Source organism: Oncorhynchus mykiss, chromosome 3 (genome assembly GCF_013265735.2).
Source record: "Oncorhynchus mykiss isolate Arlee chromosome 3, USDA_OmykA_1.1, whole genome shotgun sequence".
In the NCBI taxonomy this organism is placed as follows: domain Eukaryota; kingdom Metazoa; phylum Chordata; class Actinopteri; order Salmoniformes; family Salmonidae; genus Oncorhynchus; species Oncorhynchus mykiss.
The window spans coordinates 27,474,877-27,732,376 of record NC_048567.1 but is presented as its reverse complement, the minus strand read 5'-3'; the positions used below and the strand labels follow the sequence as shown (position 1 = coordinate 27,732,376).

At 43.5% G+C, this 257,500-nt stretch overlaps 11 protein-coding genes, 1 long non-coding RNA gene and 1 pseudogene across 26 annotated transcripts in view; 6 read left to right on the top strand and 7 right to left on the bottom strand.

Annotated features, from left to right (window-relative positions):
- Positions 1-7,188, bottom strand: part of LOC110516993 (uncharacterized protein C1orf232) — a 24,780-nt gene extending 17,592 nt beyond the window's left edge. The window contains exon 1 of the mRNA XM_021595256.2: positions 7,066-7,188. The gene's annotated coding sequence lies outside the window, so the exon portion shown is untranslated. The remainder of the gene's footprint in view (positions 1-7,065) is intronic.
- Positions 7,189-8,582: 1,394 nt separating this feature from the next.
- Positions 8,583-26,392, bottom strand: LOC110516984. Of its 2 annotated transcripts, none has more exons than XR_005042471.1 (3): positions 26,282-26,392; positions 15,841-15,955; positions 8,583-9,828 (listed from the first exon to the last, which is right to left on the bottom strand). It is a non-coding gene; the product is annotated as an uncharacterized LOC110516984 (long non-coding RNA). The 2 variants fall into 2 exon arrangements; XR_002472494.2 differs by lacking the exon at positions 26,282-26,392 and adding an exon at positions 17,059-17,363.
- A 9,354-nt stretch (positions 26,393-35,746) lies between these two features.
- Positions 35,747-49,302, bottom strand: dhdds (dehydrodolichyl diphosphate synthase). 4 transcript variants are annotated; one of them, XM_036963393.1, is made up of 10 exons: positions 49,176-49,302; positions 48,553-48,698; positions 45,547-45,629; positions 45,299-45,415; positions 44,904-45,046; positions 40,476-40,592; positions 40,103-40,204; positions 36,833-36,947; positions 36,443-36,550; positions 35,747-36,205 (listed from the first exon to the last, which is right to left on the bottom strand). In XM_036963393.1, exons 1-10 carry the CDS (start codon positions 49,268-49,270, stop codon positions 35,963-35,965), a joined length of 1,269 nt encoding a protein of 422 aa, XP_036819288.1. In that variant the 5' UTR covers positions 49,271-49,302; the 3' UTR covers positions 35,747-35,962.
- Positions 49,303-49,459: 157 nt separating this feature from the next.
- ago1 (argonaute RISC component 1) lies at positions 49,460-73,234 on the top strand. Of its 5 annotated transcripts, none has more exons than XM_021595237.2 (19): positions 49,460-49,598; positions 54,383-54,569; positions 55,674-55,794; positions 55,977-56,158; positions 58,879-59,015; positions 59,493-59,627; positions 60,992-61,079; positions 61,407-61,554; positions 61,650-61,769; positions 62,044-62,166; positions 64,379-64,512; positions 64,904-65,088; positions 66,037-66,196; positions 66,420-66,510; positions 67,287-67,481; positions 67,800-67,934; positions 68,131-68,232; positions 70,038-70,237; positions 70,470-73,234. In XM_021595237.2, the coding sequence occupies exons 1-19, from the start codon at positions 49,574-49,576 to the stop codon at positions 70,579-70,581; spliced, it is 2,580 nt and encodes an 859-aa protein (XP_021450912.1). In that variant the 5' UTR covers positions 49,460-49,573; the 3' UTR covers positions 70,582-73,234. The 5 variants fall into 5 exon arrangements, with proteins under 5 accessions (XP_021450912.1, XP_021450908.1, XP_021450902.1 ...); XM_021595233.2 differs by having other exon boundaries at positions 59,493-59,642; XM_021595227.2 differs by having other exon boundaries at positions 59,493-59,646; positions 60,975-61,079; positions 70,473-73,234.
- A 284-nt stretch (positions 73,235-73,518) lies between these two features.
- LOC110516971 (protein argonaute-3) lies at positions 73,519-121,292 on the top strand. 2 transcript variants are annotated; one of them, XM_036973734.1, is made up of 19 exons: positions 73,519-74,768; positions 87,587-87,758; positions 88,004-88,124; positions 88,285-88,493; positions 89,363-89,499; positions 93,832-93,966; positions 94,089-94,176; positions 94,708-94,855; positions 94,951-95,070; positions 99,290-99,412; positions 105,865-105,998; positions 106,563-106,747; positions 109,283-109,442; positions 110,071-110,161; positions 110,748-110,942; positions 111,355-111,489; positions 112,322-112,423; positions 112,805-113,004; positions 114,576-121,292. In XM_036973734.1, exons 1-19 carry the CDS (start codon positions 74,750-74,752, stop codon positions 114,682-114,684), a joined length of 2,583 nt encoding a protein of 860 aa, XP_036829629.1. In that variant the 5' UTR covers positions 73,519-74,749; the 3' UTR covers positions 114,685-121,292. The 2 variants fall into 2 exon arrangements, with proteins under 2 accessions (XP_036829629.1, XP_036829628.1); XM_036973733.1 differs by having other exon boundaries at positions 99,290-99,433.
- A 1,484-nt stretch (positions 121,293-122,776) lies between these two features.
- Positions 122,777-139,308, top strand: LOC118944661 (annotated as a pseudogene).
- A 155-nt stretch (positions 139,309-139,463) lies between these two features.
- Positions 139,464-144,162, bottom strand: si:dkeyp-97a10.2. 3 transcript variants are annotated; one of them, XM_021595210.2, is made up of 6 exons: positions 143,616-144,162; positions 143,252-143,311; positions 142,028-142,387; positions 141,180-141,419; positions 140,392-140,488; positions 139,464-139,968 (listed from the first exon to the last, which is right to left on the bottom strand). In XM_021595210.2, exons 2-6 carry the CDS (start codon positions 143,304-143,306, stop codon positions 139,884-139,886), a joined length of 837 nt encoding a protein of 278 aa, XP_021450885.2. In that variant the 5' UTR covers positions 143,307-143,311; positions 143,616-144,162; the 3' UTR covers positions 139,464-139,883. The 3 variants fall into 3 exon arrangements, with proteins under 3 accessions (XP_021450885.2, XP_021450883.2, XP_021450891.2); XM_021595208.2 differs by having other exon boundaries at positions 143,252-143,361; positions 143,616-144,085; XM_021595216.2 differs by having other exon boundaries at positions 139,464-139,947; positions 143,252-143,361; positions 143,616-143,918.
- Positions 144,163-148,920: 4,758 nt separating this feature from the next.
- Positions 148,921-156,566, bottom strand: LOC110516883. Of its 2 annotated transcripts, none has more exons than XM_021595197.2 (6): positions 156,276-156,566; positions 150,698-150,781; positions 150,261-150,590; positions 149,794-150,021; positions 149,593-149,716; positions 148,921-149,480 (listed from the first exon to the last, which is right to left on the bottom strand). In XM_021595197.2, the coding sequence occupies exons 2-6, from the start codon at positions 150,747-150,749 to the stop codon at positions 149,444-149,446; spliced, it is 771 nt and encodes a 256-aa protein (XP_021450872.2). In that variant the 5' UTR covers positions 150,750-150,781; positions 156,276-156,566; the 3' UTR covers positions 148,921-149,443. The 2 variants fall into 2 exon arrangements, with proteins under 2 accessions (XP_021450872.2, XP_021450878.2); XM_021595203.2 differs by having other exon boundaries at positions 156,142-156,276.
- An 11,354-nt stretch (positions 156,567-167,920) lies between these two features.
- LOC110516872 (mucin-5AC) lies at positions 167,921-178,348 on the top strand. 3 transcript variants are annotated; one of them, XM_036973731.1, is made up of 9 exons: positions 167,921-168,058; positions 168,411-168,467; positions 169,325-169,675; positions 170,514-170,780; positions 172,680-172,967; positions 173,393-173,497; positions 173,680-173,735; positions 173,840-175,762; positions 177,044-178,348. In XM_036973731.1, the coding sequence occupies exons 1-9, from the start codon at positions 168,019-168,021 to the stop codon at positions 177,068-177,070; spliced, it is 3,114 nt and encodes a 1,037-aa protein (XP_036829626.1). In that variant the 5' UTR covers positions 167,921-168,018; the 3' UTR covers positions 177,071-178,348. The 3 variants fall into 3 exon arrangements, with proteins under 3 accessions (XP_036829626.1, XP_036829625.1, XP_036829627.1); XM_036973730.1 differs by having other exon boundaries at positions 167,923-168,058; positions 177,041-178,348; XM_036973732.1 differs by lacking the exons at positions 167,921-168,058; positions 168,411-168,467; positions 169,325-169,675; positions 170,514-170,780 and adding an exon at positions 172,038-172,208 and having other exon boundaries at positions 173,840-175,721; positions 177,041-178,348.
- Positions 178,349-183,033: 4,685 nt separating this feature from the next.
- On the top strand, positions 183,034-189,813 carry LOC110516862 (free fatty acid receptor 2-like). The gene is made up of 2 exons (XM_021595180.2): positions 183,034-185,221; positions 187,547-189,813. Exon 2 carries the CDS (start codon positions 187,548-187,550, stop codon positions 188,604-188,606), a length of 1,059 nt encoding a protein of 352 aa, XP_021450855.2. The 5' UTR covers positions 183,034-185,221; position 187,547; the 3' UTR covers positions 188,607-189,813.
- A 16,238-nt stretch (positions 189,814-206,051) lies between these two features.
- LOC110516838 (free fatty acid receptor 2-like) lies at positions 206,052-208,110 on the top strand. Its single transcript, XM_021595167.2, has one exon. It carries the CDS (start codon positions 206,426-206,428, stop codon positions 207,488-207,490), a length of 1,065 nt encoding a protein of 354 aa, XP_021450842.2. The 5' UTR covers positions 206,052-206,425; the 3' UTR covers positions 207,491-208,110.
- Positions 208,111-212,837: 4,727 nt separating this feature from the next.
- Positions 212,838-214,073, bottom strand: LOC118944509 (natural cytotoxicity triggering receptor 3-like). The gene is made up of 2 exons (XM_036964256.1): positions 213,970-214,073; positions 212,838-213,475 (listed from the first exon to the last, which is right to left on the bottom strand). The coding sequence occupies exons 1-2, from the start codon at positions 214,037-214,039 to the stop codon at positions 213,162-213,164; spliced, it is 384 nt and encodes a 127-aa protein (XP_036820151.1). The 5' UTR covers positions 214,040-214,073; the 3' UTR covers positions 212,838-213,161.
- A 1,227-nt stretch (positions 214,074-215,300) lies between these two features.
- Positions 215,301-257,500, bottom strand: part of LOC110516825 (IgLON family member 5) — a 159,680-nt gene continuing 117,480 nt past the window's right edge. The window contains exons 2-8 of the mRNA XM_021595161.2: positions 249,759-249,837; positions 239,233-239,465; positions 237,261-237,380; positions 225,927-226,058; positions 225,002-225,122; positions 222,998-223,149; positions 215,301-221,764 (exon numbers count right to left, since the gene is read on the bottom strand). Of these exons, the coding sequence (XP_021450836.2) occupies positions 221,661-221,764; positions 222,998-223,149; positions 225,002-225,122; positions 225,927-226,058; positions 237,261-237,380; positions 239,233-239,465; positions 249,759-249,837 (941 nt within the window). The 3' untranslated portion in view covers positions 215,301-221,660. The remainder of the gene's footprint in view (positions 221,765-222,997; positions 223,150-225,001; positions 225,123-225,926; positions 226,059-237,260; positions 237,381-239,232; positions 239,466-249,758; positions 249,838-257,500) is intronic.

Here is a 257,500-nt window from a genome sequence, read left to right as displayed (position 1 = left end):
ACCCAGAGTCACCTCTGCTGCAGAGGAGAAGTTCATTAAAGTTACCAGCCTCAGAAATTGCAGCCCAAATAATTTTTTCACAGAGCTCAAGTAACAGACACATCTCAACATCAACTGTTTAGAGTTGAATCAGGCCTTCGTGGTCGAATTGCCGCAAAGAAACCACTACTAACCACTACTAACGGACGCCAATAAGAATAAGAGACTTGCTTGGGGCAAGAAACACTAGCAATGGACAATAGACCGGTGAACATCTGTCTTTTGGTCTGATGAGTCCAAATTGGAGATTTTTGGTTCCAACCGCCATGTCTTTGTGAAACGCAGAGTAGGTGAAAGATGATCTCCGCATGTGTGGTTCCCACCGTGAAGAATGGAGGAGGTGTAATGGTGTGGAGGTGCTTTGCTGGTGACACTGTCAGTGATTTATTTAGAATTCAAGGCACACTTAACAAGCATGGCTACCACATCATTCTGCAGCGATACGCCATCCCATCTGGTTTGCGCTTAGTGGGACTGTCATTTGTTTTTCAGTTTTTCAACAGGACAATGACCCAACACACCTCCAGGCTGTGTAAGGGCTATTTGACCAAGAAGGAGAGTGATGGAGTGCTACATCAGATGACCTGACCTCCACAATCACCCAAACTCAACCCAATAGTTTTTGGATGAGTTTGACCACAGAGTGAAGGAAAAGCAGCCAACTTGTGCTCAGCGTATATGGGAACTCCTTCAAGACTGTTGGAAAAGCATTCCGGGTAAGCTGGTTGAGATAATGCCAAGAGTTTGCAAAGATGTCATCAAGGCAAAGGGATGCTACTTTATTTTAGAAGAATCAAAAATATATTTTGATTTGTTTAACACTTTTTTGGTTACTACATGATCATATGTGTTATTTCATATTTTTGATGTCTTGACTATTATTTTACAATGTAGAAAATAGTCAAAATAAGGAAAAGCCCTTGAATGGTAAGTCCAAACTTTTGACTGTCCAAACTTTTGACTGTGTGTTTGTTAGAAAGAGATAGAGAGGGGGGATGGGGAGATTTTTAAAAAATGCTTCTGGCGACCTAGTCTTCCCCAATGTAAGCACATCAAAAGTGAAGAGGCTTCTTACACAAACCCATTGAGATTCACACAAAGCCTCCAACATTCCTATTTACAGTGCAACGCCTATGACCCTACTTAGAAACAGGAATATAATTTGACTTAACAAGCATGTCCAAATTAAACCCGAATCTTAAAATGACTGTAAGCCACAATGATAAGACTGTTTTGCTGCTATGCTCAACATCCCTCCACTGGGAACTTGTGGAGAGTATAATTCTCTAACCACTGTCTATAACTGGCCCTGGCGTCTATAGCCACAAGTTCTGACAAACAGTACTCCCTAAAAACCTGGCCTGCGAGCCAATCAACTGTTGCTTTAGCTCCTGTTGCTTCCAGCTGTGCAATGACGGGGCCTGTAGAAAACATAGAGCTGACCTACATTTCCTTGTATGGCTTTGATTATTATGAAGAGGTTTTTAGTATCAATTAAGGTGTGAGCCCTAAGTTCAAGAGAATAGACCGTGTGTACCTGAGAGATGATATTGGTAACACTTTACTTGACGAAGGCATACATAAGGCATTCATAACACTTTTATGACACCAGTCATAGCACCTTTATTAGTGTTTCAGTATCACTCAGAACAACCTTCATAATGTATTTATTCAACATCATTCATAAGGCACCCCCCCCCCCCCTTCAGTAAATTATTACACGTCACCTATTTAGGCTGGTTTGTAGACACATGTTTGTAGACATCAAATAATGAATGATTGACTCTACTCTAAGCTTCCAAACTATTTATAGACTGTATGACTTGTTTATATATGAGCAGTCTAAGATGTCCCACAGTGTTTTTATTTAGCTCTCCTGTTGAGAGGAACTGTAGCCTTGTCCTTGGGCCAGAACTAAGAGCTGTTGAATCAGATTGTAGGGTGTCAGGTGGTTGTGGTCTGTTATGTCAGAGCACTTCCTGATCGGGTTTAGCAACATCTCTTGGCAATCAATGCCTCTCTGCCCCTCGTGTTTTCTCTCACAAACATAGTTCTGCTCATGAAATGTCTGTGGTGAAGGATTTGTAGCTATGATTGCCGAGGGTAACCCAGATGGTCACTTTTAGTATGCTCATACTTAAATCACTCAGTGCATTGATTTTTACGAAGAAACAGGGAAACATTGTAAGGACATTTCCGAGCTCAACATTGACATAAGATGTTTGCCTTGTGTAATCTTTGTTTCAAAATAATTTGAACAACGATGAGGTTATCTGCACCAAAGATGACAACTGGCAAGAACCCATTCTGTCCGTAGGTCAATCTGGACGTAGTTTATTGTAGGGGTAGATTTACACCTAACAAAGGATCCCTTTTAGAACTGTGATCTTGATGCCCAGTAGAGGGTGCTTTCTTTTTCTGTTTTCCAGTAACAGGTACCAGACAGTAACTAACAGTAACAGGTACCAGACAGTAACAGGTACCAGACAGTAACTAACAGTAAAAGGTGCCAGCCAGTAACTAACAGTAACAGGGACCTAACAGTAACAGGTACCAGACAGTAACTAACAGTAACAGGTAACAGACAGTAGCAGGTACCAGACAGTAACTAACAGTAACAGGTACCAGACAGTAGCGGGTACCAGACAGTAACTAACAGTAACAGGTACCAGACAGTAACTAACAGTAACAGGTACCAGACAGTAGCAGGTACCAGACAGTAACTAACAGTAACAGGTACCAGGCAGCAACTAACAGTAACAGGTACCAGACAGTAACAGGTACCAGACAGTAACTAACAGTAACAGGTACCAGACAGTAAGTAACAGTAACAGGTACCAGACAGTAGCAGGTACCAGACAGTAACTAACAGTAACAGGTACCAGACAGTAGCAGGTGCCAGACAGTAAGTAACAGTAACATGTACCAGACAGTAGCAGGTACCAGACAGTAACTAACAGTAACAGGTACCAGACAGTAACTAACAGTAACAAGTACCAGACAGTAGCTAACAGTAACAGGTACCAGACAGTAACTAACAGTAACAGGTACCAGACAGTAACTAACAGTAACAGGGACCAGACAGTAGCTAACAGTAACAGGTACCAGACAGTAACAGGTACCAGACAGTAACTAACAGTAACAGGTACCAGACAATAACTAACAGTAACAGGTACTAGACAGTAACTAACAGTAACAGGTACCAGACAGTAACAGGTACCAGACAGTAACTAACAGTAACAGTAACAGGTACCAGACAGTATCTAACAGTAACAGGTACCAGACAGTAGCTAATAGTAACATGTACCAGAAAGTAGCTAATAGTAACAGTTACCAGAAAGTATTTTTATTTAACCTTTATTTAACTAGGCAAGTCAGTTAAGAACAAATTCTTATTTACAATGCGCCACCCTATGGGACTCCCAATCACGGCCGGATGTGATACAGTCTGGACTCAAACCAGGGACTGTAGTGATGTAGTCTTGCACTGAGATGCAGTGCCTTAGACCGCCGCGCCACTCGGGAGTCCACTCGGGAGTAGCTAACAGTAACAGGTAACAGACAGTAGCTAACAGTAACAGGTACCAGACAGTAGCGAACAGTAACAGGTACCAGACAGTAGCGAACAAGTCTAAATAGAAAAAGCTAAAAATATTACCACAAAAACAGAGATACTGTGTCTTGCGAAAGTATTCATCCCCTTGGCATTTTCCTATTTTTTGCCTTACATCCTGAAATGTAAATTTATTTTTGGGGGGTTTGTATCATTTTATTTATACAACATGCCTACCACTTTGAAGATGCAAAATATGTTTTATTGTGAAACAAACAAGAAATAATTGTCCTGTTGGAAGGTGAACCTCCGTCCCAGTCTCAAATCTCTGGAAGACTGAAACAGGTATCCCTCAAGAATTTGCCTGTATTCCCAGTCCCTGCCTATGAAAAACATCCCCACAGCATGATCCTGCCACTACCATGCTTCATTGTGGGGATGGTGTTCTCGGGGTGATGAGAAGTGTTGGGTTTGCGCCAGACATGGCATTTTCCTTGGTGGCCAAAAAGCTCAATTTTAGTCTCATCTGACCAGAGTACCTTCTTCCATATGGTTGGGTAGTCTTCCACATGCCCTTTGGCGAACATGTTTGCTTATTTGTTTCTTTAAGCAATTGCTTTTTCTGTCCACTCTTCTATAAAGCCCAGATCTGTGGAGTGTACAGCTTAAAGTGGTCCTGTGGACAGATACTCCAATCTCCGCTGTGGAGCTTTGCAGCACCTTCAGGGTTATCTTTGTTGCCTCTCTAATTAATGTACTCCTTGTCTGGTCTGTGAGTTGTGGTGGGTGGCCCTCTCTTGGCAGGTTTATTGTGTTGCCATATTCTTTCCATTTTTAATAATGGATTTAATGGTGCTCCGTGGGATGTTCAAAGTTTTGCATATTTTTTTATAACCCAATCCTGATCTGTACTTCTCCTCAACTTTGTCCCTGACCTGTTTGGAGAGCTCCTTGGTCTTCAGGGTGCAGCTTGCTTGGTAGTGCTCCTTGCTTAGTTGTGTTGCAGACTCTGGGGCCTTTCAGAACAGGTATACTGAGATCATGTGACAGATCATGTGACAGATTGCACACAGGTGGACTTTGTTTAAGTAATTATGTGACTTCTGAAGGTAATTGGTTGCACCAGATCTTACTTACAGGCTTCACAGCAAAGGGGGTGAATACATATGCATGCACCACTTTTCTGTTTAATTTAAACAAAACAATGGAACAATAAAAAAAAAAATCATTTCAGTTCACCAATTTGGACTATTTTGTGTAGGTCCATTACATGAAATCCAAATAAAAATCCATTTAAATTACAGGTTGTAATGCAACAGGAAAAACAAGGGGAATGAAAACTTTTGCAAGGCACAGTATATGTATACATTTCCATATATGGTCGTAATAAAACCATGGGAAAACCATAACAGGCCATAAGTAAACAATGTTTGAGTCCAGAGAGATAATCATAGAGTTAAGCAGCTTTCACAAAATCCTGATTAAAAAAGTTTTCGATAGACAGATGGTAAAAAAAAACAGCTAGATTATGAGGGGGAACATGCTGCCCTACATTAATGGCTCACCAGGCCAAAGGCTGCCATGGCAGAGGGTGGAAATGATCTAAGGTCAGTTTTTGTATTTCACCAGCTAATGTCAAGATTTGGGGAGGGTGCACTGATCGGTGTCTTGGTAACAGAGTAACAGTGGTGGGGTTGCCACCAGTGTCGTATTCATTAGGGCCCACTGTAGCAAAACGTTTTGCAACGGAAAATCAAAAGGAGCATACGGCTCATAATAATGTCCGGAGTGGCGCAAATGGAATGGAAACCATGTGTTTGATAGTATTCCACTGATTCCGCTCCGGTCATTACCACGAGCCCGTTCATTAAGGTGCCACCAACCTACTGTGGATGCTAGAGACTGACCGGATGGGGTGTGGGTGCGTATTTGTGAAAATAAAGGTCCTATAAAACACTTATAGAGTTAACAAGTACATGTCTGTGAGCAGATACTGTGTCCTTTTGAGTGGTATTCATTTTGCAAGCCTTTCCACTGTCCCAGTAGCCATTCATTTACTTATCCATTTGTTTTAGTCATGTTACATTTTTTTTTAAATAACTTAAACTAAAGACTAGAATCAATGATCACAGATACAGAGGACTAGCAATTCAACAAATAATTTCATAGGGAAAGGGACAGGGGGTTTGCCCAAACCACTCAGGCACCACAAAGTAATATAGCATTTACAGAAAACACACATTTCTGGAACCTTCTCTGACAAATCCTCTCACTCAAGAATTGTTACGTTTAGACTTGGAAGGCCACTTTGTTCTCACTTCTCTCCTAAGTGCTATTCTTTGACCTCCTCCCTCCCGTATGGTTAAAAAGGAAGCATGTTGGAGCATCATAGCAGTAGACATTTCCCCAGCCCTGAATTTCTCCCCCACCAACCTGAACCCCATCCCTTTGTCTCTGTGGCTCATATCTGGGCCGATTTCTGTGACGCATCACTGGATAGCCAATGAGAACACTTCTTTTAGGTTTGTTGTCCCAGACTTGCATCATGGAGACACCAATGTGGTGTTTTTGCCCAGTGATGGGCGAAACAGAACAGTAGGGGGGGGAGGGGGGGGCTAGGGCCATGGGCAGAGGGACACGTGTCACCCAATGAGGCCCCATCCCTGGCCTGTCACAGAGCATCACATCTGCAATTGAGCGTCTGAGCGAGCAATGAGCATGCATTCTCTAGCTTTAGCCCATTGACTCGTTAGTTGAAGAGGAAACGTGGAGAATAGCAGGCTCCAATCTGCCTTCTCTGAGCTTGCAATGAATAAACAAAGCGATTTTGATGTGATCCCCAGTTGATCAAGCTATCTGCCTGACTAAAGATCATTCAGAGGGAAATCGACAATATTTTGTCTACTGCTAAAAGTGCTAACAGTTTCATTATTGCTATTGGTGACTTGGGGCTAATCTATCAGACTGGTTTTCAAAAGCCAACCAAAACAAGGACAATTCAGACTTCTCTATTATGTGACAGGTTAAACCTATTCATATACCCTGGTGAAGACAGCTTGGCTGTCGAAACGTTGGTATTACATTTTTGCATCTGAGCTCCTAGAGTGTGCGGCTCTCTTTTATTTTCAAATAAACCTATTCATATAACTACTCGAACACAAATTCCTAACACTTTAACACTACACACACTTTCTCCTAGTTCTGACAAACATCACTTAAGAGCAAGCAATGATCCTTCGATCATTAAAACATTCTTACATCTTCCACATTTTTTAAGAGCTCAATATCTATCTCCTTTATACTCATCTTCCTAAACTTTAAAGGAGGACAATGAGGAAATAAACTATTCCTTAGATCCATTTGTACCAACTCACGAGTGTGCCATTCCAACTGTTTTCTTATTTAGTACTGACAAGACTTCAGCATTCTTCAAAATAACCTGTATAAAGAACTGGACTGGTGAATCAACATACCGTACACAAACAGCTTTCAACCCCCGTCCCTCCTGTCTGAAGTCCTCATCAGTCACCACTACCCTCTCACCCTCCCGAACATGGCCATGCTATAAGTACCTCAGATGCATAGCTTCTGTACAGTCTACCCAGGTATAGAAGAGAACATTCTGTAGAGATAACATGGAACAGACAAGGAGGGGCCTCAGAATGGCTGATGTTTAACCGGTGCATGAGTCACCCTCCAACCCTCGGGATGTATAATCTGCACACATTCTAAAATGAGTGCCATTGGAGAACATATAGTAACAATTCAGATTTTACTGCCTTTCTCTATTAACAAACTGTCTGACAGTAAAAGCAAAACATACTGAACAAAAATATAAACACAGCATGTAAAGTGTTGGTCCCATGTTTCATGAGCTGAAATAAAATATCCCAGAAATTTTCCAAATGCACAGAAAGTGTATTTACCTCACATTTTGGGGACAAATTTGTTACATCCCTGTTAGGGAGCATTTTTCCTTTGCAAAGATAATCCATCCACCCGACAGGTGTGGCATATCAAGAAGTTGATTAAACAACATGATCATTACGCAGGTGCAGCTTGTGCTGGAGACAATAAAAGGCCACTCTAAAATGTGCAGTTTTGTCACACAACACCACAGATGTCTCAAGTTGAGGGAGTGTGCAATTGGCATGCTGACTGCAAGAATGTCCACCAGAGATAAATGAATGTTAATTTCTCTACTATAAACCTCCTCCAACGTCATTTTAGAGAGTTAGCAGTACATCCAACCGACCTCACAACCGCAGAACAAGTGTAACAACGCCAGCCCAGGACCCCCACATCTGGCTTCTTCACCTGCGGGACCGTCTGAGACCAGCCACTCAGACAGCTGATGAAACTGAGGAGTATTTATGTATGCATTAAAGCCCTTTGTGCTGAAAGAATAATTCTGATTGGCTGGGCCTGGCTGCCAGTGGGTGAGCCAGTCTCCCAAGTGGGTTGGCCTATGCTCTCCCAGGCCCACCCTGCCCAGTCATGTGAAATCCATAGATTAGGGGCAAAGAAAATTCAATAAATCAATTTCCTTATATGAACTGTAATTCAGTAAGATCATTGAAATTATTGCGTTTATATTTTAATAGATTAAAACATTGCCCTGTGATTTTGCCACCACTGTTAAATTGGTGCAGGAGGGGCAACGGATTTGATGGCAAACTGGTACAGACTACAGACACAGATGAAGACAACGGCTGTCTGGAGGCCTGAACACTTCCTGTTGCGTGCAGACGGCACGCTCCTGCGGACACCAGACACCATGCGATACAGGAAGTGGTGCTGCAACAGAGTCTAATATGCCAAATCCAACCAAGCAGCTATTGAGCTGAAATGGTGGGGCAAGATCATCTTTTCACAGAAAAAATTTGATTAAAGAAGTTCCCCTAAACTAAATAGTGATAAAATGCTTGTTCACATCAGTTTTTCCAAAATTCCCAAACACCTTAAAATCATTACTAAACTGCCACAGTTCTTATTATTCAAGTCACAGCTTTATTCAAGTCACAGCTTTTCTATAAAAACATCACAGAAATATACATTCATGGTTATCATCCTTTAGAAAAACTGAATGTGACAGTCTTAACGAAGAGATTAAAAGCTGCACACCCATGCAACGTTTACTAAAGCTAGAATATTTGTGGTAACACCTAGTAGCTATTGCAGATCGAGTTCTTTAAAGAAAGCCAAACATTTTTATCAAGACTTTAATCTAGAAACATTGTGAAAAACAAAGTTGTGATTTAAGTGCCTTTCTTTCATATATTTGGATAAGCAAGTTCCCAAAACGTTAAAATACTTAATTTCACCAGTAATGTACGGTTGTTTGTGTCTGACATTAACAGATATTGAACATGTGTGGAATTATTGACCAGTTTGAGACTCCTCCACATCTAGTTCACATGGCTCACTTTTATTTTTTTTAACAATACGGAATTACAAAAAACCTAAGAGGGTTCCTTTCTTCCCACTTTCAACCACACTACGGGCCCGCCTTCAGTCATTACTAGATACATCTCAAGTGCAGATAGCCTTCCCTTAATTAAAAAATAATTACTGTTCAGTTATTTTAGACAAACTTGTCATATAGTTGGCAAGATTCACTGGCAAGATTCACAGTACATTAGAATATTCAGTTAAGCATTTCTCTATCCCTTTTTAGCTCAGAACAGTATTGACGGCATCCTGCACGCATGTACCCTGGCAACGACTGAAGCAGGGGCCCAGCCTGACCATAGACAGCTGGTTGTACTTTTTACCCCCCAAACTTTATCAGGACCACACAAACCTCACCATGGGCCTTTCCCACATACAACACCACCACCCCCCCACCCCCCAAAATAATTGACCCACAAGGTCCTCCAACATCCATTGGGGTGAAAAATTAAGATACCCTTAACAGCAGCAGCCCCCGAATTCTCCTCGCAGTGAGAGTGATCCCAGTAAAACTCCAGTGTCTGAACGACGTGACTACGACTGATTGGTTGTGAAAAGGTGTTCTGGACACCGACACTGTCATCTCCATGGGGGGGGGGGGGGGGGGGGGGGGGGTCTCTTCAGGGCGTATGGGGATCTCTTCTCTTCTGGAGCCTATGGACCTTCTCGGTCATCCGTTTGGCACTGTAGTAGGACAGGCTCAGGCCCATGATGGCCAGCATCATGGCTATCTGGTTGACGGCGCGGTCCTGTGGCTGGGTCTGCACCTCACCCGCCACCTGTCTCTGTAGAGAGAACACACAAAAGGAAAAAGTTGAGTTATCAACATATGGGTCGTAGAACATATCTGAACCAAATCTGGAAAAACAAAACCAATGCCTTAGGCAACATTTAAGTCAAAGATTCTATAAAAAGATCATTGAATGTGACGAAACATGAAAATGTACAGAAAAAAAAACATGCAATAAAGCTTCTTCCTTTCAAAAACGATACCTAAAACCCAACTTCCCCAACAACACCAGTGTTCCACATATCCACGGTGCCCAGGCTTGTGGTTAGAACAGTTATTAAACATTTAGAGAGGGCAAGGAAATATTTTAGCAATAAGGGGGTCTTGGTACACAAGACTGGTCTGTTCCAGGCTCTTTGCATGCTATACCAAAGGGCAGATGCAGAAGGTCCCTGAACACCGGGAGGGTATGTGGACTCCGTACAATACAGCCCCTTCTTTGCCCTCCATTATCCCTGGAGGGCCTCAAAGCAAATAAGATAAGAGTCCATTTTAAGCTCAGGCGTTTAGAGAGCACTGCCATATCTTTAGTGGAAAAGGCCTCTGGATACACCTGCAAGATTACAACTACATGACCAAACGTATGTGGACACCTGCTCGTCGAACAGCTCACTCCAAAATCATGGGCATTAATATGGAGTTGGTCCCCCTCTTTGCTGCGTTAACAGCATTCACACTTCTGGGAAGGCTTTCCTCTAGATGTTGGAGCATTGCTGCAGGGACTTGCTTCCATTCAACCACAAGAGCATAACTGATGTTGGGCGATTAGGCCTGGCTTGCAGTCGGCGTTCCAATTCATACTAAAGGTGTTTGATGGGGTTGAGGTCAGGCCAGCCAAGTTATTCAACACCGATCTCGACAAACCATCTCTGTATGGACCTCGTTTTGTGCACGGGGGCATTATCAAGCTGGAACAGGAAAGGGCCTTCCCCAAACTGTTGCCACAAAGAATCATCTAGAATGTTCTGTAGCATTAAGATTTCTCTTCACTGGAACCAAGGGGCCTAGCCCGAACCATGAAAAAACAGTCCCAGGACATTATTCCTCCTCAACACTTTACAGTTGGCATTATGCGTTCGTGCGCTATGCATCCTGGCATCTGCCAGATGGTGAAGCATGATTCATCACTCCAGAGAAAGCGTTTCCACTGTTTTACACCACTCCAGCCAACACTTGGCATTGCGCATGGTGATCTTAGGCTTGTGTGCAGCTGCTCGGCCATGGAAACCCACTTCATGCAGCTCCTGACCAACAGCTATTGTGCTGATGTTGCTTCCAGGGGCCGCTTGGAACTCGTGGTGAGTGTTGCAACTGATGACAGTCGCGCTTCAGCACTTGGCGGTCACGTTTTGTGAGCTTGTGTGGCCTACCACTTTGTGGCTGAGCCGTTGTTGCTCCCAGACATTTCCACTTCACAATAACAGTACTTACAGTTAACTGGGGCAGCTCTAGTAGGGCAGAAATTTGCCGAACTGACTTGTTGTAAAGGTGGCATCCTATGATGGTGCCACGTTGAACGTCACCAAGCTCTCCAGTAAGTCCATTCTAGTGTTTGTCTATGGAGATTACATGGCTGTGTGCTTGATTTTATACACCTGTCAGGAATGGGTGTGCTTGAAAAAGTCGAATCCATTCATTTGAAGGGGTGTCCGCATACTTTTGTATCTATAGTGTATATATGGAAGTGTTATTGGAGAGGTCTGGGGCTCAGAGGAGATGGGTTAAATGCGGAAGACACATTTCAGTGGAATGCATTTTGTTTTACAACTGACTAGGTTTCTCCCTTTCCTTTCAAATTAGGATTTTAGAGACATCTTGCATTCAGGTGGACATAGGCAATCCCACTACCTGGGCGGCAGGTAGCCTAGTGGTTAGAGTGTTGGGCCAGTAACCGAAAGGTTGCTAGATCGAATCCCCGAGATGACAATTTAAAAATCTGTCATTCTGCCCCTGAACAAGGCAGTTAACCCACTGTTCCTAGGCCGTCATTGTAAATAATAACTTCTTATTTAACTAGGTAATAAGAACAAGGTACAATACATTTAAAAAATAAAATAGAGAATCTTGATTTACTAACCAGATGTACAGTTGAAGTCGGAAGTTTACATACACCTTAGCCAAATACATTTAAACTCAGTTTTTCACAATTCCTGACATTTAATCCTAGTAAAAATTCCCTGTTTTAGGTTAGTTAGGATCACCACTTTATTTTAATGTGAAATGTCAGAATAATAGTAGAGAGAATGATTTATTTCAGCTTTTATTTCTCTCATCACATTCCCAGTGTGTCAGAAGTTGACATACACTCAATTAGTATTTGGTAGCATTGCCTTTAAATTGTTTAACTTGGGTCAAATGTTTTGGGTAGCCTTCTACAAGCTTCCCACAATAAGTTGGGTGAATTCCTCCTGACAGAGCTGGTGCAACTGAGTCAGGTTTGAAGGCCTCCTTGCTCGCACACACTTTTTCAGTTCTGCCCACACATTTTCTATAGGATTGAGGTCAGCGCTTTGTGATGGCCACTCCAATACCTTGACTTTGATGCCCTTAATCCATTTTGCCACAACTTTGGAAGTATGCTTGGGGTCATTGTCCATTTGGAAGACCCATTTGCAACCAAGCTTTAACTTCTTGACTGGGGTTTTGAGATGTTTCTTCAATAAATCCACATAATTTTACTTCCTCATGATGCCATCTATTTTGTGAAGTGCACCAGTCCCTCCTGCAACAAAGCAGCACCACAACATGACGCTGCCACCCTCGTGCTTCACAGTTGGGATGGTGTTCTTCAGCTTGCAAGCCTCACCCTTTTTCCTCCAAACATATGCATGGACATTATGACCAAACAGTTATATACACTGCTCAAAAAAATAAAGGGAACACTAAAATAACACATCCTAGATCTGAATGAATGAAATATTCTTATTAAATACTTTTCTTTACATAGTTGAATGTGCTGACATTTGGAGTCACACTCAAAATTAAAGTGGAAAACCACACTACAGGCTGATCCAACTTTGATGTAATGTCCTTAAAACAAGTCAAAATGAGGCTCAGTAGTGTGTGTGGCCTCCACGTGCCTGTATGACCTCCCTACAACGCCTGGGCATGCTCCTGATGAGGTGGCGGATGGTCTCCTGAGGGATCTCATCCCAGACCTGGACTAAAGCATCCGCCAACTCCTGGACAGTCTGTGGTGCAATGTGGCGTTGGTGGATGGAGCGAGACATGATGTCCCAAATGTGCTCAATTGGATTCAGGTCTGGAGAACGGGCGGGCCAGTCCATAGCATCAATGCCTTCCTCTTGCAGGAACTGCTGACACACTCCAGCCACATGAGGTCTAGCATTGTCTTCCTCCAGTTGGCCCAGGAGGAACCCAGGGTCAACTGCACCAGCATATGGTCTCACAAGGGGTCTGAGGATCTCATATCGGTACCGAATGGCAGTCAGGCTACCTCTGGCGAGCACATGGAGGGCTGTGCGGCCCCCCCAAAGAAATGCACATTTGCACATGCACATTTGTGGGCTCTGGCAGTGCTCCTCCTTGCACAAAGGCGGAGGTAGCGGTCCTGCTGCTGGGTTGTTGCCCTCCTACGGCCTCCTCCACATCTCCTGATGTACTGGCCTGTCTCCTGGTAGCGCCCCCATGCTCTGGACACTACGCTGACAGACACAGCAAACCTTCTTGCCACAGCTCGCATTGATGTGCCATCCTGGATGAGCTGCACTACCTGAGCCACTTGTGTGGGTTGTAGACTCCGTCTCATGCTACCACTAGAGTGAAAGCACCGTCAGCATTCAAAAGTGACCAAAACATCAGCCAGGAAGCATAGGAACTGAGAAGTGGTCTGTGGTCACCACCTGCAGAACCACTCCTTTATTAGGGGTATCTTGCTAATTGCCTATAATTTCCACCTGTTGTCTATTCCATTTGCACAACAGCATGTGAAATGTATTGTCAATCAGTGTTGGTTCCTAAGTGGACAGTTTGATTTCACAGAAGTGTGATTGACTTGGAGTTACATTGTGTTGTTTAAGTGTTCCCTTTATTTTTTGGAGCAGTGTATTTTTGTTGCATCAGATCAGTACAATATTTGTCCCCATGTGCAATTGCAAAACATAGTCTGGCTTTTTTTGGCGGTTTTGGAGCAGTGGCTTCTTCCTTGCTGAGTGGTCTTTCAGGTTATGTCGATATAGGACTTGTTTTACTGTGGATATAGATACTTTTGTACCCGTTTCCTCCAGCATCTTCACAAGGTCCTTTGCTGTTGTTCTGGGATTGACTTGCACTTTTCACACCAAAGTACGTTCATCTCTAGGAGACAGAACAAGTCTCCTTCCTGAGCGGTATGACGGCTGCGTGGTCCCATGGTGTTTATACTTGCGTACTATTGTTTGTACAGATGAACATGCTACCTTCAGGTGTTTGGAAACTGCTCCCAAGAATGAACCAGACTTGTGGAGGTCTACGATTGTTTTTCTTAGGTCTTGGCTGATTTATTTTGATTTTCCCATAATGTCAAGCAAAGAGGCACTGAGTTTAAAGGTAGGCCTTGAAATACATCCACAGGTACACCTCCAATAGGCTAATTGACATAATTTGAGTCAATCAGAAGCTTCTAAAGCCATAACATGATTTTCTGGAATTTTCCAAGCTGTTTAAAAGGCACAGTCAACTTAGTGTATGTAAACTTCTGACCCACTGGAAATGTGATACATTGAATTATAAGTGAAGTAATCTGTCATTAAAACGAGTTTTAATGACTCCAACCTAAGTGCATGTAAACTTCCGACTTCAGCTTACTGTATCTGAAAGCACAATAACCATCATGAACCATAAATTCAAACCAGAATGCAGAAAGTCCTCACTACCATCACACATATTCAATTCCTTCTACCACAAAGCAATTATCACAGCAACATGTGTAATTTTATGTAACAACGAGTCACTTTCTCCTAAAGTCTGTATTGGGGTATTGTTTTCCAATTAGTTAAAATATCAGAGAAAACACTTTACACAAATGATGACATGCATCACATTCATGGCCGTAAAGGATTATTGCGGCAGAGGAGGAACAAAAGAAAGGGGGAGGAAATAATATCACTAGCATTAGCGTCAATGCTAATCATATCAGTGGCTTTGTTGATGAGAACAGATTGTGCGTCGCAGATGGGGGGGGTCCTGGGGAAAGTGGCTACTATTATACACCAGTCCCAGATTCCCGCCTGGCTGAATTCAACATGACAAGTTAGTGTTGGTCATGCCGTTTTAACAACTGGTCACTTGCACCGTTTAGAGTCCACAGTAGAACTCAGGCAAAAAGGGGGAAACACTACTTAATTTTAAGAGGATTAGAGGCCGTTTTCATTAGCTTTTAGCTACTGGATGTGAGGAGAGAAACCATGGCCTTGGAGTAACGCTCAAATACTCTGACGTGGTCCATTTTTAATTTTGCTTACATCCACATCTGAGCCAAGGGGGAAGTTAAACCTTGTCACGCTGCTCTTACATTACAAGTCGAGTGAATCATAACTCCCTCATAAGAGATACATCTTAGCTGACATTTCCTAAGTCAACAAGGACTCTATTCAACAACAAAAAACACACACAAAAAAAAAAAAATAATAATTGGTCATGGCCATTGTTATTCAAGCGTAAAGATCAGCAAATACCAAACTGTGGCAAGGAATTTAATTGACAATAGGAATTTAATTGACTGGGTGGGAGCAGATATGCTGCCGATATGACTAATTTCTAATGCATCTGCGAATCTAGAACACAATACTGTTTTTCTGAACTTGAATGACGTTTTTTTTTTTCTCGTTTTTTTTTTTTCCCAATTGTTGACGATTCCACATGGACTGCATCTTTACATGATTCAGTGCTGACTCACTGTAACAAGTCATATCAATAAGTAGAGAAATGTCAATATATTTCCTTCCGCATGAATTCATACAGTATTAGGCACAAAACCCCAATGAAAGGCCGTCAATAGTTTACAAACCTGTAGGAGGCGGAAGTATCCAGGGGTCAGCCTGCCCAGTCTGATGATCATGTCTGTAGTGGGTCTGGGGTTGGTTTCTTTGCGCGGTGTGTTGATGCAGCTCTGGTCTGGAGACCTGAAGAGAAAGAGATAATGGACTCACTTCATTGGCCCACTAAGCCAATAGGAAACCATAATTCATCCCATGTGTAGAGGCATACATGTGTAGAGGCCTCAATTAAAAAAAAAAAAATGTTTTTAGAACCATCCAAGTAGAAGACAATAGCATCAAACTAAACTTTGTTGAACACTGAGGAAGACAAAAGTGTGCTTACAAATTAAACCAAAGCCTATCTTCAAGTTTGATACCGGCGTCAGACTGGCATTATGAGAAACGAGGCAGTTTTCTATGCTTGCAAATAAACTCAAACCATCTGAACGGCTTTGAGGAAGGGAACAGTTCTTGCCTGAGGCGAGGACTATGAACAAACCCAGTCTCCCTGATCCGGTCATGTCCAGTGCAGTCTAGTCTAGTTGCAGACAAACCCATCCAGAAAAGAGTGCCATCGTCAGAACTAACAGCTGGTCTGGTTTTGGACCTGACACCATTTCTCAGAACCTTTAAAAAATGTTTCATAATAATCTCCAATCGGCATGCCTGAACTAGATCTTACGAGGGAAACAATGCTGCTATTCACGAAGCCGTAAACTTAGACTCGAGTCGAAAAACGTTACATTCATTCAGCCTCTGAAGATATCACATGTAATGAGTGATCATCTTGATTGTTATCATGCCAATTTAAGGAATTCCCTCAACACTAAATTCGGGACAATATTCCAGATCTTATTCAAAAGTGACAACCATAATTAGAAAGAGCCCAGTTCTATCCTTAAAAAAAAAAAAAAAGTATTCAATTGTATTTTTTCTTTACTTCCAGCTGCTTGAGTGGCTTGCTTTGAAGTACATTCCTGCGAGATGCGGAAAACTGAGCGATAGTGCTCCAACTCACAAGTCAAGTAAACAGGACCAGCTGTGTGTGGTGGTGGGGGGCACTAAAGAGATCCTAACTAACTCATTATGCCACCATCTAAATGCATCTCTCCATGACCAATAACATGGGTCTTATGTCGAAGTTCACCAAGTTCACCGCATCAATAACAACCATTTCACTGGGGAGGCAAGGGGAAAAGCTGGCAGTGTGCAGGGAAGGTAGAAATGTGAGGGATTCATATGCCAACCTGGTTGCGATTACACCCTTTTGTTCAGGCAAAAAGGAGGAATGCGGCAAAAAAATGACTTGAAATTCAGGGTTTCCGACTTGCTCCAGGGAAAAAGGCGGTCCGGAATGCAGTCGTAAAAAAAAAAGTTGGATCCTCCACACCTTCCACAGGCTCTGTGGTGGTAAAGATCCTGTGGCTGCTACTCCAACTGGCCAGTCTAACCTCCAACCATCTAGCGCCCAGCCAACCAAAGAGCACCTGGTAGTTTGGGTACCCAACAGTGTGACGGGAGAACTACTGAGAAAGCTTCAGCTTTGTGCTCCGCCCTTTTATATAGCCCGGTCTCACCCAACCAGATCTGCAGACTTGCCCAACACACACACACACACACACAGCTGTCGAAATGCATCAATCTCTGTGGCTTGCGCTCTAACACATTTAAGCCCAACCCACCTCCCCATAGTGTAAAAACTCTTTGCGACCTGTCAGATGGTATTTGCTCATCCAGCCAACAAAGTGGAAAGAGAGAAAAAAATACAAATAAAGAGTTCATAAGCTTAAAAGGCACACGTCTAAGGGAACATGCGTGTCAACGCATTGGATTATGTAACAACGTAGACCTGCCCTCAGGAATGATATGTGAGAAAGATCAGGATTTGCCTTCCAGAACTGACCACTCCTGTTCATGTTGACTCGGAAGAACAGCATCGTTCACATTAGTGGGTAATTTTGCCTTTATGATTGTGGAGTCAAGGAGTTTGTTTTGTTGTTACATAAACTCCTTCCATTTCACTGGACTAAGAGTTTCAGTTTCACTTCCAGAAATCTTCCAAACAATTATGAAACGAATGTTTACTTCACCAGATTCTTACTTTTAATTATGTCCATGGCTTCATGCCAAATTATGGCATTGCTTGACATCCATACTGTTAAATGGACAATGACCTCACAGCCTTGTAGTAGTATCCCATCATCATGCCATGCTAGATCAATGTCCCTTTGGGCAATGCTGATGTGTTCTATATCTTTGAAGGGTTCCTTCACTACTCAACTATCAAAAAATGTGTTACTACAGAGATTCATGGCCAATCACCTTGTGGCCAAGATCACACAGTAGACCAATCCAAAGCTTTCTTTTAAATCTGTCAGCAAAGCAGGGGTCCGATAAACAACCTTAAAATAAAGTAATCTGATTGTTGGGTCTCCTTTCAAATAATCCGATGAGGAGATTAAATTAAGTCAATCTTTGGCTTTGAACAGGTTCTCGGTCAACATCCTCAAAGCTAATAAAGAACATACTGATATCAATTTATCCAATGTAATTTAAATTGACAAAAATCAGGGACACTTGTCTGGTAAACCAATTTGGGGAATTGTAGCTCTGGAACGTTTTGGATGTCGAGGTTCGGATATAGGTTAAATCTATTAAAAATATTAGTACAGTGAAAGAGACATCCACCCTCGTCAATACATCCTCTCAAATGACATGGGAACATAGCTTTCAGATCAAGCTATAAAATGCCTGCCCAAGAGCCACTGTCAGACCAGGAAGAGAGGGACAGAGAGGCTATGGAAAAACACAAAAGAGATGGGATGGGGAGAGAGAGAGAGAGAGAGAGCGAGCGAGCAAGAGCAGCAGCAGCCCTCCAAAAATATCTAATCTCTCTCTCAATTCAATTTAAGAGTTTTATTGGCATGGGAAACATACGTTCACATTGCCAAAGCAAGTGAAGTAGATAAAAATTAAAAAAAAGTGAAATAAACAATACAAATTGACATTAAACATTACTCAGAAGTTCCAAGAGTAAAATACATTTCAAATGTCTATATACAGTGTTGTAACGATGTGCAAATGGTTAAAGTACAAAAGGTAAAATAAACAAATATGGGTTGTATTTACAATGGTGTTTGTTCTTCACTGGTTGCCCTTTTCTTATGGCAACAGGTCACAAATATTGCTGCTGTGATGTCACACTGTGGTATTCCACCCAGTAGATATGGGAGTTTATCAAAATTGGGTTTGTTTTTTAAATCTTTGTTGATCTGTGTAATCTGAAGGAAACATGCGTCTCTAAGATGGTCATACATTTGGCAGGAGGTTAGGAAGTGCAGCTCAGTTTCCACCTCATTTTGTGGGCAGTGTACATGGTCTGTCTTCTCTGGAGAGCCAGGTCTGCCTACGGCAGCCTCTCTCAATAGCAAGGCTATGCTCACTGAGTCTGTACATAGTCAAAGCTTTCCTTAAGTTTGGGTCAGTCACAAGTGGTCAGGTATTCTGCCACTGTGTACTCTCTGTTTAGGGCCAAATAGCATTCTAGTTTGGAAAGAATTGACAACAAATTGAGCAATGTGTCAAGTAATTATCTTTTCTCATGATTTGATTGGGTTCAATTGTGTTGCTGTCCTGGGGCTCAGTTTGTGTTAGTGAACAGAGCCCCAGGACCAGCTTGCTTAAGGGACTCTTCTCCAGGTTCATCTCTCTGTAGGTGATCTTTGTTATGGAAGGTTTGGGAATCACTTCCTTTAACGTGGTTGTGGAATTTAACATCTCTTTTCTGGATTTTGATAAATAGCAGCCTAATTCTGCTTTGCATGCATTATTTGGTGTTTTACATTGTAAACAGAGGATCTTTTTGCAGTATTCAAATCTCTCTCTCAGACACAGGAGCAGTAAAACTGTCATTAGCTTCATGTTTCTGCTGCACCAGTCTCGTGAGCACATACAGCAAGCCCCCAAACTCACAGCCTTCCAAAGCTCCTTCCTCCCTCCCATCTTCCTGCATCCTCACTCCCCCTACTGTTCCCATCTAAAACAACTCGGGGGTTTCTCCACTGAGGGATGTGGGCTGATAAATGGTGAGAGCTGGAGGCATCAGCAGCTGAGACTGTGCTACTGTCAGAGCTTCAATCTCTCCTCAGAGCCACCGATCTGATAGCAACGACTCCGCATCAGCATTACAGCACATCATAAAGCTGATCGACTTAAAAGTTGTGTGATCTCCATTCTCCCCAGTGCTTACCGGGCTTAAAGACCTACACTCCACGTCACATGACCCTAGTGTGTGCACTACCGTTTCCATATTTCCTCATTATGACCGTAGTGTGTGCACTACCGTTTCCATATTTCCTCATTATGACCGTAGTGTGTGCACTACCGTTTCCATATTTATTCATGATGACCGTAGTGTGTGCACTACCGTTTCCATATTTCCTCATTATGACCGTAGTGTGTGCACTACCGTTTCCATATTTATTCATGATGACCGTAGTGTGTGCACTACCGTTTCCATATTTATTCATGATGACCGTAGTGTGTGCACTACCGTTTCCATATTTCCTCATTATGACCGTAGTGTGTGCACTACCGTTTCCATATTTATTCATTATGACCGTAGTGTGTGCACTACCGTTTCCATATTTATTCATGATGACCGTAGTGTGTGCACTACCGTTTCCATATTTCCTCATTATGACCGTAGTGTGTGCACTACCGTTTCCATATTTATTCATGATGACTATAGTGTGTGCACTACCGTTTCCATATTTCCTCATTATGACCATAGTGTGTGCACTACCGTTTCCATATTTCCTCATTATGACCATAGTGTGTGCACTACCGTTTCCATATTTCCTCATTATGACCATAGTGTGTGCACTACTGTTTCCATATTTCCTCATTATGACCATAGTGTGTGCACTACCGTTTCCATATTTCCTCATTCGAGCAGCAAAAAGAGTAGCGATAAGCCATGCCGACGTGTAGACGTAGAGCATGCTCGCATTGACTGGCTTCTTTGTTTCTGTGGCGTAGGGTGGAAATCAGACCTGGTCAAGGGGCTTGCATATGGTCAGATTAATTGAATCTTTCATCAAGAGGGGAAAACATCACCACAATCTCCCCAGCCAAGCCCCCTATGTCTGTGATTGTCGTGATTCACAGGCAAGCCATCAGCTGTGTGTGAAGGAGTCCCAGGCTCAAAATGAAAGGGGGGGTGAGAGATTTTCTTGGAAATAGGAGGGCCACCATTTCCGTCACATCTTTGCAGTGTGGCTTGTAAACAAGGCTTGCTGAATGCAGCTTAGAACACCTACCACCCAGAGTTGACATGTCACTGAAAAAAAAAGCAGGAAGGGGGGGGGGGGGGTGTGATGACAATCATCAATTGGTACTGAGACATTGATTACATTGCTTAATGGATGAATGTAAAGATCACATAATGCTTGATGCTTCTAGGAATCTCACATCTCAATACATTATCGCCATATTACGCACTCTCGACTCGTGTGGGAGGGGTGGATGGGGGACGTGTAGTCTGAGCGGAGATACAGCACCAGAAGTGAACATGTGAAAGGTTAGCTATCAGGTTAGTCCGGAAAAAAGGTCAAACTTATTCATAACTAGATTGTATAGTTAATGCATACAGTCCATGCATATAGGCCTAGAGGCATTCTAAACAAGAGCCAAACCAACATAGCTAGTACTTGGTGAGAGGTGAACATATAGGCCTTTTGTGCTTTTTAAAAACAACCAAACAGCAAATTCCAAATGACAAACACCCGCGCGTTAAGTTATGCCAATCCCTGGCATGTAATTAACCGGAAACGGTGTTACAGAATTTCACATACCATGCCACCCCTCATCCCCCTATATGACCCCTCCCCTCCAGACATGCCATTGCCATTTTAAATGACCCCATTGTTCTCCTAGCTTTTCCCAGTCAAAGCCCCTATACCACCACCTCAAACCTGGAATGAAGGATCACTGCTGCCACCTGCCTCTTGCATGTGTGAACAACTACCATTACAGTTACAGTATTTACACATATAGTAGTACTTTTCTCAGTTAAACTAACAAATTGTAGTAAAACCTTTTTGATTTACCAAATAAAATAAAAATGTATTGGTCACATACACATGGTTAGCAGATGTTAATGCAAGTGTAGCGAAATTCTTGTGCTTCTAGTTCAGACAGCACAGTAATATCTAACAAGTAATCTAAAAAATCCCCAACAACTACCTAACACACACAAAAAAAACAAAAAAAAAGGGGGTGAATGAGAATATGTACATATAAATATATGGATGGGTGATGGCCGTGCGGCATAGACTAGGTGCAATAGATGGTATAATATACAGTATATACAGAGCCTTGCGAAAGTATTTGGCCCCCTTGAACTTTGCGAACTTTTGCCACATTTCAGGCTTCAAACAAAGATATAAAACTGTATTTTTTTGTGAAGAATCAACAACAAGTGGGACACAATCATGAAGTGGAACGACATTTATTGGATATTTCAAACTTTTTTAACAAATCAAAAACTGAAAAATTGGGCGTGCAAAATTATTCAGCCCCTTTACTTTCAGTGCAGCAAACTCTCTCCAGAAGTTCAGTGAGGATCTCTGAATGATCCAATGTTGACCTAAATGACTAATGATGATAAATACAATCCACCTGTGTGTAATCAAGTCTCCGTATAAATGCACCTGCACTGTGATAGTCTCAGAGGTCCGTTAAAAGCGCAGAGAGCATCATGAAGAACAAGGAACACACCAGGCAGGTCCGAGATACTGTTGTGAAGAAGTTTAAAGCCGGATTTGGATACAAAAAGATTTCCCAAGCTTTAAACATCCCAAGGAGCACTGTGCAAGCGATAATATTGAAATGGAAGGAGTATCAGACCACTGCAAATCTACCAAGACCTGGCCGACCCTCTAAACTTTCAGCTCATACAAGGAGAAGACTGATCAGAGATGCAGCCAAGAGGCCCATGATCACTCTGGATGAACTGCAGAGATCTACAGCTGAGGTGGGAGACTCTGTCCATAGGACAACAATCAGTCGTATATTGCACAAATCTGGCCTTTATGGAAGAGTGGCAAGAAGAAAGCCATTTCTTAAAGATATCCATAAAAAGTGTTGTTTAAAGTTTGCCACAAGCCACCTGGGAGACACACCAAACATGTGGAAGAAGGTGCTCTGGTCAGATGAAACCAAAATTGAACTTTTTGGCAACAATGCAAAACATTATGTTTGGCGTAAAAGCAACACAGCTCATCACCCTGAACACACCATCCCCACTGTCAAACATGGTGGTGGCAGCATCATGGTTTGGGCCTGCTTTTCTTCAGCAGGGACAGGGAAGATGGTTAAAATTGATGGGAAGATGGATGGAGCCAAATACAGGACCATTCTGGAAGAAAACCTGATGGAGTCTGCAAAAGACCTGAGACTGGGACGGAGATTTGTCTTCCAACAAGACAATGATCCAAAACATAAAGCAAAATCTACAATGGAATGGTTCAAAAATAAACATATCCAGGTGTTAGAATTGCCAAGTCAAAGTCCAGACCTGAATCCAATCGAGAATCTGTGGAAAGAACTGAAAACTGCTGTTCACAAATGCTCTCCATCCAACCTCACTGAGCTCGAGCTGTTTTGCAAGGAGGAATGGGAAAACATTTCAGTCTCTCGATGTGCAAAACTGATAGAGACATACTCCAAGCGACTTACAGCTGTAATCGCAGCAAAAGGTGGCGCTACAAAGTATTAACTTAAGGGGGCTGAATAATTTTGCACGCCCAATTTTTCAGTTTTTGATTTGTTAAAAAAGTTTGAAATATCCAATAAATGTCGTTCCACTTCATGATTGTGTCCCACTTGTTGTTGATTCTTCACAAAAAAATACAGTTTTATATCTTTATGTTTGAAGCCTGAAATGTGGCAAAAGGTCACAAAGTTCAAGGGGGCCGAATACTTTCGCAAGGCACTGTACATATGAGATGAGTAATGTAAGATATGTAAACATTATTCAAGTGGCATTGTATAAAGTGACTAGTGATCCATTTGTTAAAGTGGCCAGTGATTGGGTCTCCATTTAGCCAGCAGCCTCTCTGAGTTAGTGATTGCGATTTAGCAGTCTGATGGCCTTGAGATTGAAAAACAGCTTTGATCTCTCAGTCCCAGCTTTGATGTACCTGTACTGACCTCACTTTCTGGATGGTAACGGGGTGAACAGGCAGTAGCTCAGGTGGTTGTCTTTGATGATCTTTTTGGCCTTCCTGTGAAATCGGGTGCTATAGGTATCATGGAGGGCAGGTAGTTTGCTCCCGGTGATGCGTTGTGCAGACCGCACCACCCTCTGGAGGGCCTTGCAGTTGAGGGCAGAGCAGTTGCTGTACCAGGTTGTGATACAGCCTGACAGGATGCTCTCGATTGTGGATCTGTAAAAGTTAGTCAGAGTTTTGGGTGACAAGCCAAATTTCTTCAGCCTCCTGTGGTTGAAGAGGCGCTGTTGCGCCTTCTTCACCACGCTGTCTGTGTGGGTGGACCATTTCAGTTTGTCCATGATCTGTATGCCGAGGAACTTAAAACTTTCTCCACTGCTGTCCCTTCAATATGGATAGGGGGGGGGGGGGGGGGGGGGGGGGTGCTCCACAATCATCTCACTCAGCGTCAACAAAATAAAGGAGAGGTTGTTTTCCTGACACCACACGCCCTCACCTCCTCCCTGTAGACTGTCTCGCCGTTGTTGGTAATCAAGCCCACTATTGTTGTGTCATCTGCAAACTTGATGATTGAGTTGGAGGCGTGCATGGCCACACAGTTGTGGGTGAACAGGGAGTACAGGGGGGGGGGGGGGATCTGAGCACCCACCCTTGTGGGGCCCCAGTGTTGAGGGTCAGCGAGGTGGAGATGTTGTTTCCTACCTTCACCACCACCTGGGGGTGGCCGGTCAGAAAGTCCAGGACCCAATTACACAGGGCGGGGTTGAGGCCCAGGGCCTCCAGCTTGATGATGAGCTTGGAGGGTACTATGGTGTTGAATGCTGAGCTGTAGTCAATGAACAGCATTCTTACATAGGTATTCCTCTTGTCCAGATGGGATAGGGCAGTGTGCAGGCGAATGCATCGTCTGCGGACCTGTTAGGGTGGTATGCAAACTGAAGTGGGTCTAGGGTGGCCGGTAAGGTGGAGGTGATATGATCCTTGACTAGTCTATCAAAGCACTACATGATGACAGAAGTGAGTGCTACGGGGCGGTAGTCATTTAGTTCAGTTATCTTTGCCTTCTTGGGTACAGGAACAATGGTATCTATCTTGAAGCAGACTGGGATAGGGAGCGATTGAATATGTCCATAAACACACCAGCCAGCTGGTCTGCGCGTGCTCCGAGGACGTGGCTAAGGATGCCGTCTGGGCCAGCAGCCGTTTAAATGTTTTACTCATGCCGGCCACGGAGAAGGATGCAGCTCTTGTTAGCAGGCCACGACGGTGGAACTGTTTTATCCTCAAAGCGGGCAAAGAAGGTGTTTAGTTTGTCTGGAAGCGTAATGTCGGTGTCTGTGACGTGGCTGGTTTTCTTCTTGTAGTCCGTGATTTCCTGTAGACCCTGCCACATACGTCTCATGTCCCATGTTTTCTGAAGATATTTTACACAAGAGTTAAATAATCTCATGAAATGCAATGCATCAATTCCCATCAAATCATTACCTAATAAATCTAGTGCACAGATCCAGCAGTTTCTCATAAAAAGTTACACCATATTTCATAAGCTGTTGAATCAAGATGCGTTCCATTTGAGCAGACATCCAACAAAATGAAAATAATAAAAATACAATGAATACTTTTAGATAAGCAGTGCTACAGGGCAATTGCTCTCAAAGTTGATAAAAGTTTTTACCCCCCACTAAATTAGTCTTTTGACCAATCACATTAGATCTTTTTTAGAGCTGATCTGATTGGTCAAAAGATCAATTGTGGGAAAATAATTGTGATATTGGGCTGCCTGTCTAAGCAGCCTAAGTGTTTCCATTACCAATTTAAAACCCACACCTATTAATTCCAAATGAGAAGTACAATTATTTATTTAACAATCGATTAATTTATCAAGAATATCTATCCAATTGAGCGGTTATACGTTCGAATTACTTAAAAATCGGTTAATAAAAATGTATAAAGTAAAAATAAAAACTTTTCCTAGCGGCTCCATCCATATTGTTACCCAACCAAGTCATATTGGGGCGTAAACAATCTGTTCTCTTTCCCTCCAAATGTAATATAAGACAATTCAACAAATGTTCTACACCTCCAGTACGTGCTCATTTCCATTGTTAGCTAATTAATCATGGAGTCAACCAATTACAAACTATTGGAAATCATTTGTGGACATATTTAAAATATATTTAACAAAAACTAATTGTCGCGCAAAAGTTTCATTTAAAATCCTGTAGTTTGAACTGACCTGCAACTGCTCGGATTGAGCTGGTTGAAACGTGCCCAAACTATTGAGGGTGCACAAGCACACGATGTTCACGTATCAAGCTATATAGGAAACCAGGCCAGCCTATAGATACATGAGGTGGGTGGGGCAATCTGAGACATGAGCGCGCAAGACATTTAAGTCTGAATATAATATGATCGCCTAGTGTGATCGATTACACGTATTTCTAGTCGGAGAAAGAATGTTTCTTTATTGGTCATTAATAACTTTGTCCTATACATGAAAGTATTGTATTGCTTTCGTTGACTGAAAATAGGTTATTAGGCCAACGCGCAACCGACAGACATTTAGCACACAAATGGTTAGTTTAGCGCTCTGTTGTGTAGGCTAGTTGTACGTAGTTGAACTCTAGTCTAAGGCAGGGATGGGCAACTACAGTTCTCGGGAGCCTGATTGGTGTCACACTTTTGGCCCCTGGTCTAATGCCATGGTGATGGAAGACAGAAGCTATACATTATTATAAACTGGGTGCTGATTGGCTGACAGCCACGGTATACCAGACGGTATGAAAAAGAAAAGGAGAGCCGCACACTCAGATGCAATAATATAATAACCATCGTTTCGACAGACAAGCTGTCTTCACCAGGGTATACCACGGGTATGACAAAACATGTAATTTTACTTGCTATAATTACGTTAACCGGTGTATTATGTAACCAGTTTATAATAGCAATATGGCACCTCAGGGGTTTGTGGTATATGGCCAATATACCACGGCTAAGGGCTGTATCCAGGCACTCTGCGTTGTGTCTTAAATACAACTACAATTGCTTAAATAGGCCTAAAGAAATGTTGAATGTTCATATCGATTCTTCTTGTCAACACTTATCCTAGAACAAATAGCAGAACTCTCAGTAACCCCCATCTTCCTCTTTCCGTTTAGGTTGCTTTACCCTCTCCATAATTTGTTCTCCTTGTGTGAAACTTTCCCACTCCCTCCTCCTCCCAGCTAGTCCCCATTTGGGTAGTTACCCTCAAATAACTGCTAGTATGCCTATGTGTATAGCTTAACATTTGCCATCCCCTACCCCTTCATGCTAGTCACATGAACTCAGCGGAATGTATGGAGTTTGCAGGGTGGAGATGGACAACCATCCCTTGTGGTGTCTCGGTAGTTCAGTTGTTTCATAACACATTTACGGTGTCTCTGTTTCTTTTCAGTTGAAAGGCTGCTTTCACGTTGTTTTCATTCGTTCATTTCCGTTTCTTGTCCATTAAGTGCAACCTGATTATAGGGAATTCCAATAGGCCTACACTATTTGAAAAAGGCGCACCCCGTCCATTGTGTGAGACCTGCTCGATAGAAGACAACACATTCACTATCTCCTACCCGAATGATGGTGGAGTGTGAAATCCTCATCTGTTCATTTTGATACATGACATACAGGCCAATCCCACATTTAGGTCCAACCCCTCTCGTATAGGCAGTGTCAAGGGCACATGTTTCTATGTTTTGCTTCTCTCCTGACTCGGATTTGTACTGTATACTGTACTGTGTAGGCTTGTGTTTTGGATAGCGACACTCACAGGTTTACATCTATTTGCCAGTCATATTGGCCCCCTGGTTCGTGGAGCGAGTATTGTCTGTGTGTGACATCCCACTGTAGGGAGAGGCACATCATACACTCTCCTATTTGGTTGAAAATTTAGTCACTTGCCTCACTATTTTTCCTAATTCCCACGTTCGGGTGGAGAGGCTATCCTTCTAATTTACCAAAATGTGTTAGGGCCTAGCCATGTTGATGTTGCAAAGTTTGGTAGGCAAATGGTTGGATGTATTTTTTTGCCATCATAAAATGGCTATATATAAACTCTAAGTACAATGCATGTAAATTTAAAACACCAACATGTCTCTCCTTATGTCAATTCTAAAGTGCTGGCGATAAGAAAGCCATCTGGTGGATAGGTAAGCCACAAATTAAAGTCCCTTAATTCTGGTCAGACACTGCCCTCTATTGGAGGCTAAAAGGTACCACACTGAGGTCTCATGTCAAATTGAAATCATGTCAGATTCTACGGTGCATTTGGAAAGAATTCACACCCCTTCCCCTTTCCCACATGTTGTTACATTATAGCCTTATTCCAAAACACAATACCCAATAATGACAAAGCGAAAACAGGTTTAGAAATTTTAGCAAATGTATAAGCAATAAAAATATAATTACCTTATTTACATAAATATTCAAACCCCTAAATATGAGACTCAAAATTGAGCTCAGGTGCATCCGCTTTTCCATTGATCATACTTGAGATGAATCTACAACTTGATTGGAGTCCACCTGTGGTAAATTCAATTGAATGGACATGATTTGGAAAGGCACACAACTGTCTATTTAAGGTCCCACAGATGACAGTGGATGTCAGAGCAAAAAAACAAGCCATGAGGTCAAAGGAATTGTCCGTAGAGCTCCGAGACAGGATTGTACCGAGGCACAGATCTGCTGAAAGGTACCAAAAAATGTCTGCAGCATTGGAGGTACCCAAGAACACAGTGGCCTCCATCATTCTTAAATTGAAGAAGTTTGGAACCACCAACTCTTCCTAGAGATGTCCGCCTGTCCAAACTGAGCAATCAGGGGAGAAGGGCCTTGGTCAGGGAGGTGACAAAGAATCCAATGGTCACTCTGACAGATCTCCAGAGTTCCTCTGTGGCGATGGGAGAATCTTCCAGAAGGACAACCATCTCTGGAGCACTCCACTATTCTGGACTTTATGGTAGCAGCCAGGCGGAAGGCACATGACAGCCCACTTTGAGTTTGCCAAAAGGCACCTAAAGGACTCTTAGACCATGAGAAACAAGATTATCTGGGCTGATGAAACCAAGATTGAATTCTTTGGCTGGAGGAAACCTGGCACCATCCCTACAGTGAATCATGGTGTTGGCAGCATCACGCTGCGGGTATGTTTTTTAGCGGCAGGGACTGGGAGACAAGTCAGGATCGAGGGAAAGATGAACGGCGCAAAGTAGAGATCCTTGATGAAAACCTTTTAAAAAACGCTCAGGACTGACTGGGGCGAAGATTCACCTTCCAACAGGGCAACAACCCTAAGCACACAGCCAAGACAATGCAGGAGTGGCTTCGGGACAAGTTTCTGAATGTCCTCGAGTGGCCCAGCATGAACCCAATCGAACATCTCTGGAGACCAGAAAATAGCTGTGCAGCAACGCTCCGCTCCCCATCCAACATGCTAGAGCTTGAGGGTCTGCAGAGAAGAATGGGAGAAACTCGCCAAATACAGGTGTGCCAAGCTTGTAGCATCATACCCTAGAAGACTCTAGGCTGTAATCGCTGCCAAGGTACTTCAAAGTACTGAGTAAAGGGTCTGAATACTTAAAATATATACATTTCTAAAAACCTGTTTTTGCTACGTCATTAGGGGTATTGTGTACATTGAGGGACGACGACGACAATGTAATCCATTTTAGAATAAGGCTGTAGCGTAACTGGAAAGTCAAGTGGTTTGAATACTTTCCTAATGCACTGTATACCCACCCCTCAGCCATGCATTATTTATGGACAAAGGGATTGATCGGTGGTAGAAAAATTACAACACAGAACTGCCACATAGAGAAAACATACCTTTTCTAACAGTAGCAGATGCTCTATAGACGGGGAATTGGTAGGTAATGCATTTTTATGGCAGCATAGAGAAAAGGCCTCAATATTGTAATCCAAGAGAATAGAATCCATCCACTTTCATCCTATGCCTTTTTCTCACATGTAACACCAGCTCGAGGTCCCCCATCTACAGATTGAGGAAGCAGTTGATGTCCCTGCCCAATAGGCTATTGACAGGTCTAGAAAACATGTGAATTTGTGCAAACTGGCATGGCGACTAACGAAGAATGTTTGATAATGATTTGCTGTGATATTTAACCAAATCAAACAAAAACAGCCTTTTAATCATTTTATTCAAGAACATTTAAATTTCATAGGAGTCACAATAGCTCTTTCCACTGTTTTTTACAGAACAATTTAATAAAATAAACAATAGAACAAATGATTAAGTTCACATTATTAATTTTGTGTGGTGATTTTGTGTGTTGACCTAATACAAGTTAGTGATTACTTTCAAACTGTCTTATGTCTCCTGAATGAAAAGAGCTGATGTTGATTCAAAACATTTGGTAAGTAATTAATATTAAAAAACTTAAAAGGAGTGGCAAAAACCCTATTCCTCTTAACATTTTAGAAACACACTTTAGCTGCCTTTAATGTTTGGATTTATGTAGGAAAATAACATTCAGCAGTTAAAAACAGGTTTAGAAGGGTATTTTTTTTGTTTTTTATACTTGGACAGGATATGGACGGTATTCATTTAAACAATGCATAAAAATGGATATGAACATGAGAACCCCTTGGAACAGCTTCATTACCTCAAATGTAAGCCCACAATGAACTATAAATGATATCTTTTAATATAAAAAAAACTTGGTAAAAAATACTTATTTTAAACTGTACAGTCACCAAGTACACAGAATGATCACAACTTCAAACAGTTCTTCATTTGGCGTCTCCAGCAGCCTCAACTTTCGCCTAGAAATGAAGAATGGACTTATTTCAGACATAAAAAAAAAAACGTATGCAATGAATAACCTTGAGAAGAAAGTGAACTTTGAAGTTCAAAAAGAGAATAGAAAATAAGAAACCAACTATTTACGTATATTGAACTGCATCTAACCCCGTAGGCCTACTGTATTGTTATAGCGAAAATAATATTTTCTAAAGACCAGTTATTTTTGTGCAAATCAATTCAATTACATGCACTAATTTATGCCAGAAGGGCAGGAAGCAAATAAATGACAGAACCCCAACACTATAATAACAGTGTAATAACAATTTCCACAGAACTGCTTGGTTAATATCATTCCACAATTCACACATTGAGTTGAGCGCCCATCAAACAAGTAATGCTTGTATGTACAGGTGGGCTGAATGAATCACATCCCCTAAGAGGTTGAATCCCCATCAAGGGGCAGTGTTTTTCTGGTAAGGGTAACTGATGGATTGCAGACAAAGTCATGTACAGCCTAAAGTGAAACCATAAGGGGCAGGGGAAGAATCACATTGAATAGAGATAGCAAACAGATCCTTTCAGGAAACAAACCTCAGCCTTGGCATCACCGTTCTCAGCGGCCTTCTTTCCCTTGACTGCCTTCTGAAGAAGAAAAAACACATTAGCCACTGACTGAAAGAGTAAATGTATTTTCTCTCTCCTCTCACTTCCTTCAAGATGTTATGCATCTTGTCAAATGTTCAGCAGTGCCAAAATACTTGAGATTCTTTTTATGAAGCTTTCCCCCATGTGGCTGTTAAAAAAATAATAACAGGACAACTTCTGAGTTGATGCCAAAGGTCATGAATCAATAATGCTTAGGCTAAGGGTTAACACAACTGCTAATAAACTCTAGATGCAAAAACAGCATATTTATTAATAAAAGACAGATGAAACAAACACTTAACATACTTTGGGTGCTGCCGCTTTTTTGGGTTTGGCCGCCGGTTTTGGCACAGGTCTCTGCAACAAACAAAAAAACAAGACAGTAATTAGGGTAAGTAACACATGAGTTTGCAATACAAAGAAATGTACAGATCCTAAAGTAGCCTATTTGAATGGTAATACTTACAGATGACAAACGCGCGGAACGTCTTGCAGGCTGAAGAAAGGAACACATTTTACATATCTAACCATGACCCAACTACTACTATATAACGATCCCACTTTAACAAACTACAACTTTTAAAGCATAAGGAAGCCTTCATAAATAATGATTGCATAGATGTATCGACAAATTATCATTCATAAGCAAATGTCATGCTTTATAACGCATTTCAAACGAGTAATGCCACATTTGACAAAGCACCACATTTGACAAAGCACCAACCTTTTATATCACCCTTTATGTATAAAATTGTGTTTACAAATGATCTGTGAAGCATTTATGTAGACCAAATTTCTCAAGACTTTATGAACATCCTATACAGCATTTGTAAGCTGTAGTTCAGTTAAAGTGTAACAATTATAAACGAATACACTAGTTAACAGTTTAGAATTAACATTGTGAATACTTGTATGCATACCTCATCGCCCTTGGTAGCACTCTGAAAACAGTAGAAAAAAGCAGAAGAAAAATATTTAGAAACCGGGAGGAAATGGAATTCCTAAAGCACATACGACGAATAATAAATACGTTCAGCTAGTGTATCAGACAGTACTGCATATGCCTGGGTTGTAGAGCATAGGTTATTTTCAAAAAGTAAGGTAACTGGTGCTAATGTTATGTCCATTGTTGCCCTCTCTCATTCTATGTAGGGCCCCTTTGATCAAAATGAAGCATCACATCCCCAGAGAACATGCTGGGCTATTGTATAATGTATATTTTGCATAACGGATTACATACACCACAGTGAGCGAGTTAGATACACATTTTTGATGACATACATTTCCACTGTTCTAGGCTACTTCTGACTTCGAAGGAATTCCCGCGCATATTCAAATTCAAATCTGTCCTGTCACAACAGTCGGGCGCGCTTGGCACTTCCTTTGTTTTGCGTCAATTCGCGCTCGACAGCCGTCAACAAGATGAAGTTCGCGCTCAATAAATGACCCTATCAACATTATTTCGACGAAGTTAATGCAGTTAAAAGATTCAGTAATATGTTTAAAAAAAATGTATAACTTTAAGGTTCAACGATAAACCTAATAGAAAATGTAATTGAAAAGCACATTCACAAAGATGCTAGCTAATGTTGGCTATGCAAAGATGGCAGCCTGACGTTGAAATTAGCAGGGCTGGGGAAATGACTGAAGTTAACGTCAACAACTCTAGCTAATGTTTGTTGAAAAAAAATGCATTGGCAATGATTTAGTATTTACTGGTAAAGTAGAGGATTCATAAGATTGCATTTAAGCGTTGCGTCGGGTGCAAATGATTAAAAACGACCAAGCATCTTTTCCCACCAATTTGAGGCTCACTGATTCAAGCCTGCCTCAAACATGACTAGAAAACTAGACACCGAGAAGCTCGCAAGCAGCACATTAAACTACACAAATTACTAGTTAAATCGTTAGATGTATGAAATACAGCAGTTGAGCCCCGCGAGCTTCTTCACAACTTCCAAGAAGCACCTAGCGTGTGATGCACAAATCGTACTTAGGTTGAGTGAATGAACTCGTCATAGGTATGCTCAATGTAGGACGAATAACCGTAATAAATATGGTTAATAACTTTACACTTTATTTCTTATGTAATTGTCCTTTTTTTATACGGTTTATTTGATATATTGATGACTGCGTTGAGAGGATGACCCATTTTGCCGCCATTTCTAAACGACGCCATACAGTACTGATGAAGAGACCAAATGCAATTTTAAAACGGCAAGATGCAAGCAAAAAAAATACAAATATATTTGTTAGCCGGAAAATTAAGCATTCCTTACCTTTCTTTTAGGCATATTGATGATTGTTCGGGAATTGCAACACAATTCCAATTTTATTTTAATTTTATGGAAGTTGTTGGGTATCTCACTAAGCTCTTCTAGCCACGTTAGCAATGCAACAATGGTGAATGTAAAATAATGACCGAATGTAAAATATAAGATAGAAACCGGTTTGAACCAGTTTTTATATTTTGAAGTCAGACATTGGATGAAAACAAATCACGTGTTTGTGGGCGTCTCCATGTTCTTAAAGAGAGAGTGCATAGAAAATACCACCGCTGTAACGAGGTGGCGTGGTTTCTGCAGGATCTGCAGACTGCAGCAAAGACAGTACAGTATGAAGATATGGATAAACTGCTTCTCCAATACAAATCCCCGATGACGCTTGTAGGCGACGGCGGCTAGCTAAACTCAGGCGCCGAAACACGTAATCGGGTCTAAAGTTCATCTCGCGCCGAACTGCGCATTTGCAGGCCATCAAATCAAAGGTACCCCTTCCATTCAGTTGTGTCAGTTGGTCAATTTCACGAAGTTGGAGTAATAACATGCTCAACTACTTAATACATTGGGTTGTGCCTATATTTCGAGAAAATTAACAACCAAGGAATTATGTTTAACTTCTGTCATTGACTTCCATAACACCAAACCCCGGCCTTGTTTGCTTGATCTGCTTCGCAAGCGTTCCCAGCAGTCTCGCGATGTTGTGCCTCTGGGTTTAGAAACTTTATGCCTGCAGTGTACATCACCCCGTCAATGATCCAAGCAAGATACAATATAAAAGGTTACCTATGTTACAAATAATCCATTTGGATGTACAATTTGTTATGAATATAAGTAGCATAATGTACATTAAACTAAATTAACATAATCACGTTTATTCTGCAAGATAAAGAAACCTGGTAAAAATATAGTTTATGTTTTACATGTCAAATATGGGCATCCATGACCATAAAACAGTTATTGCACAATGACATGCATTGAACATTTTACTTGACCAGTCCAGCACACATACACTATATATACAAAAGTATGTGGACACTCCTTCAAAATTGAATTTGGCTATTTCAGCCACAACCATTGCAAACAGGTGTATAAAAATGGAGCACACAGCCACACGATCACCATAGACAAACACTGGCAGTAGAATGGCCTTACTGAAGAGCTCAGTGACTTGCAACATTGTACAAGTCAGTTCGTCAACTTTCTACCCTGCTAGAACTGCCCTGATCTGCTGTTATTGTGAAGTGGAAACGTCTAGGAGCAACAACGGCTTACAAATCACACTTCACCATCTGGTAGTCGGAAGAACGAATCTGGGTTTGGCAGATGCCAGGAGTACGCTACCAGCCCCAAAAGATTGTGCGAACTGTAAAGTTTGGAGAAATAATGGTCTGGGGCAGTTTTTCATGGTTCGGGCTAGGCCCATTAGTTCCAGTGAAGGGAAATCTTAATGCCACAGCATATGACATTCTAAACGAGTCTGTACTTCCAACTTTGTGGCAACAGTTTGGGGGAAGCCTCTTTCCTGTTTCAGCATGACAATGCCCCCGTGCACAAAGCGGAGGTCCATACAGAAATGGTTTGTCGAGATCAGTGTGGAATAACTTGACTGTACAAAGCCCTCACCGTAACCCCATCGAACGCCAGCTGCAAAGCCAGGCCTAATCGCCCAACATCAGTACCCAACCTCACTAATGCTCTTGTGGCTGAATGGAAGCAAATACATGCAGCAATGTTCCAACATTTAGTGGAAAGCCTTCCCAGAAGAGTGGAAGCTGTTATAGCAGCAAAGTTGGGGAATGAGATGTTCAATGGTCAGGTGTCCACATACTTTTGGCCATGTAGTGTAGCTGGTGCTGTGGTAAATGGTGGTCTCCGATGTGTATCTCCTCTGGGAGTGAGTTCTCCGATTCCATTGTGAATATCAACCCAAAGAGAATATCCATGGAATCCATTTGACGGACAGATTTTACAGAACAACTTATAGAATCATTAGCTCTTTACCAGACTTATCTTTTTATTAGACTTTGATCAGACTTAGAATACACACATAAATATCCCACATATAGCCCCATAGGGGTAAAATCACTCATACAAAATAAGAAGTTTTAAACCACTCAGCCCTTTAGGGAAGAGATGGAGAGATGGGATTGCTCCCCCAATTCAAGATGGGGAGCATTGTGTTCCCCTCATCCCCTCTTTATGCCAGAGCAGCTTGGCTGGTTAAGTCAGTGAGGAAGGAGTCTCTCTTGTGCTGGAGTGCACCAAGGAAGTCCTGAACCCGTTCCTCTCGGCTGGCAGTGTAGTTGAGCAGTGCTTCCTGTCTCCTCTGGGCATCCAGGGGCTTTCCATTGCCGTGGTGCTGTAGGAGGTCTGCAACACAGGCCCGGTCTGCCTCATGCTGCTGTAGGGCCTGTCCCTCTCTGTGTTGATCTCTGGCTTTCTGCAGCATACATAGGGATCAGTCATTCAAGCAGACCTCAGTGTTCCACACAACACAGTAGTTTATTACAGGTATTCAGATGACCCTGCTAATGAATTCTCACTCAATGCTGGAAATGCAACTTGAAATAATGTGCCAAACATTTGTGGCAAAAGTCCACACGCGTTTAAAGGTTGGGTAAATATCGTATGGTGGAATGTATGTGGGGGATGAATGAAGGAAAGAGAGAGTTCATACCTGAAGAGGTCTGTGATTGAGCTGATACTGCAGAATGGCATCACACAGATTCCAGAAGGAGTACTCTGGCCACAGGACTGACTGGAACACTAAGCAGGAGTGGGACGTCTACAGGATAGCACAGACAAAAAAATATTACATTTGTGTCTGCAACATTCTATAAACATTGCACCCCACTGAATAATCCCCACAGGTAACACCAGACAGCCTACATTTACAAAGAACAAGTCACGAGGTAGTGGGAGAGGCAGCTAAACCAGAGGCTCCATTGTCTGTCACTGAACAGGAAGTAGGTCTTGTCCTTACCAAACGATGCTAGGCAAGAGGCTAATCTCATTAGCATTCAACATCACGCTGGAAACAGCTAGTAAGGAGTGTCTTTGTCCTTACCTGCCACAGCAGGAAGTCACTGAGTCGCACCTCTCCAGACGTGCGAATGAGCAGATCAGGATTGGGGGAGTTACTGCTGTACAGACAATGACCCAGCAGGGCCTCCGACACATCACTGGACACAACAACCAAGACAATATTTATTTTATCTTTATTTAACCAGGTAGGCCAGTTGAGAACAAGTTTTCATTTACAACTGCGACCTGGCCAAGATAAAGCAAAGCAGTGAGACAAAAAACAACACAGAGTTACATGTGGGATAAACAAAAGTACAGTCAATAACACAATAGAAAAATCTATATACTGTGTGTGCAAATGGAGTAAGGAGGTAAGGCAATAAATAGGCAATAGTAGCGAAGTAATTCCAATTTAGAAAATGAACACCGGAGTGAAAGATATGCAGATGATGATGTGCAAGTAGAAATACTGGTGTGCAAAAGAACAATTTTTAAAAATAAAAACAATATGGGGATGAGGTTGGTAGTTGGATGGGCTATTTACAGATGGGCTGTGTACAGCTGCAGCAATCAGTTGGCTGCTCAGATAGCTGATGCTTAAAGTTAGTGAGAGAGTTATAAGTCTCCAACTTCAGCGATTTTTGCAATTCGTTCCAGTCATTGGCAGCAGAGAACTGTAAGGAAAGGCGGCCAAATTAGGTGTTGGCTTTGGGGATGACCAGTGAGATATACAGTGGGGCAAAAAAGTATTTAGTCAGCCACCAATTGTGCAAGTTCTCCCACTTCAAAAGATGAGAGGCCTGTCATTTTCATCATAGGTACACTTCAACTATGACAGACAAAATGAGAAAACAATTCCAGAAAATCACATTGTATGATTTTTAATGAATTTATTTGCAAATTATGGTGGAAAATAAGTATTTGGTCAAGAACAAAAGTTTATCTCAATACTTTGTTATATACCCTTTGTTGGCAATGACAGAGGTCAAACGTTTTCTGTAAGTCTTCACAAGGTTTTCACACACTGTTGCTGGTATTTTGGCCCATTCCTCCATGCAGATCTCCTCTAGAACAGTGGTGTTTTGGGGCTGTTGCTGGGCAACACGGACTTTCAACTCCCTCCAAAGATTTTCTATGGGGTTGAGATCTGGAGACTGGCTAGGCCACTCCAGGACCTTGAAATGCTTCTTACAAAGCCACTCCTTTGTTGCCCGGGCGGTGTGTTTGTTATCATTGTCATGCTGAAAGACCCAGCCACGTTTCATCTTCAATGCCCTTGCTGATGGAAGGAGGTTTTCACTCAAAATCTCACGATACATGGCCCCATTCATTCTTTCCTTTACACGGATCAGTCGTCTTGGTCCCTTTGCAGAAAAACAGCCCCAAAGCATGATGTTTCCACCCCCATGCTTCACAGTAGGTATGGTGTTCTTTGGATGCAACTCAGCATTCTTTGTCCTCCAAACACAACGAGTTGAGTTTTTACCAAAAAGTTATATTTTGGTTTCATCTGACCATATGACATTCTCCCAATCTTCTTCTGGATCATCCAAATGCTCTCTAGCAAACTTCAGACGGGCCTGGACATGTACTGGCTTAAGCAGGGGGGCACATCTGGCACTGCAGGATTTGAGTCCCTGGCGGCGTAGTGTGTTACTGATGGTAGGCTTTGTTACTTTGGTCCCAGCTCTCTGCAGGTTATTCACTAGGTCCCCCCGTGTGGTTCTGGGATTTTTGCTCACCGTTCTTGTGATCATTTTGACCTCACGGGGTGAGATCTTGCGTGGAGCCCCAGATCGAGGGAGATTATCAGTGGTCTTGTATGTCTTCCATTTCCTAATAATTGCTCCCACAGTTGATTTCTTCAAACCAAGCTGCTTACCTATTGCAGATTCAGTATTCCCAGCCTGGTGCAGGTCTACAATTTTGTTTCTGGTGTCCTTTGACAGCTCTTTGGTCTTGGCCATAGTGGAGTTTGGAGTGTGACTGTTTGAGGTTGTGGACAGGTGTCTTTTATACTGATAACAAGTTCAAACAGGTGCCATTAATACAGGTAATGAGTGGAGGACAGAGGAGCCTCTTAAAGAAGAAGTTACAGGTCTGTGAGAGCCAGAAATCTTGCTTGTTTGTAGGTGACCAAATATTTATTTTCCACCATAATTGGCAAATAAATTCATTAAAAATCCTACAATGTGATTTTCTGGATTTTTTTCCCTCATTTTGTCTGTCATAGTTGAAGTGTACCTATGATGAAAATTACAGGCCTCATCTTTTTAAGTGGGAGAACTTGCACAATTGGTGGCTGACTAAATACTTTTTTGCCCCACTGTACCTGCTGGAGCGCATGCTATGGTTGGGTGTTGCTATGGTGACCAGTGAGCTGAGATAAGGCGGAGCTTTACCTAGCAAAGACTTATAGATGACCTGGTGCCAGTGGGTTTCTGGCGATGAATATGTAGCGAGGGCCAGCCAATGAGAGCATACAGGTCGCAGTGGTGGGTGGTATATGGAGCTTTGGTGACAAAACGGATGGCATGGTGATAGACTGCATCCAGTTTGCTGAGTAGAGTGTTGGAGGCTATTTTGTATATGACATCGCCGAAGTCAAGGATCGGTAGGATAGTCAGTTTTACAAGGGTATGTTTGGCAGCGTGAGTGAAGGAGGCTTTGTTGCGAAATAGGAAGCCGATTCTAGATTTAATTTTGGATTGGAGATGCTTAATATGAGTCTGGAAGGAGAGTTTACAGTCTAGCCAGACACCTAGGCATTTATTGTTGTCCACATATTCTAAGTCAGAAACGTCCAGAGTAGTGATGCTAGTCGGGCGGGCGCGGGCAGCGATCGGTTGAAGAGCACGCATTTAGTTTTACTAGCATTTAAGAGCCGTTGGAGGCCACGGAAGGAGTGTTGTATGGCATTGAAACTCGTTTGGAGGTTTGTTAACACATTTGTCCAAAGAAGGGACAGATGTATACAGAATGGTGTTGTCTGCGTAGAGGTGAATCAAGGATTCACCCGCAGCAAGAGCGACATCGTTGATGTATACAGAGAAAAGAGTCGGCCCGGAGAATGGAACGCTGTGGTACCCCCATAGAGACTGCCAGAGGTCCGGACAACAGGCCCTCCGATTTGACACACTGAACTCCATCTGAGAAGTAGTTGGTGAACCAGGCGATGCAGTAATTTGAGAAACAATAGAAACGTGCAGAAAACAAATCTCTGATAATGCAAATTGAACAATTACATTTGAGAGGGCCATGAATGCACTCTTATGTAATATTAATCTCCTGAATCTCTGTTGAAGTAGTTTACCTAGATTTGATAAGTCCCTGCTCCACGCCCCAAGCCATCTCTCTGACGGCATTAGCGATTTCATGTCTTGAGGTGTAGGCAAAGCACACGTTCAGAAAGCATCTGTTGGCAAAAGAGGGTGAGACGTTAATAAAGGAGTTATTACAGCTGTAAGTAGCCACTCCTGAAGACCTCTTATATGACTGAACAGAAGCCCATGTGTTGTTTTATGCATAGAGACATTGCATTGCATTATAAACAACTGAAGTCCAGCATCTGCAATAAACCTTGGTGCATTTGTCAAAAATGCAATGTTTTTCAGATGGCTGCACACAAGCTCACAGCCACCTCAGAGACGTGAGGAGCAGCAGGATGATGAGGTGGCGGTGCCTACTTGTTATGAGTCCTGGTGGCCACCACAGCCCGGGCTATGTGCTGCTGCAGGTCCAGAGGCAGCAGAGTCAGGTCTCCCAACACCCGAATGCACACCCCATGCTTCTCCAGATTCTCCCTGGATTGGAAGAGAGCAGACATGACCAAGTCAGGGTGGCTTTTGCCCCCCCCCCCCCCCCCCCCCCCCCCCAAAAAAAAATTAACAGCTGATATATAAACTGTTGCTGGCCACAATGACCAGTAGGAAAAAAAATCCCATTGTAAAATAATTTATGGAAATACCGGTTGGTCTATAGGTAAATTTGCATAATTGAGTGGAATTAAATTGGTGTGTATTTTCGTTAGTTGTTGGATTAATAAAATACATGACGACTATCACATGCACACAGCATAAAGATGCTATTTTGAGAGGGATGTCTCCTGCAGCTACTCAGCTGGTTGTTGTATTTATAAGCCCATTCATTGCACAACAATTCTAAATGCAATCCCATGTAATATATATCTATCTATCAACTGATAATTGAAGCGTCTCCCATTCAGCATTTAAGTGCAGGCAACAGGATATCAGCGCTTCAACATGTAAGCGGGAGGCAGTACGCATTTTGAAAACATACTTAAATTGTTTCAACGGCGCACACGGATTTGGCCGTCATTGTAAATAAGAATGTGTACTTAACTGACTTGCCTAGTTACAGTGCCTTGCGAAAGTATTCGGCCCCCTTGAACTTTCCGACCTTTTGCCACATTTCAGGCTTCAAACATAAAGATATAAAACTGTATTTTTTTGTGAAGAATCAACAACAAGTGGGACACAATCATGAAGTGGAACAACATTTATTGGATATTTCAAACTTTTTTAACAAATCAAAAACTGAAAAATTGGGCTTGCAAAATTATTCAGCCCCCTTAAGTTAATACTTTGTAGCGCCACCTTTTGCTGCGATTACAGCTGTAAGTCGCTTGGGGTATGTCTCTATCAGTTTTGCACATCGAGAGACTGACATTTTTTCCCATTCCTCCTTGCAAAACAGCTCGAGCTCAGTGAGGTTGGATGGAGAGCATTTGTGAACAGCAGTTTTCAGTTCTTTCCACAGATTCTCGATTGGATTCAGGTCTGGACTTTGACTTGGCCATTCTAACACCTGGATATGTTTATTTTTGAACCATTCCATTGTAGATTTTGCTTTATGTTTTGGATCATTGTCTTGTTGGAAGACAAATCTCCGTCCCAGTCTCAGGTCTTTTGCAGACTCCATCAGGTTTTCTTCCGGAATGGTCCTGTATTTGGCTCCATCCATCTTCCCATCAATTTTAACCATCTTCCCTGTCCCTGCTGAAGAAAAGCAGTGTGTTCAGGGTGATGAGCTGTGTTGCTTTTACGCCAAACATAACGTTTTGCATTGTTGCCAAAAAGTTCAATTTTGGTTTCATCTGACCAGAGCACCTTCTTCCACATGTTTGGTGTGTCTCCCAGGTGGCTTGTGGCAAACTTTAAACAACACTTTTTATGGATATCTTTAAGAAATGGCTTTCTTCTTGCCACTCTTCCATAAAGGCCAGATTTGTGCAATATACGACTGATTGTTGTCCTATGGACAGAGTCTCCCACCTTAGCTGTAGATCTCTGCAGTTCATCCAGAGTGATCATGGGCCTCTTGGCTGCATCTCTGATCAGTCTTCTCCTTGTATGAGCTGAAATTTTAGAGGGACGGCCCGGTCTTGGTAGATTTGCAGTGGTCTGATACTCCTTCCATTTCAATATTATCGCTTGCACAGTGCTCCTTGGGATGTTTAAAGCTTGGGAAATCTTTTTGTATCCAAATCCGGCTTTAAACTTCTTCACAACAGTATCTCGCACCTGCCTGGTGTGTTCCTTGTTCTTCATGATGCTCTCTGCGCTTTTGACGGACCTCTGAGACTATCACAGTGCAGGTGCATTTATACGGAGACTTGATTACACACAGGTGGATTGTATTTATCATCATTAGTCATTTAGGTCAACATTGGATCATTCAGAGATCCTCACTGAACTTCTGGAGAGAGTTTGCTGCACTGAAAGTAAAGGGGCTGAATAATTTTGCACGCCCAATTTTTCAGTTTTTGATTTGTTAAAAAAGTTTGAAATATCCAATAAATGTCGTTCCACTTCATGATTGTGTCCCACTTGTTGTTGATTCTTCACAAAAAATTAAGTTTTATATCTTTATGTTTGAAGCCTGAAATGTGGCAAAAGGTCGCAAAGTTCAAGGGGCCGAATACTTTCTCAAGGAACTGTAAATAAAGGTAAAAAAAAAAAAAAAAAAAGATTGCTGCAATGTAGCCTATAGGCAAACCCGACCACGGAAACGTGGACACAATTATTTTACAAATACTTAATTGACAGCGCGCGATTTTCAAGTTTGGGGAAGCTTACAATTTATGCAACCATTTCTAGCAATTCTTATTTTCATATGCGCATTTTCGTGTAACAGTTTCATTTCAATTATAACATTTTCGTTTCTCAAATTCAGTCACGTGGTTAAATCCTACAACTCCCGAGTTAAAAATTATACTAATGCGAGAGCACCAGCCTCTGCCATATGGACACATTGATGATCCATTGGCGGCTAAACATATAATATGACACATTCATGGTCTTTCAAAGCACATTAATCTCTCTACTCAGCCTCTCCTGCCTCCCTTTCTATCTTCTTGACTTGAGCCATTGTAAAGTGCAACATTTGTATCAAACCAATCAACTGTGTAATCAACTGTGTCTGGCCGGAAGATTTCGCTAGTGAACTTGCAACATTTTATCAGCCTATTCCAGGCCCGTTTCCCGCGCTAGTGAGCTCGGCCCAGACAGCTGTTTTTGCCTAAGGGAAAAGTGTTCAGGTATTTTATGAAGTTTCCACTGGTTACATGGGCTCATCAGATCCATAAAATGTTGCTCTTTCACACCGACGCTTGGTGATTATCGAGGGGGAGATTGTTCAAATAGCCTACCGCGAGGAACTATATTTTTAATAGTCTTCATTATCATTCGCAATGGATGTTTTAAAAAACGACTTCGTTGACTTTCCTGTATTTCCGTAACTTGTATGCGTTCATTAACAAGACAAAGAAACCAGACACATGCTCATCGCTCACATGGAGCAAGCAAAAGAACATTACATTTTTTTTTACTCATAAATTATGTTCATGAAATGAACCAAAGCATTGTTTCTCACAAGTGTAGCAGGTTGTGAACTCCGCAAATCGCGTTTCCACTTCGAGAATGAGAACAGTAAATGACTAATTAATACATGCAGTAACAGAAATGTATGTAACCACATGACAGTGATTAACGGTACATTTACTACTGGTGACATACACAGCTTATACAAAACATTATGAACACCTGCTCTTTCCATGACAGACTGACCAAGTGAATCCAGATCAAAGTTATTATCCCTTATTGATGTCACTTCAAATCAGTGTAGATGAAGGGGATGAGACAGGTTAAATAATTATTTTTTTTGCAACTCAATATTAGGAAGGTGTTCCTAATGTTTGGTGTACTCGGTGTACATATATGTAATGGGCAATTGATATAAAATAATAAACAATCAAAGGGCAAACAATTCACACAATAAATGCTTAAGAATTTACGTGAGACAGCGGAGCCATTCTAAGAAAGAGACTCTCCTTTATCTCCGACAAATACCCCACCCATTCTTCGTCTCAACATTTTCAATTATACCCAAGACACTTTATCTTCACACATATTTTAGATGCTATTCACTGACAACCGCAACTCAATAATCAGCTAAGCCAGATGCCAAATGCGCTGCCCAAATTGCAAATATGCCTACTAGTTTGTGATTTGAAACAATCCACAGCTATTTTCTAAAGAAGATTATGATCCTCAATTTCTCTGTGGCTAAGTCATGCTTTCTACTGAAGTATTTTGAATGATTTTATGAATTTCTGTATAGACAGAAGTAGTTTTTTTCCTCACATTTGAATCCACTCTCATAAGCTGCGCTGTTTAAAATGGTGTTTTCCTGCGAATTCCATTTTGGCAAATGTTTCAAAATGACGTTTTATTGGCTGCTTCATTACAGGAGTTGCATGTCCTGTTAAGATGAATTATCATAATCTAAATGTGATTTCTGTTATTCTGAGCACCATGGGTGGATTCCCTAATGGTTTACGCACCCAATGCATATGGATCCGGCAAATCTCTGAAATGGCCGGTAAATTTAAACTTTCCGTTGTCTGGCCCAAGTGAATTACTGAAACATCCTCCTTGTCGAGTTTTTAATTAAAGTGTCTGTAAAACACTTTCTGTGGAAAGATAACCCATCATTTAGCAGGTAGCTATGCTGCTTTCTCTCCCAGTCGCTGGGACTCCCACACCTATGCATCTTTAATGGAAGCACTCTGGCTCCTCGGTTCTGACACTCACTGTTCTTGTAGCAGTCTGATGAACTTCTGCTTGGCCAGCTCCATCAGGCCGTCCACCTCGTCTTTAGACCGCTTGAAGTTCTCGATGCTGAAGGCGTACACGGTGACCTCATGGATGCTCAGGTTCAGGCACCAGCGTAGTGTCTGAAGGAAGGAGCCACCAAGGTTGATCATCAGTAAAGCCAACCGAGTAGTATGTATTTCTAATGTACTTGGTGACAGCCCTATACAAATACATGTTATGATGGTAATGGTGAAGAATATGGGTGAAGTGCATTTACCTACTTTTCTAAGACAATGTGAAAGCTCATGCAAAAGGGAAAGTATGAATGAGAACAACTATGATAGAAAGAACAATGACGACATCATGACACTGATGTCCCCTGGGAACCTCACCTCTGCCAGTTTGTCAAAACCCTGTGTGTGTCCCTCTTGGCGCTCCACATGACGCTTGCGGGCATAGCGCCGGTTGCCATCCATGATAAAGGCCACATGTTTGGGCATCGGGCCAGCCTGGGAGAGACCAAGGAGGGGTGGATGGATTCCATACAGATAGAACCATATTACATATCATAAAAATGTGGTTGTGATTAATTCATTCAAATATCCTCAGAAGGGATGCATTTGCAAATAGATCACCATACCTTCAGTATGTTGGCTGAGAGCTTCTCAATGAGGTTCAATTCACCTTCCCTTATCCACGACATATTGAAAAACTCTGACACCCCTGTGGAGATGCATGCATTACATCTTATTACATACATTAGAGATACATATAAACAGAGCAATTTATGAACATGGTTAGCCGTTAGGCTTGTCTGACAAATTCAGCAGTCGCTGGTTTTTTATAGCCATGGGCTGCATTAGAAACAGTAGTGAGGGGTATGTAGCATAGTTACATATAGAGCACAGGCCTAGTTCAGTGGGGTGCATCAACAAACATAATGGCAGTGCATTCATTGACGTTAGTAGGATAAGGTGTGGTGGTTCCTTGCAATTTCCCTGACAAAGGACTTCAGAGGCCACTGCTTTCTAGTCTTGAGCTGTGCTACAGGGGCTTTTCATCACATACCAGACGTACAGGGAGGTCTGAAATTATTGACACCCTTGATAAAAGTGAGCAGAACTGACTGTATAAAATAAATAATTAAAACATGAGCTGTATTGTATGCGCCAAAACAATGATATAATTTTATACTAATACAATTGCTCAGAGAAAGAGATTTTGTTAAAAAGTAATATTTTTTTCTCAAAAAAGGTAGGGTTCAAAATGATTGACACCCCAGTTTTGAATACCTTTCAATACCTCAAATTGCAAGGATAATGGCACGGAGCCCTTTTCGGAGAACATATTGGGAGGGATCTTAGACCATTCCGCCATACAGAATCCTTCCAGATCCTTGATATCCTTTGTCTGCCCTCTTCAATAGAGCCCCACAGTGGAGGTGTCATAATACCCATAAAACCTAGCGGTCAAACAGGGAAATGGTTCTGAGAAAAACTATTGGAACCATTTCAATGTTTGACCGCTAGGGTTTTGGGTATTATGACTCATACTGTGATACTCTATTCAAACCACAGGTTTTCAAATGGGGTTTTAAGTCCAGAGACTGAGATGGCCATTGCAAAATATAGATTTTCTGGTCAATTAACCATTTCTTTGTGGATTTTGAAGTGTGGTTGTGATTATTGTCTTGCTGGAAGATTCACTTGCAGCCAAGTTTTAACCTCCTGGCAGAGGCAACCAGGTTTTGGGCTAAAATGTCCTGGTACTTGGTAAAGTTCAAGATGCTGTTGACCTTAACAGGGAAGCAGTTGAAGCAAAATAGCCCCATAGTGGGTTATTTTCTGCTCATGCATTCTCATTTAGACATCAAATCCACCACTAGTGTGTGTGACCAAAGAGCTCTGTTTTCATGTCATCCAACAAATGTAAATGCCTGGAGTTTGCTAAACAGCACTGGCATTTGGATTGGAACCGGTGCATTGGTCCGATGACATGAAAATAAAGCTATTTGGTCATGCACCCACCAGTGGTGGGTTTGGGGTAACGTTGTCACGATACCCGAATTTTGAACTAGGTTTTTGTGCCAACCTTAATCAGGCTTCATCAGGCTACCAAAACAAGCTCTCCAGGAACATGGTTGGAGAGCCCTGCATTAATGAATCAATGATGGTCATACAATCAATATGACTTTGTTTTTACCAATCTAACTGCATAACGGTCATTTATTTGAATTGTAAATCGCTATTGATAAACAGGGTAAATCAAGATGTAGTCTAGCCCTATTCACAATACAGGTGAATGCATATTCAATAGGAGTGTGTGCATGCATTGAATTATTGAGGGTTAAGGTTAGGTTAAAGGGTTAGGGTTTGCTAAAAGGGTTAAGGTTAGGCTTAGCTAACATGCAAAGTAGTTCAAAGGTAATAAGTAGTGGCTAAAATGCTGAAGTTGTCCATGATGAGATTCTAACACCCATCCACCTAGACCAACCCTGTTTTCGTTTTTTCCTATCTTATGTAACCATACTAATTTGAGTGTCTTGGACTGACATCTAGTCTATGAGACCAGTCTGAGCTACTAGTATCTTCTTGCATTGTAAAGTGTTCTAGCCTGTAATGAACATTGTTTTGCTAACAGTTGCAACATTTTCTACATGCCATGTTGCATCATTCAAGTTTGTTCACTTTTGTGCACCATAAGTGTGGAGCTAGCAGCCAAGACTCCCAGTGAGTGCAGTGGTTCCTCAGGACAGGCTAGAGTTAGCAATGAGTAAGTGAAGCAGGCACGATGCGCTCGTGCTATAAAGGGACATCAACTGCGCTGATAGACAGACTTGATCCTCTCTCAATCAGTAGATGACGTGACACAATTTATATAAGTACTGAAACGTTTTTCATGTTCTAGTTTTAAAAAAGTACTGACGTTTCGGTTTACCGTGCAACACTAGTTTGGCGTCAATTAGAATGCATGAGCAGTAAATAACCCCATACCTACTTGTAAAAATATGTTGGTAGACATCCACGTCATCGGTAGTTTTTGTTGGAGGTTAACTGCCTTGCTCAGGGGCAGAACGACAGATTTGAACCATGTCAGCTCTGGGATTCAAACCAGCAACATTTCTGTTAATGGCCCAACGCTCCTACCCACCAGGCTACCAAAACAAGTGTGTCAATTTCTTTCTCTGAGCAATTGTATTCGTATAATATAACTTACAAAACATGTTGAGCATACAATTGCTCAGTATTTAAATTATTTATTTTATAGTAATTTCTGCTGATCTTTATGGGTGTTAATGATTTCGGACTCCATTGTATCTGATTAGTTCTGATACATACGCCACTAGTCTACATGCATGCATGAATAAACGGGATATATTAACCAAATCATATTCTGAAAACTAGCTATATGATTATGCATCTCTGATTCATGTGGATCAGGTCTTGGATAGCTAGATAACGATATCATAGCTACTGTAGCTAGCTAGCTAACACAAACCGGACAGGGAGCGATAACCAATGATGAACACTGTTTGAAATGTACAAAGCAATTGCACTTTCACTAAAATGTTCGATTTCATTCATATTGTTGAAAGAGATCATGAATTATCAACATTATGAGCCGTATTTTTACATATTTCACATACCTTCCAACTCACAGTTTAAGATGACGTCCCCTTCCTTATTCGATGGAGTGACGTAATCAAAAGACCGACCACTTCCGCCTGGAACTGTTTGTACAGATTTCTCTGCATGTGGATTGACAGGAACCTTATTCAGGTAAATTGGTGTTCTGGGGTTCGAATAGAATATTTAAATATTTACTGGATAGGTTTCAAATTGGACTCAGTGCTATCCGGGTCCTTGGGACGTCCCTACTCCCCACTGAAGTGGGATTTAAAATAGTTAAGGTCAGGTAATGGTTATGCTTAGGGGTTCCCCAAACTCGGTCCTGGGGACCCCAAGGTCTGCACGTTTTGGTGTTTGCCCTAGCACTACACCGCTGATTCAACTAATCATCCAGCTTTGATTGTTTGAATTTGCGGTGTAGTGCTAGGGCAAATCCCAAAACGTGAACCCCTTTGGGTCCCCAGGACCAAGCTTGGGACACGCTGGTAGGGTAAGGACGTCCCAAGAATTCCGGATAGCAATAACCATGTACAGCTCAGCTGCTACACCAAGATAACCCATACAGCCGCCTCCAGTAGAGGGCGACTACAACAACTCGTCTACAGAATGCAACATCCTTCAAAGTCAAAGAAGAGGTTACAGAATTCGGGGAGCGGGGGGCTGGTCCTTTCTTGTTCCGCTGGAGAATCGTGCTTGGACGGTGAGCAGGAGCATAACAGACCGATAAGAAAGCATAGCGCCACGGACAATCTTTTTAGGCCAGGCAAAGAGCGTTCAACCCGGAGGAAAGAAGACCGACGCAAGGTATCACACAAGAGCCGTTCAGCAGCGGTTCTTGTGTTATCAGACAGGCAGCTTTTGTCGTTACAACTCTGTGTGTCTGGGGGTACTGGAAGGGGTGGGGGTTTAGCGAGTACGGAGAAGACTACACGCCGAGAGGAGGGGGCTGGAAGTCTGCAACTCTTCCAGCCTGAAAGGGCCGGCGCTGTGACCATAGAACCCTGGACTGTCTAGTGCCCGCGCGGTTAAGTGGATGGGATGGAGCCGGGACCGTCTGGCGCTGGTAGGTCTCTCTCTTTTCTCTGTCAAGGGTTGAATTGTTGCTTATCTTCAGCTATAGCAGCTGATGGTATCATGCAATTGCCCACATTTTTGAAAACGGGCGTCATATCTGGTGCAGCATTCTCTAATGCTAGCTGGCTGGCTGAAAAACCCGTCCATCACAACGATTGTGGGTCTTTTTCAACCATAGCTCGTGCACTATACGAAATGACTTATCATAGCGAGAGACGGGTCTTTTGGTGCACTGACAATGTCCAGGGTCAGGGGCGGGGGCAGGGGGCCGTGGGAATCCCTGGCGTGGAGACACGAAGTAAAGCCCGCCTTCACTACTCAGCACCCCTCTCACTCACACACACCAAATACAAGACTGTCTGTTTTGTCAGTCTGTTCTACATACAGTTTTAGAATGATCGAAAAGTGCACTGATCCAAACGTTATTTATTCACACCCCACCAAAATGAAGCCACAATGAACTAACTCAAGTCTATGTGAACACCACAATTAGTTATGTATTTGAATACTGCAGAGTGGCTATTGGACTACCTCCTTATGATGTGATTTTTTTTAAAGATTATTTTTTACATTTATGTAACTAGGCAGGTCAGTTAAGAACAAGTTCTTATATACAATGACAACCCACTGCTTTTTACCTTGTCAGCTCAGGGATTCGATCTTGCAACCTTTCGGTTACTAGTCCAACGTTATAACCACTAGGCTACCTGTTGCCCCAATATTATTATTTAGATTAGTACATGCTATAGAAATGAAACCACACCTCCATGCAACCCTCGGTGCCAACATTTTTACATCAAGGTCATTCCAATTTAATGTTCATATTGGGTAGTGCTAGAGTTATTTACATTTGAATAATTTAGCAGACCCTCTTATCCAGAGCGACTTACAGTTTATGTATTAATCTTAAAATAGCTAGGTGGGACAACCACATATCTTAGTCATAGTACGTAGATTTTTCCTCAAAGTAGTCATCAGCAAAGTCCGTGCTAGTAGCGGTGGGGGGGGGGAGTCAAGTGTCAGTGTTATTTCACGAAAGGCTAGTTATGGCATATCAAAAAGCACGTGGTGTTTCACTTTTGTTACTTAGTTCAAGTGGGCAGACAGGCATACAACTCTAAATATTATGATGACCTGTGATATTATGACACTGCGCTTTAGTCTGGTCTGAAGTCCAATCTGTGCATAATCAATGGTCCCCAGGTGTTAGTGTAGATCACAGTAATGTTAGCTAAAATTCACTGTCATTCAAATGGAGTCGGCCTATCGTTCGACAGCTTGTTGACACTTAAATATGGAGTTGTTTCTTTTTAGGGAGGGGGGGGGGACAAACAGCTAATGACCCTCGGACCCGCCCATCTCCAGAAGTCTTCTCTGACCAAAGCTACATATTCTTTGTTGTGTATCTTCACGCAACTACATTGACTGACTGGCCTCCAGATTTGGGACTAGTAGGATTTTACTGAACATCCTATAGGACACCATTTACACATTAATATTAGTCGGTTAATCAGTAACACTTAAAGGAAAATTCCACTCAATCTATCTTTTGGTATTTGTTTCATTAGTCCACGGTTGATCATATGATGCAAAACGCAGCACATTGTGACACTTTCTGTGTTTTGAAAGTTCTATGTCTTCAAAACTTGATGGCTGACATGCAAAACATTTTGGCACTGTATCAACAGTGGACTAATGAAACGAATACCAAAATTATAGTTGAAGTGGTATTTTCCTTAAAATGGCTGTATTGGCCCTTTAATCTCAATATCAAATCATTTCTGGCTAGCGATTAACTACCTTACTGTGATCGATTTCAATTAAAATGGTAAAATATGAACAAAAATAGCTTCTTAGAAAAATGTAATTGCTCAAGCAAATATTTAGCTAGGACTGACTGGGAGTGGGGCCTAATTGGAGGAGCCTAATGGGAAGGATGTATAACCTGAAAAATAGCTGTTATTGGCAGAGAGAAGGACAAACTGTCTTTGCTACTGGCCTATTAGCTTATACCATCTGATGTCACAGGCGGTCCAAAAACCCCACCCAGCCAAACAAGCTGACATTTCAGACTGTCTTTTCAAACAGCTCTTACACTAAAATGCCTTATCATAATTTTCAGTATTCTTTTTTTCCAACCTCCGTGTGGAAATATAAAAAAACACAGTAAAATCACGTTTGACCGAACTGCCCCATTTAACACGGACTCTGTCCTCAAGACTAGAATTAAGCTACTATAATGTTTTATACCTGTACCTCAGGACAGTGTTTGAATACTTATCCGAACCTAAACCTATAACTAGTTAACTCTTAGCTATATCACCATTCCAGACACCTATTAGACATGGGATCATCTCTAGTGATGTCAGCAGGAAATGGATGTGGGAATAGTGTGTGTAATTCCATGTTTCAATGATAAAGGAACCCGGCCTAAACCAGACTCCAGGGAGAAACACGCACACACACAGTTGACGTGGAAAGGGCCCCAGTGCCAGGGAAAGACTGCTATTGTCTGGGGATGTGTGATCTCTGGCTCCACTTCTCACCATCTGCCTCCACTGGGGTGGGGCGGGCTGCCGGTGACGTGTGTGTGTCAGTGTGTTTAGCCTACTCTGTGTCAAGACTGTTGAGACTTATGCCATAGGCGTAACAAACACACCTTCAGTAGAATAGACCTAGTCTTAAGTGGTTTATCATGCCAGATTGCCAGTCCGTAGTTGGTTGCTTTTTCAAAGCCGGTTGAGCGTATTCATTCTTGACTGACTGCTATGCTTGACTACAGGATTTCCAATGCTTGCCTTTTAAACCACAAGCTCTCCGCTCAGCTCAGCTATAGGCCTCGCATGTGAGAGAGGTTAATGACTGGGGAGGAGGCCGCTCGGACCTAATGTGGAAACACTAACGCTGTTTCAGGATGAAAAAGGCCAAGGTCCCACACACACACACACACACACACACACACTACCCCTCCACCCACCATCCCTCCAGGTTTCCTGATCTCCATGACAATGCCAGTGTTGCTGTGGAGTCTCCATGGTAAGGCTGGGAATGTTGGGGGGGACCCCTGTGTTTGTGTGTGTGGTAGTGGGGGCTCTCCCTCTCCCCCCAGCCCCCCTGTCTGTGTGATGGAGGAGGAGGGCAGCTGCGGTCTTTGTTGTGATTGTGAGAGGGCTGTTCTCTGGGGAAGCAGAGGTTAAGACATGGGCTGGTCAGGCCTGGGCTGGGCCCCCTCTCAGGCAGGGAGGAAGGCAGGAGTCTCACATTTTACCCGGCCGATCTCAAGTCCTACACCTGTTGAACTTCACATACTTGTTTTCCTCACTGCAATGCACTAGTTAGTGCACATGCACTTTGTATTGTATTCACTCTCTGCTCAGTACCAAAGTTTCAAATTATGTTTGAAAAGAGGCTAGCAGTAGAATTAATGTCAAACGAAAACATCTCAAATGCAGGCTTTTTGTCGTCTTCCCGTGACCGTTGGATACCTATGCTACTATCGCTAACTAAGGCACATTTGTGATTGTTCCATCTCATGTAGGCTGAGGTCATTTTTTATTATTTTTATACAAAATCACACTTGAAGCCCTTGTGAGGCTAGCCTACTCCTCCGCTAGCAGTTTCTGACCCTGCCTGCGTGTTTAAGGAAATGTCTGTATCTTTCTTTCAGTGTCTGTCCGGCTTGGTGTATCCAGCGTTGTCCTAATGTATCTTTTTCTCTCTCACCCTTAATTCTCATTCAACCACCTCTCTCCCCTCCTCTTTCGTTCACACCCCCCCTCCTCTCACCCGAATCGCTTTGTTCCTTCTCCCCCCTCTCCCGCTATTATCCCTCATCAATATCCTCGTCTCGTGTCACCCTCACCCCCCCTCTCTCTCTCCCATGTACACCCATTCCTTCATTCTTTATCTCCATATTTTGCAAACTTTTCCTTCCTGTCCGTCTGTTGCTCTTTTCTTCCTCTCTACGTCTTCCTGTCTCTTCCTGACTCGTCATCCGCTCATGCCCCCTCTCTCTGCCCATCATCTCATCATTACATGCCCCCATCTCTCTGCCCATCATCTCATCATTACATGCCCCCATCTCTCTGCCCATCATCTCATCATTACATGCCCCCCTCTCTCTGCCCATCATCTCATCATTACATGCCCCCTCTCTCTGCCCATCATCTCATCATTACATGCCCCCTCTCTCTGCCCATCATCTCATCATTACATGCCCCCTCTCTCTGCCCATCATCACATCATTACATGCCCCCTCTCTCTGCCCATCATCTCATCATTACATGCCCCCTCTCTCTGCCCATCATCTCATCATTACATGCCCCCTCTCTCTGCCTATCATCTCATCATTGCATGCCCCCTCTCTCTGCCCATCATCTCATAATTGCATGCCCCCCTCTCTGCCCATCATCTCATCATTACATGCCCATGCCCCCCTCTCTCAGCCCATCATCTCATCATTACATGCCCATGCCCCCCTCTCTCAGCCCATCATCTCATCATTACATGCCCCCTCTCTCAACCCATCATCTCATCATTACATGCCCCCCTCTCTGCCCATCATGACATGCCCATGGCCCTTTCTCTGCCCATCATCACATGCCCATGGCCCTTTCTCTGCCCATCATCACATGCCCCCCTCTCTCTGCCCATCATCACATGCCCATGCTCACTTTTCTTTCCTCATTACTCCCATTTATTTCCTCATCTCCCATACCCACATCCCTACCGTTTCTGCCCTTGCCTAAACTTCCGACACCTCTGCCCCTCCAGTGCCCATGGGGCCCTTCCCCCCACCCCTGCAGCAGGTGTTCCAGGCACCCCGCCGGCCGGGCATGGGCACTGTGGGCAAGCCCATCAAGCTGCTGGCCAACTACTTTGAGGTGGAGATCCCCAAGATGGACGTGTTCCACTACGAGGTGGACATCAAGCCTGACAAGTGCCCCCGACGGGTCAACAGGTAGAGTAACGTACCGCCCTACATAGTCTCATGTACCACATCTCGTCCCCTGTGGGCAATAGCCTGGGGATTGAGGTTACCCAACTCTACACCTGTCACCCAGGTGTCCCCAACTTTAAGTGAAGCAGTGGTCCACTTGATCGCTAACATTTCCCCAAGGTTTTTAAGAACCACAGAATATGGACTGTAGAACTGAGCCATAGCCAGAACTCGGAGGACCACACTCTATGTAGAGGTCAAACAACTTCTCAAGATGATTCAGAGAGAGACTCGCAGTTCATTGGCGCACCATGACTATGACTCTCTCGTCCAGTATCCACCATTATCTAGCCAGGATATGATTAATGGTCATTGTATGGTGGTCATCATTGGCCAATCCCTTCTAAACCCCAGACATGCGTTTCAATGGTTGGCCAATTGAGCCGTCTGCGTTTCTTTCCTTTGATTGGACTGAGGATTTCAGCCGTTGTACAACCTCCTAGATTGTAACTCAACTGTTGTATATCCAACAACAACAAAAATAGCATCTCGCTCTCTCTTTCTCTCTCTTTCTGTTACTTGATTAACAGAAAAGCTGAATCAAATCCAAAGTTTTACTTTGCCTGATGAAAATGTTCCATACGAAGTACACACACCGAACACATCTTGGAGCTTCCTGCTTCGTTCTTACTTAGTAGGAGTTTTTTTTTTCCTTCTCAAACAAAGGGTCCATGCAGGCATGCAAAAGGTCAACCCCACATGACCTCTCCTTTTCAACCCCGTCCACTCTACCCTCACACTTAGACGAAAGCCACGGCACCATGTATTCAGGGGTGCCGTGGCCCCACAGCTACCTCCCCTACCCCCCTTTGTCCTAGGGATTCCCCCACGACCATGAGACCATCACCTCTCACCAGCTGTATCCTGCTTGATCCATAACCAATCGAATCGGGTCTTTCCTGCTCCCCAAAAAAACACCCATCCTAAATCCAGATTTCTGATAGGATGTTGGGTTTAATTTGGACCACTACATTTGTTGACAGATGGTCGTCTTTTGTGGTTTTGTCACCTCTGATGGCCATGATGGTGAACCTGGTGTGTTTGACTCTGTGTCGCCCCCTGCAGGGAAGTGGTGGAATACATGGTGCAGCACTTCAAGCCCCAGCTCTTTGGCGACAGGAAGCCGGTGTACGACGGCAAGAAGAATATCTATACGGTGCTAGCGCTCCCTATCGGAAGTGAGAAGGTAGGCATAAGGGAGAGAAAGTGTGTACTATACATTTTGAGCAAGTCCCCTTCGACTCCGGTCTGTCCATTCCATTTCTTTATCCTGTAACCCCCCCCCCCCTCCCATCTCCCCTCCGCCTACACTCTCCTCCATCGCTCCATTTTCTGCTCTTGCTCATCCCCCCCTCTTTCTCCCTGAAGGTGGACTTTGAGGTGACTATCCCCGGGGAGGGGAAGGATCGTATCTTCAAGGTGTCTATCCGCTTCCTGGCCACGGTGTCATGGCGTCTGCTCCAGGAGACACTGGTCAGCGGGCGCCTGCAGGTTCCCCTGGACTCTGTCCAAGCCCTGGATGTGGCCATGCGCCACCTAGCCTCAATGAGGTACGGTACACTAAGTACATCCAGCAATGTACACACACACACACACACAGGCAGGCAGGCAGACACACAGACAAACAGGCAGGCAGACACACAGACAGACAGGCAGACACACAGACAGGCAGACACACACAGACAGGCAGGCAGACACACACACAAACAGGCAGGCAGGCAGACAGACAGACAGACAGGCAGGCAGACACACACGCAGGCAGGCAGACACACACACAGACAGGCAGACACACACAGACAGGCAGGCAGACACACACACAAACAGGCAGGCAGGCAGGCAGACAGACAGACAGGCAGGCAGACACACACGCAGGCAGGCAGACACACACACAGACAGGCAGACACACACAGAGACAGGCAGACACACACAGACACACATCTAGACAGGCAGACACACACACAGACAGACAGACAGGCAGACACACACACAGACAGGCACACACACACACAGACAGGCAGGCAGGCAGACACACAGACAGGCAGACAGGCAGGCAGGCAGACACACACACAGACAGGCAGGCAGACACACACACAGACAGGCAGGCAGACACACACACACAGACAGGCAGGCAGACACACACACAGACAGGCAGGCAGACACACACACAGACAGGCAGGCAGACACACACACAGACAGGCAGGCAGACACACACACAGACAGGCAGGCAGACACACACACAGACAGGCAGGCAGACACACACACAGACAGGCAGGCAGACACACACACAGACAGGCAGGCAGACACACACACAGACAGGCAGGCAGACACACACACAGACAGGCAGGCAGACACACACACAGACAGGCAGGCAGACACACACACAGACAGGCAGGCAGACACACACACAGACAGGCAGGCAGACACACACACAGACAGGCAGGCAGACACACACACAGACAGGCAGGCAGACACACACACAGACAGGCAGGCAGACACACACACAGACAGGCAGGCAGACACACACACAGACAGGCAGGCAGACACACACACAGACAGGCAGGCAGACACACACACAGACAGGCAGGCAGACACACACACAGACAGGCAGGCAGACACACACACAGACAGGCAGGCAGACACACACACAGACAGGCAGGCAGACACACACACAGACAGGCAGGCAGACACACACACAGACAGGCAGGCAGACACACACACAGACAGGCAGGCAGACACACACACAGACAGGCAGGCAGACACACACACAGACAGGCAGGCAGACACACACACAGACAGGCAGGCAGACACACACACAGACAGGCAGGCAGACACACACACAGACAGACAGACAGGCAGGCAGACACACACACAGACAGACAGGCAGGCAGACACACACACAGACAGGCAGGCAGACACACACACAGACAGGCAGGCAGACACACACACAGACAGGCAGGCAGACACACACACAGACAGGCAGGCAGACACACACACAGACAGGCAGGCAGACACACACACAGACAGGCAGGCAGACACACACACAGACAGGCAGGCAGACACACACACAGACAGGCAGGCAGACACACACACAGACAGGCAGGCAGACACACACACAGACAGACAGGCAGGCAGACACACACACAGACAGACAGGCAGGCAGACACACACACAGACAGACAGGCAGGCAGACACACACACAGACAGACAGGCAGGCAGACACACACACAGACAGACAGGCAGGCAGACACACACACAGACAGACAGGCAGGCAGACACACACACAGACAGACAGGCAGGCAGACACACACACAGACAGACAGGCAGGCAGACACACACACAGACAGGCAGGCAGACACACACACAGACAGGCAGGCAGACACACACACAGACAGGCAGGCAGACACACACACAGACAGGCAGGCAGACACACACACAGACAGGCAGGCAGACACACACACAGACAGGCAGGCAGACACACACACAGACAGGCAGGCAGACACACACACAGACAGACAGGCAGGCAGACACACACACAGACAGACAGGCAGGCAGACACACACACAGACAGGCAGGCAGACACACATCTAGACAGGCAGACACACATCTAGACAGGCAGACACACAGACAGGCAGACACACACAGACACACACACAGACAGGCAGACACACACACAGACAGGCAGACGCACACATAGACAGGCAGACGGACACCGATATACACACACACAGGCAGACACAGGGTAGGAGGGCACACACAAATGCAAACACACACACTATGAAAGCAAGGGCAGAGAAGCTTGTAGCTAATTGCAAAGCTAGGATCTATGATGCACAAACAGTCAGAACACGCAAACACACTCGCCACAGGACACTGTGTGCATGTTGTCTTCAAACTGATTGAAAGGCATATGTTTGCCTTGAGGTGTGAATGTTTTGTTATTTTGGATTAAAAATAAACAATAGCAAGACATTCCTATCAAACTTGTTGAACAGCGATTTAGTTTTAGATTCTATTATATTTACAGATCTGGAGGAGACAACAGATGCCTGATAGCTGAGAACTTGTGTAAAGGTGTCACATTAACAAAATCTAATAATCAGACAGTGACTTGGAGGCTTGACTAGATCACAAACACAAGCTGTTGAATCATTCTGCTGGACTTATGTCTGCTACGCCTTATAGGTGACACAGAATTACTGGACATTGAGTCATGCTGCGGTGCTGAGACTCAAATGACTCATTCTCTATAATGTCATTTTTTGTCATCTAGGTACACTCCGGTGGGACGATCATTCTTCTCCCCACCTGAAGGATACTACCATCCCCTGGGAGGGGGGAGAGAGGTGTGGTTTGGTTTCCACCAGTCTGTACGCCCCGCCATGTGGAAAATGATGCTCAATATTGATGGTGAGTCGGCCGAGTCCCACCAGGCAAGATCTACTCGAGGGTATGAAGTCACAGACCTTGTTGCATCGACGTGATGGAATGAAAATCTGATCACAAGAGGTTATATGTTAGGTCTGCTCTTAAAGTTACATTCACAGTGGTCTATGATTTAACATCCGTTTTGTGTGGTGTAAAAATTCACCGCAGATCAATGCTTAGAAATGACTTCATTCTATAGTATTGGGGTTGTGTTCATTGGGCACCAAATGGAAGAAAACGGACCGAAACGGGCAGGAACTACGTGGATTTGTCCAATAAGAAAGTATTTTTCCTTTTCCGCTGAAACATTTTATTATATGTTTTCCCTTGCGTGTCCTAGAGAACACAACCCAATGTTTAGGAAATAACACAATCCTATACCACTGGGCTTCTGTCTCCACTGCAATTCACTTCCATTCAGACTGAATGCATTACTTCCTGCTCTCTTTCTCCCTCTAGTGTCTGCCACGGCCTTCTACAAAGCCCAGCCGGTGATCGAGTTCATGTGCGAAGTCCTGGACATCCGCAACATAGACGAGCAGCCCAAGACCCTGACCGACTCGCAGAGGGTCCGCTTCACCAAGGAGATCAAAGGTGGGCCGTTGAACAGTGAGTGAGTACCTTCCACACGCCATGCCGCCTGCCTCTCACCAATGCCCCCTCAGACGATCCCCTCACGTCTCTCCCCACTCCACCACTCCTTCCTTCCTTCTCCACCACTCCTTCCTTCCTTCTCCACCACTCCTTCCTTCCTTCTCCACCACTCCTTCCTTCCTTCTCCACCACTCCTTCCTTCCTTCCTTCTCCACCACTCCTTCCTTCCTTCCTTCTCCACCACTCCTTCCTTCCTTCTCCACCACTCCTTCCTTCCTTCTCCACCACTCCTTCCTTCCTTCTCCACCACTCCTTCCTTCCTTCTCCACCACTCCTTCCTTCCTTCTCCACCACTCCTTCCTTCCTTCTCCACCACTCCTTCCTTCCTTCTCCACCACTCCTTCCTTCCTTCTCCACCACTCCTTCCTTCCTTCTCCACCACTCCTTCCTTCCTTTTCCACCACTCCTTCCTTCCTTCTCCACCACTCCTTCCTTCCTTCTCCACCACTCCTTCCTTCCTTCTCCACCACTCCTTCCTTCCTTCTCCACCACTCCTTCCTTCCTTCTCCACCACTCCTTCCTTCCTTCTCCACCACTCCTTCCTTCCTTTTCCACCACTCCTTCCTTCCTTCTCCACCACTCCTTCCTTCCTTCTCCACCACTCCTTCCTTCCTTTTCCACCACTCCTTCCTTCCTTCTCCACCACTCCTTCCTTCCTTCCTTCTCCACCACTCCTTCCTTCCTTCCTTCTCCACCACTCCTTCCTTCCTTCCTTCTCCACCACTCCTTCCTTCCTTCCTTCTCCACCACTCCTTCCTTCCTTCCTTCTCCACCACTCCTTCCTTCCTTCCTTCTCCACCACTCACTCACTCCTTCTCCCATCACTCACTCACTTCACTCTCTTATCTTCTCCGACTCACTCACTCCTCCTCCCATCACTCACTCACTTCACTCTCTTATCTTCTCCGACTCACTCACTCCTCCATTTCCTTTTCTCCATCTTCTCTTTGACGTTCATCCTAATGCATCCTTCTCTCCACCATGCCCCTCGTTATTTTCTACCCCAGGAGTCTCCCCAGAATGTTTTCAATTTCTATGATTGTGATGGAATGCACTATTATACGTTTTGTATGAGTTTTCCTAAATAAATACATTTGAAAGGCCACACGATGGCGCTAAAGAGTAAAGCGTGAACGACTGAAACACTGGTGGAGCAGCGCCTCTGTGCACACAGCCTATGGGGAGAGCTCTGTCCTTCCCTTCTCCTCCACCCTCTCCCCATCAACGTCTGTCCCCGTGCCGTCACTACTGCTGGCTCTTATCTTTGTGTGTGTCTGTGCCCTGCTGTCGGTGGGCGTTACCAGGTCTGAAGGTGGAGGTGACCCACTGCGGTCAGATGAAGAGGAAGTACCGCGTCTGCAACGTCACGCGACGCCCCGCCAGCCACCAGACGTGAGTAGCGTCACATGGTTGACCCTACTGATGCTGCCAGGACAACGGATGTTTTGGGTGGATGATATGTCTGCGAGAAGTCCAATAAAAATCATGTCCTGTAAATCATCATTGTCAGTTGGGATATTGGTATTTTGTGATTCTGACTACAGATATGGTCTGTGACAAGGATGGATATGTTTTTTTTTATTGTCCACATTTTTTCTAGCGTTGAGTGAAGACACCAGTGGTTTTCTAGAGGCGCTTGCATCAATGTGAGGCATGGGGTGACTATTCTCAGGTAGCTGTGTTAGTCATTTAACACCTTTATCACGCATTCCCTACCAGATTTCCCCTGCAGCTTGAGAGCGGACAGACAGTAGAATGTACGGTGGCCCAGTACTTCAAGCAGAAGTACAATCTGCAGCTCAAGTATCCCCACCTGCCCTGCCTCCAGGTGGGGCAGGAGCAGAAGCACACCTACCTGCCCCTGGAGGTGAGAAACATTCAATCCAGTTGCTTTCTGTACTTGAGAAGGAAATCCCTGTTTATATAATATACTCAATGGTGTTTGGTTTTGTGTCCCTGCAGGTGTGTAACATAGTAGCAGGGCAGCGCTGTATCAAGAAACTGACAGATAATCAGACGTCCACTATGATCAAAGCCACGGCTCGCTCTGCACCTGACAGACAAGAGGAGATCAGCCGACTGGTGAGTCAGTGGCGCCGCCTGGTGGCTGGAGGCTGCAATGCGAAACTACCAGCTATGAGCATGAGAATTGGCATTAATGAATTTAACCTCAGACCATCCAACACAGATGAACACATACTACTACTAGACTTGAGGGAAAAATACTGTACATAGTAAATGACTTCCTATTATTCTCTCCACGGATTAGATGTGAATTGACAGCATTGTGCAGTGTGAATGTGACAAGAGAGAATGAATAACACACATCCTATCTGTTGTCCCCGTCTGTCCACAGATGAAAAATGCCAACTTTAACCTGGACCCGTACATCCAGGAGTTTGGGATCAAGGTGAAGGATGAGATGGCGGAGGTGACGGGAAGGGTGCTGCCTGCCCCCATCCTACAGTATGGAGGACGGGTAAGAGACATCACGCTTATAGTACGGCCACATTAAGCAGCCTTTCAAGTCTGTGTACTTTAGTGCAAAAAAAAATAAAATGCTGTGTACTTGTTCCAGCACAGTAAAGGGAGGAGGAATTAATTTGCTACTCGCATTGGGCTCAGTTCTTTTTTAGCACAATTTACTGTCCAGATATATATACACTACCGTTCAAACGTTTGGGGTCACTTAGAAATGTCCTTGTTTTTGAAAGAAAAGCACTTTTTTTTGGTCCATTTTAAAATAACATCAAATTGATCAGAAATACAGTGTAGATATTGTTAATGTTGTCAATGTCTATTGTAGCTGGAAACGGCTGACATTTAATGGAATATCTACATAGGTGTACAGAGACCCATTATCAGCAACAATCACTCCTGTGTTCCAATGGCACGTTGTGTTAGCTAATCCAAGTTTATAATTTTAAAAGGCTAATTGATCATTAGAAAACCCTTTTGCAGTTATGTTAGCATAGCTGAAAACTGTTTTAATTAAAGAATCAATAAAACTGGCCTTCTTCAGACTAGTTGAGTATCTGGAGCATCAGCATTTGTGGGTTTGATTACAGGCTCAAACTGGCCAGAAACAAATAACTTTATGAAACTCGTCAGTCTATTCTTGTTCTGAGAAATGAAGGCTATTCCATGAGAGAAATTGCCAAGAAACTGAAGATCTCGTACAACGCGGTGTAATACTCCCTTCACAGAACTGAGTAAACTGACTCTAACCAGAATAGAAGGAGGAGTGGGAGGCCCCGGTGCACAACTGAGCAAGAGGACAAGTACATAAGATTGTCTAGTTTGAGAAACGGATGCCTCACAAGTCCTCAACTGGCAGCTTCCTTAAATAGTACTCGCAAAACACCAGTCTCAACATCAACAGTGAAGAGGTGACTCCGGGATGCTGGCCTTCGAGGCAGAGTGGCAAAGAAAAGCCATATCTCAGACTGGCCAATAAAAAGAAAAGATTAAGATGGGTAAAAGAACACAGCCACTGGACAGAGAAAGAGCAAAAGTTCTTTGTTTCTGGCCATTTTGAGCCTGTAATCAAACCCACAAATGCTGATGCTCCAGATACTCAACTAGTCTAAAGGACAGTTTTTTTATTTTATTGATTCTTTAATCAGTACAACAGTTTTCAGCTGTGCTAACATAATGGCAAAAGGGTTTTCTAATGATCAATTACCCTTTTTTTAAATAATAAACTTGGATTAGCTAACACAACGTGCCATTGGAACACAGGAGTGTGATGGTTGCTGATAATGAGCCTCTGTACGCCTATGTAGATATTCCATTCAAAATCAGCCATTTCCAGCTACAAAAGTCAGTGACAACATTAACAATGTCTACACTGTATTTCTGATCAATTTTATGTTATTTTAATGGACCAAAAAAATTTGCTTTTCTTTCAAAAACAAGGACATTTCTAAGTGACTCCAAACTTTTGAATGGTAGTGTATATGACAGTAACAGCAGGAGTAGCCCACACAGCTACTCACCAGTAGGCTATAGAGTGGTGAGGAGAACTTCACCATTACTTTTCTGGACTCATGTTCACTCAAACATCGTTTTAAGATTTGTTTTTACTATTGACAGTTACTGCTGATTTTGGCATTTGTAAAGCGATTCGCTCTCCTTAAATAGTCATGACTGGTTCGATCTGCCGTAAGACCACTGTGGTGAAGAATAACATTGCTACTTACCGTGGATCCAAGTTCAGTTTTGAGATCCACCGGCGTCATTGGCGTAGGTTTAGCCGGACGTTACTGACAGGTCTTGGAACTGTGACAACGGGTAGCCTCTCCCCGCTTTGCTTGAGGGGAAATGCAGTGATTTTGCCAAAACAGCCATGTACACAGTCTTGTACCCTTAACCTTTTTATAAACTGACTACTGTTGATATAAATCAGACCTTATTAGTTTTATGAGTAATCCAGGAATGCCACGAGTTAATTGACACGAGAGAACCCAAGAAAATAGCAACTCGACAGAGCACCAACGGCTACGATGATTGAGTAAAATATTCCCGGACACAAAGGGTCCACAGAGTTCCTGCTCACCACTCTATATCAAACCAGGCTTCTGGCTTCAGAAGTCAGTCGCCACTACAGTAGGTGTGGATTTCAGAGTGCAAACAGCCCTGACATTGATCTGGTTCTGAAGCTTTGGTCTCCCACCTGTTCCACCTCACAGAACCGGGCCATCGCCACGCCCAACCAGGGGGTGTGGGACATGAGGGGCAAGCAGTTCTACAACGGTATTGAGATCAAGGTGTGGGCCATCGCCTGCTTCGCCCCCCAGAAACAGTGTCGGGAGGAGGTGCTCAAGTAAGTACCCTTCTGGGAGACGGGGTAGTGTGGGAAGTGGATATCTTCCGGCATCGTATTAAAGATTCCTGTCAGAGTGCAACAATATTTATCTAAAGATAAAATATTTGCTTTTCTAGGTAGTTTTGTGTGTTAGAATAGTGTGATTTGTTTAATATTTCAAGATTTACTTGCTGTGGTATGGGTTGTGTTCATTAGTTCACACTATGGGAAACGTTCTAAAAGATTTTGCAATTGGATGAGTATTCCGTTGGAGAAATCCAGATAATACATCCCTGTTTCAGTCCATTGTCTTCCGTTTTGGTGCTTTAATAAACACAGTCCTGGACTCAGCAGACAGCACCACCATGTGAACCAGGTTCCTTTCCTAACAAAAAACCACTCTCCTCAGGAACTTCACAGACCAGCTGCGTAAGATCTCCAAGGATGCTGGGATGCCCATCCAGGGCCAGCCGTGTTTCTGTAAATACGCCCAGGGAGCCGACAGTGTGGAGCCCATGTTCAGGCACCTGAAGAACACCTACTCTGGACTGCAGCTCATCATCGTCATCCTGCCTGGAAAGACCCCAGTCTACGGTAAGATTGGCCTTATTCATGCCGAGTTTGAGTTTATTTATTCTTGTTCACAGATAAAACTGAAGAAATGCAGAATTTACATGACTAACAATTGCATGTCATTTAAAATACATAACACATACGTGACAAATGGAATATTGAACAATTGAAAATATTACAGGACATTTTTCATAAATCAGTGTAGATGATGGGGAGGAGACCGGTTAAATAAGGATTTTTAAGCCTTAAGAGAATTGAGACATGGATTATGTATGTGTGCCTTTCAGTGTGAATGGGCAAGACAAGTGTTCCTTTGAATGGGGTGTGGTTAGTAGGTGCCAGGCGTACCGGTTTGTGTCAAGAACTGCAACGCTGCTGGGTTTTCCACGTTCAGCACTTAAACAATTTTTTATTTTATTTTGTATTAATCTGACCATTTAAAAAAAAAAAAAAAACACAAAACTTGAAAAAGCAATACGTGCACATGAGTAAAATCATGGAGGATAACACACAATAAAGTCTGGGACTGATTTCCATTGTGGTCCTCTTGACACAAGATGGCTAGACACAATAAAGTCTGGGACTGATTTCCATTGTGGTCCTCTTGACACAAGATGGCTAGGCACAATAAAGTCTGGGACTGATTTCCATTGTGGTCCTCTTGACACAAGATGGCTAGGCACAATAAAGTCTGGGACTGATTTCCATTGTGGTCCTCTTGACACAAGATGGCTAGGCAAGATCGAACACTGTTGAACGCAGTATGACAGCAAGATCATAAAACAGATAAGATCTATCTCATCATTGCAATTACTTTCCCATGTATCAAGAATGGTCCACCACCGAAAAGACATCCAGCCAACTCGATATTAGGGAAGTGTTCTTACTGTTTTGTACTCGTGTATAATAGCTTCATTTGAGCAGTTATGGATTTGTACCTAATTGCTGCCTGTTACTGGTCCTGTGTAGCTGAGGTGAAGAGGGTGGGAGACACTCTCCTAGGAATGGCCACTCAGTGTGTCCAGGTGAAGAACGTGGTGAAGACGTCCCCCCAGACCCTCTCCAACCTCTGCCTCAAGATCAACGTCAAGCTGGGGGGAATCAACAACATCCTGGTGCCCCACCAACGGTAAACTTTCACCAACTCTCTCCACTGGGTTGGGTTCATTATGGCATGCAAAGTCCCTTCCTTTTTCAGTTTGTTTTGTTGCGTTTGGTACCTAATGGATACGAACTTGGTCTTTAATGTGCTCTGGATGGAAACGCATTCATGTATATGAGCACTCTTTTAAAATCAGACCAACTCCTGTGAGTTTGACGGAATTTGTCCCTTCTCCCTTCCTGTCTCACAGGTCAGCAGTGTTCCAGGAGCCTGTCATCTTCCTGGGGGCTGATGTAACACACCCCCCTGCTGGAGACGGGAAGAAGCCCTCCATTACCGCTGTAAGGCTGCTTCTCCAATACTACCACTACACCATGTTAACTCACATTATTATCTATTAAGAGTACGTCACATTTTAAGGCGGGAGTATGAGGAAGAGAAGAAGGGGAAGAGAATGGCTCAGCACTGACTCACAGACGGGGAAGAAATGACGTCACCCCGATCCTCGCAACCCGGGCCTGGCTGTGGTTGGCTGTGTGGTTGCCAAGCGATCATGACAGGCTGTTGAGTCACACAGCCCTCTGTATGCATCTGTATGTGCTTCTGTGGGTGTGTGTCTGCGCTTACAGAGGTGGTCAGGAAGGATGACCATTTCTCTCGCAATAACAAGGCGTAAGGCTACGAGGTTACTGTTATAGATGCTGACGACCCAGAGCTTCCCACACCACCTATCCTGTGCCTCTAGAGGATGCTAGTGCTCACGTTGTATCATTGGCTAGAGGTGAATCATAGAACACTGAATTAAATATTGATGTTTTGGGTTGTCTATCTTTTATTTTTCAGCTCGTCTCTGTATTTTCAAAGTTCTTGCTTTTTAGGAGTGGTTTCTGAATTTTGGATTCACAAAGAGTCTTGAGTAGTAGTGCTGATATAGGATCAGTTGCCTTTTGGCTAATCGTGAATAAGATTACGTGGACAGGGGGGACCAGATCATAGATCATCACTGAGACGCTTTCTGAATACATACCCTAGTCTCTGCATGGCTAGTCCCCTCATTTCTCTTTTTTTTCTCTCTCCTATTTTTTTGTTTTCTCTCCCTCTCTCTCTCTCTCTCCAGGTGGTAGGCAGTATGGACGCCCACCCCAGCAGGTACTGTGCCACAGTCCGGGTCCAGAGGCCCAGGCAGGAGATTATCGAAGACCTTTCTTACATGGTGCGAGAGCTGCTGATCCAGTTCTACAAGTCGACCCGCTTCAAGCCCACCAGGATCATCTTCTACAGGGACGGGGTGCCCGAGGGGCAGCTCCCGCAGGTACTTACTGGTCTCTGTCGTTGGGGGTTATAAATGGTTTTCAATAGAGATGGGGATCCATTTTTCATTATTTATAAGTGACAGAGTTGGATTGGCCAGATCACTATATTTTCACTCACTTTGACCAATAGGCCTAGTAGTTTATAGCAGTTAAGTAATGGTATGTAGTTCATCTCTGAATAAGTATGATTTGATATAGTATAGCGTGACAATAATGCAAAATACTGGGAAGAGTTACAGAAAGAGGTGAGTAACGCAACTACCTCTAAAGATATCAGTTGGACAGATAACGAGTAAATGTAACATTTTTCTGCATAGATACTCCACTACGAGCTTCTGGCCATCAGGGATGCGTGCATCAAGCTGGAGAAGGACTACCAGCCTGGTATCACCTACATCGTAGTTCAGAAGCGCCACCACACACGCCTCTTCTGTGCCGACAAGTCTGAGAGAGTGAGTCAACAGTCCAAGCTATTCTAACCGCAACTGTATCATGCTTTATAGGTTTCACTCTAGAACAGGGGTGTCAAACTATCGGCGCACAGGCCAAATGCGGCCTGTGAGCTTATTTGATGTGGTCTGCGGTTGTAATGTTAGGATAAGCGTTTGTAATTAAATATCGTGGTCCTGTTATTGTCTTTTTCTGTAGATCGGGAAGAGTGGTAACATTCCTGCAGGGACCACAGTGGACACCAGCATCACTCACCCGTTTGAGTTTGACTTCTACCTTTGCAGTCACGCGGGTATACAGGTGAGTGGGGAGGAGCTTCCCGCTGCTGCCCAGCTGTGTTTGTCTAACCTGAGCCATTCTAAATCTCCTGGCTCTTGAGTCACATGCAGCTCTTTTTTTAACACTCCTTTGTGGCTCCATGGCTATTTAATTTGTATACTTTTATTTTATTCTTTATTTAACCATAGAAATCACATTGAAAGTTACATCTCCAACAAAGCAACATGCATTTTGGGACAGTTTGAAGTTAAAGCTTTAACCTTTCTGGTCTCCCCATCCCGGATCCGGGATCGTGAATACAGACTCAAGCTCATTACCATAACGCAACGTTAACTATTCATGAAAATCGCAAATGAAATGAAATAAATATGCTAGCTCTCAAGCTTAGCCTTTTGTTAACAACACTGTCATCTCAGATTTTCTAAATATGCTTCTCAACCATTGCAAAACAAGCATTTGTGTAACAGTATTGATGGCTAACGTAGCATTTAGCATTAGCATTCAGCTGGCAACATTTACACAAAAAAACAGAAAAGCATTCAAATAAAATCATTTACCTTTGAAGAACTTCAGATGTTTTCAATGAGGAGACTCTCAGATAGCAAATGTTCAGTTTTTCCTGAAAGATTATTTGTTTAGGACAAATCGCTCCGTTTTCTGCGTCACGTTTAGCTATAAAAAAAACCCTGTATCCAGGATTGTGTAAATCTATGAGCAAGCTCATTAGCATAACACAACGTTAACTATTCATGAAAATCGCAAATGAAATGAAATAAATATGCCATCTCTCAAGCTTAGCCTTTTGTAAACAACACTGTCATCTCAGATTTTCAAAATATGCTTCTCAACCATAGGAAAACAATCATTTGTGTAAAAGTAGCTAGCTAGCGTTAGCATTTAGCGTTAGCATTAGCGTTAGCATCCAGCACGCAACATTTCAACAAAAACATAAAAGCCTTCAAATAAAATCATTTACCTTTGAAGAACTTCTGATGTTTTCAATGAGGATACTCTCAGTTAGATAGCAGATGCTCAGTTTTTCCAAAAAGATTCTTTGTGTATTAGAAATAGCTCCGTTTTATACATCACATTTGGCTACCAAAAAAAATCCGAAAATTCAGTCCTCAAAACGCGAACTTTTTTCCAAATTAACTCCATAATATCGACTGAAAACATGGCAAACGTTGCTTAGAATCAATCATCAAGGTGTTTTTCACATATCTCTTCATTGATACATCGTTCTTGGACACATGGTTTCTCCCCTATATCAAATGGAAAAGTACGAGCAGCTGGCAATTGCGCACCGAATTCCACGCAGGACACCAGGCGGACACTTGGAAAATGTAGTCTCTTATGGTCAATCTTCCAATGATATGCCTACAAATACGTCACAATGCTGCTAAGACCTTGGGCAAACGACAGAAAGTGTAGGCTCATTCCTTGCGCAATCACAGCCATATAAGGAGACAATGGAAAACAGAGCTTCAGAAATTCTGCTAATTCCTGGTTGATGCATCATCTTGGTTTCGCCTGTAGAATGAGTTCTGGGGCACTTACAGACAAAATCTTTGCAGATTCTGAAACTTCAGAGTGTTTTCTTTCCAAAACTGTCAAGAATATGCATAGTCGAGCATCTTTTCGTGACAAAATATCGCGCTTAAAACGGGAACGTTTTTTTATCCAAAAATGAAATAGCGCCCCTAGAGCTCTAACAGGTTAAACAAAAGGTTCAAATCCAGGCAAAACACAGGGCCCTAATACTAGTTATTCATGTTTTCAAGTAATCCTCCTCTCTTGAGTGTTGAAATGGTCTCTCCACTCTGCAGGGGACTAGTCGGCCCTCGCATTACTACGTCCTGTGGGACGACAATCGTTTCACCGCCGACGAGCTGCAAATCCTCACCTACCAGCTGTGCCACACCTACGTGCGCTGTACCCGCTCCGTCTCCATCCCCGCGCCAGCCTACTACGCCCGCCTCGTCGCCTTCCGTGCCCGCTACCATCTGGTGGACAAGGAGCACGACAGGTGAGCATGGTGGTCTAGTTAACGTTTTAAAGGGACTTTCCACTTAAATCTGTTGTCAGATGTTTCAGACTTCAAATGTAGTCTAATGTTAAGATGAATTCAAGTTCCATGCCATCCGTTGTGTAGATCCAGCTGTATGCCTCAACCTAAAATGAATGAAGAAGATAAGCACCATATCATTTCCAGATCTTATTCGGTACTTATTGGATCCTGTGTCTTTCTGTCCTTACTGTAGTGGGGAGGGAAGCCATGTCTCTGGTCAGAGTAACGGTCGGGACCCCCAGGCTCTGGCGAAGGCGGTGCAGATTCACCACGACACGCTGAGGACCATGTACTTTGCCTGAGCACCACCCCACACCACCACCACTGTCCTTAAGACTCACCATCCCTCGGTGAGGGGCCTGGGAGCCCACTGGAAGCCTTCCACCTCTCCTCCTCCCTCCATGGTTGTGGCCACCCACACACTCCACACACCTCTCATGACTGACCCATGCCAGTACCAGAACTATACACCCCTCACCTGATCAACCCAGGCTCTGCAGCGTTCTGCACAACGGTTATTATTATTATTATCATTGTTGATATTATTAAGTGTTTATTTTTATTTACTTTACCAGGACTGTGTGTTTTTATGTTAACTTTTATTTTTATTTTTTAAGAGAGATAAAAGGGTATTATTGTATTTGACCTTCCACACTCCTATGAATGCAATATGGAGGGGAGGAAAACGGGCGCTGAGCTGCCCCGAGACTTTTGACTGCCACCACAATGCTGCCTCTTACCTAATCCGCACGGCGGATGCCAGTGTTCTGTTCCAAGCCCCTGGTACAACAGGAGTCATGGGACCCCCGGGCTGGGGAAGGGTGACAAAAAGGACACTTATTATCGTTACATTTTTTTATCATGAACTCCATTCTTATGTTGCCGTTTTACATTTTTTTTATGGCCTTGAGGCGTGCAACGGGGACGTACGGTACTTTAGCACTTAGCACTTAGAGATTAGCATGTAGTCAACGCCGCCCACCCTGCACCTAATATGAAGTGTCTGTGTGAGGCTAGCCCTCTGCTCTTAATAGTGGAAATAGAGCAGAGATAGAAAGAGCAGGTGTATTATATCGTAGATACATGAGACTTAAGTCCTTCACTGTATCTGTGCAGGTTGGGGAGTCTCCTCTTAAAATTAGCTAGTAGAGAGAGGCCAATGTAGAAGTTAGAGGGACCATTGCATTGAGTTTATTGAATATACTTGAATATACTCACACCCCATGCACCTAAACCAGCATTATTATTATTAACCAGCCTAATGTGATGCCTACCAATGGAAAATGGGCACCTATGTAAACAGGAAGATAATCTTTGTGTCAGAATGCATTTACTCTGCGAAAGGAATTACGAGGCACTTTCTTTACCTGATTGGTTCATGTTACTTCAGAATGGGGAGATTTGTCTTCCCTCAGCCTTCACACACAGGTCTACACACACACACACCCCTACCTACCTACCTACATAATAGATATTCTCACACCTACAACCTCTCTAAGCTTGCTGAACCAATAGAGTAACAGTAGCAATATAAGGTCTTCATCTTGTCTTTGTAAGTGTGAAAGCAGCAAAAAGACGTGGGCCAGAGAACACTGAATGAAAAGTGTTTCTCCCTTCACTTTTAGCACTTGACCTTGGCTATATGATCATTCTACACATTCTAGCTACACATTCCAACCTATGTCAATGGGGACGACGTACACACCAGTACACTACGTTGACATACACGCGCGCGCATACTGTACGCACACATAGCGCCTCTTTTTTTAAAAACATTTTGTACATAGCTTGTCCTACCTACAAACATCGACCACAGCGTCGATCAACACAAGCACACTCATGCCCCCTCACATTCTCCTACTGAGTGTGTACCGAGCCACCTCCACGCATGCACTTGCCCCCTTAAAACCCCCACATGAATACTTACCCCCTCCTTCCAACGCCACCGCCCTTTCCCCCCTATCCATACCCCGCTCAACCCTCTGCCTCGGTTCCCCTCCTCCCAGCCTAGTGTATGATCCCCCATTGGTGCGCTGTGTGCATGGACAACACAGATAGGGGTTTGCTACACAGGTTATTTGGGGGAGGTACTTACTCAATATGCCCTGCCTTCACTTCTGATCACGTTCTGACTTTCTGAAACGCATGAAACATTTTTATTATGACTGGGTATTCTGAGCCACCTTCTTTCCGTTTTCCTAGAGATAGGAGCTTATTACGCTCACTTTTGCCTGTCAGTCATAGCTTCAGTTGTGTAAGCGGAGAACTGGAAGGCCGTTTTCTGTATTGTTGTGATGAGTAGTGTCAGAGTGTATCCTCAAGGGGGTACTATGCGAAAAGTAGTCTGACTACTTTCACTTCTTGGCCTTCAAGCGCCTCCAATCATGTCTGGTGGGTGGTAGAGCACCTTTTATGTTGGAAGGGAATGACGATCGAGATTTAATGATATGCCAATTTTTGGGGGGGATTCATGTTTATGGACTTACACACTCAAAACGCTTTTGTACACCATTGTACTGACCCCATGTGTCCAAGGTGATTTGTATATAACCTGTAATGAATTTGGGCTCACCAATGTAGCGGGGCCTTTGCAGTTGGGGTTAGTATCCGGCCCCTCTGTGTTCAAATTCAGCTTGGGTAAGCCCAGCAACACTGATCCAGATGCAGTTCTTGTCTCCACTCACTGAAGACACAAAGCACCTTGCAACAGGGGAGGACAACATGGAATTACCCTGGGAAAAGCATCATGATGAGGACACAAGCGATTCCGCTCCACCCAGCCTCACTGACTAAGCAATATAAAAGCCACTGATCAAGAACAGTCTTTGTCATAGCATTTCTCAATTGGTTGAATGAAAGGACATGGAAGCAACTTATTTTGGCTCTGTATGATGTAATAGTATGGGGACTCTGTTGGGGAGGGCTATTTTTAAAGGAAATACATTTGTTTTTTAATACTCTTGTTGATTTTGTTGCGTACAGACAAATGTAATGCATTTATGGTCAGTCCTGGAAAACCCAATTGTATGCAGGATTTTTTATTATGACATATCTGTAGCCTAGCCTAAATCACATCATAAAGCTCCAACCACTATCTCTGAAACCTTAATAGATTTAAAACAAATGTATGTCAGTCTACAGAGAGGAAAGGGGAAAAATGTTGACGTAAGAACTGAGATGTTCTCTGTGTTACTGTAATATGATGTATTCCCATTGGCTAAAGTCAAAGCACAGAGTTTGTAATCAGAGGCTAAACATCGCGAGACTTGCAGGAACGCTTGCGAAACTGGTCAAGCAGACCAGGCCGGGGTTTGGGGTTCGAGAAGTGAAACATTCTTCCTTCGTTGTAAATTTTTCGAAATCTGAAGGCACAACCTAGATTCGATCCAATGTCTTAATTGAACATGTTATTACTCAGACCTCGTGAAAGTGACAAACTGACTCGTTTTCATTTTCGTCAAAAATAACATTGAGGGGGGTGCCTTTGATTGACGGCGTGCACATGCGCAATTATGCGCGAGACAACCGTTAGACTCGATGACGTATTTCTGCGCATGCGCTTAGCTAGCTAACGTGATCGGGGATTTCTAGTGGAGAAGCAGTTTCTGCCCATCTTCCTACTGTACTGTCTTTGGGCGAAGTGCTTCACTCTGACGTTTGGCGTTTCCTTTTTGAGATAGAACCCACCTCTTGATAGAACCCACCTCTTCCTGTCGGTGTCAGACTAGTAACTTCACCATATTTAGTTGGTCAGAGCCCCACAGAGTTGAGCACAGGCAACTGGGATGAAAATCTTAGCCATATCGACGAAATGCAACCGGGAGTTGACAGCCTAGAAACAGGGAGACTGGCCGCTGTTGGAGAGTGACATCAGTGGAAACTAGGCGGCACATCAAAACGGGTGCAAGCTGCCTATCGACAGCAGACTTTGAGTGATAAGTAGCTGTCTATTGTCGGATGAGAATTCTAACTAGTAGTCGTAGGTAGCTAGCTAGCTAATTATCGCCAACTACCAAGCCTTAAACACGATATCTTCTGGACGTAAAACTGAACTGATCCGATTTTTATTCAGCAAACTGATAATAAACTAAAGAGCCCAGTGAATCTGCAATTATGATATCTTGACATTGTCTGTTTGCTATGCTTGTCTCAACCCATTTGCTAATCTAGCAGCTAGCTAGTTTATCGTCGTCGTTGAGGCTCGAGCAAGTATCGCCGTGGCAGTGAATTCCGATTGGATACCTTGATCGACTTGCAGACACCGGGACACGGAAGACCCTCATCCAAAGGGACTGGAAAAGGGGCCCGTTTGACAGTGAGCAGAGAAGAGAATTCGGGGAAACCCGTTACTACTCTGTTGCATCGCCTGTGCGGTGTTGTGAACTGCCGATAAACCAGATTGAACCAAGGAAGAGTTCCTGACATTTGACATCTGTGATCCGGGGAGTGAACCGGGCAGGGACCTCATGAATGGAAATCGGAACGACAGGTAATTTGCTGTCATTGCTCATATCATGCCAAAATGATTTACTAAATTGTTGCATGTTTCCCAACACTGACATTGCAACAAAAGCAGAAAAAAGATATTACCAGCAAAAAAAAATACTTATTTGATTGCTAGTTAGCCAGCCAATGTGAGTTTCTTTTTTTGTTGGTCCATGTCAATTGCCTTAAGACACAACGCCAACCCACAGGTGTTGGTTGAGGTGTCTCGTTCGTGGCTAGCTACTTTTAACTACGCTAATATTTACACTCTAGAATTGCTAGTAATTAGCTTGCAAAAAAAAAGAATATTCCGCTGGAAGCCAGAAGTAAAATAAAATGTCATTTCAATATACCCTGCCGATTGTCCTTATGCAGGGGGGGAATTTAGAAAAAAAAAACTAAAATAACACATTTAAACATACTTTCCTAACTTGGGTCTGTTTTCTGCTGGCTTCATGTTAAAATAAGTCCTGCACGTGTGCCTTATGTGGAGGGGGGCTTTTATTTTTGACGTGAGGTAAGCGGGTCTACAACCTACGTTTTGGAAAGTCTGTTTATTAACCCGATCCTTTAGATATTAATACGATTCCCCATCATAACGACCAACCGTCCTGCCCACAAGCACAGTAAGTTGAAATGGAATTGTATTGAACTTCTGGCTTCCCACACGGACTGTTTTTGTGCAACCCAATACAATTGAAAGCAATGCTAGTGTATGTAAATAGACCCGCAGTTGCTAAAAGCACCTTGGTAAATTTATGAATGGCCACCAACTACTTTTTGTTTAACTGTAACTAGGGGACTTCCTCAACAGTTGTCTGTTGGCCATGTGTGAGTCACAGGTGAAATGTCATTCTATACACACACCGTGTGGGAGTACAGTGTCTTTGAAGTCCTGTTATGTTGGGTTAGTCATAAGTGGAGGAATGTTTTGAAGTTTTGTCATATTTCACACTTCAGCCTTTATGGGAATGTTCCTATTCATGACACTCAGTCGTTAGTCATAGAAAAGTCCACGTGGTTATGCATGATGAAATGTTCAGCACACAGGTGGTTGGTGGCATCTTAATTGGGGAGAACAGACTAGTGGTAATGAGTGGAGTAGTATCAAACACATGGTCTCCCACTGTTTGATGCCATTCTGGACATTATTACTAGTTGTTCTCCCCTCAGCAGCTTCCTGTGGTTCAGCAATAGGCTCATCTTGTTTGTCACCGCAGTCATGTGCCATGCTGTTTATCAGAGGTCAGTAGGGCCCAAAAAATCAGTTATGGAACCCAGCAATGCCCAAGTTAATTGTAAAACGTGTATTTGCTTTCAACGGTACAGGAATGCCCCTGTTTGCTTTTTTATTTATCCGTATTTTTGCCAGGTAAGTTGACAGAACTTCAGTCTGAACAGTCTCATTTACAGCAATGTCCTGGGGAATAGTTACAGGGGATGAATGAACCAATTGTAAACTGGGGATGGTTAGGTGACTGTATGAGGGCCAGATTGGGAAGTTAGCCAGGACAACTGGGTTAACACCCTTACAAGTGCCATGGGATCTTTAATGACCACAGAGAGTCAGTACACCTGCTTAATGTCCCATCTGAAAGATGGCACCCTAAACAGGGCGAAATCCCCAATCACTGCCCTGGGGCATTGGGATATTTGCTTTAGGCCAGAGGAAAGGGTGCCTCCTACTGGCTCTCCAACACCACTTCTAGCAGCATCTGGTCTCCCATCCAGAGACTGACCAGGACCTTCCCTGCTTAGCTTCAGAAGCAAGCCTGCAGTGAGATGCAGGGTGGTATGTTGCTGGCATACATACTGTGTGTGGGTGCGCACATATGTGTAACGGATGTGAAACGGCTAGCTTAGTTAGCGGTGGTGCGCGCTAAATAGCGCTTCAATCGGTGACGTCACTTGCTCTGAGACCTTGAAGTAGGGGTTCCCCTTGCTCTGCAAGGGCCGCGGCTTTTGTGGAGCGATGGGTAACGATGCTTCGAGGGTGACTGTTGTTGATGTGTGCAGAGGGTCCCTGGTTCGTGCCCGGGTGAGGGGATGGTCTAAAGTTATACTGTTACATATGTCTAGTCTACCGTTTGTGATAATGCTAATGATAACCGTTTGCTGGTAGATGGAAAGGCTATCCCAAAAACCGTCTCAACTAAATGTTAATTACAAAGTAGCCTGTGCTTACCTGGCAGAATTATATAATTATTTGCATCAATCCAGTGACAATTTGTTTAGCTAACTCTGCATGCACATTAGCGCTACAGAAACCCCACAAGCCAAACAACTGTCTCAAGCTGGTGCACACTTGCATTAAAGGGTAACTACATCAACATTTCTTAGACACCCCCCCCCCCCCCCCCCCCATTGTTGTGGACTTAGAACATACAGTTATGTTTTTTTTCTATTAGTAATGTTTGATTTAGATTTTATAGGGTCCTATTTCAGGAGGCGAGGGGGGGGCGGCAGGGTAGCCTAGTGGTTAGAGCGTTGGACTAGTAACCGGAAGGTTGCGAGTTCAAACCCCCGAGCTGACAAGGTACAAATCTGTCGTTCTGCCCCTGAACAGGCAGTTAACCCACTGTTCCCAGGCCGTCATTGAAAATAAGAATTTGTTCTTAACTGACTTGCCTGGTTAAATAAAGGTAAAATAAAAAAATAAAAAAAAAGAGGCAAAGTTACGGACTACTTTTCCTTATTCAAAGCATTTCAGTTTGAATTGTCAGTGGGACTGCACGGTCATGTTTTCTCATGAATAGACTGCAAAACAGTGGTGATGTGTAGGCTCGGCCTAATTCAAAAGGGAAAGCATCCATAATAGAGGAGACCCTATATAACCTAGATGGTAGCCTAGGTCAGACTGTCCCTCCTTGCCTTTTACAATGACAGCCAGGGAACCCGTTTTTACAGTTTGCATTGTCTGTAGTCGTAACGGAAACTTTCCACTTCTCCTGCAACAATACCCTAGCAGGTAGACCCAGTGAGTGACACCTGATACGGCCAGGCCAGACAGAGCTATATTAATTCCCTCCAGAGGAGGTCCCCCCTGGCAACTGACCTCCAAGCCTCCTCAGGTTGTAGCGTTTTTAAAAGGGGGATAACTAGGCCATGTTCATTATGCACCAAACGGTAGACTGCGGGCTACAACAGGGTGGGGACTATCTGGACTTCTACTGATAAGAAACGCTAATTTTTGCTTTTCTGTTTCAAAACCTTTTGCTACAGTGTGCCCTAAAAGACAAACCTGAACAGGGAAGGTGTTTTCTGTCCGTCAGCTGCGTACCCATGAAGGGGAACAGAACAGTGGGCTTGATTCCTCAGTGAATGATTGAAAGGGGGGCCCTCGTTGCTAAGAAGAGTGTGGCGTGAGAAAATGCTAATTGATTGCCTGGCCTGCTTATTAACGCACTGTTCATTCCAACGGTAGTCTGGCAGCATGCAACGTTTGTGCCGTTTGAGAAACAGACCAGATTAGCTAGTGCTCGTAGGATATGACTTGAGCTTTAAAACCTTTAAAATCACATCCATCACACAGTACATGTTGTAGCTCTGTCTGTATGGTATTTGAAAGGCAACACATGATCATAAAACGTTGTTCATATGAGGTTGGATATTACACTGAACAACAATAGAAATGCAACATGTAAAGTGTTGGTCCCATGTTTTATGTGTTGAAATAAAAGATCCCAGAAATGTTCCATACGCACAAAAAGCTAATTTCTCTAAAATTTTGTGCACAAATTTGTTTCCATCCCTGTTAGTGAGCATTTCTCATTTGCCAAGATAATCCATCCACCTGACAGTTGTGGCATATCAAGAAGCTGATTAAACAGCATGATCATTACACAGGTGCACCTTGTGCCTGGGACAATAAAAGGCCACTCTAAAATTAGTAGTTTTGTCACACAACACAATGCCACAGATGTCTCAAGTTTTGAGGGAGTGTGCAATTGTCATGCTGACTGCAAGAATGTCCACCAGGGCTGTTTCCAGGGAATTTAATGTTAATTTCTCTACCATAAGCTGCCTCCAGTTGTTTTTAGAGAATGCGTCAAAGTATGTCCAACCGGCCTCACAAACGCAGTCCATGTGAATGGTGTCGAGTAGGCGAGCGGTTTGCTGATGTCAACGTTGTGAACAGAGTGCCCCATGGTGAGATTATGGTATGGGCATGCATAAGCTACAGCCAACAATTGCATTTTATCGATGGCAATTTGAATGCACAAAAATACCATAACGAGATCCTGAAGCGTTTTTTTTTTTTTCTCCCAATTTTTTTGTTGTTCCATTTGTGCCAAATGTTTTATATTTTTGTTCAGTAGCAGTATGTGATGATAAGATGAGTTCTACTGTCAGTTGGGGTTTTGGGTGTGTAACCTAGCACGCTTAATAGTGCATGAGAAGTGCAGCTGCTTCCTGTTGTAATGGATACGCTCGTGACACACACAGACTCATCTGCACACACCTGTGTGGGGCTTACCGAAAGATAAAGGGACACCACACAGGCAGTACAGGCACACACAGGCAGTACAGGCACACACAGGCAGTACAGGTGACCCCCCCCCCCCCTAACTATCAAGGGGGTCTTCTAGGTAAATGTGGTTGAGGTACTTAGTTTGTTAGCAGAAGCTATGTTTGAATAGGCATATATGGTAGTTTTCTTTGTCTTTCTGATTCACACCCTCCCGCTCCTTCTGTTCTCCTTCCTCTTGTTCTTCCCGCTCTTTGTTTCACCTACCCCCCTGTCCACCACCTTTCTTATCCTCCCTCCTTGATCTCTCTCTCTCTCTCACCCGCCTCTGTAGCTCCTCACTTTATTTGAGTAAAAAAGGCGGGAAGTCAATAACCCCCTTTGATTTTCAAATCCTTGTCCAAAGCTAGCCCATTTGGGACACATTGTGAGGGGGTCAATCTTGTGATGTTGACTATCAGCTAGAATATTCATTTTTTGAGTAGTACAAACAGGGAGGGACAACCTGGAGTTGTCCTATGAGGAAATACTCAATTTCCTCAATTTCTCTTTCCGTCACAAAGCGTTTTCCGTTGTGTGTCCTAATGAACACGACCCTGCTGAGCCTGTGTTCATTAGGATCTTGCAGCCTGTGTCCCCATAGCCTAGAAATGAATGTTATTTTTCACTTCTAACAAGTGAATTAAATTAAAACAGCCCATGCATGTGTGCTAGATTGAGAAGCATCTCTGTCTGTGTCGACCTTCACATGTTGTGAGTGTGGCTAGTATTGAGCTCATGTGGGTGGGCTTTGTGTGAGAGCTGGAGGGGGAGGGAGATACATGAGTGGGAGAGCCAGAGAGAGAGTGATTCACAGAGCCAGAGAGGGAGGGAGAGCGCGTGGGGATAGATGGAGAGGACTGACTGAGTCAGTAGGAGGGCCCAGTAGGAGTGGGCTGTAAATGCTGGGGGATGTCTCTCAGCTCTGTGGGATGAGGAGGAGGCCTGGATTGGGCACTCGTCTCTCCTTCCTGAGCTCTGTGTTTATTGAGGACCATTTAGCCTAAATCTATGCGGGGGAACACAACACAGAGTGGCACAGTGCAGGACGGCGGGGGGGTTCAGACAGGAAGTGAGGGACCCAGGGCTGATGTGAGGGGAGTGTCTTAAGGGGGTAACCAAGCTTGTTTTGTGGGGAAACTGAGGGAGAGAAGACAGAGCCTGACATTGTTGAACGTTAGAAATTATCCCAGTATTTATTATTATAATTTTTTTTTTTGTGTGTGCTGTCTTGAAACAACACATTTGATTGGCTGGCACTAGTAGGTATTTTTTATATCACCGACTGACTTCATTGAGATGAGCCCACAAACCATCAACTTGCGTTTTAAACCATTTCACCTGCGTTTTAAGTTTTTCGCTTCAACAGAGTGATCAGGGGCCTGCAACTGTAGTTTTCCATCACAGAAAATACATTAGTGCAACACACTTGGCAGAAAATAGCATCATTTTCAGAAGTGCAACGATGCATGGCCGTTATATTTCTAATGTTCATCATGGAAAGAATGTAGCCCGCTGCAATTTACCAGAGAAAAGCAGCTGAACATCAGTCAGAGCGCTGTCAGCTGATAGAATGCCCTTTCATGAGTTCTCATCTGAGTGGAGAAGTGCAACTGAAGCACAAAATGAGTCTAATGCCCAGCAGAAACTCCAAAAAGAAGCATTTTAGATCTGCGTTTACAAAACACAATAAGAGATTTGTTCTGCTTTTTTTTTTTTTTTTTTTTTTTTTTTGTCATAACAAACACACAATTCTGCATTAATGTGACCCCTGGCCTAACGCCAGTCCATATCTCTCCCTCCTTCCTAGTCCTAATCACAGAGTCGGAGGTTCTCCCTGACCACTAAACATGTTTTATTGTCCCCTCCGCTAGTACCCTGATCTTCCGACCAGGCTAACAGAGCTAGCTCATTCACGTGTTGGTGTGTGTATCCGCTCTCGGTCCAGCCTTCCTTGTGTCCCCCCCCCCCTGCCATCCATCCTCAGGGTACCTCATGTTGCCCCTCTCCCTCCTTGGTCTCCCTGTACAGCTTGTGTTTGTTTGTGGTGTGAGTGGCTCCGGTCGGTGCCCGACACTCTGAGCACTGAGGTAGATGGGACAAGTGACAGAGCGGGGGAATAAACTAGTTGTTTGACACGCATCAGTCCCTCCCAGCCCGCGGCGCTCTGTCACTGTGTGCGTTCGTCCGTCCTTGTGTGACTGGGCCCGCTGCCTGCTGTGACTGACGCCTTTGTGCCCCACATCGGAGCACTCGCCCTGTTCTCACAGCCCAGGCCTTCCGGATTAGACATACAACAGCTGTATTGTGTGTGTGTGTGTGTGTGGGTCTACCCTGCGTCTGTGTGAGTACGTTTTCAGCCAATCATTGTGGAAGGCAGCGGGACCGAGGAAGGGAGAGCCCAGACTTGATGTGTAATGGTAACTAGGTCATGTTCATTAGGGCACACCATTGCAATATGTTTTAAGAGTTTCTTGTTGGAGTTGATTGAGTTCAGGTAGTAGAATGCATCTCTGTTTAAGTCTGTTTCGAGGTGTTTGCATCCATTCCATGCCTACTGAACATGACCCCAGTCAGTGTAGGTATCCGCTGGTTTTCAGGGATGTGGTTACTGGTTTCTCTCCTAGCCTGTGATAATATAGCCTAGTAATTTTTCTCCTCACAACATTAAACAGCGTCCAGTCTATGAGTGTAGCAAGCTGAGGTCGCCTGAGATCGAACACCGGCTTGCTCATAAGACACTTAAATGAAATAAATGATGGAACAATTGCACTTTGCCAACCTTGTCGAGTTTATCACTTGGGTCCCATTTTGGCACATCCACTTCTGTTACAGTTTGACTGAGAAATTGTCATTACAAGGTCAGTTCTGTGATGCCTCCTTATCTCTCCACATACCCACTGACTTGTTCTTTCTAATATCAGGGACATACTCATTAGGCATCAAACTGAAGAAAGCGGTCAGAAACAGGGAAGAACTATCTGACCTTGTCCAATAACGCTAGTTTTTTGTTTTCTGTTGTACACTGCTTTCTTACGGTATGCCCTAACGAATACTACCCAGTTTACTGCCTCTGTTAGTTGGTGTCTGTACTGTAGTCCGAAACATGCGGTCAGGAAACAAAATGAGACAAAGCGTTGAAAGTACCTACAATTTTTCTGTTTGGAAAACACGTTCTTCCTTTTACGACTCTTCTGACCACACACACACACACACACACACACACACTTTCAGAGTAAACACATGAGGGGGAGGTTTCCTTGAACCTGCTCCCTCTCACCGCTAAATGACGCAGCCCACAAGCCTTTGATGCCTCCTCCACATGGGCTTTTGAGTAGGCCATCTCTCATTGTCAGCAATCTCGCTATGGGAAGGCCTAAAGGTCACAGGTCATGGTATTCCAGGATAGTTGAGTACTAATCATCATGTTGTGCATTTAGGCATCAACTTTGTTGTTTTGTAGACTTCAACATTTTTGGTTGATCCATTGGTGTGTATCTCGGGTCAATGAGGTCATATGAGCAGTTTGTTCAGCTTCACACCCCTTTGTGTGTGTGTTCCACTGAGCCATTGGTCTCTGTGCTGTGTTGCTTGCTTGGTACTGAGCATGCCTTATATGGGCAGTGGGTGACCTGAGGACAGGGCCAGCTCGGGGCCACTGGGGCCGACACAGTGTCAGAGAAACCTCAGACTAGAGTAGTCAGCTCCCCCCTCTACTTACCTCCCTGCCCTGGCCCCCCTCCACGACGTTCCCCTCTACAGTTCCCAGGGGTGTGCTTGTACTTGTTTTGTCTGCAAGGGGCTCAACTAGTTTAGAAGGGGGGATAATTGAGAGATACTAGGCCGTGTGTGTGCTTGAGAAGCATTCTGAATGATCAGAGACAATAGGCTAACATGCCTTGAAAGGGATTTTTGCGACAAGGCTTTTTGCGATCGAGTTTAGTTCTGCACACGAGCGTGTTTTGAATCCATTTCTTTGAACGTCTGAGGGGGAAATGGCCAGGAGGGTTAGGTTTAACCTTTCTGATCTCCCCATCCCGGATCCGGGATCGTGAATACAGACTCAAGCTCATTACCATAACGCAACGTTAACTATTCATGAAAATCGCAAATGAAATGAAATAAATATGCTAGCTCTCAAGCTTAGCCTTTTGTTAACAACACTGTCATCTCAGATTTTCAAAATATGCTTCTCAACCATTGCAAAACAAGCATTTGTGTAACAGTATTGATGGCTAACGTAGCATTTAGCATTAGCATTCAGCTGGCAACATTTACACAAAAAAACAGAAAAGCATTCAAATAAAATCATTTACCTTTGAAGAACTTCAGATGTTTTCAATGAGGAGACTCTCAGATAGCAAATGTTCAGTTTTTCCTGAAAGATTATTTGTTTAGGACAAATCGCTCCGTTTTCTGCGTCACGTTTAGCTATAAAAAAAACCCTGTATCCAGGATTGTGTAAATCTATGAGCAAGCTCATTAGCATAACACAACGTTAACTATTCATGAAAATCGCAAATGAAATGAAATAAATATGCCATCTCTCAAGCTTAGCCTTTTGTAAACAACACTGTCATCTCAGATTTTCAAAATATGCTTCTCAACCATAGGAAAACAATCATTTGTGTAAAAGTAGCTAGCTAGCGTTAGCATTTAGCGTTAGCATTTAGCGTTAGCATTAGCGTTAGCATCCAGCACGCAACATTTCAACAAAAACATAAAAGCCTTCAAATAAAATCATTTACCTTTGAAGAACTTCTGATGTTTTCAATGAGGATACTCTCAGTTAGATAGCAGATGCTCAGTTTTTCCAAAAAGATTCTTTGTGTATTAGAAATAGCTCCGTTTTATACATCACATTTGGCTACCAAAAAAAATCCGAAAATTCAGTCCTCAAAACGCGAACTTTTTTCCAAATTAACTCCATAATATCGACTGAAAACATGGCAAACGTTGTTTAGAATCAATCATCAAGGTGTTTTTCACATATCTCTTCATTGATACATCGTTCTTGGACACATGGTTTCTCCCCTATATCAAATGGAAAAGTACGAGCAGCTGGCAATTGCGCACCGAATTCCACGCAGGACACCAGGCGGACACTTGGAAAATGTAGTCTCTTATGGTCAATCTTCCAATGATATGCCTACAAATACGTCACAATGCTGCTAAGACCTTGGGCAAACGACAGAAAGTGTAGGCTCATTCCTTGCGCAATCACAGCCATATAAGGAGACAATGGAAAACAGAGCTTCAGAAATTCTGCTAATTCCTGGTTGATGCATCATCTTGGTTTCGCCTGTAGAATGAGTTCTGGGGCACTTACAGACAAAATCTTTGCAGATTCTGAAACTTCAGAGTGTTTTCTTTCCAAAACTGTCAAGAATATGCATAGTCGAGCATCTTTTCGTGACAAAATATCGCGCTTAAAACGGGAACGTTTTTTATCCAAAAATGAAATAGCGCCCCTAGAGATCTAACAGGTTAATAACCGGAAGCTTGGAAATGTTGAGTAGTTTCTGCAAAGTTAAAAAAAAAAATTTTAGTGTTCTGAATTTCTGATCCGCTGTTTGTGGGTGTGTGTTATGCTTTACTCTCTGTGGCCTTGGTGTTTCTTTGTGTCTCGCTCGCTACATGGTGGGATGATGACGCTGCAGCTGCTTTCCTGTGTGTATTGTTGGTCGAGCTTGCTTGCGCGTTTCGGTAAAGGCCTGTCAGAAGGCACTTGTGCGTGCGTATCTGTAAGACGGCATCAAGTTGTATTCGTCACATGCGCCGAATACAACAGGTGCACCTTACCATGAAATGCTTACACACACACATCAGCAGGACGTGTGTGTGTGTGTGTGTGTGTGTGTGTGTGTGTGTGTAAAAGAACCATCAGGACTAGGAGGAAAGTGTTTTAAAATATATATATATTTTTATATAGATTGCCTGGCACAGTGTCCAGAGGCAGGATGGTCCTCTTCCTGTTTTTCTCTCTGCGTTTCTCTCTCTGCGTTGGCCTAGTGATTCATGCAGCATGGAGGCTAGTAGTACAGTATGCGTGACTGAGAGGAATACCAGCCCTCCCTGCCCATTCCCCCAGCCATCCTACTCCTCCCTCTCCTCCTGCTTGGCTTACTCATCCCCACCGCAGCACAGGAAAAGCAATCTGTGTGTCAGAGAGCGCCTGTGTCTCTCACGGTCTGAGTGTGTTTGTCTGTGGCGGTATGCGTAAACCCATGTGTCTCTCTCTGTTTGTCTGAGACCTGCACTGGTCTCCCCTCGGCCCCCTGGATCATTTCCATCACAAAAGGGCTGGTGTGTGTCCGTGGGACAGTTATGGCTGGAATTCCAGACTTCTCTCTCTCCCTTTCTCTGCTGTCATTGTGACCCACCGAGGTCTGGCCTTAGCCTACACCCAACCTGCATCTGCCACCCCTCAAGGTCCACCAGGCGAGAGAAACGGACGGGGAGAGAACCATGAAAGCTCCAGCTTCTGAAAGACAGCCCTAAACAAACATTTCTACTCATGCTCTTAGGCCATGAGCTGGCAGCTACTGAGAGAGGGTTCTGTTATGGTTTTTATTCCATCCCCCCCACCTGCGCTGGGGCTTCGAATGAACTGACACCCACTCGTATGCTGACACCTACTCATCATGACTCAATAGGAGGTGAATCATTCATAGCCCTGACACTCATTTATTAATGACACATTGGGGCAGTTTGGTTTTGGCGGTGGAGAGTACCAGAAAGAAGCTGAGGGGGAAACTCCCATGGTTTACTTTCTGCTTGTCGTCTTGAGTTGCGAGATGGAGATGGGAGTGTTGAATAGGGGTGATGAGGATATGTATGTGGAACAAACATTTAAATGCAACATGGAACAATTTCACCTATTTTTATTTATTTGTAATTCTTTTTATTTTTTTAATAATTTTTACGCAGCTAAGGAAATCAGTTATTTGAAATCAATTCATTAGGCCCTAATCTAGGATTTCACATGACTGGGCAAGGGTGCAGCCCACACAGGGGCTTTATTACAGACAGAAATACTCCTCAGTTTCATCAGCTGTCCGGGTGGCTGGTTTCTTACAATCACATCACGTAGGTGAAGAAGCTGGATGTGGAGGTCATGCGATGGCGTGGTTACACTTGGTCTGCAATTGTGAGACCGGTTGGATGTACAGCCAAATTCTCTAAAACTATGTTGGAGGCGGCTAATGGTAATTGAATGTTAATTTCTCTATCTGGCAACAGCTCTGGTGGACATTCCTGCAGTCAGCATGCCAATTGCACGCTCCCTCAGCCCTCAACATCTGTGGCATTGTGTTGTGTGACAAAACTGCACATTTCAGAGTGGCCTTTTATTGTCCCCAGCACCAGGTGCACCTGTGTAATGAAGCTGTTTATAATCAGCTCCTTGACATGCCACACCTGTCAAGTGGATGCATTCTTTTGGCAAAGAAGAAATGCTCACTAACCAGAATGTTAACAAAAGCTTTTTGTGCATCTGGAAAATGTCTGGTATCTTTTTATTTCAGCTCATGAAACATGGTACCAACACTTTACATGTTCCCATTGATGTTTTTGTTCAGTGTAGTTTAGGATGAAAAAACAGCATACTGAACTCATCTGAACTCAGTTGTTAGACTGAGTGTTGCGCAATAGTTCAGCGTCTCACGTAGGCCATCTGAACAACAACGTCAGCAAATGTTCGGCTAAATCAGCGCAACGCTTCAAAAGGCAATTTAAAAAATAAAATTTTAAAATTTTAAAAAAAATTTATTTTTATTTTTAGTATTATTATTTTTTTCTACATTGATGGGCGGCCCACGAGACGGAAGACTCAAAATGGCACTGGGATGAGTGTGGCACATCGGGGTGTTTTTAAAATAACTCTTGTCTATTGGGTTAAAGTGACTCCTGTGTAAGACATCCTGTGCCTGGGGGTGGCAATGTGTGGGACGCACCGCTGTGTACACACACACACACACACACACACACACACACACACACGTGTCTGGGTGTTTTGTTTCTTTTGGGTTTAATTTTTCATAGTGAAACCAAACCTTTATTCCCCCCATAGTATTCCTCGCTGTGTCTGTACTTTCTAAAGTGGTTCCTTCCAGTAGATTCTTTCAGCCAACATCTCTATCTTCTTGACACACAGGCAGCAGGTGATTGAAACCTTACTTTTTGTCAAAAGGGCCACTACAAAGCTGATTTGAGCAATTTACTAATATAAGCCTGTTCCTCCAAGAACTGGTCTGTTGTAATGGAAATGGAATGATTGTTCCCCTTTTCCATTCTCTCTCCCCTCCCATCTCTAGGAGCCGTTGGAGCCCAGCCCCTGTTCACTGTGCCACGGCGGCCTGGCTATGGCACCATGGGAAAGCCCATCAAGCTGCTGGCCAACTGCTTCCAGGTGGATATCCCCAAGATAGACGTCTACCTCTATGAGGTGGACATCAAGCCCGAGAAGTGCCCGCGCCGCGTCAACAGGTACGCTTAGAATAACAGAGTTTGCCTTTTGCTAGGATCTCCAAAATGTTTCACATGGTATCAGATTAGGGGTTGTTCATGTGGTTGTTGAAGTGTGACTAGAGGTAATTTCATGTTTTATTCGACTTGTGTTTTATTTATTATTATTACTTTGAACACTAATTACAGAGCCACGTATGGGCAGATAAAGAGCCGCATGCGGCTCCAGAGCCACAGGTTGCCATCTTCTGTGTTGTGTTCTGTAGGGAGGTGGTGGACTCCATGGTGCAGCACTTCAAGGTTACCATCTTTGGGGATCGTCGGCCAGTCTACGATGGGAAGAGGAGCTTGTACACAGCCAACCCGCTGCCTGTGGCAACCGCAGGGGTAAGATGGATGTAGACTGACACCCAGCCACACACACACAGTCAAACCTATCTGAGGCTCCCACAAGACTGAAAATACACTCTCACTCACGCTCCCACACTTCTTGATCTGTTAATGCACGCACACACATCTCTAACCCAACCCCCACACACACACACAGGTGGATCTGGATGTCACTCTACCGGGTGAAGGGGGCAAGGACCGGCCCTTTAAGGTCTCAATCAAGTTTGTGTCTCTGGTGAGCTGGCACATGCTGCACGAGGTGCTAACCGGCCGCAGCGTGCCTGAGCCCCTGGAGCTGGACAAGCCCATCAGCACCAACCCAGTACACGCTGTGGACGTGGTGCTGCGACACCTGCCCTCCATGAAGTGAGTTAGACAGTCGCCGCCCAAGTGGTTATAATACGGATTGTTATAACTATGTGATTGGGGTAATTATTTGATAAACAGGATGCATGTATTCCTGGAATCCTCAGCAAACTGATTTAAACGTAAACGACTGAACTCTGCTACACTTCTTCTTTTTTTTTTTACTTTTGAGGCAGATTTATTTACTGAAGTTGTAGGTCTACTGAACACATATGGTATTTAATTTGCTGGCCTGGGAGACTTGATTTTATTCCAAGATCATTTCTTAATGACAAATAAAGTACTGAATTTCAGTGAGCACTCACTTCTGCTTAGTGCCACATTGGTAATGAAACGCCTGAATGTATGCCCTTGCAAATCAAAATGTGGTTTGTTTTTATGGCCTGACGATAATCAGTCAGGAAATCAAGTTTATAGTGACTACCTATGCCTTCATACCTGACTTCACTCAAAAACAATGCGTTATCAGCGTGCCTACCAAAACCAAGTCTTAAATAAAAACACCTGCCATAAGGCTATGTTTGCTATAGCTTCAGGCTACTGCATTGACAGAATGTGTCCAGGACTTTCTAGGAAACGCAAATGTTGTTATTAATTAGTCTTTGCCGCTCAGTGATAGGATGTCGATAAGGTCGTGTGGAGTTTTCACCCTCTCGTTTCATTGATGTTCGGTGTCAATTGAAAAATAGATTGTTGTCAGACTGTCACTGTGCAAAGCGCTATTGGCCAAGATTCTGGTCCAGGTTGTGGAAACTAACTTCCCCATTCTCCTGTCTGTCCCCCTTCTATCTCTCTTTCCTTATTTTGTTTCTCTTCTCTCACTCTTCTCCCCCCCTCTCTATCTCTCTATTTCGCCTCCCCCTCTCCAGGTACACCCCAGTGGGCCGCTCCTTCTTCTCAGCCCCAGAGGGCTACGACCATCCCCTGGGAGGGGGGAGAGAGGTGTGGTTTGGTTTCCACCAGTCTGTACGCCCCGCCATGTGGAAGATGATGCTCAATATTGACGGTGAGGACGACGCACATCACGTTGCCACCAATCCTAACCTTAGCCATTAGGGGGATGAAAGAATAATCTGGGGCCATATGGATCAGAGTAGGAGTTGTTATCTAGGATCAAGTCCCCCTGTCCATGTAATTCTTATTCAATGTGATCTAAAGGGCTAAACTGATCTTATATCATCACTCCTACTCTGAGAGGCTTTATGAACACAGGCCCCAAACCTGTATCAGTGTTTGGGGCAACTTCTACGTAATATGGGAGGACTCCATAGTGGGTGTTGTGCCGCATGCTGGCCACAGGGTGGTTTGGAAGGATGGTTCTGGTTATAGGTGGGTGGGCTGGCCATAGCCTTTGTAGACGGTGGATTGGGGAGGTGTGGGGGGGGGGTGTCTCTTGCTTTGTGAGAACTGCCTAGGCGGTTGCTGTGGAGACTGAGGTGCAGGGATCTGAGGGGCGCTTTGTGTTTGGGAGCGATTTTGGTGGGCTGCTTTTGTTTTGGGGAGTGCTTGACTGCTCTCTCTGCCTTAGTGCCTCTCTCTCAGGCGGTTTTCCCGCTCTCCCTCTCTCGCAAATCATTTGGCTTCGTCTAGCCCGTCGCCCATTCGCCACCAAAAGGCAGAAAAAGTCCAGCCGTCTGCAAATGATTCTCTTTTTCATTAGTCATTGTGAGGACAATAGGCCCTAAAAGAGCGCGAAAGCAAATAGGCGCCAATGTTCTGTTATATCTCACCAGGGGACATTTTATATATATGTATATATATATATATATACACACACACACCCTAGCTGAAGATACAGCAACACCAAGAAAGTGTGTGTTTGTAAGCAACAAACAAAAATGGGTGCTATTTAAAACCCGTTCATTTTCATACTCCCAAGAGTAGAGTATCAGCACTATCACAAGCATCAAAACATACATGAAATTTCTGATGTAATTTCCTGTTTATGGGGGATGACAACCCTACTGTCTCCGAGGAGAGTGACCATCACCTGCACTCCACATAATTTCTAATCGCATGTATGCTCCGATCGTCACTGTCGCTGTCAGATGTGGCCCTGATGTCACTGTGACGTCAGCCCAGTATCAGTGAAGCATCTGTTTCCTCTCTACTCATCTCTCCATTCAGGTGGAAAAAGCATTAGGGCCTTCATCTAGGGGCCAGCTTCCTCTAACGGCACATAAAACCAGAGGGATGTTGGATGTTCCTCCTAGGTTTTATTTCATGTTTGAGAGCCATGTTGGCATGTCACTTCCCTGAGGTACTTAGGTGGTGTCCCTGGCTATGAAGCAGGCCTTGTGCTGTGGTACTTGGTCTGAGATATAAGCCTAAATAGCAAAAAATGATGATGGCTGATGATTGATGACAAATGGCTGTTTCTGGCGTGATGTACAGTTGAAGTCGGAAGTTTACACACACTTCGTTTGGAGTCATTAAAACTCGTTTTTCAACCACTCCACATATTCCTTGTTAACAAACTATAGTATGTTAGAACATCTACTTTGTGCATGACGCAAGTCATTTTTCCAACAATTGTTTACAGACAGATTATTTCACTTATAATTCACTATCACAATTCCAGTGGGTCAGAAGTTTACATACACTAAGTTGACTGTGCCTTTTAAACAGTTTGGAAAATTCCAGAAAATGATGTCATGGCTTTAAAAGCTTCTGATAGGCTAATTGACATAATTTGAGTTAATTGGAGGTGTACCTGTGGATGTACACTGCTCAAAAAAATAAGGGGAACACTAAAATAACACATCCTAGATCTGAATGAATGAAATATTCTTATTAAATACTTTTTTTCTTTACATAGTTGAATGTGCTGACAACAAAATCACACAAAAATTATCAATGGAAATCAAATTAACAACCCTTGGAGGTCTGGATTTGGAGTCACACTCAAAATTAAAGTGGAAAACCACACTACAGGCTGATCCAACTTTGATGTAATATCCTTAAAACAAGTCAAAATGAAGCTCAGTAGTGTGTGTGGCCTCCACGTGCCTGTATGACCTCCCTACAATGTCTGGCATGCTCCTGATGAGGTGGCGGATGGTCTCTTGAGGGATCTCCTCCCAGACCTGGACTAAAGCATCCGCTAACTCCTGGACAGTCTGTGGTGCAACGTGGTGTTGGTGGATGGAGCGAGACATGATGTCCCAGATGTGCTCAATTGGATTCAGGTCTGGGGAACGGGCGGGCCAGTCCATAGCATCAATGCCTTCCTCTTGAAGGAACTGCTGACACACTCTAGCCACATGAGGTCTAGCATTGTCTTGCATTAGGAGAAACCCAGGGTCAACCGCACCAGCATATGGCCTCACAAGGGGTCTGAGGATCTCATCTCGGTACCTAATGGCAGTCAGGCTACCTCTGGCGAGCACATGGAGGGCTGTGCGGCCCCCCAAAGAAATGCCACCCCACACCATGACTGACCCACCGCCAAACCGGTCATGCTGGAGGATGTTGCAGGCAGCAGAACGTTCTCCACGGCGTCTCCAGACTCTGTCACGTCTGTCACATGTGCTCAGTGTGAACCTGCTTTCATCTGTGAAGAGCACAGGGCGCCAGTGGCGAATTTGCCAATCTTGGTGTTCTCTGGCAAATGCCAAACGTCCTGCACGGTGTTGGGCTGAAAGCCCAACCCCTACCTTTGGACGTCGGGCCCTCATACCACCCTCATGGAGTCTGTTTCTGACCGTTTGAGCAGACACGCACATTTGTGGCCTGCTGGAGGTCATTTTGCAGGGCTCTGGCAGTGCTCCTCCTGCTCCTCCTTGCACAAAGGCGGAGGTAGCGGTCCTGCTGCTGGGTTGTTGCCCTCCTATGGCCTCCTCCACGTCTCCTGATGTACTGGCCTGTCTCCTGGTAGCGCCTCCATGCTCTGGACACTACGCTGACAGACACAGCAAACCTTCTTGCCACAGCTCGCATTGATGTGCCATCCTGGATGAGCTGCACTACCTGAGCCACTTGTGTGGGTTGTAGACTCCGTCTCATGCTACCACTAGAGTGAAAGCACCGCCAGCATTCAAGAGTGACCAAAACATCAGCCAGGAAGCATAGGAACTGAGAAGTGGTCTGTGGTCACCACCTGCAGAACCACTCCTTTATTGGGGGTGTCTTGCTAATTGCCTATAATTTCCACCTGTTGTCTATTCCATTTGCACAACAGCATGTGAAATTTATTGTCAATCAGTGTTGCTTCCTAAGTGGACAGTTTGATTTCACAGAAGTGTGATTGACTTGGAGTTACATTGTGTTGTTTAACTGTTCCCTTTATTTTTTTGAGCAGTGTATTTCAAGGCCTACCTTCAAACCTAGTGCCTCTTTGCTTGACATCAAGGAAAAATCAGCCAAGACCTAGAAAAAAATTGTAGACCTCCACAAGTCTGGTTCATCCTTGGGAGCAATTGTCAAACGCTTGAGGGTACCACATTCATCTGTACAAATGATAGTACGCAAGTATAAACACCATGGGACCACGCAGCCATCATACCGCTCAGGAAGAAGATGCTCCTAGAGGAAGAAGATGTCTCCTAGAGATGAACGCGCTTTGGTGCGAAAAGTGCAAATCAATCCCAGAACAACAGCAAAGGACCTTTTTGAAGATGCTGGAGGAAACGGGTACAAAAGTATCTCTATCCACAGTAAAACGAGTCCTATATTTACATACCCTGAAAGGTTGCTCAGCAAGGAAGAAACCACTGCTCCAAAACCGCCACAAAAAAGCCAGACTACGGTTTGCAACTGCACATGTGGACAAAGATTGTACTTTTTGGAGAAATGTCCTCTGGTCTGATGAAACAAAAATAGAACTGTTTGGCCATAATGACCATCATTATGTTTTGAGGGAAAGGGGGAGGCTTTCAAGCTGAAGAACACCATCCCAACCGTGAAGCACAGGGGTGGCAGCATCATGTTGTGGGGGTGCTTGGCTACCCGAGGGACTGGTGCACTTCACAAAAGAGATGGCATCATGAGGAAGTAAAATTATGTGGATATATTGAAGCAACATCTCAAGACATCAGTCAGGAAGTTAAAGCTTGGTCGCAAATGGGTCTTCCAAATGGACAATGACCCCAAGCATACTTCCAAAGTTGTGGCAAAAAGCAGGGACAGCAAAGTCGAGGTATTGGAGTGGCCATCACAAAGCCCTGACCTTTTAGAAATGTTGTGTCTGTATTTGACAGATCAACATCAATTCACATTTTCAAACCTACAGTAAATAGCTAGTGAGATTACTCTCGGCTTTGGCAGGTAGTGCCAGTGATGGGTAAATCTGAATGAGTGGGATCGAGTCTTGTTTTTGATGGCCCTGTCTGTCCTGCAGTGTCTGCCACGGCCTTCTACAAAGCCCAGCCAGTGATCCAGTTCATGTGTGAGGTCCTGGACATCCACAACATAGACGAGCAGCCCCGACCTCTCACAGACTCCCACCGGGTCAAATTCACCAAAGAAATCAAAGGTAGTGTTTTTTGTGCGTTTTGTCTGTGTGCGTGAATGCGGATGTATTTGGGGGTGCCTTTGTACACAAGTGTGTTATTCCCACGTCCCTGAGGTCATAAAAGCGGTCACTGTCCTGTCCAGGTCTGAAGGTGGAGGTCACACACTGTGGCACCATGCGGAGGAAGTACCGTGTTTGCAATGTGACCCGTCGGCCCGCCAGCCATCAAACGTGAGTCAAGAGCGCCCCAGAGAGATGGTGGTTTGGGACTAGACGTAGATGAGGTGGAGTGGGACTAGGGAGAGGCCAGAGAGACTGGGAGACGGGCATGGAGCCTGGGGTGTGGTTGTATGTGGGGCGTGATGGGATGGGATGGGATGAGAGAGGAGCATGCACTTAAATGTAGGATGACCAATTCACAAGAATTCACCCGAACCACAAAATGTCTGAGTCAGGTCCTTGTCTCGAGGTCAATGGGTGTTAGTCACCGTTGGCCAATATGCTATTACATGCAGCTGTTTATCTGCTGCTACTACTTTGTTTTCCAGTATTTACTGATGCTCAACATTTTGATAGCTTTGTGAGGCCGTTTCTATATCTTCACTGTGTTAACTAGAAATTGAAGACTCGAGCTGTTGAAAACCTTGTCTTTTAACAGTTATATACAGTCTACATAGACCCAGACAAGCCCCTCTTGCACAGCTCCTTTCAATGTTGAAGATGTTCTTAACCCTTGCCGTTCCATCGACCTGTTGTGGTCAGGTTCCCTCTGCAGCTGGAGAATGGTCAAACGGTGGAGCGCACGGTGGCCCAGTACTTCAGAGAGAAGTACAGCCTGCAGCTCAAGTATCCCCACCTGCCCTGCCTCCAGGTGGGGCAGGAGCAGAAGCACACCTACCTGCCCCTGGAGGTGAGAAACATTCAATCCAGTTGCTTTCTGTACTTGAGAAGGAAATCCCTGCTTATATAATATACTCAATGTTTTTTTGTTTTGTGTCCCTGCAGGTGTGTAACATAGTAGCAGGGCAGCGCTGTATCAAGAAACTGACAGATAATCAGACGTCCACTATGATCAAAGCCACGGCTCGCTCTGCACCTGACAGACAGGAGGAGATCAGCCGACTGGTGAGTCAGTGGTTTCGCCTGGTGGCATGGAGGCTTATTTATTTTAATACAACAGGTGGGTCTAATCCTGGATGCTGATTGGTTAACCCCATTCCAGGCGTTGTCTATTCCACAAGTTGACACCGGCTAAATCTATAGAGTTGAAATGCCTATTTCCTCTGTTCCATGTGACTGCGTAATCCACTGTCTCGTCAGTTCCGCCTCCACTATTAAAAAGCATCTAGACATTATATCCCATTTTCTTTTTGACTAGCATTTAGTTCTCAACAATGGAGATTTGTAATAACCTTTGTCTCTCTCTGACATTTGCAACATTGTTTCAATATTGAAATTCGATCTCCAGTTGTCCTTTGGTAATGAACGTGTTGGGGCGAGACGGGCTGGCAACTTTTCTCAGCCAGTCGAAATCATGAATCCGCATCATTTTTATGGATATATACAGTACCAGTCAAAAGTTTGGACACCTACTCATTCAAGGGGTTTTTCTTTATTTTTACTATTTTCTACATTGTATAAATAATAGTGAAGACATTAAAACTATGAAATGACACACATGGAATCATGTAGTAACCAAAAAAGTGTTAAACAAATCAAAACTATCTTCAAGGTAGCCACCCTTTGCCTTGATGACAGCTTTGCACACTCTTGGCATTCTCTCAACCAGCTTCATGAGGTTGTCATCTGGAATGCTTTTCCAGCAGTCTACAAGGAGTTCCCACATATTCTGAGCGCTTGTTGGCTGCTTTTCCTTCTCTCTGCGGTCCAACTCATCCCAAACTATCTCAATTGGGTTAAGGTCGGGTGATTTGTGGAGGCCAGGTCATCTGACGAAGCACTCCATCACTCACCATCCTGGTCTTTTACCAAATAGGGCTGTTTTCTGTATACCAACCCTACCATGTCACAACACAACTGATTGGCTCAAACTTTTTTTTTATCTTTTAAAAGGCTCACTTGTTATTAATTTAAATGTATTCCAGGTGATTAGCTCATGAAGCTGGTTGAGAGAATGCCAAGTGTGCAAAGCTGTCAAAGCAAAGAGTGGCTACATTGAAAAATATAAAATGTATCTTGATTTGTTTTTAGTTACTACTTTTTTGATTACTACGTGTTTCCATATGTGTTATTTCATAGTTTTGATGTCTTCACTATTATTCTACAATGTGGAATATAGTAAAATTAAGAAAAACCTTTGAATGAGTAGGTGTGTCCAAACTTTTGACTGGTACTGTATATGAGGAAATGTCAATAGGGGGGAAAAAGGAAATGCAGCTAGTTTGCTGTATTCTGGCTACACTGTTTGACGTGAATGCCAGTCAAAGTTGGCTGGCTAGCTAGCTAGGGATTAAAACGTTGCCAGCCATCATGGCAACGGAACATTTAGAACAGACGACTGTTGCATCCATAGATGTAGAACAAAAGACTTAACGACTGGGTCGCTGGCAACCGAACCGATTTTTGTCGGGACTATATCTTGTGGAAGGATAAAATAGTATGAATAAATTAATTTCAAAAAAAAATTTTATGACATTGTCAATCATTATTTTTGTAATGCCCTCAACCGGTGTTTGGAGGTAATATTAATACGGTTTGCCAAAACATCTGAGTAGGAGTGCTAATCTAGGATCAGGTCCCCTGTCTTGTTCATTATGATCTAAAAGGCTAAACTGATCTTAGATCGGCACTCCTGCTCTGAGACGCTTAATGAATACGGGCCCAGGTCAGTGTTGATTAAGGTCAGTGAAATGCCAGGTCGGAGATGGCATTGTTGCAGCATGGTGGCTAGCTGTCACCAGCACAATGCCTGACCATGGTGTTTTCTGGAGGATGAGATGGGCTGCCACCGACGCCATTAGACTCCATCAGATAGCATCTCATTCAGCCTCTGCTTCTGTTCTGCCGCTGTTACTTAATTAAACAGATTCCCCATCTCCCACCTGGGATTAAAACATACCTCTGGCTGATAGTACACTGCCAGAGACCGAGACGCTGTTGACTTTTAATTTAGATGCAGAGAACCGTCAGCAAATAGTAACTGTGGGCGGAATAACTGTGTGAAAGATGCAGAAGGATTGGACAATCTGAGAGGGAAGTTTGACAATGTTCTAAAGGTTATGTCAAAGGTTATTTCAGGACGTTTCGTATGATAGAATTCTGGGGACAATGTGAGCTACAAACGTGAGTTGTCTCAACATCAAAACATGCTCAAACCTGGGTTGTATTCATTAGGGCATTCCGCACCAAATGAAAGTGTTTTATTTTTGGACAAGTTGAGTGTTTCTAATAGGAGTAGTTTGATTTCTTTTGTTTTTAGTGCATTATGAATGACACTGCCTTCAATCAATCAAATGTATTTATAAAGCCCTTCTTACATCAGTTGATGTCACAAAGTGCTGTACAGAAACCCAGCCTAAAACCCCAAACAGCAAGCAATGCAGGTGTAGAAGCACGGTGGCTAGGAAAAACTCCCTAGAAAGGCCAGAGAAACCTAGAGAGGAACCAGGGTATGAGGGGTGGCCAGTCCTCTTCTGGCTGTGCCGGGTGGAGATTGTAACAGAACTTGGCCAAGATGTTCATAGATGACCAGCAGGGTCAAATAATAATAATCACAGTGGGTGTCGAGGGTGCAACAGGTCAGCACCTCAGGAGTAAATGTCAGTTGGCTTTTCATAGCCGATCACGCATAGTATCTCTACCGCTCCTGCGATCTCTAGAGAGTTGAAAGCAGCAGGTCTGGGACAAGGTAGCATGCCCGGTGAACAGGTCAGGGTTCCATAGCCGCAGGCAGAACAGTTGAAACTGGAGCAGCAGCATTGCCAGGTGGACTGCGGAAACAAGGAGTCATCAGGCAGGTAGACCTGAGGCATGGTCCTAGGGCTCAGGTCCTCAGAGAGAGAATTAGAGAGAGCGTACTTAAATTCACACAGGACACCAGATAAGACAGGAGAAATACTCCAGATATAACAGACTGACCCTAGCCCCCTGACACAAACTACTACATCATAAATACTGGAGGCTGAGACAGGAGGGGTCGGGAGACACTGTGGCCCGGTCTGACGATACTCCCGGACAGGGCCAAACAGGAAGGATATAACCCCACCCACTTTGCCAAAGCACAGCCCCCACACCACTTAAGGGATATCTTCAACCAACAACTTACCATCCTGAGACACGGTCGAGTATAGCCCAGAAAGATCTCCGCCACGGCACAACCCAAGGGGGTGGGGGGGGACGCCAACCCGAACAGGAAGACCACGTCGGTGACTCAACGCACTCAAGTGACGCAACCCCTCCTAGGGACGGCATGGAAGAGCACCAGTAAGCCAGTGACTCAGCCCCTGTGATAGGGTTAGAGGCAGAGAATCCCAGTGGAGGGAGGGGAACCAGCCAGGCAGAGACAGCAAGGGTGGTTCGTTGCTCCAGTGCCTTTCCATTCCCCTTCACACTCCTGGGCCAGACTGCACTCAATCGTAGGACCTACTGAAGAGATGAGTCTTCAGTACAGACTTAAAGGTTGAGACCAAGTCTGCGTCTCTCACGTGGGTAGGGAAGACCATTCCATAAAAATTGAGCTCTATAGGAGAAAGCCCTGCCTCTAGCTGTTTGCTTAGAAATTCTAGGGACAGTAAGGAGGCCTGCGTCTTGTGACCGTAGCGTACGTGTAGGTATGTACGGCAGGACCAAATTGGAAAGCTAGGTAGGAGCAAGCCCATGTAATGCTTTGTAGGTTAGCAGTAACCTTGAAATCAGCCCTTGCCTTAACAGGAAGCCAGTGTAGAGAGGCTATCACTGGAGTAATATGATCACATTTCTTGGCTGCTAGAATCTTGACTAGAACCAGTGTTTAGCACTAACTGAAGTTTATTTGGTGCTTTATCCAAGTAGCCGGGAAGTAGAGCATTGCAGTAGTCTAATCTAGAAGTGACAAAAGCATGGATTAATTTTTATGCGTCATGTTTGGACAAAGTTTCAGATTTTTGCAATGTTACATAGATGGATAAAAGCTGTCCTTGAAATAGTCTGGATATGTTCGTAAGTTCTATTTGAGACGACTGTACAACCATCAAGATTAATTGTCAGATCCAACAGAAGATCTCGTTGTTTCTTGGGACCGAGAACAAGCCAATGTTTTGTCCGAGTCTTCTGGATACCAACTTACCTCACCACCCTAAACACCCCTTTCTCACCCTCTCTCTGTCTCTGTGTGTGACCCCTGCAGGTGCGCAGTGCCAACTACGAGTCTGACCCCTTTGTGCAGGAGTTTCAGTTCAAGGTGCGCGACGAGATGGCCCACGTGACGGGGCGCGTGCTGCCTGCCCCCATGCTGCAATACGGCGGCAGGGTGAGCACAGAGCACTTTATGGTACCCTTCCTTTAAATCACGCTCCATACTCTGTTTGACACGCTACCTACCCTTGCTATATGAGGGAACTAACCCCCTTGCTTTGGTTTGATTTGATCTGTTTGTCTTTTCTCTCTGTGAATCATCTAGGAGTAGGTGTGCTGATCTAGGATCAGGTCCCTATCTTATTCATAGTGATTTCAAAGACAAAATTGATCCTAGGTCGGCACGGTTACTCGAAGACACTCTGAGAACAGGCTTGTCTGTGTGGATTAATATAAGCTAGTAGTCTTTGCTCAATGCTAACATGGCTACATAATGTTTCTTTACTGCTATTTTTTGAGAATGCATAGTACAGATCGTGATGACACTGTGCTATGACTCAATTTAGCTTCCTTTTGTGGTGTCTATGCTTCCCCCCCCCCCCCTTTTTTTTTTTTTAGCTCACTCACTTTGGTTTGCAATTTCACTTTTTGCGATTCGTGAGAGTAGATGTCACATGAGTGGGATTTTAATCAAATGTAAGTCTTAATCCCAGACCCAGTTTTGCATTCAAACATTTAAAGTGATTAGGACTGCCCAAGGAGGACTAAAAACTAAAATCTGTTTTTCTGGACACTGGATGAGGTCAGCCTTCTGGTTTCATTTTGTTAAGACACTATAGGACCTGACCTTTCTTTTCATCTTTCTACCGTCTAAGTTAATAAACCATGTACGTAAACAGCATTTTTGGTGCATATTTTCAAATGAAATGTTATCAATTTTTGATTTGAACTATGAACAATTTTGTGGAAGCTAAATTTGGAGAATGCAGATTCTGAAGCTGAGAAATAAGTTGGCGTGTGGGAAGAGTCTGACTTTCAGCAAATAAATGGCCATTAAAGCAAAGTACAATGAATTTAGCTTACCAATCGCAAAATACCTCTTGAGACCTAATCACAATCTCTTCAAATGAAGTTACTACATATACAGTGCCTTTGGAAAGTATTCAGACCCCTTGACTTTTTCCACAATTTGTTACAGCCTTGTTCTAAAATCAGGAAAAAACACCAATTGGATTCAATCTACACACAATACAAAAAGGAAAAACAGGTTATTTGAATCTTTTGCAAATGTATATATTTTGAAATTACATTTTCATAAGTATTCAGACCATTTTAACTTCTTTGGGATAGGGGGCAGCATTTTCACTTTTGGATGAATAGCGTGCCCAGTGTGAACTGCCTCCTCCTCAGTCCCAGATGCTAATATATGCATATTATTAGTATTGGATAGAAAACACACTGAATTTTCTAAAACTGTTTGAATGATGTCTGTGAGTATAACAGAACTCATATGGCAGGCAAAAACCTGAGGAAAAAATCCAAACAGGAAGTGGGAAATCTGAGGTTTGTAGTTTTTTAACTCCGCCCCTATCGAATACACAGTGGGGTATGGGTCATTTTGCACTTCCTAAGGCTTCCACTAGATGTCAAACGTCTTTAGAATGTTGTTTCAGGCTTCTACTGTGAAGGGGGGCCGGATGAGAGCTGTTTGACTCATTTCACATGAGAGGTAGCTCTCGTTCCATTGCTTTTCTACAGACAATGGAGTTCTCCATTTGGAACATTATTGAACATTTATAATAAAAACATCCTAAAGATTGATTCTATACTTAGTTTGACAAGTTTCTACAACCTGTAATATAACTTTTTTAACTTTTCGTCCGACGTTCGGCTGGACCTGAACGTGCATTTGGATTTGTTTACCAAACGCCCTAATAAAAGAAGCTTTTTGGACATAATTGATGGACTTTATGGAATAAATCAAACATTTATTGTCGAACTGGGATTCCTGGGAGCGCATTCTGATGAAGATCATCAGGTAAGTGAATATTTATAATGCTATTTCTGACTAATGTTGACTGCGCAACATGGCGGATATTTCTTTTGGCTGTTTTGGGCTCTGAGCGCCGTTCTCAGATTATGCTTTTTCCATAAAGTTTTTTGGAAATCTGACACCGCGGTTGCATTAAGGAGAAGTTTATCTGTATAACACATGTATTTTCATCAACATTTATAATGAGTATTTCTGTAAATTCATGTGGCTCTCTGCAAAATCACTGCATGTTTTGGAACTACTGAACGTAACACGCCAATGTAAAATTAGATTTTTGGATATAAATATGAACTTTACCGAACAAAACACACGTATTGTGTAACATGAAGTCCTATGAGTGTCATCTGATGATCATCAAAGGTTAGCGATTCATTTTATCTCTTTGTGCTTTTTGTGACTCCTCTCTTTGGCTTGAAAAATGGCTGGGTTTTTCTGTGACTTGGTGGTGACCTAACATAATCGTTTGTGGAGCTTTCGCTGTAAAGCATTTTTTAAATCCGACACTGTGGCTGGATTAACGATTAATGTTATCTTTAAAATGGTGCCTAATACTTGTATGTTGGAGAAATTTGATTTATGAGATTTCTGTTGATTTGTGTTTGGCGCCCTGCAATTTCATTGGCTGTTGGCAAGCGGAACCCCATTCCCAGACAGGTTAATTACTTTGTTGATGCACCTTTGGCAGTTATTACAGCCTTGAGTCTTCTTGGGTATGACGCTACATGCTTGGCACACCTGTATTTGGGGAGTTTCTTTCATTCTTCTCTGCAGATCCTCTCAAGCTCTGTCAGGTTGGATGGGGAGCTTTGCTGCACAGCTATTTTCAGGTCTCGCCAGAGAAGTTCGATCGGGTTCAAGTCCGGACTCTGGCTGGGACACTCAAGGATATTCAGAGGCTTGTCCCGAACCACTCCTGCATGGTCTTTGCCATGTGCTTAGGATTGTTGTCCTGTTGGAAGGTGAACCTTCGCCCTCAGTCTTAGGTCTTGAGCGCTCTGGAACAGGTTTTCATCAAGGATTTCTCTGTACTTTGCTCCGTTCATTTGTCTCGATCCTGACTAGTCTCCCAGTCCCTGCAGCTGAAAAACATCCCCACAGCATCATGCTGACACCACCATCCTTCACCGTACGGATAGTGCAGGGTTTCCTCCAGACGTGGCGCTTGGCATTCTGGCCAAAGAGTTCAGTCTTGGTTTCATCAGACCAGAGAATATTGTTTATCATGGTCTGAGAGTCTTTAGGTGCCTTTAGGCAAACTCCAAGCAGGCTGTCATGTGCTCTTTACTGAGGAGTGGCTTCCGTCTGGCCACTCTACCATAAAGGCCTGATTGGTGGAGTACTGCAGAGATGGTTGTCCTTCTGGAAGGTTCTCCCATCTCCACAGAGGAACTCTGGAGCTCTCAGTGACCACCAGGTTCTTGGTCACCTCCCTGACTAAGGCCCTTCTCCCCTGATTGCTCAGTTTGGCTAGGCGGCCAGCTCTAGGAAGAGTCTTGGTGGTTCCAAACTTCTTCAATTTAAGAATGATGGAGGCCACTGTGTTCTTGGGGATCTTCAATGCTGCATAAATAGTTTGGTACCCTTCCCCGGATTTGTACTTCGACACAATCGTGTCTCTACGGACATTTCCTTCGACCTCATGGCTTGGTTTTTGCTCTGACATGCACTGTCAGCTGTGGGACCTTATATAGATGTGTGTGCCATTCCAAATTATTTCCAATCAATTGAATTTACCACAGGTGAACTCCAATCAAGTTGTAGAAACAGCTCAAGGATGATCAATGGAAACAGGATGCACCTGAAATAAATTTTGAGTCTCATAGCGAAGGTGCTGAATACTTATGCAAACATTTCTAAACCTGTTTTCATTATGGGGTATTGTGTGTCGATTGCTGAGGATTGTTTTTGAAGTTATCAATTTTAGAACAAGGCTATAACGTAACAAAGTGGAAAAGTCAAGGGGTCTGAATACTTTCCAAAGGCTCTGTAGTCCAGTTTGTAATGGCCTTTTTTAAATGTAGTGAGCTTTGAAATGATTTATGTAAAAAAAAAAAAATGATGTTTTAAAATTCATGACATTTTGATGGTAGTATGATAAACAAAATATATGTTTACTTTTTGAAAGTACTAATATTAAATACCAAAAAGTAGATGCAAAAAATTTAATTTCAACCTCTATTGTCTCACCTTGAAGGGTTAATGTAAAGGTTAAGGGCAATACAATTTTGAGTTTCAGTGTTGATATGCTCAAATTGACCTTTTTGAAGCTGTTTTGAAAAGAAAAGAAAACATTTTAAAACACTGCACCTGTGTCTTTCAGTCTATACATGTTAGGCCTAAATACAGTGGCAAGAAAAAGTATGAGGGAACCCTTTGGAATTACCTGGATTTCTGCATAAATTGGTCATAAAATGTGATTTGATCTCAATTTAAATGACAAACAATAGACAAATGGTCTGCTTAAAAGAATAAAACAATTATATGTTCATGTTTTTATTGAACACACTGTGTAAACATTCAGTGTATGGTGGAAAATGTATGTAACTGGTTGACTCTCCTTTGGCAGCAATAACCTCAACCAAATGTTTTCTGTAGTTGGGGAACAGACCTGCACAATGGTCAGGAGGAATTTTGGACCATTCCTCTTTAAAAAACTGTTTCAGTTCAGCAATATTCTTGGGGTGTCTGGTGTGAACTGCTCTCTTGAGGTCATGCCACAGCATCTCGATCGGGTTGAGGTCAGGACTGACTGGGCCTCTCCAGAAGGCATATTTTCTTGTTGAAGCCATTCTGTTGATTTACTTCTGTGTTTTGGGTCGTTGTCCTGTTGCATCACCCAACTTCTGTTGCACTTCAATTGGCGGACAGATGGCCTTACATTCTCCTGCAAAATGTCTTGATAAACTTGGGAATTCATTTTTCCGTCTACGATGGCAAGCCTTCCAGGCTCTGAGGCAGCAAATCAGCTCCAAACCATGATTCTCCCTCCAATAGTTTAACATGGTTTTTTTAAAGTTTTATTATTCTTATTATTATTATTATTATTATTATCAGTCAGTTAAGAACAAATTCTTATTTTCAATGATGGCCTCGGAACAGTGGGTTAACTGACCTGTTCAGGGGCAGAACGAAGGGACAGACCTTATCAGGTCTGGGTTTCGATCTTGCAACCTTTCGGTTACAAGTCCAACGTTCTAACCACTACGCTACCTGCCGCCCCAAGATGTTGATGTGCTGTGCCTTTTTTTCTCCACATATATTGTTGTGTGTTCCTTCTAAACAACTGAACTTTAGTTTAATATGTCCACAGAATACTTTGCCAGTAGTGCTGTGGAACATCCAAATGCTCTTTTGCGAACTTCAGACGTGCAGCAATGGTTTTTTTTTGGACAGCATTGGCTTCTACCGTGATGTCCTTCCATGAACACCATTCTTGTTTTAGTGTTTTACGTATTGTGGACTCGTCAACAGAGATGTTAGCATGTTCCAGAGATTTCTGTCTGTCTTTAGCTGACACTCTAAGATTCTTCTTAACCTCATTGCAAGGTGCAGAATGCTAAATCATCTTTGCAGGACGGCCACTCCCAGGGAGAGTAGCAACAGTGCTGAATTTTCTCCATTTATAGACAATTTGTCTTACCATGGACTGATGAACTTCAAGGCTTTGGGAGATACTTTTGCAACCCTTTCCAGCTTTATGCAAGTCAACAATTCTTAATCTTAGGTCATCTGAGACATCTCTTGTTCGAGGCATGGTTCACATCAGGCAATGCTTCTTGCACTCAAATTTTGTGAGATGTTTTATTTATTATTTTTTAAATGTCATCGGGCAGGTCTAACCAACGTCTCCAATCTCGTCTCATTGATTGGACTCCAGGTTAGCTGACTCCTGACACCAATTAGCATTTGGAAAAGTCATTAGCCTAGGGGTTCACATACTTTTTCCAACCTAAACTTCGAATGTTTAAATTATGTATTCAATATAGACACGAAAAATACAATAATTTGTGTTAATTAGTTTAAGCACACTGTCTATTGTTGTGACTTAGATGAAGATCAGATCAAATCTTATGGCCAATTCATGCAGAAATCCAGGTAATTCCAAAGGGTTCACATACTTTTTCATGTGTGTTTTGCTTTAAATGTATCCAATAAGTGTTGGTGTCTACACACAATTATTTTCTGTGTAATTTATACATGTGTGCCTGCATGACTTTCTGAAGTGTTTTGACTGTTGAATCTGTACAGCATGTCCTACTCCATTGGGTGTATGTGATTACTGTGCACTGGTTTTCTATCCTCATGGGGACCTGAAATCCCCAAATGTCTCCAAGGATTATAAAACATAGATAATGATCCCTCTGAGAACAAAGGCTATTTTAAACTTGGGGGTTAGGTTTAGGCTTACAATTAGGGTTAGGTGTTAAGGTTGGAGTAAGGGTTTTTAATGGTAATACATTTTAGGTCCCCACAAGGATATGAAAAACAAGTGTGTGTGCATGCAGAAGTGTGTGTGTGTGTGTGTGTGTGTGTACACTACGCAGCAGATCAACCGTACTACACTGTGGTTTCAGAACCGGACGGTGGCCACCCCAAGTCACGGGGTGTGGGACATGAGGGGCAAACAGTTCCACACGGGAGTGGAGATCAAGATGTGGGCCATCGCATGTTTTGCCACACAGAGGCAGTGTCGCGAGGAGATCCTCAAGTAAGAACCTACCAGTCTTATCTGTTTCACCCACTTACTATGTGTACAACTGGGTTATGCTCGTTAGGGCACACCTTGGCAAAATGTTCAATGGAAAACGAAAATGAGCATTTCTTATTGGTCCAGGTAGTCCTGCCCTGTTTCAGTACATTTTCTTCCATTTATTGCCTAATAAACATACCCCCCCCCCCCTCCTATTCATGAAGCAGCTTTTCACATAGCCACAGGGATATATAGAAAGGAATACCTCCCTGCTACGGATGTGTTGTTGAAGATGGCCTTCCAGATAAGAAAGTGATCCTTGTGTAATTAGTTTGTCCTCTACGCCTCTGATACAACCTTAGGATTTACACAGCGACTTTCAAGGATTACATTACTAAACCGTTCCCTAACCAACCAGATTATATTTGGTCTTTACAACCCTTCCTTTTCCCCTCCTCCCCCTCCCTCATTTCTCCATTACTGTCTTTCCCTCCCTCATTCCTCTTTCCCTCCCTAATTCCTCCATCACTCTCTTCTGCATCCCTCTCTCTTCCTCCATCCATTACCCACCTCCTTCTACAGGGGTTTCACAGACCAGCTGCGTAAGATCTCCAAGGATGCTGGGATGCCCATCCAGGGCCAGCCGTGTTTCTGTAAATACGCCCAGGGAGCCGACAGTGTGGAGCCCATGTTCAGGCACCTGAAGAACACCTACTCTGGACTGCAGCTCATCATCGTCATCCTGCCTGGAAAGACCCCAGTCTATGGTAGGCGGCACCCATAGATAAACACTACCATTCAGAAGTTTGGGGTCACTTAGAAATGTCCTTGTTTTTGAATGAAAGAAAGAAAAGCACAAATAGAAAAAGGAGTGGGAGGCCCCGGTGCACAACTGAGCAAGAGCACAAGTACATTAGTGTCTAGTTTTAGAAACAGACGCCTCACAAGTCTTCAACTGGCAGCTTCATTAAACAGTACCCGCAAAACATCAGTCTCAACGTCAACAGTTTCATAAGAAAGTTCTTTGTTTCTGGCCATTTTGAGCCTGTAATCAAACCCAGAAATGCTGATGCTCCAGATACTCAACTAGTCTAAGGAAGGCCAGTTGTATTGCTTCTTTAATCAGCACAACCATGTTCAGCTCTGCTAACATAATTGCAAAAGGGTTTTCTAATGCTTAATTACCCTTTTTTTTATTATAAACTTGGATTAGCTAACACAACGTGCCATTGGAGCACAGGAGTGATGGTTGCTGATCATGGTCCTATGTACGCCTATGTAGATATTCCACAAAATCTGCCGTTTCCAGCTACAATAGTCATTTACAACATTAACAATGTCTACACCGTATTTCTGATCAATTTGATGTTATTTTAATGGACAAAAAATTTTTGCTTTTCTTTAAAAAAACTTTTTAAACGGTAGTGTGCAGTTGAAGTCGTAAGTTTACATACACCTTAGCCAAATACATTTAAACTCAGTTTTTCACAATTCCTGACATTTAATCCTAGTAAAAATTCCCTGTCTTGGGTCAATTAGGATCACCACTTTATTTTAAGAATGTGAAATGTCAGAATAATAGGAGAGAGAATGCTTTATTTCAGCTTTTATTTCTTTCATCACATTCCCAGTGGGTCAGAAGTTTACATACACTCAATTAGTATTTGGTAGCATTGCCTTTTAAATTGTTTAACTTGGGTCAAATGTTTCGGGTAGCCTTCCACAAGCTTCCCACAGTAAGTTGGGTGAATGTTGGCTCATTCCTCCTGACAGAGCTGGTGTAACTGAGTGAGGTTTGTAGGCCTCCTTGCTCGCACACACTTTTTCAGTTCTGCCCACAAATATTCTATAAGATTGAGGTCAGGGCTTTGTGATGGCCACTCCAATACCTTGACTTTGTTGTCCCTGCATTTTGCCACAACTTTGGAAGTATGCTTGGGGTCATTATCCATTTGGAAGACCCATTTGCGACCAAGCTATAACTTGGTCTTGAGATGTTGCTTCAATATATCCACATAATTTTACTTCCTCATGATGCCATCTATTTTGTGAAGTGCACCAGCCCCTCCTGCAGCAAAGCACCCCCACAACATGATGCCGCCACCCGTGTGCTTCACGGTTGGGATGGTGTTCTTTGGCTTGCAAGCCTCCCCCTTTTTCCTCCAAACATAAGCATGGTCATTATGACCAAACAGTTATATATTTTTGTTTCATCAGATCAGTACAATCTTTGTCCCCATGTGCAGTTGCAAACCGTAGTCTGGCTTTTTTTGGCGGTTTTGGAGCAGTGGCTTCTTCCTTGCTGAGCGGCCTTTCAGGTTATGTCGATATAGGACTTGTTTTACTGTGGATATAGATACTTTTGTATCTGTTTCCTCCAGCATCTTCACAAGGTCCTTTGCTGTTGTTCTGGGATTGATTTGCACTTTTCGCACCAAAGTATGTTCATCTCTAGGAGACAGAACGTGTCTCCTTCCTGAGCGGTATGACGGCTGCGTGGTCCCATGGTGGTTATACTTGCGTACTATTGTTTGTACAGATGAACATGGTACCTTCAGGCGTTTTGGAAATGGTTCATCCTTGGGAGCAAGACTTGTTGAGGTCTACAATTATTTTCTGGGGTTGATTTATTTTGGTTTTCCATTGATGTCAAGCAAAGAGGCACTGAGTTTGAAGGTAGTCCTTGAAATACATCCACAGGTACACCTCCAATTCACCTATCGCCTATCAGAAGCTTCTAAAGTCATGACATTATTTTCTGGAATATTCCAAGCTGTTTAAAGGCACAGTTAACTTAGTGTATGTACACTTCTGACCCACTGGAATCGTGATACAGTGAAATTATCTGTCTGTAAACAATTGTTGTAAAAATTATTAGTGTCATGCACAAAGTAGATGTCCTAAACGACTTGCCAAACTATAGTTTGTTAAGAAGACATTTTGTGGAGTGGTAGAAAAATGAGTTTTAATGACTCCAACCTAAGTGTATGTAAACTTCTGACTTCAACTGTACGTATTCACATGATGTTCATTGGAATCACCTTATCCGTGCTGATTCACGGTCGAACATTTTCTGTATCTATATAATACTTCAACCAAAGCATTTGCTATTCTTTGAAACTCTTGTGTTGCTAAAGCAGCTTCGATAAGGGATGTGTGCTGTTGTGTGTTAAGACGGTGTACATCTGTCTGGTATCTACCAATGCTTTCCCTTTAACGCATAGGTGGTACTTTACTTTCCTAATCTGACTGTTAATTGCACAGAGATTGATTGATCACTTCCTGTTACTGGTCCTGTGTAGCGGAGGTGAAGAGGGTGGGAGACACTCTCCTAGGAATGGCCACTCAGTGTGTCCAGGTGAAGAACGTGGTGAAGACGTCCCCCCAGACCCTCTCCAACCTCTGCCTCAAGATCAACGTCAAGCTGGGGGGAATCAACAATATCCTGGTGCCCCACCAACGGTACGTGGCCACTGTGGCTGGAGGATAGGACTGTCGAATGACCAAGCAAATATTTTTATTTGGCTAAAGCGAGCACATTTCTTTTGGAAATGTATGTACCTTTTCTAATCTAGTCATATTTATCTTCCTTTAGAAGTGTGCATAAATCAGCTTGAAGTAGCTACAAAACAAGTTTTGTCGCCACCTATTCCAAAAGTGGAGGCTACAGCTAAAATTACTGTTTGCGATTCACAATTTTTTATTTTTTTTTGATTCACATGATTCGATCACCGTGATTGAACCGAATCCCAACTACTAAAATCACGTAGTGAATCGTTTGTTTTGTCAAAGAATCATTCATATGAATCAAATTAATTGTTCAAATGTATTTATTTTTTTAGACCTGTGAAGCGGGGCATCCCTTTAAACAGTAAATTAACTTTGTTAGGCCTACAAAGTGTTTATTGGTCTTGAGAATGTTTATTTTATTTGTACACATATTCCATCAATATCAATCTCCTAATCAAGTGTCTTCCAATTTATGATTGACATAAATGTACATATTGTGTGAAATCTAAACCTTTAATCATATTAGAGAACCTTTGTTTGAACTCTGTCCTCATTGGTCCTTCTCTCTTCCTCCACCCAGACCCTCAGTATTCCAGCAGCCTATCATCTTCCTGGGGGCGGACGTTACACACCCCCCTGCTGGAGACGGGAAGAAGCCCTCCATTGCTGCAGTGAGTTCACTTAACTCCTATTGGCCTATACCAGTAGTCTCAAACTCATTTTGCCCAGGGGCCACATTTATATATTTTTTTACTATTGCAACCATGGTCCACATTTACTGAGACAACCGCAGGCTGCATTAAATAGGCTCGCGGGCCTCATCTGGCCTGAGGACTACATGTTTGAGACTTCTGTGGCTTTGTCTATACTGAATCGCCACTGCATTCAAGTTCATAATGTTTGTGCAGAGCTAATCAATTTGTGCAGCGCTGGTTTGTTTCTCTCACTCACACACACACTCTCTCTCTCTCACCCTGTTTCTCTCTATTACATCTCTCTCTCTCACCCTGTTTCTCTCTATTACATCTCTCTCTCTCACCCTGTTTCTCTCTATTACATCTCTCTCACCCTGTTTCTCTCTATTACATCTCTCTCTCTCACCCTGTTTCTCTCTATTACATCTCTCTCTCTCACCCTGTTTCTCTCTTATATCTCTCTCTCTCACCCTGTTTCTCTCTATTACATCTCTCTCTCACCCTGTTTATCTCTATTACATCTCTCACCCTGTTTCTCTCTATTACATCTCTCTCTCTCCAGGTGGTGGGCAGTATGGACGCCCACCCCAGCAGGTACTGTGCCACAGTCCGGGTCCAGAGGCCCAGGCAGGAGGTGATCCAGGATCTGGCCTCTATGGTCCGAGAGCTGCTGATCCAGTTCTACAAGTCGACCCGCTACAAGCCCACCAGGATCATCTTCTACAGGGACGGAGTGTCAGAGGGCCAGTTCAGACAGGTGAGTAAAGACCGAGTGATTGTCCTGGGGACAAGAAAATGTAAGTCTCTCTCCACCTCCAGAACATCAGAAACCAGAGGGTCAAAGGTTGCATGTCAAATGTTGTCCCTCTTTAAATAAACTGTTAAAGTTAGGTAGATGTCCTATCTGTGTAAGTAAACCATTGAGGCACATCATGAAGGTCCACTAAGAGGACATTAGAATAACATGCATGACTGTGACCAAAACATGACTTATTTACCTGTCACGCTGTCAGATGATGGTGAAAGGGTGCAATGTTGAGGCCTATATCATCTGCCTCAACTGGTGCGAACTAGGAAAAACTTGCCCGTAACGTACATGGAGGACATTCAAAGTCATATCGTCAATAATGGATGTTTTGAACCCTGTTTTATCCATCTGCCCACCCCAGGTGTTGTACTACGAGCTGCTGGCCATCCGCGAGGCTTGCATTGGCTTAGAGAAGGAGTACCAGCCCGGCATCACCTACATCGTGGTCCAGAAACGCCACCACACCCGCCTCTTCTGTGCCGACCGCAACGAAAGGGTGTGTGGGTCCACTTTTACTTCCGGCCACCCTCCCAGCTACCTTCGGGTCATTCTGAGATAATACCCATGCCTGAGTCACACTATGGGGCCAAATCGCACCCAAACTGACTCTTACGTTTTCTTCTAGCACCGTTCCAACAGCTTTAGTAGATGTGTAACCAGGCCAGCTCACTACAGCTTGACTCAACTCTGTTTGGCACAGCAGTGTGAAACGCCCTTTATAGATTAAGGGGGGAACTGTGTGTTACAGAGTTGGTCCGTGGTGTTTTATTAACTGCTCTAAATGGTTGTCCTAATTATCCCATTACACTGTTGTCAATGGGCCTGCTCTCCTCACCCCTGGTAATTCTATTCCATTATAGCATTAGGCCTGATTGACGGACCTGGAGTGCCACTCGAGGCCTGGGAGAGCAGGGCTTTTGGAGTTATCACCTTGTTTACAAGTGAAGTTAACTTTGACGGACAAGGAGAAATCAATTTAGTCATTATTCTGGTCATTTGTAGACGACATCATTCAGAGCTGTGGAGATAAGGCGGCGCACAATTGGCCCAGCGTCGTTAGGGTTTGGTCGGGGTAGGCCGTCATTGTAAATATGAATTTGTTCTTAACCGACTTGCCTAGTTAAATAAAGGTAAATCTAAAAAATAAACACTACTCCTCCCTCCGTTCGTTCCCTTTCTGACGTCATTAAATGAGTCCAAGGGGAAAGTTGAATGAATGGATGTGTGTGAAGCTTGGTGTTGAAGTAGAACAGGACAGACGGAAGGATGTTTTTTAACGTGGGCAGTTATTAATAATGACCCCAAATCGACATGTTCTCTTCGTTCAGGTTGGACGCAGTGGAAACATTCCTGCTGGCACCACGGTGGACACGGACATCACGCACCCCTACGAGTTTGACTTTTACCTCTGCAGTCACGCTGGAATACAGGTACTGCAGCATTTCACCACCTGTTCATCTAGCCTGCTGCCTCACTGCACCTTCCTCTCAGGAAATGACTTCATGAAGTCTCAGGAAATACGCTGTCTTTTTAGAATTTAAACGCACTTTATTCACACTGCGTTTTTTGGGTTTTGGTTTTTGGAAGGTAAACCGTTCTTTACTGAAACTAAACTACCAAACACTCTTTGGTTTTGAAGTTGAAAAAAATGAGACTACATTTGCAAATAAATAGGCCTATACCTCATTCTAATTGTCCAGTTTTAGTTGAAAGCCATTGTCTTTCTACATCACATTTTATACCACATCTCCATTAAATCCCCAAATTGAGGCTGTGTAGTATGTGTAACGTCTGCTGTCTGCTTTCCCCAGGGGACCAGTCGGCCCTCCCACTACCACGTCCTGTGGGACGACAACTGCTTCACGGCCGATGAGTTCCAGCTGCTCACCTACCAGCTGTGCCACACCTACGTGCGCTGTACCCGCTCCGTCTCCATCCCCGCGCCAGCCTACTACGCCCACCTGGTGGCCTTCCGTGCTCGCTACCATCTGGTGGACAAGGAGCACGACAGGTGATTGGCAGGGATAGGGATGGGGGTCACTCTGTCACTGCACAAAACAATCTGGGCTGGTTCAGTGTTTCTGCATGCTTCGCCTCTGTTGTGCTCAACATTACGTTTCATATTTCCTATCTATTTTTGGTGAAATGTACAGTACTGCATTACTGTTTTTTTTCGTGTTCTACTGCCACCAAAGCAGCGCTCGATAGTATACTGCCCCCAAATCAAATTGTTTTAGTCACGTGTCGAATACAACAGGTGTAGACCTTACAGTGAAATGCTTACTTACTTACGAGCCCCCAATCAACAATGCAGTTTTAAGAAAATAGAGTTAAGAATTAAAAATAACAAGTAGTTCAAGAGCAGCAGTAAAATAACAATAGCGAGACAATATACAGAAGGTACCGGTACAGAGTCAATGTGCGGGGGCACCGGTTAATTGAGGTAATATGTACATGTAAGTAGAGTTAATAAACTGACTATGCATAGATATTAACAGAGTTGGTATTACAGACTCGGACAGGGAGAGGTTGAAAATGTCTGTGAAAACACTTGCCAGTGGGTCAGCGCATGCTCGCAGTACACGTCCTGGTAATCCGTCTGGCCCTGCAGCCTTGTGAATGTTAACCTGTTTAATGGTCTTACATCGGCTGCGGAGAGCGTGATCACACAGTCGTCCGGAACAGCTGGTGCTCTCGTGCATGTTTTAGTGTTACTTGCCTCGAAACGAGCATAGAAGTGGTTCAGCTCGTCTGTAGGCTCGTGTCACTGGGCAGCTTTCGGTTGTGCTTCCCTTTTGTAGTCTGAGCGTCGGAGCCGGTGTCGTAGGATTCAATCTTAGTCCTGTATTGATACTTTGATGGTTCGTTGGAGGACATAGTGGGATTTCTTATGCTTCCGGGTTAGAGTCCCTCTCCTTGAAAGTGGCAGCTCTAGCCTTTAGCTCGGTGCGGATGTTGCCTGTAATCCATGGCTTCTGGTTGGGGTATGTACGTACGGTCACTGTGGGGACGACGTCATTGATGCACTTATTGATGAAGCATGTGGTGTACTCCTCAATGCCATCGGAAGAATCCCGGAACATGTTCCAGTCTGTGATAGCAAAACAGTCCTGTAGCTTAGCATCGGCTTCATCTGACCACTTTTTTTTAATTGACTGAGTCACTGGTGCATCCTGCTTTAATTTTAGCTTGTAAGCAGGAATCAGGAGGATAGAATTATGGTCATATTTGCCAAATGGAGGGTGAGGGAGAGCTTTGTACATGTCTCTGTGTGTGGAGTAAAGGTGGTATAGAATTTTTCTCCCTCTGGTTGCACATTAAACATGCTGATAGAAATATGGTAAACAGTTTTAAGTTTCCCTGCTTTAAAGTCCGCGGCCACTAGGAGCACCACTAGGTAGTATACTGCCCCCTCAAAGCAGCGCTAGGTAGTTTACTGCCCCCCAAAGCAGCGCCAGAAAGCTAGCTTTCTACGTAAAAAAAATCATGTAGCTTCAAAGAAGTGTGTGTATGATAGTTGACCTGTCTTTCTGATCCATTCATGTATTTCTCTGTCCTGATGAATGTCTTCTCTTCTCCCAGTGCGGAGGGCAGCCATGTCTCTGGTCAGAGTAACGGTCGGGACCCCCAGGCTCTGGCCAAGGCGGTGCAGATTCACCACGACACGCTGAGGACCATGTACTTCGCCTGAGCACCACCCCACACCACCATCACCGCACTTAAAGCACACATACACACATAAGCCCCGCCTGCCAGTCAAGGAGGGTTGCATCCCCCCACAACCAGTCAATCCGGACCTGACACTGTGTAGAGGGAAGAGGGGGGTGGGGGAAGCCCCCCGCAATGGACTGAGGATGCAGACAGATGCTGCTTTAAAACAAGAGAGGAAGAACTTGGCACTATTATGCAATATTAACCCAGCCAACTGCTTTTCCTGGGCACCCCAACTCCGCCCCCACCCTCCTCCAGTCCCTCCCTCCTTTTCTCCGGTCATGAAGGAGATCTGTTTTGATTCCGGATGTGTATGGTCAACGTTGCAGAAATCATTCCCTTTCGTCATCATGCCTTTTACATCAGCTCAGTTTTTAACGGCAGCACTTCCTGCCCTTTTTCGTGGTTAGTTCTGTTTTGACTTTTTCTTTCATCAAAGGTTGAGGAGAGAAGAAGAAAAGGATCAGGAGTGTGAAGGGTGGATCTCTATCGGTGCAGACCCATCACTGCGCACAAGCTTGACACTGGTATTTTCCTCTCCTTTCCTCTCCAGCTTTTTTTTTTTTTTTTAGCCAATGGTGACTTATCAAACGTGTGAGTGTGTCAATGGACACTGTGTGGTAGGAGAGGAACACAAGCTATTATTGTGAGCACAGTGCCACCTGGAGTCTAAACGGTGTAAATGCTCTCTTCAAAAGTCCCAACCTGTCTGGGGAATAAGCTATGATGCTAATCATATGATTTCCAACTCGTTATCATTTGACTTGAACCAATAAGTGCTGTGCGTATACGCTGGCACACATCATAGAGGGTAATACAATGATATCACACCCTAGGTCAGTCCCCTATGACATAGGTCTAATGTGCTGTCACATCAACTAACTACATTGCAATGTGACCCTGTTTTGAATTTTCTTTCCTGTACATCGTGTTTTGATATTTAAGGTGCTTGTTTTGTTGTTTGTTTTTTACCATTCTTTCCAGTATTTATTAGTATGCTCAAGATCTAGTAATTTAATATGAGACGAGCGTTTTTATTTCTGCATTCTTTCTATCTCATTGCTCTTTCGATCTATCCGCTCTCTTGGATTTTAATTTGTGGTGGAAGATCCTAAATTGAATGACTGATCATGTTGCTTTCTCCTAGTGCAATAATCTTTTAGCTGAGGGGAAGGAAGCTTCTTCTAGAAGATACGGTTTGAATATCTGGAAGTCTGTAGCAGTGAGTTACGAGAATGTAGCAGAACCCAGATCTCCTATGAGAACTCTGTTCACAAAATTGGCACTTACCCGTTGCTCCTCTTTATGAAGGGGAGTAGAGGGGTTCAGAGGTCTAATGGTTATGCCAGTGAGTGTGTTATGGGTTAGAAATCAAGTGCCTGGTTTTGGAAATGAACAGTTAAATGGAAGTTGTATCGATGGATTATGATGTGGAGATCCTAGCCTTTAAAATGTATTCAAACAAGGAAGTTAAAGGGCAAAATTTAGCTGGAGAAAGTTGACTAAGCTACATTTTGCCTCTTTTTTTGTTTCTTTTTTTTTGACAGACATTGCATCGCATTGAAATCCTCATGATAGAAAATATATATATATATTTTGTGTGTGTTAGTTTATCCTATTGTCTTTGCCTAATAGCAGCAGTATTTTAGCAGATCAAGTCGTGCTGCACTCTGTCTCTATCCTCATCAGACATGGATCTAGCTGCTATATCTACATGTACTCAAGGTGACTAAGAATCGAGGCATGCCTCAGTCATGAGCGGCAGGAGAGCAAAGCCGACGTTTCATTTTTTTTCTTCGCCATATAACTGAGCATCCAAACCAATAGTAGCTTAGCTGTCTTCTCGAGTCAACAATTCGACGAATCTTGGAAGTCCGGGAGACTGAGTGAGTGACTTGTGTGGTCGCTGCTTAGCTCCTCTGTGCTCTTTGACGTGAGGCATGCCTAGTGTTCAAGAGAGAGACAATAATCTGCACTAAAAGAAGTGTGTGTCAGACCGAACACATGCCTCTGGTGCTATGGGGGGTGGCCTCCTTGCCGCGCCCCTTTGAGAATTTGCAGTCTGAGTAGGCCTTTTGGGGGGGGTACAAATGTACTGTAGTAAACCTCCCAATGAGGTAAACGAGAGGGTCTTATGTGGGGCACTATAGGGATTCTTGTCCTAACTGTTAGTGGAAACAGTTGCCATTGAGAATCTCTTGTTTTGACGGTACAATGATACGAGGACACAGTTCTCAAGGCAAGGACTGCCCCAATAGGTGAACGGTAGTGTGGTCGGTCCAATGGTAGAATCCTGTGTCCCCCTGTAGTTGCATTTGACAGCCTTCCCAACTCTAGCCTTCCCCTGGCTGGAAGCCAATGAGTTTGAGCCTTCATGATCTTCACTAGTGTCCAAAAAGCCTTTTTAAAAAGCCAGATTGGAAGATGTGTATATGTACATTTCACATTATTGTAATGCTCACCACTTATTTTTGCTAACAAAAAAAAATCTAACATATGTAGTTATATAGTTAATCATCATAGTAATAATATCATTTAAGATAAACGGTAATAAAATATGTAAGAGTTGATAATGCAATAGACTGTTGACTCGTGTCCTGTGGCAATGTATAACATTAATTTGTTTATTTTGGCGTGCGTACATTGGCGGTGAATGTATTTCGACATGTAACGTGTGTCTGGATTGTTAGACTGTTATGGATTGGGATGTGGTGGACTTGTCTCCTCTGAGTTCTAGAAGTAAGAGGTGCTTCTATTTCTGGCACTCTTGGCAGCTGTTGTCAGATCTTCCCTGTTGTCATAGAATCCAAATGGAATCGTTAGACTTTTTTTAAGAGCATAATTGTTGTGATCCAGATCGTCTTTCTCAGGCGGGATTTGACGCCTGTAGAGTAGGGGGAGAGCGGGAGAAACCGGAATGAGATGGTTACCCTGACTGGTCATCATGAACGTTTAGTACCGATGTGGCCCGCAGTGTTTGAGGTTGAGCCTTGTGGGTTATGAGGCCCCTATAGAGCGAGACTTGGCCCGTAACTGTGGCTTTTCTCCACGCGCAACCAAGGGCACTTCTTGTGCTCCGGAATACAAAGCCGAAAGGCCTCCATTAAGTCTGCAATGTGACAGTCTATAATCTCATTTGTTTTTCCCCCACTTTCTCCTGACTTTTGCCTCCCATTGCCAGAGGACTACATTCCATAGCCAGTCGATCTGCCATCGGATTCCCCTGAGAAGTGGAGAAAAGATGGAAGACTAGAGGACAGAAGACGTTAAGTGTGTGTTGGTTGGTACGGAGTAGGGCATTGTAGTTAGATGGGTTTTTGTGCATGTGGCTGGTTCTGGTGTGTGTAAAGTGAGAAGTAGGGCTAAGTGCCATTTGAGGGAGGTGACGTGTCTGGATCGGGACATTGTTTAGCAAGCGACCAAGCGTAGCTCTCATCCAAGCTGACATTATGATGAACGTCAAGGACTACAGAACAGTCAGATTTTCCTGGGCAAAAGAACACAGGTTTACATATAGCAGATGTGTTCGCCTAACATCCTTATAACATTACAACTCCCTAAATCGTCGTCGGTAACGTTTTTCAGATGTTCGTTTTGTTTTCAGCAGTTTTTTTTTTTTTGTGTGCTTAGTTTATAGATATTTATGAGCAAGGCCTTTCTAGGTCTAAACCATCACCCCAGAGTTTCCTATACTCTATGGAAAAGTAGCTATATGTATAGTAGCTATGTATGTGTTCATTCCATTTACATGTGACGTACAGATGTACTGGATTTTGAGTTCTTTCTTTTCGGGGTAGAAGGTACATCTATGGCAGAGTGACGTTGGCCACAGAAAGTGCCTTTCTTAATGGTGGTGCTGTAAAACAAAAGTCAAATGGAAAATCAAAAAGACATCTATCTCATGTTTGAAGAAAAAAACGCCTGCGTTTTATGCACAGTACACACACACACACACACACACACACCAAGATTGATACTGAGGACCCGCAGTCTGTTTGTTAAAGTATATGATTGTGGTTGAGCGTTCACTTAGTGGTGCATTTTGAGTCTGGACCAATGGACTCGGTTGGTTGGTACAGTGGAACTTGAATTGACAAGTGAGGTCACATTTTAAACCGATGTGTGTGTGACACAGCCTTGCCCACGAATGACAAACATAGCACAGCACTTTATAGACTGCCACTCTCACTCAGACATAAAGCCAAGAGGTTTTCTGTCTCTGTTCCTCCTCCAATCCCCGCCTCCCAGATACAGTGGAGTATCGAGGACTTGTTTTTTATGTGAATGAGGAGATTTTCCTCCTCTGGGAAAGGGAATTGGATTACGACACCAAACAGTTGCTATCGCTACTAGGTGGTCATTTTAAAAGCGTGCCTCCAGCTCATGTGACTTCGCTGATGATGACTCTGTTTTGAGTCCGCCTGCATTTATATGGTTTCTCCTTAAGAATCTGAAACCACCAATGGTTTTTAAGTGTTACAGTGTAAGGCGTCCATATTAGGAAGTCGGCAGTTGTCTGGCCCATGGCATTCTCTCATCCTAGTGCAATGCCCTCGCCCTGCCGTGTGTCCGTCTTGTCCTTAATGGAAGGATAGTGGGCCCACTTTCGTTGGTGTTTTGGGGCAAGTTCGGGTGTAGAATAAGACTCTGAGGGTCTGTATGAGTCATTTGGGGTACCCGTCAGTCCAGGGGGGGGGGTGATACCTTTACAAGAGATTTAAAATAAAATATGCGCCTCACTTACCTTGGTATGCTGCATATGTTATACCACATGAGAGGAAAAACTGCAAATATTGCTTTGGTTATTACAGTATAATGCTTGATTAATACCTGATTATGATATTCTTGTAACTATTTTAGACAGACGTATAACTGCAAGATATTCTTGTTTTAGTTTTTTTGTCTTAACACTTATCTGACTTGAGCCGAGCGTTTTATTTTGTCGTCCTATTTAAATGTTGTACTTTTTAATATGTATATGAAATGAAAATATTTGATGCTGTATTTATTGAGTGTATAAACGAGCGGCCAGCTAGTCTCATTGGCAGCATGGTGGAGGTGGAGCTAGGGGACGAGGCCTTAAACCACCCCACCCCCCTCCATGTTGAAGCCTTATCCTCTCCAGACACGCAAGCACAGCGATGTGGTGGTGGGCGGACGAAGGGGCACAGTTGAGCAGGGGGACCTGTTTTTTTTTTAAATGAGGTATTAATTATGTAGACCCCTGCGTCTAGCTGTTTAGCTTTCTTGTTTGGCTCCTCGTGAAGGGAAGAGGCCTTCCTCCTCTTACCACCTTGTACTCCCTCTTCCCTCTCTCCCCGGTTCTCTCCTCCCATCTTGGTGAGGCCACCCCCACATGTTGCGTCTCATCTCCTGTAGGGTTAGGGGAACCTTTACTGAACCACATGGACTGAGCTGACCACTGACATCCTCATCCAGAGCTGCTAATATGTTAGCCATATAAACTCCCCTGGCCTGGTAGAGTACAGGTGGGTGAGAATAGAGGAGAAGGAGGGAATGATGGTGACTGTGCTCAGGCAGAGGATGTTAGGTGTGGCTTCTGTCCTTTCACGTTTCCCTTGTGCCAGAGACTTTTACACAAGGAAGGAGTGGAGTGTAAAGTCTCATTCCGCTCAACTACAAGCCTCCGCCTTAAGTGTGTTCTTACTTCGTTGTTGGGTTTTATTTACGACTACGGAACGCCGGAGTTGAGTACAAAAAAAATGGCCTAACTCCAAAATGGCATCCTCGTGTTTCTTTTCAAACCACTAATAGTGCTACAGTAGTTGTTGAGCCCCAACGTACAAAGTGTATGTTTCCCCACGTGTGTGGATGTAAGAACAAGAGCCCGAGGGTTCTGTGTGCTGACTTATACCTGTATAATGAATCAAGGTGTTGTAATAATTCATTGCTGTTCTGTTTGCCCACGGTGTCTGTTAGTTGTTCCAACCTCACTCTAGGGTCAGAGGTCAGAGGCATGGAGCTTGGAAGGGGTCGTCAACCCTGTTCAGAACTTTTTTTAATAGGCTTTTCTACCTAATACCCACAGACAAATCCTTTTTAGACATGTTGACTCCATTTAGCTATCTGTTTGATGTGCAAGCAGCTTGCTTTCAGTCTATTCGCAGTCCATGTTAAGATTTTGAAGAAACATTTGCTCGAGAGATTATCGGATGCTGTTTTCCCAATGTTACACTGGTTTGAAGACAGATCTCGTCAGTGGCCATGAATGCTGGACTTTTTAAAGGGTTCCCTATATGTTTCATCGGTATCTTGAGGTTATTTTTGTATTTGACGTGCGTCAGTTAGGATTGTGCGCTGTGATACCATTTTGAGTCCTGAGGCACCAGCTAAAATCAATGGGTGTTTGATGATTAGAACAAGGTAGCCACATGAGTTCCATGCCTCCATCTCTCTCCCTTACTACTCTGTATGTTTCAAACTCTCTGTTGTACCAACAGGTCATTTTTATTTCAGTTTTAATGTATTTTGTTTAATAATTCTTTCTTTTAGGCCTTCAGTTTTGCTTTGCTACAATTTGAAGTGTATCTTTCACTAATACTTGTAATAAAAAGCTTTGCTTTAAAACCTTTCGCTTCATGATATTTGTTTCTAGACCAAGCAGGCACACGTGATCAAACACACCCCTTTCATTTATGGTGAAGTATAGCTACTGGCTGTAGCCACTAGTCAGTTCTAGTGAAGGTAGATTCAGCACAGATGTAATGTTACTAAATGATTATGACATGTCATTGCACTGTGTTCGAATGCTATTATTCTTCTGATTCTATGTTGTTGCGCCAGACAGTTGCCTGTAGTGTAGACTGATTGTGTTATTTAGTCTCTTCATTTCAAGGAATGTAAAGAAATAGTCTTGAGAAGTAGAAGTCAGAACATATTTTTTGGTAAGTAAATCCTGTATGGTGTGGCAAAGGGAGTGTATATTACTGGAAACTTTTTTTCTAGGTTTACAAGTAAACTACCAGAATTGTGATAACTTTCAAGGAATATGGAATTTTTAAGTTATTCAAGTATAAATTACCATACATTTCCTGCTAATTACCAAAATTACAGTAACTTTAGCAATTTACCGGTAGCTTTGCAACCATACTCCTGTACAATGCATTATGATGCCGTTATAATGCATTGTAAGATTTGTCATAAGCATGTATGACTAGGACTAGGCTACAGGTTAGCCTAGCCTAGCCTACTTTGGAAATCTGAGCCTGTCACCGTTTCAGGTTAAGAACCATGAGAATGCAGAATACAATCTAGTCTACCAACTGAACTTCATTTTCCACCATTGCCTCAAATTAAATGAATCATAACAAACTGCTCGTAATGAAAATGGAAAGTGTACCCGGGTGCACTGAACCAGTTCAACCCTCCTGGAAAATATGGGAAGGATTGAATTGAAGCTCCTAAAATCCCATTTGTAGTCACATTTATCCTTCACTAAGGAAACTCATATCTCTCAGTGGAACAGTCAGTGCACAAAGACGGGGGTTGTGACAGTGGGCCAACAACCTCACATAACTGTCTGGAATGTAAAGTAATCAGGAGATCACATAAACATGTAAACTGCTGTCCAGAATGCATTGCAGCTACTACAGGCTCTGGTAGTCCCACGCAGCTACAGGGTTTTCGGTGTGCATGTTTAGGGCTTTTCCACCATAGCTAACATTTACCCCAGGTTTTTCACATTTCATGCTTCATTTGATAGACAGGTAGGTTTTCAGTCACATTTACGCGACAGTCATGACTACTACCGTCCTTCCTATTCTGTGTCGACCCGTTCCACCCATGGAAAAGATTAGAAAAGGTTGACTTTAAAGCATTATGTAACCTTTTCAATTGATCATGGCCAGGTTTCATACCCTACTATTTGACATGTGATGATAAGAAAACAAATGTAGAAACATCGGGAAGTGCTGGTTGGGTCATAACACTAGCAAAAATGTACATTTTAGTGGAAAGGAATTTCCCTTTGCTGCTGGAAGGATCTAGACCTGCATACATGTCTCTACAACCTTTGACTAATTAATTCAAGCTGTCTATTCATGTTGGTAGGAATGGCCACTACGAGTAGGAAGCCCGGTCAGCGTTACTGGATGACAGACTGGGAGACCAATAACAAGCTGCTCATGGACACGGCCGAGCACCAACGCCACCAATCACAGCAGACAAGGCAGGAGAGGCGGGCCCTGAGGCACCAGACAGCCTGTAAGGTACAGAGACTGAGAGACAGGGACTGATCTGGATGCCTGATGCCAGGCAGCAGGCGATGCATTGACAGAGAGATGATCAACTCATGTTCACATCTATACCCCATAATAACAAAGTAATACTGTGCGTGACCGTGGGCTCTTCGTCTGTCTGTCTGACACGCTGGGATGAGAGTGACAGCTGAGACAGGCTGGGTGACAGGATCAATGAGGTCACTGAGCAGAAGGACAGACTGCAGTTCTGCGTACAGGCAATGGAGATAGAGATCGAAGCTCTGACACAGGTCACTAATACTTCATATGGCAGTGGGAGAACTATTTAATGTTCAACTCCCTTTGCTTACAAAACACATAATCAACACGTATACTGTCGAACGCATGTCACAGAACACAATCTGTCAGTGTCCCTAATATGTTAGCTTCAGGAACCTCTCAAATTGCTTTGGGAATCTGCATTCCACTATGATATTTGTATGCATTGTCGTCTGTGTCGTCTGGTGCAGTAAACTCTACCTAAATCATACCCTTATTAAGTAAACTAATCGTAATCTAATTATGCCTGAGGGTGTTATTTTTGTTTTTTTCTGGAAGTATGTGTGCTTGTTGACAATGAATTATAGCACACATGTTTAATCATCTAGAGGATCTACAGGGGCTTGCAAAGGTTATTCACCCACTTGGCATTTTTCCTATTTTGTTGCCTTACAACCTGGAATTAAAATGGATTTTTGGGCCGTTTGTATCATTTGATTTACACAACATGCCTACCATTCTGAAGATGTGAAACAAACAAGAAATAAGACAAAAAAACAGAACTTGAGCGTGCATAACTATTCACCCCCCAAAGTCAATACTTTGCAGAGCCACCTTTTGCAGCAATTACAGCTGCAAGTCTCTTGGGGTATGTCTCTATAAGCTTGGCACATCTAGCCACTGGGATTTTTGCCCATTCTTCAAGACAAAACTGCTCCAGCTCCTTCAAGTTGAATGGGTTCCGCTGTTGTACAGCAATCTTGAAGTCATACCACAGATTAGCAATTGGATTGAGGTCTGGGCTTTAACTAGGCCATTCCAAGACATGTAAATGTCTCCCCTTAAACCACTCAAGTGTTGCTTTAGCAGTATGCTTAGGGTCATTGTCCTGCTGGAAGGTAAACCTCTGTCCCAATCTCAAATCTCTGGAAGACTGAAACAGGTTTCCCTCAAGAATTTCCCTGTATTTAGCACCATCCATCATTTCTTCAATTCTTACCAGTTTCCCAGTCCCTGCCGACAAAAAACATCCCCACAGCATGATGCTGCCACCATGCTTCACTGTGGAGATTTGGTTCTCAGGGTGATGAGAGGTGTTGGGTTTGCGCCCGACATAGTGTTTTCCTTGATGGCCAAAAAGCTCAATTTTAGTCTCATCTGACCAGAGTACCTTCTTCCATATGTTTGGGGAGTCTCCCACATGCCTCTCTCTCTCTCGCTCTCTCTCCCTCTCCCTCCCTCCCTCCCAGGTGGAAGAGGCAGAGTGGGCCCTGGAAGACATGGCCGTGCCCCTGGATTTGGTAGTGGAGTGTCTGACCCAGAGAGAGGGCCTGCAGGGAGAGCGAGCTGGTCAGTGACCCCCTACAGGGCCATCTGAAGAGGGAGGCCCAGATGATGACACCACGCAGCAAGAGCTGCAGCAGCACATCAACAAGGCCTTCGAGCAGGTCTGGTAAGCCAAGATAGAGATTTAACTGCCGTAGGTCTTTGGTTGTGTCTCAGGATATGGTTTCATTGATCCATGGAACATAAAAGGCTTCTGTCTAACACAGTTGTGTTGCTCTTAAAAATAAAGGATAATGCGATGTGAAACCGAAACGGGTGGGTGATACTGACATTTGGAGGCCTGTGTGAGGTCTTAAATTTCATTTCTCCATTGCTTCATGAAGACGTATTGCAGCAAATTTGACAGGAAACGTTCAAACTCCACTGTGTTCTGTAGCCTGTGTGCTGATGTATGCCTATAATTAGTATTTAGAATACTATAATAGACATTAACTATCTTATGAAGGTGTAAAAGGTCAGTCATTTTGGTCAGGGAGTTGGGCAGCCAGTGTTGTGATTCAAATATTGTGAAAGCAATCAGTTTGAAGATTATCTTCACAGTATTTTCATTAGCTAACTAGCCAGACAGTTTTATTAGAATTATTCCAATCTTTTTACAAATTAACTGCCAATATTCCATGCAAACAATGCAGTCAATCCACAGCCATACACTGGCTGAAATCAGTTGATGATATTTTAGAGTCTATTTATACAGAAAATGTCTAAAACACGTAGAAACTGTATTCAGAATTATATGACAATATTTTAGGTTGACAATTCTATTACACAATTTCTGATACATCACATGCCTTTCTTTTATTTTCCTGCATAAGTAAAAGCAAGAAAGTATCACCTATGCCTCTACTGCCATTCATTCCATTTCGATTTCTCCCTGTCCAAAACGGCTGCCATTATCATACCATTCTGGAACTGAGAGTTTGACATATCCCCTCTAGTAATTTAATAGAATCTCTACCGATGTATGCTTGTTTGTCTATAGTTCTATGGGGGGGATACATCTCATTTCCCTGAACAGTCTAGCATCAATAAAGTTTATTTCATTTTAAGCTGTCTCAAGGAAGCCCACCAACAGCTGACCTTTGACCTAACCAACAAGAGTGAAGGCCTGGATGTGAACCAATCGTGCCTGTCACTTACAGACAGGTCACCTGACATATCCTTCAAGCCTGACCCCACGTACCCACTAGGTAAGGACGGAACAGAGTAGTGCCTTGTCAACATGTGTAGAATAAAGGAGACGATAATGAGATGATCATGAGTGAAAATATACTGTATAGTTCTAGCATATTTCTAGGAATTTTGTTTTTCATAATTGTCATAACTAAATAATTTGATTCCGTGTTCAGATAGCAGAACACTCAAAGAAAGCAGAACACTCAATGTCAGACAAATTCTCAGCCTTTACCTAAATCTAGATGTATGGTCATTTGTACCACTAAACCTCTTCTGATCCTCTCAACCTAAAACATTTTCTAATTTATAACACAGTTCTTAGAGTGTACAGTACTTACCGATGTATAACTGTGGCTGATTTATGTCCTGTACCCTGCAGTGCCTCCACACACCAGGAGTCGGTGCAGTTCACCCACTACAACATGACCCAAGCTGAGGAGGCGATGCAGGCTTCCCTACAGCTGAGGGAGACCATGACCTATACAATGATACAGGTAGCAGAGGACTGATCTAGGATCGGTTTACCCTCCCCAAACTAACATTAACCATTAGAGGTAAAAAAAATAATAATAATTAAACACAAGACTGAGCTTAGATCAGTGTCTAATGGCAACTTCATCCTACTACTACAAAATAATGTGTGGGTGGGACTGTCTGTGTAACGGGGGAGGAGGAGAGGGATACATGTTATTAATAGCATATGAAGGCCTGGTCGGGGAATGGAAACAGGGGAAACTGGCTATGTGAAGAGAGTATGTGTGGATGTACAGTCAGAGACTGTTTTATGCAGTATGGAAATTGGTTCCATTAGGCGTTTAGGGCAACTCCCATAACAAACTAATAAAAAAATGGGTGGTTTGGTATTTCTAAGTGTTTTTGGACAGCAATTTAATAATATGCTTGCTGCCCATTTCAAACTGTATACGTGCCTGAGGCTGGTCGAGCCAGAGTGGATGCAAATCCCAGCCCATACCCTATTCTGCATCTCCCTCCTTCTCTGTCTCCCCTCTCATTTCACGCTAGCCCCGTTTGAATAAAAAGAAAATACTTGAAAAATAAATATATATAACACTGAACAAAAATATAAACGCAACATGCAACAATTTCAAAGATTTGACTGAGTTACAGTTCATATATGGAAATCAGTCAATTTAAATGAATTCATTGGGCTCTAATCTATGGATTTCACATGACTGGGAATAGGGACTGGTTTAGAAAACCAGTCAGTAACTGGTGTGACCACCATTTGGTGGCAATTGTGTACAGATCCTTGCGACATGGGGCTGTGCATTATCATGCTAAAACAGGAGCTGATGGCGTCGGATGAAAGGAACGACAATAGGCCTCAGGATCTTGTCACGGTATCGCAAATTGCCATCGATAAAATGCAGTTGTGTTCGTTGTCCTTAGCTTATGCCTGCTCATACATAACCCCATCTCCACAATGTTGACATCAGCAAACCATACGCTCTGTCTGCCATCTGCCTGGTACAGTTGAAACTGGGATTCATCCGTGAAGAGCACACTTCTCCATCGTGCCAGGGGCCATAGAAGGTAAGCATTTTCCCACTGAACTCGGTTACACCGCCGAACTGCAGTCAGGTCAAGACCCTGGTGAGGACGAGGAGCATGCAGATGAGCTTCCCTGAGACGGTCTCTGGCAGTTTGTGCAAAAATTATTCTGTTGTGCAAACCCACAGTTTCATCAGCTGTCTGGGTGGCTGGTCGCAGACCATCCCTCAGGTGAAGAAGAAGATGGATGTAGAGGTCCTGGGCTGGCTTGTTTACATGTTGTGGAAACGTGTCGCGCTCTACAGTTATGAGGCCGGGTTGGACATACTGCCAAATTCTCTAAAATGACGTTGGCCTCCAATAGAGAAATTACGTTGGCTTATGGTAGAGAAATGGATATTCAAAATTCAAAAGGCACTCACACATCTGAGCAATCTTTTTTGCAGGTGCATGGTAACAGTTGAACAAGATGAAGGACAAACCGCACACTGCTCTTGGTAGTATCACTGATCTTTAATAAGCTTACGTATCGGCCTCACGGTCTTCTTCAGAGCTTTTGTGAGTTAAAAAAAAATGTGCACCCTTATGTAGACCTAGTCCCACCCACATCCGTTCCACACATCGAAAGGGGTTGGAGGTGCAGGAAAAACAAATAAGTGCTACCAAATATAACAATATTCATGTAATAGATATTAAAATAAAGTGTGTAAAGACCCGCTAAAGCTGAAGAACACTCCGTAATGTTCACAACCACATATACTTTGAACTCGCGAAAAGTGGGAGATGCGGTCAAGAAACACTGGCATATTTTATCATCGGACCCAGTTTTGCCGGCTGAATTGAAAAATTCACCACTTATTGTGTATAGGAGAGGTCGCAATTTATGCGATAAATTGCTTTATGCCAAATGCAGGCCACAAAAGAAAATCAGCAAGGCTCTTTTATGCGCTCTTCCAAATGGAAGCTATAAATGCAGAGGATGCGCACAGTGCAACAATATGATGAAGTGTGAATATTTCTGCCATCCACATACAGGAAAACGGTTCCAAATAAATTACATTGTGTTCCACCACCCATGTTATTAACATTATTACATGCCCATGTGGGCTCTGTTATGTAAGTAAAACCTCTCGTTCTCTCAAACAGAGAATCAGTGAACATAAAAGTTCAACCGGGAGAAACGACATAATCCAGTCGCAGTATATTTTAAAGACCTACATTTCTACCTTTTAGATTTCGTGGCATAGAGGAAGTTAAGATATCAGACAGGGGAGGAGACATTAATAATAAACTGGGAATGTTTGGGGATTTTCACCCTCCAGACATTATTTCCGTAAAGGTCTTAATGATGAAATGCCTATGTACGTTATGTTGTGCATTTGAACATGAGTTATGCTCCTATTTAAGATTACTCCGATGTTTTTCGTACGATGTACCCAATGATTAATGAAAACTTGCTCGGTAGGTGTATGTCCTCATTGTGGTTTTATATATGTGTTTAATACGTCTTATTTACACACTTTATTCAAATATTTATGAAATGCATATTGTTACATTTGGTAATATTTATTTGTTTTTCCTGCGCCTCCAACCCCTTTCGATGCGTGGAACGGATGTGGTTGGGGCTAGGTCTACATAAGGGTGCACATTTTTTTTTTAACTCACAAAAGCTCTGATGAAGCTTATTATGGGGAAATTAATATTACATTCTCTAGCAACAGCTCTGGTGGACATTACTGCAGTCAGCATCCCAGTTGCGCACTCCCTCAACTTGAGACATCTGTGGCAGTGTGTTGTGTAACATATCTGCACATTTTAGAGTGGCCTTCTATTGTCCCCCAGCACAAGGTGCACCTGTGTAATGATCATGCCGTTTAATCAGATTGTTTATATGCCACAAAAAAATATGAATAATGTACAGTCCAGAATTATTGGCAGTCTTGATAAAGATTAGTAAAAAAGACTGTTTAAAATAAATAATGCAAGTACTGAGCAATATTGTATGCACATTTTTGGGGTGGAAATTGTATTATTTTATACTAATACAATTGCTCAGATAAAGAGATTGTGTTCAAAAACTAAAATGGGGTTTAAAATGATTGGCACCTCTGTTTTCAAAACTCTAGCACCCTTCCCCTGTGAGGATAACGACGCTGAACCTTTTTCTAAAATGTTTTATGAGATTGGAGAACCCATTGTGAGGGATCTTAGACCATTCCCCTATAAATAATCTTTCCAGATCCTTGATATCCTTTGTCTGCTCTGATGGACTGCCCTCTTCAAATCAAACCACAGGTTTTCAATGGGGTTCAAGTCTAATTGCTCCTGTAACTCTTTCTGGATAAGACCGTCTGCTAAATGACTAATGTAAATGTCCATAGACTGAGATGGCAATTGCAAAATGTTGATTTTTGTGGTCAATTAACCATTTCTTTGTGGATTCTGATTAGTGCTTGGGTTATTGTCTTGCTGGAAGATCCACTTCTGGCCAAGTGTCAGTCTCTTGGCAGAGGCAAAAAGGTTTTGGGTTAAAATGTCCTGGTACTTACTACTTGGTAAAAGTTCATGATGCCATCGACCTTAACAAGGGAAACCAGGACCAGTGGAAGCAAAATAGCCCCACAACATCAAAGATCCACCATCATATTTTACATTAGTATTCAGACCCTATGTTATGAGACTCGAAATTAAGCTCAGGTGCGTCCTGTTTCCATTCATCATCCTTGACATGTTTCTACAACTTGATTGGAGTCCACCTGTGGTAAATTCCATTGATTGGACATGATTTGGAAAGGCACACTCTTCTGTATACACTACCATTCAAAAGTTTGGGGTCACTAAGTAATGTCCTTGTTTTTTATAGAAAAACAAGTTTTTTGTCCATTAAAATAACATCTAATTGATCAGAAAACAGTGTAGACATTGTTAATGTTTTAAATGACTATTGTAGCTGGAAATGGTGGATTTGTTTTTATTTTATTGAATATCTACATAGGCGTACAGAGGCCCATTATCAGCAACCATTACTCCTGTGTTTCAATGGCACCTTATGTTAGCTAATCCAGGTTTATAATTTTAAAAGGCTTTTGATTCATTAGAAAACCCTTTTGCAATTATGTTAGCACAGCTGAAACTGTTGTCCTGATTAAAGAAGCAATAAAACTGTCCTTCTTTAGACTAGTTGAGTATCTGGAGCATCAGCATTTGTGGGTTCAATTACAGGCTCAAAATGACGAGAAAATCGTCCGTCTATTCTTGTTCTGTGAAATGAAGGCTATTCCATGTGAGAAATTGACAAGAAACTGAAGATCTTGTACAACGCTGTGTACCACTCCCTTCACAGAACAGCGCAAACTGGTTCTAACCAGAATAGAAAGAGGAGTGGGAGGCCCCGGGGCACAACTGAGCAAGAGGACAAGTACATTAGTGTTTAGTTTGAGAAAGATGCCTCACAAATCTTAAACTGTCAGCTTCATTAAATAGTACCTGCAAAACACCAGTCTCAATGTCAACAGTGAAGATGCTACTCCGGGATGCTGGCCTTCTAGGCAGAGTTGCAAAGAAAAAGCCATATCTCAGACTGGCCAATAAAATAAAAGATTAAGATGGGCAAAAGAACACAAACACTGGACAGAGGAAGTGTCACGATCGTTATAATGAGTGGACCAAGATGCAGCGTGGTATGGTTCCATCCTCTTTATTTTGAAGTGAAACTCAAAGAAAACAATAAATCGCAAAACGAAACGTGAAGCTACAATAGTGCTCACAGGCAACTATTGATGGTTAAGATCCCACATAGCACAATGGGGAAATGGCTGCCTAAATTTGATCCCCAATCAGAGACAACGATTAACAGCTGCCTCTGATTGAGAACCATACCAGGCCAACATAGAAATATAATCACCTAGATGACCCACCCTAGTCACACCCCGACCTAACCAACATAGAGAATAAAAAGCTCTTTCTGGTCAGGGCGTGACAGTACTCCAACCGCAAAACCTGACTCAATAGGGGAGGGTCCGGGTGGGCATCTACCGTCGGGGGCAGTAGATGCCCACACCGCTCGTGGAGATACCCACTCCGCTCGTGGAGACGCCATCTTCAATGGCGGCTCTGGTGCGGGGATTGTCGCCGGAGGAACCGGACCGCAAATCGTCCAGTAAAGGTGGCACCGGGCTGGTGACACGCACCTCAGGGCGAATGCGGGGAAGAGGCACAGGACGTACTGGACTGTGGAGGCACACTGGAGGCCTGATGCGTGGGACTGGTACAGGTGGCACCGGGCTGGTGACACGCACCTCAGGGCAAGTGCGGGGAGGAGGCACAGGACGTACTGGACTGTGGAGACGCACTGGAGGTCTGGAGCGTAGAGATGGCACAACGCGTCTTGGACAAATGACCACCTTCGCACGGCAAGTGCGGGAAGCTGGCACAGGACGCACTGGGCTGTGAAGGCGCACTGGGGATACAGCGCGTAGAGCCGGCCAGGATATCCTGGACCGAAGAGGCTCACTGGAGACCAAGCGTGCTGAGCCGGCACAACCCGTCCTGGACAGATACCCACTTTAGCACTACAAGTGCGAGGAGTTGGCACAGAACGCACCGGGCTGTGAATGCAAACTGGAGACACAGTGCGTATCACCCCAAAACATGATGCCTGGTCACACGCTCCCCACGGTGAGTATGGGGATTTGGCTCTGGTTCAAAACATGGCTCTGCCAACCACCCCGTGTGCCACCCCAAATACATTTTTTGAGGCTGCCTCTCGGGCTTCCGTCGTAGCCGCGAACCCCGGTGTCGTCATTGTTGTTCCCTTGCTGCCTCTATCTGCTCCCATGGAAGGCGATCCTTTACGGCCAGGATCTCCTCCCACGTCCAGGATCCCTTACCGTCCAAGTTATCCTCCCATGTCTGCTCCTCCTGGCCACGCTGCTTGGTCCGTTTGTGGTGGGATCTTCTGTCACGATCGTTATAATGAGTGGACCAAAATGCAGCGTGGTATGGTTCCATCCTCTTTATTTTGAAGTGAAACTCAAAGAAAACAATAAATCACGAAACGTGAAGCTACAATAGTGCTCACAGGCAACTATGCATAGTCAAGATCCCACAAAGCACAAAGGGGAATGGCTGCCTAAATATGATCCCCAATCAGAGACAACGAGAGACAGCTGCCTCTGATTGGGAACCATACCAGGCCAACATAGAAATATAATCACCTAGATGACCCACCCTAGTCACACCCCGACCTAACCAACATAGAGAATAAAAAGCTCTCTATGTTCAGGGAATGACAGGAAGACTGGAAAAAGTGTTATGGACAGACTAATCTAAGTTTGAGGTGTTCGGATCACAAAGAAGAACGTTTGTGAGAAGCAGAAAAAATGAAAAGATGCTGGAGGAGTGTTTTACGCAATCTGTCAAGCATGATAGAGGGAATGTGATGGTCTGGGGGTGCTTTGTTGGTGGTAAAGTGGGAGATTTGTACAGGGTAAAAGGGATCTGGAAGAAGAAGGATGTCACTCCATTTTGCAATGCCATGCCATATCCTGTGGACAGCGCTTAATTGGAGCCTGTTTCCTCCTACAACAGGACAATGACCCATAGCACAGCTCCAAACTATGCAATAACTATTTAGGGAAGAAGCTGTCAGCTGGTATTCTGTTTATAATGGAGTGGCCTGCACAGTCACCGGATCTCAACCGTATTGAGCTGTTGTGGGAGCCGCTGAACATATGGTACGCACTGTAAGAAGTGCCCATCCAGCCAATCCAACTTGTTCGAGGTTCTTCAGGAAGCATGGGGTGAAATCTTGAGATCACCTCAACAAATTGACAACTAGAATGCCAAAGGTCTGCAAGGCTGTAATTGCTGCAAATGGAGGATTTTTTTATGAAAGCAAAGTTTGAAGGACCCAATTATTATTTCAATTAAAAATCCTTATTTATAACCTTGTCAACATCTTGACTATATTTCCTATTAATTTTGCAACTCATTTCATGTATGTTTTCATGGAAAACAAGGACATTTCTAAGTGACCCCAAACTTTTGAACTATAGATATATACACTGCTCAAAAAAATAAAGGGAACAATAAAATAACACATCCTAGATCTGAATGAATGAAATATTCTTATTAAATACTTTTTTCTTTACATAGTTGAATGTGCTGACAACAAAATCACACAAAAATTATCAATGGAAATCAAATGTATCAACCCATGGAGGTCTGGATTTGGAGTCACACTCAAAATTAAAGTGGAAAACCACACTACAGGCTGATCCAACTTTGATGTAATGTCCTTAAAACAAGTCAAAATGAGGCTCAGTAGTGTGTGTGGCCTCCACGTGCCTGTATGACCTCCCTACAATGCCTGGGCATGCTCCTGATGAGGTGGCGGATGGTCTCCTGAGGGATCTCATCCCAGACCTGGACTAAAGCATCCGCCAAATCCTGGACAGTCTGTGGTGCAACGTGGCGTTGGATGGAGCGAGACATGGATGTCCCAGATGTGCTCAATTGGATTCAGGTCTGGAGAACGGGCGGGCCAGTCCATAGCATCAATGCCTTCCTCTTGCAGGAACTGCATTGTCTTGCATTAGGAGGAACCCAGGGCCAACCGCACCAGCATATGGTCTCACAAGGGGTCTGAGGATCTCATCTCGGTACCTAATGGCAGTCAGGCTACCTCTGGCGAGCACATGGAGGGCTGTGCGGCCCCCCAAAGAAATGCCACCCCACACCATGACTGACCCACCGCCAAACCGGTCATGCTGGAGGATGTTGCAGGCAGCAGAACGTTCTCCACGGCGTCTCCAGACTCTGTCAAATGTGCTCAGTGTGAACCTGCTTTCATCTGTGAAGAGCACAGGGCGCCAGTGGCGAATTTGCCAATATTGGTGTTCTCTGGCAAATGCCAAACGTCCTGCACGGTGTTGGGCTGTAAGCACAACCCCCACCTGTGGATTTCGGGCCCTCATACCACCCTCATGGAGTCTGTTTCTGACCGTTTGAGCAGACACATGCACATTTGTGGCCTGCTGGAGGTCATTTTGCAGGGCTCTGGCAGTGCTCCTCCTGCTCCTCCTTAGCGGTCCTGCTGCTGGGTTGTTGCCCTCCTACGGCCTCCTCCACGTCTCCTGGTGTACTGGCCTGTCTCCTGGTAGCGCCTCCATGCTCTGGATACTACGCTGATAGACACAGCAAACCTTCTTGCCACAGCTCGCATTGATGTGCCATCCTGGATGAGCTGCACTACCTGAGCCACTTGTGTGGGTTGTAGACTCCGTCTCATGCTACCACTAGAGTGAAAGCACCGCCAGCATTCAAAAGTGACCAAAACATCAGCCAGGAAGCATAGGAACTGAGAAGTGGTCTGTGGTCACCACCTGCAGAACCACTCCTTTATTGGGGGTGTCTTGCTAATTGCCTATAATTTCCACCTGTTGTCTATTCCTTTTGCACAACAGCATGTGAAATTTATTGTCAATCAGTGTTGCTTCCTAAGTGGACAGTTTGATTTCACAGAAGTGTGATTGACTTGGAGTTACATTGTGTTGTTTAACTGTTCCCTTTATTTTTTTGAGCAGTGTATATATATATATAGTGTAGTGCATATAATAATAATAATAATATGTATATATATTTGGTCCCACAGATGACAGTTTATTGTATAGTGGCCAGATGGAAGCCACTCCTCAGTAAAAGGCACATGACAGCCTGCTTGGAGTTTGCCAAAAGGCACCTAAATACTCTCAGACCATGAGCAACAAGCTTCTCTGGTGTGATGAAACCATCATTGAACTCTTTGGCCTGAATGCCAAGTGTCACGTCTGGAGGAAACCTGGCACCATCCCCACGGTGATGGATGGTGGTGGCAGCATCATGCTATGGGGATGTTTTTCAGTGGCAGGGACTGGGATAATATTCAGGATTGAGGGAAAGATGAACAGAGTAAAGTAAGAAGAGAGATCCTTAAGGAAAACCTACTCTAGAGCTCTCAGGACCTTAGACTGGGGCGACGGTTCACCTTCCAACAGGACAACGACCCTAAGCACACAGCCAATGCAATGCAAGAGGGGCTTCAGGATAATTCTCTGAATGTCCTTGAGTGGCCAGATCCCGGACTTGAACTCGATCTAACATCTCTGGAGAGACCTGAAAATAGCTGTGCATTGACACTCCCCATCCAACCTGACAGAGCTTGAGAGGATTTGCAGAGAAGAATGGGAGAAACTCCCCAAATACAGGTGTGCCAAGCTTGTAGCGTCATACCCAAGAAGACTCGAGGCTGTAATTGCTATTGAAATTACAGTTTTATTTTATTTTTTAATACATTGGCTAACATTTCTAAAAACCTGTTTTTGCTTTGTCATTATGAGGTATTGCGTGTACAGTAGACAGATTTTTTTTTTGGTATCCATTTTAGGATAAGGCTGTAACGTAACAAATTGTGGAAAAAGTCAAGGAGTCTGAATGCTTTGCGAATGCACTGTGTGCTTCTGCATATGCTCGCGTGCGTGCCCAAAGAGCTCTATTTTCATGTCATCTGACCATAGCACCGGTTCCAAGGGCGTTCATCAAACTCCAGGCGGTGCTATTATTATATACGCCTTAGCTCAGTATTTGTATTATTTATTTTAAACAGCCTTTTTTGCTAATCTTTATCAAGAATAACCCCACGCGGGTAAGGGGCGCGGCTCTGTTGCGACCTGCAGTGTGTGTGACGTTTGGTGTGGCGTAATTATTATTTTTTTTAAACGGCACTTTAAATGTGTACATGACACTGCAACAAAATGTCCCCATGGGGACAATAAAGTCAGTAAGTAAGTAAGAATGGCAATAATTATGGACATGAATGTATTGCAAAGACACCAGTAAGTGGACTTCAGTAACTGTTGTTTTGGAATACTGGTGTAGGGGATTGTTTAAGCTGAGGACATATGGGTTTATTTTAAAGGCATGCGTTAGCACTTGTTTACTTGGCTCAGGCCGAAGCGGTGTAAACTGTATCCGAAGACTATCATCCTGATCGATATACAGTACAGAAGCATTCAACAGGAACGGGAGTCTGATCTATAAATGCTGTATATCATCTTTACGAGGGGATTGTAATGTGTGCCGGAGGGTTGTTGGTATTCTCCATCACACAGTCGTAAGAGGACATTGTCACCCCCTTTGAAAACATAATAAGCATGTTTTTGGGATAAGCTTTAAGGACTTGTTACTTTTTTTTTAACTGCCATGATTGGCCATTTTCATGAACCGAGGTGTATCTGACTTAGTATAGCAACATCATCCTCTCCCAGAGTGTCTCAGAGTAGGACTGCTAATCTACTGTAGGATCAGGTCCATATAATCTTATTCATTTGGATCTAAAAGGCAGGACTGATCCTATATCAGCACACCTACTCTGAGACTTTCTGAATACGGGCCCCATATTCGTTATAACTGCGCCATAAGACTCTTATTCATATCTCTCTCCTCTGTGTGGTGTCTGATGCCCCCATCTCTTATGTCCCTTCAGAGCCAGAATGACATGGAGGGGCAGCGGATCACCACTGGGTTCAACCAGCGCAAGAGGGCCCACCAGCTCCAGTGGGCCTGCAGTCAGCTGCACTGGCAGCACACGGCTGTGAGTACAGAGTCCTGTTCATTAGGGCACACAATGGAAAATGTATTTCAATGCAAAATTCTGCTTTGACTAAATATTGATATTGAGGACAGACATATATAGAGGCCTGGGGAAGACCACCATGTATCCAGAGCTAAGCCTTAGAAATTCTCTTGTTAAGCATTAATGACATGCATAGCTCTTCCACCGGGCCCTTCTCATGCTATACATCCACTAAACCCATTAGACCTCCTTCCCCCCGTCTGACCTAAAGCTGCTCTCCCCACCCTTCAACTGATCTCTCTTCTAATCAGTGCAGCACAGCCATTTTCCTTTGTTCGCGCTCCGCTGGGCTCCATCCATCTCCATAGACATGAATACCTATAGTCCTGGTAAGGAAGTCCACTCCGGGGGCAATAACAATAGCAGTGTCTGGAATGCACAGGGAGAGATTAGATAAGACAGGGGTCAATGCAGGGAAGTCAGATCACCTAGGTTTCTCATGAATGTGTTATGGATCAGTAACGTCATATATACAGTAGATCTGAACAAGAAGTGGAATTTATGAATCAGCTATTGTGTGAGAGCTAGAAGCTAGGACAAGAACCGTAGAGAGCAAAGATGGTGATACGATAGTATTGACTAGAGTAGAGCTTCGAAAGCAAAGAGGACAATTCTAGATGGCCCTTCTTAGCTGCGGGAGGTTTCTCCGGCTTCTCAGTGCTGACTCTGTGCTCTGTTGGCTCTGTCTGTCCCACCAGACCAGAGAGAAGATCACAGAGCTGTTGAGGGGCATCCATTGTCTGGAGCTGTGTCTCTGTTTGTCATATTATACTGAACATAAATTGAAAGACAATATGTAAAGTGTTGGTCCCATGTTTCATGAGCTGAAATAAAAGATGTCATAACTTTTCCATACGCTAAAAAATCTATTTCTCTCAAATTGTGTGCACAAATTGGTTTACATCCCCATTAGTGAGCATTTCTCCTTTGACAAGTTAATCCATCCACCTGACAGGTGTGGCATATCAAGAAGCCATTTAAACAGCATGATAATTACACAGGTGCACCTTGTGCTGGGGACAATAAAAGGCCACTCTAAAATGAGTAGTTTTGTCACACAACACAATGGCACAGATGTCTCAAGTTTTGAGGGAGTATGCAATTGGCATGCTGACTGCAGGAATATCCACCAGAGCTGTTGCAATATAACATTGTTTGGCCTCACAACCGCAGACCACATGTAAGCTCCACATCCAGATTCTTCACCTGCGGGATCGTCTGAGACCAGCCGATGTCTCTTTTAAAAAATCATTTCACCTTTATTTAACCAGGTAGGCCAGTTGAGAACAAGTTGTCATTTACAACTGCGGCCTGGCCAAGATAAAGCAAAGCAGTGCAACACAAACAACAACACAGAGTTACACATGGAATAAACAAACGTACAGTCAATAACACAATAGGAAAAAATCTATATACAGTGTGTGTGCAGATGAGGTAAGATTAGAGAGGTAAGGCAATAAATAGGCCGTAGTGGCAAAATAATTACAATTTAGCAATTAAACACTGGAGGAAAGTGTTAAAAAATGTATTATTATTTGACCATGCTGGTCATTTATGAACATTTTAATATCTTGGCCATGTTCTGTTATAATCTCCACCCGGCACAGCCAGAAGAGGACTGGCCACCCCTCATAGCCTGGTTCCTCTCTAGGTTTCTTCCTAGGTTTTGGCCTTTCTAGGGAGTTTTTCCTAGCCACCGTGCTTCTACACCTGCATTGCTTGCTGTTTGGGGTTTTAGGCTGGGTTTCTGTACAGCACTTTGAGATATCAGCTGATGAACGAAGGGCTATATAAATACATTTGATTTGATTTAAAGCCCTTTTGTGGGGAAAAACTCATTCTGATTGGATAGGCCTGGCTTACCAGTGGCTGCGACCCTGCTCTGTTATGTGAAATCCTTAAATTAATGAATGTATTTTAATTAATTGACTGATTTTATTTGTGTTCAGTATATAATGTGTGTCTACCTTGACTGTGATCTCTTTAGGTGCATTCTGGACTGGTGGAAGAGGCTAAGCAGTTGGGAGCCACCATAGGAGTGTTACAGCAGAATCTAGCCAAGTCTATGTGAGTGTTTGTGTTATTGAGTTGCTATGAACGTGAGCACATATATCCGCCCTGTATGACTCTTTCACAGCATATTGAACATATGATGTGCTCCCTTTCATAGCACATTGGCCTTTAATGTAAGGACTTCCCCACACCATTTAACCCTGTGTTGCTGTTCTGTGACACTGTGTACCAGGCACTCTCTGCAGTCCCTAGAGGAGCAAACAGGCCTGTATGCGAGACGACCTGTCCAGGAAGCATGGGGGCCCTGGAGCTGGAGCAGCGCAGCGACTTCATCCGCCAGCACCTGGAGACCCTGTCTGAGGCTGAGACAGCTGTCCCCATGCCCGGCTTGACCAGAGAGATGTACTGATGAGGTGGACACACACATGAACTCACACACGCACACTTTTATTCATGGCCACAAATCATTGTGAAATTCACTATGTATAGAGCGCTTGTGCCTCGACTCCCATTCCCTGACTGAATTGTGGATTTACAATAGCGATCAATTCAACTAAAGCTTCACACAGTTTAAAATGTGCTTTTTATTACAAAGAATACACAGCTAAATATACAAAATGTTTATAATATACAAAAGTTACAAAATACGGAATTGATTTTCATTTAAAACTAATTATTTTAGAGCATTATATAAAAAAAAGTAGTGTGTAGTTCAGTACTATGCGAGGCGGTGTAAAAATGAGAGCTACTACAAAAACAGGCAACACACTGGGCAAAAGTCCCTCTTTCCATTTTTAGAACTCGTCAATTGGCCAAAAAGCAGTTCACTCTCCACATTGTTCCAATGCACTGAAAGGTCATGCTGCTCACAGGGAAGGAAGCTCCTCCCAAAGCGTTTTGTACACTTACTGTCCTTTTATGAGTCCATCTTTGAGTTGGGGAGTGTAGCGAAATACCTTGGGTACTGGTATCAATGGTTCACCATTACAAGTTGTCTTCAAAATGCTCCTGAAGCCTCTCGCCTCTGTTACTATATCGCCTGTGTCTCCTAAACAGAAACCAACAAACTCTAATATGGGTAAATACAACAACACACTGTACATTTTTAAAGTTTTAGTCATTTAGAAGACACTCTTATCCAGAGTGACTTACAGGATCAATTAGGGTTAAGTGCTTTGCTCAAGGGCATATTTTGCACCTAGTCGGCTCGAGGATTCAAACCAGCGACCATTTGGTTATGGCCCAACGCTCTTAATCGCTAGGCTACCTGCCACCCTATATTGTACTGACAATGTCAAGCGTGCAATGCCTTGATGTGATATTGTAACTTCCAATTTTGAGGTGCCCATCCATTCTCTTTTCCCATTCTGCAGTCTGTCAGCGACCTCAGTTTCCTTGCTATGTATGGCTTTATCTTACAGTATGTACCGTAACTCAAAATGAAATGTGTATCTGTGCCGCGTGACTAGGGTGTCAGTGTGTGTTACCGTACCTCCACAGTAGAAAAGCGAGCGCTGCTCCACAGACCAGCAAGATGATGAGAGAGACCACCGCCACCGTGGTCCTCTTGCCCTCTTTCTCACACGGCTCTGACGGACCAGACAGGACAAGGTCACAACAAAACAATATGTTATGGTGTCCATAGGACAGCCTCGGAGTCACTCGGACTTGGCTCTCGAAATATGGGCACTGTACATACAGTATTAACACGAATGCTACATAGGGCATACCACTCACACACACACCGAGGCTGTACATTCAATGGATATGAATGGTGTGGGCACTGTTTCTGCATTCAGCAATGCCTTTGAGGAAAAGTTACCTACCTACCTGTTCTGTCTGTCAAGGAGATATGAGATTTCTTACCCATGTTTTGCAGTGCTATTACTTAGAACATTGGTCACCAACCCTGGTCCTGGAGAACTACAGGGTCTGCAGGGTTTTCTTACAACCTAGCACAACCACATCTGATTCAGCCTTGAGCTACGCTAGCTAGCTAGAGGAACAGTCTGCATACACTGTAGCTCTGCATGACCAGGGTGGGTGACCACTGGCATAGAGACTAACAGACAGATGGCTGATTCACATCATAGGGCCAACATGATTATTTCTAGCACGGTTCCATCAAAAACAGTATGGTGGATGCGTAACCAGGCCGTGCCAGTGCAGCTTGGCTTGGCTCGGTTTGGTCCTGGAATGTGAATCAGGCATGAGAGACAGATGGGGTTTGTGTAGAGACTGAGAGACAGATGGGGTTAGTTAGTGCGTGGGGTTCCATACCTGCTGTGTAGGTGGCAGAGCTGTGGCCAAGCTTGTTGCTCACCATGCAGGTGAAGTGACCACAGATGGGGGCGGAGGAGACGACGAGGGTCTTCCCATCAGGCGAAACGTGTCCCACAGCATCGGTTATGGCTGCCCGCTCGTGGAGCCAGCTGAATTTAAGGTCTGTCCCCCAGGTCTCCACACAGAACAGGGAGGAGTGGGACACGTTCACTCTCACTGAGGGGTGGTGCACAGCCTCTGAGAGGAAAGACAAGAGACAGCGAAAAGAGAATGAGACCAGGTGTGAGAAAGGTGAGACTTGGAAGTTGGAACTGAAAATTGAGGAGGAGAAAGAGAGTGACAGAGGGTGGTTGCGTCGTGAAGTAACAGTGTGAGTTGAGCGTGTTGTCTACTGAGGCTTGGTGGTGGTGACTTGAGAGGTATGAGGCTGTGAGGAGAAAACAGATCAGAAACTTAGAAAGAAGACATTTGACAGAGACAAATCTAGAGCTTGGAACTATTGAAGAGGGATTGTGCAAGACAGTTGTTGGACTGATAACCTGAAATATTACCGACTCAAAGTTGATTGTTGGACTGCAGTGAAGCATATATTTATATTATAAAGACAAAGAAAGCACTTAGGCAGAACTGACCCAACAGTTCATCCTCTATAAGAACATAACTCCAGAGGACAGGAAGGAATATCTAGGAATGTATTCCAAACGGCAACGTAATCAGAAAGTCTGTGTTGTCACATAACACGTCATTATAGTGACATTTTAAGTAATACGTGAGCATAGGTGACATGGAACAATGGTAAATGTCACTTTTGATATATTCTACTTAGACCATGTTGACCATCGTACCGTACTCCTTGACGGTACACTGTCCAGAGGTCTTGACGCCAGCCTGGTCAGTGACGGTCACGATGTACACCCCGCTGTCTGCCACGCCAAAGCCCTCCAGCTTCAGTATTGACCCCTGCTCCTCCAAACTCAGACGCCCGTCCAAGCGTTTTTCTTGCCCGGGGAACGTAATCAACGTCACCTTCCCAGGATTCCCTGGAGTCTTTGCGTTCTCTGGCTCCCGCTCCCAGGTTATCATGGAGATCTTTTCTTTGGGATCGCGGTCGATCTGGACCTGGAGAACTAGACGTCCGGCTGGGAGTACATTGACCGGCTGCGGGGTCTGGAAGTGGACCGACACGCACTGGTACCCACAAGACACTGGGGACAGAAACATGATCATGCGTTGTTATTGTATTGCCTGTGGTGATTGGATATCAATACCGTACCAACTTTCGATGGAGCCTGATGGAGAGAGAAATTTGAGGAAGGGCTCATTGTAATGGCAGGAGTGGAGCGAATAGCCATTTCAATGAGCCGGTCCTCCGATTTTAAAATGACACCAGCCTCCACTGCTAACCACTGATACGGTTGGTTGCTATGTTTTTCATGACTTAGCTCATGATTTCTTACATTTATATTTAGTATGAAGTGAAGAGGACTTTCATCAGGTAGTCAAACAGTGACTGAGAGCACATGACAGTTCTGCCTGACGTGATGTTTGTCGAGCTTTGTCGTTACATGACTAACCCTCTGTGGACTCCTCCATCTAACACAAAGGGAAGTTTACATCTCTTACAGGGAAAGACATTTCCTCAGAAGACACAGATTGAAACACACCCTATTGTCTCAATCACCTTAGATGACCAGAGTTGCACACTCCTTGGCTCGGTCTAGACATATACAATGGTACTGTATTCATTGGCTTTGAACTCAAACTGTTTTCTTTCATAAGTGCGACGCAAGCAACTCAACATAGGTTGAGTGTGCACTGAAGACAGTATATCACACACAAACTGAAAAAACCTGAAGAATCCATTTTCATGTAATCTCGACACCCAGAACCAAATGTTAAGGCTGTCACGTGGGACTACTGATAATGTATCAGTTCAATGCTAATATGGTAAATACGACATCCACAAATGGCCAAATAGAGCAGTCAAATACACGCCGCCTGGTTGCACCAATACACTTAGATACAGCCGTGTGACATTTTTATGGATCATGTTGCACAGAAGCACTTACACAAGAGCAGAGGTAGCAGAGAGAGGCTCCAGGAGAGACAGTGTTGCAGCCTCATGGCACCTGAGAGAGAGAGAGGGAGAGAGAGAATGACAGACAGACAGAGTCTGAGACTGAGAAAGGGAGCGAGAGAAAGAGAGAGAGAAGAATAACAGACTGAGAGGACATTTCTCTTGGATGGTTCCCGTGACCTCTCTGATAAGAGACCGATAGAGACCTAGTTTCCAAAGAAGAGGTCATTGTTTCACTTCCTAAGTCTGACTCCTAAGTCTGACTTAGAAGCTTGCCTTAAGTAACCGGTCTATATTTAGGCACAGACAATGACTTGCACTGGATCAAAATCAGCAGCTGTTTAAAATTCACTTACCTTCCCAACTGTACAATGGATTATGAGTCAGAGATTATGGAAGTGGCAGGAGTGCATTCATTCAAAAGGAAGCCCACTTTTCAGGGGTAGGGCACAGCACGCCAGGAAGCTTGGATGCAGTTTTATAATATAAAAACAAAAAAATCCTTACGCAAATAGAAGAGAAAAATGTCAACCATCAAAAACAACCCAAAGAAAGAGGCTGGAGTGAACTAAAAGTTGCTCTGATAGATTGCAGTCTGGTGCAGGACTTTGTACTTGCAGCCCTTCCCTGTGTGAGGTCCAGCCAGTTAGGTACTTAGACGTCACCTTGTTTTCAAGCTGTGCAATTTCCTCTTTCCCTTTCCTGTACAATACATGCCGTCACTCAGCTGTGTTTAAACAAGTGGATTCTATTGTATTCTGTTGTAAAATTATCACATTGATAATCACTCCTACCCCTCCATCTATTTGTGTCCAAGCACCCTCTCAAATGCCAACGCAACAAATCATATTGTCCGGACACATACTTTGACACCAAGTTTTGAACACAATAAGCAAATGGAAAAGTAAATTCAATTAGAATAGCATTCTCTCAAGGGAAAGTTAACAATGTTGGAATGCTTTGTTCAAAAATGTGCTTTGTAGTTTTGTGGTGTTTTTTCATTATTATTCAAGTTCTTTTTTTTTTTTTTTACATTTCCTGTTGAAAAACAACATACCACGTATGAATACAGTAATGTACACACACTTCAGGGTAAAAAAAACTTGATGGAGTAGGCTATTCAAGGAGTTGGTTTGATGGTGCCCTCTGATGTCATCGGCCTTCCCCCTTGCTTGCAGAAACAATAGAGGAGCAATAGAGAACAATGGAGAAAGGCCCACCCCCCACTTGTGCCATGTCATGAGTGTACCTGGACCACCTAGTGCCTTTTGTTAAGTAAATCAGGTGCAAAGGTGACTGGAGTACAACTTTAATTTGGTAAAAAAAAGTCTTATCAACATTTGGAACAACAATTAACAATACGGTAGAGTATTTTCAATTCACGTCCTCTGTGAATGACCATCCATAAATTAAATCAGGGGCGCAACATGCCCCCCCCCCCCCCCCCCCCACACACACACACATTCTGAAATTGCATTTGTATTCCCCGCAGTTTTATCATTGGAATGTGATACAAAATGAGGCAACGGTGTGCTTTATGACCATGCAGACGCCTCCGAGCGGTTGGGTAGGCTGTTTGGATCTTTTATCCGACTGGATAAAAATTTAAAAAATGTCCCCCCCACTTCTAAAATCAAAGTTGCGCCTCTGAATGATATTATGAATAGAGGAAGTTCTAAAACAAGCCAGTGGATGGCGCTATTTCATGAAATAGTTGGTGCTATGCTTTCCCTCCCTCATCCAGAATGCTGTGTTTCTAAACTCAGCAAAAAAAAGAAACGGCCCTTTTTCAGGACCCTGTCTTTCAAAGATAATTAGTAAAAATCTAAATAACTTCACAGATCTTCATTGTAAAGGGTTTAAACACTGTTTCCAATGCTTGTTCAATGAACCATAAACAATTAATGAACATGCACTTGTGGAATGGTCATTAAGACACTACCAGCTTACAGACAGTAGACAATTAAGGTCACAGTTAGAAAACTTAGGACACTAAAGAGGCAATTCTACTGACTCTGAAAAATACCAAAAGAAAGATGCCCAGGGTCCCTGCTCATCTGAGTGAACGTGCCTTAAGCATGCTGCAAGGAGGCATGAGGACTGCAGATGTGGCCAAGGGCAATAAATTGCAATGTCCGTACTGTGAGACGCCTAAGACAGGACGGACAGCTGATCATCCTCGCAGTGGCAGACCACGTGTAACAACACCTTCACAAGATCGGTACATCTGAACATCACACCTGCGGGACAGGTACAGGATGGCAACAACAACTGCCGGAGTTACACCAGGAACGCACAATCTCTCCATCAGTGCTCAGACTGTCCACAAAAGTCTGAGAGAGGCTGGACTGAGGGCTTGTGGGCCTGTTGTAAGGCAGGTCCTCACCAGACATCACCGGCAACAACGTCGCTTATGGGCAGAAACCCACCATCGCTGGACCAGACAGGACTGGCAAAAAGTCCTTTTCACTAACGAGTCGCGGTTTTGTCTCACCAGGAGTGGTGGTCAGATTCGCGTTTATCATCAAAGGAATGAGCATTACACTGAGGCCTGTACTCTGGAGCGGGATTGGTTTGGAGGTAGAGGGTCCATCATGGTCTGTAGTGGTGTGTCACAGCATCATCGGACTGAGCTTGTTGTCATTGCAGGCAATCTCAACGCTGTGCGTTACAGGGAAGACCTCCTCCTCCCTCATGTGGTACCCTTCCTGCAGGCTCATCCTGACAGGATATTGATCTCATCCCGTCAGTAGAGGATGCCTGGTTATTTTTTTAAAGTGTCTTCCTAACCATCTTAAATAAGCATGCCCCTCTCAAGAAATTTAGAACCAGGAACAGATATAGCCCTTGGTTCTCCCCAGACCTGACTGCCCTTAACCAACACAAAAACATCCTATGGCGTTCTGCATTAGCATCGAACAGCCCCCGTGATATGCAGCTTTTCAGGGAAGCTAGAAACCATTATACACAGGCAGTTAGAAAAGCCAAAGCTAGCTTTTTCAAGCAGAAATATGCTTCTTGCAACACTAACTCAAAAAAGTTCTGGGACACTGTAAAGTGCATGGAGAATAAGAACACCTCCTCCCAGCTGCCCACTGCACTGAAGATAGGAAACACTGTCACCACTGATAAATCCACTATAATTGAACATTTTAATAAGCATTTTTCTACGGCTGGCCATGCTTACCACCTGGCTACCCCTACCCCGGTCAACAGCACTGCACCCCCCACAGCAACTCGCCCAAGCCTTCCCCATTTCTCCTTCTCCCAAATCCGGTCAGCTGATGTTCTGAAAGAGCTGCAAAATCTGTACCCCTACAAATCAGCCGGGCTAGACAATCTGGACCCTTTCTTTCTTAAATTATCTGCCGAAATTGTTGCCACCCCTATTACTAGCCTGTTCAACCTCTCGTGTCGTCTGAGATTCCCAAAGATTGGAAAGCAGCTGCGGTCATCCCCCTCTTCAAAGGGGGGGACACTCTTGACCCAAATTGCTACAGACCTATATCTATCCTACCCTGCCTTTCTAAGGTCTTCGAAAGCCAAGTCAACAAACAGATTACCGACCATTTCGAATCTCATCATACCCTCTCTGCTATGCAATCTGGTTTCAGTGCTGGTCATGGGTGCACCTCAGCCGCACTCTAGGTCCTAAACGATGTCTTAACCGCCATCGATAAGAAACATTACTGTGCAGCCGTATTCATTGATCTGGCCAAGGCTTTCGACTCTGTCAATCACCACATCCTCATCGGCAGACTCGACAGCCTTGGTTTCTCAAATGATTGCCTCGCCTGGTTCACCAACTACTTCTCTGATAGAGTTCAGTGTGTCAAATCGGAGGGTCTGTTGTCCGGACCTCTGGCAGTCTCTATGGGGGTGCCACAGGGTTCAATTCTTGGACCGGTTCTCTTCTCTGTATACATCAATGATGTCGCTCTTGCTGCTGGTGAGTCTCTGATCCACCTCTACGCAGACGACACCATTCTGTATACTTCTGGCCCTTCTTTGGACACTGTGTTAACAACCCTCCAGGCAAGCTTCAATGCCATACAACTCTCCTTCCATGGCCTCCAATTGCTCTTAAATACAAGTAAAACTAAATGCATGCTCTTTAACCGATCTCTGCCTGCACCTGCCCGCCTGTCCAACATCACTACTCTGGACGGCTCTGACTTAGAATACGTGGACAACTAAAAATACCTAGGTGTCTGGTTAGACTGTAAACTCTCCTTCCAGACTCACATCAAACATCTCCAATCCAAAGTTAAATCTAGAATTGGCTTCCTATTTCGCAACAAAGCATCCTTCACTCATGCTGCCAAACATACCCTTGTAAAACTGACCATCCTACAAATCCTCGACTTTGGCGATGTCATTTACAAAATAGCCCCCAATACCCTACTCAACAAATTGGATGCAGTCTAATTTAGTTAGACTAGTTTTGTCACCAAAGCCCCACATACTACCCACCATTGCGACCTGTACGCTCTCATTGGCTGGCCCTCACTTCATACTCGTCGCCAAACGCACTGGCTCCATGTCATCTACAAGACCCTGCTAGGTAAAGTCCCCCCTTATCTCAGCTCACTGGTCACCATAGCATCACCCACCTGTAGCACGCGCTCCAGCAGGTAAAACCAATTCTTTCTTTGGCCGCCTCTCCTTCCAGTTCTCTGCTGCTAATGACTGGAACGAACTATAAAAATCTCTGAAACTGGAAACACTTATCTCCCTCACTAGCTTTAAGCACCAGCTGTCAGAGCAGCTCACAGATTACTGCACCTGTACATAGCCCACCTATAATTTAGCCCAAACAACTACCTCTTTCCCTACTGTATTTATTTTATTTTGCTCCTTTGCACCCCATTATTTGTATTTCTACTTTGCACGTTCCTCCACTGCAATCTACCATTCCAGTGTTTTACTTGCTATATTGTATTTACTTTGCCACCATGGCTTTTTTTTGCCTTTACCTCCCTTCTCACCTCATTTCCTCACATCGTATATAGACTTGTTTCTACTGTATTATTGACTGTATGTTTGTTTTACTCCATGTGTAACTCTGTGTCGTTCTATGTGTCGAACTGCTTTGCTTTATCTTGGCCAGGTCGCAATTGTAAATGAGAACTTGTTCTCAACTTGCCTACCTGGTTAAATTAAGGTTAAATAAAAAACATGGCCCTCCAGCATGACAATGCCACCAGCCATACTGCTCATTCTGTGTGGGATTTCCTGCAAGACAGGAATGTCAGTGTTCTGCCATGGCCAGCGAAGAGCCCGGCTCTCAATCCCATTGAATACGTCTGGGACCTGTTGGATCGAAGGGTCTGAGGGTCACCTGTCTGAACTTGCAGGTGTCTTGGTGGAAGAGTGGGGTAACATCTCACAGCAAGAACTGGCAAATCTGGTGCAGTCCATGAGGGGGAGATGCACTGCAGTACTCAATGCAGCTGGTGGCCACACCAGATACTGACTGTTACTTTTGATTTTGACCCCCCCCCCCCCCCCCCCCCCCCCCCCCCTTTGTTCAGGGACACATTATTCTATTTCTGTTAGTCACATGTCTGTGGAACTTGTTCAGTTTATGTCTCAGTTGTTGAATATTGTTATGTTCATACAAATATTTACACATGTTAAGTTTACTTAAAATAAACGCAGTTGACAGTGAGAGGAGGTTTATTTTCTTGCTGAGTTTGTAGCAAAGTGTGCATTTTTCCATTTGCTTTATATCATACATAGGCATCACAATTGTAGGTTTAGGTTTAACTTTAACTTATACATGTGATGGCATACAGTACTTAACAAAAAGATACAAAGATATAATAAGTCAAAATATACGTGTAGACACTGCATCAAATACCACAAATCAGCATACAAATACACCAATAACAAGCATTTCACTATACCCACAATAACATCTGCTAAACATGTGACAAATACAATTTAATTTGATAAAAAGGCATATCAATATATTTTATTGATGCGGAATAGGGCCACATCTCTTAATAGGAATGATCATTGGTGTCTGGCAGAGTGACATGCTGCAATAGAATATTACATTTAAACTTCTCATATCATACCATCTCCGCAGGTGCCCATCTGTGCCAAAGACTTGTGTGATCGTTCAGTGTGTAACAAAATGTCATACGACTGATAATGGAACGCGAGGGACCTCCTAAAGTCATATAATCCCATTCGTCCTCCGCTGTTTGCATCTCCTGTTAATAACACACAGCAATGTGAAAAGTGTACGTGTACCAAACAAAATAGCAGTCGTTTATTCATGTATTACTGTAAAAGACAAGCCGGGGAGATGTTGTGTAATCTTACCAGGAGAGACATCCACATTTCATTAGAATCACTATGATGATGATGATGATGATGACGATGGTGGCCAATATTACAACACACCAAGTCTCACAGGATTGGTTACTTTGGGATGGTGTAGGAGAATCTAGGCCACAGCAAAGAAGCATGAAAGACTGAAAAAACTCAAAATAGTCATAATAAATGATCATAATGCATGTATACCAGTGATGTAGTGTGTAACACTAGTCCCCAGGCTGCTGTTGACCACACATGTGTAGTTGTGGCCCTTCATTCCAGACATGTATAGGTTCCTGCCATCTGCAGAGAGATTGGCTGTCTGATTGGAGACCTCTACCCCATCCACCAACCAGGAAACCACTGGGCTGTCCCACTGTGCCCTGTCATTAGCCACCTCACACTGGAGGGACAGAGACGCCACAGGAGCAGCAACTAGGCGAGAGGGAGGGAGAGAAAAAGTTAGGCAGAACAAATAGTCCAAATATAGTTATATATAGTTCTGCACATAAGGGTAGCCTCTGTACCGAGGCTTCACTCACATTGTTCGGAAGGTGAGGTGAAAGCCTGTGACCGAGGATAATGTCAAGGTAATGGGACTTTATTAGATTGCACAGTATATGACCCAAACTAAATCTAGGTAGTGACCAGAATTATTGGTGTAACTTTCTCACCACTCTCTCTAACAAGTATCTTTGCTGCTTCCTCGTTCCCCATCTGGTTAGTCACAGTGATGATGTAGACTCCATAGTTAGATGAACTTATATTCTCCACCCTAAATAAGGCCCCCTTCTGGTCTATTGGATTGCCAGGTGAATCTTGGTGATCGGCCAGCCTGACCTGTCCCTGACCCTTCTCAGTCTTGTAGTCCCAAATCACCATGACGATCTTCTCTGTTGGTGTAATCTGGAACTGGGTCTGCAGGACCAGGTCTCTCCCCAGAGCCACATAAAGGAGATCCTTGTTCTGGAAATGCACTGACAGGCACTGGTGGAGGTGCGGCACTGAGGAAGATAGACAAGGAATTACTGTACATCTTATGTACACATTACTGTACCATAAAGTTATTTTTGCACTGCAATAGCTTACTGACAAAAAAAAAAAAACTCACAGAGGGCCAGGATCAGACAAATACACCAGACCAGGATGTGCTGTGTTTCCATCACATCTGCAGAGCCATTTAGATTTTACAATGCTGAGGAGAAAGAGTGTGTAACAGCATTGAAACTTGCACTCTATCACTCACATTGTCAGGGGCAGAGGCATATCCCTCTAATGTATTTGAGGGGATTTGATGGCGAAATGCTATTGATTAATTTGTAAAAAATCAAACAGCAACAAAAACAACTACAGTATATTATTGTTAGCTATATACTTATGGGTTTGGATTTCTGAGCTTTAACTATTCCTAAGCATTAGTTAGAATAGAGACATGAGGGGTGCCATAATTAAGCTTGGAAGGGGTTAAATACAGGGAAAACGGTCACATGTGGCAGTACTTATAAGGGGAGGAACTGTTTATTGCCCATGTCACTTAGCTTTCTGCCTAGCGGTAAACATACATTGTTTTGCTATAAGGAGGAAACTCCACCCAAAGTGGGGTATGTATACTACCACAGGAGGAAACTCCACCCAAAGTGCCTTGCGAAAGTATTCGGCCCCCTTGAACTTTGAGACCTTTTGCCACATTTCAGGCTTCAAACATAAAGATATAAAACTGTATTTTTTTGTGAAGAATCAACAACAAGTGGGACACAATCATGAAGTGGAACGACATTTATTGGATATTTCAAACTTTTTTAACAAATCAAAAACTGAAAAATTGGGCGTGCAAAATTATTCAGCCCCTTTACTTTCAGTGCAGCAAACTCTCTCCAGAAGTTCAGTGAGGATCTCTGAATGATCCAATGTTGACCTAAATGACTAATGATGATAAATACAATCCACCTGTGTGTAATCAAGTCTCCGTATAAATGCACCTGCACTGTGATAGTCTCAGAGGTCCGTTAAAAGCGCAGAGAGCATCATGAAGAACAAGGAACACACCAGGCAGGTCCGAGATACTGTTGTGAAGAAGTTTAAAGCCGGATTTGGATACAAAAAGATTTCCCAAGCTTTAAACATCCCAAGGAGCACTGTGCAAGTGATAATATTGAAATGGAAGGAGTATCAGACTACTGCAAATTTACCAAGACCTGGCCGTCCCTCTAAACTTTCAGCTCATACAAGGAGAAGACTGATCAGAGATGCAGCCAAGAGGCCCGTGATCACTCTGGATGAACTGCAGAGATCTACAGCTGAGGTGGGAGACTCTGTCCATAGGACAACAATCAGTCGTATATTGCACAAATCTGGCCTTTATGGAAGAGTGGCAAGAAGAAAGCCATTTCTTAAAGATATCCATAAAAAGTGTTGTTTAAAGTTTGCCACAAGCCACCTGGGAGACACACCAAACATGTGGAAGAAGGTGCTCTGGTCAGATGAAACCAAAATTGAACTTTTTGGCAACAATGCAAAACGTTATGTTTGGCGTAAAAGCAACACAGCTGTACACCATCCCCACTGTCAAACATGGTGGTGGCAGCATCATGGTTTGGGCCTGCTTTTCTTCAGCAGGGACAGGGAAGATGGTTCAAATTGATGGGAAGATGGATGGAGCCAAATACAGGACCATTCTGGAAGAAAACCTGATGGAGTCTGCAAAAGACCTGAGACTGGGATGGAGATTTGTCTTCCAACAAGACAATGATCCAAAACATAAAGCAAAATCTACAATGGAATGGTTCAAAAATAAACATATCCAGGTGTTAGAATGGCCAAGTCAAAGTCCAGACCTGAATCCAATCGAGAATCTGTGGTAAGAACTGAAAACTGCTGTTCACAAATGCTCTCCATCCAACCTCACTGAGCTCGAGCTGTTTTGCAAGGAGGAATGGGAAAAAATTTCAGTCTCTCGATGTGCAAAACTGATAGAGACATACCCCAAGCGACTTACAGCTGTAATCGCAGCAAAAGGTGGCGCTACAAAGTATTAACTTAAGGGGGCTGAATAATTTTGCACGCCCAATTTTTCAGTTTTTGATTTGTTAAAAAAGTTTGAAATATCCAATAAATGTCGTTCCACTTCATGATTGTGTCCCACTTGTTGTTGATTCTTCACAAAAAAATACATTTATATCTTTATGTTTGAAGCCTGAAATGTGGCAAAAGGTCGCAAAGTTCAAGGGGGCCGAATACTTTCGCAAGGCACTGCATGTATACTACCACAGGAGGAAACGTGTTTATGTCGATTCAGCTGTTCGATCCTCTGGGATTAATAAACCTGTTTTAGTGTCCGTCCAGTTCTTATTCTAATAATTAGGACCTAACAATACATAAAATGTGTTTCAACGGTCTTGACATCATTTTTTCCCCTTAAAGATGGTTCTTTGGCGACCAACATATATAACAATACTACGCATCTAGAGGAGTTTTTGACATAGGCCACACTTTCCATTTACAGTGCCTTCGCAAAGTATTCAGACCCCTTGACTTTTTCCACATTGCTATGTTACAGCCTTATTCTAAAATGTATTCAATTGTCCTCCCCCCCTCATCAATCTACACACAATACCCCATATTGACAAGGCAAAAGCAGGTTTTTAGATATCTTTGCAAATTTATAAGAAACGGATATATAAAATGTACATAAGTATTCAGACCCTTTACTCAGTACTTTGTTGAAGCACCTTTGGCAGTGATTACAGCCTCGAATCATCTTGTGTATTATGCTACAACTTGGTACACCTCTATTTGGGGAGTTTCTCCCATTCTTCTCTGCAGATCATCTCAATATCTATCAGGTTGGATGGGGACCTTTGCGGCACAGCTATTTTCAGGTCTCTCCAGAGATGTTCGATCGGGTACAAGTCCAGACCCTGGCTGGGCCACTCAAGGACATTCAGGGACTTGTCCCGAAGCCACTCCTGCATTGTCTTGGCTGTGTTCTTAGGGCTGTTGTCCTGTTGGAAGGTGAACCTTCACCCCAGTCTGAGAACCTGCTCCAGAGCGCTCAGGAATTCATTAAAGATCTCTCTGTACTTTGCTCCGTTCATCTTTCCCTTGATACTGACTAGTCTCCCAGTCACTGAAAAACATCCCCAGAGTATGATTCTGCAATCACCATGCTTCACCTTAGGGATGATGCCAGGTTTCCTCAGGACGTGACGCTTGGCATTCAGGCCAAAGAGTTTGTCTTGGTTTAATCAGACCGGAGAATCTTGTTTCTGTGCCTTTTGGCAAACTCCAAGTGCCTTTTACTGAGGAGTAGCTTCTGTTTGGCCACTCTACCATAAATGCCTGATTGGTGGAGTGCTGCTGAGATGGTTGTCCTTCTGGAAGGTTCTCCCATCTCCACAGAGGAACTCTAGCGCTATATCAGACTCGGGTTCATGGTCACCTCCCTGACCAAGGCCCTTCTCCACTAATTGCTCAATTTGGCCAGGTGGCCAGCTTTAGGAAGAGTCTTGGTGGTTCCAAACTTTTTCCATTTAAGAATGATGGAGGCCACTGTGTTCTTGGGGACCTTCAATGCTGCAGAAATGTTTTGGTACCCTTCCCTAGATCTGTGCCTCGACACAACTAATTTTTTTCTCTGACATGCACGGTCAACTATGGGACCTTTATATAGACAGGTGTGTACCTTTCCAAAGCATGTCCAATCAATTGAATTTACCACAGGTGGACTCCAATCAAGTTGTAGAAACATCTCAAGGATGATCAATGGAAACAGGATGCACCTGAGCTCAATTTCGAGTCTCATAGCAACGGGTTTGAATACTTATGTAAATTTGCAAACATATCTAAAAACCTGTTTTTGCTTTGTCATTATGGGGTATTGTGTATTGCTGAGGATTTTTTTCTGTATTTAATCCATTTTAGAATAAGGCTGTAATCAGGGTTGGGGAGTAGTGGATTACATGTGCAAAAAACGGAACTGTAATCCATTACATTACCTGCAAAAATATTGTAATCAGACTACCGATACTTTTGAAAAGCTAGATGATTACTTTTACATTTAGAAAGGATGTTTGCGCAAAAAAAGCTTTGACACTTTTCCGTTTTCTCAATGACATTCAAATCAGCATTGAAAAATGGTGCAAGTTTAAGTTTGTTCCACCTGAGCGAGTCTGATCAGACCATTATGATGCTACATCAAATGCGTTTGATGGACCGCGGGAAATGAGCAGGAATAGGCGTTTGTAGGCTATAGTCCAAGCTATGTCTTCCAATGGTGTGACTGCTGTCGGCATCCAAAGGTTATCCAATTTGAATAAACGCTTGGAAGTAAAGTTGCAGTAGTGGTGTAGTCTACGACGATACGGATATCACTTATTATTGATATCTACATAGCGCATTGATGGGCATCACACTGCTGCTCTCTCACTTAGCTATTTGCGCCTTGTGGTTGTTGTGGATGGTTGTTCACAAATCTAAATGTGTATTTGAACCCAATAATGGTTGAATTCAAGAAGTTTAAACGGCCTATCAATCCCTGTTTTTGAAACCAGTGGACAGCCATTGAAAAATGCGCTCTTACAACAGCTACATAGTGCAGAACCCAGCCTATGGAATAAAAGTGGGGCTTTTAAAAGTGGGGCTTTTTTTTTCTAATTCATGCTGATAAAAACAAAAATATCCATAGGCCTAATAGACACATGCTCAAACTTGCACACTTTTGATATACTTAAATGGGCAATCTGTAGTTGCTACATCCATTCTTGGATATATAAATTATACATACAGTAGCCTTCAAAAGTCAGGACACACCTACTCATTCAAAGGTATTTCTTTATTTTTACTTGATTCGACATTGTAGAATAATTGTGAAGACATCAACACTATGACATAACAAATAAGGAATAATGTAGTAACCAAAAAAGTGTCAAAATATATTTTAGATTTTAGATTCTTCAAAGTAGCCACCCTTTGCATTGATGACAGTTTTGCACACTCTTGGCAAAGCAATTCCATGAGCGCAGCATTTATTTTTCATCTCGAATCAACGAGCCCAATCAGTCCTCCATGACAACAAAATCATAAACAACAGAGTAGGGCTGGCTAATAAGTCCTTACATTTGGGGTCATGCTCAGGGAAAACAATTTGGCTAGTCTATACCATATTTCCAAATCCTGTTCTTGAAGATCAAGGGGTATAACATTTATTGGAATGACTGGAATTCTGATAGACTTTGGTTCTTAATGTAAAGATATCATTTAATGGTATTATTATATGTAGTAGAAAGGGATGGGTTAGAAGAAGCCTACATACCCAACCCATAAAGTAAAATGTAGCATCCCTATACAGTATGGCCAGCTATATAAACTTTAACATTGATTTATCCTGCAATAGATGTTGTTCAATTGGTGACATACATTTTTGTCTTCTTCTAATGTCTCTTAATGTCTCTTCAGATTACGTTGCTGAGTTTGGGTAATGCAAAAGTTACGTTTCTGATTACAATTCTGGGCAGGTAACTTGTAACTGTAACAGATTTTATTTAGAAAGTAACTTACCCAACCCTGTCTGGAATGTAACAAAATGTGGAAAAAGTCAAAGGTTCTGAAAACTTTCCGAAGGCACTGTAGATGAGAACAAAACAGGTTGGAAAGCAAAAGGAGAAAGAGAAAAGGAGGAGCATTCTACTCACAAGAGAATGTATCCACAGCAGTAGCTGCTCTTCCGTCTCTTAACTCTCTTGACTCTGCGCCATTTAGTTTACCGAAGGTTTGAATCGCTATCAAAATATGCAAACCTTTCATGAAACATTTGAACCCTCTCTGTATGGTTCTGTACTACTGTACAATGAGACATGGAGTCTATTTCTGTGGCGGCGTCCTATATTACGTAATACTGTATCCTTTTCCTGTCAATCTCTTCCGTTCATTATTTTGTACCTGATATTATCAGACATTCTAAACATAGCCAAATTCCAGTGCTCAGTTGGCTAGTCAAACCTTGAGCTCACGGTTACTGTTGATTGTATCACTTGCCTGGGTGCCAGTGATTCCGTTGTAGCACTCATTTCAACTTGTTGTCATGCCAAACATGACAACTAAAACAGAAGCATCCAGGTTATTCAGTAATACAAAAGTCAGGTCAGCTTGATGTGTTTCTGTTTTCTTGCCTAATATTTCCTGGTTGAAGGACAAACTCAATGCATACCGGCACTTAAAATAGATACTGTATGTAAGTGTTGAACCAGTTCTTCCCTTTTCACAGTCCAGTATGGTAGGTGCTAGGGGAGTAACAGGGAGTAACTCCTACTGTAACTCCTACTCCCTTGTTCCAGCTCCTACTCCTGACTGAATATTCATGCATTTTAATTAATTTGTATGGATACTGTGCCAGGCACACAAATGTCCTTCAAAAAGGAAACAATTCCAGACTTCTGCTAGAACCCTACATTGGATGAAACAGTATTTTCAAGACACTCGCTGTTTTCAATTATCATTCCTACATTAATTGCCAGTGTTGTAAGGTACTTAAGTAAAAAATACTTGAAAGTATTACTTGAGTAGGTTTCTGGGGTATCTGTACTTTATTTAAAACAATTTTTTGACAATGTTGACTTTTTACTTCACTACATTCCTAAGGAACTTAAGTATATTTAAAACCAAACACCTTTTAGACTTTTACTCAAGTAGTATTCTACTGGTTGACCTTTACTTGAGTTATTTTCTATTGTGGAATCATTACTCAAGGATGACGCTAGGGTACTTTTTCGTTGTTGTTGCAGGAAAGATATTGAAATTCATACATATCAGTCAACATCAATGCTGAATAAAGAGTAGAGACCCAAGTCACATTCATAACAACAGCATCCCTTCGAATACATAGAGATCCACTCTCAAACAATTATCTATACTGTCAAAGATGTTCAGACACCTAAGTAAGGTGCCACGTTACCCTCTGGGCCTACTGAGCCCATGTCCATCCGCGCGGACAAACAGATGCACATCCACCCGCCTAGACACATGTCCATCCCCGTACACACCTCCATGTGCACGCATGACCAAATGCATCCATAAGACACTGACAAATAAATGGTAGGGTCCAAGACGTGACACCGGCTATAAACGATCAACTTTAGGAACACCTTAATACGGATCCCCCCCTCTAACCTTTGCCCTCAGAACAGCCATAATTCGTTCGGGCATGGACTAGAAGGTGTTGAAAGTGTTCCATAGGGATGCTGGCCCATATTGACTCCAATGCTTCCGTTAGTTGTGTCACGTCGGCTGGATGTCCTTTGGGTGGTGGACCATTTTTGATACACACGGGAAAAACTCTCTTCAAGTGCTGGTGTCATCTGTTGTGTCGTAGCCCTGGAGAATGAAAACCAGAACATTTCTTTAGAATATCAGTCAAGCAAATACTGTATGTATTGCACCTGGACAGATGATCAGATGAAGGTGGTAATTGCTTTAGGGTTTGAAATAAATATTAACACTACCACTCTTTTGTTATTTTCAGTATTCATTTAATTAAACATCACCAACACCATACCACAGGATGGTAAGACATTTTGAATAATGTCCCTATTGTATGTGCATGTAGAGAATATTGCCTCAAAGAGAGAGAGGTCAATGCTGATATTCACTGTTATAGTCCACAGCAACAGCAGGGGCATGGATCCACGTTGTTGCCACTCTGATTGTTTACATGTAAACAGAGGAAGACAATTAACATAAAATATAACCTGACAATTTATTCTGCTATTTTCCGGAATTGACATTTTCTCTTGACTTCATCAGTTACCCATACGGATTACATGCACACAATGTGAACTAATTCTGGATAATCAAAGGAAATGTACACTACCCTTTTATTTGAAGAAAGGACATCTTCTTGCTCTTCACAGTTGTTTCTGGTTTGGCTGTGGGGAGGCTGTGGGGAGGCTAGGTTTGGCGACGGCCTGAACCCTGGAACCACTGGATCGCTCGCTCTGGTTGGGATCATGAGGAGAAACGAGGTCTTTGAGCAAGTGCTCTAGAAAGGATTTAAGAGATTTGATTTGATTTGGATCTTTTTTAATCCTCACTTGGACTAATCTTCCAAGAGTCCTTAAACATTAAAATACAATTGATAATACAAACACATTTTCACATATAACACACTGATACAAACAGACATAATACAGTAACATTTTGACCTGATAAATAACAGTCTAAAAATATATATGTGTTCTTCATCTACCATAGTCCAGCACAACTTTCCTATGTATTACATTTAAATGGTTTTAAAGTGTTGTTTAAATGTATATATTGAAAGGTTTCTGGTTTGCTCAGTTAAATTATTCATTTCTTTATTGCTCTAAATCGAAATGTTATTTTGCCTATTTCTCTTTTCTTTCTGGATAACATGGTGGACAATCTATTCCTGGTATTTACTGAATGTCTGTCTCTTACTAACTGAATTCCGTTGTGAATAGAGTTTGGCCATTTTAAATGATGTATATTATGAAATAAAATAAGCATGCTTTTTTCAATTATCTTGTTGATTGATGACCAACCAAGAGCATTGCGCATGACTACAACAGAAGAACCCTATCTCCACCTTAAAACAATCCTTGCCTCTTTGTTCTGTGCAATCTGCAGCCTCCTAATTTCACTTGCTGATGCACCACAGAACAGTATTTCACCTGACTCTCAATTAATGCTTGTGTTATTTGCTTAAGAATCTTTCCTGGTAAATATTTAGCTATCCTCCTGATCATGCATGCTGTTTTAATATTTATTTTACATAGATGAGTTATTTGAGATTACCATGATAAGCAGTTATCTAGCTGCACCCCTAGTAGTTTAGTTTCTGCCACTTCCTCAATTTGTACTCCTCCCATACTTATTGTATCCCATGCTGTGTTGGCCTTTTCCTAGTGGAACAGACCAACATAACTTTGGTTTTCTTGGTGTTTAAAACAAGTTTGTTCCAGCAAACCCACTCCCTGATATGCTCCAAATCTCCTTGTAAAGCTTGCTGCACCTGTTGAACCGATTGTCTTGCTGTATAAATTGTAGTATCATCTGCAAATATAGTAGCTTGAGTTTCAGATAAGGTATAAGGAAGGTCATTTGTATATATTAAATAAAGAAGTGGCCCAAGGCAGCTGCCTTGCGGTACTCCAAAGTTTAAAGCACGAGGGGAAGAAAATGAACCATTGATATAGGTGGACTGTTTCCTGTCAGTTAGATATGACTGTACCCAATTCAATGCTACCTCCTTAAAACCATAATGCATTAATTTTGTCTAAATTATTTCATGATCCACTAAATCAAATGTTGCACTAAAATCTAAAAATAGTACATCAACAAACCTGCCATTATCCATAGCATTGAACCACTGGTCAGTCATGTCAACCAATGCAGTGGTAATGGAATGGTTTTTGTGATAAGCATGCTGATTGGCTGTAATCAGATCATATTTGTCTACTCACAATACCCTCCAATATCTTACTGAGTGAAGGGAGTAGACTAATTGGTTGACTTGGCAGGAGTAATGGGTTCTTTGCTGTCTTTCGGAATAGGACACAGTTTAGCATGCTTCCATACATTTGCAAACATCGCCTTTTCCAGTGACCAATTGAATATGTATTGTAGTGGAGCTGCAATCTGGGGAGCACCATAGCGAAGTAAAAAATTGTCCATGTAGATTTACCATTGGGTAATGACTTCAATAGGTTTAACACTTCCTCTACTGACACCATTTGTAGACTAAAAGAGCAGGTCTTGTTGCTCATAATATGACCATCAATCCATTGGACAGTAGCTTGTTTGGAAGAATGTGTGTTTACATTATTGCTCAGTAAATACATTTTCTTTGTAAAGAAAATCTGCAAAATGATTGGTAATATCAGCTGGTTTTCTTATTGTTCTCCCGCCAACCTCCACACTAGATGGGCATGATGAGATAAATGTACCAAGTAAGCCCTTAACTGTATTCCATACCTCTTAAATAAGAATCATTTTTACAATCAATAAAAGCATTGTTGTAAAATATTTTTTTCCCCTACGATTCAATTTAACTGCATAATTACATAATGTTCTATAATTCTGTTCATCAATTTCTAGTTCTAAATTGGCTGCTAAGACTTTTGCCATATTTCTTTGAGAAAAGCCTCACCCAGTTCATCATCAATTCATGGAGACGGACGAGCCCCAACTGTACTCTTTCTTACTGGGGCATGATGGTTCATTACCTCAGTGAGCAAATCAATAAAACATTCTGTAGTGTGATTTAAATCATCCTCTAGATAAATCAGCTCCCAAGGTACAGCAGCCAAATCATTTTGAAATAGCTCATGATTAAATGTTTAAAAATGTATCTTGACCACAATCCTTGGGGGTTTCTTTGGAACCTCGGAGTTCATGGTTATGGACACAATATTATGGTCTGTCCAGCCCACTGGTATTGATCTGGCTTTTAAGCATTGCAATTGTATATTACAGAAGATCAGATCAATGCACGTGTCTGAACGATGACCCAACCTAGTTGATGATCTAGTCGTATCATTAACCATTTGTTTCAAACCACAGTTCTCTGCATACAGTGCCTTGCGAAAGTATTCGGTCCCCTTGAACTTTGCGACCTTTTGCCACATTTCAGGCTTCAAACATAAAGATATAAAACTGTATTTTTTTGTGAAGAATCAACAACAAGTGGGACACAATCATGAAGTGGAACGACATTTATTGGATATTTCAAACTTTTTTAACAAATCAAAAACTGAAAAATTGGGCGTGGTCTCTTAAAAGGTATATGATTCTGAATGTACAGAGCTACACCCCCACCATTCCTATTCCTGTCCCTTCTCAGTAGACAATATCCTTGAATGTTCATTTGCCCATCATTTACAGATGCATCTAAATGCGTTTCGGTCAAAGCCAAAATATGAATATTATTTATGTTGACCAAGTTAAAAACCTAATGTATTTTGTTAGGAAGGCGACATACATTAATCTGAGCTATATGCAGCCCTTTCCTTATCAAGTGAAGATCAATAGAGCATGTATTCATTATAGTGGAGATCAATAGAGCATGTATTCATTATAGTGGAGATCAATAGAGCATGTATTCATTATAGTGGAGATCAATAGAGCATGTATTCGTTATAGCGGAGATCAATAGAGCATGTACTCATTATAGTGGAGATCAATAGAGCATGCATTCATTATAGTGGAGATCAATAGAGCATATATTCATTATAGTTGAAGTTGTACACTACAACACAAACTCAGATTTGAACATTACATTAAAATAGCCAGGGAGTTACTCTAGAGTCCTGATACAGTTGCCAGTTGATTAAAGTCTCTCCATCACCATGGAGACTCGTTGATTCAGGCTACGCTTTTCCTTCATGATGGGATACATTTTTTTCTCCTTTCATTGATCTCGGTGGGGAAGTGATCATTCATTCCAAAATCACTGTTTCTGAGTTCTCTCCCCATGTTCTTCGTCATTTCCTTTTGCTTAAATTTGTCAAAACATGCAATAATAGCCCATGGCCTATTTCCAGAGGCTTTACCCATTCTATGGACTCTGGAGAAAGTGACATTACGCACAACATCAGTGGGCAGTTTCAGTTGAGTTGACATAAAGTCTCGGACAGTGTCCTCACAGCCTCTACTGTTGTCATTCTCCGGTATCCCTGAGAATATTAGATTGTCCCACATTGATCGACACTGTACATCAAGCAATGTTTCTTTAAGTTGTTTGTTCTCCCTTTGCACCACCTCCACCTTGCTATGAATAGAGTCTACAGTACCTTTCAGCACCATGTTCTCTTTCCTTAGATCATCAATCTGACGTTGGCTGAATTCTAGACTGAATTCTATTGATGTCCTCTCGTATATATCCAAGATATCAAGTTTGGCAAGCCTTTCATTGATGGATTTTAACAAGTCAACATCCATATCAGTAAACCTCTCCCCACTCTCCACTCTTACTAAGGGATGGTTAGGTTCCATCGTTGATACCGCTTGGCCAACCTGGTTTTGGTTTGTTTTGTTGATTTGGGGTTTGTTGGTTGTCCTTAACAATGCTTGAATCCTCTGAAACCAGTGACATGTTACTTTGAGTTCATACGTATCTCTCGTCAATGAATTGCTCAAGCTCTTCAATGGATTCTGAATCATCCAGCGTGTTTGCAGGCAGAAAAAAGCCAAAAAGAACAAAACAACGTCAACTTAGCTCGCGTCTAGTCAGACTGCTCTGTGAAGGCATAGACTATCTCTCTGCCTATGGCTCCCTCTGGAGCTCACCTATCTGCCTTCTGCTCAGGAGAGCAGAATCAGACTTAGATCTATAGGCCACTGAAGACACTGGGGTGCTGTCCTGCAGAAGGAAGCTGCAGATCTGCTCCACCAGGTAGTCTATGAATGGACGGCGGATGCCTGTGGAGAGAAGGGCCTGAAGCTTTCACTCAGCTGAAGCTGCATCCTCCCACGCTGCCAACATACAACCCTGGTGACCTTATCTAACACCTCTGACTGGGAGACAAGGCTGGTTGTGCCACTTCTAGCTCTTTTCTACAGTGCTTTAATGACCCGACGGGTTCTGTCCGTGAGGGAGGGTGTTCCCTTAGATGTGGGAAAATCAGTGATACTTGCAGATGAGGAGGTGCTCTGGATAGCTTTCAGCTCCTTGTCCAGGCTCTCTCTACTCATTGTGCTGTCAAAACGTCCAACACTAGCTTTCTCTGGCTTAACTGTGAGGCTAGTAATGGGGATGTTGGCTGGTCGTATGGGATTATGGGCATGGTGGAAGAGGTGCAACTCAGGATAGAATTATACTGGTCTTCAACACTCTCTGAGCCCACTGTGTGATCAGACACACATCTTGTCTCATTCAGACGTAACACAGGGGAGTTGTTCAGTGGTGCTGTGATGTATATCTCAACAGAGGCATCATGGTTGAACACCGTTCCAACGCTGCAGAACATGGAACCCAAACCACTGTTTGTGAGCAGGGAATGATCTGAATCCCTGACTTAGTCTGAGATCAATAGTGTCATTGGGAAAGATGAACTTTGACAATCACATTGTTATAAAAGCTAGCAGCAGCAGAGCGGAACCAACCCTTGGGGAACTTGGGCCTGGTCTGGTGGTCAAGACCGGTCTCTGAGATCACAGCCTCAATCTGGTCAGCACTGACAAGTTTGGGGACAGATTACTTAAGTCTTTGCAGGTAATGGATAAACATTCCGATAAGTCCGACTCCTCTCCATGTTGAACAGACAGTGCAGCTGACAGAGTATGACTGGTAACTAATAAATAAATTGGACTCTGTAGATGAACTAATGAGCATCTCGGTTACCGCACTCACAGCCTTAGCCTGAAACTTAGTGATGCGACATAATAGGGAGACTCCAAGAGGACCCAGTTCTAGCACTAATAGTGATATCATCAGAGTCCATCACCGATCTCACAGAGTACAAAGAAGATTAATCCTCCATGTGGGACAACAGATTGTTCACAAATATGCTGCTGGTTTCAGAGTTTATTGCTCCCAAAGTAGACTCGGTTGCATTCTCTGTTAAGAATGAGAAGACCAGAATGCTAATAACCTCGTGTCTAGGTGGAGTTGGTATGTGTCCTCTGCATTGGTAGACAGGGAATGAAAACTGCAGAGTTTCTCACAAAGGGCCAATGCCCTTAATTGGGTCTCTGAAAGTTTCTCATTCTCCCTGAATAGAAGTATATCATTCAAAGAAACCATGGCAATGTCGACATGGTTTAAGTTATCCTGAAGCTCGTCAGGTGTGGCTGGGGCCTCTCGAATTGGAAAAGTCCAAATCCAAATCTTTATCCACAGTCTTAACCAGTTCTCACACGTCTGCCGCCAACTATGGGAAACGGACAACATTTGGTGTTTGGTGTGTCACGGGGCACTGATCTCGGTGGCCAGTGAGGCTTGTTGAGGATCGGACAAGGACCTCACTGACGGGACAAATGGCCATGGTCAAGACCTCCGCTGATGCTTGTTGTGCAGCATGCTGGTCAACTTGTCTTCCTGCCTTACTCACTGCATTTTTACCACATTCGCCTCACTGTTGCCTTTTGGTGGAAGTTCTAGCCATGAGACAGGGGAAATTTGTTAAACTGTCAAACTTTAATTGGCTTGCTTTCAGGTTGTCTCCTGTCACGCTTCGACCATGGGACTACACTATATATACAAAAGTATGTGTAAAGCCCTTCCAGTGAGTGGATCTGTCTATTGCAGCCACACCCGTTGCTGACAGGTGTATAAAATCGAGCACGCAGCCATGCAATATCATTGGCAGTAGAATGGTCACTGAAGAGCTCAGTGACTTTCAATGTGCCACCGTCATAGGATGCCACCTTTCCAACAAGTCAGTTTGTCAAATTTCTGCCCTGGTAGAGCTGCCTCGGTCAACTGTAAGTACTGTTATTGTGAAATGGAAACGTCTAAGAGCAACAGCGGCTCTGCCGCGAAGTGGTAGGCCACAGAGGCTCACAGAACGGGACCGCCAAGTGCTGAAGCGTGTAGCGCGTAAAAAAAACATCTGTCCTCGGTTGCGACACTCACTAGTTCCAAACTACCTCTAGAAGCAACGTCAGCATAAGAACTGTTTGTCGGGAGCGTCATGAAATGAGCTTCCATGGCCAGAAATGGGAAATGCGTTCTCTGGAGTGTTGAATCATGCTTCACCATCTGGCTGTCCGATGGAAAAATATGAGTATGGCGAATTCCAGGAAAACACTACCAGCCCAAATGCATAGTGCCAACTATGTCTAGGGCACAGAGCCCTAAACTCAACCCCATCAAACACCTTTGGGATGAATTGGAATGCCGACTGCGAGCCAGGCCTAATCGCCCAAAATCAGTGCCTGACCTCAGTAATACTCTTGTGGCTGAAGGGAAGCAAGTCCACGCAGCAATGTTCCAACGTCTAGTGGAAAGCCTTCCCAGAAGAGTGTAGGCTGTTAGAACAGCAAATCGGGGACCAGCTCCATATGAATGCCCATGATATTGGAATGAGACGTTCAACGTCCACATACTTTTGATCATGTAGTGTATGTCCAGGGAGCTGGGCAGGGACTACTGCCACTAACTGAGCAGCTATCTGGGCATTTCACTGGGCTCCTGAGTGGCGCAGCGGTCTAGAGGCGTCACTACAGACCCTGGTTTGATTCCAGGCTGTATCACATCCCACCGTGATTTGGAGTCCCATATGGCGGCGCACAATTGGCCCAGCGTCGCCCGGGTTAGGGTTTGGCCGGGGTAGGCCGTCATTATAATTAAGAATTTGTTCTTAAATGACTTGCCTAGTTAAATAATAAAAAAAAAAAATAATAAAAAAAATTCCGTTGGGACTTCTAGCCGTGTTGAGCTAAGCCCACTAAGGTTGGCCAGGGTCTGTTGTATATGGTCCGGCATAATATAATTGATACGCTTCACAGAGGAGGCAGCATCAAGACCCTACTACTACAGAGGGAGGTCTACATGATCCCCTGTCTAAAAACACTGACCCCTAGTGGTCTGAATGTTGATGTTTTTATGAACAGTCGGCTAAATGGTACATTTTCTCTTCCACAGTTTATCAGCTTGCTCTTATGATGTTCCCTTTGTCATAGATTTTGGTGTTGGTGCTACAGGTGCCAGTGGGAGGCAAATGTAATAAGTATGGCATTAGTGTTCTTGATTTCAGCAAGGGCACTAACTAACCCATATGCCTATGGCAACCCTATTACTACCATCAGTACCATTACTACTGAAGTCATCAACACTACCCCTACTAGGGATAATAGTAAGCCTACAAGCTTTATTTTACACCCACTACAACTTGTTTCACAACCATAAATAATGCAAGACGCGCAAGCATACATTTTCTCTAGGAAATTACATTTTCTAGTTGCCTCAGTCTAGAGGGCTTGATGTCAGGTTAAACTATCTATGGGTATGCATGTCACCCGCCGTCCCTGTCCCTCTGTCTCGGTGTCCTTTGGATGTTAGAGATTGTCTCCATTTCTTCAATATCTTCAACACATTTGCCATGGGCTGGGGAGGCATTTTTTGCCGTTTTAAAATAACGTTTTCAGAAATTCAACACATTTTGCTGACTTTTAATATGATATCGGAGTGAGAGTGACTAGCAAAATCAATGGGGGCCCGCTGGAGGTCAGGGCCTCTGGGCACGTGGCCCTGCATGCCCGATTGGTGATTTTCGACATGATTACTAGAAGTTTAGATAACTGGTTTTTAGAAAAAAACAGAAATAAGTTATAGTGGTCTGGACCTCTGTGTCCACGGGCCTGAAGTGATCTACTACCAGTAGATTGGTGCAGAAAGAATGCACAGAAACAATAAGTAAGACTTGGCTACTAGGCCCAATCAAGAGCTCCATTCTTTAATTTATTCGGGAAGGATACCGTGTCACTTTGCTGTGTTAAATTGACTGATGCACCTATAAACATAACAATGCTTTGTGTTACGCCCTTGCGTTGTCTTCATTGGGATGCGTACATGTGCATGCTCCTTACACTGTCGCCTACTTTCCTCTTCGAGCTCTCACTTACGGTTGTTGTTAATGAATGCATCTTTCTCAAGGAACTACAATGCATGTTGACCATAGGTCAACATTACTGTATAGCCTAGTTCCACCAAGTAACAGAAAAAAACGAAGGAAAAAAAATGCCCTTTGTACTTTAGTTCACTTTATTGGGAGCTGATTTCTCTGGATGTTTTTAAATAGCTAGGATTGATAGAACTTAAGCTTTTTATACAATGTCTGTTTTAATTTGATTTTTTAATTTTGAGCTTTAATAGTTAAATACAATTTTCACACGGCCTACGTTACAAGGCTACAATATGCGTTTGCGAGTTTGATCATTCCCTGTCTCTGCTATAGGGCAGCACTAGCACATTCATATTTTCACAATCCAATCACCTCAAAAGAAATTCAGCTCCCCACATTTATAAGTGGAGCATGTGTAAAGTATTCAGCACAGGTAAAACTTGCTCTTGAATTATACTTTTTTTTAAGGTTTTGCCACAACTATTCCCACAAGTGTTAACTGAGAAAGGACAGCAGGATATGGTTGTGATTTTGAATGGAAACTAACTGGTGTTTGTTCACTTCAATTGTCATCAGCTACTGATGTTTGTAGCTGGTGTGCCTTAATAAACAAACCCAGTGTGGATTGCGTGCTCTCTTGGCCCATAGGCTCACAATGCTGCTTTCAAGTAATTGAGGTGAACGATCCCTTTAAGAGGACAGGTGTGTCTGCAAGACAAGGGTGTATTCACTAGGAACCAAACAGAAGAAAAGGGGTGAAACAGAGATGGACCTATCTGAATTCGTCCTATAAGAAACTCTTATTTTTAGTGCGCAACATTTTCCATTGCAAGAGGTTTTACTAAGGTGTGGCCTAATGAATACACCGGCGGAGACAGGTGAGCGTGGAGAAAACAGTAAGTGAAACCTTTCACACTTAAACAAACTGGTTTTGCCAAAAGTCTGCTTATGGCTTTTACAAATGAAACATGAGAGAAAAGAGAAAAGTCTGTCGTAAGTATTGACATTGAAAATCTTTCAAGACATGTTTTGAATTAAGTGAAAGTGAGTTTATTCACAATCTTCATCCTATGTACTCTGTCAGGTTTAGAATGCTAGCACGCTAAGCTACTAGCATGTCCTCTTTGTGATTTCAGAAGAACACAGCCTGGGTTTCTTTCTTTCTGCGTTTTAATTAGTCTTAAACAGACACATTTCATTCACTTCAATTTAGTTGTGATTTGAGTCTGAGTCAAAAATCCTCCACAGGCTTTCCTGACTATGTGATGAACTTACACCTGCTTCCTGTAGTTCTGTCATTGGCAGGTAAGGCATCTCTCCTCCCTAGATTTTCTGACAGGGGCTTCAATGTTGACTTAACTGAGTAACCTAACCTAAAGCTGACCAAAAGGGTGTGCCTGTGGAAAGAATGCTGACGTGTGTGTTTTTAAAATGTGGGAGAGGTTGGACTGGTAGCTCTACATTTTTGGGAAATTCCAAGGTGACAGAAACAATGACTCCTCCCCAGCTCGGCTGCATTCTTAGTCTTTGTGTTCTATCGCATAAATGAAAAATAAAGTCACACACTCATCTCTCCTTGTGAATTTATTCAACCAAAGTTTTGGCTTAACAACCTTTATCTGGGTGTGTGATATTTTACCACACAATGTCCAAAGGCTTATCAGCTCTTCCATGACTGTTTCCCAAATGGCACCCTATTCCACCACACAGTGCACTACTTTTGACCAGAGCCCTATGGGCCTTGATCGGAACCCTATGTAGGGCACTATAAAGGGAACAGGGTGCTATTTGGGACACACCCTCTGAGTCATACTTTCTCTATCCAGTATCCACCTCTACTTTAAAAGTGTGCTGCTGTTTTACTGCAAATGATCAATGAGGGAACCTCGCTGCAATTCATCTCAATTTTTGTCCTTCTCATGCACACCTTGTAAAGTCAATCCACCATGACTGAGCATATTGATTTGATTTAGTATAATTCATCTGCTGAAGATTTTTGGGGCCTTTTATATGCTTACAAAGTAATTAAATTCCCCCAACTATACCCCTCAAACACTCTCATACTAGTGTTATAACTTGTTATAATCACTGTAAGAAATTAAGCAGGTAAATAAGTGATAGTCATTGTATTCTTTTCTTCTCCCCCCTTTCCTACATTCCAGTCATCATATCTGTCACTCTCTCCCAGGACCTGGTCTCAATCCAGTTTAAGTCAGATCCAGTCCTGGTGCAGACTGGCACCGATGCGGTCTTCACGGTGGTCACAGTGTCCCAGGTGTTTTCCATCACATGGGGGTACCCAGGTGGGGTGACCCCCCTGGGGCTGTGGGTGGGGGGCAGTGCGGTGCTCAACACTGTGGCCCAGTACCAGGGCAGGGTCACCATCACAGCCACCCAGCTCCGTATCAGCAGTGCCCAGCTGGGAGACGCGGGGAACTACACAGTGCAGGTGGACCCCTCGCCCACCACGGGCCTGGCCCAAAACTCAAGGTCCATACAGCTCAGGGTATTCGGTAAGGAGGGAGGAAAGGAGGGAGGGAGGAAAGGAAGGAGGGATGTAGTGGGGGAGAGAAAGGAGGAGGATGGGAGGGAGGGAGGAAAGGAGGAGGATGGGAGGGAGGGAGGAAAGGAGGGAGGAAAGGAAGGAGGGATGTAGTGGGGGAGAGAAAGGAGAAGGATGGGAAGGAGGGAGGAAAGGAAGGAGGGATGTAGTGGGGGAGAGAAAGGAGGAGGATGGGAGGGAGAATTACAGAAGTGAATAGCAGTGGTGGAAAATCGAGCATGAAGTGTAATGTGATTATAGCCACTTGTTTGCCCAGACCTGTTAGTGTTTGTTATTACTGTTATTTTTAGCCACAGATAGCCCTTCTATCTTTATATTCTCAGTCCAGGCCTAGCGCTTATTGGCATCTTGAAAGCCACTTTTGCCATCTGCCCCTTTATTTACCATCTGCTCCCATGTCTGGATGTTGCTTCTTCTCCCAGCCCTCCATTATTTTCATTAAACAAAATGAGTTTAGGCAGAAAACACTAAGTGTCCCTCTATTTCTCAGCATATTTTGAAGCTTGAATTGAATCCCCCTCTGTCTGTGGTCACACTGTGAAAGCCCGATAATGGCTCATTCAAAAGCTCTCCCTGTGTGTATCTCCAAATCAGTCTACTACTCCAGTATTCACTAGCCTGGTCCAATAATAGTTTGTGGCATGATAATGACTATAGGAGGTAACAATTACCATAGGAGTTGGCATGACCATAAGAGTAGTCAATGACCATAGGAGTTATGAAGACAACACTAACCGATTTGGGACCAGTCTATAATCTCCCTTGCTTATCTTCTCTCCCCACCCTAGATGCAGTGGATGGCGTGACTATGTTTGTGCCGTCAGTGGCTCTGGAGGGGGGCAATGTGTCTGTGCGCTGTACCTGGACCAAGGGGACAGAGACCAGTGTGATGTGGGGTAAAGGGGGCTCTGTTCTCACCTCGAACTCCAGGGTCACTATCAAAGGGGGCGACCTGGTGATCAACCCAGCCAGGAGAGAAGATGCCGGGGTCTACTCCTGCACCGTCGCTAACCTTGTCAGTGCTCAGACCGCCTCAAAGACCCTCACAGTTTACTGTGAGTCATTGCAGGCCCAGCTGCTAATGCTGATAACATAAGCCACACAGTGAGCAGGGCCAGTGAACAGGGTCGGATTCCAGACTTGGCATGCAGGGGTAATCCAGGGGTGATTAGATGGCATATGAACACTTGATAAGTCATGGCAAAATGTGTAGGATTGTAATTAACCATAAATTAGCTTTAAAACTGCAATATTTTCTCTCAGCCTCATAATGGCAAAGTGTGTAGAATAGCATGAGATTAGCTATATAACGGCACAATTTTCTCTAAACCTCACCGCACTGCTGGATTGCCTCTGAAGCTAAGAACGGTCGGTCCTGGTCAGTCCCTGGATTGGAGATCAGATGTGGCTGGAAGTGGTGTTGGAGTGCCAGTAGGAGGCACTCTTTCCTCTGGTAAAAATAAATATACTGAACAAAAATGTAAAAGCAACCTGCAACAATTTCAACAATTTTACTGAGTTACAGTTCATATAAGGAAATCAGTCAATTGAAATTAATTCATTAGGCCCTAATCTATGGTTTTCACATGACTGGGCACGGGTGCAGCCATGTGTGGGCCTGAGAGGGCATAGGCCCACCCACTGGAGAGTCAGGCCCAGCCAATCAGAATTCATTTTTCCCCACAAAAGGTCATTATTACAGACAGAAATACTCCTCAGTTTCATCAGCTGTCTGGGTGGCTGGTGTCAGACGATCCCACAGGTGAAGTAGCCGGATGTGGAGGTCCTGGGCTGCCGTGGTTACACGTGGTCTGCGGTTGTGAGGCCAGTTGAACGTACTGCCAAATTCCCTAAAATGACATTGGAAGCGGCTTATGGTAGAGAAATGAACCTCAAATTCTCTGGCAACAGCTCTGGTGGACATTCCTGCAGTCTGCATGCCAATTGCATGCTCCCTCAAAACTTGAGACATCTATGGAATTGTGTTGTGTGACAAAACTGCATGTTTTACAGTGGCCTTTTATTGTCTCCAGCAGAAAGTGTACCTGTGTAACGATCAGCTTCTTGATATTCCACACCTGTTGGGTGAAGGGATTATTTTGGCAAAGGAGACATGTTCACTAACAGGGATGTAATCAATTTGTGCTCAACATTTTAGAGAAATATGTTTTTTTGTGCAAATGGGAAATGTACTTTTATTTATTTCAGCTAATGAAACATGGGACCAACATTTTACATGTTGCGTTTACATTTTTGTTCAGTATAATAATAGCTCAATGCCCCGGGGCAGTGATTGGGGACATTGCCCTGTGTAGGGTGCCGTCTTTCGGATGGGACGTTAAACGGGTGTCCCGACTCTCTGTGGTCACAGAGTAGCATGAGGTTAGCTATAAGACTGCACAATTTTCTCTCTGCCCCATGGCAAAAAAGTGTAGAATTGCAGGGAAAACTGTGGCCCCAGATGCAGTGGTCCGGCTCTGACTGTGAGTAACAATCTAGTGTCCAGGGTTCTGTTAATTAGGACACTTTTGAGACGTCAGAGTAGTCTTTCCTTGTTTTAGTCTGTTTTCTTCTGTTTGGTGCCTAATGTACATGACCCAGCAGTCAAAAAAATGCTAATGATTTGAGCTAGTTGTTCAACTACATTACACCAAGTAATGTCACTACCAGTTAGCCACATAAGTGCATTACTAAATAGGCTACAGGGCTAATTCTCATTAGCAATAATATCACTACTCATAAAGCCTCGTGAGCTGACTGATCCCGCATGAGCTTCCGGTATCATGCAACTCGCGAAGCTACTAGTCATACCCAACCCCCGTAATATTGTCCCCATTCATTTTGAGGTGAAACTTTACTGTGATAGTCTGTGAGCCACATGCTTTGTCTTTGAGTCTGTCTGTTGATGTTCCTCCCCCCCCCCCCCCCCCCCCCCTCCTCCCCTCCACCTCCAGATGGTCCCGACACCCCCGTGCTGAGCAATGATTCTCCGGTAGACTGTGTGGGAGGAGCGGATGCAGTGCTAGGCCAGACGATCCGTCTCACTTGCGTGTCCGACTCCCTGCCCCCTGCCACTTTCTCCTGGCAATACAACAATGAACCCGTGGCGTCTGGACAACCAGACAGTGGCGTGTTCAGCCTCCAGACCTTCTCCACCAACCAGAGCGGCCAATACAAGTGCGTGGCTAGCAACGCCATCACGGGCGCCACGTCGGAGCAGGCGACGGGCCTGGCCATCGTGGGTGAGTTATGTGGGACGAACACTGGCCTTGACCACTGCCGTGACTCATTCTGGTGACTGTTTCGTTTTGGACGGCGCAGCGGCATCCATCTTTGAGTGAAGAGAGGGGAACATTTTGGCACAGCCTAGCTCATCAGCGAAAGATTGATTCAACCAAATGCTCTCGCAATGGGAATCAAACTCTTTTTCTATGACTTTCAGCTGTCTTCACTGTTCTTCCCTTTATTTCCACCACTCGTTCTCTCTCACCTCTCTTCCCCTGCCATCACTTCATCATTCTCTTTCTGAAACCTCGTCTATTTGTCTGTCTGGGCTCCGTGTCCGTGACACATTATCATTATTAATTTCTGTCTCCACCTCCCTCCCACTCTTTCTGTCCCTGTCTCCCCCCCCCCCACCTTCCTTCCCTGTTCCCCTCTGTCTCAGGCACATGCCTCAGTGCAGGGGCAGTGGCTGGCATAGTGATAGGCTGTGTGGTCGCTCTGATCTTAATCATCATGGCCATCGTACTCCTGGTGCGCTGGAGGAGAGGTGAGTGAGAGTCTGTCTGTCTGTCTGTCTGTCTGTCTGTCTGTCTGTCTGTCTGTCTGTCTGTCTGTCTAAACATTCACGTTGACCTGTGTATAAGATTCCAGTTGTGTGTGGTACAGATGCTCATGTAAACATATGTTTCTATGTTTGAATACTGTATGTGACAATGTTGCTTATCACAGTTGACCGAAGACCGGAGGCCACAGGACAAAAGGGACACCCAGACCTCATGCTTACAGTAAGACACTCATCTTTTCCCCAAAATATTATCATTCTGAAAGCACTTTATTTCATAAATTAATCCATTTCTTTCTTGCTCTTCTCTTTCTCTCTCCTTTTCAGCCTCCAGAGCCCCCTCCACCTGGTACCCGGACTTTAGGTGGCCAGCACTCTGTCCCACCCGATGGCCGCGAAAACACACACACACCGCCACGCGACACTAACACACTTCAACACAATGGCCATGCCAACAGCAATGGGTTCCCACACAATACTCAACATCAGAATGCCAATTCATTTCCACGAAATGCCACCACGCAGGACCACAACACTTTCACACGCACTGCTGCACCTCAGAATGCCAACACACTCGACACCCTCCCACAGATGACTCAAAACCACCCGAACAATCCAAACATTCTCATACAAGCGGGTTCTACTCAGGTCGGTGTTAACCTTAACACACTGCCACACAACCAGCAAAATAGCAACGCACAGCTACCCACGGTTCACGTCAATCTCAATTCCTATCCAACTAATGGTCAACATCCCAACCAACAGTCACAGCAACAATTTACAAGCCCACAGGACAGTACAATGCAGTGGAGTGCCATCAATGTAGCCAACAGTGCTAGTGCTCCTCAAGTTCAAAATAACAACCCACAAACGGTCACACAGACTGGACAGTCATACTCCAATCCCAGGATGCAACTTGGCTTGTCATATCCTGGTGGTCCTTCACAGGTTGACCACAGTAACTTAGACACTGGTCCTCAAGTCTCTACTGGTCCTGTTCCTACTGGTTACACACACGGTGGTCGAAGTCACACTCTCCAGCGAAACGCCAACACACAGGCCTGCCAGAGGGACCAGGCTAGACACTCCGACCCAGCAACGGCCAGTTCTGTGCCACGGGATGCCAGTCATGCCACACCAAGTGCCAGCTCACACCACCAACAAATGCCTTGGGACCGTCTGAGGGGCACCCCGGCGTACCCCAACAACTCCCCCAGAAGGGTACAGGCTTCCCCCGACAGCAGCTACACCTCTGATAGCACAGAGTCTCCGTCCCAGGCTAGACGATTTCAACCACACACCCGAAGGAGTGGGCCAGGAGCACAGACCCAGAACCCCCCACAGAGCCGATCTACACCCAGGAAGGCTGCACCGACGGCGGGCAGACAGACCCAGAACCTCCCCCACACTCATGGGACGAACAATCAGCCTGGGGCTCCAAGCCACACACAGTCGCATATCAGTTCTCATGTACGCGATACACCAAGGCAGAGAGCCCGGCAGGATGTCAGAGCTCAGTCCCAGATCACAGCTCAGACCGCTTCTCAAAGCCAGACTGGCCCCAGGCAACAAAATGCCTCACATAGCCACCACAACCCCCAGCCGCAACAACAGGGACCAGGCGCTCCACAGGGACTAATAACCAACATGCCCCGAGGCACCACACTCAACACTCAAGCTCTAACAAATCCAAATCACATCCCACAGACACAAATCGGGATTCAGTATGGTAGGGGAAACACACATATGATACCGCAGCCCACACAAGACCGGAGACAGACAGCAACACAAGGTTGGGGTGCAATATCACAGCCTGTTACACAGAACCCCAGTAGCCTCACTCAGACGGCCCTGGAGATGCACACACTGACAACCCCTAACCCTTTTCACAACCGTAACCAACAGACACAGGCCGCCCTGCTCAACACCCAAGCTCGAGGCCCTAACCCTGGGCGCCAGCGGCCCCCCACGCCCCCTCCCGTGATCCCTCTGGCTCAGTTTCAGACTATTCCCAGAGAACGCACCCAGCACCAGTCTCCAAACCGGGGCCCCGATGGCCCTCTCAGGCCCCCAGTCAACGTACACACCACACAGAGACACCCCAACGCCCACCCGCCCCACAGACATCCCGACGCTACCATGCCGGCCAACCTGCACTCAGGAAATGGCCACCACGTGCACGCTGATAACACACACAGGCACGGCCAAGGTACTCAACATGCCCACAGGAATCCTGCCCACCCACGCCAGGTAAGTAGACACCAAAGTAGTGCTTGATATCAGAGCCAACCGTTCCCATATGTTTGATATATGTTGATTAGCCATTTCATGATTCATTAATCGCCACACGGCTCTCTGTCTCAGACATGTGATCATTATGTCTGTCTCATTATGTCATTCTCTGTCTACTTAGTCTCTTAGGTTTCCCCACATCTCATTCTCATTTAGTCCGCATCCCAAATGGAACCCTATTAACTTTATTTATTTAACTATGCAAGTCAGTTAAGATTAAATTGTTATTTACAGTGACGGCCTACCGGGGAACAGTGGTAGTTTAGTTCAGGGTCAGAATTACAAATTTTGACCGTGTCAGCTCGGGGATTCGATCCAGCAACCTTTACGGTTACTGGCCCAACTACTAGGCTACCTGCCGCCCCTATAATATGTCTAGAATATGTGTGTCACGGGTAGAGTTGCAAAACAACTGGCAATTTACTCAAGTTACTGTAATCTGTGATTTTGGTAATTAACAGGCCTTTCTATGGTAACTTTGGTTATTTATACATGAATAACTTTAAAAATATGTATTTATTTTTTTATATCTGTGTCCATATTGCCCATGAGTTTCTAGTAAATAGACCACATGGTACAAGAGAAAATGGCCTAATTCGTGAGAAAAGCACCTAATAGACTATGGCATTATTTAAAATGAACTCTGCAACTCTTCCAACTATTGACTTTATTTTCACCAGTTTGGCGCCAACACATTAACAACAAGAACATATTGACACGGTCAAATAAATATATAAAGGATATTTCATAACAGTGGTATTCACTAAGTCACTAAGTTGATGGTTTATATTTAGGATAACGTTTTACAGCTTTGTAATTTATTTAGATAAAAAAATTAAAAAAATATCTTATTTTAAATATTTGACACGTGATGAGGCCACGCAGAGGGACAGAGATAATTAGACACCTGTGAAAATGTGAAGTACCCAAAAGAGCCTCTAGATGTCTTGTGATAAATTACATAACATCGTTGAAACTTCAAAAGCTTCCAGTTATATACCCTCCCTTTGCAACCCGAGTCACAGGGAAGCTTGCCAAGCAGCTTTTATAGCGGGGCCTGCACTTCCTGTTGAGCGACTGGTATCTTTCTGCTGGAGTAATGACAAGAGTATTTGGCAGGGATACAGCCAGGGTAGTTTAGCTGGGTGTTTGTCTGTCTCTACCGTACCAGTGTGTCAGTGGCTATGTTGAACACGACTTGTATATAATTAAGGTCTTGTTCTTTCTCTCCGACAGCAGACCCACCAAGGGAGGCCGAGACATTGAGTGATGCCAACGGACACACACACACACACCAGCAACTGACAAGAGGAGAAACACAAGCATGGATGACTATGGGAGCCCTACTCTAAAGCAATGGAGACCAAGCAAAAACACACGTGTGCACGTGCACACACACACACACACACCCACTCACACTCTATCACACACACTTCCCGCAGTCGACTCCCCCTGCCTGTCAAGTGTATGCTATCTGTTGATTTTCAACAGTACCGACAATGAGTCACTGGAAAACACACACTTATGTGTCCTTTCTGAAGCTCCATACAACCAAATAGTAGGAATGAGAAAAAGGCCTTATTGATGACGGGAATCTCCAGGCCGTGTGTACGTGGCCTCTCCCATTCAGCGTGTTCAGAGAGAGAAGGAGGCACTGCCACAACAACGAGGACTTGTTTCCATTCATGTCTGTGTGTGTTTGTTGCTCCTTGTGACTAGAATAAACAGTAACAAGGACAGGAAAAGAGAACCCTTGCTGGACGGATTCCAATTGATTGAATGGACTTGGCCCCTGGGAACTACTGTGTGAAAATTCTGAAGGAAATAAAAACCCCTCTGCGACTTGCTTTATTTAATATTTCCATGGAAGTATTTACGTGGCGACTTTCTGTTTACAGATGCTTCTCTTGACACCACTCAATTAAGGGGATTCGCTTCGGCGCCTGGGCTTCGGAAGCAATGCGCAACTAACTATGAAGGAGACCCCACAAATGGATGGGCCGCTTATTAATTAAGCGCTTTTATGCGGTTTAAATGGCTCGGAAAATAATAGCGGCCATGCGTGGAGGAGGTCAGCACAAAGAAGCTGCTGAGCTGCAACATTTTCCCCGACTAAGCAAAGCAAAACAATTTGCTCTGGGACTACAATGTTCTTTTGTGTGGGGGATTGGCACATTACAAGTGATCTCTTTTGGAAGGAATCTTAGTTTTCTTTAGAACAAAATGTGCATTTCATGTTTTTGTTTTTCTGTTACGTGGTAAATATGTTGGCACTGCCATTGCGATATGTGTCTTTGTGACTCAGGGAGGCTGTTTTATATTAAAATAAATGTTCCATGAGAGTACAGAATAGAGGGCCACCAGTTGAGGACCAGTTGGGGAACCCTGGGCTAGGGGTTGTTTCTAGATTGGAAGCCCCCTCTCTTCCCCATCCAGTTCCTTTACTTGACTTGAGGTTTTTAAAGATTAGGGGTCTCCATTGAACATGCTTTTTTCTTGACCAGTATGTTTTATTGACAATAATAAAGTGTTTTGATTGCCCCACGTGGTGTCTTGTGAATGTCGATCATTGGGAGGAGTTTATTTACAGGAAAATACTGTATGTCAGTGTATTATATGACATTAATTTTGATATAATGTTACCTACTGGTATAATCTTAACTACCTACTGGTATAATCTTAACTGCCTACTGGTATAATTTTAACTGCCTACTGGTATAATCTTAACTGCCTACTGGTATAATCTTAACTGCCTACTGGTATAATCTTAACTGCCTACTGGTATAATCTTAACTGCCTACTGGTATAATCTTAACTGCCTACTGGTATAATCTTAACTGCCTACTGGTATAATCTTAACTGCCTACTGGTATAATCTTAATTGATTTTGAGATCATCTTGGCCTCCAGGCATTCTGACAATCTTCAGCTGTTACAAATATTCCCAGAATATTGTATTTACTAAACAGTTTTTAAGTTGAAGAATCTGCGCTGTAAAATTACCAGCACCAGAGTTGCCAGACGAATACTGCAATTTTGCACCACAGCAGAGATTTTCCTTCCTGTGAAACCTATTACTGTAAATAGGTGTAAATTTGGGCACATGATTCCATGGCAGAATCTATTGGACGAGTCATGGTTGATAGAGGGAATAAGCCTACTGAATCTCAAGCCGTATTTTAGAGCAATAACAATGAGGAAGATATGTTGACCTCTGCATTCGGGACTAAGAACAGGAGAAAGTCCTTTAGAGACACGAGTTGACCTTTTCAATCCTGTTTTGTATGTGCTGACACTCGGTGAGTAAGACTCGTTCAATTTAATAAAATACTGTTCTTCTTTTGCCGAGTATGCAGACTCCCTTAGGGAGTTGTTGATTTTCCACATTAGTGAAATGTATGTCTGTTTCCTCAGCTTGTTATGGAGGAATTAGGAGTTCCTGGCTTGCTGCTCGATCAGTCCCTCAGCACAGCTCCCACTTGTGAGTACATCAAATACAGCCCTGCTCCACAATTGCTAAGGTAGAAGGACTTTGTACTGTTGAGGAATGGTAGAAATCCTATTATAGTTATCCTCCAAAGCTAAATGACTGTCTGTTATTCCAAAAATTATAGGAATATGTCACGTAGGAAGACTCCATTGCCGACTGTACATGCTGATACTGCTCCTTTCCAGAATGAAATTTGCATGTACATTGAACGTGGTTGTTTTCCTCTCCTTCCATGATTTACTGTGTTTGCTGCAGCAAATTTTAATTGTTTATGCTTCACATTAGGGCAATAAATTAGCGTACAAAACAAGGCAACAGGAATGGATGTGTAAAATCAGCATTTTTGTTGTGATTAAATTACTTACTGGTGTGTGTGTCTAGTCTTTATCACACAGTGGCTCCACCCAGCCCTCCTGACCCAGACGAGCCAGTGCTGCTCATGGTGTGTGTAACCCTTGCTGTGGTTTTGGTGGTGGTTTTTCTGGGGATCTACTATGGCTTCCAACGCCACAGGTAGTATAAACCCTAGAGGGTGTCTCACGCACAGGACAGTCAATGGACCTATTCAAATACCCTTCAAATGTATTCGTACTTCTTTCCATGAGGAAATCACTGATCTGACACATTGATTGAAGCAATGGGGAACGCATGTTTTCACGTATCCACTCTTGTACTGATCAGTGATTACCACAGGGAAGGGAGGAAAGAAAGAATCCGTTTTAGAGGTATTCACTCACTGCACAGATATAACCTACATGGTTGTAAGTCTCCTCTTCGTTTCCATCAGTGCTAAGAAAAACACCACTGACACCACCAGAAGAAATGGGTCCATTTAATGATTTTATTTTTTTACCTTTATTTAACTAGGCAAGTCAGTTAAGAACAAATTCTTATTTTCAATGACGGCCTAGGAACAGTGGGTTAACTCCCTGTTCAGGGGCAGAACGACAGATTTGTACCTGGTCAGCTCAGGGATTTGAACTTGCAACCTTTCGGTTACTAGTCCAATGCTCCACGAGGATGAGTCCCGAAGTAAGACTTAAATCCTTCTCATTTTGGACACCTATCTATTATTTTCTATTTCAATTCCATTTTTAACGCATGTCTCCCTTTGCAGGGACTGGCTGGAACATCGGCGTGTTTGTCTGCACAGGATGTGCATCTGCATGCAAATGTATTGGCTGAAGCCCAGTAGCAACATAGGTTGTATTCCAAATGGCATCATATTCCCTATTTTGTGAGAGAAATTTGAACAGAGCCCTATGGGTCCTGGTCAAAATGAGTGTACTAAAAAGGGAATAGGGTGTCATTTGGAACACAATCATAATTTCAACAACGTCTGGAGTTGAGTATCACATCAGTCTGTCTGCAATAAACATTTTGAGCAGCAAAATCAGACAGGAGGTTGTATGTATTGTAACTCCACTAGGGGGAGCCAAACGTGCAAGAGAGACTTCAGGAATTAGAACCATTTCCTTTGCCTCTAAGGTCTTTTCCATTAGATAGGATTTTACAACACTGCTTGTTCAATACCACAAAATTAAAACAATAGACTTGAGCCATAGGCAAGGAAAACTGTCTGCAATTCAATAAATATACTGAACACAGATAAGATAAAACGGTGGTGAATAGCAACAAGGAAATCCACAGTCATGTTTAGCTCGTCTAAAAAATGATCACAGTCAGATATTGATTTAAAGCACAACAGAGAAGACAGAAACCCCAGAGAGAGCATGCAAGGCCTATTCGCTCGCTACAGAAAACGTCAACATCCTACAACTGCCACTTGCTCTTGCGTTGATGCACAGAGGGTTATTTTTACAAGGCCAGACATACTGTAGCAGAAGAGCATCCACTGGAATACGAACATGAATGGGTCAACAAATCAAATATAAATCAGATCAACAAACAAAAAATAGTCTTGTGTTGTCAATCGTGGCTTTCCTGCTGTATTTCTGTTTCTTTGTATTTGTATTTTTTTTATTTAAAAAATAAAAATTGAGAACCATTTGTGACCATGCTGTACCACCAGCATAGAAATAGAGTTCTGGTGGAGTTTTCTTTGTTCTGGTCATCAGGTCTTATCTTAAAGTGGCCATCAGCAATCGAAACAATAATAAAGTGTTCTCCCCACCCCTGTTCCGGCAAAAAGCCGAGGGACGGGGCTGGAGAAATGTAACCACTCTCATGTTCAGAGACAGAGCAATGGATGCAGGACTGATCATCCACGACGTACAATGATAGTTATAACCATGTTTGGATGCTATATAGTGTTTGTTTACATTTACTTTGTTTGCAAACATTGGAGTGAAACAGACTTATATCTGTTGGCTCTGATGGTACGAGAGTTGAACTAAGCTCACAAGGTATTTATGTTCTTCAACCATCAATGGGTACTTACAGTATCATTAACTTATACATCCAAAAATGGATGAAGCAACTGCAGGTTGCCCCTTTAAAGGAAATAGATGTATATGTGTTCTATTTATGTATTACCGTTGTGCATTTATTTATTACCAGGGAGGGGTTGGGCAGAGGCCTATCAGCTGCTATGAGGCCATAAGAAAAAACACATCTTAAACGATAAGCAGCTGAGCTAATGTGTGATCTCCCCCATCCATTGTCCTGCTACTGTAACATCCTGTTGGCTCAGAAGTACTTTACCCATATAAATAAAATATGTATTTCTATGGCTCTACCACAGTAAGTCCTTGAGAGGCATGAAAAGGAATTCAACCATTGTCCAACCATCTTGTCTTAGAGTTGACGGTAAATGCGCCTTCATTTGTTAAGGGCCTCGAAACAGCAGAATGACAGGTATGAAAATGACAATGTCAAGAATTGAGACATAACATATATTCAGACTCATACTTAAATATCTTAGAATACATCTTAGAATTGTTGCTGCTGGGGACAACACATTAACCTGAGGTCTCTTGAGGGCGACAAAGTCAACACAGCTGCAATCTTTTCATATCGCAGGAGGGTCACAGAGACAGACACAAGAGTCACATTGTATACCCAGGTCTGGCGAGAGAACACCGCGTGGGATTCGATGCGTGAATCAGCCGCTGTCGTCAGTTGACCGCGGTGCATTGCCGAGCACGAGACGCCAGCCAGTCAGACCGTACCGTTTTGATAAAGAGCTCTTGACTTGCTCGCGCCGCACACGAACAACGCTGAGGTTTCCGGGTACTTATGGGGAGAGACTAAGAACACACCATTCTAATTATCACATGGCTTCATCTATCAGCTCGCCCGACACACACACACACACTGTAAGCACAAATGTCAGGGAGGCGCTCGTCATGACAGTCCCTGATTAAACACCCTCCGAGATGGCAGCTTTTCATCTGACACTGTGTGTGTCTACCATCATCACCACGGGGGCCCAGCATTCCCTAATACCCCCCCCCCCCCCCATCTTACCTTTATCAGTACCACCAGGGTGCTCTAAATGCCCTGCTAGATAGAGGACCTCTGTCACTGCTGTGAAATGCTGTGTCATTATGTCAAAAGTATGACACATGTATTAAACCTGGCTTTTCACTATACAATTAGTGTTAGATTGGAGCCTCGATCGGTGGCGCACACATAAACATAGGCTGTATTCCAATTTGATTTGATTTGATTTGATTTGATTTGATTTGATTTGATTTGAAATGGCACCATTTTCCCTATGTAGTGCACTACTTTTAACCAGGGACCATAACCCTCTTGTCAAAAGTAGTGCACTAACTACAGAGCTGTAAAAAAGTATTTTGATTTTCTCAATTTTCACATATTTTGATACTGAATGTTATTAGATCTTTAACCAAAACCTAATGTTAGATAAAGGGCTCCTTCTATATATGAAGGCAAGTCGTCCAGGTCCTGAGGCAGCAAAGCATCCCCAAACCATCACACTACCACAACAATGCTTGACCGTTGGTATGAGGTTCTTACTGTGGAATGCAGTGTTTTTTTGCTAGACATAATGGGACCCTTCTCATCCAAAAGGTTTACTTAAGTTTGCCAAGATGCACCTGGAAGCAGCTGGGCGATCGTCAAGACTATTGGAAGAATGTTCTATGGACAGATGAGTCAAAAGCTTTTTTGGATGACATGGGTCCCTCATACCAACAGTCAAGCATGGCGATGGTAGTGTGATGGTTTTGGGATGCTTTGCTGCCTCAGGACCTGGAGGACTTGCCTTTTTCACGGCACTGTATATGTACTGCAGGGAATAGGGTGCTATTTGGGACTTATACTTAGTATAGTTGGATGTAAACAAATTGTTCCTCACTGCCGATGGACTATAAATCCCTCCTTATCTTGGCTCTATGTTGATCTGTGTAATATGAGACTTGCTTTTCAACAGAAGTGTATGCGTGTGCCTGTTCTTGTGTTTGTGTGTATGCGTGTGTGTGTTGTATGTGAAAGACAGACCGGACACACAGCACATGTTCATCAACCAGAGGTTACTAAGAAGGAAATATATTTATTGAATATTTATGAATTTATTTATGAAGTTAATCTAAGCAGCAGATCAACAGAGTTAGTGATACTCGATAGCAGAGATCGACTGGTTTGGCCATATTGCTCTGGCAAATGCCAGATGGGCTCGTCCATCTTTAGCCCAGCGGGCCCGTCTAATTGTTTTAGGTTTTTTGGGCCGTTATTTGGCTATTAATGGGGGCATCAAGGAAATGAATTGGCCTTATCATTTTTTTGTTGTTGACATGGTTGGCTTGGTTCCATGGAAAATGGTGAACAAGCATGTTGCAGTAGATGCACCAAGAAATGAAGTGTTGAAACAGTTTCCTTTTGAATGAACTTTGACCCACTTCTTTGTCCATCGTACCTTAAATCTGACGCAAGTACAACCATTCAAGGCACGTATAGACAATTGTGTGGTTGCTTTGCTCTATAAATGGGAACTAACGTCTTGCCAGTTGTAACCGCAACTCAAGTTTTTCATGAACAGTTTGTTTTTGGTTTATAGTAACGGTCTAGTTACTAGGGATGATGCATTGTAATTGACCGTATCCACTCACTATTCAGTCATTAATTCCATCATACAGTTTGAGTCTACACATGAACTCCTTGCTTGAGCACCAAGCAGAAATGTCATTTTATTCCACACTGCAGGATTTCCCCCAAATTAGACTCAACTACCTCACATGTTCAGTTGGCATTGTACTCAACATCGTACTCAAATAGCACATCGTTTTAGCCATTTTGTTGTACAGGGATGTTTGAATTTTGATGCTGAAGAGTCCAAAAAGTCTGTAAAAACTTAGCAAAAACGACAGCGTAATAAACTCGATGGCACGAGTTGTGATTTCACATGGTTTGTGTGAGTTCTTGTGTGGAAACAATCAGATAGGCTATGTTGACATGAACTAGAGGGGACAGTACATGTAATTAACATTCTCCACATGCTGAGTGTTCCATGTAAAAGGTTGGGTGAGAGGATTGTATTTTTTAGGTTATTAGTGTATTAAACAATAGATGGTATTCAGCTATTTATCCATAACCCTAATACTAAACCCAATTTGAAACCTTACTGTGACTACACACCTAACACATAATCCATAACCCGAGCCTCAGCTGCCAGGCCTCACATCCTAACTCTAACCCTAAACATAAACCCGAACTGTAATCTGAGTAAGCTGTTGCATATCAACAGAGTTGCAGTTGAGTTTTTTTTCGATAGTTTGAGCATTTACAGAAAGATAATCTGTTGTGGCGAGTCCCCCCCCCCCAAAAAAGGAACATGTACATTTTCTTTCCTGTTTAGCACGAACTGAGGTATGTGACATCAAGTATGTTACATAGAGACTTTACCATTAACAGCACAGTTTATTTGGAGCCAAGCTTACTCACCATTTGACCATTTGACCAGGAGACGTGCCTGTGTGTGTGTTTGTGTGTTTGCTGACTGAGGTATGTACAGTAGAACTCTTTAGATATCACGCTTCTTGTGCTATTATCAGGAGCGTTTATGTAAATGTTGGCAAAGTAGACAGACAATGCTTTTATATGACAAAATACCTGCAAGCCTTTTGAAATGTATTAGATCTAAGGTAAATATGAAATACCATGTAACTGGAATATAAATAAATACATTTCAGTAATGAGATGGTATATGTATGTTCCGTGTTTGTACTACACTCTGTCTAAATTGGCACGGTTACTGAGTTTTTTTTGTCCTTTGGGAATGAGTGTGTGATGTTCCAGTCTGATGGCTGCTATCCAAATGGGCGTCTCTGTCTGGCCAATCACTCTCCGTAAAATGTTGTCATTTGAGCAACATCTCTATTGCTGTACAGTAGTACCCCTGTAATGATGGGCTGTGTTTAAAGTGTTGGGTTCTGTCAAGGTGAGCATTGTTTATAATCACTGATCAGGTGAAACTCTCTCTGTTCTAACCCTGCAACACACCTTATTCAACTAATCAAGGTCTTGATGAGTAGCTAATTTGTTAAATAAGGAAAAAAGCTTGTGGACACAGTAGTTCTCCCCCAAACCAGGGTTGGTGACCACTGCACTAGCGCGATCGACCAAATCTCGCTCTGTACACTACACCGAGTGCCATGTTACATTTCTTATCCTATCTTATGAAAGAAATCAGCTGTCAAATTAACGAGAAACCTCGTGGAACCTCAAACATTTACATTTACATGTACAGCCACATGTCCAGTGCGTGGTGGTTTCTCATAACGAGCTACCTCCCAGACCAAAACGCATCCGCTAGACTGCAGTTTTATCAGTCACACCTGGACGACTTCCCGGAAACACCAGATAAACTAAGAAAAGCTGGCTACCTCCTTCCTTCCAGGTGTATGTTGTCGTTTATTGTCATTTAGATACCATATACCCTTCTGGAGAACTTGGGCTTCTATAAACAATTGAAGTTCACATGACCCAGTTTTTAATAACTATACCATTTCCTCCAAGGGTGCGTTTTAGCACAAATTGATTACAAAATTAGTAAGTGTTGAATCAGTGTTGGGAGAGATAATGAGAAGTAGATGACCGTGTTGATGGTCTGTTAATCAGTATTGCCCAAGGTCGGTTAGAAAAATAGGATCCAGTTCTCACAAGTAATTGTTTCCCTTGGTTACATTCTCCCCATGTAATCGACATTGACATAATATTACCAAATTGACATGCACTTGTCATCAAATTGTTGAACTGGAGTGAGCAGGAAAGTATGGAAAAGCAGAAAATATATTTAGCTTCTTCTGAATTCATATTCTGTTCACAATTTTAACATTGTCAGTGCAGAGGTCAACCTTGATAACCCTGCTAGCCCCAAAATATGTGACTATCATTTCAACAGATACTTTGTGGAAGTGTCATTGGGAACCAAATAACCCCTTACTCTGTAGAAATTAAAGTCACTCTTCTTCTACCATCCTCATGGCTTACCAGCCACTGAACACTTGTGTCATGATTGGAGTATTATGTTGTTAGTTTGCTCCACCATGAATAGAAGGAAGCTTAGGGGTTCATGCGTGCGCTGGGTATTAACACTGGGATTAGCCGAGAGGCATCTGGGATACTCCAGGCTGTGAAGCACAAACAGACCGCTCCCTTTATTGTTGTGATGGGTACCTCGTTTGCCACAATTAATGGCTTCACTCCAATGCACTGTGCCTACGGAGACGAGGTCTTGCTAGTTTGGAAAGGGGGCAGAGTTTGCTAATAAGTCACCTGCTTGAGGAACATAATGACATTGATGTTTGCTCTGTATACCCCCATTTGTCTTCTGTAAACAGTCCAACCATTTATTTTTTATTGAACCTTTATTTAACTAGGCAAGCCAGCCAACAAATTCTTATTTACAATGACGGCCTACACCGGACAAACCCGGGCGACGCTGGGCCAATTGTGCGCTGCCCTATGGTACTCCCAATCACGGCCGGTTGTGATACAGCCTGGATTCGAACCAGGGTGTCTGTAGTGATGCCTCAAGCACTGAGATGCAGTGCATTACACCGCTGACTTGCCAAAGACAACCACAGACTCAAAGAAACTCTTGTTACACAGAATGACATGGCTTTGTTAACCAATTGCATCACACCCATTGTATCCATCCTTCCTGTGAATTTCTTTAAACAAACTAGTGACAGTGACTCAGTTTCTCTTGAATTGCTTCACACCCTTATTGACTAACTATGCATATCCTGAATTGACCCCAAATTGAGTACCTGCATTAGCTAACGCAAACATCAGCTCATTGGCTGTTTCCTTCCTCTTTTGCAGAATGCTGTCTGGGAATGAATCCGGGGATAGACACAGCCACAGCAGCCTGGTGCTGATGGTCTACATCATCACCTTCCTGATTGGCCTCCCTGCCAATGGTGTGGCCTTCTACACCTTTGGAAAGAAGGTGAGGCAGAAAGCCATGCCCATCGACATCCTGCTCCTCAACCTGACCGTCTCGGACCTCCTCTTTCTGCTCTTCCTGCCCTTCAAGATGAAAGAGGCGGCGGACGACAATGTATGGAACATGCCCGTCTTCCTGTGTCCATTGACCAGCTTCGTCTTCTACGCCACCATCTACAACAGCACCTTCTTTCTGACTGCCATCAGCGTTGAACGCTACCTGGGGGTGGCCTTTCCCATCAAGTACAAACTCATAAGACGGTCTTTGTACACCACGGTGGCTAGCGTTGCCTTCTGGGTGATCTCCATGGCGCACGTCAGTATCGTCTACATCATTCAATATTTAGTCGATTCCAGTGCCACCCAGGAAGGGGACATGTGTTACACAAATTTCACCCAGATGCAGCTGCAGGTCCTGATACCTGTCCGCCTGGAGCTCTTCCTGGTTCTATTCTGTGTACCTTTCTTCATCTGCTGCTTCTGCTACATCAACTTCATCCGAATCCTCTCTCAGCTGCCCAGCATCAACCCCAAGAAACGTCTGCGGGCCATCGGTCTGTCTCTGGCCACCCTGCTGGTGTTCATTGTCTGCTTCGCGCCCTACAACCTGTCACACTTAGTGGGCTTTGTTAACTGGGAGAGTCCCAATTGGCGAATGGCCGCACTCTTGTCCAGTACCATCAACGCCAGCCTGGACCCCATCATCTTCTACTTCTCCTCGTCGGCCCTCAGGTGTACCTTCCACCTCTTCCTGAAGAACCTGTTGGAGAGTGTGCAGGGGTTGTGCTTCTGCAGTAAGGCTCTCTACTGCCCTGTGTTGTTCTGCACCAGAACTCAGAAGGACAGCACACCAAGCTCCAATGACAACATGTGTCAAACTCATTCCACAGAGGGCCAAGGTTCTGCAGGTTTTCGCTCCACCGGTGTACTTGATTGATGAATTAAGGTCACTAATTGGTAAAGAACTCCCCTCACCCGGTTGTCTAGCCTTAAACAAAAACTTTCAGATTCTAGCTCCTCCATGGAATGAGTTTAACACCCCTGTTATAATGAGTGTGTAGTCAAGCCATATGCTTCACTTGCTACATGCTTGCTACATAAGTTAGCTAAATACCAGCCTGTGCAATGTGTTTATTGTATTTAGGTTCTTATGAAAAAGACTGAGGACTATGCTATCTGTCTTTATAAGTAGCCTATACATGAATCAGTTGTGGTCAGTGCCGTTTAAGATGAGGGAGGATGATTTTAGATTTTCTTATGAGCATGGCCTTATTTCTATTACAGCATATTAGATGACTGTTATTCATATTCCATTCACCCAGCTCAATGTAACATCGATAGGTTTAGGTTACTACATGATACTGAAATTGTACCTATACCCATCATGAGGTTGCTACAACCTAGCCTATGAAGGAAAGTTTACAACCTAGGTGCATAGGCTGAGAGAATTGTCACACATTCATTGCCGCCTTGCACACTCTTGCCTGCATCTAGCTGACCTATGTAGGGTGTAATCATTGGTCCAACAGTTGAAAATTAGTGTCTATTGGACAAATTTAGGTATGTTTATCCCCTATTCATCCCATTTGCTTCCGTTTAAGAAACATTTTTCAACAGAATCAGCAGAATGAATACACCCCTGATTACACACAAACAGTTCACTTTCATTGCAGCCACATAAAGAAAGCCTGATCATTTTGATCGGTGTACATATAATTCCTTCTCGCAACTATCTATGCTCTCTCCTCCTCTCAACTTTTCCCTTCACTTGTGGCCTTCAGTGCACAACACATCAGCTGTCTGTGACCAGGCTAAAAACCCTTTCCAAAACAAACCTTCATATCATGACTGCTAACCGCTACACACAGCCTACATCATTGTCAACATAGCTACTAGAACTAACGCGTTAGTAAACCCGCTACAATCATGCAGTACAGTGTACTGTCAGAAAGCAGTTTAACAGTTACAACGCAGGCAGTGAGAATAAATTAATAAAACCAAAAGCTTACCTTGACTTGGAAGGATGTGTAGTATGCATTTGTATGTGTGTATTTATGATCATTTGAAGGTTTTATATTATTTCTGTTCCCCTTTATTTTCTATGACTTTTTTTGTAGTGATGACATTAAAATCTCTTTTTGCATCATACTTCTGGATTTTAATTGATGCCCCCTCTGAAAATGTTTCACTTAATGGGATACGCAAACTTGCGTAATACACTCTGATTGTCCCAATCCGTGTCTAATGTAGCTGTTGGTTTTTGTGATTTCTTAATACCACTGAAGGGTTCTTCCAGTCAGTCATCAAAACAATGTAAAACAGGAAGATGAGTATCAGGGGTATCATACATTTATTTAATGTGAGCTCCAAAGGTATTGGGACTGTCACACATTTTTGGTTGTTCTGAATGAATCGTGAATAATGATGAGTGAGAGTTACAGATTCACTATTGTAATGGTGTCCTGGGGGTTTGATATTTGTGCGACTCATCATTATTCACAATTCATTCAGGACTATCCGTAATCCTGGTAACATCCACATGAATGTAGACGTGTTTAGAAACATATTGTATTCTTATTTACAATAAAAGTGACCCCAAAATGTCACAATAAAGGTGCAAGGTTACGTAACCGGGAGGAAGCAGCATAGTGTTGGCTATTTAACAGTCTGATGGCCTTGAAGCTGTTTTTTAGTCTCTCTATGCACCTGTATGCTTTGCACCTCTATGCTTTGATGCACCTGTACTGACCTCATAGCGGGGAGAACAGGCAGTGGCTCAGGTGGTTGTTATCCTTGATGATATTTTTGGCCTTCCTGTGACATTTGGTGCTGTAGGTGTCCTAGAGGACAGGTAGTTTGCCCCCGGTGATAAGTTGGGCAGACCGCACCACCCTCTGGAGAGCCTGTGGTGCAGTTTCCGTACCAGGTGGTGATACAGCCCAACAGGATGCTTTCAATTGTGCATCTGTAAATGTTTGTGAGGGTTTTAGGTGCCAAGCCAAATTTCCTCAGCCTCCTGAGGTTGAAGAGTTGCTGCTGCGCCTTCTTCACCACACTGTCTGCGTGGATGGACCATTTCAGATCGTCAGTGACGTGTACTCCGAGGAACTTGAACTTTTCCACCTGCTCCACTGCTGTCCCGTCGATGCGGATAGGAGCGTGCTCCCTCTGCTGTTTCCTGAAGTCCACAATCAGCTCCTTTGTACAGGAGGGGGCTCAGCACACACCTTTATGGGGCCCCTGTGTTGAGGATCAGCGAAGTGGAGGTTTTGTTTCCTACCTTCCACAACAGGTGGCGGCCCGTCAGGAAGTCCAGGACCCAGTCGCACAGGGCGGTGTTCAGACCCAGGGCCCTGAGCTTAATAATGAGCTTGGAGGGTGCTATAGTGTTGAAGGCTGAGCTATAGTCAATGAGCATCATTCTTACATAGGTATTCCTCTTGTCCAGATGGGATAGGGCAGTGTGCAGTGCGATGGCGATTGCATCGTCTGTGGATCTATTGGGGCGGTAAGCAAATTGGAGTGGGCCTAGGGTGTCAGTTAAGGTGGGGCGGCAGGTAGCCTAGTGGTTAGAGCATTGGGCTACTAACCGAAAGGTTGCAAGATTAAATCCCCGAGCTGATAATGTTCTTCTGCCTCTGAACAGGTCAGTTAACCCACTGTTCCAAGGACGTCATTGAAAATAAGAATTTGTTCTTAACTGACTTGCCTGGTAAAATAAATAAGGTAGAGGTAATGTGATCCTTAACTGGCCTCTCAAAGCTACGGGGCAATAGTCATTTAGTTCAGTTACCTTTGATTTCTTGGGTACAGGAACAATGGTGGACATCTTGAAGCAAGTGTGGACAGCATATTGGGATAGGGAGAGATTGAATATGTCCGTAAACACTCTGCACATGCTCTGAGGACACGGTTAGGGATGCCGTCTGGGACAGCAGCCTTGCGAGGGTTGACACGCTTAAATGTCTTACTCATGTCAGAAGGAGAGCCCACAGTCTTTGGTAGCAGGCTGCGTTGGTGGCACTGTGTTATCCTCAAAGTGGGCGAAGAAGATGTTTAGCTTGCCCGGAAACAAGACGTCTGTGTCCGCGGTGTGGCTGGTTTTCCCTTTGTAGTCCGTGATTGTCTTGTGTCTGAGCCGTTGAATTGCGACTCCACTTTGTCTCTATACTGACGTTTTGTCTATCTGATTGCCTTACGGAGGGAATAACTACACTGTGTATATTCTGCCATATTCCCTGTCACCTTGCCATGGATAAACTCAGTCATCCGTGTATTTGTCAATGTTATTCTCAGAGACATATCCTAGTCCGCGTGATCAAAACAATCTTGAAGCATGGATTCCGATTGGTCAGACCAGCGTTGAATAGTCCTCAGCACGGGTACTTCCTTTTTCCTTTTTTTTCTCCTTCCTTTTTGAGGGAGGGCATTGGCATCTCTGGAAGTTGGAGTAGTAGAGGTCGAGTGTTTTAGCAGCGTGAGTACTACAGTCAATGTGTTTATAGAACTTCAGTAGAGTTTTCCTCAAATTTGCTTTTTTAAATCCCCAGCTACAGTAAATGCGGCCTCAGGATATGTGGTTTCCAGTTTGCATAAAGTGCAGTGAAGTACTTCGAGGGCTGTTGTGGTATCGGCTTGAGGGGGAGTATACAAAGCTGTGACTACTGTATAACCGTAAATTCTAAGGAGGCAGACCAAAAGGTCAGCATGAACTCCACATTTGACACATTGTGTGCAAACAATATACACTATAATGTGATATGTTTAAAATAATCTGCTCACTTGAATAGTGTCCAATGTACGACCAATGTACAGTCGTGGCCAAAAGTTTTGAGAATGACACAAATATTAATTTTCACAAAGTCTGCTGCCTCAGTTTGTATGATGGCAATTTGCATATACTCCAGAATGTTATGAAGAGTGATCAGATGAATTGCAGTTAATTGCAAAGTCCCTCTTTGCCATGCAAATTAACTAAATCCCCCCAAAACTTTTCCACTGCATTTCAGCCCTGCCACAAAAGGACCAGCTGACATCATGTCAATGATTCTCTCGTTAACACAGGTGTGAGTGTTGACAAGGCTGGAGATCACTCTGTCATGCTGATTGAGTTCTAATAACAGACTGGAAGCTTCAAAAGGAGGGTGGTGCTTGGAATCATTGTTCTTCCTCTGTCAACCATGGTTACCTGGAAGGAAATATGTGCCGTCATCATTGCTTTGTACAAAATGGGCTTCACAGGCAAGGATATTGCTGCCAGTAAGATTGCACCTAAATCAACCATTTATCGGATCATCAAGAATTTCAAGGAGAGCGGTTCAATTGTTGTGAAGAAGGCTTCAGGGCGCTCAAGAAAGTCCAGCAAGCGCCACGACCATCTCCTAAAGTTGATTCAGCTGCGGGATCGGGACACCACCAGTACCACGCTTGCTCAGGAATGGCAGCAGGCAGGTGTAAGTGCATCTGCACACACAGTGAGGCGAAGACTTTTGGAGGATGGCCTGGTGTCAAGAAGGGCAGCAAAGAAGCCACTTCTCCCAACCATCCAGGAACAATTTGGTGACAAACAATGCCTTTTCCAGCATGATGGAGCACCTTGCCATAAGGCAAAAGTGATCACTAAGTGGCTCGGGGAACAAAACATTGATATTTTGGGTCCATGCCAGGAAACTCCCCAGACCTTAATCCCATTGAGAACTTGTGGTCAATCCTCAAGAGGCGGTGGACAAACTCCAAGCATTGATTATGCAAGAATGGGCTGCCATCAGTCAGGATGTGGCCTTGAAGTTAATTGACAGCATGCCAGGGTGGATTGCAGAGGTCTTGAAAAAGAAGTGTTAACACTGCAAATATTGACTCTTTGCATCAACTTCATGTAATTGTCAATAAAAGCCTTTGACACTTATGAAATGCTTGTAATTATACTTCAGTATTCAGTAGTAACATCTGACAAAAATATCTAAAGACACTGAAGCAGCAAACTTTGTGAAAATTAATATTTGTGTCATTCTCAAAACTTTTGGCCACGACAATTATTTCACTCCAAAAGGTTGACTTTTAGCTTACTTTATAAGGAGAAACATTTTAATTGAAATAGTCAATGTTTTTTTCATGATGCTCTTCTTTAGTTTAGGACCAAACCTGGGTTGAAACCAGTTGCTCTCATCTATGTGCTCACTATACATTATCTACAATGACCTTTTTAAATGTACCACTTTTTCCTTTATTGGCAACCCGATTGGGTACTTTTCCTCTTTTTGCAACCAGATCCGGTAAGAAAACCATTCACCTTCCATAATAATGATAGTGCATTTTTGTGTTTCCCTTTTAGTTAAGAAATGCCTCACCACCAATCATACTGACAAATATGATACACAAGTAGGATAACTAAATACATATTTTGACCACATTTGTCAGTATGAGTGGGCATTATTCTGTTGCGGAACTTTCCACTGTGGTTAGCCTACAGAATGAAAGAATGACCTCCGTACCACCACAGTCAATGTTTAGTTAGTCATACAGGTGTATGTATGTATGGTAGCTAGGGAGGAGCTGTTATAGACTGCTTATAATAGACCGGAGTCACTTTTTTCCCTCATGCACTGTTTCCTCCCTCCTCTCTTTCTCTCTTAATCAAGAGGTCGGCACAGTCATGGCCAGATAGCAGTCTACATCTATTAACCAATAGAGCAGACAGGCCGGTTCCTCAAAGCCCTTAGCTCGAAGACCGTCCAGCTTCTATCGCAGGACAGTGTTACCACGGAGACCATGTTTGGAGAACACTGGCGATAGATAGCAGCGGTGTCTATCTAATAATAATTTGCCGTTACCTGCGCTGGATGTTTTGATTATGCTGTAAACAGCGTGGCTGGCTGTAGTCGATAGGAGCTACAGAGGGAGGAATTAAGTAAAGAAGATCCAGACTCAATTGTTGCACCTGGCAGGATATCCATGGTGGAATGAGGTAAGCTTTATTTCTCTTTATTTCTATTTTTGGTTACTTCAAAAAGTATCTACAATAAATTCAAGTCAAGTTAGTTTTTTCATCATAGACACATGATATATTGTAAGCCTACATGGAGTACACAGTTCACCTCTCGACAATGCAACATCAATAGACAAAATAAGTAAGTGAACGCAAAGGGCAGTAAAAATAAAAACCCAATTAAGTAAAAAATAGAATAGTATTTTAGCAAAAATATAATACAGAAGGCACTCAAACGAATTGAAGTTGGATATTTACAAGACTGGGAAATTGTGCAATAGATACGCAATACCAATAATAAATAAATAAATGTGCAGTAATAATAAATAGTATTCCAGTAGCAGCAGTCATGGTGTGTGCGTGTGTGTGCACGTGTGAGTAGCCGTGGGAAGTAGTTTGGGGGAGAGGGTGCTGAGATTTAAAAAATATATTTTTGAATCTTTAGCTTGTTTTATTCTGATTTTTTAGGGGGCACCCTCAGCACCCATACTTCCCACAGCTATGTACAATATCAGTCAAAAGTTTGGACACACTTACTCATTCAAGGGTTTTTCAAGGGTCTTCACTATTTTCTACATTGTATAATAATAGTGAAGACATCAAAACTATGAAATAACACACATGGAATCATGTAGTAAACAGAAAAGTGTTAAACAAATCAAAATATATTTTAAATTTCAGATTTTTCAAAGTAGCGACCGTTTGCCTTGATGACAGCTTGGCATTATCTCAACCAGCTTCATGAGGTAATTACCTGGAATGCATTTCAATTAACAGGTGTGCCTTGTTAAAAGTTAATTTGTGGATTTTTTTTCCTTCTTAATGCGTTGGAGCCAATCAGTTGTGTTGTGACAAGGTAGGGTTTGAATACAGATGATAACCCTATTTGGTAAAAGAGCAAATCCATATTATGTCAAGAACAGCTCCAATAAGCAAAAAGAAATAACAGTCCATCGTTACTTAAAGACATGAAGGTCAGTCAATGCAGAAAATTTCAAGAACTTTGAAAGTTGCTTCAAGTGCAGTCACAAAAGCCATCAAACACTTTGATGAAACTGGCTTTCATGAGAACCGCCACAGGAAAAGAAGACCCAGAGTTACCTCGGCTGCAGTTCATTAGTTACCAGCCTCAGAAATTGCAACCCAAATAAAAGCTTCACAGAGTTCAAATAACAGACACATCTCAACATCAACTTTTCAGAGGAGACTGCATGAATCAGGCCTTCATGGTCAAATTGCTGCAAAGAAGCCACTACTTAAGGACATCAATAATAAGAAGAGACTTGATTGGTCCAAGAAACACGAGCAATAGACAGTAGACCAGTGGGAATCTGTACTTTGGTATGATGAGTCCAAATGTGAGATTTATGGTTCCAGGTCTTTGTGAGACGCAGAGTAGGTGAACGGATGATCTCCACATGTGTGGTTCCTACAGTGAAGCATGGAGGAGAAGGTGTGATGTGTGGGGGTGCTTTGATGGTGACTCTGTCAGTGGTTTATTCAGAATTCAAGGCACACTTAACCTGCATGGCTACCACATCATTCTGCAGCGATATGCCATCCCATCTGGTTTGTGCTTAGTGGGACTATCAATTGATTTTCAACAGGACAATGACCCTAAACACACCTCCAGGCTGTTATTTTACCAATCACCCTACCTCAACCCAATTGAGATAGTTTGGGATGAGTTGGACCGCAAAGTGAAGGAAAAGCAGCCAACAAGTGCTCAGCATATGTGGAAACTCCTTCAAGACTGCTGGAAAAGCATTTCATGAAGCTGGTTGAGAGAATGCCAAGACAAGAGTGTTCAAAGCTGTCATCAAGGCAAAGGGTGGCTACTTTGAAGAATCTCAAATATTAGATATATGTGACCTGATTCAGGAAACTATGCGTATGTTGCAAGTCACGACTTCACAGGAGAGCCTTTTGAACGTTTTTTTATTTTTATTGTTTTGAACAAAATGCAGAAATGCCTTCTCGAACATGTGAACTTTCATGTGCTTTAATTTCAAACTTCTATGTCATCTGTAAATACGAATACAATTGTTAAGTTGGTTTAGCCACAGAAAAAGAGGGCAACCTTCCCGCTAGACATGATTGGCTGAGATAATGAGTGGGCTGGACATGCCAAGAGATGAGTTTGGATTGGTCTACGGTGTTGCATCTTGTGTCTATGAAATTAGCTGCTTGTAATGCGTAGATAATCCTTTCTACTTCAGTTTTTTCGAATGATATCATGCTAGCCATGGAGAACTGCAAACATGTTGCTACTGCTCTCAATAACATTGCTGCCATGAATTTATCAGGTGCTATCGACTAAGGTCAGTGGGAAAAAGTTGTGGTGGATTACTTTCTGGATGACGATCGTGCCATGCAATGCTGACTCTCTCTCACTCTGAAAATAACACATTTTGAAATCAGTGGAACACAACGGGCCAAACAAGCTGTGCAAACTAAACGGAAACAACACAGGATGTTTTATAAAAGGGGTTGAAGTCTGCCGTGAAGCTTTCATCCATGTATACAGGTAAGAATCTAGCTACAGATTTAGCTATTAAAAGTTTCTAATTTTGTCAGAAAGTTGTTTTCATTGCAAGCTAAAGCGTACTGTTAGCTAGCCAGCTGGAGTTCGATGGATGGCTTGCTAACTAACAATGAACCTAACATTATTTGGTAAACTTTAGCTTGCCATGACAATCGGTTTGTATTGCTAGTAACGTTACTTTATGGATTGGGAATATCATTAATTTTTTAGCTAGCTAGCTAACGTTAACGTGACATGTCTAAACAAAGGAGCCCAAGTTAAAGTTTGCTGCTAGCTAGCTAATGTTAGCTGAGGTTAGGTGGCTGGCTTGCTAGCTAACATTAATTTATGTGTATGAAGTGTGTGTAATTTCAGTGATGTTTTCTCAGAATGCCATTTCGCATTTCTAGTTATAGCCTAATGTTAGCTAGCTAACATTGAACTTATTGATGAACTTTAGCTAGCCATGACAATTGGTTTGTATTGCTATTTAAAGCTTGTTGTTAGCTAGCCAGCTGACGTTGGATGGCTGGCTAGTTACAATAGCATAACATTACTGTGAGTAGTGATGTTATCTCAGAATGCCATTTCGCATCTCTTGTATAATAATGCTAAAATGTTTGTATCTGGAATTCAACATTAATCAGTAGAACACGCCTGACTCTAATCCACCAGTCATACAGTCATCAAAAAGAGAGTTGGCCCAAGCAGTGCAGTCATCAACTATATGCATAGTTTCTTCACCAACTATGGAGTTGGGAAAACCCGTGTGGACCTGAATTGTGATAACTGCAGTGATCAAAACAAGAACACGTTTGTGCTCTGGTATCGTGCCTGGTGGACCATGTACAAGCTCCACCACAATCTAGACCTTCATTTCCTGATCACAGGCCACATCAGATTTGCCACTGACTGGTGCTTCGGCCTCATCAAGCTCAGTTGTCCTGAGTCTGCACAACTCTGCCAGGACCTAGGATCAAGAGAGACAGTCAAGTGTTTTAGTACTATATCTCTTGACACAACGATGAAAATAATCATGGCCTCTAAACCTTCAAGCTGCATACTGGACCCTATTCCAACTAAACTGCTGAAAGAGCTGCTTCCTGTGCTTGGCCCTCCTATGTTGAACATAATAAACGGCTCTCTATCCACCGGATGTGTACCAAACTCACTAAAAGTGGCAGTAATAAAGCCTCTCTTGAAAAAGCCAAACCTTGACCCAGAAAATATCAAAAACTAACGGCCTATATTGAATCTTCCATTCCTCTCAACATTTTTAGAAAAAGCTCCTAGACCTTAGTGCTGCTTTTGATACCAACGATCACCACATTCTTTTGGAGAGATTGGAAACCCAAATTGATCTACACGGACAAGTTCTGGCCTGGTTTAGATCTTATCTGCCAGAAAGATATCAGTTTGTCTCTGTGAATGGTTTGTCCTCTGACAAATCAACTGTACATTTCGGTGTTCCTCAAGGTTCCGTTTTCACTATATATTTTACCTCTTGGGGATGTCATTTGAAAACATAATGTTAACTTTCACTGCTATGCGGATGACACACAGCTGTACATTTCAATGAAACATGGTGAAGCCCCAAAATGGCCCTCGCTAGAAGCCTGTGTTTCAGACATAAGGAAGTGGATGGCTGCAAACGTTCTACTTTTAAACTCGGACAAAACAGAGATGCTTGTTCTAGGTCCCAAGAAACAAAGAGATTTTCTGTTGAATCTGACAATTAATCTTAATGGTTGTACAGCCATCTCAAAGAAAACTGTGAAGGACCTCGGCGTTATTCTGGACCCTGATCTCTCTTTTGACGAACATATCAAGACTGTTTCAAGGACAGCTTTTTCCCATCTACGTAACATTGCAAAAATCAGAAACTTTCTGTCCAAAAATGATGCAGAAAAATGTATCCATGCTTTTGTTACTTCTAGGTTAGACTACTGCAATGCTCTACTTTCCGGCTACCCGGATAAAGCACTAAATAAACTTAAATTAGTGCTAAATACAGCTGCTAGAATCCTGACTAGAACCCAAAAAATTGATCATATTACTCCAGTGCTAGCCTCCCTACACTGGCTTCCTGATAAGGCAAGGGCTGATTTCAAGGTTCTACTGCTAACCTACAAAGCATTACATGGGCTTGCTCCTACCTATCTCTCTGATTTGGTCCTGCCGTACATACCTACACGTAAGCTACGGTCACAAGACGCAGGCCTCCTAATTGTCCCTAGAATTTCTAAGCAAACAGCTGGAGGCAGGGCTTTCTCCTATAGAGCTCCATTTTTATGGAATGGTCTGCCTCCCCATATGAGAGACACAGACTCGGTCTCAACCTTTAAGTCTTTACTGAAGACTCATCTCTTCAGTGGGTCATATGATTGAGTGTAGTCTGGCCCAGGAGTGTGAAGTTGAACGGAAAGGCTCTGGAGCAACGAACCGCCCTTGCTGTCTCTGCCTGGCTGGTTCCTCTCTTTCCACTGGGATTCTCTGCCTCTAACCCTATTACAGGGGCTGAGTCACTGGCTTACTGGTGCTCTTTCATGCCGTCCCTAGGAGGGGTGCATCACTTGAGTGGGTTGAGTCACTGATGTGATCTTCCTGTCTGGGTTGGCGCCCCCCCTTGGGTTGTGCTGTGGCGGAGATCTTTGTGGGCTATACTCGGCCTTGTTTCAGGATGTTAAGTTGGTGGTTGAAGATATCCCTCTAGTGGTGTGGGGTCTGTGCTTTGGCAAAGTGGGTGGGGTTATATCCTTCCTGTTTGGCCCTGTCCGGAGGTATCATCGGATGGGGCCACAGTGTCTCCTGACCCCTCCTGTCTCAGCCTCCAGTATTTATGCTGCAGTAGTTTATGTGTCGGGGGGCTAGGGTCAGTTTATTATATCTGGAGGACTTCTCCTATCTTATCTGTTGTCCTGTGTGAATTTAAGTACTCTCTCTCTCTCTCGCTCTCTCGCTCTCTCGCTCTCTCGCTCTCTCTCTCTCTCTCTCTCTCTCTCTCTCTCTCTCTCTCGCTCTCGCTCTCGCTCTCGCTCTCGCGCTCTCTCTCGCGCTCTCTCTCGCGCTCTCGCTCTCTCTCTCGCTCTCGCTCTCTCTCTGACCATGCCTCAGGACTACCTGGCATGATGACTCCTTGCTGTCCCCAGTCCACCTGGCCGTGCTGCTGCTCCAGTTTCAACTGTTCTGCCTGCGTCTATGGAATCCTGACCTGTTCACCGGAAGTGCTACCTGTCCCAGACCTGCTGTTTTCAACTCTCTAGAGACAGCAGGAGTGGTAGAGATACTCTTAATGATCGGCTATCAAAAGCCAATTGACATTTACTCCTGAGGTGCTGACTTTCAGCAAATTCGACAACTACTGTGATTATTATTTGACCATGCTGGTCATTTATGAACATTTGAACATCTTGGCCATGTTCTGTTATAATCTCCACCCGGCACAGCCAGAAGAGGACTGGCCACCCCTCATAGCCTGGTTCGTCTCTAGGTTTCTTCCTAGGTTTTGGCCTTTCTAAGGAGTTTTCCTAGCCACTGTGCTTATACACCTGCATTGCTTGCTGTTTGGGGTTTTAGGCTGGGTTTCTGTACAGCATTTTGAGATATCAGCTAATGTACAAAGGGCTATATAAATACATTTGATTTGATTTGATCAAGCAGCACTTCAGAAAGACCAGAGTGAACACTTTGTCTGAGATGGCTGGTGTTGTGAAAGACAGCACTGTGACAGGATTTTTAACCTTTATTTAACTAGGCAAGTTAGTCAAGAACAAATTCTTATTTACAATGAAGACCTAGGAACAGTGGGTTAGCTACTTTGTTCAGGGGCAGACCGACAGATTTTTACCTTGTCAGCTCGAGGATTCGATCTAGCAACCTTTCGGTTACTGGCCCAACGCTCAAACCACTAGGCTACCTGCTGTTCCTAAGATGGTACGGTGCTGGTGGAAAGCTATGGCTGACAACAACACCTGACTCTGTACTTCAGGCTGCTGCCAGCACTTCAGGTAAAATAATGTTTTCTTTGTATGAGGTTATTCTTATCTAAACTTGGGAGGTGAATTGATGTTATGCAAGGTTGTAATGTCTTCTCATTTTTTGTTATTTCCTGTTTTACAGCTTTGATGCTCTGGAGTCTGGTGTTGTCACCGAGGAGCATTCAGACTGTCTGGACCAGGATTCAGCTGCTGCCCAACGCTGACATCCTTCCTCCCATAGATGGTCTACCTGTAAAAGTACCACCTGGACTGGACACAACTAGACAAACTATCTTTTTAACAAGATCTGGGAGTTTTGCGACAAAGAGGCTATGGACATCACATGAACTGCACTGCAAGTCAATGGCAGGACAGAAACAGGCTCCCCAAATATAGATTCCCTTGTTCGTGCGTGGTTTGGATGGACCATTCATCAGCACTATCTGCAGTGCCTCTATTCACATGACTCTCTCCTAACACACGCCATATGTTGCTGCAACTTGAAAAAAACATCCTGCTGTTCAGCCACTCGTCTATCACTGATATCGTTATTGATATTGTTCTTGTTCATACTGTATATTTCATTTATGTTGACACTATCTATTTCTGATATTGCTACCATTTGGCTGTACTGTTTACACCCTAGTAGAGACCATCCACTTTTGTGACATACCACAACAATATCATGTGACCGTATCAAGTGTCCTCCACTTAAATATATGGTGCATGCATCTGTTTATGTACTGTACATGTGCACCTCACTCAGGTTTCAACTCAGGTTGCATGGCCTACTATGTGATAAGTGCATGTGTAACAGTATATAAAGTATGCTAATGTACTGGTGTGAAGGTATTTGGGCAGTGGTGTAACAGTAATTTAAAGTACTACTTTTTATGGTATCTGTACATTACTTTACTATTTATATTTTTTATAACTTTTACTTCACTACAGTCGTAGAGAAACAAATGTGCTTTTAACTCCATACATTTTACTTGACACCCAAAAGTACTCTTTACATTTTGACAGGAAAATTGTCCAATTCAAACACTTATCAAGAGAACATCCCTGGTCTTCCATACTGCCTCTGATCTGGCAGACTCACTAAACACAAATGCTTCGTTTGTAAATGATGTCTGAGTGTGCCCCTGGCTATCCATCGATTAAAAAACAATAACATTGTGCCGTCTAAGTTGCTTAATATAAGGAAGTTGAAATGGTTTATATTTTTACTTTTACTGTTGATACTTAAATACATTGTGCCTCTGGCTATCAGTCAATACATTATTTTATTTTTTTTAATACAATTGTGCCGTCTGGTTTAATATAAGGAATTTTAAATTATTTATACTTTTACTCAAGTATGACAACTTTTTCCACAACTGGATGTGGCTGGTGGTTATAGCATTTCTTTCACATGACCCATCAATTTAGATAAGTGTGTCTGGGTAAGCATCATCTAATATTTATAACATATTTTTATCTGGACCCTTTCTGTTTACCTGGAATTTTTCCTTATCGTAGGCTACTACAACTTTTAGTCCTTGGCACATGACCTTATATGAATCCTTAAAGAGATGGGTGGGGCTAAGGCTTAGGGAGTCTGAAAAGACTCCCTAAATTCTATCAGCATATCGATTGTGCTACCAGGGCTGGTAAAACCCTAGATCATTGTTATTATAACTTCAGCGACGCATATAAGGCCCTCCCCCGCCCTCCTTTCGGAAAAGCTGACCACGACTCCATTTTGTTGCTCCCTGCCTATAGACAGAGACTAAAACAGGAAGCTCCTGCGCTCAGGTTTGTTCAACGCTGGTCTGACCAATCTGATTCCATGCTTCAAGATTGCTTCGATCACATGGATTGGGATATGTTCCACATTGCGTCAAACAACAACATTGACGAATACGCTGATTCGGTGAGCGAGTTTATTAGCAAGTGCATCGGCAATGTCGTACCCACAGCAACTATTAAAATATTCCCAAACCAGAAACCGTGGATTGATGGCAGCATTCGTGTGAAACTGAAAGCGCGAACCACTGCTTTTAACCAGGGCAAGGTGACCGGAAACATGACCGAATACAAACAGTGTAGCTATTCCCTCCGCAAGGCAATCAAACAAGCTAAGCGTTAGTATAAGAGGTATGTGGCATGGTCTACAGTCAATCATGGATTACAAAAAGAAAACCAGCCCCATCGCGGACCAGGATGTCTCCCAGACAGACTAAACAACTTCTTTGCTCGCTTTGAGGACAGTACAGTACCAATACAGTACCGCTACCAAAACCTGCGGACTCTACTTCAATGCAGCCGACGTGAGTAAAACATTTCAACGTGTTAACCCTCGCAAGGCTGCAGGCCCAGACGGCATCTCCAGCCGCGTCCTCAGAGCATGCGCAGACCAGCTGGCTGGTGTGTTTACGGACATATTCAATCAATCCTTATCCCAGTCTGCTGTTCCCAGATGCTTCAAGAGGGCCACCATTGTTCCTGTTCCCAAGAAAGCTAAGGTAACTGAGCTAAATGACTACTCACTTCCGTCATCATGAAGTGCTTTGAGGGACTAGTCAAGGACCATATCACCACCCTACCTGACACCCTAGACCCACTCCAATTTGCTTACCACCCCAATAGCTCCACAGACGACACAATCGCAACCACACTGCACACTGCCCTAACCCATCTGGACAAGAGGAATACCTACGTGAGAATGCTGTTCATCGACTACAACTTAGCATTTAACACCATAATACCCTCCAAACTCATCATCAAGCTCGAGACCCTGGGTCTCGCCCCAGCCCTGTGCGACTGGGTACTGGACTTCCTGATGGGCCGCCCCTTGGTGGTGAGGGTAGGTAACAACATCTCCACCCCGCTGATCCTCAACACTGGGGCCCCACAAGGGTGTGTTCTGAGCCCTCTCCTGTACTCCCTGTTCACCCATGACTGCCAAAATACCAGCAACAGTGTGTGAAAACCTTGTGAAGACTTACAGAAAACGTTTGACCTCTGTCATTGCCAACAAAGGGTATATAACAAAGTATTGAGATAAACTTTTGTTATTTACCAAATACTTATTTTCCACCATAATTTGCAAATAAATTCATTAAAAATCCTACAATGTGATTTTCTGGATTTTTTTTCTCATTTTCTCTGTCATAGTTGAAGTGTACCTATGATGAAAATTACAAGCCTCTCTCATCTTTTTAAGTGGGAGAACTTGCACAATTGGTGGCTGACTAAATACTTTTTTGCCCCACTGTATATACTGTACTTGATACCATCTACTGCATCTTGCCTATACCGTTCTGTACCATCACTCATTCATATATCTTTATGTACATATTCTTCATCCCTTTACACTTGTGTGTATAAGGTAGTAGTTGTGGAATTGTTAGGTTAGATTACTCGTTGGTTATTTCTGCATTGTCGGATCTGGAAGCCCAAGCATTTAGCTACACATGCATTAACATCTGCTAACCATGTGTATGTGACAAGTACAATTTGATTTGAGGGCGTGAACAATATTGAATGGGTGTAGACAACGGAGAGCTCTCTAGTAGGTACCAAAACAAGTCCCTTTTCTCAAAAGTGAGTTTACAAGTGTATCAACTTTCAAAGCAGAATTACTTTCCCATTGTTCCTCAAACATGCTGCGTATGATACACCATTTTGTATCTCTCTACTTTTATCCAATGTAAAAAAAAACAGAAATTCAAATGTTGCTACATAAGACTGAATCCAGGTGGTGAGTCACATATTGTGATTTGTTTAACACTTTTTTTTGGTCACTATGTGTGGTTACTACGTTACTATGTGTTATTTCACCGTTTTTATGTGTACACTATTAATCTACAATGTAGAAATAGTGAAAATAAAGACAAAACCCTTGAGTGGTACTGTATGTGTGTGAGTTTGAGCTTATGTGTAAGCATGTGTGTGGTAAGGTGCAGAGTCAGTGCTACCGTAGCTATCTATGGTAGAAAAAGTACAAAACAATGTGAAGAGTTCGTATAAAGGTCAGTGAGTTGTTTGACTTGCTGGCAATCCTCGACTGTCATCAAATCGGCCAGTAAAAATGTGTGTGAGGAATTTCCCATACGTACAGTATATTAGCTAGTCATTGGTCAATACAAGGAAGTAATGTTGGTTTAATTGTCACCTACGCTCATGCCTTATTATACTGTCCTTTATTTGATGCTGTAAGTACATGGAGGGTAAGATAAAATAATAATATATAATAATATAATATAACAATATCTTAGTATTTGTTTTTCTTAGCTCAGTTCAGTGCAGACACGCTATGATAACTCTCTTGAATGCTTGACCCGAGTAGCGACAGCCTCACGGCACAAGGCTGGTGAACAAGACTATACTAAGGGCTACTTGGTCCCTGGTTGTGGTAGAATGAGTTATAGCTTTTTCCTAATTGTGAGTGTTGTGTTTATGACTTCCCTTTGATGATGTCAGAGATTGTTTAAATCCATTGTTGACCTATTGTAGACGTTTCAGGACAGGAAATTAAAACACTGTTATATTAACTAGGATAAAGAATGGTGGCAGCTAAGACCACGCGTCCCCCCCGTTTGTGGACGTAAGCGGCAATATATTTACAAGCTGTTCTGTGTTTGTGTGTACAAGAAGAACAGGTGTCCATCTAATGATAAGACAGTATTAGAACGAGGACACAGGAAGCAATAATGTTGTGTTTGAGACTGTTTGTATACAGAACCATGTGCCAGACACACACATCCTGAGTGGTATACAGTCAGTTCCCAATAGACACTGACCATATTGCCTCTCCGAGTGTTTGGTTTTTATTGTAGTTATTTAGCATGAAATTCACATTAATCTGAACTCTATTTCATCTGCTAGTATTTTATTTTGATTATTGCGCACACGGATGTTGTTTCAATTACACCCTCCACTTGGCAAACTTAAAAGGGGTGAGTAGTGAGTAACAAAAAGCCGTAAGAAACCGTAATGTAGCATGTTGTAATCTCTTTCTATCCTCTCTTGCCATCAGAGTCTTGGAGCCCTTGAAGAGACGATGAGTTGGTTTATTGTCAGAGACAGGAAAACCACGCTGTCTACCCGGGTTTGTTCCAGGCTGTTGACCCAATAAGCAGCCTTCGCCTCTGAAGCCTCAGACTGTCTGACAGATCAAGCCCCTTGCGCTGCAACGTTTTCATCCCCCCCAGACTGCACTGAGATGATGTGACAGATCTTGCTCCCTGTGCCTTCCAGTAACTGTACCCACCGCCGAGGCCACCATGCAGGAGTGCCATACTGCGTTGTGTCTGTCTGTCTACCTTGTCACCTTTTTGACGGGCTTCCCAGCCAATGCTGTGGCCTTCTACACCTTCAGCAAGAAGGTAAGGCAAAAACCCACGCCCATCGACATCCTGCTCCTCAACCTGACCATCTCGGACCTCCTCTTCCTGCTCTTCCTGCCCTTCAAGATGCAGGAAGTCACGAACGATATGACCTGGAGTCTACCCTACATCCTCTGTCCTTTATCTGGCTTCTTCTTCTACATGACTATCTACGTCAGCACCTTATTCCTGACAGCGGTCAGTGTGGAGCGCTACCTGGGCGTGGCCTTCCCCATCCAACACTCGCTGAAGCGCCGGCCCCTGTATGCCGTGGTGGCCAGTGTATTTATCTGGGTCTTCTCCGTCCTCCACCTGAGCATCGTCGTCATCATGCCCTACTACAACCCACCGCAAGACTCCCTCAGTTCCACAACCAACTCTTCCAACAGCTATGAATTCTCCAACGTCTCCATTGCGCCTCTTAGTGACGTCAACAACATTGCGTCTTCCAGGAATGTTTGCTATGAGGACTTCAGCGAGAAGCAACTGGCGATCCTCCTGCCTGTGCGTCTGGAGCTCTGCCTGGTTCTATTCTGTGTACCTTTCCTCATCTGCAGCTTCTGCTACATCAACTTCATCCGCATACTCTCCGGCCTGCCCCACATCGGGCGTCGCAGACGCCTCCGTGCTATCGGCCTGGCTCTGGGGACACTGCTGGTGTTTGCCTTCTGCTTCGGCCCCTACAACGTCTCCCACATTGTGGGCTTTATAACCAGGAAGAACCCCGACTGGAGGGACATGGCCTTGCTCTGCAGCACCTTCAACGCCTGCTTGGACCCCTTCATCTTCTACTTCTCCTCCTCAGCTGTCAGAGGGACCCTAGGGAGTATGTTGCAGGGGGCCAGAATCAGGCTGGCCAAGTGTATGTTCTGTGGCTGTCACATCCACTGGTCCCCTTGGAATGGAACGAGCGAGCCTCAGAAAGATAAGGGACCCAAACAAGTAGAGATGAATGCTATCTGAAGTTAATTGAATAAGGCCTGTATTAACTGAAATGAGATGTTGTGCTCCTCATGTCTAGTGGCAGGATATGAGTGCTCTGATGTTTATGTTTTCACATTTTACTGTATCTGTGTCTCTGTTTGATCATTGGCGGGCAAACTTCCTACTTAGAGTAGAGATAGGATATGGTAGACACGGAGCCTGCCTTCCTCCTGAGAGACACAAAACAAGGGCTCACATTAGGGAGTTACTGCCTAGCTGCAGTTAGCTGGAATCAAGTACAGTCATTGCCAATTATGTATTATAAGTACACACCTACTGTGACAGTGCGTGAAATAAGTTTGAGAATACATTTGTTCTATTGGGTTGCCTGACAAGATTGGCAAACAGAACAGAAAATGATCATTGATTATAATTGTATTTCACAAGGTTGAAGCCCATTTACACAACTAGGAGCGGTTATGGTGAACTGTAGAGAACAACAGCTCTAACATCTGAGAGACACATCAGAACAACATCTCTCAGCACTGACGGATAAGCACCTCAAACAAGTATCACAGTCGTATCGCTGAAAAGGAAACAATGTTGAAAAGGAACAATGAATTTGAGCACTGAGCAGAGTTGGTGTGTGTGTGTGTGTGTGTGTGGGAGAGGGGGGGGGGGGGGGGGGGGGGGGAATGCATGTGTGAATGTGTTTTTGTGCATGCATGAGCACACATGCGTAAGTGAGGGTTTTTGTGTGTACTTGTGATTCATTGTGTCCATAGATTTATATTATTGGCTTTGTGAAATTAATGTGCACTCACTGTCCCATTTTGTATACACCTCTAACATGTGGAACCTTCATTGTTTGATTGTGGGGCCTTCGTTGTTTTATTGTGGGACCAAATAAAGACATTGATGTTGAAATAAAAGCGTGTTCATTTTTTGAATTACAGGAATAATAATACAATAATAGTTGACCAGTATTGAATTGGTTACACAATTACAGGAACAATAATACGATAATAGTTGACCAGTATTGAATTGGTTACACAATTACAGGAACAATAATACGATAATAGTGGACCAGTTTTGAATTGGTTACACAATTACAGGAACAATAATACGATAATAGTTGACCAGTATTGAATTGGTTACACAATTACAGGAACAATAATACGATAATAGTTGACCAGTATTGAATTGGTTACACAATTACAGGAACAATAATACGATAATAGTGGACCAGTATTGAATTGGTTACACAATTACAGGAACAATAATACGATAATAGTGGACCAGTATTGAATTGGTTACACAATTACAGGAACAATAATACGATAATAGTGGACCAGTATTGAATTGGTTACACAATTACAGGAACAATAATACGATAATAGTTGACCAGTATTGAATTGGTTACACAATTACAGGAACAATAATACGATAATAGTTGACCAGTATTGAATTGGTTACACAATTACAGGAACAATAATACGATAATAGTGGACCAGTATTGAATTGGTTACACAATTACAGGAACAATAATACGATAATAGTGGACCAGTATTGAATTGGTTACACAATTACAGGAACAATAATACGATAATAGTGGACCAGTATTGAATTGGTTACACAATTACAGGAACAATAATACGATAATAGTGGACCAGTATTGAATTGGTTACACAATTACAGGAACAATAATACGATAATAGTTGACCAGTATTGAATTGGTTACACAATTACAGGAACAATAATATGATAATAGTTGACCAGTATTGAATTGGTTACACAATTACAGGAACAATAATACGATAATAGTGGACCAGTATTGAATTGGTTACACAATTACAGGAACAATAATACGATAATAGTTGACCAGTATTGAATTGGTTACACAATTACAGGAACAATAATACGATAATAGTGGACCAGTATTGAATTGGTTACACAATTACAGGAACAATAATACGATAATAGTGGACCAGTATTGAATTGGTTACACAATTACAGGAACAATAATACGATAATAGTTGACCAGTATTGAATTGGTTACACAATTACAGGAACAATAATACGATAATAGTGGACCAGTATTGAATTGGTTACACAATTACAGGAACAATAATACGATAATAGTGGACAAGTATTGAATTGGTTACACAATTACAGGAACAATAATACGATAATAGTGGACCAGTATTGAATTGGTTACACAATTACAGGAACAATAATACGATAATAGTTGACCAGTATTGAATTGGTTACACAATTACAGGAACAATAATACGATAATAGTTGACCAGTATTGAATTGGTTACACAATTACAGGAACAATAATACGATAATAGTGGACCAGTATTGAATTGGTTACACAATTACAGGAACAATAATACGATAATAGTGGACCAGTATTGAATTGGTTACACAATTACAGGAACAATAATACGATAATAGTGGACCAGTATTGAATTGGTTACACAATTACAGGAACAATAATACGATAATAGTGGACCAGTATTGAATTGGTTACACAATTACAGGAACAATAATACGATAATAGTTGACCAGTATTGAATTGGTTACACAATTACAGGAACAATAATACGATAATAGTTGACCAGTATTGAATTGGTTACACAATTACAGGAACAATAATACGATAATAGTGGACCAGTATTGAATTGGTTACACAATTACAGGAACAATAATACGATAATAGTTGACCAGTATTGAATTGGTTACACAATTACAGGAACAATAATACGATAATAGTGGACCAGTATTGAATTGGTTACACAATTACAGGAACAATAATACGATAATAGTGGACCAGTATTGAATTGGTTACACAATTACAGGCAAAAAAAAGGTTGGCAATGGTATACTTGAACATAATCAGGTTGTTTTGGAGTCAAAACATGTTTAACATGATGACCATCCCTTCAGACGTACTTCCCAATACAGTGTAACTCATGATAATTGATGAGCATCTCCAATATTTACACAGAGACTATAGTCTCTGATAAGGTATCACGGGTGGTGCATGTATACTATACACGTGCAAGGAAAGCCCACACCACCAGCATAAACCCGTAGGCTCGATACTTTCACACCAGGAAGTGCTTTGACTTGATTCCATCCGGTTATTCAGGGCTTATACCTCCAACAGAGGTTGAGTTGATTGTTGCATACCATCCATGAGACATTCATTTTGACACTAGAGTACATTATGACTACTAAAAGCATTCAGCAGCACAGTGGCACGATTGCAAAATGGCTTCCGTTCAACACGGAAACAATAGACCTAAAGTTTCACATAGCATCAGTTTTTGCATTATGATTTGGGGATGTTACAGAATGTGTGGGCTGGGTAGAATATACATCATGTGAGGACAAGTGAGAGAGAGTGGAGCTAGTTTTTTTTTTAAAACAGCGCTGTGGCATGTGCTTATAGAAAAAAACTACTGGTCCACCCCCCACCCCCAAAAAAGTCCCTCAGTTAAAACCCAGCATACTCGTTGTCATAAAAAGTGTGCCATCTGATCAGGAAATGTATCATGCAGTAAAGATCTGTGTAGAAGCTGTCGTGGGTAGCCTATTATTTACGGAAAATCGGATGCTCTTGGTGTGTTCAGATCCTTTTGTTTTCTTTCTCTCACATGTCCTTTGTTTTCTCCCTTTATTTGCTGAAAGACATTCATTTGGACAAATACGGATTGTGTGTCAGTGTTGACTTTTTCTCACCATGATGGATAGCTGAACAGATAGAGCTGTAAAACAGAATGTGTGCATGCATGCTTGTGTGTGTGTACTTACAGGACATGGGACACACGAGGTCTTTTTTGTCTCTCACACAAACTTGTCAGTGCTGTGGAGAAAAAGACAAAATCCAAAACAACCCAATTGACTGATGCTCAAGACGTGGACCATACAATGATTTTACATGACTACCTTTCCCATGATCCTTGTGAGATCCTGTGAGTGTAACCACACAGTACTTACTTGCAATGGAAAACACCACAGTCACTCCACAGAGGACACAGACCTTAAGGATATTCAAGCATCCAATCACCTCATTGGGGTCTGCGTCTGTGAGCGTAGACAAAAAAAAGGCAATGCAAACATAACTGTTAAGTTATACAGTTATGGAACTCACACGATGATGACAGACCTGAGGGTGAATTCAATGTGCAGTCGTTGAAGGCCCGTGACTGACTGAAGCTGTGTGTAGTGGAAGCACAGATGTATAAAAACATTTGAGCCATGTGAGAAATAGCCCAGTGAAATATACAGCCTCTCAGTAGTGTTAACTAAAGCTCACCCCAGGTGAAGGAGGCAGACAGGGGGGAGTCCAGCGCAGGGTGATCCTGCACACTACAGGTGTAGAAGATCCCAGCATCCACAGACCCCCGCGGGGGGAGGGACAGCACACTGATTACATACACTTCCGTTCTGGAGCTGTCCGTCACCTGTAAACACTCTCCCATCCAATTAGTTGAGATCTTTGGAATTAGGCTGTGTGATTGGTTGACGTCATGGTAGTCAGGGTGAATGGTGCAGTTGCGGCCAATAAAGTGGTGGGGGCTATCTTCTCCACTCTGGTGTGTCCAGGTTAGGGTGAGGTGGTGTGGGTAGAACCCACCGGTGACGCAGAGGAGAGCCCACTGGTCCGTCTGGGGGTCCGAGGGGACCTGTAGGAGGATTTGGGGCGCAGAGGGGGGTGCTAGTAGGGGTAGGAGGAGACACAGGAAGGGGGTGATACAATACCATCTATCTCATGACATTTACATTTGAGTAATTTAGCAGACACTCTTATCCAGAGTGATTTACAGGAGCAATTAGGAATAAGTGCTTTGCTCAAGGGCACGGCGTCAGATTTTTAGTCGGCTCAGGGATTCAAAGCAGCAACCTTTCGGTTACTGGGTCAATGCTGTCATACACTAGGCTACCAGCCGCTCGTTAGACATATGTCAGATTGTTGACGTTGAACCATTTTTATACTGTATGTCATATTTCACTATTTCAACATTCTATTCAAACCATGTTGGTAATGCAGTTGTGGCCAAACAACACACTCATGGTTCTGTAAATGGTGCAGGACTTTGCAAAGTGCACCCCACTGGAAAAACCCTGAGAGGAACCTTCTCTTTCGCATGAGGGGTTTGCACATAATCATTTCACGATCCCTCTTTGCCTTGTTCTGTGGTGAGTTTCAATTCCCTGCAAAGATCAATAGAATCCACAATGCATTGTACCATGGTGATTATATCTGGATTTGTCACGAATCCACTCAGGCAAAAAGATGAACTGAAAGGAAATTTCCATGTGACTAGAATTTTTAGAGATTTGAGCTTGGTTAGGCCTCTTTATGGTGATGCATAGCCCACTGGTTTAAATGTAATAACCTCCCTGCAAACCGTTTGGGTTCAAACAGATTCTCAAAGGATACAAATGAGAGACAATTACAACAATGACAACAACAACAACACAAACAAAGACAGAAGAAATGATGAGAAACTCTAATGAGTTACAATAAGACATTCCAAGAATAAAGGCAGATGTATACATTTTTTATTAGAGCTAGTTCTTAGCCTGGTCCCATATAATAATAATAATTTAAAAAAAGCTTAATCCTATGGTCATTATCATGCCAAGCAATGGCCATATGAGTTGTCAAGATAGCACAAACAGATTTGGGACCAGGCTAATTTGCTTCTGTCTTACCCAGGACAATGAGCTTTGTGCCGCCCCCTCGCTCTGAATCTCTGTGTAGGACGTTGACCTCGCAGTAATACACACCGGCATCCTCCACGGACACCTCGGTAATCACCAGGGACGTCTGCCCAGCTGAATCTGGGATGGGGATCTTTTCGGCCCCCTCTATCTTGAACCAGTCCACCCCGTAGGACGTGGCCTCGAAACGGCAGGACAGGTTGGCACTCTGACCCCGCATTACAGTGAGTGAAGGGGGCCACTGCCTCACCTTTAACCCCTCTGCTGTTACCATCCTTAATGGGGCTGAGTGAGGACACAGTCAGTGAATGCTTCTTCATCAAGTTAAGACAGAATATTTCATTTTGACAAAAAAACAGCAAGACCTTCAGTTCAACGGCATTTGCCACAAAGCTTGCCCACAATGTTGAGGTGTATTTGGAGATGATCACAGTATTTTATTAAAGTCAAAATTAGTGAGTTGGAGTGACTTTCTCCCTGACTAATGAGATTTAGTCATCTTATCTTGACAAACAAACAACTCATGACTCTATACACTTCTGAAAGTAATTAGAGCATTAGTGTTGTCAACAGGAGTCTTGATATTGCAAGACTTGAAGCCAAAACAGAAAGGCAGAATTCATGCAATTAGGTAAATGTATATGTTCTGTAATATGCTTAGGGATATTGTATAATAGATATTAATTATGACACGGAATATGCTGAAAAATCATGAACATAGAAAAAATATATTTGTTTGTGAGAATATTGGTAGCCTAGTATGATTGGAAGACACTAACCTGGTATTGGGCCTGCTATCAACAGAAGCACACACAGGTCCAGGATATTTGCCATGCGTTTGTTTCTCATTACAAACTCCAGTGGTGACAGGACTGTTCGAACAGTGACTTTGAATGTCAAGCTTCCCTCCAAAGACAATGAGATGTCAGCTTGTTTTTTTTTGTTTCATTTATGTTCCAATGTTCATTAATAGGCCACGCTCCAAAACAAGACAAATCTCAGCGCCTGTTACGTCAAAGACGACACGAGCCTGTCTTAGCAGACAAATAGGCCTCGCTCTTGGTGTCTGCACAAACCGCGATGCAACAGTAAGCAAAATGCAGTGTACAGAAACAAACAAAGCAAAACCATCAGTCTATTTCACAATGATAAGGTGCTCATTGAACAGAATGTCAGTTAGCTAATTACTTAACAACAAAGTGGTTCATGTGCGAGGAATAAAATGTCAACATTTGAGATTCTCTCTCATTTCAAACCATCTAAGCTGAAATTAGTTTCAAGTACAAAAAGTTTGGTTTATTTTTATTATGAACGTTTTTGTAGAAGAATATGTAGAAGAGCAGGTTTTGTATGGTTTACACGGGTTCTGATGAATAAGAGAATAGTGCAGTATGTCATACTTCATGTATAGGAGACTTTAGAATATGAGTGGTGCGACTCATCGTCATCAGTCTAATGTTTAGGTAAAGCATTTAAAAACGACACTCCGAGTTTACTTTGTGTTTACTTTAGTTGACTCCAGTGTCCACTTAGTTTTACCACAGCTTTGACCTCACCCAAAAGCTGACCCCCGAACCTGTACCACTCACAGCCAGAAGCAAGAACAACAACTTGACAAAAATGGAAACAAACAGCCTCTTATAGCCCTTTCACTGGATTAAATGTGTTCCCCATCCCATAAACAAGACAAGTGGGGACTGGCCTACTCTGTGCACCTCAACAGAAACATTTGCATAACATTTGGCAACTGTTTCTGACATGTATTGGTAAACTGCAGTTTCCATCCATCTCTCAGTGATCTTTACTCTCTTTGAAAGTGTGTAAATAATTTATAGAATTCTATAAGGTCATTTTGATGATGTATTACTAGATGTTGGACGTTCAGCTGACTGTTTTCTTCTCTATTGAAATATCCTCATGGTTTACTCCTGTTCAAAAAGCCAATGTACAACTTTGTAGTGGCATCAAGCAAATGTGAAAGGTTTGACTCTGTTGCTGGAACCAAACTCAGGAAACTCAGCTCACCTAACCCCGCTTTCCAACCACAGGGGCTGAGAAGGCAACAACATATCACATTAAACAACGACAGCAATCAAACACTCACACAGAGTTCTGTTAAAAACAACATATTTTATTGATTTTTCTCCCTCTGATATATTTTATTTTTTTAACTCCACTTCTATAGATTTGGGGGGAAAAATTGTCCACACACTTAGAAAGGACAAAAACAGAGACAGAACAGAGATCAAATGAATCAAAAGAGTCGTCATAATCATCATCGCTTCACTGCACAGAAATATGTCAAGATGGAAGACGATGCTGTTTGTGTTCCTCTGTTTTGTTCAGTAAGTTATATCGATGCAATCTTGAAAAGTCAACACAGACAGAAATAATAATGTTGAGGTCCAGGGGTAGATTGAAACCAACATGCCTGCCATGTGAAGGTCAGATAATCCACACACACACACACGGACACACACACTCACAAATCAATAACACAGATTTACCAGGGTTGGAACCCGGCATACAGAGAGGTGGCAAGGCAGCAGGCAGTGGGATTGGCATGGGGGGGGCACAGGTGGAAGGTTTTCTCCACATTGAGGGAAAGGAGGAGGGAGGAGGAAGTGGGCCAGAGGTGCATCGAGAGAGAGAGATGGGCATGACATCTCCATACGATGTCCGCAAACACTAACCAAGCATTCTAGAGTAGATTCATCCACTGGATTGCTAAAACAACCTAATATTTGTTATTAGTTCTCGCACTGACAAAAATGTCATTTGTCTTTGTTAATTGTTATTACCTGATTGTCATAGTTTTTCAGAAGTTTCAAAATTGTTCTGGTGAAACAACAGTGTCATGACAACCCAATCTTATATTGTGTCATAAATTCAAATCTATACATCTCACATTAATAGGACAGTTTCAGACAGTTTGCGACTTAGTCACACCGTACAGGTTCTCTCCCATTTTATCCTATGAACACAAGCCAGAACATCACTTGATGATGTCATTCGACAAGAAAAATATATAGTTCCATTGTCAGTTTTCGCCATGGCAACCAATATTTACCCAGTTGATTGACAGGCAAAATGTCAGATTTGTGCTGGTGACTCACAAAGGCCAAGTAAAGGGGCACTCAGTGTTGGAGATGTTAGGCAGGCTTCTAATGACTAAGGAGGCTGGCTGGTGGGCACCTCCATTGTTGCCTAGTAGTGTGCAGACTCCCTTGTTGTTCCAGCTGTAGATGGACCAACACTGGTACACTGTTAATTAGCCACTAGCTACATTCTTAGAAAGGAGAGGGTGATTGACAAGCAACCATCTGTAGTCCCTGCCGGTTTGTATGGATGGAGGTGGGAGTGAGTGACTGCTGCTCTTGCCTCTGTGGCTCGCAAGTATTACTTTAACCCACTATCCACACAAACAAACACTGTCAATGTTTTACATGAATAATAATATATCCTAATTAGAATTCAGAATAGAAACGATAAACTAACAAAATATCCACCTCTCTACATAACTCTATCTTTTTTTCCTATATATTCTGTCCTTGTGTATCTATCAATTCAACTACTACCAACTTACTATATAGTACCTTGCTACCTCATTCAACTTCCAAGTTGATTCTTCAGTGAGTCAAGGCAAATATCACTTCCTCTGCTTGGCAACATGTAGTCAGCATGTTAACCCAATAACGACCTATTTTCATCATGTAGCTCACCTCAGTCCAGCATGCTGTGTATCGATGCACTCATTAGTACAGCTAATGGAAATCTACTGGAGCTGAAATACACTCACAGCGTTGACTCTGCTCATAGGAATTGAACAGGCCTTTAGATTAGCTGGTGAACAATAGCTCATTAGGATAACACATTGTTATCTAGCTAGTGGACTATGGTGTGAAGGACAAAAGCTGGAGAGACCTGGCTGGTACTAAGGAAATCATTTATATATCAATGAGTCTGTCCCTCAATAAGACACATCTTCTTATGTATTACAGATACATAGTACCGGTACTGAAAATCTGACATATTTCTGATAATTTATCATCTTAGTTGAATATTGACCAAATACTATCATGGCTACGGTTCTATTCCCCTTTATCTCATCTTGCTCTATTGTACATCCTATCGTTCTAGACTCTACTCCTACCAAAGAGTCGGCTGTGTTTGTCAGACATAAGTCTCTAGATACACAGTATCGATAGGTACTGACATTTCCAAAATTAACATTTGGTATCAATCATTTATTTAATTGAGTACAATAATAAAATATAATGTACTAGAAGGTGCCATTATACAGACAATTGTTAGACATCTCATTATCAGAAAGAACAAAAAGAACAAAATGCGCCTTGACGAGCTACTCTTTCAACTGACAGGAAAATAAAACAAACGTCTCATTCTTCATGGTATGTTCTCTAAACAAATAGTTACCTTCGTTGACAATATAGCTCGGCCAAAATGTTTTCGGAGATGGGGAGAAAATCAATGCGCAATTAGGGGTGTCTTGTATCAAGGAATGATAAATGATGCTCTCTATTCTAAGGCCTTAATATAGACACTTGACAATTCAGTCTTTGGGCCCCGGTAAAGTGAGCCTGGGGAGAAATTGCTCTATTTCAAGCGATCCAGTCCAATGTATCGATTAACCATTTGCATTTGGAACTGAAAGTCTGTAAAGGAACTGTTTAATGTGGACTGGAATATAGTGCTTATGGTGATTCAAGATCTAACACAGATACACAACTTAAAAAAACGAGTACACTCAAACGGAGACTGAATGTACAGTTATCTAGCTTCTACTGCTACTCTACCACTGTATTTTCATATACCGCTAGGCTTGTCATTCATAAATAAAAAAATACACCACCCAAATATGGTTATAATTGTCTTCAAAACATTGAAATAATCTCATATATAAATGAAGCAAGATAGTTTATATTATGTACATCAACATAAGCCAAAAAGTGCTGCTTAGCAATGCTCGAGTGGCGCCCGTAGAACTAGCACCGCCCCCATTTATTGGGGGTGATGAACTACATGTAATTACACCACTTACGTCCATTAGAATCATACAGCATGTCTCTGTGCTGTAATTACAGGTCAAGCTATTTGACACCACACCATATCAATAAAGTGTAAACGCTCATTGATAGGCTAGCAGATAGAGTCATGAAATGCTGCCTGTACACAGACAGTGTTCGTGATCATTGCAGTGCTAACGCCATTAATATTACATGGTGTAACCATAGACTACGCCGTGGTATGTCCTCCCTCAGGCGGAACGAGGCAGTGGCCATTTTTTAGGAATTCTATCTTGAGCTGCTATCCTATCAAGTGTCTGCCTTGTCTTTTCTCGTTCTCCCCCACAGAAAGTTCACTGTCTGGTCAGAGTCATCCCATCTCCCTCTGCCTCAGACCTTTGTCTGTACCAGTCTGGGCTTCTTCCCACGGTGTGTGGAGGTCCTCTCACACCCACCGAGGAAGTGAATTCGCTGCATCCTTCCTTTTCCCATTTCCAGTCCTCTGATTAAGTTTCACATTGATGAAGAACTCATGGAGACCCTCAAACTTATTTGGGGTTATTAAAAATGCCCACCATACATTTCACCCTCCATTGCATGAATTTAAAAGCATATCCCCCAGCCTTTCCCCCAGCCTAAAGCCTTTACACAAGATACAGCTTTTTGTTTTTCAAAATCTCTCCAAAACGAACATTTACATGCTTTTTTTTCAAACCCACATTGAGAAACATGACAGTATGTTTTTCCTTATTTTCATTTCGTTTTTTTCTTCAAGGACAGAGTATGTACATGCAGAAGTTTATTCCACTGACAAAATTGAGCTGGGTGCTGACACGGGACAGAGTATGGGAAAGAGAGAAGACAGACAGAAAGACAGCGTGAGTGAGAGAGGGGGATCGAAAACGACAAAGAAGGAAAAACAGAATCACTGACCAAAACAACCTGCTCTTGTGCTTGAAAATCGATACCCATCAATGCCCTGTGAGTCTGAGCAAAACAAGACGAACACAAGTGGGTCTGTGTGTTTCCCTTCAGACATACCAGTGACTGACTACATTGCATAGAGCAACGGGCATCAACAGAACACGTCTCACACTGTATTCAGTGAGACAAACAGGTTTTCATTGACTAGCCTCCTGCTAAAGGGGACATTCACTCTCGCTAGGGCTTCACATCTCTTCATACATTAGCACACTTCATACAATAGTGTTACTAAAACAGTTCCATTCTTGAATAGATTGTTAGGGGCACCCTTAAATATCATAGCACCGCCGGATTGGATGCCTCTCCTATATATTTGAGTTAGCAGGTATGTTGTTGGTTAAAATTAAATCAAACAAAAAAAAAGATGACAGCTATTCGCAGAATACTGAATACAGATGCTGCATATTCCTGTAAGGTCACAGGAATTTTGGGTAGTCAGAGAGTTGCTAGTGTGAGCCCATCTCTCCATGCAGGTTGGTTCACTATGGGGGAGTTTGCATATAGACATAGACACAGCAGGACGTGACAGAGAGACAGCGGTTGGGTGGTTGGGGTGTCATCGAGCCTCACAGTGCACGTCTCGGTGGTTGATCTGTGCAGGTAAAGTGGCTGGATAATTGAGCCCTGGGGGGGGGGGGGGGTTCAATCAGGGCCCAGGTGAGGTGGTTTGTGAGGACGCTCCGCGTCTGCTTTACAGGGACGAGGGTGTCCTTGAGGAGGATCCTGTCAGGGGCCAGGGTTGAACGTGATTTATGGGGCTTGTCTATGGCTGGCGGGAAGGACATGGGGGGAGGCGGGGAGTGTAGGCCCCGTCACTTATCCAGCCACAGGTAGTGGCTAATTACATCTTTATCTCCTGGTGCGCCTGTCCTGCCATACGGGGGCTGACTGACTTACAGGGACGGCTGCTTTACATGCATCACTTTGAATAATTGATCTATTGAGCTGGTCTGTCTGGAGAGTGACACGCTATGAAAGCTGGTTGAATATGTGTAATGTGCTTTATACAGTTAACAGCATGAAAACAAAGGTTTAAATACATACACGTATACAAACAATATTACATTTCATTGACTGCGGACTCTCTCAGATGAAAAGACTCCCTCGGGATCAGCTTCGATGTGTTTTTAAAGTCCTTGTCATGGCAAAAAAGAGCACAACTTGAAAACCTTACAACTCCCTCTTTTGTCGTTGTCGTTCAGTTCAATGAGTGTGATTTCTCCGAGGGATTGAGTACAAAATATTTTTAGCACACACGGCTCGTCAGCTCTGGAGTAGCATGTATTCTTTTGTATCTCACATGGAATTACTTTTCATATTTATTTAAATACTTATTAACATCATCAGTATTATTATCGACACCAAAAAAGTTATAGCAGTTTAACCTTGCAGAGTAAAACGGACAGGGGAGGAGGGGGAGTGGGAGGGAGGTTTCACGACAGAAACATCTCTAACCGGTACATGCTATCAACAAGCGACAAGGAAGGAGGATGACTGGTCAACGCCTTCAAAGCAGGAGACATGATTGTTATTTCTACAGTCCCTTCCTGGTTACGAAAACTGTAATAGATGCTGATGGGTAATGTAGTTTGGCGGGATATTTTAGATTTTATTAGCCACTACATTAGCCACCAACCAAGGAGGGTTGGATGTGGATAGACTGCCTCTAGTAACGGCATGGCCTCTGTACTGCATTATATTTACACACGGGACGGAGCACAAACCACCTTATCGATGGGGGGAGGGCGTGGGCAGAGGACGAGTTTTTTTTAAAGAGGGGTGGGGGGTGGATGGAGGGGGGGTGAAGTGGGTCTTCTCACATGCTTCTTCTTGGTTGAGATCCCAAAGGGATGCACTAGAAGGGCAAAGGCTTTATAGAACCCCCACGGCCCACCCTTCATGTGTGTTTTGACATCATTCGCAGCAGCCGCGTCATATACACTGCCACATGGTTAAAAACGGAATAAAATGGTACTTGTATGATCATAGGGTCAAATGTCACAGGAGCAATGGGCCAATGGACAGCTTTCAACAAGGTCACGTGACCCTTATCAGAATAACGAATCATTTTCATTATAGAGTAGTTCCAACCGTAAATAGTTTGTTCCGAGTTTCCAAACGTCCATGAACATTATTGTAGATCAGTCATGATTTAGATTTGTAATAGTATTATCCTGGTGTTAAATATCTGTTTTCATCATCATCACAATTATCATTCTTACTAAACACATTATAGACATCACCATGGTGACCCTCATTGGAAACAGGATGAAGAGAGAGAGTGGTATGGTGATGGTGGCAATATAGGTAGCGAGGGGGGAGTTGGTGTGGGTGTGAGATGCGATGCGTCAATGGCTCCTGGAATAATGCATATTATTTTTGTTTCACAGTGATGGGTTCGTAATTAAATAAATTCCTTCTTCCTTCCGCAGGCGGGATGGGACTTCTGGGAAAAGCTCTTAGACCTTCATCAGGAGAGAGACAGAGAGGCAAAGCCAAAAGCCAACACCCGCACTCACCCCCACGTTGACGGCCACGCCTCGCCCGTACACGGCTCCTGGCCCTGCATCAAGGGGCCCGGGAGAGAAGGACAGGCACCAGAAAGAGAGAGGAAAGCGAGGGAAATAAGAGTGGAGAACAATTCGTAAGGGGAAAAGGAAACAACCAGAGAAAACGTAAGCTACAAGTAAAAAGAGGTAAAACATTTTGGGATAGGAATGAAGTCTGAGTGCAATGACAGGGACAGAGTGTAAAACCATCCCCGAAGCTATCTGATATTAGTCAGAGTGGTTCGATTTTCGGTCTGTGTCCCATTCGTACAGACGGTTCAGACCCATCTTTTTCTAATGATGAAGGGGGAAGATTAGGAGAAAAAAGAAGAGGAGAAAGACAGATGATGGCGAGATAAGACACAGAGGCCGACAGAGGAGGGAATGGAGGAAGGCGGCGCAGAAGGATGTATGAGGCTGACTGGGGGTGAGTCATTGGAGGGAGACTTGCCGAGGAAACGGCAGAACAAGGGAATGAAAGAAGAGAAAGGGAGGAGATGAAGGGGCTCACTTAAGATGGTAATGCCAGAGCGTGGAAGGCGGGAGAGAGGGAGGGATAGAGGGAGCGAGAGAACACAGTGTTGGAAATCGCTCATTGGGGAGGGCTAATGTAAGACGGGAGGAGAGAGAAGGAGAGAAACGACAACTTCCTGGGGTAACAGAACAGGACAGAACAGAGGGAGAAATGGAGGAGAAAAGCTATTTGGTGTAATGGGGCGGCGAATATAGAGATGGCAAGATGGAAGGAGGGATTGGGGAAGGAGGGAGGGCAATGAGAAAATCACCGTGAGCAGGGAGAGGAAGAGAGATGGGGATGGGGCAATGCAGTGTGTGACTAGGTGTGTGTTTGCATTGGTTTCCTTCTCTAAGTATGTGTGCACACTTGTGTGATTGAGTGAAGTAGAATGAGCTTAGACACATGTATGGAAGCGTGTGTGCGTGCATGTGTATGTGCAGTATAGTATGTGAGTCTGTGTGTGTATGCATCACAGGAGGCCGCTGAGGGGAGGACGGCTCATTATAATGTCCGGAATTGAGCGAGTGGAATCATATCAAACACATGGTTTCCATATTTGATACCATTCCACTTATTCTTTTTCAGCCATTACCAAAAGCCTGTCCTCCCCAATTCAGGTGTCACCAACCTCCTGCGGTATGTATGCATGTGTGTGTGTCTGCATGTGGCTATCTGTGTTTACGTATGCATGCTTACGTCTGTGTGTGTGTGAATGCTTAAAGAGACTCACGGAAGAGCAGCATGCTGGCGTTGGAGGCTCCCAGCCTGTTGGAGGCAAAACAAGTGTAGTTGCCAAAGTGTTTGTCCGTCACGTTGGTAAAGAGAAGCAGTGAGCGCGTCTTCTCGTTCTTGATCCTCAGAGTGTTATCGCTCTCTAACGGCCTGATACAGAGAGAGAGAGGGAGAAAGGTGGGTAAGATGGAGAGAGAGGGCGGGACAGAAGGAGCGGGGGGAGGTAATTAGATAGAGAGGGGTCGAGAGGGGGGATGAGAGAGCGACAGATGGAGAGAGAGGGCGGGACAAAGAGAGCGGGGGGAGGTAGATAGATAGAGAGGGGTAGAGAGGGGGGATGAGAGAGCGACAGATGGAGAGAGAGGGTGGGGAGGTAGATAGATAGAGAGGGGTAGAGTAGGGGGATGAGAGAGCGACAGATGGAGAGAGAGGGCGGGACAAAGAGAGCGGGGGGAGGTAGATAGATAGAGAGGGGTAGAGAGGGGGGATGAGAGAGCGACAGATGGAGAGAGAGGGCGGGACAAAGAGAGCGGGGGGAGGTAGATAGATAGAGAGGGGTCGAGAGGGGGGATGAGAGAGCGACAGATGGAGAGAGAGGGCGGGACAAAGAGAGCGGGGGGAGGTAGATAGATAGAGAGGGGTAGAGAGGGGGGATGAGAGAGCAACAGATGGAGAGAGAGGGCGGGACAAAGAGAGCGGGGGGAGGTAGATAGATAGAGAGGGGTAGAGTAGGGGGATGAGAGAGCGACAGATGGAGAGAGAGGGCGGGACAAAGAGAGCGGGGGGAGGTAGATAGATAGAGAGGGGTAGAGAGGGGGGATGAGAGAGCGACAGATGGAGAGAGAGGGCGGGACAAAGAGAGCGGGGGGAGGTAGATAGATAGAGAGGGGTAGAGAGGGGGGATGAGAGAGCGACAGATGGAGAGAGAGGGTGGGACGAAGAGAGCGGGGGGAGGTAGATAGATAGAGAGGGGTAGAGTGAGGGGATGAGAGAGCGACAGATGAAGAGAAATAACTTTGTTTATATCTGAAAGGATGTGTTAGCAGTACAGGAAATAAATCGACCTAAACCTATTAAATCAAATCAAATTGCATTTGTCACATGCGCCAAATACAACCGTGAAATGCTTAACTACAAGCCCTTAACAAGCAATGCAGATTTAAGAAAATAGAGTTAAGAAAATATTTACTAGGTCATTTGTACATGTAGGTAGGTGTAAAGTGACTATGCATAGATAATAAACAGCGAGTAGCAGCAGTGTAAAAACAAAGGGGTGGGGGGGGGGGGGGGGGGGGGTCAATGCAAATAGTCTTATGGCTTGGGGGTAGGAGCCTTTTGGACCTAGACTTTGGACCTATACTTTTTTGGGCCTTCCTCTGACACCGCCTAGTATATAGGTCGTGGATGGCAGGAAGCTTGGCCCCAGTGATGTACTGGGCCGTACGCACTACCCTCTGTAGCGCCTGACGGTCGGATGCCGAGCAGTTTTTATACCAGTCATGTTGACCAGTTTTAAGGTCTTGCTCACATCAGCTACGGAGAGAGTGATCACACAGTCGTCTGGAACAGCTGGTGCTCTCATGCATGCTTCACTGTTGCTTGCTTCGAAGCGAGCATAAAATGCCCGTCTGGTAGGCTTGCGCCACATCCGACGAGCATCAGAGCTGGTGTAGTAGGATTCAATCTTAGTCCTGTATTGACGTTTTGCCTGTTTGATGGTTCGTCTGAGGGCATAGTGGGATTTCTTATAAGCGTCCGGATTAGTGTCCCGCTACCTTGAAAGCGGCAGCTCTAGCCTTTAGCTCAGTGCAGATGTTGCCTGTAATCCATGGCTTCTGGTTGGATATCGATGCACTTATTGATGAAGCCGGTGACTGAGGTGGTATACTCCTCAATGCCATTGGATGAATTCCCGGAACAAATTCCAGTCTGTGCTAGCAAAACAGTCCTATTAGAGAAAAAGTGAAGGAAAAGGAGGAGAAGGAGGAGGTATATTTCTTACCTGCGGTCGTCTCTGTACCACTCAAAGGAGGCTGTGGGTACTGCCATTGCCTCACAGCGCAAAATGGCCGTCTTTCCCAGCTGGGCTGGCATGTTCTTCACGTCTGTGATCATGGGAGGGTCTGAACAAGGAAGAAGGAAGGAGAAGTGAGAGAAATCTTTAACATATGTACACAACGACAGTGATTAAAAGTTAAGCTCAGACAAAGAAAGGCTCAGTGACCTTCAAGGTCGAGAAAGGTTGAGGTTGATAAATACACGGCATATAAAATGATTAAGACATACAAACGTTTTAGAACACCTACTCATTCAAGGGTTTTTCTGTATTTTAAAAAATATTTTCTGCGTTGCAGAATAATAGTGACGACATCAAAACTATGAAATAACACATATGGAATCATGTAGAAACCAAAAAAGTGTTCAACAAATCAAAATATATTTTATATTTGAGATTCTTCAAATAGCCACCCTTTGCACCCTCTTGGCGAGTGGTTTGTTGATGTCAACATTGCGAACAGAGTGCCCCATGGACGCAGTGGGGTTATTGTATGGGCAGGCATAATCTACGGACAACGAATATAATTGCATTTTATCGATTGGCAATTTGAATGCACAAAAATTCCATGACGAGATCCTGAGGCCCATTTTGAGGCCCATTTTGCCCATTTGTTTTTAACGGTATCTGTAACCAGTCATGTGAAATCCATAGACTAGGACCTAATGAAGTTAATTGAATTGACTGATTTCCTCATCTGAACTGTAACTCAGCAAAATATTTTAAATTGTTGCATGTTGCGTTTATATTTTTGTTCAGTATAGTATTGTCTTATACCATGTGTGGGATGTCTGTGTCTGTGATTGTTTCTTTGTCTGTCTGTGTGTCTGTGAGTGCATGCATGTGTTTTGTGGTTTGTAGGGACACTCACAGTTGACGGTGACCTTGACCTTGCGTATGTCGGGCTGCGTCACTCCGTTGTTAGTGATGCACTCAAACTCCTCCGCCTGATGCCGCTTGATCTCTGTTATGTCCAGGAACTCCCCCTCACTCATTAGACCATCTGATTGGACAAAGGACATGGTCAAATGATAGAGGTCAGAGGTCATCACAGGCTGAAATTTGCGTTTGTTCAGGGTCGATTAAATCAATTAGTGTGAAAGTATCCATTTTTGCCCGGTAGATGCCACGGTTGCTAATACTGCCACCACACACAAATAACTGCAATAGTGTTGCGCTCCACTTTCTGGAGAACAGAGTTTTGAAATCAGTGGAATGCCCGGTGGAAGCAGAGTATGATAGCTAAGGTGATTCTAGAGTCTGATTGCAAACATAACGAATGAGGTTGAAAAAAGAAACCCCTGTCTGCAGTAAAAAGGCAAACTCGGCGCCATCATTCATTGAGTCAGATGTCTCATTCATCACAAAACCCACTATGTTGCCAACTACTTAAATATATTTCCATTGGCAAGATAAGTAAACTTAGGTATGACATGCCAGCAACAAACACTGACAGTACACATCCAAGTATATCTGACCAAATTATGAAAGACAAGAATAGTACTTCTGAATTCCATAAAGTCAGTGTGGAAGAGGTGAAAAAATGTGTGTTGTCTATCAACAATGACAAGCCACAGGGGTCGGACAATCTGGATGGAAAATTACTGAGGACAATAGCGGACAATGTTGCCACTCCTATTGGCCACATCTTCAATTTAAGCCTACTGGTTAGTGTGTGCCCTCAGTCCTGGAGGGAAGCTAATTCCGCTACCCCAGAATAGTAAAGCCCCTCAAATAGCCGACCAATCAGCCTGTTACCAACCCTTAGTAAACTTCTGGAAAACATTGTGTTTGACAACAGACTTTCAGCACGCTTATAGGGAAAGACACTCAACAAGCACAGCACTTACACAAATGACTGATGATTGGCTGAGAGAAATTGATGATCAAATTATTGTGGGGGCTGTCTTGTTAGACTTCAAGTGCAGCTTTTGACATTATCGTCTGCTGCTGGAAAAACGTATGTGTTATGGCTTTACACCCCCTACTATAATGTGGATGAATAGTTACTTGTCTAACAGAGCACAGAAGGTGTTCTTTAATGGAAGCCTTTCAAACATAATCCAGGTAGATTCAGGAATTCACTAGGGTAGCTGTTTAGGCCCCTTACTTTTTTCTATCTTTATATACGACATGCCACTGGCTTTGAGTTAAGCCAGTGTGTCTATGTATGTGGATGAGTCAACGCTATACACGTCAGCTACTACAGCAACTGAAATGACTGCAACACTTTACAAAGAGCTGCAGTTAGTTTCCGAATAGGTAGTAAGGAAAATGTTAGTTCTAAATATTTCCAAAACTAAAAGCATTTTATTTGGGACAAATCATTCACTAAACTCTAAACCTCAACTACATCTCGTAAATAATAATGTGGAAATTGAGCAAGTTGAGGTGACTAAACTGCTTGGAGTAAACCTGTATTTTAAACTGTCATGGTCAAAACATATTGATACAACAGTAGCTAAGGCTGCTCTGCCTTCTTAACAACACTATCAACAAGGCAGGTCCTACAGGCCCTAGATTTGTCACACCTAGACTAATGTTCAGTCGTGTGGTCAGTTGCCACAAAGAGGGATTTAGGAAAATTGTAATTGGCTCAGAACAGGGCAGCATGGCTGGCCCTCAATGATACACAGAGAGCTAACATTAGAATACTTGGAAACAGCTTGGACACCCACGCATACCCCACAAGACATGCCACCAGAGGTCTCTTCACAGTCCCAAAGTCTAGAACAGGCTATGGTAGGCGCACAGTAAACTCCCTTTTTCAGGACCCTGTTTTTCAAAGATAATTCATAAAAATCAAAATAACTTCACAGATCTTCATTGTAAAGGGCTTAAACACTGTTTCCCATGCTTGTTCAATGAACCATAAACAATTAATGAACATGCACCTGTGGAACGGTCGTTAACACACTAACATCTTACAGACGGTAGGCAATTAAGGTCACAGTTATGAAAACTTAGGACACTAAAGAGGCCCTTCTACTGTCTCTGAAAAACACAAAAAGAAAGATTCCCAGGGTCCCTGCTCATCTGCGTGAACGTGCCTTAGGCATGCTGCAAGGAGGCATGAGGACTGCAGATGTGGCCAGGGCAATAAATTGCAATGTCCGCACTGTGAGACGCCTAAGATAGCGCTACAGGGAGACAGGACAGACAGCTGATTGTCCACGTAGTGGCAGACCACGTGTAACAACACCAGCAGTAACACTCCGTAATAGGCCTGTTGTAAGTCAGGTCCTCACCAGACATCACCGGCAACAACGTCGACTATGGGCACAAACCCACCGTCGCTGAACCAGACAGGACTGGCAACAAGTGCTCTTCACTGACGAGTCGCGGTTTTGTCTCACCAGGGTGGATGGTCGGATTCGTGTTTATCGTCGAAGGAATGAGCGTTACACCGAGGCCTGTCCTCTGGAGCGGGATGGATTTGGAGGTGGAGGGTCCGTCATGGTCTGGGCCGGTGTGTCACAGCATCATTGGACTGAGCTTGTTGTCATTGCAGGCAATCTCAACATTGTGCATTACAGGGAAGACATCCAACTCCCTCATGTGGTACCCTTCCTGCAGGCTCATCCTGACATGACCCTCCAGCATGACAATGCCACCAGCCATACTGCTCGTTCTGCGCATGATTTCCTGCAGGACAGGAATGTCAGTGTTCTGCCATGGCCAGCGAAGAGCCTGGATCTCAATCCCATTGAGCACATCTGGGACCTGTTGGATCGGAGGGTGAGGGCTAGGGCAATTCCCCCCAGAAATGTCTGAACTTGCAGGTGCCTTGGTGGAAGAGTGGGGTAACATCTCACAGCAAGAACGGCAAATCTGGTGCAGTCCATGAAGAGGAAATGCACTGCAGTACTTAATGCAGCTGGTGGCCACACCAGAAACTGACTGTTACTTTTGATTTTCACCCCCCTTTGTTCAGGGACACATTATGTAATGGGGATCCTAATAAATACAAATACCTCTTTAAACTAAGTGCAACCGTGGCATCCGTGACAGAGAGGGAGAAGCGTTCATCCACGACTACAGGCAAGAGCGTCTAGCTAGACTCATTTTCAGATATTATACAGTACCAGTCAAACTTTTGGACACAACTACTCATTCAAGGGTTTTTCTTTATTTTTTACAATGTAAAATAACAGTGAAGACATCGAAACTATAAATTAACACATATGGAATCATAAAGTAACCAATGAACTGTTAAACAAATTATTCAAAGTAGCCACCCTTTGCCTTGATGACAGCTTTGCAAACTCTTGGCATTCTCTCATCCAGCTTCACCTGGAATGCTTTTCCAACAGTCTTGAAGGAGTTCCCACATATGCTGAGCACTTGTTGGCTGCTTTTCCTTCACTCTGCAGCCCAACTCATCCCAACCCATCTCAATTGGGTTGAGGTCGGGTGATTGTGAAGGCCAGGTCATCTGATGCAGCACTCTTTCACTCTCCTTCTTTGTAAAATAGCCCTTACAGCATGGAGGTGTGTTGGGTCATTGTCCTGTTGAAAAACAAATGGTTCTCCCACTAAGCGCAAACCAGATGGGATGGCATATCGATTCAGAATGCTGTAGTAGCCCTGCTGGTTAAGTGTGCCTTGAATTCTAAATAAATCACTGACTGTGTCACCAGCAAAGCAACCCCACACCTCCTCCTCCATGCTTCACGGCGGGAACCACACATGAGGAGATCATCCGTTCACCTACTCTGCGTCTCACAAAGACATGGCGGTTGGAACGAAAAATCTCAAATTTGGACTCATCAGACCAAAGATATTTTCCGGATAGACTGACCTTCATGTCTTAAGTCTTAATGTAAGGATGGACTGTCATTTATCTTTGCTTACTTGAGCTGTCCTTGCCACAATATGGTCTTGGTCTTTTACCAAATAGGTCTATCTTCTGTATACCACCACTACCTTGTCACAACACAACTGATTGGCTCAAACGCATTAAGAAGGAAAGAAATTCCACAAATTAACTTTAACAAGGCACACCTGTTAATTGCAATGCATTCCAGGTGAACACCTCATGAAGCTGGTTGAGAGAATGTGCAAAGCTGTCATCAAGGCAAAGGGTGGCTACTATGAAGAATCTCAAATATAAAATATATTTTGATTTGTTTAACACTTTTTTGGTTACTTTATGATTCCATATGTATTATTTCATAGTTTGTATGTCTTCACTATTATTCTACAATGTAGAAAATAGTAAAAATAAAGAAAAACCCTGGAATGAGTAGGTGTGTTTAAACCTATGACTGGTACTGTTCGTTTTTAATTTAGTCAGAAAGTAATTTTCATTGTAAGTTAAATTGTACTGTTAGCCAGCTAGCTAACGTTAGCTGGCTGGCTAACTAGCTAACATTACGTGTATGACCTGTGTAGTAATATTATTTGTATTTCAGAGCCATTTGCATTGCTAGTTATAGCCTAACGTTAGCTAGCTAGTTAGCTAACATTGAATCTAGTTGGTTAGCTACCTGCAGGTTGATGCAGCGTAGTAACATTATGAGTTGGGATTATGGTTCATTTTGTAGCTAGCTAGCTGCATGTCTAAACAATATATTCCACTATGCAAGGTACCATGTCACTGTACCGTTTACACATTCTGTTTTCTGTGCATGTGACAAATAAACTTTGATTTGATTTGATACAGTGTGTGTTTACCAGCGACGGTAATGTGAAGAACAAAATGACCTGCATTAAAGTCAAATTAGATTATAACGTTAGGCCAACGAGACAGTGTCCAAACTCAAAAATTCTCTGGTAGAATGCCCTGCTTTTATTTTGTCACACTCACAACCATAAGCTATTTTCTGTAATTTGCTTGCCGTTAACTTGTTGTTGTGAGTTTATTTTCTTGTATTTTAACATTAGCTTGCTAGCTAACAAGCTAGAAATGAACCAAAGTGTTGTTAAGTTGCTTTAAGTTGCCTGGTTAGTAAATACATTTTTAAACTGATGGGTTTATTGGTGTTAAAATACACCAGTTATGCTATTTTGGACCACCAGGCTGCCGATGTCATGTATGTGAATCCTTAAAGAGATGGGCGGGGCTAAGGCTTAAGAGGGTGTGAACAATGCTGAATGGGTGCTGACAAAGAACTTTCCAGTACGTGTACAAAAACATTCAAGGGCTATTTTCTCAAAAGTGGGGTTACAAGTTTATCAACTTTCAAAGCAGCATTACTTTCCCATTCAATCAATCAAATGTATTTCTAAAGCCCTTTTTACATCAGCCGATGTCACAAAGTGTTATTCAGAAACTGTAGTGTATGATATACCATTGTGCTTGCTCTGAGTTACGACTTCGATTCTATGTAAAAAACACAATTTTAAATGTTGCTACTTAAGACCGAATCGAGCTGGTCGGTCACAAATGGATCACAATATTGTCTTTTCAACTTTGGGTAATAAACCAATAGCTTTTGCTCATGACGAGAGGAAATGGGTGTGGTGGCAGCAGCAGGAACAGCAGCGTCAAGTGGGAAAAACTTGGTTCTTCACAATAATTTATGGTAAAGAATACAAGCTATTTTCTCTGAACAGGGGAATAAAACCATCAACAGATTCACAAAGGTTGAAGAAGCAATACTCCAAGCGCAGCTCCGTTCTACTTGTCAGACATAGAGAACTGATACTGTATACTGGTTGTTGGGTTGGGATTGGTGCGGGGTGTGGTAGGTTTGTGGGTGACTGGTCTGTGGATGATTCCTCATGTCTTACTCACTGTTAGAAATAATTATGGTCCAAATTGGATGTTAGGTACTATATTTATTGAAAATTATATGAATCCTATAAATTAAAAGGGCCAATCAATTAGCTTAATTTCTCAGAGATCAAATTATATTCCTTCCATTTGGTGCCTAATGAACACGACCCAGGTGTAAAATAAAGTTGCCCTAGATGCTGATTTATGGTCAGTTTGGGGGTTTTGCCAGGTTAGGATTTGGAGGAGGTGGAAGCTGATCCTAGATCTGTGTTGGAGTTACTGAATGTCCGTGAGCAACAGATAAGCAGATAGTGAAGCTAGGGACTGAGGCTTGACAACAATGTTACATCACTACTTCACAAAGCCTCAACAGAAATAAGTAGGTATTTATTTCTAAACGTTGGCCACACCAAACTCGACAGGGGTAACAGTGTGTGCGTCACTATGCAGTAAGAACAATACGGGGCTGTTATGTGGCGTTGACAAAACTCCCTAGTGCCCTGACAAGCGAATTAGTCTGTCTCACACTTCAGCAGCCCTCGTTTTCCTCTGGAGACGTGCCGGCAAAAGTCTTTACCGAGTCAAAGAGGCCGGCAGGCTAGAATATATTGGCTTTATCCGCCTAAGGGAATGGATGCAGAGGTGTTATTAGAAGGACAGCGACGAGAGGGAACGTTGAGGAAACGTTGCCCCATTGTGTGTCTCCACAAAGCCAGCTGTCTGTCTGGCAGCCTCCAAGCTCCAACACCATTAAGCTTTTCTCCTATTTTCCCCATTAAAGAAGCCAGGCTGTGGAACACGACATAGTACATAATCTGTCTGCTAACAAGGAAATCCACAGCTTAAATTGCTGCTCAGTTATCATAATTCAAAAATGTAAAAAGCCAGCCAGTCAGTGGACCACTGGCCTCCACACACACACATACACACACACGCACACGCACATGCACACACACACACACACACACACACACACACACACACACACACACACACACACACACACACACACACACACACACACACACACACACACACGCAGTGTTGTCGAGCAACCACCCCCCCCATACACACATGTGCCTGCACCCGGGTAACAACTGACACACACACACACACACACACACACACACACACACACACACACACACACACACACGCAGTGTTGTCGAGCAACCCCCCCCCCCCCCCACCCCCCCCATACACACATGTGCCTGCACCCGGGTAACAACTGACGCAAGACACTCTAAACGGTAGCGATAATTCCTGTCAGAGATTAGCGCGGAGGTTCCAATTGAAGATTATACTGGGGGATTATTAGCTGCGGCTACTGAGCTGGAGATGATTATCTGCAGCTGCTGCAGTGGCGGTACAGCCTGCCGCCCGCCACCCTGTAGCGAGTAGTGGCAGCGGTGGCGAGACGCGCTGGGCGTTTACAGCAATGTTATTCACTCATAACATTAGCCTAATACATTTGGCTCCCCTGTGACATCTCCGTTGACGCTGGCTGAGCACCCACTCTGCCCCTGGGGAAGAAGGGGAGGCAAGGGAAGGGAAAGAAGCCAGATCCAAATCACTGAGACACAACCAGGGCTGCCGAAGACATTTAAAGAGACTGGCCTAATATATTATAGCTTCTAGAAAGGAGGGAGAGAGAGAGAGAGAGAGAGAGTTAGAGAGAGAGAGAGAGAGAGGGAGAGAGAGAGAGCATCAATCAACAGTAGTGTAACCATAGTATCACATGTAGGGTTTACTAAAGAGCAAGACAGAGAGAGAGAGAGACTGATATGGCTCACAAGAGAGCGAGAGAGAGAAAGAAAGAGATAGAGACAGAGAGAGAGAGAGAGAGAGAGAGAGAGAGAGAGAGAGAGAGAGAGAAATACAAAAAGAAACAGAGAAAGAGAACGAGTGCTCGAAATCTAAATAAAGAGAAAGGGAAGTCCGGTCGGGGTATTTCATGTGAACTTTTGTGACTAGTTTCATTCTCAGCAGCTGTATGATGTAATATGTCAGAGCACAGCATCCTCCTTACCCCTCCCTTCATTCCCTGCTTCCCTCTGACTTATCGCTGACCGTTCCTCCACAGCGAGATCATATCAGGGAATCAGTCAGTGAATTTTCAGTTAATTTTCAGTGAATTTTCATAGCTCTCACAATGGCCTGTAAAATAGTACAGCTCCATCAGATGCTTACACAGACACTACTGGAGGAAGACCTAGGGCTAAATCAACGTTTTACATTTTTTTATTTGATCTTTATTTAACTAGGCAAGTCAGATAAGAACAAATTCTTAGTTACAATGACGGATTACCAAAAGGCAAAAGGCCCCCTAAACAGTTCCATATTCCTTATTTAATGCATCACTTTGTCCAGGACCCAGAGGACTCCCCTAAGCCTCTGATTAAAAGTAGTGCACTATATAAAATATATGGGGTGCTTATATTTCTCCTGTTTCACACATTTGTATGTGTGTATGAAGTATGAAATGGAAATGTGTTCTCTGCTCATCCCACTCCCACTAAGAGTCAGAGTCATGGCCAGGGATTAGCCACTATTGACAGTGACCCTGGAGCAATTAGGGTTAAGTGCCTTGCTCAAGGGCAGATTGACAGATTGTTTCACCTAGTTGGCTGGGGACTCTAACAAGCACTCTTTTAGTTACTGGACCAATGATCTAACCGCGAGGCTACCTGCCACCATACAGCAACTGAAAGGTTGCATGTTTAATCCCCTACTCTTGAGCAAGGCATTGCTCCAGGGTTGCTGTCAATAATGGACGTCCCTTTCTCTTTATTTCAATTTCGACCACTCGTTCTCTTTGTCTTTTTTTGTTTCTCCGTTTCTCTCTTTCTCTGTTCATTTTTGTCTTCCTCTTTCTCGCCTTCTCTCTCTTTCGCTTTTCTCATTTCCTTTCTCTCTCTCTCTCTCTTCTGCATTCTCTATCTTTCCCCCCCCCTCTCTCTCTCTCTCTCTCTCTCTCTCTCGCTCTCTCTCTCCTTTCTAGAAGCTATAATATATTAGGCCAGTCTCTTTAAATATGTCTTCTGCAGCCCTGGTTGTGTCTCAGGGATTTGGATCTCTGGCTTCTTTCCCTTCTTCCCCGGGGGCAGAGGTGGGTGCTCAGCCAACATCGACGGAGATGTGTGGGGGTGCCATTTCAGACGCAGGCCTGGACTCCCACCACCAACCAAACACTTAGAATAGACCTGCGGGGAAAAGAGGAAGCCAGACAGATGATTGAAAGGAAATAGGTCAAAGTGAAACTGTAGTCCATTTCCCTATAGGACGTTGACACTTTATGAGCACTGAGCAGTCAGACTCAGTTATATGAGTTATATTGCAGTGGAGTGTTTCTGTCGCAAAGGTGGTCTGGTTCTTTCTAGCTCTATCAGCAGTAGTCGAGCATCTGGCAGGCATTGTTTGTTTGACTGAGACCATAGTGAATGGGGTCTGATGCGATGGAGTGGGTGGGCCAGAGAGCATCGATGTGGCGTGCTGTTTGGCGATTAAGTGAGGAGTGTGTGAGTGAGGGCATTTGTCTGTGTTAATGTATGTGTGTGTGTGTGCGCGCATCTTATCTAATGGATGAGATGTCCAATGATAAGAGCTTGATGTCTCAGATTTAATGGGGGTTCAGGTGATGTCTGTGAAAGAGTGTGAATGGGGGATTGAGATGGTATCAGTGAGAGATAAAGTGGGCAGGAGCAGTACTAGGAGCAGTGTTTACACGTCTGGGTTGTATTCATTAGGCATCCATTGGAAGAAAATGGACTGACACAGGGAGGGACTACCTGTTGTTTTCCATTGCAAAATGTTTTAAAACTATTTCTGTTGCCAGCTCTAATGAATAAGGGCCCTGGCGACCAGGGGAAAGACGCCCCCACGGTGCCACCATGCCAGGTGCAGAGGATTGTCTTAAAGTTGTGTGTGTCTATACCTATGTAGGGGTCCCACTGTAATCTATCCACCGATGCAGTGTCTGAATAGAGTGACAGATGCATTGTCTTGAAGGTGTGTGTCCCGACTCCCTCCACGCAGGCGGGACACCCCACTACCACTTTGTCTCCCACCCACTGCAGTGTCTGAATAGAGGGACAGATGGTTCGCAGCTTCTCACTGTTTCTCTAGGCTTCTCTTTCCCCTCCCTCTTTCCTCCCCATCACCACTCCCCCAGCAGCCCATGGCTTCGCTGCAGTGACTCCCACAGAATAACAATGCCGCCATATCTCACACTGCAAACTGAAGGGGTGTGTGTGAGGGAACGAGGGAGGGGGAGTATAGTGATGACAAGGAATAACTGCTGTACGTCTGCAGACAAGCACAGCAAGTGGCTGTAATGTTCTTTAAGGGCGTGTGTGTGCGTGTGTGTGTGCGTGTGTGTGTGTGTGTGGTGCGTGTGTGTGTGTGTGTGCGTGTGTGTTATCAGGCCATAGAGAGGAGATGGAGCAGGACTCCCAGCTACTTCCAAGCTGTTGCACCCCCAGCAGGTCACTGTAACACAGTGTAACACTGTGCTAAACCTATCTAACGCCTAGCAGGGTAACCTCAACATGCTCAACACATTCTATGACATGCATCAGCATGAAATAAATCATTTAAAAGCTTACCATTGACGGTGGCGGACATGGTAATAGGATAGGAATCATTTCACGAACAAATCTAAATGGATATGACTTAGCTTGTTAGACGTTTTATCACGACCACCCTCGAAACCAATGTATAAATAGTGTTCTAATGACAAACATCATTATTAACATTGTTGACATGGTGAAGGCGGTGACAGTGAGGATGGTGACAGATGCTGATGATTGTGGCTGGCATGCATTATTTGTGGATAATTATGTGTGATGTGATGTGTGGGTGTGTGTGTGTGTGTGATGGTGGGTGTGTGGTGTGTATGAGAGGGAACTAGCAGCCACAGCTTGGGTGTGATGGAAATGGTAACACGGGCAGGTGACAGAGACAGGAGACAGTGAACATGGGACACTTAAAGGGACTGGGACAGAGGGTAGGGGACGATGACAGAAAACAAGGACAGAAACAGGGGACAGGCAGGGGACAGAAACAAGGGACTGGGAACAGGGACTAGTTAGTACAACTGGGAGAGGAGACATGAGGACTGGGTACTACGACAGGAGACAGGGACTGGTAAAGGGACAGACAACTGGGAGAGGAGACATGAGGACTGGGTACTACGACAGGAGACAGGGACTGGTAAAGGGACAGACAACTGGGAGAGGAGACATGAGGACTGGATACTATGACAGGAGACAGAGACAGGTAAAGGGACAGACAACTGGGAGAGGAGACATGAGGACTGGATACTATGACAGGAGACAGAGACAGGTAAAGGGACAGACAACTGGGAGAGGGGACATGAGGACTGGGTACTACGACAGGAGACAGGGACTGGTAAAGGGACAGACAACTGGGAGAGGAGAAGTGAGGACTGGATACTACGACAGGAGACAGAGACAGGCGTCTTACATTTGTTCTCCTTCCAGGTGACAGTGGGTTCAGGTCGTCCCACCGCCAGACAGAAGAGGTATACGTTGCCCCCCTCGTTCACTGACACGTCTTGGGAGATGTTGACGATTCTGGCTGGCACTGCAAGACGAAAGAGTTGGGTTTTGTTGACAGTCATGACTTGACAAAAAAGAGGAACTAGACCTAAGCTGCCCTCCCCTCACTGTTTGCAAGGTATGAACAAGGTATAAAACTGAAATGACAAGCATAAAAGCAAGGGGTCACCAAAATAAAAATACTACTAATGACAAACACGGATTCTCTGACTACTATTATAACAAGACAAAGCTATAGAATGTTCTTCACTTTGGTGTTGAATATAGGGATGGAAATCTTCACTCAAGGTCTAGAAGTTTCTCTCTTTGGTAGTTGCTTTGTTTTGTCCTTTTCACAGCATGACCACCATCAAATGCTGTTTTGCTCTAAATTGCCATTCCAGAGCAGGCACTATGCATATAGTTAGATAGATAACTAGATGGCCCTTGAATTTAAATGGCCCATTATCGTTGCTTTTAATGAGCTTGGCCATGAGGCTGTTTTTCTGCAAAGCATCTAACTACAGGATCCCATTTTTAACTCTGGCCAGGCGAAAATACTCTTGCGATAAAGCAAAGATTGGAGCCATCGCTACCCCACCGTGGCCATCACTGTTTGATGCAGTGACTCTGGGGTGTAATTATATTGTGTGATATCGCGGTTAAGACTGAAATTGGAGGCGACTTGGAAACTAGGGAAACATGGTCATCTGTGTGCCCATTTGCCCTGCGGATAAATGCTTCTCCTTGGCGCCTGCACTGTGTGAACAGTCTGTTGGAGAGTGGCTGGCTTAGCCTTCTGGGTAATCCTGCCTGCACCCTGCCTATATACAGACACACACGCATGCAAGTACTGTATTCGCACGCACGCACCCACGCACGCACGCACACGCACACGCACACACACACACACACACACGCACGCACACAGTCACTAGACTGCTGAAACGTGCCCAGCTTGCTCTCTCCCTCTCCATCTCTGCAGCAGCATGGTGTGTATGTGTGTGTGTGTGTTGGCTGTTGATATATACCCTAATATTTTTCATTTTTATTCCGCCGGTCTTGTATTACTGTGATATGCTAGTACACAAGGTACAATATACATAACAATTGACACATGCAGGGAGAAAAGGTCTGCAATCCATCAGCCGAGCAGCCGGGCGCCAATAAATCACGTCACTCAGGATCAGTCAAACTCTCACTCACTCCACCGTTGCCTTGACGATAGGCCCAGATCTGGTCCTGCACTGTCAATTATTCAGTCAGGCAGTTGGACAGCCTACTGTATAGCCGCCCATATCGTCTTACCCACTTACCCCAGGATCTACCCACCCTTCTCAGTTCTGAGGTAAACTTGCATCAGTGCTAATGTATTGGCTCGAGGCACAGTTTCTAAGGACTCGGTTGGCTGCCTTCTTTGCTCAGTCCAAGGCTCCATCCACTGCACAACACTAACAAAGGCCTTGGGTCACTTTACATTTTTTTTTGTAAAGTAAAAGTAAAGCTGTGTTTACAATTGCTGGACTAAAACCTGGAGGTGAATAAATAATCCCGTAAATAAAGTGGTACGTGCCCATTACAGAACCAAGTACAATAAGTACTGTAAACACATTCAAATATAGCAATTAAAGGGCTAATACATCTAAATATTTGCATACTTACCCTGTAAACAGTCAATGGACAAAGAGAAAGATAAAGCCATTTTCCCCTGGCTGCTGTCATCAAATCCTAACTCGTTATGCTGTTCTTGTCCAGAAACCAAGTCCATATCCCCCAAATGAGCATGTTTTAAATATCCTTTGACAAATTCATTGATATACGCAACCAATGTCAGACACTTTGGGATGATTTGGGCTTGTTTTATTCTATCCCATCTTTCCCCCCCACCAGGGACTCACCTTGGACGATGAGGAAGACGTGGGCTATGCGGGGCTTGTTGCTGGCCTGGAAGCTGCAGGTGTACAGCCCCTCGTCAGCCACCTCCACTCTCTCTATCTGGATGGAGAAGTCACTAGTGTTACTGTTGACCAGCGACACCCGTCTGTCCAGCGACCACTTGTCTGTCCCCGCAAACAGGATGTTTGAGCGGTTCAACCACGCCTTGTGGGTCACCTCCTTGTCGATTTTACACCTTTGAGATGGAGGGGGGAAAAAACAGGGGATGAGACAAGACCCAGATCATTTATTAATAATCATTTATTTCACTTGAATAGCGCTTTTCATTACAGAAAATAATCTCAAAGCGCATAAAAATTAAAACAAAGAAACAACACATTTAAATTTAGATGGTAGAGATGGATATTGAATGTCTCTATTTGGCATGGGATAAAAGGCTGGGAGTTGAGGCAGTTTGGATTGGAAAGGCAGTGTAGCTTCAGAGGAGGGAGGGAGCATCAGTAGAACAGACAGAGAGAAACAAAGACAGTCTGACAAACAGGCCCGGAGCGCTTTTTCAGTGCACCGCATCTGCTTTTCCTCCATTGGACCCGCTCTTCTGTAAGTACTGGTCCTCCATTGCCTGGGTGATGCTACGGCTGCTGAAAAGTGCACGAAAAGCCACCACATCTTGGCAGTGGTTAAGAACAGTCCCCGAGCCTCTTCTGCCATCTCTGGCCACAGCATCCAGTACTTGTTTGAATTCTTCCCGATAGATGAAGCTATAAAGCCGGGGCTGCATTATTTGAATCCAAACAGCCAGTTAGCTAGCTAACTATAAGACAAAAATAGGACTTTTGATCCCAATTCTGCAACTCTGAGACTCAAGACCACAAGATGTACAGTAAGTGATCAACCCCCACAACAGTCAACCCCCCCCCCCCCCCCCCCAAAAAAAAAAAATGCAACAACAAAAACGTACATAAGTACAATATTTACAGAGCTCTCTGCCTAGGTGACCACACGGCACCAGGGAAACTACGGAACATACTCTACATATATTGAGGTGAGTCTGTATGTGCTTATGTATGAACAAAGATAGCATAGACATTTGTGAGGAGGAGCAGAAGTGAACCCTGGAACCCCAAAGAACTTCCGATGCGTTTGAAAACAACAGCTGTTCCATCGCGGCTGTAAAAGGCTAGCTAGATAAGCTAGCTAACGTAGTGTAGTTGTTTTCCCCTGCTCAAAATTACAACCGAGGACAAATCTATTTTTGAAAATGAAAGTTGACAGATTTCCCAAAGAAGCATCGTAAAACAATTGCCTGCATGGAAAGTAAAATTAGTAGCGGGAGGTGGCGGCTCCAGGATGATGTGTATAGTTCTAGAAGAAGATGGCCCGCCCGCTGTTAAATCTCCCAATTCACTGATTTATTGACAACGTTTCGATCCGAAACGGATCTTGGTCAGGTCAAACTAACTGAGTGCTCATGTCCCAAAATATACACATTTCACCTCATGTGACCATTTGCGGACATGACGCATGGTGGGTGCAAAAACAAGTTGTGTATCTCTAATCATTTAATAACAATGAGATGGGTACACGTAGTAGTTCCAGAAAATAATATATATTTACAAAATGACCTAGTGGGTAACCTGGAAGGCAAGACAAATCAAAGTGACATATTTATGTAAACTCTAGGAGACGTGGTACACAAATGGTGAATCTAATACAATTCTCTAATACAATTCTCCTCAAAACTAGAAGTTTTAACATATTCAATGCCAATGTGTCTCAAAGAGCTAATGTTGTGACGAGCCTCCATGAAATGTGCAGCCACAGGGTTTCTCTGGGCAAGGGTCCTGATATGACTCCTGTGTTCTGCTATCCTTGTTTTCAGAGCTCGTTTTGTTTTTCCTACATACATAACATAGACCACAAATACACGTGATCAGGTATATCACATTTTTTGTATCTTAATGGCCTTGCCCGTAATAGGGTGATTGAACATTGTGCATTTGTTCGTAAAGTTACACTGGGTACATCCGCCACATCTAAAGTTACCGTCTGGCACATTGTCTAGAAAGGTATCACGTGCCACTGGAGGACGATTAGACCTCACCACTGATGTTGGGGGAGCGTCTGAAGACTACCCACGGAGGTTCTTTAACCTTTTTTCCCCAGTTGTGGATCAGTGCTCAATATGTGCCAGGGCTTTTTAATGATGTGGTCAAACTGTTTACCAAGTGGGGAGTATTGAAGGAAGTATTTAACACGCTGGTCAGGAGGGCGGGGAGGTTTTGGGCGTGAGGCTGTCATCCTTGGTCATATTTTTATAACGTTCCCTTGCGTCTTGCAGCCATTCCTCTGGGTAACCCTGCTGTCTGAAATGCTAATCCAGACAGTCGGCTTGTTTGTCATAGTCACTCTGTGTACTACAAATCCTGCGTATGCAACTGTATTGGCTAACGGGGAGGCTCTTTTTTTAGGGGTGTAGGGTGGAAGCTGTCTCCTCATAACAGGGAATTCCTGTCTGTCGGCTTCTTGTATAGATCCGTGCTAAAACCACCCCCTCCCTCTTAATCAAAATGTAAAGAAAACGTATTTCATTCACATCAAAGGTGAGGTGGAATTTCAAAGGTTTACTGCTTGTATTGATTAAGGAGTGGAATTGATGAAGTTCTCCTGCTGTGCTCTGTAATAGAACGAATACGTCATCAATGAAGCGTTTGAAGGCCCAAATCCCTGTCATTTGCGTGAAGAGAAGATGGAGAAAAAGAGGACAGAGGTCGGGCTGCATTCGGAGGATTCTTAGGCGATTGAATAAACCCCCATTGCCATCCGTTCTCCTAGCTAACATGCAATCATTGGAAAATAAAATCGACGACCTACGACGAAGATTAAACTACCAACGGGACATTAAAAACTGTAATATCTTATGCTTCACCAAGTCGTGGATGAACGATGACATTATCAACATACTGGCTGGCTGTTTGTATTAATGTCCCGTTGGCAGTTTAATCTTCCTCGTAGGTCATCGATTTTATTTTCCAAGGATTGCATGTTAGCTAGGCAGGATAGAACAGCGGCGTCTGGTGAGACAAGAGGGTGGCGGACTATGTTTATTTGTAAACAACAGCTGGTGCACGGTATCTAAGGAAGTCTCAAGGTTTTGCTTGCCTGGAGGTAGAGTATCTCATGATAAACTGTAGACCACACTATTTACTTAGAGAGTTTTCATCTGTATTTTTAATAGCTGTCTACATACCACCACAGACCAATGCTGGCACTAAGACCGCATTCAATGAGCTGTATTTCGTCATAAGCAAACAGGAAAAAGCTCATCCAGAGGCGGTGCTCCTAGTGACTGGGGACTTTAATGCAGGGAAACTTAAATCTGTTTTACCAAATTTCTATCAGCATGTTAAATATGCAACCAGAGGGAAAAAAACCTCTAGACCACCTTTACTCAACACACAGAGACACGTACCAAGCTCTCCCTCACCCTCCATTTGGCAAATCTGACCATAATACTATCTTCCTGATTCCTGATGCTTGTCGGATGTGGCAGGGCTTGTAAACCATTACAGACTACAAAGTAAGCCCAGCTGAGAGCTGCCCAGTGACACAAGCCTACCAGACGAGCTAAACTATTTCTATGCTCGCTTCGAGGTAAATAACACTGAAACATGCATGAGAGCATCAGCTGTTCCGGAAGACTGTGTGATCATGTTCTGCACAGCCGATGTAAGTAAGACCTTTAAACAGGTCAACATTCACAAGGCCGCAGGGCCAGACGGATTACCAGAACGTGTACTGCGAACATGCGCTGACCAACAAGCATTTTCAACCTCTCCCTGTCCGAGTCTGTAATACCAACATGTTTTAAGCAGAACACCATAGTCCCTGTGTCCAATAACACTAAGCTATCCTGACTAAATGACTACTGACCCATAGCACTCACGTATGTAGCCATGAAGTGCTTTGAAAGGCTGACATCAACACCATTATCCCAGAAACCTTAGACCCACTCCAATTTGCATACAGATCTACAGATGCACTCCACACTGCCCTTTCCCACCTGGACAAAAGGAACACCTATGTGAGAATTCATTGACTACAGCTCAGCGTTCAACACCATAGCTTATTGATTAGCTTTGAGGGCACTAAGGACCCTGGGACTAAACACCTCCCTCTGCAACTGGATCCTAGACTTCCTGATGGGCCGCCCCCAGGTTGTAAGGGTAGGTCACAACAAATCCGACACGCTGATCCTCAACACAGGGATCCCTCAGTCCCCGCCTGTACTCTCTGTTTACTCATGACTGCACGGCCAGGCACGACTCCAACACCATCATTAAGTTTGCAGGTGACACAACAGTGGTAGGCCTGATCACCGACAACGACGAGACAGCCTATAGGGAGGAGGTCAGAGACCTAGCCGTGTGGTGCCAGGATAACAACCTCTACCAAGCATTCCCCCATTTTCATCAAAGGGGCTGTGGTTGAGAGCGTCCAAGTTCCTCACCAACAAACTAACATGCTCCAAGCACACCAAGACAGTTGTGAAGAGAGCGCGACAAAACCTATTCACCCTCAGGAGACTGAAAAGATTTGTCATGGGTCCTCAGATCCTCAATAGGTTCTCCAGCTGCAACATTGAGAGCATCCTGACTGGTTGCATCACTGCCTGGTATGGCAACTGCCCGGGCATCCGACCGCAAGGCAGTACAGAGTACAGTACATCACTGGGACCAGAGCGCCAAGTCTAGGTCCAAGAGGCTTCTAAACAGCTTCTACCCCAAGACATGACTCCTGAACATCTAATCAAATGGCTACCCAGACTATTTGCATTGCACCCCCCCCCCCCCCCCCCCCCCACCCCATATTTTACACTGCTGCTACTCTCTGTTATTATCTATGCATAGTCACTTTAATAACTCTATCTACATCTCAATTACCTCGATTAACCAGTGCCCCCGCACATTGACTCTGTACCGGTACCCTCTGTATATAGTCTCGCTATTGTTATTTTACTGCTGCTCTTTAATTACTTGTTCTTTTTATTTCTTATTCTTATTCATATTTTTTAAACTGCATTGTTGGTTAGGGGCTGGTAAGTAAGCATTTCACTGTAAAGTCAACACCTGTTGTATTCGGAGCATGTGACATACTATTTGATTTGATTTGTTTCCAGAGTCTGATATGGTGCAAGAATGGATTGTTATGGCTGAAAATCACGTTCCTCTCAAACAACCCCACATACAGATTAGCATAATTTGGTGCCATTTTACTACCCATAGCAGTTCCCTTCTGTTCAATGAATATGTCATTTTCAAATATGAAACATTTCTTAGTCAGAACAATCTGAGCAAGTTCAACAATACAGTTAGTGCTAGTGAGTGTACCAGTGGGTCGATGACTAAGACAGGCTTCCCTGGTGGGGGATATTTGTACACAGGGATTGAACATCAAAGCAAGCCATAAGCGTCTCCCCAGTGATATTGTGCATTGTCTCGAGGTTGTTAATTATGTCCATAGAATCGCGTACATATGCACGGAGTGACACCACACTGGGAATTAGAAAGAAATCTCCAAAAGCAGAAATATTTTCAGTCAATGAGTCAATGGTCACAATAGGTTAATTACGTTAACCATCTATTCTAGCTAACGTCAGCTTGCAAGAACGGGGGGGGGGGATTTCTGTGTTCATATTTCAGAAGGACATATGGATTCTTTAGACATTTCGAATGGTTAAAAAAAAAGCGGGCTGAGGGCAAATTGAGCCACTCTACAAATGATTACTAACCCAAACACAGTGGGGAACAATGAGGGCCTTCTTATAAAATAATAATTATGATTTGAATTATATTATTATTTTTTAATTATGTTCGGATTTAATCTCTTCAGTTTTTGTTGGGAAGGGTTAACACTGAAGAGATAAAAGATCCAATCAGGATTTTTCTTTTGTGGTCTCTGGGGAAATCTAGCTAGATAAGTCAGCTGTGTTAGGGCAACATTTCGGAGTGACAGTGCAATCAACCAATCACATTTTGACTTGTAATGGGTGGGACCGATTTTACAAAAAAACATATGGCTATTTCTGCCTTCTCAAAGGCCAATAGGTCACTGTGCAATAGAGAATGGTAGTTTGGCCTCCCGGGTGGCGCAGTGGTCTAAGGCTGTGCCACCAGAGATTCTGGGTTCGAGCCCAGGCTCTGTCGCAGCCGGCTGTGACCGGGAGGCCCATGGGGTGGCGCACAATTGTGTCAGCGTCGTTAGGGAGGGGTTGGCCGGCAGGGATATCCTTGTCTCATTGCGCACTAGTGACTCCTGCGGCGGGCCGGGCGCAGTGCACGCTGTCCAGGTCGCCAGGTGTACGGTGTTTCCTCCGACACATTGGCTGGCTTCCGGGTTGGATGTGCGTTGTGTTTCGGAGGACGCATGGCTCTCGACCTTCGTCTCTCCCGAGTACATACGGGAGTTTCAGCGATGAGACAAGACTGTAATTACTACCAATTGGAAACCACGAAGTTGGGGAGAAAAAAGGGGTAAAAAAAAGAGAATGGTAGATTTCCCACAGATAGCTAGCTATCCTTTGTTGTATGCTAGTTTGCAGCGGCTGCAGCAAATGTTATTGAGTAGGATGTTGTTGCTAATTTGTTAGCTTCTCCCTTTTCAAGAAAAACTTCAACAAGAAGTTAACCTTTTACTGCAGTGGGCTAAAGTCAGACAGAGTGATTCTTGGTAGTCTTAAACAAATCTACTTTCAAACAAAAGTATACACCTCACACACATGGTTATGGGCTTAAAAAAAGACACCTGTACCATGTGAGTGGAACACAAATAGCCTACTAACCAAGACTTCGGACCAAACTTTTTCAATACCTGGTTTGCATACCCATTGTTGCCTTAGTTAGCATTTATTGGTAGATATCATAAATTGAACCGGCTTTCCTACCTACCCTACCCACTACCGATGACATTCTTCTGTGAGCTGCTCCATTTCATAACCAGTTGAGAGCTGTGTGCGTTGGAATGCCCTCACATGTACAGCGCATGTGAATATACTTTACATGCTTTGCGATTGTGCAGGCTACTTTGTGCATCATCGTTGCTGCCTTTTCAGCATCATTACTTCAGTCACACACTGAAGGCCTAGGTCCGATAGGTTCGCCACTGTGCAAACATGTCGATAAAGCATTCAGGCCCGTTCCCTTTTTTCACATTTTGTTACGTTACAACCTTATTCTCAAATGGATAAAAAATAATAATAAACCTCCTCAATCTACACACAATACCCCAAAATGACAAAGTGAAAGCAGTTTATTAATTTTTGCACATTTATTCAAAATTAAAAACAGAAATAACTTATTTACATAAGTATTCAGACCTTTTGCTATGAGACTCGAAATTGAGCTCAGGTGCATCTTGTTTCCATTGCTCATCCATGAGATGTTTCTACAACTTGATTGGAGTCCACCTGTAGTAAATTCCATTGATTGGACATGATTTGGAAAGGCACACACCTGTCTGTATAAGGATCCCACTGTCGACAATGCATGTTAGAGCAAAACCCAAGCCACGAGGTTGAAGGAATTGCCCGTAGAGCTCCGAGACAGGATTGTGTCGAGGCACAGATCTAGGGAAGGGTACCAAAACATTTCTGCAGCATTCAAGGTCCCCAAGAACACAGTGGCCTCCATCATTCTTAAATGGAAAAAGTTTCGAACCACCAAGACTCTTCCTAGAGCTGGCCGTCTGACCAAACTGAGCAATCAGGGGAGAAGGGCCTTGGTCAGGGAGGTGACCAAGAACCTGGTTGTCACTTTGACAGAGCTCCAGAGTTGCACCGTGGAGATGGGAGAACATTCCAGAAGGACAGCCATCTCTGCACCATCTCTACCAATCAGGTATTTATGGTAGAGTGGCCAGATGGAAACCACTCCTCACTAAAAGGCACATGACAGCCCGCTTGGAGTTTGCCAAAAGGCACCTAAAGGACTCTCAGACCATGAGAAACACAATTCTCTGGTCTGATGAAACCAAGATTGAACTCTTTAGCCTGAATGCATAGTGTCACGTCTGGAGGAAACCTGGCACCATCACTAGCATGGTGGTGGTGGTGGTGGTGGCAGAATCATGCTGTGGGGATGTTTTTCAGCATCAGGGACTGTGAGTCAAGAACGAGGGAAAGATGAACAGAGCAATATACAGAGGGTTCTTTGATGAAAACCTTCTCCAGAGCGCTCTGGACCCTCAGACTGACATCCGACAATGAGACAAGATCGAGACACTCAAAATGTGGTCTCAAGACTGTCTCGAGTACTACAACACTGACTCAAAAGTTAGCTTGATCTGCAAGCTCTTTTTTTAAAATGTGAACCTTTTTTTAATCCGTTGTTTTTTTGCTATTGGGACTGGGCATCAAATTCCAGAGCCCTTTATTGCAGTTGGGTCACTGAGGTGGTCGGTTTTCAATTCACTAACACTTATCATGTGGTTTGTGCAGGCTGAAATATGGTGAGTCGGATGTTATTGTAAACTTTGAAATTAGAAACAAGCATGGTAGCAAGCATTCGTTGTTACACCTCTGTAATTACAGGCTGCAATTATCACCAGTTACAGGGTAACTATGAATTATTACAATTGTTTAGAACACATGTTACAGTGTAATTACACTGCAATAGGGACCCTTTAAGAAGTGTTAGCGTCTTTTTCATTAGACAATTAACGAGGCTAACCATGTTGATGGATACCAGATTGGACTTTTACAGCTACTGTACATGCGTCATGAGATGGATTAGTGCAAGCCCTACCCTTGTAATGAAGGTAGGCCTTAAAGTTTCAATATGCAGAAATTGCTTGTTTTCTGGTTGCTAAGATTCTAGTAGTTCGCCTAATTTCAGTTTATGTGACAAAACAAGCAGTATAGAGAATCATTGTACCATCTGAACTGCTGTGAAATATATTTTAAATAAACAAAAATATTGTGTTTTCAGCTTTTTGACGTTAGTGTACAAAACCAAAAGCAAAAGATGCTAAAACGACTAAACATAAGAACAGCAAGCATAGAAATAGCGCACATATACCAGATCTACCGCTTCTTAGACTTGCTTTCAAAGACGATGACAGATCTATAACTCAAATTTCTATATGAATTTGGTCAGGTCGCAAATGTCACTATCATGAGTGAGTGCGGAAAGGAATATTTTAAAGGTTCAATTTGAATTCATTTCAAATGACATTTTGATCATCCTGTTGCAATTAGTATATGCAATTCAATATTATCACCACAAAGAGTCAGCACTAGCATTCGTAAACAAACCACTAGCCAGGTCTCGTAATGTAAGGTTGTTAATACATACCTAGCACAAGGTAGCGGTTCATAAAAAAAAACAGTATGTTTCTTCATTGAAACTACGAGGGCAATACACCTGGGTAAAATATAGTTGTGTTTTAGAAGAAGCAGATGAAGAGCTAGGAGAGGGGGAGAGAGGGGCTGATAGTGGTAGTTACTGCTGCTACCTAACTTTTGATGTAAAACAATGTGGCGGACCATTCTTGATACACACAGGAAAGTTTTTAGGATGAAAAACCCAGCAGCGTTGCAGTTCTTGACACACTCACGTCGGTCAGCCTGGCACCTACTACCATACCTCGTTCAAAGGCATTTCAACATTTTGTGTTGCTCATTCACCCTCTGAATGGCACACATAAACAAACCATGTCTCAATTGTCCCAAGGCTTTAAAATCCTTCTTTAACCTGTCTCTCCCCCTTCATCTACACTGATTGAAGCAGATAGGGGTCATAGCTTTCACCTGGATTCACCTAGTCAGTCTGTCATGGAAAGAGCAGACGTTCCTAATGTTTTGTACACTCAGTCTATCTATACGTATGTATGAATATAATATTATTTTGACTTTGGAATGTCATTTTCACAGTTTCTGAACTAGAAATGTTTTGTGACATTATGACTACAGTACTGTCCTTCACCACTAGATGTCCTTAGAAGCTTCAGCTGGGGACCAGGCCAGGAGAGGATAAGCCTGAGCGCTTATGTTTAATTGATGTGGCCAGGGTAAAAAAACAAAAAAATCTCTGTGAGGTAGATCACACGGTCTCCAGTGAATAAGCCTCATCTATGCCAGTGATATTACCTTTAATCGCCCGTGCAATGAATAGATGAGCCTGTAAGTATGAAAGGGCATCATATATCAACTACAGGAGACCTGTGGCGGTCTATGGTTCTGGGGCTAGGCAATATGAGATGACAGCGATGGCGACCAGATTTGGAATGACACCTGACCGCGGGTTAAAGAGTTCAAATGTTGATAGACAGTAGACTTTTATGAAGGCCTCGAAGTCCAGGATATTGACAAGATGGCAGTTTTGCTGAGGAACATTTTTCAACCTAGTTGGGGTATACCTCATGGGGTTTGTATGACATTGGATTGGCAATTAAGTCGGCATGATGACAGGTGAAAAAAACGAACAACTTCAACATGTAATTAGTAGGTGCAGGTGTAGGATCAAAGAGTTACCTCAGAATGATGCTCTCTCCTTCCAGCACTGTAATGTTGTCGGGCAGGTGGCCGAATTCGGCTCCGTACACACTTGGTCCTGCCAAGGAAGATGAGAGAAGAGAGGGAGGAGGGTGAGCATGATGCCGTTATAACAACAACAGACGGTCCATTCGCATTCTCAATCCCCAAATCCCCTGGTTGGCATCTCAGTCGCCGCGGTGCTGAGTACCTCATTGATCCAGGTCAGGCTGGATGTGTTTGGTGGTTTACTTAGTTATTTGTCATAAATATACAAACAAAGGTGTTGTAGCGTACGCACTGACCCCCTGTATTATTTAAATAATGATTTGTTTCCCCCCCCACCCCACCCCATGTGTGTGTGTGTCGCATTGAACAGTGTTGATAATGAGCCAGGGGAGGAGGAGGATTCACGCAGGGACGTCAGAGCGTGAAATGAAGAGACACAAATGGCAACAGGAGGGATGTGTACAGTGAGGCTCACCCTGCCTGCAAATAGACACGCACACACACCAAGACAGTCACACAAACGCACGCAAACACACACTACCACAGGAAAGAAACTAAATGGAAAACTGGGGTTGATACGTGTTGGGCATCGCGTGTCTATGAAAATGCCAGTTTTGTTACAAATTTAACCAGAACCATGGTTAATACACATTTACTAATACTGACTAACTTTATAGGAAATGAACACAGGTCTCATAATCAATCTCTCAAGCACAAGCCCACGTGCTAGTGAGTAGCCAGCTAATCTTTATACTTCCAAGTTTAGCCAACTTGGCTCTATTTGCTAGATGACAAGGTGGAGCAGTTGAATGGTTATGAACACCCCCTTCTCTGTCCGTCTCCAACTGTTTGGACAGCATGCTAGCTTATCCACTTTGTTCAGAATGGGAACGAGTTTCCAATTCCTTATATGATAGTGTTTGATGATTTTAGGACAATTATAAAACACAGACTAGACAGCTAGTGTAAGTCTTTGGCTACAATGTTACTAGTGGGACATAGTACCACAATGCCACGCGAGACAACCTGAGCATTCCTTTTCCAGAATCAATGTTCATTGATACTCCTGTTTTAGTAGTGCCTGCTCTACCTAAAAAGGGTATCAATAGAAAGGTTAATTTCTCCTCTATTACAGTAAAATAATGACTCAATGTGTTTCGGTGTCCATACGACCGATTCTGTTAGACCAAACCTCAAATGCAAATACAGAGTTGAAACAATAGTGTGTGATTGCTGCCTGCAATTTGGGGCATTCCTGCATGTGGAACGCCTCGAGCATCCCGTTGTTTCCTGCAATCGAGCATGCCATCTTCATGCTTGTGTGACACTTTTGATATTTTGGATTTCTCCTGATTGTCTATGTGATTCAAATGTGGGTCAAGAGTGGTCTACCGATGTCTACCGATGTCCTAGCTAGCTACCAGTGTCGCCCCCCACCTCCCGGCCTCCTTCGCTCCCAATTGCCGAAGACCTGCCCTCGCCGTCGTTAACAGAACTGTGGGAAAGCAGTGCCTGACAGGTGGAGGCGAAGGACACTGTCTACCGGTGTCCTAGCTACCTATCCAGCCTGCTGTGTACCAGAGTCCTAGCAAAACAATGTACCAATAGAAGTATAAAGAGGTGTTCCTGCAGATGCAGGAATTAGACTTGGGCGGTATACCGTATATACCATATACCGCATACTCCGCATACTCCAGTATTTATTTGGAAATAGCCACAGGATGTTTTTTCAATACCGGTATTGACGGTATTTGAATATTTGTAACTACTTTTTAATTATATACCTGCAGTCAATTTGTGCAATACGTTAGAAGATAAAGCAGGTGTGTCCGGCTGTGTATTGACAGGGGTCGCGTTTTATACTGAAAGTCAACCGTGTTTTTTTTTGTTTGTTGCTTCAATAGAGTGATCAGGGACTTGCAACTACAATTTTCTTTCACAGAAAATACATTAGTGCCACACCTTCAGCAGAAAATAGCCTCATTTTCATTAGATGACAACAGAAGTGCAACGCTATTTGGCTGGCAGCCACACAAGTAGGCAACAACTATGCATGGCAGTCATACTGTATATATCATAGAAAGAATGTAGATTTCCTAATGTTTTTGTTCAAGTCTTGCATTTTACTGGAGAAAAGTAGGCTAGCTACACCTATAAAAGTAGCAGAGAAAAGTAGCTACACGTCAGTCAGAACACTGCTGATAGAATGCCCGTTCGTGAATTCTCATCCAAGTGGAGAAAGGCAACTGAAGCACAAAATCAGTTCTGATGCCCAGCAGAAACTCCAATAAGAAGCATTTGAGATCTGCGTTTACAAAACGCAGCAAGATATTTCTGATGCGTGTCATATTTGTTTTGCTGTATGAAAAACCAAGCATTCTGCAATAACACAATCCCTAAGTTTAACTTGCTAGTTATCTAAGTGGCTGAATTAATAAGGTGACAGGTGGCATCATATCGTGTTGGCTTTCTGCTGTGTTCGAGAAGTCAAAGCCCTTTTGGATGAGTTATCTGTGCTGTCACTGCTATTTTTAGACGTTCTTGCATTTTTTTTTCTCCTCTCGGTTCTCGGCCAGTCTGCTCCTCCCCCATCTTCTCACAGAGCAGGCAGGCAGGTTGCCCTAGCGACTCCAGACTCCTCACAGACACAGGGTGTCTGCTCAAGAGCTAGTACTGTTCATTTACACAATGTCTCTCATTCACATTCGCTTGTAAATGTCCAAACTCACCAAAAATGGGGTTTGGGTAGCTCCTACCTATATATGTATACCTTTATGAGCGGGACTGCCTGTCTTCTGGACGCAACTGCACCCGTCTCAGCTGAAACTGCTTGTCAGAGAGGAAGAACTGATCTCTCATCTTTGTTGTTGTGAGTGACAGGGGGAGGGGCTTGGTGTGTGTGTGTAAATGATAAAGTTGCACACAGCATAGAAGGAGCGAAGGAGATGAGACCAAAAAGACAACATGAGAACAAGCGGACATAAATGCTCATATTTTCAAAATGACGAGGCTACAGTACTTCTGAAGCTTCCTCTCCTTGAATTATATTTTGGAAATTTGCATCAACTGACTCTGCAAACGAAGATAACAGCAGCCATACAGTGCTATCTTAGCAGTGATATACTGAGGCAGGTCTATACTCTGCATGACACCAGCTCTGTCCCTCCCTGCCAAATGTCAGCATGCGCATCAAGTCTGAGGGTCATGTCTACATTTGACCTCAAAAGTTTTTGGGGGGGTTTTGCATTTTAGCTAACCCTAACCCTTTTCTTAACCTTAAACCTAATTCTCCTAACCTGCAACGTTAATTCTCCTAACCTGCTGCGTAAGATCTCCTAAACCTGCTACGAAAAGTCAATTTTGACAAAAGCGAAATCCCTTCTAGACAAAACCCTGTCTGAGTCCTTCCTAGATCGTCAACCAATCTCTCCTCCCTAACGTGTCCATAATATCTCTATGCCGGTGCTGCTGCTGCCGCCACCGCCTTGCCTCTAAGGTTTAATAAACAGCGAGTTATGAGAAGAAACGCTGTGCGGTCAGGAGTTAAGAAGCACCCGGAGGTTTGTCTGATTAATGCAAAGAGGTGCGCTAAGACAATACGCGCTAAGCTTGGCAAGTGTAATTCCAGGCAGAGAGGGGTCTGAAACGTGACAGTTGTAAGCAGTGCAGCATCTGATGTCCAATTGCTCACGTTTTTCATTTCAACACGGGCTCTTGGTGGAATCATGGCTTGATTGCACAGCGTAATGAAAAGGGGCAGGCATTCCGATTCGCGTCACGATCTCATAAACAAATAGCTAAAAAAGAAGGTGAACCTAATTATGGATGGAAATGACGGTCAATGGCAATGGGAAATTAAGAGATGTATTTTTCCAAAGTATTGAAATGAATACAAAGTCTAAACAGAGTAGTTGTATTAAGTTGAATATGAGTGTGTGTGTGTGTGTGTGTCTGAAGATCCACCAATTTCCATGGTCCTTCGAGACAGTTATTGTGTGTGCGCGCCTGTATAGTGTGCGTGTGTGCGCCTGTATAGTGTGTGTGTGTCCCCAGTATGTGCGCATTTGCTTTAAGTGTGTCAGCCACCAGCAAGGACAGAGGACAGGCCATCCCCCAGTGAGAACTAATGGCGCCTTGAAGGATGGAGAGGGATGGAGAATGCCCATGAAAATCCTCCGCTAAAAGCCATAATCACATTAGCGTGCTGCTTGCTGCTTGCTGCTGTGCTATCTAGGCTGGCCAAGAAACCCAGGAAGGAAGAACACACTGGCTGCATCAGCATTGCTACCTCTCACTGCATGGGGGAGGGGAGACATTAGTCATTGTGTCCAATGTACTGTATAACCAAGGACTAGGAAATGTCACCATCGGTAGGTGTTTGTTAAAGGCCAACTGAACGCAAAGTGTTTCTGGTTGAAAACTGCCTATGTGGCATCGATGTTAGTCAGAAACACAAAAGTGTAAGTGGAATCACTTTGGTCATAAAGTCAGTATATTCCAAAACAGAGTTTTGTGAGATTTGTGTAAATGAGGTCATCAGAACGTACATGAGGGTCCGGTTTGTTTTTACAATCACGCCCACTAACACGGGACGCCTAGGGAGAATTGTCATGCACGGAAAAACAGCTGCGTTGATTGCACTCCAGCCAATCGTGGGAGCAGAACATCCAGGCAGTGAGACAGACCTGCACGTTACGCAGCGCCTATATCCTGTATCCTTATTTATCCTATAATAATTCAGACTATTTTGAGGAAGTGGTAGTGGCTATGTTGTTTTTACTGTGACTCAAGAGGGACAATCTCATTTTTTTTCTTAATGACCGGCAGAAAATCAGATGCACAATCGGTATGTTAAGCCGCTCTTTAAGGTTATTTCTATGAAACAACCTTGGATATACTGTATCCTATACCATGCTTTGTGCACGTGCCACACTGCACAGTAGGCTATATTACTGTGCGTCCTCAGTTGTTCTTTCTTAGTGCACTGCATTGTTTACTAGGTTTTTATTTAGGTTCATTTAATTCAGTACCAGGGCTCAGCTCAAAGGCAGGTGGGACACATGCTGGAGCACACAGACATAAGTAGACACACACACACACACACACACACACACACACACACACACACACACACACACACACACACACACACACACACACACACACACACGCAAATGATGTATGCATAAGCTGAAACCTGAAAACAACACGTAGAAGGTTACACACCAGAGGGCTGCTATTCCCTATTCCCCACTCAATTCCCATTTTTACAGCTCAATTGTCACCTTGATTCTAAAACCTGTATCACCCTGCCTTTACCCTCCCTCACTGCACACAGTGTTAACCAGGTCAACACACACAGCCCACACTTACTCAGTCACACTCACCCACAGGCATGTGTATATTTACAAACAGAAACACACAGCAACTGAGTCAGTTATCGACACACAGAAACACACTCACTCATGCATACACGCCATCACAACCCCTGTCCCCTCTGTCACTCACTTAGAGCGTGCGCTGTGCATAAAGGCTGCCGCTTTGACCTTGGTAGGGGGGATGAAGGGCATCGCATCGAAGACGAGGAGCTAAAGGGACGTGTGCGATTGTCTGTGGTGTCTCACCACTGGACAGTTGGATGTGCGGAGTCAGGGTCCTGTCAATTAAAAAACTACACAGTCAAGAAGGGGGGTGTAAGGGTTGATGAGGTGGACGAAGGACAGATGACGACAGAGCGTGAAAACACCTGCTAGACTGCACATGCCCGCCACACTTCAGCATTAATAACACAGGGAGAGAGACGGAGAGAGAGAGAAGCAGCAGTCCAGGTAGAGAGATAGAGAGAGTGAGCGAGAGAGTAGGCACAACTATGACAACATAACCAACAGAAACGGGTCACAACTCCTGCTGCTCTGTCGCTCGCTGGGTGTGTACATAGTCAATGGTAGGCTTTGAGGGGACTCGTATGGTAGGTACACCTATAGCTCATCTCTTGGTAGTAATACCGTAGACTACTTTATCACTGACCTCAACCCAGAGTCTCTCAGAGCGTTCACAGTCTGACCACTGACACCCCAATCAGATCACAGCAAAATCACAGTCTACTTGAACACAGCAATATGCAATCATGAGGCATCAAAGCCAAAGGAACTGAATAATATTAAGAAATGCTATAGATGGAAGGAAAGTAGTGTGGAAACATACCAAAAAACAATTAGGTAACAACAAATTCAATCCCTGGACAAAACAGTTTGCTGTAATAGTGAAGGTATTGACTTGGCAGTAGAAAACCTAAACAGTATATTTGACCTCTCAGATTCCCTATCATACCTAAGGTTTCTCAATTTCTTTCTTAGGTTTCATCAAACCAATCTTACCAAAAACAGAGACCCAGAAAACTTGAGCCTACTCCTTCAGTATGGTGAATCACTAAAATGATACAGAAATAACTTCGTAAAAAGAAGGAACAGCATGTCAGAAATCAGCTCAATGTAATTGAAGAATCCATAGACTCTAACCACTTCTGGAAAAATTGGAAAACACTAATCAAACAACAACAATAACGAGTTATCTATCCAAAACTGAGACGCATGGATAAACCACTTCTCCAATCTTTTTGGCCCTATAACAAAGAACATGCAGCAAAAACAAATATATGATCAAATACAAATCGTAGAATCAACTACTAAAGACTACCAGAACCCACTGGATTCTCCAATTACATTTAATAAACTACAGGACAAAATACAAACCCTCCAAACATAAAGGTCTGTGGTGTTGATGGTATCCTCAATGAAATGATAAAATATACAGACCACAAATTCCAATTGACTATACTTTAACTCTTTAACATCATTGTTAGCTCTGGCATCTTCCCCAATAGTTTGGAACCAAGGACTGGTCACCCCAATCCACAAAAGTGGAGACAAATTTGGCCCCAGTAACTACTGTGGGATTTGCATCAACAGCCAACTTGGGAAAATCCTCTGCATTTTCTCAGTGAAAACAATGTACTGAGCAAATGTCAAATTGGCTTTTTACCAAATTACCATACGACAGACCACGTATTCACCCTGCACAACCTAATTGACAAAGAAACAAACCAACAAAAACAAAGGTAAACTCTTCTCATGCTTTGATGATTTCAAAAAAAGCTTTTGACTCAATTTGGCATGAGGTTCGGCTATACGCACTGATGAAAATAGGTGTTGGGGGGAAACATACAACATTATAAAATCTATGTACTCAAACAACAAGTGTGTGGTTAAATTTGGCAAATAAAATGTGGGGTGAGACAGGGATGCAGCTTAAGCCCCACCCCTTTCAACATATATAGCAACGAATTGGTGAGGGCACTACAACAGTCTGCAGCATCCGGCCCCACCCTACTACAATCTGAAGTCAAATGTCTACTCTTTGCTGATGATCTGGTGCTTCTGTCCCCAACCAAGGAGGACCTGAAGCAGCACTAGATCTTCTGCAAAGATTCTGTCAGACCTGGACCCTGACAGTAAATCTCAGTAAGACAAAAATAATGGTGTTCCAAAAAAGGTCCAGTTGCCAGGACCACAAATACAAATTCCATGTAGACACCATTGCCCTAGAGCACACAAAAAAACTATACATACCTCGGACTAAACATCAGCGTCACAGGTAACTTCCACAAAGCTGTGAATGATCTGAGAGACAAAGCAAGAAGGGCCTTCTATGCCATCAAAAGGAACATAAAAGTC

Bases quoted from the DNA above. Each gene is read 5' to 3' on its own strand.
- LOC110516838 (XM_021595167.2), top strand. From the start codon at position 206,426: ATGCAGGAGTGCCATACTGCGTTGTGTCTGTCTGTCTACCTTGTCACC.
- LOC110516971 (XM_036973733.1), top strand. The intron at 88,125-88,284 runs GTAAGATGGATG...ACACACACACAG, and splicing joins TGCCTGTGGCAACCGCAGGG to GTGGATCTGGATGTCACTCT. The intron at 112,424-112,804 runs GTACTGCAGCAT...TGCTTTCCCCAG, and splicing joins GCAGTCACGCTGGAATACAG to GGGACCAGTCGGCCCTCCCA.
- LOC110516862 (XM_021595180.2), top strand. From the start codon at position 187,548: ATGCTGTCTGGGAATGAATCCGGGGATAGACACAGCCACAGCAGCCTG.
- dhdds (XM_036963393.1), bottom strand. From the start codon at position 49,270: ATGCTTTCTTATCGGTCTGTTATGCTCCTGCTCACCGTCCAAGCACGA. The intron at 45,630-48,552 runs GTATGTGAAATA...GCATCTCCACAG, and splicing joins CTTAAACTGTGAGTTGGAAG to GGGTGTCAGAGTTTTTCAAT. The intron at 45,416-45,546 runs GTATGGTGATCT...GGTCTCTCCCAG, and splicing joins TCTCAGCCAACATACTGAAG to GCTGGCCCGATGCCCAAACA.
- LOC118944509 (XM_036964256.1), bottom strand. From the start codon at position 214,039: ATGAGAAACAAACGCATGGCAAATATCCTGGACCTGTGTGTGCTTCTG. The intron at 213,476-213,969 runs GTTAGTGTCTTC...GTCCTCACTCAG, and splicing joins GATAGCAGGCCCAATACCAG to CCCCATTAAGGATGGTAACA.
- LOC110516872 (XM_036973730.1), top strand. From the start codon at position 168,019: ATGAATACACCGGCGGAGACAGGTGAGCGTGGAGAAAACA. The intron at 173,736-173,839 runs GTAAGACACTCA...TCTCCTTTTCAG, and splicing joins ACCCAGACCTCATGCTTACA to CCTCCAGAGCCCCCTCCACC. The intron at 175,763-177,040 runs GTAAGTAGACAC...TCTCTCCGACAG, and splicing joins ATCCTGCCCACCCACGCCAG to CAGACCCACCAAGGGAGGCC.
- LOC110516883 (XM_021595197.2), bottom strand. From the start codon at position 150,749: ATGGAAACACAGCACATCCTGGTCTGGTGTATTTGTCTGATCCTGGCC. The intron at 150,591-150,697 runs GTGAGTTTTTTT...TATCTTCCTCAG, and splicing joins TTGTCTGATCCTGGCCCTCT to TGCCGCACCTCCACCAGTGC. The intron at 149,717-149,793 runs GTATACATGCAT...GCTGTGGCCTAG, and splicing joins TGTTACACACTACATCACTG to ATTCTCCTACACCATCCCAA.
- ago1 (XM_021595221.2), top strand. From the start codon at position 49,574: ATGGAGCCGGGACCGTCTGGCGCTG. The intron at 61,080-61,406 runs GTGAGTAGCGTC...ATTCCCTACCAG, and splicing joins CGCCCCGCCAGCCACCAGAC to ATTTCCCCTGCAGCTTGAGA. The intron at 68,233-70,037 runs GTGAGTGGGGAG...TCCACTCTGCAG, and splicing joins GCAGTCACGCGGGTATACAG to GGGACTAGTCGGCCCTCGCA.
- si:dkeyp-97a10.2 (XM_021595210.2), bottom strand. From the start codon at position 143,306: ATGAGGCTGCAACACTGTCTCTCCTGGAGCCTCTCTCTGCTACCTCTG. The intron at 141,420-142,027 runs GTACGATGGTCA...CTTTCCTCTCAG, and splicing joins GTGTACCGTCAAGGAGTACG to AGGCTGTGCACCACCCCTCA. The intron at 139,969-140,391 runs GTACGGTAACAC...TACCCATATTAG, and splicing joins CTCGCTTTTCTACTGTGGAG to AGTTTGTTGGTTTCTGTTTA.